Source organism: Paroedura picta, chromosome 6, assembly GCF_049243985.1.
Source record: "Paroedura picta isolate Pp20150507F chromosome 6, Ppicta_v3.0, whole genome shotgun sequence".
Classification (NCBI taxonomy): Eukaryota; Metazoa; Chordata; class Lepidosauria; order Squamata; family Gekkonidae; genus Paroedura; species Paroedura picta.
The window spans coordinates 87,917,748-88,165,339 of NC_135374.1; the positions used below are offsets into that span (position 1 = coordinate 87,917,748).

The following is a 247,592-nucleotide window of genomic DNA, read 5'->3' on the forward strand; positions in this document are numbered from 1 at the left end:
TCTTCCCCTAGGACTATTTTCTGATCTTGAAATAGTGGAGTGGTTGTTTGGCTTGTTTGTAAAATGTAAAGTGTACCCCCCAACAGGACAAATAGTGTCTCTCTGTGGGCATATAAGGGTACGAAAATAACATGGGTTGGGGGGAGTCCAAGTTGGGGGGGGGACCAAGGTTTTAAATAACAAGTGACCTGAATGTGTCTAATTTTATTTTTTGCATATTTATAGCAGACCCCACTGATAATTCTAAAGCCAACATCAGAAAACAGGTGAAAGAAGTGGGGTTAATTTGCAAAATTACACACATGCTGTTAATATCTGATTGCACTTTCTGCATACTTTGCTTCCTATTGTTTTGTCTATTTTAAATGACATCAGGCTAAAAGTCTCAAGTGGCTATAAATGACATTATCTAATTATTACTAATTGGTATATGTTTTTTTTTCCTATCTATCCATCTGCATTCCCTTCCCCAAACTGAAAACGACTGCAGCTTGTACAGCTTTTTTTTTTTTAATAAGGGAGATTGGGAACCAACTTTCCCGTTTATGTAGAAAACATTGTAAAAGTCCGGTCGGCTGTACTGCTTGCACAATTGGTCTAGGCTCCCCGTAGAAAGCCACAGAACGTTCCGCAGATCGGGGGATGCAGGATATCCTGTTTCCTTTAAGGGACTCTCCCCCTCCCCTCGGCTCCCTGTCGTCGGCATCTCGCAGTATCTTTCAATCTGCTGCCGCTTCTTCTTGGAGTCTTGACTAATTGGAGTCGCCTTGCGCGGAGGGTTGAAATTGCTTCCTTAATAAAGGCCCAGCTTGAAGCTGAATGAGCAAACGGGGATCCTGCGAAGTGCTGATTGGTTCCTCGGACTTCCTTACAAATTACTATGCCTCTTAGGCCGGGCTAGCCAGAGAGCGGCTGGGTAGCGAGTGACCAGGTTGGCTCCCTCCTCAACTAGAAGGAGCTATGCCAAAGTTCTGCCGGAGGAGCCAAACTTGTCCTTCGCCTATGAAAATGGATCAGCGCCGTCCGCCCTTCCCGCTGATGATCGTGATCTACTGCCTTTGTACCGCACGGTTCACTTCAGGTAAGACCCAGGTCTCTTCAGGTAGAGAAAGGGGCTTCTTGCTCTCCCCAAAATCGAAGTCGACATACGATCTTGTTGGGGGAAGAGAGACTTTTTCTACCTCCCCTCTTTTGTTCAGATCTGCAACATCGCTGTTGATACGCAGACGTTTAGTGACAGAAAAATCTGTTTTACTTGAAAGGTAGCGACAGGTCCATAAAATCTCAGAAAACACTTGCTCAATCAGTCCTGCAGTCGGGGGGGGGGGGAGAGGTCAAAGAGTGCTTAACAGCCAGGATCTCTCTTTTCTCTCCCACCCGCACCTTTCTAATGCACTTCTTTATTCCCAGTGTGGGAAAGATGCGTTGGGTACTATGGTCTTCGAAGGAGAGTTTGGCCAGTAAGGAGTATGAATCGGGCGCTAGCGCTCCTCTGACTTCTCCGCGGGAAGTGAAACTTTGAAGGAAGACAAAACTGAAAACGGAGCGAAGGCCAACTGTTGAGAAAGTACATGTTCTAAATCTTCGCTCCACCTGAGGGGGACATGACCGGAGAAGAGCGTTTCACGTAGTTATATCTGATCCGGATGGGACCAGCTGTCGCCCATAGCGCTATCCACGGTGCTGAAATGAAAGTAGTATATATCTATCTACACAGGTTGTTTTTAGCTGGCAGGGAGCCTGGGGAATAGGCGCCATCAGAATCATGCCACTTCTGCCCCCCCCCCCCAAACACATACACAAAGAATTCCATAGCTAAAAGTATGGTTTTGTCATGTCTGTTTAGAAGAGGTGTTGGTTTAATTGTCATTTTTTCTTTAGAATCATACACAAACACATGCAAACGTGCTCTGAATATAAGTTTATACTTCCCTCTAAAGGCAGTACAACTATTAGAAGTAAGGTTCTAGTTTTTACTTTTTACAAAGGACTTGGCATAAGATTTCTTGAAGTATTTATTTATATTTGACATGATAATTCTGCTTTGTAACATGACATCTGTAAGGTTCCTTTTTTATTTTAACAGGATTTCCTCAACCTTTTGCTGGCTATCTAAGTGAATCAGACATTCCTAATAATGAGGTAAACATTTTAAACTTTGTAACCCATGTGTGTGCAAGATATGTATATGAGACAGCATGTGTGATCCCATAAAAATGGTGAAATGAACTGTGATTATAGAGGGGAAGCTTCTTGGCATGTATCCTATGAGTGCAAATTCAAGACTATTTCCTCCCCTTATTGTCTGCATGAAAAAATGCGCTAATGCTGGGAGTATAGGAACTAAAGAAAGACTTCATATCCTGTTACAATCATCTTAAACCTTATAAACTTTCTTCTAGTTAAACTGAAATTTTATCTAAATGATCTGGGGGGAGTTAGATTCAGATTAGAGTCTTATTCAGACTAGAGTTATAAATAGGTCAGATCCTTTCATAATGAAAGTAAAGGTAATTATATCAGTCCAATAGTAGTTTCAACGAAGCTTTATAAATACCCATTTCTGCATATAATTTGCATTGCCTCTACTCAACTGAGAAGAAAATTCTCAGGGTCTGCACCCCTAATGAATAGATACTATTTCCAAAATTTCAGGGAGATAGGAGAAAGTATCCTTAACCTTTCTATAATCAAGTAAAGATATAACTGGCAGGAAAGGTTCATTTTTGTAAGTTTTACATTTCTTTCTTTGGATCCTCAAGTACTACTGAGGGGAGGATATAGATATAGATATAGATATAGATATAGATATAGATATAGATATAGATATAGATATAGATATAGATATAGATATAGATATAGATATAGATATAGATATATATTAATAGAGCCATCAGAGAAAAGAGCTAAAATTCTCTCTTGCTTTACATCCAGTGCATAATTCAGCCACATCATTGTTTTTCTACCCTACCTCACCCCATTCTGGCTGAGTTGCCCACTGGAGCCTGGCCAGAGAAAATTTGTTCCTGCACCAAGCAAGATGCAGAAAGTGCTGATCCTTAGACCTAGATACTCTGGCATCCATAGGTAACAGGTAAAGTGGAAGATCTTTGTCTGAAACCTTGGAGAGATACTACGAGTTGGAGAAGGCAATACTTGACCCTGTTGACCACTAGTGTCACTCAGTCTAGGACAGCTTCACTGGTCACATTTGTTTACAAATCCACCCATCTTCCATTTTCTTTAGGTGTGATCTACTGGTGTTGCCTTTTCCCCCTTAGTGGGGTTAATGGAAAGTGGAGGGATTCCATCACTTGCTATAAGTGGAATGTTGTGATGGTTTAGTTGTTGCATGTCAAGTTACAGATGTTAGGCGATCCCAGGATTGCATACATCTGGATGAGGGTGAAAATGCTGAGCACAAAGATGCTGATCTTAGTTATTCTGTTTGAACACTTGCTGGATATCAAAATGAAAGATATTAGAATACTGAAAGTTTTCGGTCTTCTAGAAATGTTTGGCGTGTGTGTTTATCTTTAGAGTATTTAATATATTTCCAAATGGAGCACTGTTCACATTAGATCAAGAATAGTGAAGTTCAAATTAAATATCATTAAATACAATTCCTGGATCTCTATCTTTTTCTTTTCTTTTTTTTTACTTCTGTTTCAGAGACTGGCACTGTGTTTCAGTCAATGGACAGAACAGTCAGATCAGCCCCAGGTAAGGATGCCATAATCTGTTTTGACTGGCACAGTTAAAGATCATTCATGCAAATGGTAGTGGGCAGCTTGAGCCACATATTAGCAACCTGTAGCATTTTGGTTTTTAACACAAAGTAATCTTAGCTCAAAGGTGTGTTCATTATGAACGCTGCTCTCTTAACCAGTCTTTTTAGACAGCATATTTTCAGATAATATGGTGGAGGTTACAGCGATGGGGATTGCATACAAGATTCCCACAGATCTATCATTACTGCCCTCCCTGAGTTCCTTTCCTTTAACAAGCAACATTGATTAAAATAGCATTATTCCCTGTTGATTAACTTCAGTACCTATAGCTCGTATTTAATTTTTAAGTGACCCAGATTCCATTTCTTACCTCTAAAATACTTTTTAAACAATATGCACTTGTCTTTTAGATTTCCAGTTCTGTTATGAACCTCTGTAAATCCATGTTTAATAGCATGCAGATAGATGAGGTAAGGAATGATTGTTGTATTCATAATTTACAATATTTTGGTAGCCAAGTATTGTATCAACTTATATCATCATTATCCTCACTAGGAAAATATTCAAGGAATATATAAAAGAGTAAGTATTTACCTATTTTAGAAATAGACTTTGCATGTACAAGATTTTTTTTTGTCTGAAGTATGTGTACTAAAAAGTTCTTTCTATGTAGTTTTTATTCCACTACTCCAGGGCTCAGGAGCCAACATATCCTCTTAAAGCTGGGGTTAGTATTTTAATATAACATTTTATACACTATAATATGAAGCATAATAGAGAACAATAAATAATAAGAGTCATTCATAGCTTTTTAATATGTCCACAAAAGGCATAACTAGCATCAAGCATCAATTTCCACTGCATCCCAGTATATATTTTATATTGCTAAAGGACCATGAAGCCAATCAAACAGGCAGACTGTGCAATCCTAAACAGAGTTACATTCACCTAAGTCCACTGAAGTCAACAGTTTGGAAAGATGAGAGGATTGTACTGTCAATGGGGCTTAGAGGTGTGTGATTTAAGCAGCCAACTATCAAGGCTTCAAAGCAAGTTGCTTTGGAAGCCCCTTTTGGTTTCAAAAGCCATTTGTGATATGGCACAGAGGGAGGTGAATTAGCTGTTGAAGAATTAAAATGTTAACAAAATTAAACACGTAGTATAAGTACAAGCAACTTTCTGGATCACAGTCAAGAATTTTACCCACAACAAAAGATTATAATTATCTACATGCTGGCTAGCTACTTTCTGGTATTTGTTTAAAACACTTATAACCTAAACTTTCCATAAACATGTTTAAAGCAGTGTAGTGTAGAACTCTATTGAGTTCCATAATAATGGACCTTTTCACAAAAACATACAGTCCATTTTTGTAATGGTTCAGTCTAAAACAATGACAAGAAATATTCTGAAACTGATTTACAGCATAAGAAGAAGAAGAATTGGTTCTTATATGCCGCTTTTCCCTACCCGAAGGAGGCTCAAAGCGGCTTACAGTCGCCTTCCCATTCCTCTCCCCACAACAGACACCCTGTGAGGTGGGTGAGGCTGAGAGAGCCCTGATATCACTGCCCGGTCAGAACAGTTTTATCAGTGCCGTGGCGAGCCCAAGGTCACCCAGCTGGTTGCATGTGGGGGAGCGCAGAATCAAACCCGGCATGCCAGATTAGAAGTCCCCACTCCTAACCACTACACCAAACTGGCTCTACACCAAGCCTGTTCGTGTGTGCTGGAAGTAAGTCCTACTTTGTTCCATGTGACTCCCTCTTAAATAAGAGTCCAAAGGATTGCAGCATGAACAGCCTCCTTCTAACAACCCTCACTGCTTAGGTAAGGTAAAGGTATCCCCTGTGCAAGCACCGAGTCATGTCTGACCCTTGGGGTGACGCCCTCTAGCGTTTTCATGGCAGACTCAATACGGGGTGGTTTGCCAGTGCCTTCCCCAGTCATTACAGTTTACCCCCCAGCAGCAAGCTGGGTACTCATTTTACCGACCTCGGAAGGATGGAAGGCTGAGTCAACCTTGAGCCGGCTGCTGGGATTGAACCCCCAGCCTCATGGGCAAAGCTTTCAGACAGCTGCCTTACCACTCTGCGCCACAAGAGGCTCTGACTGCTTAGGTAACACAACCTAAAGACCAGCCAGCATTGAATTGGTGTGTTGAGTAGTCCCACAACATTGTAGCGTAAATTGTTGATTCTATGAAGGAAATATCCATGCATTGCTATCACATGAGGGGCACAGAAGGAATGGTGCTGTGATAGATATGGGCACAGTAAAGTATTTGAAGCCCATGGCAAAACTAATTTAGTAATTTATGGATTTGGGTTTGTATCTTAAATTCAAATAACCTTTGATAGCAATTTCTTACAACACTAGTGAATTTTTTTGATTTGAAAAAAAATTGGTTAGTTGATGTGTTAGGAACATCAAAGCTAGTGTCTAGACTTTAGAAAGTTATTTTTCTGATGCTCATCTTAGTATAAGCTAGTATTCACACTATCTTTTTGTTATAGTCTTTTCCTCTGCATCCTTTAATGCGCCTTGCTCCAAAGCTCTCAGGAAGAAGAATGAAACGATTCCTTGATCCAGTATGCACTCATTTCTTTCATAATATTCTGTGGCACTAAAGTATCATTGCAACAAAACACCATTGTGCCAGTGATCAAAATGTGTGCATTTAACAAGGAGTACGCATTCATTATGCATCCCCTTTCCTACATTTCTCCTTTTATTTATTTTTGTACATCTTACCCTTCCCTGTCCATCCATGGTTGTCTTTTTTTCTCACAGCCCATTTCTAACATTTGTTCAAACCAAGTCACAATAAAAATGACAATACTGCAAGTCCCTGCTAAAAAGTGCTCTATGGCTACTATTGATTAGCATGTTTGGTGCCTGCTGTATACTTTGTAAGAGTGCTGCCTATGCAGGTGCATTAATTCATAGGGTTGCCATCATAGGTTGTCCCTATTGAGCCAGTCACCTCAGGGCAGCTTGCAACAATATATAATAAAACCATGTAATAAATATTAGTTCAATAAATACACTAAAAACCCATAGAAGCTAATAGTACAATGTTAGTTTAGAGCAGAATTGTTGTCAATTGGTCTTGTAATTAGGAGCATAGGAGGAGAACCCAATCCTGGCAATGGAGACTCATATGATTTTTTCGTTCTTTCTGACATACTGACCTCAACCATATGCTTGGTGGAAGAGAACCATCTTGCAGGTCCTGCAAAACTGTTTCAGTTTCATCAGGGCTCTGATGTTCTCTGGGAGCTCATTCCACCAGGCTGATCGAGGCCAGCCACATTTCTTACTAATCAATTGGCCGAAGCCAACTAGAGTGTTCTCCAGGAGGCATATTCAGACAGGTGGTCCCTTAGGTAGCAGGTCTCAGTCTGTGTATGGCCTTAAAATTTAGTACTAGAACCTTGAACTGACTCTGGTACTCAGCTGGGAGCCAAAGTAGCTTTTAAAATACAGGTCTTATAGCTTCCTATGTGGTGTCCTAGTGAGGAATCATGCAGCAGCTCTGGATTAGAGCCAAGGGTATAATTTCTGGATTAGAGCCAAGGGTAGGCCTGCGTAGAGTGTTCTGGGGACAGATAGGGCGCTAGTAGCTTAGCTTGGCAGAGATGGAAAAATGCCAGCTTCGCTATTTCTTGACCTAATCATCTCTAGATAAGAAGGCATCAAAAATCATACCCAGGCCGCATATGCATGTTATATACATAGCATGCATATGCAGGAACAAACTATTGTCTTCAGCAGCTGGGACATACTATTTCCACTAAAGTCAGAATACCCCGTCACCAAATTGGTGGCATCCATAGATGATAGACACTATCACAATCATAGTCCTGTAAAAAAACAAAACAATGCCCCTAGGGTCATGTTAATTAGCAGTTTTGGCTCATGATTGGATTGCAATTAAAAGAAGAGAATAGCAGGAAATATTCCTCTTAAAATCAACAGTAGAAATAGGATATTTTTTTCCATTTGAGCTTGGTGTTGTGTTCAAAAGCATGATTGTGTCATGTCAAAGTGACTGAAGCATGCAAAGTATATGTAGCTTGGTCACAGAAATACCCACGTGTAAATTCAGTGTTTACCATTGTTTCTAATGCTGCCTGTGATTTGGTGTTTCAAATGCTTTGGTCTAATGCAGTGGCTTGAAACAATCTTCTGGATTCTTTGAAAGACTGCCCTGTAGGACATGGGGGGGAGGGGGGAAATGATGAAATCAAGCTGGTGCAGAATTCACCAAAAAGGTAAGCTAAAAATGCTGACATCATTCGTTTTCACCACAATAAGCTGTTCCAATCATTCTATGCTATCTTTTCCTCACATGATTTAGAAAGCAACCCCATGTTAAAGAAACAGAAAGTGGGGTGTGGGATGGGCAATGTGTTATGCTCACCCAATGGCAGAAGCTAGGGTGTTGAGCTTGGGCAGGAGAAAATGTAAGATTGCTGAGTAGAAGGAAGAGATTGAGAGAGGGGGCTGTGCTGATTGGATAGGAAACGAAGGTGCTGGGAGGGAGGGCTGAACAAAGAGAGAATGTAGGGGGTTAGAAGAAGAAGAGTTGGTTCTTATATGCTGCTTTTCACTGCCCGAAGGAGTCTCAAAGTGCCTTCCCTTTCCTCTCCCCACAACAGACACTCTGTGAGGTGGGTGAGGCTGAGAGAGCCCTGATATTACTGCTCGGTCAGAACAGCTTTATCAGTGCTGTGGCAAGCTCAAGGCCACCCAGCTGGCTGCATGTGGGGCAGATTAGAAGCTGTCATTTTTAACCACTACACCAAGCTGGCTCTCCAAGCTGGGCTAGACAATGGCCCTGGGCCCCTGGAGCAAAAGAATACTTTTCTCTTTCCCAAATAAAGCACTGTCCTTCAGAACTTCACAGACCATCACAAAGCACATCTAATTAAGGGATATAGTTTACATTCCTGGAAGTTACTGAAAATGGAGTTAGGTTCTGCATGGTGAAATTATGCCCTTGCTGCTTAGGGATAAGTTCATACTACTCTAGAAAGGGGATCAAAGTTCCTTATTGGAAGAGTTCCATGCCTGAGGGGAAAGATAACTAAAGGTTTCTAGATGTTTATCAAAACAGGAATGGAGAGAGAGATGACAGAGGGCATACCTTCCATCTCAAAGGAAGAGAGAGTGGAAATAGGAGGGGTAGCTGAAGGAAGAAACTCCCAAGGGTAACAGTCTGGATAATAAAGGAACAGCAGCAGAGTGGACCGGTGGGAAAGTACGAGAAGTGTCTTATTGACTACTGCCATCCTCTGAAGTCTAGAAGTCTGAGCTAGCATTAAGGGACACGGCACTCCAACACTGACACTTTCTGAAACCCTTTTGCACTTGGTTTCTGTTCCAAGCAGTGACATATTTAAACTGCATCTTTTAAAAAAAAAGGCATTTACTTTCATAAATTTACTTTCATAAAATGCCAACATAGAATCATAGAATCATAGAGTTGGAAGGGGCCATACAGGCCATCTAGTCCAACCCCCTGCTCAACGCAGGATCAGCCCTAAGCATCCTAAAGCATAAGCCTGATGCAGATATCTACAAGAGCCAGGGTGCTTGCAGGACTCTTCAGGAATCTCTGCATCCTTGGACTTCTGATTAGGGCTTGCAACATGAGTAGAACTGGGCTAGTGGAGATGAACATATGACATTTGTATAAATAATATACTTAGGAACAAGGCTTACCTCATAAGCTTCCAACAACCCTGGCTTTTAATGTGCCTCTATGGGTATTTGGAAACTGAATGAATTTTTGCAGGCTTTATATTTTGTAATCAATCCATCCTGAGTCTCCTTACAACAGGCAGTATATAATTAAGTACATTTAAAAACACAGTAATGTGGAACAAACCAATGGATTCTGGTTTTCAGCTTTGTTGTTTGCATTATTGTTGGCCCTAGGATTGCAAACTCTTGATTGGGAAATACCTGAAGAAGAGGAAGAAGAATAGTTGGTTTTTATATGCCGCTTTTCTCTACCTGAAGGAGGCTCAAAGCGGCTTACAGTCGCCTTCCCTTTCCTCTCCCCACAATAGGCACCCTGTGAGGTGGGTGAGGCTGAGAGAGCCCTGATATCACTGCTCGGTCAAAACAGCTTTATCAGTGCCGTGGTGAGCCCAAGGTCACCCAGCTGGCTGCATGTGGGGGAGTGCAGAATCGAACCTGGCATGCCAGATTAGAAGTCCGCACTCCTAACCACTACACCAAACTGGCTCTCAACCTGGAGATGTTGGGGAGGAGCCAGGAGCAGGTGGAACTGAGGGCAGGGGAAAACCTCAGCACAGTATAATGCTATGGAGTCCACTCTCCAAAGCAGCCATTATCTCCAGGGGAACTGATCTCTGTCACCTGGAGATGATCTGTAAAAACAGGGATCCTCAAGTCGCACCTGGGGACTGGCATCCCTTGTTGGTTCCTCCTTGGATTGGGGCTACTGCCCTTTTTATCAGTATTTTATCTTGAGTACTGAGCAGCACAGTATGTAAACATTTGCATGCAACAGAAAGAACCTTTTGAATTCTAGAAGGATTACTGGAAGTGTCTCTGTAGAGAAACACAGGGTACTCTCGATACCATACTCCCTTCTAATTTTATTTTACTTTCAGTGCTCCCTAACCAGGCGCATAGAATCCCTGCACACAGCTACATGTATTATACAGCCCACTGCTGCATGTGTAAGATTTAGGACTGCTGCCCTAACCCACAGTTTTCCTTAGAAAAGAGCTGAACTCCCTAAGCCCCATGAACAAATATGCCATCCTGGAAAGCTCCCAGTGTCCCTTGCTGCTTGGCAAGTTACATACTCGTTTGGGTGGCTGTACCACTAACCCTAATCATCAGTGGCAAGAAAAGTGTTTCCACCTTTGTGTGCAGCAGGATCCATTTCCTTCCTGGGGCTTCACACATCCTCTAGTCACCTTGCTGCTGTGGAGTGGCCCACGGCCTAACAGAACTGCTGATTTGTATCAAAGTATAGCTTATCTTCAGATATGTTTTGTTAACTCTGCCTTGCTTCTTTTATTTTACAGGATTATTTGGATCCCTTGGGACGACCCTTTTTTCTTTTCAGGGTATCTGTTTTTTCTATAATGTTAAAAAAGAAAAAGGCATAGTTTATGTTTAAATTATATATAATTTTGCCTATTGTTCTAAAACAAATGAAAATGGGTTGGATCCTACCAGCTATTCTGCTGCCTAAGGAAGGAAGGCTCTCTTCACACCCCTGAAAGGCTAGGCCAGGGGTCATGAGATATGCCTGTGCCAATCTTGTTCAGGATGGAGGGGGAGTACAGAGAGAATGGGAATCAAATGAGACCAAGTACTCTGTTCCACTTAAAATTTCTGGTAAGGCCTTGGAGGAGGAGCATGTCTCATGGCTTAAGTGCCACTCAGTGCTGAACACCTACTCAGGGCGGCTATCCTACCCCGGAGTACCTCCTCCAACCGGCTTGCCTGTGTGTCCAGCGGCCAGCCAACTGCCTTCCATCCCCCACCCCTGACCGCCCCCTCCTCCTTCCACTTCCCTCTGAGGCTGCAGATCCCTGCTTCATGAGAGCTGCCCTTGCCAGTGAGTTCCCTAACAGCTGACTGTAGCCTTTCCAGGTCCTGGGGGGAGGGCAGACAGAGTTCTTCCACTCCACCCCCGTAATCTAGCACCCGTTGTATTCCTGAATGCAATGTGCTTGGCCCCTAGTAATAATAATAATAAATTTATTTTTATATATCCTCTGGTTGGCTCAGGGTGGGCAATATCAAGTTTAAAACAGCCACTGCAGACAAGTTACATTTATATAGCATTAGAACACGAATCAAGTTATAGGTTTAAATTTAGGTTTTAAAAACGTTTTAAAAGCTGCCTCTTACAATTAAGATTTTTGTTGAGTGGGGGGGGGGGGTTAGTCAGTGCTTGAAATGATCGGTTGCCAAATGGATGCTCAGAACAGGGAAGCCAGCACCCTTGGGAAGTTCTTTCTAGGCCTCAGCTGTACGCCTGGCAGAACAGCTCCGTCTTACAGGCCCTGCAGAACTGATTAAGGTTCTGCAGGGCCCTGATCTCATTGGAAGAGCTCTTAGGATCTAACCCCTTGTTTGGGTTTTATTGATCTGCTCTGCAGCACATGTTGTTGTTGTTATGTGCGAAGTCGTGTCCGACCCATCGCGACCCCATGGACAATGATCCTCCAGGCCTTCCTGTCCTCTACCATTCCCCGGAGTCCATTTAAGTTTGCACAGACTGCTTCAGTGACTCCATCCAGCCACCTCATTCTCTGTCGTCCCCTTCTTCTTTTGCCCTCGATCGCTCCCAGCATTAGGCTCTTCTCCAGGGAGTCCTTCCTTCTCACGAGGTGGCCAAAGTATTTGAGTTTCATCTTCAGGATCTGGCCTTCTAAAGAGCAGTCAGGGCTGATCTCCTCTAGGACTGACCGGTTTGTTCGCCTTGCAGTCCAAGGGACTCGCAAGAGTCTTCTCCAGCACCAGAGTTCAAAAGCCTCAATTCTTTGAATTGTACATTGGCTAATATTTATTCAAATCCATTGTTTCCCATTTACATTTGCCCCTAACCCCCCACCAAATAAGCCGTTAATTCTGCACAACTGTTCTCAGTGAGGGATCTGAGCTCTGAGGGAGCCCTGGAACCTAAGATTGAGCATGAAATTGCCCCTCTGAAGGAACTGAAATGCTCCCAGCAGAGCGCATGTCCACAGCTCTTGCTGAACCAACCAGTTAGGTTTCTCCATAGCTGTCCTAATTGTTGATCCAATACTCTTCTTTATTTCCATTCTTTTCACTTAGGAGGCACATGAAAAGTATCAGTGGGTACTGTTAAAGGCAAAATTTCTAGTACATTTCTGCCATATAGTAGATACCAACATAGAGTTATTTCTTGTTTTAAATATTTTTGTTTTGGCATATTATTTTTACAGCCTCGAAATGGAAGGACAGTGGATGGTGGAGGAGTCTAGACTCTCCAACAGGTGACTTTTACAATGGTTGCATTTGTTTATCACAGAATTGGTCAGCAGCAAGTTGCCTCTACCTGAAGTTAATGGATATTTTGTAGGGCTGCCAGCTCTGGGTTGGGAAATACTTGCAGATTCTCAGGGTGGACTGGGGAGGGGGGTTGTGAGGGGAGGGGAGAGCAGGATACAATGCCATGGACTTCACCCTCCAAAACAGCAATTGCTCCAGGGAAGAAGAGTTGGTTTTTATGTCCTGCTTTTTAATGTCCTGCCCGACGGAGTCTCAAAGCAGCTTCCAATTGCCTTCCCTTCCTCTCCCCATAACAGGCACCCTGTGAGGTAGGTGGGGCTGAGACAGTCCTGATGTGCCTGCATGTGGAGGAGCAGGAAATCAAACCTAGCTTGCCAGATTAGAAGTAGCTGCTCTTAACCACTACACCACAATGGAAACTGGTCTTGGTTTTCTGGAGGTCAGTTGTAATAGTGGGAGATCTGCAAACTCCACCTGGAGACTGGTAACCTACTTTGGCTTGTATATGTTTGTCACATTCTTTATGAATAACATTCAGGATCCAGGATGCATTATAACATAAGACAAACTTCATTAACTAATTACAGAACCTGGGAATCAGTATTAAAGGAGTAGACTGCTGCCTTAGCCATGACTCTGCTATGACCCTCTAGGACCCATTATGCATGGGGGCAGCTACTCCATGCTGCCGCCATGCCATTGCAGCAGAGCTCCGCTAGCTGATCCGGTGCAACGGCCCCACACACGCAATGTGGGTCCGGGAGTGCAGGTAAGCAGTGGCAGCGGCTGGGGCAGAAGTGGGGGCAGGGCCCCCCACTGCAGGATGGTGGGGAGCAGCACGCTGCTCTCCCACCATGGTGGGGGCGGGGGGTCACCCCCGTTGCCGCCGCGGAGCCCGCAGAGGTGAGAGGCGTCCCTGCAGAGACGCCATAGGTCGGGGGAGGAGCTGAACCAAAAGCCCGGCTCCTCCAATTATGCACAGAGCCCGGGCAGTCTGGCCCTCGCCTGTGTCTTCGGGAGTCCTGGGACTCTGGAAGAACCTGTGTTTAATTCACGCGGGTCTTCCAAGGGCCTGGGCGTTCTGGCCCATGCATAATGAGTCTAGTTGAGCATCTGTAGCACCTTAAGCACCACCCACTTAAAGGAATAGAGTGGTTAGGATTTTTATAAGCAAGATTGCTTGCTTATATGCATCAGTGCTGCTACATGTATATAGTTATACAATGCTGCTCCCCAGTCAGGTGATCTGTTCCAGCAGCCATAATGCCAAAGAAATGTTCAGAGGACAGTAGAGCTGGGTCCAGTTCTATAGGTCCTTCTCCCACCCCATGATCCTGTGACAGCAGCATCCAATTTCATCCAGCTGAACATCCAGTGGGGAGTTCGTTGCTCGGCAAATGAACTGGAGCCCCACCCCTGCAATTTCTGCATATTTCATAATCTAATCCAGATCAGATCCTAATCTATTATAATCTACACTAGATCAACTCAGTTTTCTATAAATACAGAAAAACCTGTACACAGATGACTGGGATTGGAGGAGAAAAGACCTCGGCATTAAAGGACCTCGGCTTTTGACGTTAAGTTGGTTTGCATTTTATAATGCTTGAAGCTAGTAAATAAATAGGAACTCCAGTGGGGCTCTCATACATACCGCCTGCTTTGAAGCAGTTTCATGCAGATAAAAGAAGCTGTAGGGACAGGAGTAGTCAACCTGTGGTCCTCCAGATGTCCATGGACTACAATGCCCATGAGCCCCTGCCTAAAAATACAGGCAGGGGCTCATGGGAATTGTAGTCCAGGAACATCTGGAAGACCACAGGTTGACTACCCCTGCTCTAGGGAACAGGGAATTTCTGATGAGCAATTCTACATATGGGGCATTATTCATATTGCTGTGTTATTTATGGCCTGTGCAGTGATACAGCTGGTACAGCTCTGCCTTGCACTGTTTGGCCTTATGGAGAAAAGCCACATGCTTCCTTGTTGTTCTATACTGGGGGTATCTTTAGGACTGACAACCTCCAGGTGGGATCTGGAATTACAGTTCCTCTCCAGACTACAGTTCCCCTAGAGAAAATGGATGCGTGGAGGGTGGACTCTATGGCAATGGACCCACTGAGGTTCCTGTCCTATTCCCAAATTCCAGGAGTTTCCCAGTTTGGGTCTGGCAAACACCACCCACCAGTGACCAAGGGGTACCTGGCAACCCTAGGTAGCTTACAGACCGAAGGGATTAAATCATATATTTGATGAAGATGAGCTCTTATCACATTGCCTTGTTCACGGCAGCTTATACCATAGTTGCTTTTGTTTTCTTAGCTAAACACCACTTTAGGCAATGCTTTGTGCCTGGTTTTTTAAGGAACCATAGGGTATATTCTACCTTAGGCTGGAAGAATCTAGGCTAAGGAAACTTCTTCTGATCTAAGCAGCTCCTGGACCATTGAAGTACCTGCAATGGTCTTTAGGTTTCAGGCCAACATTTTGCTTCAAGCTCTGAGAACAGATGTGGGAGGGGGAATAGGATTCACTATGTCTATGGTACACCAGCAGGTACAGTCCTTATGCATGGGGTTGAAGAAATGCTGTTGATTAGAGGGGGAGAGGTAGTTTCTGGGTTTGTTTGTTTTAGTATTGAGCACATGGGAGGCAGCTGGAAGTATGGAGCAGTCATGGGTTTATGTTGGTTCTTGCATACAAAAGCTAGTTTAAAATGTATTCTCTTTCAGAAGGCAATGGAAGATGAAATTCGTTGGCCAGCCTCTTTGCGTTGTCAGTTTATATGAAGAAAGGAAAAGCTGGATGACTCATTCTGTTTTTAAAAACACAGTTCTCAGACATTTGAAGTGACATAATAAATGTGCAGCCATTAGCTATGCTCATACTATTTCTTTGTGAGTTCACACCCTTACTTACATACGCACACTGCTGCATATTCATTTGGATTTGTTATGCTCCAATTTATTTGAAAGAGTTGTTCACTAAGCTACAATCATTCTCAAAAGCCTCTGATATGCTTATGTCTTTACCATAGGATATTTTTGTAATGAGGTCATATAAAGTCACATCAATCCAATGCAATCTAATCCATCTTTAAATTGGTAAAAGTATACAGCAACTGGCAAGTCTACAACCCTTGCTCATGCTAGTGCTCTGTTTTTTAAGGGGGTAATGTAGAGTGCTCACTTTCTAAAGATAAAAAGAATATAAAATAAAACTTGAGATTTGCAACTCACACCGTCCCACAGATGTGGGTTGTGCTACTTGCCCTGTGATATCCTAGCTACTTTCCAATCCATGCCATTGGGACCATCACCCAGCCATATTCTATGTAACAGATATATCCAATATGGGGAGAAGAATTACATGTTCCCACTAAAGCTGCAATGTGTTAGCCTGGAACAATGAAACACTGCCACAACAGTACTTCTGTATCTTTCAAAACAAATGCGTGACAGCTGCGGTTTTGTTATACTCTGAAATTATCTTTGGGATGGCCTTTTAAATATGGTGGCAAGGTGTAGTCTGGTATCATCAGATGGCTGAAGCCAAGCAGGGTCTGTACTTGGATGGGAGATCCAGGAAGATGCTAAAGAGGAAGGCTGCAGCAAACTGTCTCTGCTTCTCACTTGCTTTGAAAGCTCCTTGCTGGGGTTGCCATAAATCAGTTGTGACTAGACAACATTTAGGTACATTGAAATATGGGCTGCATCCACACATTGGCTGCTATTGCATTGTTACTTTGCAACTGGATCTTCCTGAATGGATAAACCCCAATTGCAAATGATTGCTAAAGTGCAATATCTGACAATGTATGGACTCAGCCATGGAAAACAATGGGTTAGATCCAGTGTCAGAATGAAACTCTCCTGCCACACTCCTCCCACTACTGCCCACTTAGGTCCATGAAATAGCGTTCCTAGGGAAAAGGGGATCATTGAGGACTGCAGTAGGAAGGAGGAATCCGTAGATACAACCCTACTTCCTATTATTGTCTCAGGGTCTTTAAACTTATATAAGGAAGCTTTTGAAAAAATAGACAAGTTTTAATGCTTAGAATATTTTGAACAACAAAATCTTAGAATCAATATTAAACATGAACAAGTAAAACTGCAGCAAATTATCCTGGCTGGATTATTTGAGGATTATTCATTGTGTAGAACACTTGATAGCTCTACTCTCATAATAAAACATTACAGCAATGTAATTTTTGCTAGTGGATATTTCAGGTTCTTGATTCAGTACCTTGAAATAAGAATACATTTGCCAAAATGAAACAAGATGTTGGCTTACTGAAAAATCATCCTCAAGTATCTCCAATATATTTATGTCTTTATCATAAGATATTCTAGTAATGAGGTCGTACACAGTTACATATTTAAATGGATTCCAGTGGGAGATTCCAGCACCAGAATCGGCTCATGCTAAGTATAATGATAGTGGCCCAGTGGCTAGAATGTTTAGCTGAGATTTGGGGATCCCTGGTTTCAACACCCACTCAGTCACACAGATGGCTAGGTACTCTTGGACCAGTCACTTTGTCAATTGTTGTTGTGAGAATAAAACAAAGAGAATAATCCTATAAACTGGTTCAAGTGCCCAGAGCTGGATATAAATATCTAAATAAGCAAATACAGTAACCAATAAGAATATAACTTCTGAGTGAGATGTTATCAAACCCATACCTATGCTGTTAGAATACTGTCAAGAAGGAAACTATAAATATCAGATGTTTAATGCTTCCTTGTTGGATGTTATACAATTCCATAAATTTTAAAGTACCCATGGAAGTCAGCTTCCAGTCTCTCCATGAACTTGGCTAGCAAAGGATCATTTCAGCCTCATCAGAAAACCACGTGAAGCTGAAATCACTCAGTAAAATACATAAGAACCCACCGTGAAGTTCAAGCTGTTTAAGCTCAAATAAGAGCAAAGTTTTCAGGCTGTGTAAGCAGCCATGTTATTCCAGCCTAAATCATACCACTTCCAAGAAAGCCCCCATACAAAGAAGTGTATGCTTTAAAGAAATGAGGGAAATGAAGTAGAGGTGCAAGTTGAACCCCATCACCTGTATTAGCATCGCTCATTACAATAAAGCATAGAATGACGTTCCTAAAGTCACTTAAAAAAAAATCCAGTTGACGTTGATGAGACTGGCTTCCAAGCAAATGTGTCAAGATGATACTGTGCAAGAAGGAGGTTCACACAGTCCATTTCATATTATATGATTCCATCATTACCAAGGTAGACTGGGTGCCTGCTAGATCTAGAGCACAATAATTTTCTTTGTTATTGGAAGTCTTCCTTTCTCATGAGATTCAAGGTAGATTACATAACCAGTCCAACCAATATTATGACAAGACATCTTACACAGTGGTCCCCAACCTTTTTATCACCGGGGACTGGTTAACGCTTGACAATTTTACTGAGGCCCGGGGGGGGGTAGTCTTTTACTGAGGGACATCACTGCTGCCTGAGCCCCTGCTCCACTTGCTTTCCCGCCGGCGCCCCTGACTTCCCGCGACCCGCTGGGGGGCACTGCCAGCAGCAGCTGCGCAGTGCCATGCCAAGGGGGAGCCCCAGCCATGGCGGCCACTGGAGAGCACCAAAGGTGAGCCGGCGGCAGAGTGGCAGGGCAACCCTTGAGGCAGCTGACGAGGAGGAGCTGCGGCCCAGTACCAGTTCCCGGACCGGGGGTTGGGGACCACTGATCTAATAGACAAAGTAAGTGGATTGCAAAAATTAGAAATTAGGCATAAATAATACACATGACATATTAGACAAAAGAAATGGCATTCCGTAAGCAGAAACATAATGCAGTGAGAGCAAGACAAAGACATACAATAGCATATAGTACGTATTAGTAGAATAGTCTACAGTCCCATTCTCCTTACTGAAATGTCTTCCTGGATCATCCTGCAATAAAACACCCTCCTGAACAATTCTGTTTTATATAGCCTGTAGAACGTCATAAGTGTGGGGGCCTTCCTGACCTCAGGCAGGCCATTCCGTGGGATGGGGGTCACAGCAGAGAATACATGTCGTACCAGCAGTTGTTGATCTTGTTCATTTGCTGACGGCCCTACTCAGATGAATGAAGCTGTCATAGCAGGGCATAGGAGGAGAGGCAGTCTTGCAGATACAAACGCCCAAGGTCATTAAGGGTTTTGCATCAGTACCTTGAAATTAACCCGGTAACTAATGGACCACTTATGGAGTGTCTGCAAAGTGGGTGTCCCACCTAGTTCTTGATAATAGAAAAGTGACAGCATTCTGCAGTAATTAGTTTCTAAGCTGATTTTGAGGGGAGACCTGTAGACACTATATTTTAGTAGTCTGCTCTTAATGATACGTGTGGATCCAGGAGTCAAGGTAGGGGGTCATCTTCCAAGCTAAATTGGAAGGAAACATTTTAAAATGTGTGTGGCTGCATTAATTTGCTTCTCCGGTACAACCAAGACAGAAAGGATCAGCTGAACCTCATCAGAAGTGGGATGGCTTTCACCTCAGTCTTCCCAACCAGCATTACTTCCATCATGTCAGGGCTCAGTGTCAGTCTGTTCACTCTCAGCCATTTAACCACAGCAGTAAGTCCTTGGCTCAAGACCTCTACTACAGCCTCAGGAGATTTGGAAGATACAGAGCTGAGTGTTATCAGCATACTGATGACATCCGATTCCAAAACTATGAACCACTTCTTCATTTTATGTTGATATTGAGTACAATGAGGAATAAGAACCCTACAGGACAATCACACATGGATGATAACTGATCTCCAAAGGCAATATCTGTATCTTCCCAGATCTAATCACATTAGGCTTGGAATTTACCTGAGCATTAGTTCAATGAACTGTTCCATGTTTCAGAACTATGCAGTCAAAGAGAACAGAGATTACTTTAAAAAACACATGAATATATATACCTCTAACTTAAGTCCTAATCAAGTTCTGAAACAAACCATGCATTGTTTTCAGACACTTTCACACTGAGTTTCTTCATTTTGGAACACTTGAGGTGGTAACTTGAGTTCACAAGAAGATTAATCCCTCCCCAGGATGATTACCGTGGCAGTAGTCTTTGTACAAGTTTGCTATCCATCTCCAGCACCAAGGGAAATGTCACCTTTTGATTGCAGCTGCAAATATATAATACTTACAGAGCAAAAACTGCAGCCAATTTCAACTCAGTGGTAAACGTAGAATGTATGCATCACATTTTTATATATACATGCATAAAAATGAGGCTTGTGAAGCAGTCCCCAAATGGTAGGAATGAGACTGCCTGTACTAATCATTTACATCTTCTACAGTGTTTTACTACCTACCTACTTACCCCTCCACATGAAGTATAGACAGGCAATCAAGTCCATTAAAACCCAACAGGGGTTTCAAAACCTGTCTCAGTTTTCTCTCTCTCACACATCTGGAAGCTTTTTTTTTTAAGTCTCAAACTTGTATATAATAAATTTGTGAAAAAGGTACACCTAGTTTACAGAAGAAATAAAATAGAAGTTGGACAATTCTTCAGTTCTGGACAGCTTGGTGTAGTGGTTAGGAGTGCAGACTTCTAATCTGGTGAGCCGGGTTTGATTCCACGCTCCCCCACAAGCAACAGCTGGGTGACCTTGGGCTCACCAGAGCACTGATAAAGCTGTTCTGACCGAGCAGTAATATCAGGGCTCCCTCAGCCTCACCCACCTCACAGGATATCTGTTGTGCAGAGAGGGAAGGGAAGGTGAATGTAAGCCACTTTGAGATTCCTTCAGGTAGAGAAAAGCGGCATATAAGAACTAACTCTTCTTCTAAGAGGTACTCCTGTTGAGTCAGATCAGTTGGTCATCTAGCGCACCACCATCTTCCACACAGTGGCCAACATATTACCCTGAAAGGCCAGCACAAAACGACTTCCTCTGTCACTCCCCCCCCCCCCCCGCACTGGTATTCTGATGTTTATTGCCTTTTAATGATAGTAACTATTAAGAGTATAATCCTAAAAACACTTTCCTAAGAAAAAACCAACCCGATTCAATAGACCCAAGTAGGATTCTGAGTAGATCTGCTTAGGGTTGCTGGCTAATAGATCTAATATGAGATTAATCCCCCTCTAAAGCCATCTGTGCTTTACTACACCCACTGGCTGTGAATTCTACAATTGGATGACCTGTTAAGTGAATAACTATTTCCTTTTTTCCATTATGATTCTATTGCATGTCAGCTTCTTCTGATGCCCCTAATAAAGTTATCTCTGTCCACTTTTCCTACCTGATGATAAACATTATAGATTTATTTCATGGCCTTCCAGTCTTCTTTTTTATCTAATCTGAAAATTCCCATGCTCTTTAGCCTTTCCTTGTGGGAAAGATGTTCCAACTCCTTCATCACCTTAGCTGCCTTTCTCAGCACTTTCTCCAGGTCTTCCATGTCCTTTTTGAAACACAGCAACCAAAATGGCAGCCAAGACTTCAAGTGCAATTGCACCACCAGTCTATACAATACTAGCTGTTTTACTGACAATCCCTTTTCTAATAATCTCCAGCATAGACTTGTCTTTTCACCAGTGCCACACACCAAGTCAACATTTTAATAATATTATCTACTGCAACCAAAATCTTTTTCCTTCTTGGCCACCACCAGCTCCAACTGTAAAGCATCAAAACCATATAAAGAAGTCTATAATTCATTAGATGAACACTGCTCCAGATTCAGAGTAATTAAGCTCAGAAGAGGAAGATAGAGTTGGTAAGACACGCACCCCTTTCAGGTTTACTCTTTTTATGGTGAAAAAGTTTGCTCTTAATTTCCAGTGTACGAAAACCTAACTTTGCCCAGCAATACCGGCTGAGTTATCATATTTCTGGGAAAATTTTCCCTCAAAGTGAGGAGCAGTCTGACCGCTAACAGTTGGAGATCTCCTAGGATTACAATTGATCTCCAGGTGACAGAGATCAGTTCACCTGGAGAAAATATACTCCACTTAAGTAATGTCCCCCCCCCCCACTTTACACTCAGAATCTCCACCAACCCTGAGCTGGCAACCCTAATGACAAATTTATTAGATAAAATATGAATCCACCTCACTGTGTTGCAGCATTGAATTTTATTTCATCTTTAAAAAATCATATTGGAGTTAAAGATTAGACAATGTACAGATAAATTGGTGGAGTAGGCATCATTGAAAATCAGAATGTTTACAATTGTTATTTGTTTCAGCAAAGTCTATTTGCGTAAGAGAACAACAACAGACCATGGGCTTCAGAATTCCTGTGACCCAACATCTCCTACTCCTTCTTTAGGCAATTCAGTCTTCCTGTGAAGCAACTGTGGAAGTATATTAGGAAGAACACCTCCCTCAGCAATGGTCACACCTACAAACAATTGGCTGAGTTCATCATCTGTCCTCACAGCCAGCTGGAGGTGTCGGGGCCCAATTCGCTGCTTCTTATTTTCAGAAGCTGCATTTCCTGCAAGCTCCAATATCTCAGCAATCAGATATTCCAACACAGCTGACAAGTAGACTGCAGCCCCCACGCCTATTCGTTGAGCATACTGACCACGCCTCAGGAACCGATGAATACGGCCTACTGGGAACTGGAGACCGGCTCTGTTTGACTTGGTTTTCTGCTTAGGAACGTCAGGCTTTCCTGCAATTGTTGACTTTGCTGTCTTCTTTCCATGCCCAGACATTCCAGTTCCTGCAAAGGACAGAAAAAGTGAATTGTTACATTTCAGTTCAACAATAGGGTCTAAGTCATAGGCTTTTCAGAAGGCGGATGTCTTCCATTATAACCCTGTTCCTTTCAAATAAGCATGCAATGGGACTTTGCATCTGGAAAATGGGTAATGCAGCAAGCCCGTTAGGAGCTTTCCTTTCACCTGAAAATTCCTATGGGTTCTATTGACACTTTACCTAGTATATTTCTTAAAATTAATCTTCAGCTTTGTTGATGTGAGAGTTACTACATTTCTTCTGCTTTACATGGAACCAGCTCGTTCCATTTGATGCTAAAGAAATACTGAAATCTATTTAAATATTACCTAGTCCAGTCAGTGCTATGGACATACTATTATTATGACACACTAAAAGTAGAAATGCTAGAGGGCGACACCCCAAGGGTCAGATATGACTCGGTGCTTGTACAGGGGATAACCTTTACCTTTACCTAAAAGTAGAAATGTTTGTTCTTCTTCCCCACCCCCCTTTTGTTTTTCTAGTGACTGTGCAGCTTAACGAAATGTTCCGGGGAATGCAAAAGCCTACTTTCTGATTTGTTTCATTTTGGTAGAACTTAACTCTTGTTTTGGAATTGTTTGGACTATTGTTTTGGAATTTTCAAGTAAGCTAAACAGAGTTAACCTTTGCACATTAAAAACGCTACTCTAAAATACTACACTTACTCAATTTGCCCCTAAAAACCAAGCCAAAGATCATAAAATTCTTTTTCCAAAGAACATGCAGGTTTGGTTCCCCAACTGTAGGTCCAACACCAAGGTCATTTTCAGCATACACAAACACTGTCAGCAGCCTTTTAAAAGACTTAGCATCTTACTGGATGAAATAGCACATAACAAGTTAACACAAACCTAGCTAGGTTTACCTTTTGAAAAGAAGAAACATACATGAGAAAATACAATTCAAAATATGCAGGGAATTAGCATGGTTTGAGTTAATTGTTGTAACTCCCACATCACCATTAGAACAAAGCAAAGAAAAAAAATGCAAGTAACTTTGCTACAGCTTTTTGTTAACTAGACTACATCTAGAAAAGTCTTTAGTTTCTGTATCTTAAAGGTTACTCTATGTTTCTTTACCGCTCTCAGTCTTTTTATTCCTCCTTTCTGCACCTTGCTGTCTCAACAGCAGAGGATTTGCTTTCTATGGGGAAATAAAACTATTGTGTTGAAACAAAGCATCAACTAGAGCAGCCTCACCTTCAAGAACTTTGGAACAACCTTTTATTTTAAACTTCTCAATTGCAGCAAGCTCGTTAGGAGCTTTCCTTTCACCTGAAATCAGCTGGGAAGCTTCCTCACAATCACTTTCTCTGTGTAAAAATTGTGGAGACTGACTGCTTTAACAAGGTAGCTGCCTACTGTTTGCTAAATCTCACATGTTTAAAAGAAAATACATTCCACATACATAATCCTATTCAATTTACCTTTATGTCGCTATACTAAATCGAATATAAATAGCAAGAAGGTAAGATGTTGCCAAAGCAGAATGGAAAGGAAAGCTTTAATAGCACCCTGATCCAGAGCACACTTATATCCTGCAGTAAATACATTGCTTTGCCAAAAAGACAGCCTTTACTTGATGCTTTTTTGAGGCCGCATCGTGTAGTGGTCAGAGCAGGTTTTCTCAACCAGAGTTTCATGAAATATTGGGGTTTCTTGACAGCCTTGGAAGGGTTTCTCAAATGGGTGAGAGTTAATTTTTATATATGTTTTGAATTTGTTAAACATTTATTGGTCCCAGGTGGGCATGTACACAGCTCTGCTTCCCAACCATATTCTGCATGATTGCACCACTTCTGGGGTTTCTGAGGCCTGAAGAATGTTTCAGGGGTTTCTCAACAGTAAAAAAGATGAGAAAGGCTGGTAGGGAAACAAGCTAGGATTTAGGGGATCCAAGTGTGAATTATTCTGTCAAACATAACCTTGCACCTGTCACTTACTTTGGGCTGGTCTACTGCACAGAGGTGTTTGGGGGGGGGGAAGGAAACAGAGGATGTGAGGTCAGTGTTGCAAGCCGTTTTGGAAAGAAAAGCGGAGGATAAATATATATTAATAAATTAATACAAACCTTCCTTTTATGGAGATTAGTGATTAGAACATGCTTGCCTAAATTAGCATTGATGACTGGGGGGGCTGCTGAAGACCCCTCACCTACTTGAGTAGGTAGGAAAATGTGTTGGAATGTAGCCAGTGAAAGACACTGATGTCTGGTTTTCACAGGATGGCCAAACTGAGCCAGTAGCACTTCAAGGGCATACTGTTTTATTTGGAAGGAACAAGAGCCACTTTCAGGACTAGCACTTTCTGGGTATTTCCTGTCTCCCCATGCTCCACTTGTGTACTAGCATACAAAACAGATATCAGTCCCTAGTAGTATCGCTCCGCTCAAAGAAACTCCCCCTGAAAAGGCAGCCTGTGAAAGCTTAGGGATGATTCAGTGATAGATGGTGGCTCCATCATTTCCCCACATGGAAGCTGCCTCCACTCGAAGATAGTCCTCAGTATTGGCGGTGGCTATGGAATCAAGTCTGGTTTTGTCACACCTTTGTGTATTTCAGGGGACTGCAGTTTCAAATACATCGCCCATCTTAAGCATTCTCAGGATTCCTGCTGATTTTTACTGTCCCCTTCTAGTGCCTTTAACAAGACTGTGATGCACAGAAATTAAGGTGTCAGAAAGCTTCAGCTGTTTCACTTCCTTGGGGCAGGCTGCTGTTTGAGGTCCAAAACAAAAGCCCTACTCTTCACTGACTTCTGAACCAAGATGCCCAGGAACAAGAGGTAGTCCCTCAGATAAGAATGAATATCTCATCTATAAATAGTAGGAAAATGGAAGTGACCAGATGCTGGCCCTATTCTTTGTATCTATCCCAAAGACCACATACATTGATACAGTTTAAAGACTTCCGCTCTCTTCTGTTGAGATTTCAAAGATCAGGACCTTTGAGCAATAACACTCCAACTGAACACCTAGCTTCAAACCACTAGGTCTGTGGTTGAATAAAGTTTAAAATACATTTGCCCTGAGAGTAGAATAATTGCTTTGGATGAAACAAACTGAAAACGGAGCTTTGGGGATCAATTTGTTATTTGTTCATTTTTAAAAATGTGTTTTATCATGGATCTGGAGGCTTTATATATGTGTACTAACATAAAAAATGTGTATGAAGAGGGTTGGATCCTGTGATGCATGAGTCAAGTTGCCACTGGACCTGAAGAACAATGCCCTGTTCCCTTTAAGAGAGGTTTGATGTTTGACAATGAGGTTTTTCATGGCCTGAAGGTAAAAGGTAAATGGCATCACCTGGTAAATAGCATCGTATTAACCCTTTATTAAAGGGGCAGGACATTTTTGTCCATGTCTGTTGCCAACTTTGTGATTGTATGGTTGATCTGTCTGTGGGGCTCATTCCTGCTGAAGTAGCTTTGCAAATGCAAATGCAAATTTGACAAGATGTCTTACTGTTTTTGAAATGCCTCTGAGGCCCAGAGTCGCATGGTGGTAACCCCTTCCCTCCTGCAGACTCTGAGGAAGGGCTGAACGATGTGCTTCTCAAGGAACTCTCAGTAGCCCACATAGCCTCTTTGCCCTGTTTTATCCTCCCTACAGTATTGTGAGGCATGTTTGATTGAGAATATCTGGCCGAAGTTCATTTGGTGAATGACAAGGTAGACGAGTCTCTTTTGACTCTGTAAAAATTATTCCTGGGATCACAGGAGTCTCCATGGACCCACACAAGCCAGGGAAGGCACTGAGGGCCAAACTAGATGGGACAACATCCATGAGTCTGACCCATGGACAACACCACTATTTTAAAGAGATTGAAAATGAGGAAAGATCTGATCTAAAAAATGATAGAACTGGACTTAATTGGGCTTGCCACATGGCAGGCTGTGGCAAGAAGGGAGAACAAGAGTGCCCCTCCACAAGCAAGATTGGGTCCTCACTGCATTTTTAATTTTTAAAAATCATTGTAGTGTTCACAGCAGAGGCTTTAGGACTCTTATCACATCTAGCTTGGTTCTAAGTAGGTGGGCAGATCAAAACTGCTCCCTCCTTTTTGTTCTAGAAGTGTAACTGATGCAAGGGGAGCAAAGACAAATTTATTCCCTTTCTTCTCCTCAAGGCATCCCCTCCCTGATTTGAGAGGCTGAGTCAGGAGATGATGGCAGAGGAAAACAAGGCTAAAATCTGTGACTGACTGCCAGCACCTTCTGCTGATGGACCAACTCAATCATAACTCCATCCCTGAACCTCCGTGCCAAGCGTCAGGTGTCTGCAACCTTGATTGTGAGCATGAATGCTAGGAAGGCCTGTTAGACTCGCCACTTGTTTCCAAGTGAAAAAAACACACAAGGAAACATGAATTGATAAGGCAAGTCTTCTGCATTGCTGGATATACAGAGAGGCTATTTCTTTCTTTCTTAGTAGAATTGAGATTTGATGATCATACATACCACAGTGAGATTTCATATATAGAGGAAAAAATGTTCCAGGGGGAAGGTTGCTTGGGGCTAGGGTATATATTCTGCAAAACCTAGGATTTACACAAAAATATAAAGTGTCAGGAGAGGGAGGATAACACCCTACTAATAGTAGCTAGGATCTGTATGCAGCTGTTTCCAAAAAAGCCCAAAGGAAAAAGATTGACCAAGGGATAGGGAGAAATGAACTGATTGAAAAATGGAAGAGGAACAAATTGGCAGGGGGAGGAAGAGAGAAACAGACCGTTAGGAGTAAAGGTAGAGGGAAACAGAACAAAGAAGGAAGAAACAGAGTCTAGCAGGTGGGGGTGAGATTTATATTTATCTGCCAGCCCTACTCTTGTATAAATGTCTATGAATTACCAGTATCCAAACTAAGTATATGAAGTATTGGAGTTCTATAATTTGAATTCCAATCATGCTACTTGGCCATAGGGTAGCCCCAGAGTCTGCAACAAACATATGCAGTTAGACATACCACATTTGACTGTGGCTATCAGACATGCACACTGTAGCTCCTTACCTATATTTCCCCATCTTGGCTAAACGCTGGCAGGGGCTCATGGGAATTGTAGTCCATCAACATTTGGAGGACCACGGGTTGTGACTACCCCTGCTCTAGAAGGCAGTTTCGTGTGTTACATTATTTTTTTTACTCAAGAGTACAGTTCTTCCACATTTCATTATTTCAAGCAATGCCTTCTTATATTAAAAATTCAAATCATCTTTATAATATTTTAAAACCTGGCAGAATTCTGGTGGTGTAAGTAATGATACTGAAGGCATGCATCCAACAGGTACAGCTTTCCCTAGAAAGACAGGAAGTGCTACATCTATTGAATGTTGTGGACTGGTAAGATGGTCAATAAGATACTCGGTGTTTGATCTTTCCAGGCTAAGGGCATGTCCCCCCTCCCTCTAAAAATAGTTGAGGAGGGAGAGATGTGATACAAAATTTCATCTGCAGATTTAGTAGAACATTTCTTTAAAAAACCCAGTTATAATAAGGTGACCAGATTTTAACACTGGTAAAGCGGGACACCATTGACCGGGGGGGGGGGGGTTCTTGATTAAAAATTTGGTCTATATGGAGCAACAAGTTTCATAGAACGCATAGAATGCAAAAATAATATTGTAATATATATATTTTAATTTCAACGTAAGTACAATTTGCCAGGTACCCCCAAAGGTCCCTCCAAAAGTGGGACAATCTAGTCACCTTAAGTTATAACGTAGTCAAAGAAAATGAAAGTTTTCTGGCAACTGTCCCTGGGAAATAGGGAGGCTCTGCCTCGCCTTTGTGGAAGATTCTGGGATATATCTAAAAATGGTAAGTGTACATCCCTGGAATTCTTGATGATTCAGTTTCCACATTTTGAATTCAGATTGTATTAATAATTAAAGTCCTGTTAACAGAAGCCTGGCATGACACCAAGACAAAAGAACATGGCTGTGTGACTTTGCACATTCATCCCCCATCTCATTTAGCCTGTACTGCTGGCTGCGCAGCAGTACATGTGCTGTTAGTGAAACTTCCTAAGAACTATGGATACCTGCAGTGCTAACAAAGCACATGAAATTACCTTGAGCAGGCAGGCAGGCAGCAGCAAAGCTAAAACAAGATATTGGGTGAATGCTATTTGTCCTAAATTTATGAATGGGGGTGGGGACCCAGGTGCTTTGTCTAAACCAGACTTTCTCAATGAGACTTAAATGGAATTCTGGGGTTTCTTGACAGTCCTGGAAGGGTTTATTGAATGTGTGGGAGTTATTTTTTTATATATTCAACATTACATGTTAACATTTTTTGGATGATATGACCGTATATGATCATGTCAACCTACCCCCCCCCCCAATCGCCAATGATTGGCCAGGAAGGAGTGGGAAGGAGGCCCCAGGTGGGCTGGTACACAGCTATGCTGTCCAACCATATTCTGCATGATCTTACCACTTCTGGGGTTCCTTGAAGGCTGAAGAGTGTTTCAGGGGTTTCTCAATGGTAAAAATGTTGAGAAAAAGCCGGTCTAGGCAGTAAATGCTTGAATGAATTTACATTGTATTGTTGATTAGTTCAATGTAAACCGCCCTGAGCCTTCGGGGGGGGCGGTATATAAATCTAAATAAATAAATAAATAAATTGTAGCTCTTTGGTAATAAATGCACCCAAAACCATCATGAGATTAAATAATCTATTTTATTTTTCATGTATTTACACTATTTATAGTCTCCCTTTCTCACCTGAACTCAAGGCAGATCATACATAGAGAGTTAGGCTTGACAGGTCCCCCCTGGCCACCAACAGGCGATGAGGGGGTCGGACTGCCAGATCTTGGTTAAGACATTCCTGAAGATTTGGGTATGCAGCCTTGAGAGAGCCTCAGTGGGGCACAAAGCCATGGAGTCCACCCTGCAAAGGACTCATCTTCTCCAGGGGAAATGACCTCTGTGTAGTCTGGAGATGAGCTGTAATTCCAGAAGATCCCCAGGTCCCACCTGGAGGCTGGCAACCCTAGAGGAAGTTAATACAATCAGCAGGATAGGACATTCATTCAATAAACAATATAATGTGGCTGGGGTTGTAGGACCAATCAGAAATCTAATAACAAAACCTGACACATAACAAAATGCAAAAATTACAAAATGGGATCCTAGCTTTAACAAGTTAAACACAATAGTATTTAGACTACAGTTCCTAATACTTTTATTCAAGTAGTTTTGTGAATCATTTAGTACACTGCACCCTACTGTCTGCATAGGAAAGCCCTCTTGAGCAATTAAATTGTAGTTTGCTGAGAGAAGGCAGCTTCCTGAACTCCTCAGGCAGCCTCTTTCATATGGTCGGGGCCACAATAGTCGTGTTTATAGGCATTGCTAAAAAAACAAACCCCCATGCTGTTAACAAGCCAATTTACCGTGTTAGGATTTAAAATGTTGGACAAGCCCCAACCTGCCATAAAGCTCCCCGGGTAAACTTGAGCCAGTCCTTTTCTTAGCCTACCCTACCTCTCAGGGTTGGTGTGATGATGACAGAGGAGGGGAAAATAACGTTTTAAACTGCTCTGGATCCCTAAAACACCCCGAGCACCTCTCTGTGTCTGCGACATTTGCAACCCTCCCCACCCCGTTCCCTTTAGATTCGACATAGGCCGGAGACGCGCGCGTGCGGACTCGCCGTGGAAAGGGCTGTGAGGGCCAATACGGGCAACACACGCTGCTTCGGCGGCTCCCGCGGCCCAGGCGAGGCGAGGCGAGGGCCCGGATCAGGCCTAATAAGGCTTGCAGCTGGGGAAGGCGCTAGGCGTGTCCCTCTCGGCTCCGAGGCCCGCCTCCCTCGTGGCGCCGCCGGCAGGAGCCTCCGCCTCTCTCGGCCGCCCCGGCAGCACCGGCCCCATTTGCGCCCCGACATGCAGGTGAGCGAAGCGGTGGCTGCCTGGGCCTTGTGCCGCGGGAGACAAGACCGGGGGGGGGGGGGAGGGAGGGAAGCGGCCTGGCCTGTGGCCGCGGTGGGCCTCCAGCCCGCATTGCTCCGGAGGGCGGCGCCGGCACTTCCGCTGGGCCGCTCAGCGCAGGGCTACGGAGGGACCCCCCGCCCTTTGCGGCCCCAGCCCGGAGCGCGGCCACGGCGCCTTGCTTCCCGGGGGCTGGCCTGCAGTTCCACTGAGCGCCCCCCCCTTTCTTGACGAGGGTGCCGAGGGGGAGGGGCGGCATTTCTGCAGGAGACAACAGGAAGCGATCCGACCGGGCCTGCCTCCTGGCGGCCGAGGACCGACCCTGAGCTAGCATGATACTGACTAATGCGCAGCCAGGATCCCCACGGCGGGATCCAGTCAGTTTGCAGCAGTCAGCAGCGATCTAGCCAATGGGGCGCGGGGCCGGGAGATCTACTGTTCGTGAACTGTGCATATGTTGGGGTTTTCCCAGTGCAGTCTGGACACTACCTGTGTGGTGTTCTGGCACCTGCAACGATTCCCGTGTCTGTGAGTCACTGACCCACAAGACTCACCAGGGATCTAACAGTTACCGTTGCAGTGATTGGGCAGTAAGACTGTTTTCTCTTCCTACCCCTCCTTTTCAACGCAAAAAGTAGAAACAAATGCAACAGTGCATCTTCCAAACACAAGTATAGAAAGGAAACCCTACATCATTCAGATCCCCCCCTTAAAAGTCTCACCTGTGCTGCAGAAGCTATCAGGATAGATCAGTTGCTTAGCATAATTTTAATTTATTTCTTAGATTTTTAGCCCGCCGCTCTCTGGAGACTCATGGTGGGTTACGATATACAAATACAAAACCTCATAAAACATCACAAAAACCTCATCCCATAAACAAGCAACAGAACATGGGCTAAAAAGATAAAACAAGATTGGCGTCGTAATTCTGCCCCAACCCCACAGCCGTTGCCCCCCTCCCAGTTATTTCAGGTGCCAGCATGTATCTACTATGGCCATGCATTAGACAGAGTGATCTTATGGCCCTGAGATATTAGCAGCTGCTGTTGAAATGTCCGTGTGACAGTTTGCTGCCGCTGCCACCATTCAGTTCTCTGTGAATAATCAGCAAAATGATATTAAATGAGAGAGAATTTAGCAACAGTGACAGATGAGCCCCTGCATCCATCGCCACCCACCTGTTGAGCACATTGCAGAGTGATGTTCATGTAAGCCATACTGAAAAGAAATATCTCTATCCAGACTTCGGGCAGCTAACAATAGGGAGAGAGGTGAAGAAAAGAAAAGAAAAAGGATTCATGTTGTAGAGACTTGGGAGCAGCTTGATGTAGCCCCTTGCCAAGACCTCTGCTGTACTTTCTGGGTGCATGAGTCCTGGCTGGATATGGGTGGTGTGCCATGATTGCTGATATTTTCAGTGTGACTGTGAAGCTGAGGTGAAGAAGAAGTTATTGGCTGACTATATTGAGAGTATTTTAAATTTGTAACATTTCTGATGTGCTGTTACATTATACCCACTCATAGGACCGACCTGTGAAACAGTGTAGAATTCTGATTAACTCTCACTCATCCAATACTGACCATATACTGGGGGAGTTCTGCTGATGTCATAGGTACACTGGCAAAATGGCCAGCATAGAACCCTGCCTTTTAGGTTTCTCCAATGAAAGAGGTTTTTGTAGAAGTCTTCCTTGTTCAGTCAGGTGTAAGACATGTATAGAACTTTGCTGATTCACATGATGCAAAGTTGTCGCAAAGGCATCTTGAAAACAAAAAGTATCCCGCATGCAAAAGGTAGCTCATATTGCAGCTGAGATTAATCTAGCTGTAGGTCCATCTGTGCCCTGTCTTCTGTCTGACACTTTTGTACTGTGCAATGTGGAAGATTCTAGGTGTCAAGCTGTCAAACATTAGGCTAATGTTATATTTCCAGCCACTTCAGCTAGAAACCTGAAGCCCGTTAAAAATTCTTTAAAACTCACATATATAGTGAAACTTGCCTGTATATACGCACACACAGCCTTAACCTTCATGTCAAAACTGTCTTAAATAGAAAGGTCTAAGAGTGCATCTGAAAGGTGGCCCTATTATGAGACTTCAGGGCCTGTGAAGCAGCTTTTACATTGATTGTGTGTGTGGATAGCAAAAGTGAGTTGTTGCTCTTCGAAGATCTGTGCTCTGAGAAGATTGTTATGAAATTCAGTGGAGTTTAGTGGTGGTACTGTCAAGTCACAGCTGACTTATGGTGATCCTATGGGGCTTTCCAAGTAAATCCAATGATTTACCATTGACTGTCTTCATGTCATGATGGTCTCTGACCCTGCTTAGCTCTCAAGACCTAATGAGACAGGGCTAGCTTGGCCTATGTAGATTAGAATAGACAAATTCACTTTCAAATATGTAGAGACAGTGTCAAATTTAAATTACAGTAGACTGGTCTTGTGATTGTAGCACTATGGCTGTATGGGTGGAGTTTGACAGCATTCATCTTTCATAATTTTGATTCTTCTAGGATCCTAATGCAGACACAGAATGGAATGACATCCTGCGTAAAAAGGGTATTCTTCCTCCAAAAGAGAAGCTAGAAGAACAGAGGAAGGCAGAAGAGGAAAGGGAGCAGCAGATCCTACAGCAGCAGTCAATAGGTAAGTTAAATAGCAAGATCCTGCCCCCCCCCCGGTAATCCAGTGGTTTGCAGCCTTTAGCTCTAGGGCCACACATGACTGTTTAAAAATGGAAATCTAAGTTATGGGATATTGGAGGAGTAAGTGAGATGCTGGAATAACCTGTCTGTGAGGGGGATGGTAGAGGACAGGAAGGCCTGGAGGATCATTGTCCATGGGGTCGCGATGGGTCAGACACGATTTCGCACCTAACAACAACAACAAGAGGGGGGTGGAGGCAAAGGTACTTATAGGACTGCAGAGGTTCTTAGAGATGTTTTACAGAAAGAGATGTGCTAAAAAGTGAACAGCTGTTGGTATTTAAAGAGCACAGTATGTACGGATGTATACCAGTGAAGTAAAACAATTGTGCAGTGTGCTCCTGTGTATATTCATTATACTTAGTTGGAAACCTCATGTGTGACATTTTGCTTAAAAAGAACTCTAACAAGAATTTTGGCTACAGAAACTTTATGGATTATAAATTAACACGACAGTTATCTGTAATGTTAAGTTGTACTGTTTCAATTATGCAAATACATTTTCCTCAGTGGGACTTGAGTAAATATGACATGTAGGGATTTGGCTTACTGATGTGTGGGCTTTTTTTGCTCTCAGTCATGAAGAACATCAAGTGTAATTCTTGGAGAACATCATGCCTGAGTGGCAGGGACACTAAGACCTATTATGCATGGTCAAATCCCCAATTGTGCACAATGCCGACACCATTCTGGCTCCTCCCAACCCTGGCCAGACTCAGACCCTCGGATGGCTTGCGGTAAGGGAACATGGATTCTTCCGCATTCCCCGTGATGCCAAGGTCACCATTGGAGGCTAGGCTGGGCCAGCCCCATGCATAATGGAAGTTCACCACAGTCTGACTCCTCCCCTAACCTACGATGTCCCTGCTGGACACCAAATGCCCTGGTCAGTTCTGGGGAAGTACGGAGCCAAACGGGGCGTTGCCCCATATCACAGTGGTGAGATAGCAGCATGCTGCTCTCTTGCCATTGTGTAGTGGGGTCCCGTGCCCCCACCCCCCCTGCTGCTGATGCAGGGAAGGGTGGTATAAAAATCTAAAATAAATAAATATGTTCAATCCAATGGGGGCTATAGAATCCAAACAAAAAAAAAAAACTTTCTCTTTGTTGAAGATTGGTTTGTGAGTCCATTCCCGTAACAAGTCTGGGTCTCAAAGTTTCCAATCCAAAGAATCTGAAATCCTCCCTCGTGCAACATCGGACAGAGCAGAAGCACATTCATGGAAAATGAATACATTTGTACTTTTTAAATTTTATAAATATGCCAAATACCATTGTATGTGCTAAGTTAGAATTATGCTTTTCATAATGTTAAATCAGTCAAATTGTAGGTTTGAAAGGGATTAGGTGCTGCAATTATTTTTGAAAATTTCAGTTCCACAAACAAACATTTTTTTCCCCCATCCCCCCCTTACAAAATTTCTGGGAATTTTCCTAATGAGGAAAAAAATATGCCAATTGTAAGAGTATTCTCTGAATTAGGCTCTGTATTATACCTGAGTGCTCCCTTTGTGCTCCCTTTGTATTATCAGAGGTACCTTGCAGGTCTTATGGGAAGTACTGATGCTGCCTTGAGGTACCCGTAAAGAAAAGACCATTTCCAGAAGATATTTCTTTGATCCTGCAGAATGCTGTTCTGATTGTTAAAAAATCTTTTAATTGTGCAGGAGCATATCCCTTGGAGTACACTCATTGCCTGTCATATTTGACATTATTTCGAAAAGTACCTGATGATTGCAGACTAAAATAAGAATCACCTGAGTAGGAGCTACAGTTTTGCGCAAAAAAAGCTGTTATGATGTAAGCTGTGGGAGCAGATTTAATGATGTGGTGAATAATTCTGAATGCCATGAACACTAGACTTTAACTTGAAATGAATTTATACTTTTTCTGAAGCAAATATATTTGCTACATAGACCCTGGAACTTGCAACAGTGAGCATCTTAAAAGTATGGAGCAGAGTAGACTCCATCCTGAGAGCCACCAAGAGTTGAGGTTCTCTGATGTATCTCTACAGATTACAACTCTGCAAAAAGCAGGGTACATAAGGCTTGCTTCTTTAAATGTAGATTGGATATACCATAATTGATCAGTTTGCCCACCATCAAGAGATTCCTCATTGAGGAAAAGTGGTCAGGTTGGAATCTGGTGTGGGACTTATGAGGTGAACAGAAACAGGAAAGAAGTTATGTGTACAAATTATCACCAGATAATTTGTCGCAAACGAGTAACTATTTCTATTATTCAGACAGGTCTTTAAAACTTGTGGAGTTGAGATTTCTTGGCATTATCTGCTTAAATATACACACATAAGCTTCTTTGTCTCAGAGACACACAAGTTGGTTAAGTCAGGAACATTTAAACAAATTCCAGTTTCACTTCTTAACGAATGGATAGGGCTCACACACTCCTATTCTAGGCACTATTTCCCTCAGACCTTTTAGGGATGAGTTAACCTTCTTACTTCCCTAACTCAGGATCCTTCTTGAACTCTTTCAGACTGGATAGGGCTCACCCACCTTTTCTGGGAGCTATTTCCCTCAGATTTAAATGGGAATTCTTCTTGATCTTCTCACATTCTGAGCCTTCCTTCCCAGTCAGTTGTCGACAGACACTCTCAGCTGAAGAATTCCATTAGAATCCCCTGTCACTCAAGGTTCTCAAACAAGATTACAACATTAACCATTTACTGATTGCCACAACTTCTTGTTTAGATTTAGGTAAGCAAAGGATTGTTTGTACGTAATAATCCTATCAAACTAGTTGGAATTTTTCTCCTAACATATGTTGATGATCTATTTCTTGTACTTCAGTGAAAACCTATGATGATATGACCCTAGAGGAACTAGAAGAAAATGAAGATGAGTTCAGTGAGGAAGATGAACGTGCTATCGAAATGTACAGGTTAGAGCATTCTGCAAAACACTTTATGGATAGTTGGATGCCCCAGTATTAGGATTTAAACCTAATATTAGCTGTACTAATTGACATTAAAATGGCTACACTTCATGTAAGACACACGTCAGTCACTGTTGCTCTTAAAATGTAGACTATAATAACAATTTAACGTTTACTTAGCCCTAATAGTTCAATCCTTGGAACATTTTTCTGCAGCATTCTTAGATTTATGCAGGGTGCCCCTCTGTATAGTTGTTACTTCTTGTGAGATCTTGCGTGATAAAAAGCTCCCAGCTATCAGAGTTTGGGCTGCAGAAACTTGTATGTTGTTAATCAACATTGCAGTTATCAGCAATGTAGAGTTGTATTGCAAGTTATTTATACTGGTTCTTTGTTGATCGCTTGCCCTGATGTTAGATTCTTTAATGCTAAAAGGTTTGCTGATCATTGTTGTGAAGAAATACCTTCCTCATAGAGAAGCAGTGTTGAAGAAGTTAGATGCTACTAATCTAATTGAGTAGTATCTTCCAGTTTTGAAAAACAAAGCCTGAAGTGTGAAATGGCCAGTATAACTATATCATTTTAAAATCATACTTGTTTTAAATCAGGCTACCTAGGTTTTGCCAGAAGATGCCAAACCTAAAAGTCACACAAAAGATTGAAGCTGGTAGGGGAGCCATTAACTTGTGATCATTTAATAATGTTATGTATTGTGCCTTTTAATATCGCTCCTAACTGGACTGTTAAACCCTTGTATATCACCACCATCAGTGCAATTTTCTTTCCATTTTTTATCTACTGCAAACAGGTATTTTAATGTACCATTATGTAGCTATATTCAAATGCATAATGTTTGTTTATGGCCGTGACATTGGTTTAAAACTGCATATTTGATATTGTATCCATGCATATATGTGATTTATTTTCTTACTCCTCCCTGTGGTTCAGGCAACAAAGAATAGCTGAATGGAAAGCATCTCAATTAAATAAAAAATTTGGAGAATTTCTAGAGATCTCAGGACAGGATTATGTCCAAGAAATTACTAAAGCTGGCAAGGATATATGGGTGATATTGCACCTTTACAAGCAAGGGTAAGTAAGCATTCCAAGATATTTCAAGTAGTATATTCATTTTTCCTGTAGCAAATCAGTCTTATTTGGTGGACTTCTTTGCTGAAAATCCACCACATATACTCCAGCCAAAGGGTTTTATGACGTTCCCCTTGCCTCTTCTCATAAGATAGTGAAAATAGAGCAATTTTCTGTAATAGTTTAATTGTTTCATATTGGATTTTATACTATTTATATGTAATTTCTCGCCTTGAATCTCCAGAAGGCAATATATATAAATAAATATATAATAATTATTATAGCTCTTCAATCTGTAAAATTATAAGTCATTGAATTTTTCTGAAAATAAAGTTTTTTTAAAGCAACTCCTGGATTATTAATCACATTTGCTTTAGCCAGTAAGTGACTTAGCTATGAATAACACAATAATTATGATTTTTTAACCATCATTTACTTTTAGTTTTGATTGTATAATTTAACAGCAGTCTCCACCTTGTGTCTATAAGAAGACACTTCTGTGTGTTTTAATAGCTTTATATTCTCTAATTTTTATTTTTTTAAACATGTTAACTAGTTACTTTGTGCAAACTTTTAAGTTGATCAGAAGGATCTTGATCAGTTAGATTAATCAACCAAGCAATGCAACATTTCCATTAATGTATTTATGAGGCTGGTAGTATAGACATGATGTATCCTCATGGTCTTTACAGGAATATTTTACATATTACCTTTTGCAGAATAGCATTTCTAAACTCCTTCATAGAAGGCGTAGCTCTTGTAGTGACATCTTTCTCTTCTTTATGAAGCATTCCTCTTTGTGCCTTGATAAATCAACATTTAAATGGACTTGCAAGGAAGTTCCCGGAGGTCAAGTTTGTCAAAGCCATCTCTACAACTTGCATACCCAACTACCCTGACAGAAATCTCCCCACAATCTTCGTCTACCTTGAAGGGGATATCAAGGCCCAGTTTATTGGACCTCTGGTGTTTGGAGGGATGAACCTGACCAGAGATGGTAAATGGCTATTTGTTTTATTATATATTCACATTATTTATATCCCACCTGTCACCCTAACAGGGACCCAAAGCAGCTTATATCATTCTTCTCTCCGTTTTATCCTCACAACGACCCTGTGAGGTAAGTTGGGCTGAGGGTGTGTGACTGGCCCAAGGTCACCCAGCAAGCTTCCATGGCAGAGTGCGGATTCGAACCTGGATTTCCTGATATTAGTCCAAAACTTTAACCACTACGACACACTATTCTTTTGGTCCTGCCAAAGGCCCAGAATTGCTGCAAACACTGCACCATTCTATTCCCGGGTGCTTTTACATTTTCCTTCACAAGGGCTATCTCTGTACAGAAAATGTATAAAACCCAAATTGGATTTAAATGGGAAAAAATTTGAATCCTTTAGATGATTATGTACACTTGACTGCAAGGCTCCGAGTTTGTATGAACATAATGTCTGCAGAGGATTGCAGTAGCATCTGCGTGGTGGTACAGATAACTTTACCTCCATAAATATATATGGTGGCGTGTATGTATAGAATTGCCCAGTACTGCTCATTTGGTTTGGTTTTTCTGTCTCCCGTCCCCCGTCCCCCTCCCACACACACACATAACCAAGCCCTACAAGCCACACACTCTGGATTGCTTTATTTTATGAATAAGGCCACTTTCCTAAGACTTGGTAGAGGAAGGTGAGAATCATGTTAATTTTCTCCTTGTGAGCTTAGATAAATGTGCTTGGATGATTAGATTGCCCGCAGTGCCAACCGTGAGACATCTGATGAATGTGCAGCATTGATTTTCTTCTGTGTCTGGGAGGGAAGCCAATTTGAGCCTTTGTAATAAAAGCCTGCTGCTAGGTGGGAATTGTTCCTGGTTTTGCACAGTGAAGAAAAAAGCAAGGAGCAATGTGGAATGGGGCGTACTTGTCTTTAAGGCTTCTGTACAGTTCCAAATGTTTCCTTATGTGTCTTTTATAGACTGGAAAAACAGCTACTCTTCTGCCTCCCCTGTCAGCAGAACTATAAAGCTGGCTTCTGTCCATTCAAAGTACTCTGAACAGCTGGAAGAGTGCTCAGGCAATTAGCACATCTTCATTTTCAAAAAAGCTTGTGTGGTACTTAGTCTAAGTGGAATGGAAGAGAGCAGATGGATGCATGCATGTCCAAAAGAGCAAGAACGCCATGATACTTCCCTGCTTCCCACTTTCTCCAGACCGCATAATACATCACTCCTTCTCTCTTGCATTTAGAATTGGAGTGGAAGATTTCTGAGTCAGGTGCCATCAAGACAGACCTGGAGGAAAACCCCAGGAAGCAGATCCAGGACCAGCTGATGACATCAATTAAATGCTCTGTTCCAACAAGGAGAGAAGAAAGTGACTCAGAAGATGACTAAGACTTCCTGAATGTGATAAGTCACCCAGTCCGTGTTTCCTAAGGAGGAGGTCCAATTAATTCCATGGGACTTGCAATGAAGAACACACAGGGTTGCAGCCTAAATTTAATTGGTAGCATTTCCCCCCCTATTTTTAACTAAGACATTTTGGTTGTGTGTAATTCTGCAGAGGAGTAAGTCATGATTCAATCAGTTATAAAAATGTGCCACAGGAAATGGGAAGCGCTGGTTATGGACAATTCCAATAGTGATCTGACCCTAATGGTATCTTCTTGACTGGTTGGTGCCGCTTAGGGGTATTGCATTTTAAAACTAAGGTGCAGTTGGAGAGAAGGTCATAAACAGACACAATTCTCCAATCATGACTCATTTTTAAAGGACTCAACTGAATACTGAGCAGCTCTGGAACACTAATATTGCTGTCATGATCTCTGAATTATAGCAAAACTGTATGTATTCAGGATTGCCAAATATGTCTATAATCCTCAACGTTTAGGGAGTTAATTACTGTCGGAAACATAGGATATCTATCTTTTCTTTAGGCTGCACTTAAAGGTATTTTAAAATATTTTTCCCCACTGTGCTTTTGTTTTGATAAATGGATAAATTTAATGACAGTGCCCCCTCTCCCCTCCAACACAGGGCCAAGCAATAAAGTCCTGTCTTGAATTCTAAGTAGTGAACTTATGGCACCTGCAACTGTATTTTAGCTTATAATAAAATGCAATACATTGTGTATTTTTTGTGTATTTTTTGTTGTTAGTGCCCATATATAAATTCAGTAGCCAGCTCAAACAGGCATAAAACTTTTCTGGAGAGGACCACTTTAAACAGGAAGTGAGAGAATCACATGTTGCAGTACTGCCCCACATTAAAAAAAAAAAAAGATCTTGCATCGAGATGTCTAGGCTAGATCCCTTTCTCTTGACATGCTAGCTATCGTGGTACATGAAACTTGCAATCTGACCATAGTCAGAATCACCCCCCAACTACAATTTGAATTTTTCCTAACACCGAAAGCAAAGGTATATTTTATATTTTTAAACCAAATATGGAAAGTACTTCGATTTTAAGTGTCTCAAGTACAAACACACTTTCATGTTGAAAAGGCATGAACTGAAATAACCAGGTTTGTGTGCAATATACATGGAAGGGAATGTCAAGGCAGGTTTTGCCACTTTGTAGCCATGTAACTCAACTATTCAAAAGTGTCATTCACCATTGACATATTTTCTCATTTTAACATGGGTAGTTTTGGTATGGCGTCAGTGTAATTTTTTTTTTTTTAGTGTTTGATATCCAAAGGTCAGGTGTTGTCAGCTACACACTTTTTAAGCAACCTGCCCTTTTCAAAGTTTATTTGCAGAAAGTAATTATATTTGAAGAGAAAACTGGTGTTATGAATTGAAGACCTGTGGCAGTGTAGTACGGCTGAAGAAATGTCTTCAGCCAAAGAAATGTCAGGCTGGCAAAGAGTTACTCTATTGACTTAAAAGGAAGACTGTTTGTGTGTGTTTTTCCCTTGTAGGTGTGCTGTCAAGAGAAAAAGGTGGGGTCATCCTACCTTATATGCAAAGCAAGTTCAGTAATGAAATGTTTACTGTGTTTAACTTTTGGGGGGACGGTCACCTTACATTCCGAAATGTCTTCCTTTCGCATAAATACTGGAAGTGCTTCTTTGGTGTGGTATTGGCTGCCCTCCTAGGAAGCAGCATTTCCTGGTCTAAGAAGAATATCAAACTGCTGTTACACATGTGCCCAAGGCTGAGAGTGGGGCTGTGGAATTCCAAGACACAGTTTTTCAATTTGCTGTTATGTTTTCTGCAGCACAGTTGGACAGCAAAAAAAAAATCTAGTATTTTTCTTATCTTGTTAATGTATGTTATATAAAATGCTTAGGGAAGGTGAAAACACAAATGTTTGATTTAACATAAAAGCTGGACAGGACTATAATCTGTATGGCTATCCACCTGAATCAGAATTGCAATCTGTGTGACCCCTAATGACAGTATTGGCAGTGCTGTGAGATAATTGAGCAGACTGTGTGTCTCTGCCTTCCCTGCTTCTAAGCTTTTGCATCTGTGCAAGAAGGCCATTTTTCATCATATTGTCCCTATTTGCCTCTCTTGCCAATCACATTTGACCACCAACTTAGAGGCTTTTAGTAGAAATAATATCGCTACAGGATGCAGATAATGAGATCAATTTAACCTTGTGGCACAGAAGTCAAGCAATTTGCCAGCCAAGTCAACAATCTTTTTGCTTTAATGATACTTGCAAATCAAAACAGTTAACATTGTCATTGAGACAATGCCAGGTTATTCTGCAAGGTAAATATATTTATGCTAGCTTCAAAGCCCGTTCCTAAGAACGGGCCTTGAAAGGGCCCCCTCCTCTGGCCCCTGGCCAGGCAGCTTAAGGTGGCTTTGAGCTGCAGCTCACAGCCAGATCAAGTGGGGTGGGCCAGCTCATTAGCAGGCCCGGGTCAGAGTTCCTTAGCAGGCAGTCAGCAGGCCCTCCACCAGGACCCTTTGCCCAGAACCCTCTCCCCTTACCTGCTGCTGGCTCCAGGCACTCCAGGCCATCTGAGAGCAAAGAGGCTAGAGTCTAGGAACGGAGGGAGGGAGCTGCAGGGGCAGGGTCAATCAGCGTGCAGCCAGCTAGCTGCACCCTGATTGGCCCTATTCCAACTCTGACACCCAGGACTTGTTTTACCCCCTAGGCTGTTTCACAAATATTATGAAGAATAATGGATAAGGATACCACCTTCGCAAAGGCCTTGTTCATTCTCTGATGGATGCATATTTGAAAGGGTCCCCATGATAGGCCTTTTCTGTCAGCTGAGAACATACTCACTTATGATTTTGGGGAACCCAGTTTGTTTTTAACTACAAACCTTCCTTTAAATGACAAAATCAAGGCTTTACTGCTGTGAAGTAAGGCTTGTCAAGAAGAACATACCACTCTTGCCACACCAACGGGTGGTTTTAACCAACAGATAGAATCATAGAATCATACAGTTGGAAGGGGCCATTCAGGCCAAATCCCTGTTCTACGCAGGATCAGCCCTAAGCATCCTAGAAAAGTGTGTATCCAACCTTTGCTTGAAGACTGCCAGTGAGGGGGAGCTCACCACCTCCTTAGGCAGCCTATTCCACTGCTGAACTACTCTGTGAAATTTTTTCCCCTGATATCTAGCCTATATCGTTGTACTTGTAGTTTAAACCCATTACTGCGTGTCCTCTCCTCTGCAGCCAACGGAAACAGCATCCTGCCCTCCTCCAAGTGACAACCTTTCAAATACTTAAAGAGGGCTATCCCTCTCAACCTCCTTTTCTCCAGGCTGAACATTCCCAAGTTCCTCAACCTATCTTCATAGGGTTTGGTCCCTTGGCCCCAGATCATCTTCGTTGCTCTCCTCTGTACCCTTTCAATTTTATCTACGTCCTTCTTAAAGCGAGGCCTCCAGAACTGCACACAGTACTCCAGGTGTGGTCTGACCAGTGCAGTATACAATGGGACTATGACATCTTGTGATTTTGATGTGATGCCCCTGTTGATACAGCCCAAAATGGCATTTGCCTTTTTTACCGCTGCATCACACTGCCTGCTCATCTTTAGTTTACAATCCACAAGTACCCCAAGTTCTCGTTCACACACAGTGTTACCTAGAAGTGTATCCCCTATCCAGTAGGCATGCTTTTCACTTTTCTGACCCAGATGCAGAACTTTACACTTATCTTTATTAAATTGCATCTAGTTCTCATTTGCCCATTTTTCCATTGTGTTCAGATCTCGTTGAACTCTGTCTCTATCTTCCAGAGTATTTGCCAGTCCTCCCAATTTGGTGTCATCTGCAAACTTGATGAGTAGTTTATTTAGATCATTAATAAATATGTTAAAAAGTACCGGGCCGAGCACCGAGCCCTGAGGTACCCTGCTACTCTCCTCCCTCCAGTCTGATGAAACACCATTGACAACAACTCTTTGAGTGCGGTTCTCTAACCAATTCCCTATCCACCTAACGATCTGAAAATCCAGATTGCAGTCCTTCAACTTATCCATCAGAACATCATGGGGAACCTTGTCAAAAGCTTTACTAAAATCCAAGTAAATGACATCAACCGAATTTCCCCGATCCAGCAAACCTGTTACTTGGTCAAAAAAGGAAACCAGGTTGGTCTGACAGGACCTGTTGGAGACAGATCAGCAGCACAGTCTCCCAACAGCCAAACGCGAAACCTGGCTGGGGCGGGTGAAGTCAAGCTAATTATGGCTACAGAGCGTGGTTTGAATTCTCTTTAATGCCTGCAGGTAAAAAAAGGCTTTCACAGATTAGCCGCTAGGTGGGATGATTTTACAAACGCACAGGGTTCTTCCATCACCAGTCTGCTCTTTCCCAAGAGGCAGACTAAGCTGTACGAGATCTGTTTATCACTAGAGAAAGAGGCAGACATGAGCTGAACTCCTGCTGTGCTTCCCTCCAACATCCCATCCCCTTTCTGAAAGGTAACTGGATGCTGGAGCAGCACTCCCAGGGTGGTTTTTAATCTCTGGCCTTCTCTAGAGGTATACACTTGGACTGTACATGAGCAGGCCTGCTACAGAGAAAGCTTTTTGTAGCTTGTAAAAACCACTTGAGGAGTGCTCCTCTCCCTTGGGCATTTTTCTGGCTAAACCATAAGGTGCTTTGAAGAAGCAGCACCCCGTCCCCTCAGTTCCTTCTTCACCACTTCTAGCATTCTCTCTGCCAAGTCATTGAATGTCTCTTTGCCTTACTGATACATTCTGAGGGTAAATCCTTTCCTTCATCTGCCATCATTTTTCTATAGAGTGGAAAAAAACAAAAACTGGAAACGAAGACAAAAGGGAAGGTTATAATATCTGATTGCTTGGGACGGGGGAATCACATGCAACTGCAACTCACACAATCATCCTGAAGGTGGTGGACAGTTTTCAAATGTCTAGCTTTATTTTCTGACTAGTAATCAAGCCCGCTGTAATCAAAATACAGCGGGCGCTAGGTAAGGGAGCCCCCGACAGCTTGGCGGCCTGACACGTCGGAGGCGCTTCGCGCCTCTTGCCGTGTCAGGGCACTGGCAAGGGAGCAACTGCGAGCCTTTTCGCCAGGGCGGGAATCAGCGGGGCCAAACGGCAGGTGCTTTGCGCCTGCCAATTGGCCCCGCCGATGGTCTGTCCAGAGGAAGGGGCCAATCGGCACCCTTCCCGGACAGAGCCCGCCCTAACTCCTCCCCCTAAGCCCTTACGGCTTTATTTAGTCCGCGGTGCCCGTGGCGCCGCGGGCTGTGTTAAGATGAGTTATGCCTGCCACAAAAACATGGATGTCCATGCACACACACTCCTTAAAGTATATATTTTATTACTTTGTTTATTCCCTAGTTTCCCCCCAACTGGAACACAAAGCAGTTGAAATATACTTCTCTATTTCATACAAGTCTTGGAGGTGGGGTTTAGTTGAGCATACATGATTGGCCCAAGCAGCCTTCCGTGGCTGGGGATTCAAACCTGCATGTACTTGATCCCGGTCAGTCATTCTAATCCTTACATCACACTGGCTCGGATACGGACGGTTTTTAATACAGTAACTTTCCTTTTGGAAAGAAAGGGATATTTTTCTTCCTCTTTATCTGTGCTACTTTTCTTTCCAATGTGGACTCCAAATAGCTCACATCACTGTCCTGTCCTCTATTTTACCCTCACATTTTACCTTCAATTTTACTGTCATAACAACCTGTACAGTATATTAGGTTCAGGCTGGCCCAAGATCATGCAAGAGTCTTCTTTTGCAGATTGAGGATTTGAACCTGATTCTTTTAAATTTTACTCACACTGAAACCGTTATGAAACACTGTCTCCGATACAGAGAAGCCGTTAAACCCCATAGACCCCCCATAGAAAAGTCTTCTCTGTTTCAAAACTATCTCTGTTGTGATTCCCTTCATTTTTGGCAAGCTCCATCATCATCTTGAAATTGGGGGGGGGGGGGGGAGGATGAAGATTCCTAGCTTAATTTTCAGATAAGTTATATCTGCCATGAACTTGATATTCAATTGTTAACAGCATGGGGGGGGGTGGATCTCTGGACCAAATGTGAGCCAGGAGGTTCCAATTCCCTTTATTTTTGGCAGGGCAGCTTCCATAATCATCCTGAAATTGGTGCCCAGGATTATCCTGTCTTTAGTAGCGGATTTGACAACTCCTGGTTTCACTGTGTGATGATTTATGCCTGCCACAAAGAAACAAATGGATCCTTTTATTATTAAAGGGATTTTTTTCCTGAAGATTATGCTATGTGCTCTTCTTAAATATATCAGGAATGAAGAAAGGTTCTGGATTAGCTTTCTTCATGAAATGCTAGTTTTTAATGTGAAAACTCAAATAAGTTTTTATGTAGATGAGAATTATATTTTATCATTGTACCAAACAGGACTTAAACCTCGGTTCGAATCTTTGATTAGCTAGTTCCCATCTCTCAGTCTAAACTATTTCACAAGAACGTTACGAATTTAAGGAAGTAAGGGAATTACTGAGCTTTCTACCGTAAAGTTCCTTGGAGGATGAGAAGGATAAATACGTAATAAAGAACAATTTTTAGATAGGACAGTCCAAGGAAGGCCATAGTACATCTTTCATTGTTTAAGTAGCTGCCAAAGAAGCCGTGACTCTGCTTAGCACAGCTGTTCTCAACCTGGGGGACAACCCTTTCACAGGGGTCGCGGCAGGGCGGGCAGCTTGGTCGGGCGGGGGGCACTGCCACTGTTGCAGCTCCTCCTGCAGGCGCCTGAGCTTGGCCACCAGCCACTCCAGCAGCACCCCCGGAAGAAAAAAAACTATATACACTCGTGAATAATGGATCTTCATGCCATTGGTCAGTTTCGGTTTAATTTCTGTGAAATAACCCTTGCATAATTTTATTGTAGGGGGTCACTAAAACATGAGGAACTGTATTAAAGGGTCACTGCATTAGGAAGGTTGAGAACCACTGGCTTAGCAGCTTGCAAGACAGAAATGAATAGCATGAATAGCATGAGCATAAATAGCATGAGCATGCTTATCCCCATAGCCTTGTCTTATCCCATTGCATAAACCCATGCTGCCAGGTGCTCTGGTTAAGGTTCTCAGATAGTGAGAACCTTCAGATTTTTTGTTGTTGTAGTACGAGGTTAGGGTTATCAAAACTCTGTTCCATTGTTTGCATCTTTAGATTTTTCCTTTGGTAACTGATCTGCTGTTTATTCTCTCAGTAGATACTTGTACAAAAGGATAAAGAAGAGAGGTGTTTGTCTAGCAGTACTAATGGGAAACATGCTGCTATTCGTATTAGGTGCTAAAACTTCAGTTTTCTTTCATAATACGCTGTTACTGGAGGAGTTAGGCTTATTGTCATTTTGTGATCAGTGCATACTATTTCCTTCTCTCTGGATATTGGCGCCACTGTCTGTTTAGTGGGTAAAAGTTATGAAATCAAAATCTTTAGTGTGTTTTTAACTTGCATCTTATAATGTAAGGATGCCATCTCCTGGTTATATTTTGCAAACTTTTATATTTCTAGATTTGAGGCATTCACTTTCCTGTCAAGCAATCATAGCTGGGTACCTCTTAGGCTTATTTTTAAAGCTATAATTTGCTTTGCTTGCCACAGTGAAGATTTCAGCCCTGTTATTTGGCTGCAGATCAGTTCAACAGGTGAAAAGAGTCACAGATTATGGGGATTTGAACTGAACAGAATTTCCCCACTGTTTCATTGTATGTGAAGGAGTGTGCTTGCACTGGAAAGATTATTTTGTTAGCCTTAAAGGTACCAATGGACTCAAACTTCAGCCTGCCGCTTCTGACCAACAGGACTACTCGCCTGAATCTATCAAAGTAGATCCCGGAGCGGCGGATCGCCTTCCCTGGGGCCTGGGGACCATTTTTAGGCAGCGTGCGAGGTTTGAAAACACTCCCCAGGCCCCGGGGAAGGCGATCCGCGGCTCCCGGAGCTGCAGATCGCCCTCCCAAGGGCTTGGGGAGCGTTTTTCGGCGGCGTGCAAGGTAAGAAAACACTCCCCAGGCCCCGGGGAGGGCGCTGAGCCAGGGAGCCTACCTTCGCTCTCGGCGGCCAGCAAAGTAATGGCTTCCGTGGAGCGTAGGAAACCTCTGGTGGGGGGTGGGGTGGGTTGGGGGGCGTTTCGTGCCTCCCAATTGGTTGTTGGCCGGGCAAGCAGCCAATCAGCAGCTGTGCGCATGGCAGCTTTGAACTCAGAAACTTTGCACAGCTGGTAGAATCTGAATTATAGGCTTGAGAGTTTTAGAAGCTTTTCTTAGTTTCGGCTTTTATTTGTGTTTACCTAAACACATCTGTATTGACTTCTGTCTTTTTTAGTTCCTCTCAACTTCCCTCTGCTAATACTCCAGTTTTCTTTAGAATCAACAGTTAGACTCTAACTTCTGTCTTAATCAAGTTTCTTATCACACCAGTCCAAAGAAATCCTCAACCAATTTCCTTTTTAAAACTGGGCAGGGATCCTTCTTCTCTCCCTAGAAGATTTATCTCCCTATCCTTTGGCTTGTATTGGAAGTATCACAACAGTGCCCCAATCCCTCTGCCAAATATCAATCTCAGTTCTCCCAACTGGGTAGAATTGATTAAAATTATCCTCAGTTATTGTTCAGCTAAAGTGTTAGGACTTCAGGGCCTATCCTTGTGTACAAGGTGGAGTTTACCCATGAATGTCCCTTTCTATTGATATTTCTGGCACACCTTAGCAAGGTATGGCTGGGACAGGGAACTTGTGTAGTCATGTTTGCATGCCAGAAATAGCTTGCTATAGTGGGCTGAAGGATCTTGGCTACCAGCGAGTAACCTAATTAATTGTGCCAGTGGCCTAATCATTGACCTCACCCTGGAACACCTCAACAAAGGACTCTGGCAGTTTGCTAATCCTTTCTGATAGCCCTAAGCATTATTTCAACTGTAGATATTTGTTTCCTAATTTCCTCCCTGATTAAGTTATCTACTTCAGCCATTCCCTTTCTTTGTTGATTAGTTCATGAAGCCTGTTTAGGGGATAACCACCCAAACTTGTCTTTAGCCATGTTCTGTGATATTTAAATGCCACATTGGACCCAGTCTTCTGTGTTTTGGATGCATAACATGCATCTTCGCACACTGGCTTGTCTGGCTACCTAGAAGGTAGCTTTTTTTCTTTTTAATTTTTTTCTTTTTAAATTATAAAATAGAACAGAAAAAGAAAAAGATTATAAGAAAAAGAACAAAGAACAGACATCACATATCTTCTAACTTCGTATTACATTACATGATAAGTAAAGTTACATTATTATGTTACATTATCATAGTGGAAGATAGCTATTGATCTTTTCTGACCCAAAATATCAATCCTCTTTCACACCTTTTCAACTCTTTTCTTTTTTATTGTGTGCTTGCTTGGTTTAAACAGCGTGGAAGTGTGTTAAGGACTTTTGTTTCTTAACAAAATCTATTTTGGTTAATTTCAAAGTTTCTCCCTCCCCCTATATGTAGGTTGGAAAATCTTGCTTGTTACCCTTTCATTTAGCAAGTTTCCTAGAGTTGCTAATTCCCCATCATATATTCAGGAGAAAAAGCTATTTTAAGTAATAAAGGCACAGACAGCTCATCTCTAGTTGCAGGATCTGTCAGACTCTGAATCAGAAAAACCTCTCTCCAGCACAACTATAATATCAATTTCCTCATAGCTGCTGCTGACCAATCAGAACACATGGAGCAGCATGTCACTCCAGCTCTCTGCTTCAGCAAAGAATTAACTCCTCATTCCCTGTTACATTAGCCCCTGGGGCCTGGCTTTTAAAGTGTGGTCCATCACAGTATCCTATTGACTACAAAAGTCAGAGAGATGTTTGAATGTGTTGACTATTGGTGTTAAATGTTCTTGGGTGAAGGAAAACAGTCAGTACATCCAGATGTCTCTCTAACTTTTTAGTCTCAATATACATTTAAAGCTGTTCTTGGGTTTGATATATTGAATCTTTTGTTTGCCAAAAGCTGGATAAAATGTATGCCCTAATCATTCCAAACAATATAGGTTTTCAGTTTTGATTATAAAAACTTTGTCATACACTTCAGTCAGTTTTTCCTTAAAGCAGTCTGTGATGTGATATAACAGTAAAGCCAACAGACATGAGAACAGCACCACTGTCTTAACAATATTCATATGTAACAAAATAAGTGCCTCTTGTGAAAACAGAGTATGAATATTCAACACAAGTGTCCAGAAGATGGCACTGCACTCCATGGAAATGCTTGCTTCTCTCTTCTCTGACATAAGGGGAGTGGTTATTCCAGACTAGGATGTGCACCTCAGAAATAATAAAATCAGCATCTGGATAACATGGAGCAAACATATATTGGTATTCCTGGTTATCTGGGTTTCAAATGCCAGCTTACTGGTAGGATAAGAACATAAGGATCTACCACCACCCTGCCCCAGGATTCTGATATTATTTGGCTTCACTATTTCCTATTGGGAAGCATTCTGAGGGGATAGAAGGACTGTTTTTAAAGTTACTTGCACCAAAATTGCACAGGAGCTTGTGATGACTGACCTTTCAAGTACATTAGCTCAAATGGTCCAATTATATGGGCCCCTGAACAAAGAGCCCCCCCCCAACCCTTGTTTTCTGTAGGGGAAAATGTATATCTGTCTGACTGAGAGATGTTTGCTGGGGGAAGAGGACTCCACAGTTCTGAACTCAAAGGATTAAAAAAAATTAGTCCAATGGCACTTTTAAGACCAACAAAGATTTATTCAGGGTGTGAGCTTTCGTGTGCATGCACACGAAAGCTCACGCCTTGAATAATTTGTTGGTCTTAAAGGTGCCATTGGACACAAATTTTCTTGTACTTCTTCAGACCAATAAAGCTATCCACTTTGAATCAATGAAAGGATGATAACATAATCTGCAATCAAGAAATAAATACGGTCTTGACTGCCCAAGTCAGTAAAAGACTGAATCTCATGAGTGAAGAAGCTGAAAGAGTAGCATATGGAATGTACTGCATATGATACAGCATGTTCCTTCATAGGGTGTATGGGTCACTTCTTATAGTTATGCTAGCCCCAATTATAGCTCCTGACTGTTCCGTGTCCCCTGGCAAAGTAAAAATTAAGCAGATGGTTTCAGAGTGACCTTGCATCTTTGAGGCAAAACGGGAACAATAATTAGGGTTAGTAGCATTTTAAGTGCATCTTGAGGAGAACAGAATCACCAAGAGGATATTAAACTTGGCTGATGCATAGCAGGGGGAAAAGAGTCAGAACAAATAGCATGAAACAATGATATGATTGTTATTTTGATGCTACAGCGATGATCTTCTCCCTTAATCTGAACTGCCATGGTTTATATTACACTAGGTGCTTACTACAGAATATCCCACTTTATATACGTGAACTACTGCACTACTGAACTTTAACAATGGTAATCAATGTACAAGCAAGCTCAAAATAATAATGTTGTAAGAAACCACTTTGGGTTTAAACTCCATGTTTCAAGTCCCTAAGGCAGACTTTTACCACTGAGAAACCCCTGAAACATTCTTCAGGCTTTGAGAAACCCCCGAAGTGGTGCAATCATGTGGAATATGGTTGGGAAGCATAGCTGTGTACATGCCCACCTGTGACCCCTCCACTTCCCACCCACTACAGCTCACCATGGGCCATTTTGAGAAGGGTGGGTGGGTTGACATGGCCATATATGGTCGTATCGCCAGATTATTGTTTAACAAATTACGAAATATATAAATTAACTAATTCCCAAGTCCCACCCATTCAGGGAACCCTTCTAGGACTGTCAAGAAACCCTAGGGTTTCATGAGACCTTGGCTGAGAAAGCCTGACTTTTGGATTGATTATATGTTTGTTGGGGGAAGTGGGGTGGTTGGTTTTTTTTGGGGGGGGGAAGCTACCTTTCATGCATTTTGCATGAAACCTTTTTTCACTGTGAGGTATTTTGAGCATTTTGATTTCTACATCAGCCTCTGAATATGCCCAGCAAACTCTACATATGGATTTTATATTAGTGCTTTCGGATCACCTGCAGCCTACTGTTATTTATGTTTATTTGGAGAGCTCTCAAAGGGTTTATGATTGAGAGTGGGCTGTTAAAGTTCAATTCTAAAGACACTTTCCTGGGGGTAAGCCCCATTACATAATATATTTCCTTTTGAAAATACCCACTTAGGATTGTTCCTTTGGCGTCACTAGGCATCTTGTGTTCCTTAGTCATGCCACCTATGCAAAATATAAAGTTGTGATACGTAGTATAGTATTGACACTGGTTGCAAATCTGCAAGAGAAGACAGGTATTTATAATTTTATTTATAATTAATTAATTTCTAGACTGTCTCTCCCCACAAGCGAGCTTAGGGTGGTTTATGAAACAGTTTAATATTTTAAACCAGGGGTCCCCAACCCCCGGTCCGCGGCTCGGTACCGGGCCACAAAGGCCATCATACCGGGCCGCCAGCAGCTGGCACGGCAGCTATGCAAACGCGCACGCGCGGAACTGTCGCGCATGCGCGTTTGCGCCCCCTGGTGGCCAAAACGTGCATGCGCGGGAACGCTGCGCATGCGTGTTAGCGCCACCTGGCGGCCAAAACGCGCATGTGCAGCAATTGGGCATGCGCGTTTATGAGCAACTGCGGCAGCCGGGCCGCTGGCTCTCCCCCACCCCCGGAGGCGGTCCCCGACCAGAAGAAGGTTTGGGACCGCTATTTTAAACCATGAAGCAAAAAAAGCATAATTAAAATACTGTAAACATTGATTAGGGCTTCAACATAGGGGCACACCTCTTTTGCCTCTAGCATAAGGTGACCAGATTGTCCCACTTTTGGAGGAACATCTGGGGGCACCTGGCAAATTGTACTTATGTTGACATTAAAATATATATATATATTACAATACTATTTTTGCAATCTATGCATTCTATGAAAATTTTTGTTGCTCCATATAGACCAAATTTTTAATCAAGAACCCTCCTGATCAATGGTGTCCCGCTTTACCAATGTTAAAATCTGGTCACCTTATTCTAGCAAGATATTATGCTCTGCAAATCTAAACAGGCAGGTAGTCCCTGGCCCAAGAGAGGTCCACTTGGCCTTGACCAGGGCCAAGGCGTTTTTGGTCTTGGCCCTGACCTGGTGAAATGAGCTCCTAGAAGAGCTGAGGGCCCTGACAGAGCTTTCACAGTTCTGCAGGGCCTACAAGACAGAGCTTTTCCACCAGGCATTTGGTTGAGGCTGGGTGGTGGAACATCAATTGGACTTCCCCCCCTTGAACCACCCCACCTACGGTAGGAGGTGGCTTGTCCAGTCACTGCATGGCAGGAGGGGATGGGGGGGGGGTTGTTTGGGGTTGTTTGTTCTTATCTGTTTTGTTTTTTCATTGTATTTTCCATTGTTGTGAACTGCCCTGAATGCTGCTCTAACATCCTATTACTGTTGACTGAATGTTGGAGGTAGTTTAGCAGCTGGCATTTCTCGGTCAGGCTGATACTTCAGGCCTTCTAGTAGTGAGCAATCCAGTGAAAGTTAGTCTGTCTTGTGGGGAGAGGTTGGATTGGTGAGATGAGAACCCCTCCATGCATAGGGAGCATGACAGAAACCAGCTGGTACGTTCCCCTGCTGGGCCTCACACTCAGACCAAATAAATATTCCATTGGCCGGGAAGCTGAGATCAAATCATCAGGCAATAGCAACGTTTGGGAGTTAGGCCAAAGAGTAGGGTTCAGTTCAGGGACGTCAGACTACCAGGGGAGGTGGGGTGAGGTGAAGCGGAGTCAGAAACCAGAGTTCTAAAGTCATATCATGGTCAACAGCATTTCTAGCAGCTCAGGCTCTCTATGCCAGATTGCTTTTTGTCTGTCAAAAGGAGAATATGGCATCCTTTCTTCCTTATAGTAACAAACTACGTTTATTCAAATTGTACACTGTTCAAAGGCAAGGTAAATGCGTAGCAACCTTTGAGAGTTTCAAGCAAAGGAAGCCTGCAGGCTTAGACTCAAGCGCAGAATTCAACAGCAAATATTAAGTCTAAATGATGAAAAACAAGTCTGAGTTTAGGTTCAAGAATCAAAATTATTTGACAAAACACAGCTGATTTGTTATGCTTTATGACCTAGTGTCACTTTTCAGTACGCTGTATGGTAAGTGTGTTTCTTATAATCATCAAATAACCATGTACTTCCTTTTTCACTGAACTAACTCATGCTCTTTGAACTTCAAGGTGGAAAAAAAATCAAAGGCCGCGATGATGTCTCCATGGAGTTCCTGACCTACTTTGCAGAGATCTGTTCTTGGCTTCAGCAGAAATGTGAAAACTATGTCAGAAGGATTTACTCAATAAGTTGTTCTGATTTTTTTTTACTTTGAAAACCAGGCATTCCAAAGAAAGAATTTAGCAGACATTCATGCAACTGTTGGAATGAATTAAACAAAAAAAAGTTTCTTTGCCTGTAGAATGGTAACCATTAAAATTGTAAAACAGGCTATTTAAGTAGACCATATCAAACTCTCTGGAATGTAGGCAACTGAACATAAAGGTTACCAATCAACTCTGTTGAGCTGGGAATGGATAAAAATAACTTGTGTATTCTGGCTATACTACTACTCACACTTATCAAATCATTCCCAAATTTTACATGTCATTCTTTCCCCTCATTCTCCCACTTACCTCTTTAGAGCCTCCAAACACAAATTCTACGAATAACACAATTTCTTCCAACTCTATTATTCTGTGAGTCTTTGAAGAACATTATCTTAACATCAAAAATTTAGCTAAGGAAGTGCTTGCTTCTCCTTTCAACATTCCTTATTAAATTTGAATACATGCACATATATGTTAATCCTATTGTCCTTATAAATTGTCTTCCCGTGCCCTTTGTTATACTATTTCCATGAAATATAATTGCCCATATTATTTTCTTTCTCTTATCTAGTAACAGTAAAAAGTTCACTTCTTAGGCAAATGATCTACATTGACATATTTCATTGGGTTGGCAGATGATGTTTTTGTTCTTACTACCCAGTGTTAACATATTCATACATTTGCTTTTAGAATTTACTTTGCATGGTTCAATGAGTACAAATGAGGCAAGAGACATAAGGGAAGGAGATTTGTGGCAATTATATTAATGATGGAAATGCCTAACTCTGAATAAGTGAATAGTGACCCATGGAAGTTCATACCCTGCCACAAATGTTGCTAGTCTTTAAATTAATAGAATAGAATATTCAAAAACCATGCAACAAATTAGCTCTCTAACAAGGATGACACTACAAATAATGGTCGGACATAACACTATCTGAAAATAAAGCCGCTCTTAGCTGAGCAAAAGAGCGGGAAATAAGCACTGATTATATTCCCATGATACAGAAATAGCAGCCCTTTCCATTATTGCTTTACGTTATTTGTTTACTTTCCCCAAGGACTGTGGAAATAACCAGCTTTAAATTCCATGGAGTTTGTGAGCATGTCCAAATTCTTTTCAGTGGGAACTCTTTCTTCTTGCCATGTGAGCAAATTATCCATTAATTTCATTGAGAAATGAATGGCATATGTTTTTTAAAAGAAGCAACATTTTTAAAAATTCTCTATGGTGAGGTGCAAGATGCATTTGCTAGAATGAGCTTCATAAGTTCTGAATTAACTTGCTTTAGTTGTATGTCCAACATAGCACTTTCATATGATAACTGATTGGGGAGAATGGAATAATGCTGGCCTGCTTGATAAGGAACATTTACTATATTTCCCAATGATGTTCTAGCATGATATCTAAGGCATTGTCACGGTGCCCTCAGGAGATCTGCCATTGAAGGATGTGCTATGACAGAATGCCTAGACCAGGGGTGGCCAAATGGTGGCTCTCCAGATGTCCATGGACTTCAATTCCCAAGAGCTTCTGCTGGCCATTTTATATTTTTAAAAATTTAGAGCGTAAATGTATATTTGTTTGTCTACAACTGCATGAAACGGTGGCAGCTGTGTGCTCCACGGACAAAAGAAATGTTGCTGGAAAGCATTCTAGTAGACTCATGATCCCATAAGGCCAATCTGCTTGGCCAGTGAGGCTCTCTACCCAATCATGATTCGAGAATTCCCCAGGCCAGAGTGAGGCGGGAACCATGAAAAGGAAACCCTTCCTTGTGGCCAGCCATTTTTTGCGTTCAGCAAAGAGGTTGAGATGGAGTCCAGATTTCAGTCCTCTGTTCAGCCATCTACCTCCTGGGCCTCCTTCATGCCCCCAGTGTCTGGCGGCAGGGGACCAACCTGGAGGGACGCGGAGGTCAGAGGACCTACAAACAATATTCTCCAAGGAGGAGGTGCAGTCAGCACTCAATGCCTCCCACCGAAACCAGGAGGTTTTTGGTGGCAATGAAGATGCGGGCTCTAGGCCACAACAGGACGGACCTTGAGTGCCTCTCCAAGTCCAAAACAATGTGGCAGGAGTGCTTCAACTGCGCTGCTCACAACTGAGGATCCGGAGCAGCACCGGTGACCTGTCCCTATTTAGAAATCCTTAGGGGAATTTATGGAGAGGGTGATGGCGATGGGAGTCCCAAATGGGTGGCTTATAGCCTCAAAATCACTAAGGGGAAGTGTACAGAGGAGCAAAGTTGACTGCAGCATATGGATGATCTGGATGAGGGACCATTCACTTTACGTGACCAGCCGCCAAACCATGGAGCATTGGAGAGGAATCCAGTTGCAGAGTTCATGGTGTTGGACCTCTTCCAAATCCCGCCGGGGATCAGGTCATCCTCCAGTCCCCCATGCAACTAGTCTCAGGTAAGCATGGCACATCTGGGTGGAAGTTTGTGTTGCCTGAACCTTTGACGTTTTGCGGGCATCCATATGTGTACTTTCTCCGCTTGCATTGGCCACAAAAGCTGATCACCATTCTCCCACCTTAGATCATTTTTACTGATTTTTGAGACTGGTGACCAGTGCCATTTCCACCCTTGGATTGTTTGCAGTGTGGCACACAAAACTGTTATGGATAGGTAGAAGACCATGAGTCCTTTCTTCCCCACAGAAATGCAACTTCCAGAGCCATCTGCTCCAGCCATCCCATGGGTGTCTCCACGTGGAGAGGAAGTCCATGGCAGTGACTCTTCTGTTACAGAGATTGGTGGGTGCTCTTGCAAGTGGTGGGTGCCCCCCCTGCCCATCACTGACCGCCACAACCCCCCCCCCCACTCCTGGAAATTCTTACCTGAGTTTTAAACACTGGATTCCTAAAACATGTTTCCACACCTGGGATAAATTGGAGTAGGTGGGAAGAAGACTGAATGCCTGTAATCATTAAAGGAATGAAAGTATTGAAGACTGGGTTTTTAAAAATAGGAATGCAAAAGGATATTAATACTTTGCTGTCTAGATGATTGGCAGTCCTCTGTGTTCTTTATTTTATCCTGTGCTGTCACTGGCAACAACTGAAATAAGTTAGGCAAAGGAAAAGAGAGGTAATTTGAGGGTCCAGCACAGCAGTAGATAGTGGCTTCCCAAAAGAAACTGATGTTTTCATTGCATTCCAAAATTCCTTAGTCCATAATATGCATGAAAATAAGTGTTTTGGGTCATAGCTGTGATTTTTCCAAAAAAGTAACACAAATTTAGGATTCTTGGGCATTATGAGTCCACCTCCCCGAAAATCTGTTGTATTCAGGTACTTACTGTCAGTAGCAGCAGATGTCTTGTTTTCCTTTGATTTCCCTGTTATATCCAGACCATGTTATTTCTCCCTTCTGATCACACCCTTGCAAGGGTCAGGGGGTGAGTGCTTCCATCATAGCAGAATTGAGAGCCATTCTGCACATCTAAAAACATAGCGTTACGCCAGCGCAATTGCGTGATGCTATAAAAAATCACGCTCCCTGCTATTTCTCACCTTCTTGCTCTCTCACTTTCTTCTGCCTCTTTTTGGCACTTCCTAGCATTCGACATGGCTGCTTGCAATGGCAGAGGAGAGGGGCATGCTATACACGCGACTCTCCCCCTGCCTGTCAATCATGCCAGGCAGCCAATCACCTTTCTCCCTGTTTTAAAGGGAACACAATGCAAGCGATTTTTTTAAAAGTAAAACTTTTCTGTTGCTATGCATAGATCATAGATCTATAGATGCATAGTGATCATAGATGCATAGTGCCTATTTTAATGCCACCCCTTTTGGAATCATGACCCTTGAAGCTTAAGAAAAGTAATTTTCTCCCGATTTTGGATGGGGGGTTGAGAGGCATGCTTTGTGTGTCAAATGATGGGGGAAAATTTTTTTTTGCTTTGCCTGGATGAATCAATACGTATTCATTGCTCCAGGCAGTTTGCTACAAAAAAAACCCATCCCCAGGAAAAGGGAGATGGAGGTGGGTGCAAGGGCAGGCACTGGAGGCAGAGATCATGCTACTTCACCTCCACACATTTCCTTAGCATGTGGTTTGCTGGCTGCTAGTGCTATATAGTTGGGGGAATCCAGTTTTGTGGATTCCCCAACTAGTGCTTTAAAATGGAGGATGTAGCTGCCGGCTGGATGCTGACGACATTGTTTGAAATGCTAAAAATATGGCATCTGCAAAAGGTAAGTATCTCACTATATTTTCCAGGTGTGGAATGGCATTGCTACTGAGTGTGACTATCCTAATACTTTCTGCTACAAAATTTAAATGTGGCAAATCTATGTATAGGGTGAAATCTTAATTTGCAAGGATATTCATTAGTGGTCAGATGCAGAAAAGTAGATCAGTGGGTCATTCCTGCAAACTCAAACTAAAAAAAAAAGTTCTGACTTTGTACATTGAGGGAGAGAGATGGAGGTGGAGTACAATGTATTCTTAAGATCGTCTTTGAACTTACATTACATTTTTAATCTCAAAGTGGAAGTAATATGAGAGAATAAAAATCCAATTCCATAGATGATTCCAGAAGCTGAACTATCTTTACTTAACAGAAAAGATTGAAACCTTACTTCCAAATTGATTTCATGGTATTTCCATGCTTGCAGAAAATCTTATTTAAATAAAAAGTCAGCACCAGAAATATATTTGTAGTTGAAGAAGTCCTGGCCATAGTTCCCTTGCTTTATTCAAGAGCACAATGATCTCCAATTGTAGTCCATTTTATGGACACAAGACCAATTTTCACAGTATGAGCCCATCCCAAATGTACATCTCTGATCTTGGCTTCCCTCCAAAGAACTCTGCAAAACTTCCATGTAGCGCCAAGAGTTTTCAGCACGAATGCCCTTACTGAAATACATATCTCAGGGGCCAGTCAAAAGAAACCATGTTGTTAACTTTATTATGAACCTTGCACTAATATGACCTGTGTGTATTGAATCAGATAACTCTGATGTATTTAGAACTGGAGCTGACTGTACAGGTGAACTGTTAGGTTTAGAGTTGTATCCTGGAGCAAGGGGTGAATTATTTCCCTATTCTTACTTGGAATACTCCATACAACAACAAAAATGGGGAAATCCCACCCCCCCCCCATCCCCGTGCTGTTTCGGTGGGGGGGGGGAGGCAGGAGCTCTTCTTCTCTTCCCCAAGCAATCCAACCCTAAAGGATCTCAGTTTTTAAACAGCCATTCCCCACAGTTGTTGTTGTGGCTGAGGGGAACCTGAACCCAAACTCATGCACCTCATTTGGCCTTAACAATCATCTATAGTGTTTTGATAGTGAGAATGTCACATGCAAAGAACCGGACTTGCCTTGCAGTTAAACCCCCACCCCAGGAAGTCTGTCCTCATTAACTGCCTCCCCTCCACCCGGAAGCCTGTCCTCATAATTCCAAATATGTTTGTGAAAGGAAATAACTTTGCTAGTGTGTCTGAATTATAAAATTCTGAGAAGAATGTGTTACATTGCCTTGGGGCCATAATTGTGCCTGTAAAAATTGTTGTGCTTGGGTGCCCCAAAGTCACCTCTCTCCTACTCATTGCATAGCCATATAAAAGACTCTAATGTACAGCTACGTGTCGTGTGTGCACACACATTGTATTTATTGTAGCGTTGCTATGGAGAAGCAGCAGAGAAATTCTGCTTCTGCTTTTAGGGTTTCTTTTGCTTAAAAAATCCAGATTTAAAGCATTTTTTAGGCAGCAGTAGAGTCATCTATTGGCCTTCATGAACAATTCTAATGCCTATTGGGGACAAAAGGTTCATACAGATCATATTGTGAATCTCAGAAACGAGAGCTAATCAGCTTTGTTTTCATCATTTTTTCCATGGATGATCCTTCAAAATATTAAAAGTGAGGACTGTTAGCATTTGCTGGTAAATATCAGCTAGGCACAATTGTTTATACAAATCCTAATGAATCTAGATTTACTGGCTTCAAGCCCCAACTTGGTTTTTGCTTGCTGGAAGTTCAGGACTGGTGTCAACAGAATGCTATGCCAGGGCCCTGCTGGTGGGTAACTTAGGAAGTATATTAGTAGGCTACTGTTGTAAAAGACCCATGGCAGTATTACCTTGTGGGATCAGAGGCACATGGAAGAACCCGAGCAGACAGCCCCAGCCCTACATCCACCACTATTTCCCACAAGGGATGACTCAATAGTTATGCAGAGAGAACTGAGACTGGCCCATGGTCACCCAGCTGGTTGCATGTGGTGGAGCAGGGAATCAAACCCGGTTCTCCATCCTAGAGGCTATCGCTCTTAACCACAAACCAAGCTGGTTCTCATAGCTGAATCCTGTCCTAATAAATATGTCACCTAGCTCCCACTATCTACTCATTCCGTATCTCAGCTGACTCCAGTATGCAACTCACGAAAGGAGGAGGTTGGTGAGCTGGGTCCAAGGGGGCAGAGATAAGCTTTTGCAAGAAGGAAAGAAAGGGCTGCATTCACACACACATATCAAAAAAATTTGGAGGGGGGGTATATTGCAAAAGCCATGGGGGAGAATGGGAGTTGCAGTGTTCATAAACCAGCTAAGTGCAGGAGGAAGACTATTCAGCTGTTGAGACATCCCAGTGAACACCAATCTGTAATGTACAAATGAAACCAAGGACCAGTACTTGGATAAATGTGAGTTTAAAAAACCATGTCCAGTTGTGTGTTGAACATAACATGAGAATTACACAACACATATTTTAAATAATCAAGTGTAGACTGTACACACATTTCTTGTACAATCTGTGTACAATGGACAATTGATTGATCTTTGTTCCAGGATGATGCCTGATGTGCTCTGGTGTCCAGCTGGACTGGGCACTTCCCATGAAGTAACCACACCAGGGATTTGAACATGCTACCCTTGTGCCTTTCCACTGTTTCAAATTTGTCTCTAACCCTAACCTAATTCCATATGGCTGGTATGGATGGTGGGGATGCTGAGGGATGCCTAATGCCCTTTGGGGTGTGGATGCCTTTGGCGGGGGTAAAATTATTTGTCCCCTTGTCCCTGGCAAAGGGGTGGTGCTCCTACATCCTACCTGGGCTTGTATCTGAACCTTGGCATGATGGGGCTTGGGTGGCTCACTGTTGTTGTCTGTGTTCAGTGAGCTAAGGGAATACTGAGGCTGGGTGGGTCCTGTCCACCAGGCAAACAGTAACTCAGTGGCAAGCGGGGACTCCATGTTAGAGTGTGTTAAACTGCACAAGTCTCCTTGGGAGTAAAGGGGCCAGCTGCTATCCTCCCCTTGCCTTCTGCACTCCGCATATGCACATTGGCTTCAAGAAGTCAGGGAGCCATGGTGTATTGGGTGGGCAATGGTTGTCTGCATCCATATGTGCCCCCTACTGGGGCATCCTGGCCCGCAGCTCCAAGATTGGAAGATGTTGGTGGGGTTGTTCTACTCCCTGCTCTGAAAACAGTGTAGACTGAGCACTGCCTTGGGATGTTTGTATAATCTGTTTCCCCTATGCGGAATGGCCAAGCATTGCCAAGCAGTGTCAGCCAGGTTGAGTTCTAAGGATGGGGCGTTTGATTTGGTGCACACAGCACATGAAATTCACAGTGTACACATTAGATATGCTGACCCGTCTTCAAGAGCAGAATTCTAAAACAATGTGCTTAACATATGAAAGGCTAACTATATGAAACAAGGGCTTCTGTATGTGGGGCATCAATTCGTAAATTGGCAGTGACAGCTTTCATCCTGCAGAAACCCCCTTTTTAATCCCATGAAAAGTTGAAAATAGCTTTGTACAGTACTTGTGTGCCTCTCGCTAAGATGGAGCTTTTCATCCTTGACCTACTTCTGCTTCCTGCACAATATACCTAATGAGTAATAATGACTTCAGAAAGGGCAGCTCTGGAGAAAAAGCTGAAGTGTTGCCATATGATGGTGTCTATGAAAACATCAAACGGCATACTTTTAAGTAAATCAAATAATCTGGGGGGTTTTTTTACGATTCAGAGAGCACTATATTAACAATATTTAAAATGTTGGGAGTAAACCTCAATACTGTGGAAATTACACACAAGAAAATAAAGCAGTCAATAGTGTTAACACCCTTTATAGGGCTTTGGTGTGGCCCCAGTGGGAATAATGTGTGCAGTTCTGGTTACCATACCTTAAAAAGGATAATGCAGAGCTGGAAAAACTGTAGAAGAGGGCAACCATAATGACTGACAGATCGGATCACCTTCCCTATAAGTAAAAATTAAATAGATCGAGCTAGCGTGGAGTAGTGGTTAAGAGCAGTGGCTTCTAATCTGGTGAGCCGGGTTTGATTCCCTGCTCCTCCACACGCAGCCAGCTGGGTGACCTTGGGCTCATCACAGCCCTGATAGTGCTGTTCTCACACAGCAGTCTGGGCAGAGCTCTCTCAGCCTCACCTACCTCACAGGGTGTCTGTTGTGGGGCGAAGAAGGGAAGCCACTTTGAGACTCCTTTGGGCAGTGAAAAGCAGGGTATAAAAACAACTCTTCTTTTCAGTTTGGAAAAAAAGGAAGCATAAGGAGAATGGCTATGATAGAAGCTAATAAATTGTGCACGGGGGTGGAGGAAGTAGATAGAAGGAACCGTTTCTCCTCCTCTCATAGCACTAGAACTCCGGGACACCCACTAAAATTGATTCAGGCCAGATAAAAGCACAGACTTCTTAACTCAACAAGGAGTTAAATTGTGGTGATGGCCATGAGCAAAGATGACTTTAAGAATGAATCAGACAGCTTCATGGCAAAGTTCATCCACGGCTACTAACCACTGTGAAGAGAACCTCTGTATACTGCTGCTAGGAGGCCACATCTAAGAAAACACTTGGTCTCTGCGTCCATTCCAGGGCAGGTCTCTAGAGTGGTGGCATATACATTTTCTACATACATAAAACTGTTTTGGCTGCTGTGTGAAACAGGATGCTGGTCTAGATAGACCACTTGCTTGATCGAGTAGAGTTCCTACACAGACCATTCTTTTCTCAGCCTTCATGTGAATTTGGAGAGTGGAAAGGGCTGTCTTTCCAAAGTCAAGGCTTTTGTGCCAAGACTTATACTTAGAAGGCTGACTGGTTAACGTGACAAATCTGAACATAAAATTCATAGCTTCCCAGAAGGTAATGTCAAAATGAGTATATACTCCTAAATATGCCTGAATTTTTGTCCAGTTCTTTTCGTTTCCTACTCTTTCCTTTCGAGAAAGAGGCAAAAAAAAATGAGATTAATAAATATATAGGAAAAGAGTCTCTGATTTCTTTCCTTGGAAGTTCAGTTCTTTTGTGTGTGTTTCTAAGGGGAAATAATAACACCACAAGACATTAAAAAGTATTCACAATACGCTTTCATTATTGCATGCACAAAGGGTTCTTTGAAAATGTGTGAAGGTCTTTACTAGACATTTGCCCTAGAACAAGATTCCTCATTATATTAAAATGTGCCACTGTTTAAGAAAAAAGAAATAATGAGTAAAATTGAGAGTAATAGAGAAAAGGCTAGAAATGAACTACTTCCCAAGACCCCAATGCAAAGATATCTGCACCCTTCATAGATATCCACTCTCCTAATTAACAAAAAAGATACCAGTATTTCATTTATACACAATGATTCTGACTCACACACCCAAGAATATGAGTGGCATTCATGCTTGTTGGCATGTTATTATGTCAAGATTCATCATTATTAAATCTGTCTATGGTAATACAGTGCCTATGACTCATCATTTGGAAGAAGGAACCGTGAAGACAGAAGTCATGTACATATAGGGGTAGCATACTGATATGTAGTCCTCTATACATCTACAACTAATGCAAAAAATGTTGTTTTTACTGTGCTAGAAAAGACTAACAGTTCTGGGTCAAAGTTTTTTATACCCTCTAGTGGAAAGAGAACAAGCATGACTGACTTCAAACTATTCTGAGGGTAATTACTTGTTGTTTTTAATCAAACAAGCCTTCGTTTGAGTACTGGGTCTATGGTGGAATAGACCTGGAGGCCCTTGTCCATCCTGCCCACTCCAAGAGGTTCCCAATTCCTGGAGAGGCTTGCTGTCTCTCTGTGTCTTGGATGACCACTGCCACCTCTGACCTTTATAAGGAATTGCCCTCAAAGAGGGTAAGGACTGCCAGACTCCCTTTTCAGATCTGAGGCCTTGCCTCTGTGTCTCCCACTGCTTAGTGCTTGGCCACCACAGGGACTATTTACTGCCTGGTGTGCCCCTGGAGGAATAACTGCTCATCAAATGCCAGCCTCCCTCCCTTTTCTGGGGCTTCCCTTTAGAACAGCATGTAAAAGATGGCGGAGGCCTGTGTGATACAGACAATCAGTACCAGCATCCAAAGTTTTATTAAAATGGAAATGTTTACAAGAATGCTTTTAGCACAGCACCAGATTGAGCAAGGTATTCCAAAAGAACTAGGAAAGAACACAAATCCTTCTGTCCCTCCTGCTTAACATCCCAATCAGATGTTAAACTATAGGATGGGCTCCTCTAGCTTAAGAAGTTACAGCTTTCCCATTACCTTAAAGCTTTCTCCAGCTCTCCAGGCTAGCAAGTGGTCAATGGCTGCCTCCAAGCATGAGTTCATTATATTTGCCGATGCATACATATGTCCAGGCTCTCTCTCCTACACACAGCCAGAGAGAGGATTTAAGAATAAAAACCATGATTAATCTACTTTTCAGGATCAAGCAGAGGAAAATGCTCTTGATATCTCTTCTGTTCGTCAAATATATCTTTAGTAATAGCCCAGGGAATAATTTCAAGCTGCTGGCAAAATAAATTGCTTTTCATCTAAAGTTTCCTCTCATTAAATACATTTCAGTGTGAAAATCTCTTTTAACATATTTAATTAGCAATTCTTTGTCACATAGGAAGAAAAACTGATCCTTTTGACGTCATGGGTATTCCTCAGGTCTTTGAGGGGCATGTGATGTGTGTGTATGAGACACAGACTTGCTATTTGCTATCACAGGGTGTGTGTGTGTGTGTGTGTGTGTGTGTATGGGAGCCTTAAGCCTCTTCCACTCGTGGGCCTCCTATTGGCAGGTAAAGAAAATCCTGGGGCATCTGCCTCTGATTCCTCCCATTTCTGCAGTACTGCCTGCCTGACAAAATGTGCTCACAGAGCTTTTCCTCTGACCCTGCAAGGCAACTGGGCAAGCTGTCTATTGGTTGGGGTTAAGGATCAGTGACATAATGTCTACTTTGCATGCAGAACATCCCAGGTTCAGTCCCTGGCTTCTCTGGTTTGAAGCAACCAGGTGATGTCAAAGACCTCTGTCTGAGACCCTGGAGAGCTGTGCCCATTAGATAGACAATACTGACCTTTATAGACAAATGGTCTAATTCAATGACATGTCAGGTTCCTGTGTTCATGTATTATACTGAGTGAGGTTAAGAAGCCATAGCCTCCACCATTATGCCGCCCCCATCCCAGTCTCTCCAACCACGACTGACATATGCAAAAAGGGTCTTTGTCTCTACCTACTCCCTACAACACGAAAAAACAGGCAGTTCTAAATAAATATCCTAAAAGAAAAAAGAGAGAACCTTTCCCAGGCTATCAAAATCAGTTGAACCAACTCCAAGTTGTAATCAAAATTCTATGCATATAATACCCCTGGGAGCAGCATCTGGACAAAGCTCTCTCATACCTGCGAGCTGAAGGCCGGTATTATATGCATAGAATATGCACTGATAAAGCTGTTCTGACCAAGCAGTAATATCAGGGCTCTCTCAGCCTCACCTACCTCACAGGGTGTCTGTTGTGGGGAGAGGAAAGGGAAGACAATTGTAAGCCACTTTGAGACTCCTTCTGGTAGAGAAAAGTGGCATATAAGAACCAACTCTTCTTCTAATTCCATATCAGCAAAATGCTTGCAAATACCCTAAACTAAATGCATATATTATATTGGAAGAGAGAGTCCTCAACCAATATAAATATTTGTCTTTTAAAAGTTTTTTGAAAGCTCTTCAGTCATTGATGGCTACTATTAAGACTCAATATCAGTGGAAACTTCTATAGTATAGTGTGAATGTGATTCACTCCGCCCTCTATGTACTACTAAAAGAGCATAAGAAGTACTTGGGGGCAGAACGCTGAGTATGTATATCATGTCATGTGACAAGCAGGTTAATTGAAATGAAGGAAAATATGACCCTCTGCTACAACTGATCCTTAAGGGCACCGGGTTTAATGCCGTTATTATTACTGTGTTCTAAAACATTCTGGGAGAAAGCACAAGCAATGAGCTAAACTTAGTTCTTAAATGCAGAAACACAGAATGATGTGGATTAAACATGACTAAAACTTGCCCCCAAGGAATCTTCCCTTAGAATTCTTGTTGCGCTTGCAAAGATTTCCAAAGGATTAGAACAGAGGAAAAAATGAACACACCACAAGACTGCAGCTCAGCAAGCACAACCAATGCACATGCACTGGGTTAACCTGCCATTCTTATGGCCAGATGGTAAATTCTCAGAGCCATATTTTATATTGCAGGATGAATTTTACAGTCACGTCATGGTGTAGGATACGGTCTCAGGAATAGTTTCAGCCTTACAGTGAAGCCCTATGATTTCAATATGCTTATTACAGTTAATTCTGCACTGTGAACAATATGGTAGACAGTGTGTGCGTGATAGACAGTTTGAATTGTCTATCTTGTGGTGAATGTGTAAAATCTACCTAAAAGTCCCTTAAACCATGCTGCAGCCTCCTACTATAGTCTCTCTGACTTGAAAGTCAGCATCGGGTTAAGAGTAGCAAACTCTAATGTGGAGAACTGGGTTTGATTCCCCATTCCTCTACATGCAGACAACTAGGTAACCTTGGACTAGTCACAGTTCTCTTACAGCTGTTCTCACACAGCAGTTCTCTTAAATCTCCCAGACCCACCTATCTCACAGGGTGTCTGCTGAGGGGAGAGGAAGGGAAAGGTATTGGTAAGTTGATTTAGGACACATTTGGAAAAGCCACGTATATAAACAAGGTTAATAGCAACTATGGGGATCTTTTGAGCACTGATCCGAGCCCTCCACAATTATTCACCATTTAAAAACAAACAAACAAACAAACAAAAAACCCTTCTCTTGCCTGACTTGACAATTCTTGTATATCTTATCTTGCAGAACAGGAAGGCGGATCAACAAAAGTTTATTTAAGTAAACATACAAAGCCTTAATTCTATTATTTCTGTTTAATATTTACATAGCCTAAGAAATGTGTTTCTGGGAGTGACCCTTGTCCACATGGTTGATGCTGTCTTCTGTAGTGATGTTCCCCACAGAAACATCTCAATCAGGCTTCAAATATGGCGCTGGGATTTTTTTTAGTGTCTCTGAGCAATGATCTTCAGTGGCCTTTGACAGGGTTACCAACAGGCCTGGTAAAAAGTACCTTGCTCCCTTAATAATATATGGAGATGAACAGCTGGAGATTTTCATAGTGTGGAAATGATCAGATCACCTAGTAAATGACTTCTCCTTAAGCTGCCGTTAAAACGCCAGGACATTTTCATCCAGGCAGCTTTTGTCGTTTCCGGGATGTCATACTCACAGCCTCGGATGGGGAAGAACCAGGCCAGGATGGCCCAGGCCTCACATAGGCCCTGAAGGCGATTGTAAGCTGCTTTGAGACTCCTTTGGTCAGTGAAAAGCAGGGTATAAAAACTAACTCTTCCTCTATTGGTTTAGATACGGATCACGGCATAACAAGGGCAGAGTTTAAGCTTCCCCTCCTGGGCCTGTTTCTCAACGGAAATAGCCTGAGGGAGCTGCTATTTGACCTACTGAGAAAACATGTGTATACCACTACTAGTACACAGACATTTCCCTAGCAGGGCACATAGCAGGTTCCCAGAGACATTTCAGAGTGGGAGAATGGCACAAAACCCCTTCCTTCCATCATTCTGCAAGAGCTGAGCAGAGTTGTTAATTATATGATATTTTGGAGGTCATTCATCCACAGGATCACCTTAAGAAGTGACTTGATGGCACATATAACTCACACAGAGGTGTAGAGTGCTTTCTTGGGATCCTTAGCAATTCCATAATGGTGATAGAGTGGCAGAAGATGGTTTGTTTGCTCTTTATGTATCTTCCATGTTCTTTTTTCTCAAGAGTATGAAAAATTCACACCATTACGGCAGGGATGAGTACATAATGACGGTTTCTCAAACCACCCTCAGTACACAGTGCAGAGGGACCTATATGTACCTAGCCTTTTAAAAAAGGAACTGTATCGATACATCAAAAAGGGAAAGGAAATCTGATAATAGTACCTGAGTCTGAATACAGATGAGAGTTCTCTACTCTAGCTGTTGCTACTCTTCTGTGTCTTCTTCCAGTTATGAGCACAGCATGAGTCACTGCCTGTAAGACTCAAACCAAAACTGTAGCTGCAATAATGACTTCACTGAGTTGTAAAATCCATTTCCTACTGCAGAGCCCCAATGCTCTGTGCTCTGGTAAAGAACTATCGTTTGCTTTTTTTGGGGGGGGGCGTTGTTACAGAAGTACTATAGCAAAGATATAGGGGTTACTTCCGTGCTTTTTGTATTACAAAAATTTGTTTCTAGAACACAACAATTGTTCCAAGTGATCTAGCAAAGATAGCCGAGTCCTTTAGGGTAAAATCAGCATGTCAGATTACATGTCCATTTTTTTCCCTTTGATACAATCACATTTACGTTTTGCTTTAAAAGAAAGAGCTATGACAGGTGCACAGGCATCAAATTAATGTTATTGTAGAAAATTTGGATGAGAAGCTCCTATGCTTTTCATTTTACAATTAAGCAAATTTAGAATTACAGCTAGGGCGTAATAACTCCTCTTCACAGATCTTTGGAAGTCCAGGCCATGGCCATTTATTGGGATATGTAAAAGGGTACACATGAACACACAAAACTGCTTTCTTTCTGCTGGCATGACCTGACTCTGCCTAAACCAGGGGCTGAATCTGGAACCTTCTCACACTGAGCCATAGCTTCTCCCCAGATGGCTGAACCATCTCAGCATATAATACTTTCACATACTGCCATATACTGTCTGTATATGATTGCTATTTTATGGGATGACTTTCAAAATACAGGGGGTAGGTACTGTATAATGGCCAAATACGAATCTTAGCCTTATACAGCTGACAAAATTGTACAGATTTTAAAGAATGTTCTATGTAGCTGGGGAGTTCAATATAAAATATCTTAAAATAGGTCTTGTAAAAGCAAAACAAAACCTGGGGATGGGAGGATCTAGGAGCCACCTCAAAACTTTAGGAGCCAAACTCATTTTTCAGCCTTCAAGGTTACCCTTCAATGACCATATTTTCTAGTTACCCATACATGATTATAACCTCTTTTCACAGTTTCTTGCAATTTGATCAGTGCTATGACAAAAATGGTAATGACTGGGGAAGGCACTGGCAAGGCCACCCTGTATTGAGTCTGCCATGAAAACACTGGCGGGCGTCACCCCAAGGGTCAGACATGACTCGGTGCTTGCACAGGGGATACCTTTATGACAAAAGTGTGGTGGTGTATAAACAAATAAGTAAAAAAGTTCTTAGTAAAGGATGAGGACTTATCTGTGAGAATGAGGCAATTAAATCCTAAAGTTACATTCCAGAAAGTGACGAGTATATGAAGATCAATTGAACTGGGAAAGGAAGATGAATCCCATTCTTGGTTTAACCGTTTGGTTAAGATGTCAACGTACCTTGACAGATGATGACTGACTTGCCCTTTGGTAGACTAAACTTCTTTAATCCAAACTTAATCCAAGGAGGAAAAGGTTGCAGGGAAAGGTTGAACTTGCATATAAATTCTGGTTCTCTCCGGGAAGGAACTCGCAGAGGCAAGGGAGTCCATGAAATGCTCACCTGAGGGGAAGTGTTCTGTGCAAGACTCTGAAATCAAGGACAGCCTAGTTAGGCGGTACCAAGATGCTTCATCTTGGACCCTTTCCCAGGAAGCAGGATGTAAAGACTCTAAGACAGGGGTAGTCAAACTGCGGCCCTCCAGGTGTCCATGGACTACAATTCCCATGAGCCCCTGCCAGCATTTGCTGGCATTTGCTGGCAGGGGCTCATGGGAATTGTAGTCCATGGACATCTGGAGGCCCACAGTTTGACTACCCCTGCTCTAAGAGAAGATTCTATCTTTTGATTCTTTCCTGACCATTCTGACTTATTTTGACTTACTGATAGATTGTTCCCAAGAATCTGCACTTTGTAGGATTTATGTTTAGCTTTGACACTTTGACACACCTATTATTTGGGGGGTGGTTTCTGAAGACTGCATGAAAAGAATCTCATTCACGTTTTGCTGCCGTTTGGTTAGGCTACTGAGTAGGAACTAGTGCTGAAGGACAGCATTGGCAGGAGAAATATAAATATGAAGAGAAGGGGTGGGGAGAAGCCTACATGCCTCCAAAACACACACACATGCACACACGCACACACGCACACACATACATATATACATACATGCATGTGCACGCACACACACACACACACAAGGCTTACAAAAGGAGCCAAGATTTTAAAAATTGTATTGTTGAAGGCTTTCATGGCCAAAATCTGGCTTTTGAAGTCTTTTTCCGTTGTGGAGCCATGTTCTGGTAATTTTTTCTTCTGATGTTTTGCCTACATTTTTGGCTGGCATCTTGTGATGTCTGTCACAGCAAGATGCCACAGAGAGAGACACATAGGGCTATACAGCTTTAAAGTGCAAATAATAATTAATAGTATTAATTGGATAATGAACTTAAGTAAGAAGGTTTACGGCTTTCTTGGGACAACATTGTAGACTGGAGTCACTAGATCCCCTAACTGGAATTGGATGAACTGTGTCGGTCAAAGTGTTACTTAGAAGGTATGATCCAAATTTGAATTTGTTGATATATTACAAATATAAAGACAGACAAGAGATGTTTAAAATATTTGTTTTATTATTACAGAATGTTTTTCAAGAAACTATCTATTGTGAAACAGAATTTGTGTTTGGAACACATTAATCAAGGTAGGCAGAAATGTGATTGTAATTCGGATTGTATATGAATATTTGAAGCATTGTTGGTAACACTTGGTATTAATTTTAATTTGTAGAGTCACTGATGAAGACAATTTAATTCAAAATGAGCTTGATATCCCCAGGGCTCGTTTTAGCAGTTTAATATTGATCTTGACAAATGAACTTGCTATTGCTAGCGTGTTGATTTCTTCTCTTGGACTTTTCGGCTGATGGGTCTGTGGTGTCGGGACATAAAAGTAGTTCATCAGGCAGTCTCAGTGCATCATTCATGTACAACCAGCAAGCCACATGATGTGCAATTTTGCTTGGAATTGTATGTTTTATGCAGACCTTATGGTTTGCAGTGGTTTTATTTTGTACAGCGTTATTGGCTTGCTTTGATTGAACTGAAATAACGATATACCCTGGGTCAGACGGCTTGCTGAAATCAAGCAAGGGGACAAATGTTCATTTTCTCAAATTTAAAAAATTTATGCACAAATATTGCAAAAATGTACAATGCACCTATTTGAATGGTAGCTTGGAGGTATGCCCGTTTCTATAGAAACCACAGATGTAGTCATACAGGGGGAGAAGCTATAATAGGTATTATGTTGACATGGAAGAAATACATCTGAACCCAGTTCACCGTAGCTGCTCTTTTCATTATAGATGTTTCTAGGTAAACCTCTCCTTTTGCTTTTGCACAATAAATGAGTTGTTGAGTTATTTCACAGTGTGTCTGAATACTGGAAGTCCAATGGGATTAACAAAAAGACGATTTGGTCTAAGAAATACAAATTCAGCCTGGGATTTATCCATCTGTTCGATTTATGCATGTTAAATTCCTTAGTTGGTTCTGTGGCATGGTATCTTTGCCACCTAATTGTTTAGTAAATGAACTGTTTCATTACTGCTGGGGGACTCTGGCATCATAATGAAATAGGTCAAGCAGCAACAGATTCACTTATTTTGACCATGCTGGGGTTAACAAGATGCATCCGGCATTTGCCTCAGGAGGTCAATCACAAGAGCCTTGGTGTACATGACACCACAGTGGGACATCAGTAGTTTATGGTTCCAGCTAAATAATATCATGGTGTGCTCTCTCAGGCAAAAAGAAACAAACAAAAAACCCTCCTAGAGACAATATTTCCTGCATATGACCCATTATGCACGGGGTTTTTAGCGCACATTCGGGGTGGAATGGCGGCGACTAAAATCACCGATAACGCACAGAGCCGGCTGCAACCGGCCGCAGCTTCGGTGCATGCCGCCGAAAAAGCCGCGTCAGTGAAACACGGAAGAAAGCGCAGCTTCTGGGTGACCGGGGTGCAACCAGAAGCGGCGCCCGGATCGCCACGTGCATAATCAGTTACTCTGGGTTTTGCCGCAGTCGCGCCCCGCCCCGTACATAACCGGTATGCGTCGCGTCTTCCCCCTCCGCGTTTTCCATGTGACCCGAAATCGCCGTTTCGGCGGCCGTGCATAATGGGCCTATGAGATATAAATTGTAAGTTGAAAGTTATAAGAGTCTTACTAATTTGTTTGTTTGTTTATTTATTAATTTTAGTTTTTCAATTGCCCTCTGAACTTCTGAACAGGTACAGACTCTTTTACACTTTTTGTTTGTGCAAAGACATCTAAAAGCCAAGGGACAGAGAACTCTAGGAGGTAACATTTCATTCTAAGACAACTGGATAGCTTTTGTCACGTCATTGTTTCATCAAATATAATACCTTTGCACATTCCACTGACTATGGACACTCTTTGTCCCCACCTCTCTTCCTCAGCAATTACTCTATTGTATGTATGTTTAATGTAAAAGAACCACCAAAATAAATCGGGTAACTCTTCCTTCTCCTATTCTAGTATGAAATCTCATTTTCTGCTAATTCTAAAACCAGTTATGATATCTACATACCCAAGGTGTTAGTCATCCGCTAACTGCACACACAGCAAAAGTATAGCAGATATCACCAATACATAAATAAAAGAAACCTGGAAGGGAATGACACATGTATACAGAATGAAAAAACAAAGAAGGACATAAATAGGGATGGAGAGACAGAAAAACGTGTACATGGGAAACAGAATATACAGGAATCCTTTCATTTAAACCTTTGATCACATTATGCAAGGAATGTGCACTTTTAAAGTTCTCTACTGTCAGCGTTCCTTTACTTTGTGTGATGTTTGAAGTTGAACATTTAAAGCTTAATTAACTTTTCCAGATTGGTATTGCAATAAGTTTAGCTGTATAACCAAATTGTCTTTCACCTTAGGACACAAATTGTTTAAAACAGTCTGTAGTCTGTTACAGCAAAATATAGCAAAAGTCCAATAGCTCCTTAAAGACTAATAACATTTATTTCACTATGGACTTTATTGAGTCATAGTTGACTTCCTGAAATATGTGGTGGGAAATCAAACAAGAAGTTCTACTTAATGGGAAGATTACAAGGTGGGGTGAAGGCAGAGTTGAAACATAAAGGTTGGGTTTGAATTAAAACAGTTAAACAAAAACACAGGATTTCACTGTAGGGGTTATTTTTCACCATAGAAATCAGGCTGTTACTCATTCAGCTGTGGTAATCAGTTTAGGAAATACTCCCAAAACACAAGTTTTTAAACATCCATAAATGAGGTAGCCCTGTTTTGTTGCCAATTCTATTTACTGTTGTGAGTCTAAAATAAATGATTCATGGAACACAGTCCCGACGTGACTGGCTTGCCTGAATCATGGGATCCCTTTTGGCACTGAGAAAACCATTGTGCAAATATGATTTTGGTAATACCCATTCCTGCAGTCTGCTGTGATTGTGGGAACAGGTGAAATCACATGGCTGATCCACACATTAGCTTACAAGTTCCTCCTCTGGCAGCAGGAAGCAATCTTTTTGCTTCTGTCACTCTGCAAATTCCTACATGAAAAACTAGGGAAGAGCTGAACACCATGCCCTGCAGGTGGAATTCAGTGTGTTTGCTCTGACACCAGGGGTTGTGAGGTTTGCAGCCACAGCTTTTAGCCTCAGTGGAATCAGGATTGCGTTGCAGAGCTTAGAAATCAAAAGCTTCTAACAGTAAGCGCTGTAGGTGCAGAACTCACCTTCTAAACAAGCCAAACCCCAGTGGAACGAACTGGGAAAAGAAAGAATTGCTTGTAAGCTGAAGTTTGTCAAGCACCTATGCTTAGTTTGCACATTCAGAGTAAACTGACTGGGTGAGTTGCAGCTTCTCCTCAATTTCTGTGTGTGGGGCCTGATGCAGATCAGGATCAGAGCCCACTATTAAGCGAGGGCTTCCACTTTTCCATTTCCCTGTCTGAAAGAACCCACAAGGCAGTATTTGGCCCCACTGGAGAAATCGCAAGTCCTTCAATTTCCATTTCACCCTACTCTTCAATATGCCCAGTCACTTGGTCCCTCCTTTTGTGCATCTGTCCATTGTTCACTTCTGCCCAGTGGATCCTTAACAAACTGTGCTTTTTCCCTGAGTTGTTAGACTAGGTTTTAGTGGGATGCCTGTGTATGTGCAGCAAACATCAGCGGCTACTCTTTTTTTTCTTTCAACTTTTCATATTTTCATGGAAACATGGCAACCTGTTCCAAGATTGCCAACACTGGGTTAAGAAATCCCTGGATATTTGAGGGTGGCACCTTGGAAGGACAGGGTTTGGGTAGAGCAGGGACCTCCCATAGAGTCCACCTACCAAAGTAGCCCTTTAACACAGAGGAACGTATCTCTGTTGTAGTTCAGGGAGACCTCCAAGAGTTACCCAGAAGTTGTCAGCTATTGGCATCCGGCATTGCTTTTTGAGCCATTACTGGGTGGGAAGACAAGTGATTAAGCATCCCCAAGCATTTACTGTCTTCAGCATTACATCAGGAGAAGTGCTTGAGATTTGTGGGACTATATCTCTTATGTAAGCACTTAATGGAGGCCCTGCCTATCTGAAGGACCACTTGCCTGCATATGTCCCCACAGAGCACTTTGCTCTGCAGGCATGAATCTCTTGGAGGTCCCCGGCCCTAAGGAAGCGCACCTGACCTTGACCTGGTGGAATGAGCTCCTGGGAGAGCTGAGGGCCCTGATGGAGCTGTCATGGTTCCGCAAGGCCTGTAAAATGGAGCTCTTCCACCAGGTCTTGGCTTGAGGCCAGTGCCAGAGCTAGGAACACCATGGCCCCTCCTCTGGCTTTGTTGTATGACATCTACATCCCCACCTCTAGGGAGGTCTGCCCAAGGGATAAGGAATTTTCAGCTTTTCAACTTTTCAAGTACTTCGGGACAGTGATAATGTTCACTTATGCCCAAACTGGAGCATCATGCTTACTATTTAAGATGGCTGAATTACTCCCATTGAATCTGTAGTTGATTATATTGATTGGTATAATTTTGGAATGGTTTCATTATATTGCTATATGAAAGATTATTATAGTGTTTGATTTTTAAAAGTCTGAATAGTTATTTGCTTATAGCCTGTACACAGTGGTTTCATATTTTTGTATAGCCATAGGATTAGGACAGGTTTTCAGACTTTTAGGATTCGCACAGGAGGGTAACTGATTGCTATATATATATATTACTAGATTTGAAGCCCATTTTATATGACAATAAAATGGGTGCTAGAAGGGCTCAGGGTTCCTCTGGGGGACTTCTGCAGCGTTCTGTGTGGGCGGGGAGGCAGGCGGCAGATCGGGCTGGAGCATAGTGGTGGCGCTTCGCGGCTCCTGATTCACTCCTCCGAGTTTTTATCCCGGACAGAGCCCGCCCTAACTCCTCCCCAACAGCCCTTAGCGTTTTATTTAGTCCGCGGTGCCCGCAGCGCCATGGGCGGTTTAAAGAAGATAAGGCCTATTTCTATTGCTGTTGTCCCCTTATAAAGTCTTTAAAGAGCTGTTTTTCTGGTAACCTAATAACATTAAACAGTCATTAGAAATAAATAGTAACCCAGATAATATAGATGTAAATTAATTACATGTAATTAGAAATTTCCTGGATTTCTAATTAAATTCCTTCAAGACTGGACAGATTATTTAAGACTTCCAGTTGTTCCAGTTGTTGATGTACAAAGTTCTAGTTATGTATAACTACAGAACAATGCTTGAGTCTAGTAGCTCTTTTAAGACCAATGAAGTTTAATTATTAAGTATTAGCTTTTGTGTGCATGCATGAAATCAAGGGTTGTTTCACCTTAGTAAAGGGTTGTATCACCTTAGTGAAACAGGGCCTTCAGGCCAGGTCCCCAGACACTTCTTTGGGCTTCAAAGTTCACCTTTGTGGCTCTTCTTTGGCCCTGAGTTGATGGTACTGTTATTTTTTCTCTTACAGGTTCTGCATGTCTTTCAGCATCTACCACCTCCATGGCTCCACCCCTGTGTTCTCAGGTAATAAAGGCCAGGTGGGTCAGACTAGCCTTCTTGCTCCAGTGCAGTGGGTACATCCTTCTGTTGGCCTTCTCACTCCTTGCCTCTAACTCTCAGCCTTCCTTCCATGGGCTCCACCTCCCCTTTTGAGTCAACAGGTTATGGGAGAGCAGCCCTCCCCTGTGAAGCATGTGTGGAAATAAAGGCAGCTGGAGGTAGATCTTTAACTCTTTCTGATATGACTGCTTCTCACATTTCTTAAAGAGGACTTGTAAATTAGGGGGCACAACTTCACAACGGGAAAGCTCAGACAGATTTTAGGCAGCACTGGAAATGAAAGGGTCTGCTGCTGCTGGGAGTCAACCAAATAGCAGAAACCTCTGCACAATGTCCATGCTGGAGGCGTGGCAAGGGTTGGGGGGGGGGAGAAAATCAGAAAGTGGTAAGCGATCTGCACAAGAAAGAAAGTGCCGTGGGGCCGCATTTACATGATGAAGCGGAGAAAATCCATTCCTGGATATGCCACCCAATAAGTAGTGTCACTGCAGAGTTAATCCTGAGCAATGCAGATTGTTTTTAAGTACTTTAAGTACTGTCTATTGTATTTTCCCATTTGCCTTGCTATGTACTATGCATTTCCAATATACAAATCTGCCTCAGCACAAATAAATGGTAAAAGAGTTGGTCAGTTGCAAGAGAGAGGTGATGTCAGAATCTGGAGAGCCTCAGATATCTTACATATTCCGCATGGATTACATTCAAGCAGGTTCTAAAGACAACAGTGTTTTTAACTTCAATCTAATGTATACAGACACTGTTATAAGCAACTTGCAACTTGCAAGTTGCTTCTGCAACATCTCGGGCAACCTGCCGGAAATTAGCCAGAGGCACATCTCCATACACCTACAAGGTCAACTTTAAAGTGCTATGTCCCTGGATCTAGATATGAACCCCAAATCATATTAACACACATATAAGTAGGAATGTTGCAAACCCCATGAATGTTTTATTTCAATTCCACCACCATTCCACCAATTTCTGATACAGATTCTCCCCACTTAGAATAAATGACCAATTATCTTTATCTTCTGGTCATATGTGCTGAAATGTGAAATAATTATTATTGTTTTTAAAAAGCCTGGATTAGCATCAGCTGCATACAGATGGTGTACAAGTGGCATAAAACAGCACAGAATGAACAATTCAGAAATACCAGCAATTAAAATAAGAAATGTTTAAAGCTCATAACAATACAAAAAAGGAAGAAGAGCATATTTATAGATTCCAATTCATGTTTATCCCTGGATTGAATTTTATAATCACTTTAAAGTCTATATTGCAAAATTCTAGGTTACAATCCTAAAAATACTTTCCTGGGAGTAAGCATCAGTGAATAAAATGAGATTTTCTTTTGATTAGGCTTGTTTAGGCTGGCTCCTTAAGGAATTTTGCTGTGATGAAATTTCTCCGAAGAAGGGTAGGGCAAGCAAAACACATTTATTTGTTTAAAACATATCAGCTACCAAATCAGTTCTCAATTAATAAAAAATACCATAAACAGCAAACAATAGTTAAAACCAGTGGTTCTCAACCATCCCAATATCGCAACCCTTTAATACAGTTACTCATGTTGTGGTAACCACCAACCATAAAATTATGCAAGTGCTCTTTCACAGAAATTAAACCAAAACTAACCAATGGCATGAAGATCCATTGTTCATGATTGTATATAAATTGTTTTTTTCCAGGGTTTCTCAGTTCAGTTCTGCCTTTTGACCCACCATGCTGATATCACTCTTTTCCACTGCTCCAGATAGACGAACGCTCTATCTACAGCCACCCGCAAGACTGTTGTGTAGATGGCACCCCACCCCTCCCAGCTAAACTGCTTGCCCTGCCATGACCCCTGTGAAAGGGTTGTTCAACCTCCAAAGGGGTCCCATCTCCCAGGCTAAGAACCAGTGGTTTAAACAGAGCCACACAACAGTTCAAGTTTGGCAACTAATGGGGAGATCAAATTAGCCTACAAGTCGGTTAAATCAAAGCCACAAGTTCCACAGATAAAAAGTATAATTAATGAGAAACAGTTAACCAAAGCAAAGTGAGAGAAAAGACAAAATTATATAGGGTTGCCAGCAGGGGATGCAGGGCTTACCAGGAGTAGCAGGGAGGCCCATCTGACATACAGAGATGCATCCATGTGACCTGGAAGTGCCTTCATCATGTTCAGGCCACTCTGGTATTTGAGCAAAAACTTTATGGTAAATTTGGCTTCTAACATAGAGTTTCTGCCCAAATACCAGACTATCGCCTCAGTGTCCCAGATGCGATGACATCACTTACGGGTCACATGGGCGGTGACATAGACAAGTTGCTGCACATCAAATGAATCTCCTCTTTTGGGGAGCAACTTTCCCCTTGTCAGCTAGCTAGTCAATGGTGGGAAGGCAGCTAGTTGTGTTGTTTTCAGAAGAAACTGCTGTTAATATGTAAATAAGAATGCCACACCTGTTTGCACCTACACCTAGAGGAACAGAAGGGAAGTAATGCAAGGTCACTCAGTGATGGACGAAATTCCTTTTGAGTACAGGAAGGCTCAGAGATTCTGACTCCTTATCTTCCTCTCACATGATTCTGATATCCTTGAAGTTCAGTGAGCACCTTTTGTTGCCTGGGGGTTAAAGGTGAGTCCCGGGAGCAGAAAGGATTAAGCAAAAAATACTTTTGAGTTGGACCTAAAAATACGACAGCCTAGCAGCCAGAGCAATTTTGTTTTCACTGACCTACATATACTAGATACCAATCTTGCCACTACATTTTGAACCTGAAGTTTCCAGTCTTCAAAGACAGACTCACACAGAACATATTGCAATAGTCCAGCCTGTATTGGATTAGATGGTAGATAAATAGATCAGATCTCCCAAATAGCCCACATAGTAGAAGGTGAATGATTCAGAGATTTCTGTTACCCTAAATTAACTCTGCACTTGCTGTCATGCAGCACACAAAACCTTGACCCAGTAAACAACTCCCCACACATTTTCAGCTTGACTCAGGTAATAGAATTCCTTCTGCCAGCAGGTTCAAATGTATTTTCTGAACTGTAGTTGGTCATGCCTCAATTATTCAACCACCTGCTTTTAGGACACGCCACCATCCAGTCACTTCAGGACACTCCGTGAGATAAAATCAAATTAACAAGACATGCCTACTGGAAAATAAATGTTGTTGTTGTGTTAGAACCACACAGGAAAATGAACTGTACAGAGGAGAGAAAACTGAAACAGATGAAAAGGACCAGTTGGTTAGGATAATTTTAAAAGAATGCAGCCTTTCTGGGTAGTTATTCTGACCATAGTTCTAGATGAATGTGCACATACATGAGTGTCAACAAGCCAATTTGCAAATGCTTGATAGATTCTCTTGGAGCCAATATTTTTAAAATGTTCTCCTCAGAAGAGTCAGCTTAGTGAAGTAGTTAAGAGTGGTGGCTTCTAATCTGGTGAGCCGGGTTTGATTCCCTGCTCCTTCACAAGCAGCCAGCTGGGTGATCTTGGGCTAGTCACAGTCCTGTCAGAGCTGATTTCACATAGCAGTTCTGTCAGAGCTCTCTCAGCCCACCTCACAGGGTGTCTATTGTGGGGAGAGGAAGGGAAAGCAATCGTAAGCTGCTTTGAGAATCCTTCTGGTAGTGAAAGGTGGGGAATAAAAACCAACTCTTCTTCTTCCTCCAAGTTAGAATAGGTATCCAGATATTTTTCAAGAAATATTTACATTCTCCATGGTGTTGGGATGCTGCTGGAACCACTGGAATTAGCCTTATGAAGACTATTTTAATCATCACACGGGCCATTTATGCACGGTGCCAGATTCCGCATGCTGGCGCCGTGCCATTGTGGCGGGGCACAATGCCCCGCCATATCCCGTGAATGCATGGGAGCGGGGCATGCTGGTTTGCCCTGGCGTAGTGGGCGCGTGCGGTTTACACCAGGGCTAGGAGGCCCGGCCAAGGTAAGTACAGCGGCGTGGGCAGGGGAGGTGGGGAGGGGCCAGGGGGGGCAGGGGGTCGCCCCTGCCAGCTCCGTGCCGCTATGGAGGCTGCAGGGGCAAGCGGTGTCCCTTAAGGCAGTGGTCCCCAACCTTTTTATCACCGGGGACCACTCAACGCTGGGGACCACTCAACGCCTTTTATTGAGGCCAGGTGGGGGGGGGTAGTTTACTCCTCTACTCTCAACCACTGCCCTAACGCTCTCTGATCGCTATGGTAATGTTTAAACATCCCTTCAAAATAAGATACAGACATGCCACAACAATGAAGTGTGTTGTAAAGGGCTGGGGGGGATGAAGTAAAGGGCCGGGGGGGAGAAGGCATCCTTCAGGGCCCACCTCCAATTAGTCGAAGGACCACATGTGGTCCGTGGCCCACAGGTTGGGGATCGCTACCTTAAGGGACACCGCAGATCGAGGCTGGGTGGCCCGACAAGCCAGCCGCTGCCGATTATGCACAGTGCCGGGCCACCGCAGCCCCAGCTTACCCAGGAAGCTCCGGATGATCCCACGTTTGCTTAACGCGGGTCTTCCGGAGCCCTGGGCCGGAAGGCGCCCACACTCGCGGCAGCGTGCGTTCTCGGTGATTTTAAACAAAGCGCTGCTGCCGCCAGTGCGTGCCTTATGGCCTGTGCATAATAGGTCATAGAAGGGAAACTGCTGATGGTACACTCAACGAAGAGCTGGATTATGTCTTTCCACACCACACCTATGGTTGCTGACACAGGGTTGCCACATGTGGCAAATGTGAATCCAGAAACAAAGCAATGTGCAAAGATGCATGGATTCCATACTATGGTGCTCATGGTACTGAACCACTGACAGGAACAAACGTGTTTGAAATGTAAACAAAATTTGAGCAACGGTCAGAAGTGGTTGTGCCAGGGCATTCCTGTAAGCTTCCTGCATTTTTTAAAGGTGGCATGAAGGCCTTCTCACTCCTTCTCCCCCAAGGCATGCAATAAGCCTTCCGTAAAGCACATACTGTCATATCTAGTTGTGCAATGCTAAACTGCTTGTTATAAATAAACATGTTCCTAATAATAGTTCTCTGTGTCTTCATGACCTGACTCACTGGAGGTTTTTTGGCATTAGAAACAAGACTTTCAAAGGAAAGGAACTGAGCCATAACAGAAATGCAACATGAAAAGGGTGCTTCAAGGGAGAGACTGTGGCACACTGCAGGTCCTGTGGTCTCCAATGCCCATATTTTAATGGACTTATTCAATTATATGTTCTCTGCCTCAGTGCCTCAATGGACAGCCATTTGTGCCTGACAGGAGGGATTTTGTGACTAATAATTAATGAAATCTCGGCAATTATATTGACACTGAATCATACCTTAGAGCTCAACAGCAGTTATTCATGTTTTCAGGTAGGACGGCATCAAAATACAAGGGATCCAACTTGATGAGAGAAGAAAATGAGCTAAGCCACAATAGCATTGGCTCTCCTCCTGGACATACTGTGCACATGAACAGGGAAACTACCACATATCATCCAGCATACCCTCCTCCCATGACAGTTCTTAAGAAAATTGGAAGACACCAAGGCCATGAAAATGAAATGCTAGCCTACATATTTTCCCACCTCAGTAATCTAAAGGCATATGTGGGTCTATTATTGACCTAAAAGACAGCTTGGTGTAGTGGTTAGGAGTCCAGATTTCTAATCTGGCGAGCCGGGTTTGATTCTGCGCTCCCCCCACATGCAACCAGCTGAGTGACCTTGGGCTCGCCACAGCACTGATAGAGCTGTTCTGACTGAGCAGTGATATCAGGTCTCTCTCAACCTCCCCTCCCTCACAGAGTGCCTGTTGTGGGGAGAGGATAGGAAAAGTGATTGTAAGCCACTTTGAGACTCCTTCGGGTAGACAAAAGCAGCATATAAGAACCACTTCTTCTTCTTCTTCTTCTTCTTCTTCTTCTTCTTCTTCTTCTTCTTCTTCTTCTTATCTGGGAACAGCATAAGAGCCATTGTACAACAAAGATGTTTACTGAGCCTTGGGAACTACTTAGACTAGGACAGCTTAAAAAAACCACTTATCATGTAATTAAAGATCATTACCAAAATGTGGTAGGATGCCTTTGATAATGTGCGACGGAAATGCCTAACAGCTGAAACAAACAGGTTAAGTAGCTGTTATGGAAAAAAAATATTTCTCTGATTCATTAATCATTTTAGAAGAGTTAATAGTTAAATGCCCATTAGAGATGGGTCAGAATCCAAAGCACCATCCCTCAAATTGAGAACTGTTTCCTGATTTGAGTAGATTTGTCTGTGATTTATTTTTGACCGGCCTGCTTACTTTGGTGACATAATATCCCAACAGATTCAGAGTTCACTGTATTGAAAGTTCACAGAGTTCACTGCATCCTTTCAACAACAACGATATAAGGAAGGAAATTCCAAAAATTAAAAGGTGTTTCTGATCCAGTTGAGGAAGACAAAAAATGGTGATCCCCTACGTGGAAGGCCAGTGACTTCAGAAACTAATTCCACATATCTGATCTTTATGTTTGTTAAGTTGCATCTAATTTTGGTGACCTTATGAATTAACATTCTCCAAGATGTCCTGTTATTAGCCATTCTCATGCCTGAGGATTCAATTCATTTCATGTTGGGTCCTCCCTCTTTTTCTGCTGCCTTCAATTTTCCTAGCACTAGTGTCTTTTCAAGTGACTCTTGTCTTCCAACCTTTACCTTTGTTTAAAAAAAAACTCTACATCTGGGTTCATATGGGGTTTACAATCACAATTTCTTCTTCAGAATCCCTATTCATACAAAAATAAGTTTTGCAGTGTTTTTTTGTTTCATTGTTTAAAAGACTTTTGCCATGTTGATCTTTCTTTCCCACTGCACCAATTAGCCGTCTTGTCAAAGCCTTTTGACATGATACAGTTTTAGGTGTGCACTCCCATGTCAAGTACACACTGAACAGGAAACCTGGTCTAGCTGCTGTGTAATGTATGCAGCAACAGAGATAAATAGTTTGCAAATATAACCGTGAGACTAACCTATGACACACATTTCTTCCTGCAAATGGAAACAATATAGTGATGCAGTCACAAATAATGTAGTCCTTTAAAGACAAACAGATGAATTAAATATATGCACTCGGTTGGCAGGTATGTATAGATATAATTTATTTATTAGGTTTGTATACTGCTCTTCCCACTTTTTTGAGCAGGCTCTGGGCAGTTCACAATCGTCAAATTAAAACCTTACAATTACACATTAAAATATTACAATTAAATCATAATTAAAACGTTAAGAAGGAGCGGTATGTAGTCAGCCAGGGAACAGGAGGGAACATACAGAAGGAGCCAGGAACAGGATTTCAGTGCCTATTGTCAGCCTTGCAGAACATTTCCATTTTACAGAAGAAATTCCCACAGAGCCCAGCAGGTCTTGACTGCAAGCCTGTTTTTAGCAGGTTGGAGCCAGAGCAGAAAAGGATCTGGTGCTGGTTGATGATACGCTCATCTGCCTTGGACCAGGGACATCTAGTGGGATCCCATTTTGGGAATGCAACTCCCTCCTGGGGGATATAATGAGAGAGGGGGTCTCGTAAATACAACAGTCCCCGACTGTTAAGGTCTTTAAAGGTCAATGCCCAAACCCTGAACCTGATTTGTGCTCCACTAGCAACCAGTGCTGCTGGTGGAGCACAGGAAAAATGTGTGCATAATGACATGTTTTACTTAATAGCCTTGCCACTGCATTCTATACCAGTTGGAGCTTCTGGAGCTGTCCCAAGGGTAATCCTGCAGAGAGCATGTTACAATAGTCCAGTCTCGAGGGGATCGTTGCATGGATTGCAGTGGCTAGTTCCTTTTAGGACAGATAAGGAGCCAGTTGTTTTATCTATCTGTCTATCAGTCAATCAATGGACAACAGGGTCCAGACAAAAGGAATACAGGGGGATGCCAGAAGGCCTAATGTTGAAGGCACCTTTGCAGAATACAAGTGCAAATAAGATCTCAACAACCAAATACTAAATTATTCATTCCAACTGGGTGTGGAGTGTACCATTCCTAACAGCTTATGAAGAGGCAAAGTAAGATGCCTAGAGGGACAGCTTTATCAAGATGACTGTTGAGGAGCTTCAGATCTGAACTTTGCTCTGAAGTATATAACAAATATTACCTGGTCTTTGTGAAGTGATGCAAGGAAAGCAAAGCAAAACAAGGTGCAGCTGGATTGCTAAGTACTTGCTAACACAGCTTATGGTGAGATATGTGTCACTACTGCTACCAATTCTTCAAAGAGAGATATAAAGCAGTACCATCATTTGCATACTCCCAGAATAGCATAAAGTAATAGTTGGGTGATTGCCTCCCCTCCATCATTTCTTGGCATCTCCATCTCAACCACCCCATGGTAGCCCAGTAAAGGAGGAGGAGAAGCTGTTTCCCCCAGATAGTTCATGCATGTAAACTGAGCTCCGACTCAGAAAGCTTACACTGGTATAAGCTTTTGCTACTTGGTATAGTGCCACTGGACCGAATTTATTTTGCAACCTACATTAGTAAATATTGCATTATCAGCTATGGGAAAGATCTGCAGCTCAACACAAGTGCCCAGAGATTCAATGGAACTTGCTTCCTCCAAGGAAAAAAATGCATCTAAAGACTTATTGTATTAAATTACTCAGCTGATCATTTCTGTATGAATTAGGTTAAGTCGCTAATTCTGGTTTTCTTCTACATGGCTTCTTACTTAAGTCCGAGACCTAGTCTGCACACAATAGATAAATGCACTTTCAATGCACTTTCGAAGTAGATTTTCCTGTTCTGCTCAGGAAAATCCAGCTGCCAAAGCACATTGAAAGTGCATTATCCTGTGTGTGCAGACTAGGCCTGAGTCTCTAGTTTCAGCCTGGCTTTCCGTTCTGGCTTTGGGGGTATAGACTAGAAACTCACAGGGCAAGACTCCCTTGCAGTAGTTCTCAGTATATGAAGCACCCATTTATTTATTCTACTTTTCAACCCTTCTCAAGGAAGTATCAAAACTTTCAGCCAATGACTGCTAGACCTGCCAAGAGTACTGAAGCCATTTTTATCCACATATAAATCCCGTGAGCCTTGGATAGGGCAGGTCTCTCTTATACCTAGGACATCATTTCCTTCCCCTTGGCTGACTTGTCTATGTTAGAGCAAGGCCATATACAAGAACCAATGGCCATATTAGGAAGAAAAAGCACAGTCTTAAAGAGCAGATTCACGGCTCCCTTTGTGAGAAGCCTGGTTCCTAAACTGACAGGCCCATTGAGAAAGGTAGGTGTGACTTGCTATTCAGTAAAAATGTGCCTGCATGTTCTTAGATTTATTTCATAGGAAAAACATCATGTTTGAAGCCTATTGAAATTGGGACTATGATAATGGTATTGTATAATGTTTTTGAGTGCTCAGGTTCTTCACTGGTATAATTTCATTAACCACAATCAAGGCAGCGTAATCAATTAGTTGGGGAAATTGAGTTAAGCAATATTAGATTCTTCATACAATCATTCTTTGAATCCTTAATGTAGAGGGACATCCTTTCTGCATCTTTTTTGGGTGTCGGCAGTCCCAAAGGTATGTTATAGTCTGGCCTCAGGGTGCTTACTTAATTTACAATAATGTATATACAGAAGGAATATGTATCAGATATAATGTGATAATTCAAGAAGTATTATTGTGATTTGCTAGAGCTGATAGCCAAATGGCCAAATTAGGGTTCTTTTGCCCAGGCCCAATGAACCACACTGAGATAAAAACTTTATTTTTACTGCAGAAGAGATATAGACACAGGGGAGTTCCCAAGTCTGTGCGGAGAAGAATAGGATTACATCATATTAAATACCCTTCCCTTGGAGGATGAGCCAACAGCCTGGGGTCTCTACCTCCCCACTCTACCTCCCGGGAACACCCTACAGCAGGGGTAGTCAACCTGTGGTCCTCTAGATGTCCATGGACTACAATTCCCATGAGCCCCTGCCAGCAAATGCTGCCTTCAATTTTGTAGGGACAACTGGAGGACCACAGGTTGACTACCCCTGCCCTACAGCCCTTACACCAGCCTTCCAGGAACTGCTGACAGGTCCCCTAAAGCTGCTTGCATGCTTTTCCCCCCAACCTCCAATTGTTTACATAAATAGTAGTGACACACTCAGCACGAATGAAACGGATCTCTTGGCTAATGGAGCCAGTTGGGCCACTGTTATCAGAGTTCAAATGCAAATAGAATGTTCAACTGGAGGGGAAACAAGAACCACTCACTTTTAAAGTTCCCAGTCAAGGTTTCAAAGAGGTTTATCTGCCAAAGTGTTTGCAGTTTAGATACCTCTTACCCACCTCTCAGTAAACATCTACACAAAACACCTTTTGCTTCCCACTCTGGCATATTAACCTGGATAAGTGGCACACTTCAAACAATTACTAGATTAAAGTTCAATTACTGTAACATAAGAGGCATACAATAAAGTCAAAATTCCCCGTGCCACCCCCTCTCCCATGAGATAATATACATAGGGCCTTTTTGCACGGGGATCTTTGTTGCAAATTGTTTGCGGAATGAAAAATCGCCATTTAAAATAGTGGAATTCGTCGTTATGCATACCTGCCTTTGTAGTGGAATCAGTTGCGTTTTTTAGCGTTTCCCACAGGCTTCCGGTCTCGGCAGAAATCGCTAGAAAGGAAGCGCTATTGCCAAGCTCGTCCCGCCCCTGGCCGTCAAGCAGCCAATGGGCAGCCGTTAGCATGCTCCCAAACAGCCCCTTTCCCTTTAAGAAAGGTTTAAAAAAAAAAAAACGACCCATACGACCCATAGCAACGAATCTAGGTAGATTCGTTGCTACGGAGAGACCCATCCAGCTGCCTAATGTGAGCTGTCGTTTGATTGTATGATCGTTTGCACGCTGCCTTGAGTGATAAAAAAAAAATCCCCCCCCCCTCTCACGGGCCCGATTTTCGGCTGAATTTATGTGTAAAAAATAAAGGGACTTTATTTCAGCAAACGGGCTTTTATGTGGTTTGTGCTTAGTGACTAAAGGTGAAGGACTGAAGCCAGGGAAGCCTCTAAACAGAAAGAGGCTCGCTGGTGCGTTTATCCCCGCTCGCTCGGAGAAAAAAAAATGGCGATCGCTTCGCCGGAAGTTTGGAGGAGAGAGCCAGGGGGAGGGACTTTGAAGAACCAGCAACAATGGTAACGCACAGGTCTTTAGCGCTACTGTTGCAGATTGGTTGCAGGAGTGTATCGCTATCCGGAGGGTGAATCCACTTTTCTGGATTCCCCTGAAAGCGCTACAACGAAGCGCTTTTTGCGGGTCGGTTTCAGGATTGTTGCAGATTGTCTACGACGTCGTGGGTTATGGCAAATTAGTAGCGTTTCCAAATAGCAACCATTGTGCTATTTTGAAGCCGTGCGAAATGGCCCATAGTGTTCTTCTATTGTGCCTCTTTACATCCCTGCCACTTCTGAGAGCAAACAGGGACAAAACAAAAAACATAGGAACTATAGCATATACTCTTCTGCTTTTGGTTACACCTAGCTCAGTTCACAATACCCAGACATCTGCACAAAATACTTCTCAGTTGTCGAGCATAAGCAATCCTGAACAGATATATTCAAAAGCAGATGATTTAATTTTAAGACCAAAACAATGCGAAAAGCGCAGAAAAGTTTCACTGCCCTTCCTATGCAGCTCAGAGTGGGTAAAAACATTATTAAAATAACTGACAAACCGAAGAGCTTGGTGAGTGTTTGTTATAACTCTGACACACTTGAGAAAAAAAAAACACTCTAACATGTGAGCTTCACCTGCCCTCCTCATAATTTAGAACATCACTCAAGAAGTCCAGAATGAGATGTCTGTTTAAAGAGAGAGAAAAAGAACAGGAACACTCATTATACATAGATTTGCCCAAGGACTGTTAGCAGCATTCTGGCTTTGAATGTCAAGTGGTAATTTACCATGAAGCAGTTCCCTTGTCCTTTTTCCTCTCTCCCTGAAAAAATAAACGTAAATTTTGGTTGTGAGTTTTTTATGCCAATAAAGGACTCTTTATTTTATCTACTATAATACCTACCGTAATTATGCACAGGGATTAATTGAAGTGAAAAGGTGCCTTAATCAACTTTTCCTCCTGAGAGGTAGAAAACACAGCATTCATTTCTCAAACTGTACTATCTCTAGAAGGCTAATCTTTGTTATTTTGAATCCAGATAGTTGTTACACAAATTAGACCACAAAAGTACATGCTATTCTTGTTCTGGGGAGGTGCTCTAGGGCGTGTTCTAAAGCTTGTCTGATAGATGTACTAATTTACCATGTAAAGTCGTATCTGACATGGAGTCTCCACCACCTATTGATCATTTGAATGGCACCTTGCCAGACTGCAGTGGCAAACTCTTACTACTGATCACTCTTACTACATCAGCAAGCAGCCTGTGCTGACTATCAGAAGAGGAGGAACCATCATCTCCAACTATGGTGGTGGCCTGCATGCTAACAGAGGATGAAGAGGCAAGTTCAATCCTTCCAGGAGGTCCAAGTGCTATCACAGAAAGAGAAGGCAAGCTGTAGATACTATCCCTGCACAGTGCCATACATTTACAAAACATGGGATCTTGACTGCTACACAATGATGTATATTCCTGGAGTCACCTTCGGTCCATAACACAGTAACTAGATCATGTATTAAAGGCCACCGGGTCTAGAGGAATATCTTGCATCCAGCAGTCTGGGTTGTGCAAGCAGCTCTGGTGCTGATGCAGAATCCGTGAAGTACACTTCAACAAATGGAAGGAAGAATCAGTAGGAAACAAGTTTCACTGTTTTAGATGCAGTACATCTATACTGGGGAAATGGGCTTAAAAGGGAGGAATCATAGACTGTTTATAGACTGTTTTATGTATTGTTCTTTGTTCCTATGTAAACCGCCCTGAGCCTTCAGGGAGGGCGGTATATAAATATAATAAATAAATAATATGCCCATGGCAGCTAAAAGAGTTTAGTGTGGCAGCTAAGAGGTTGCACTATGAACCAAGTATTGTCTCTAACATGTATTCAGTTCCTGGTTGGGTGACAAGCTGTCTTATCTGCAGTAACAATGTTGATATTCCTTAAAGGTTTGTTTGCAAAGCAAATGTGACATTTATCATTGGTTTCTGAATGCAAAACATAAATTGTATACATGCACATTCACAATTTTAATTAGGTAGGCACAGGAAAGGGATTTAACCATTCATTCTAACAGTGTTTGGTAATTGAAACTAACTTAGTTTTTGGTTCACATTTTATAGTGTTTTAAAAGCAGCTTTTAAAAAAATGGATACTGCTTTTTACTCTTTAAAATGCTATTGATGGTTCAGAGAGCCCAGTTTCAATTAGTGACACCAAGCAGTCAAAAGTTAAATCTTCTCTCTCCTCTGTGGGCAGCCCCAATCCAGACTAGTTTTCCTGGTCGGGGACTTGGGATCTTTAAGACCATGTTGGTTTTCAAATAATGGACTTGCCATAAAGCATTACAAAAATTCTAAATTTATTATTAAGGACACATTTTACAATGTGGTAAAATTGCTAAGGCAGAAACATTCCAGTGCCCTAAAGCCCAATAAAGTCACTAGATTAAAAACCCTGAAGTTTTGTTGTCCAACACAGTCAGACTAGTCAGAGAAGAACAGCAATTCTATGGGAAATGCAAATTCACTAGGTTACTGTTTGACACCAGCCAAATATAAACTCTAATATTAGGTAGGTACCAGCAGCTAGTTCTAACAATAATGAAACTGCTACTATATACTGGGATATTGGGCTAATATAGCAGTCACAGAGGCATGATACTACATGCAGTAAATAAATCTCCCAAGAAGTATATTGCAAACAAAGGTAAACTTAATTCAAGTAGATCCAGTTCATATTCAGGATGTAGTCAAAAGGAGAGGGAGAGAGAAGGCTAATCTAAAGAGTCACAAATGGACAGCTTGTCCAGCATCCTGTATGTCAGAGTAGAATCATAGTATGAGGGCATTGTATCTACAGGAGAGCCCTGCAGAGACTTGTGTCTCTATTGAAGGCTATGTGAGAGGAGAGAAGAGGAGTCAAAGGACAGCTCCCTAGTAAAGACAAAGCTAGTCATCCTGTTCACAGAGATAACACACAGACTCATTATGCACGGGGGTTTTAGCGTGCATTCGGGGTGGAATGGCGGCAACTAAAATCACCGATAACGCATGGTGCCGGCCGCAACTGGCAGCAGATTCGATGCATGCCGCCTAAAAAGCCGCATTAGCGAACGCGGAAGAAAGTGCAGCTTCCGGGTGACCGGGGCGCAACCAGAAGTGGCGCCGGGGTCGCCGCGGTCATAATTGGTTACTCTGGGGTTTGCCGCCGTTGCGTCCCGTCCCATGTGTAAGCGGTTTGCTTTGCTTCTTCCCCCTCCGCGTTTTCCATGTGACCCGAAATCGCCGTTTCGGCAGCCGTGCATAATGGGCCATACATACACACATAACATGTCAGAGTCAGAGAGCGCTAGGGCAGTGGTTGAGAGTAGAGGAGTAAACTACCTCCCCCACCGGGCCTCAGTAAAATTGTCAAGCGTTGAGTGGTCCCCGGTGATAAAAAGCTTGGGGACCACTGCTCCAGATGTTCATGGACTACAATTCCCATGAACCCCTACCAGCGTTTGCTGGAGGACCACAGGTTGACTACCCCTGTTTTACATCATCTTGGAGTTTTATAGCCCATAGTGCCCATTATTACAGGTGTCTGGAAAGAATATTATTTTTGCTGGTTTAGCTAGCACATTGCTACACAAGTTTCTTCACAAGGGCAATTAGAAAAAAATGGAATTTGACAGCAGAGCTAGGGAAAAAAATACCCTTTCAGTTTGGGACATGTCAAGTGTGTCCCTGTCCCCTCCCCCAATTTCCTATCACTATGCTAAATCTGTTTTTGTGTGTTTCTTTCATGCAAGAGCAAAAAGCACTAGACAGAATGTCAAACAAGGCAGAGTTTAGCCTCCAGGAGTATTGCAGCTGTCTACAGTATAAAGGCTGAATTAACCATTAAAATTGGAAGATACACTTTGTATGTTAGGGAGCACTGACCTCCCATCATTTTCTAAAACTTGAAATAATCTGTATTAAAAATATAGAAAATGTTTAATGACAAGTGGGATATGTCTCCATGTTTATGTGTGGAGCCTTGACTGTTGTAAAGATGGTTCTTACACAGAGGTCATTTGCACGCAAGAACAAAGTGACTCCTGCCAGTATCAGGGACAGGACAGTGCAGGGATGGAGGAAGCCCTCAGTTCAGTGTTGTCCTTATGTACAGTGGTTTATTTTTCCCAATAAGAATGGGTGTGACTTGACATAAGAATGGGTGGCAGCAGCCATGGACATTATATATATATAGGTAAAGCCATGGACATTATATATATATATAGGTAAAGGAAAAGCTAAAGGTATCCCCTGTGCAGCACCGAGTCATGTCTGACCCTTGGAATTAAAGAGGTATACTTTATGGTACCACTGGGGTATGGATTAAACCTCGTTTTATGACCTTAGTAATTTACAGTGCAATCCTGAGCAGAGTTATACCCTTCTTAGGCCATTGAAATCAGTTGGTTTAAAATGGTGTAATTCTGTTTAGGACTGTACCATCAATCAAATTTTCTCTCTCCAGTCACACTGAACCTTGGTAACTAGAATTTATCTGCTTGAATGTTTCCTGTGTCTGCTAAATATATCCATTGTGTTAGCAAGAATATGAATTACTTTAATGTACAATTTACAAAAGATTCATGGGAATGCAAAGAAGTACAGATATCTTTTTTAAAACCGTAACATAAATCATTGAGATGTCAAAATAATGTAAGATCTCTGAACAGCTGCATTGTTTGCTGAAGTGCAGCTTCAGAAATCCCCCAGAGTTTTCCAAAGAATATGAGGCCAAAGAGAGGAGCAAAGAATCTGGTGAAAGGGATCTCTAGGTGCTGCTACCACCTGGACCATCTAGCAAAAAGAAACAGCCCAGAGGTAGAGTCATATGTTAACCACATTAATCACCACACTTTAAACTTTATTAATACTCAGCTAGCCAACAGCCATATTCCATGCAAGGATAGCTTATCAGCATCTGGATTCAATGAAAATGCAAAACAGAACTGGATGTAACCAGCGTATTGATGACACTGCACTCCAAATGAATTAAACTCTGCAATTTCCTTGTCCACCTCCTTCACCTGTTCTATGGAGCAGCAACATAGATTTGTCAGCTTTCCTGGCAGCGTGGAATATCTATGCTGTTTATGTTCCTGTGATAATGCTTCAATCTGCTTTTCTATTTAGTGTACAAAGTCAGCTATGCTTTCTGTACACATATGAGAACAAATACATTGCAACTATTTTAGAGAAAATAGATTGACTAATCTTTCCCTATCTGCCTTGCTTCTTTCTAGCAAGTTAATGGGGGGGGGGGGAAGGCTGTTAGAGATTTGTGGGATAACTTGATAATATTTTATTCCCAGGCCTTTTTAAGGAAATCAGGTCTGCCAAACTCAGATAAACCAGAGCATCAGTTGAACAATCAACTCGGAAGTCTCTGGCAAGAATACATATCCAGAGCACAAAACCAATACCAACCTGAAGAGTTTATTGGTTATATACCCGTTTAGCTCCATTGACAGCAGGGAAATGGTACCAGTCAAAATCAGCTTTCTTTAAAAGGTAACTTTGCTGATCCTTCATGCATTCTTATTTTGGCACAAATGGTAACCAAATGGAAACAGACAATCCCCCTCAGGCACCAGTGGCAGGAAATGGTCACACAGACTACATCACCCATGGCCATACAATAATCCCTATCCATGGTGGAGACATTCATGTGCAGACCCCCCAGCTAAAATTGCCAACTCTTTTTGGTTGAGACTCCTTTGAAAGTCATTAGAAATACATGACAGACAGAAATGTGACAGGTGAAGTTCTTCCCACCAAGCTCCTTCAGTGCTCCTGGAGTTACTTGATTCTGGCCCAGCAGCAGCAACGATGATTGGCATGAACTCATCCATTGCCACCAGCTGGTGGTGGTGGAGGCAGCAACTGATGCCTGTCATTGGTGTTGCTGGCCAAGTGAGTTCAGTGGCTGGTCACGTGCTACTCATAACATTACAAGAGGATGCTTGGCTTGGCTTGGGACCTGGACCATTTGAATGCCCAAATCTTCCCTTGGCCTTCGAACTTTGCTGAGATGTACCCCACACTCTGAAAGCTTGCCACTATGAAACAATCTAAAATGGCTCTTCTTACATGCATACTAACTGACATCCTTCTAATTTAACTCCTCTCTGCACTCTCAGGGTATAATTCACAGGCCACATACTAAGCCAAAATTACCTAGATGTAATCCCTCTTAATTTCGTGGAACTAAATGTCTAGTAAGAGCTCGCAGGGTTGCAGTCTTTACCTTTGAATCATTCTCTCCTCTTCCTTCTCTTCCATTGTCCACTGAAATGTGCATCCTTATCTCTGCATGAGATCACAGATATAAGAAAAGGAAGCAACCAGGCATTCCTTTGTTCTGCCTGGATTGAGGTGCCATTGGGGTCCCTCTCATAAAGTCCCATTCATTCATTCATTCATTCATTCATTCATTCATTCATTCATTCATTCATTCTATATACTGCTCTCCCCTGAGGCTCAGGGCGGTTTACATAGAGCGTAGAAATAATACAAGGAACTATACTTTATTAAAGGTAATTACCATAAATTTTAGTCTGATCTGGAATTTAACTGGCAACCACTGTAGTTGATGGAGAATGGGCTGAATGTGGGACCTCCATGGTGTTGTTGTGAGGATCCTGGCCATTGCGTTTTGGACCAGCTCTAGTTTCTGGGTCAAGGATAAGGGCAGGCCTGTGTAGGACAACTTATAGAAATCCAGTCTAGAGGTGACCGTCATATGGATCACTGTGGCTAGGTGTTCCAGGGCCAGGTAGGGTGCTAGTAGCTTGGCTTGGTGGAGATGGTAAAATCTTTGTGACCTGGGCTTCCATTGTGAGGGAAGCATCCAGAATCATGCCCAGGTTCTTGACAGAGTGAGCCGTTGAGAGCTGCACCCCATCCATGGTGGGCAGACATGCTTCCTCCCATGGGCCCTTCCTCCCCAGCCACAGGACCTCTGTCTTTGAAGGATTGAGCTTCAGACGACTCTTCTTGAGCCATCTCGTCACCACTTTCAGCCAGCTGGCTAATGTTTCTGCGGGATAGTCAGGGTGGCCATCCATCAGGAAGAAGAGCTGGGTGTCATCTGCATATTTCCCAGAAGGGAGAAGATTCCTAACTCTAAATGCTGGGGGCGGGGGGTACCAAGCAGGCAAAAGGTAGAACCTTCCTTTGTTCTTGCATTCATATACTTTGCCTGGATGCAGTGATCCAAACGTCACTTGCAAAGGGACAGTAAGGGGTTTGGGGATACGTTTGCTCCATCTATATGGTAATTGTATTGTAACTTAAGCTATGTCTGTATCTGATAGGCTATGCTCTATTTTAATGTTGGGTAATAAAGCTTCTTTCCTGGTTAAGAAAAAGACTGGTTCAGTCCTTCTCACATGCTGAAGACAGGGTGAGTTAAAGTAATTTGGAGGCTCTGACCTTTGTCTTTGCCCCAAAGCAGCCTTACCAAGGTTCCCAAAGGAACTGGTTTCATGATTGGCTGGCTGGGTTTTATATCTTGGGGTGGTGGCACTGAAGACAAACATGCTTCTACCTGCACGCAAACATGAAATACGCATGTTAGAACATGCAGACCCAGGACAGGTTTGTTACAATCACAACCATGTGAATTTGAAGAAATGGACTGCTCACAGCACACACAAACAATGTTTTAAAAGACAATGGAAATTAACTCTGTTAAAGGTCACATGTGTCAGGGGTCCCTTCCCCTGACTCATGTGGAGCCCTCATATACAGAGCAATCCAAACCCCAGCTCCCTCCATACTGTACTGATACGACGCACAGAGTGGGAAGGAGACAAACAAATGACCAGGCTGAAAGAACAGACAATCCTGTAACAAAGAGGGCTGACAACACCCAGCCACCTGCCTCAGCTGGGGAAGGGAAAGACCTGGGCTATCACGAGAGAAACAGGCCTGGCCTGAGACACCAAGTGAGCACCTCACCCTGTTCAGACGTAATAGGGAAGACAGCTGATGATGACCTTTATGTGTGTGGGCAGAAGCGGCTAACAGAGAGGATGATAAAAGGAGAGGTCTGTGGAGACAGGGAGATAAGAGCTGAAAAGCAGAGAGAGAGAGAGAGAGAGAGAGAGAGAGAGAGAGAGAGAGAGAGAGAGAGAGAGAGAGAGAGAGAGAGAGGAGTTGTGCATCCACTATCTGAGCCAGTTGTGTTGGAGGCTAAAGGACTGCAAGGACATCCATACATAGTCTCAGGAGTTACCCAATGGGATGAAAGGGGTGGCCCCTGTGGAAACATTCAAGGACCCAGCAACACGTAGTTGAACTTTTTGGTGTCAGGCTACTGCTTTCTACCTCTGCTTTACATAAACAGTAGTTTTTGCAAATACAGGACTTTAAAAGAAGCTGGTAAATGAGTGGGCTTACCAACAGCTCTGAGAACAACTCCCCAAACCTGAGTAGTCAGAACCTGGTGACTCTAGTTGTGAGGGGGAAAGGACTCCTGGACTTATTCCATGTGTTTATTTAATAAGCCGTGGTTTGAATGTCCTCCTTTAAGGGAGAGATTGCTGCTAAAGAATAAAGATTCCCTTGCGCTCTAAATTAGTACTGTAAGCATAAATATTTCCTAATAGTTGATGGGCGACCCCCACCCATGCCTCAGTAAATCATAATGAATGTTTATTTGTTTGTTTGCTTGTTTGTGACTCCTGCTGAGAAAAACAGATGATGCTATTTTTGAATAATATTTAGTTGGCTCTTTTTAGAACCATGCTGTTTATGTTGACATGATAAAGATATTTTAAGCTTGTTGTGTGGAACGATAAGTAAGTGTCTCTATGGAATAGTACAGTTTCTGCTGTAACATAGTGAATTAAAACAGCAGATTCAGTTCTCTAATTTTTACATAAGTAGAACCACTTTTGCGTCTATGCAAAAAATTGGATAAATAGAAATACTCTTGTTGGCCTTTGTTGCTGGCCTCTGTAGGGAGAAACCATTTGTTACCTCTGCTTCCAGAAAGCCAGGGGTGCAACCCAAGACCAGCAATCTGCAAGCTTCCTCAGTATTAAAGGCAAAGTGCATAAGGCATCTGCAACCCCCATGCCTTTTTATTTTTTTGTAACATCTAGCTTGAGGAAGAGCTCTAATGAACTCAACAGCCTGCTATGATTGTCCACCTCCCTTCCTCAGAGGCAAGATTTTCCCTCCATTTTTCTTTCTGTTTTGTGGCAGAGCTGCCCTAATTGTCTCTTTTATGAAGAATTCTGGATGTCCCACCAGATTACAGTCTAATATTTTGGCTGTTTGCTCAGCCAAGAAACCTAAGGGAAGGAATGGGAGCCCCCTTTAACTTACATGACTCAAATGGTATTCGATAAATTTTTATATTCAAAATTAACAACATTTTGAATTCAACATAAAGAGAAAATTCAGGCAAAATCAGGGATAAAATTCCTGAGATAACTCAGGGCTTTTCTGCACATGATAAATATAGTGAAATGCTTACCTAATGTAGGCGTTATATTCCAGCCGCTCCACATGACGTCACCAACATCCAGCTTCTGGCCAGCTGACAGCTTGCTACATCCTCCATTTTAAAGCAGGAGTTGGCAAATCGCATAAAGTGGATTAACCAATCTAAAAAGCACTAACTACCAGAGAGCAACCAGCTGGCAACCAGCAGATGGAGGCTCAAACATGTTAAAGTCACTTGCTTCATCCTGCCCTCACACCTGCCTCCCTCTCCCTTGTTCCCAGGGATAGGAATTTCTTTTTAAAAATTGCGATGTGCCTGGAGCAATGAATAGGTGGACACGTGTGCAGGTGATGCCAGAAATAAAAGGTTTTTTTCAAAGTTATAACACAAAGTGAGCCTCTCAAAAGTTTTCTCACCCCACCAATCAGGAACAATATTAATTTGTAAATGTATCAAAAGACTTGAGATCCCATAAGGGGCAGCATTAAAAAAGCACTATCTATGATTCCATGCATAGGCATGGCAATGTAGAAGTATGAATTTAAAAGAATTTGCGAGCATTACAGGACCTTTAAACTGCATCCAAATATGGAGGAAGGGGATTGGTTGCCTGAATGGATTGACAGACGGAAGTGAGTCACATATAAAGTGCATTACTCTCTTCCGCCATTTCCAGCAGCAGATGTGGAGGGTGAGATGTGCAAAAAGGTGGCAGACAAAGGCAAGACAGCAAAAAGTTGAGGAAGGACTGAGAAGTGCAATAAAATTAAGCGCTTTGCCATTCAACTGGCATAATGCTATTTTACTGATGTGTGGACATGCCCTCAATATAAACTCTGAGATAAAATCAGTGCATGCACAAACTTTTCTTATGTTTCAGGCTAATGAGTTTCTTAAGCTATTAATTACGATCTTTAAGTTGAGAAGCTTTTGTTCCAGTGTTTTCCAAACAGTCCAGCATACTTTAAATTTTCTCTGACTCTTTTGGTTTCCAGAAGGCAGCATACTTTTTCCAGTACCCAAATCCCTTCTTTTGAAACATCAGTATTAGTTTTGAGTACTAGTATTGAGTCTTAAGGTCTCTAAATGCAGTTTCTAACTACATCAGATCACTCTTCAGAGCTATCATCCTGTTTAACTGGAAAAGGATATTTCTTCTCTCTCTCTCGAAGATCTATCCCTTTTCCTTGGCCCAAAAGGGATTCTCTGTCCAACTGCCCACTCATCCTTGTCAACTTCCCCGCAATTCTCCCGTCTGTGTTCGGTCTTAGTCAGGTCTAAGATCTCCGGTCTTAGTCAGGTCTAGGTTCCAAAACTTTCAGTACTTTGCAATGAATCACCAGTGCTATATAGGTGCATCACAGTATTTTTTTCTAAATTTGCAGCACTGTCGTCATCATATAGAAAATTACTACAACAGCCCCCAATACAACTAAGAACATCTTCAGAAACGTAGGCCATGGAATGAGTCCACAGCTTAGAAGACCCTGTCCCTGACAACTTCATTAAAAGGATACTGGGCTAGAAAAGATGTCTGCTGGAGGCCCAAGGGGCCAGTCCTTACCTACAGACAGTTCTAAGCAGATAGCTAGGAAGAGCTAAAGCAGCAGTGGTAAAACACATGTTCTGGATGCAGAACACTGCAGAGTCCAGGTGTCCTCTTCATTCTCCTCTTCTCTTTCCCTATATTTTACAGTGGTTTCTACACTTCCTGTGCAGATTCTAACAAGGAGAAATATTCAAGTCAGAGTTTGTTGTTGTTTGTAAATTAACTCATAGATAATATCTTGAACCAGTAATAAAGCTGTAGAGTATTGGATCTGGAAACAACAGGTATGAGATCAAAGCTGTGGAGGAATGCCATCAACTGTGTTGGAATGACTCTGGTGTAACTGTGCCTACAGGCCAGCAGCAAAGATCTCTTCCAGGGCAACCGGCATTTCCAGTACTCCCTCTGGCTTGGACCCAACTTGTAGTGGAACATCTGGGGCATAGCCAAGACTTAGCCTTTTATTAACTCATAAGGTTAATTAAGATGTATGACAAATCTTCCCTTGTAATGGGCCATGCTTCCAAAGAATCATAACACCATGAGTTGTCTTCAAAAGTCTAAAAATCCTGTTACCCAGTGTTTAACCATATTCAATAATACAAAAACATGCATCTTTGAGCAAAAGGGTGTGGAAAAACAACTGGATTTCTTTGGCACAGTGTGGTATGCGGAACCAGTACAACCAGTTCTTTTTCTATTTACAATTAAAACACCTGAGATGTGACATAGGTATATATGGGCAAAAGGTAATTGCACGCATGTAAACAGGTGCGTTTCTAGGAGAACCTCTTGTTAAATATGCACAAAACAGAGACTTGTACCCAAGTTCTAAAGACTTCATAACTTCAGTTTTCAGAATAAAAAGCAGTGATTTCTGCCAATTCCCTGTTCCCACAGCAGATACCCACTTTGCTCCCTACAATGCTCCTGGAGTTCTACTGTCCTTGAGAACAATATTTTGGAGTGTTTGCTCAGCAGGTCACAGCAGGAGAGGGGAAAGTTCCACTCTACACAGTCCAAGAATGGGTGGATACATTTTGCCACTGGCTGGGTACAGATTGCCAATCTGATGAGGAATTTACAAGGCATCTTTTTTGCTTCCTACATCAATAATGCACTTATAGCACACTTTAGTTGCTCTCTTAGATGACACAACAGTCAGAGCATTGTAGAACGGCAAAGTATTGCACTGTTAATGTTTTTGAGGGGGCATTGCTACTGCACACACAAAATCTTTTAATTCTGCAATAGATTCCTAGTGAGAGCTGCTGCATTTCAAAGTCTTTTATCATGAGCCGGTTCACACTGCTCTAGTTCTCTCTGGAAATAGGTTGGATAGTTTGAATACAGAGAATCAGAGAAACAATTTGGAAACAGTTCTGCAATCTGACTAGAAAAGATAGTCCATTAAAGGCTTTTTCTTTGCCTCCTTCCCACAGGATCCCACCAATTTCTCTCCTTGTGCAATAAAACCTAACCCCCAAAGGCTATGTTAGGAATTGGACAGGAGCAGCCCCCCTCCCCACCATGTGCAGTGAGGACAATTGTGCTATGCAACACTGTCCATCCTCCCTTTTACATGAATAGAATATCTGGTAGGATTGAAGTCACTGTCAGCTTTCCAAATTCTTGATACAGATGCAAATAGATTCCTGGTAATCAGAGAACATCATCTCATTAGACAAATCCTAAGACAGTGGATGGGGAAACTTTAAAGTCCTCCTTATTATTGCTGATTCCAACAACATGCATGTGATATGGATAGAAACTGAGATTACATCTACTCCTGGTTTCTGTGTAGCGGGCTCATGTTTAAAGAGTGGAACCTCTCTAGGTCTGGGAGAGACCCGTCTATTACTGCATTGAAGAGTCTAACCTACAGCAGTGGACCCCAAACCCCAGTCCAGGGACCGGGACCGGTCCGTTGATCAGTTGGTACCGGGACGCAGCTCCTCCTTGTACTCCTCCCCGGCTGCTGCCTCGGGGGGTGCCCTGCCACTCTGCTGCCGGCTCACCTTTGGTGCTCTCCGGCGGCCGCCATGGCTGGGGCTCCCCCTTGGCATGGCACTGCACAGCTGCTGCTAGCAGTGCCCCCCAGCAGGCAGTGGGAAGTCAGGGGCACCGGCGGGAAAGCAAGTGGAGCAGGGGCTCAGGCGGTAGTGACGTCCCTCGGCAAAAGACTACCTCCCCCCCGGGCCTCAGTAAAATTGTCAAGCATTGACCGGTCCCCGGTGATAAAAAGGTTGGGGACCACTGCCCTACAGGGTCTTCTCCTTCACTTACCTGGCTGTCTCTTTCTTCTTCTCCTTCACTTACCTAGCTGTCTCTTTCTTTCTCCAAATTCATTTAGTTCTCCTCTTCATTTAGCTTTTCCTCAGCACTAAATTTTCTACTCCCTCTTCCTTGTCCTATGTTTTTTATCCAGCCCCAGCTATCTCCTTCCATCCTTGCTCCACCACTCTCTGACTCCTCCCTGGCTTGCTCAGTCATCTATTTGCTCAGCCAACAGTGATAGTTGAGTCCTTTGATGATGCTGCATCACATTGCTGGGCGCACCTGAAACCAGCAAGCCTCTGCAATCTTGTGACACTGGGTCTAAGCCATTCTGCTTTGCTTTGGCTTCCCTTCTCTATGGTCATTACAGCTTCTCCAAAGACACTTCCCATTGTGCCCCATTTCACTAACAGTCCTTCTTAAAGCTATCAGGGAGGCTTTCTCCACCCCTGACCCACCTTGTCCTTCTCAACAACTAGGCCCTGCCATTCTGGACAGCTATTCTGAGCCTCCTTAGGCTTCACACTCCCTGCTGAAGTCTCTTCAATGAACATCAAACTGCTACATTAGAGTTTATCGGGAAATTCTGTCCTAACCATTCTTAATTGCAGCAACGTTTTTCTCTCACAGTAAAGGTGTTTAATTGGCTTAGCACATCTATGAACATTGTGCTGAAGGTCCCGTTTTTATCTGGTACAATTTGAGCTTCCTGGAAATGTCACAATATACCTTCTCACCCTACTATTTACAACTGTCTCTGCCGTGTTTACTTTTTAAGATGCTGCGATGTATTTTTTTTTTTGTTTGACAAAGGATGATTATTTAACACCTGTAACAACACCTTAAAAAGAAGTTTGAGGCACAAAAGAATAAAAGAATTATATACCAAAAAAGCTTAGGAATCTTATTTGTGAAGGTACAAAGAAATTAAGTTATACAATGGTAACACGGTCTCAGACTTTGAATCACTGCCCATGAATTCTCTGTTCCTCAACCAGCATTACTGAAAGCGGATTGAATGAGAGGCTGCACGCATTGGTGTCTATATAATGGGGGCTTACCTCTAATGCTATTATGTGCTACTTTAAAGAAAGATCTCATAATGTCTTCAACTAGCATTACCTTTGGTGGTATTGCCTCACAAGCATGCAAAGGACTTTGTTGGTGTCATTATGGTACCATCAGTGTATGGGGTACCTCACAGTGTGATGTAACTAACAATAAAGGTACCCTTCCCTGTATTTTGACAGGCCAAGTTTACAAAGGCTAGCTAAAATACTTTCAGTCCTTCTCCCACTGTCCCTTTGTGCATGTAGAAACAGAAAAGTACGTTCTAAATTCGTATATATAGCAAGGTCCTGACATGTTAAACAGAGAGCCAGTTTTCAGTGTGCATGTACGAGTTTGATAACAGGTTAATAGCCATGCAGGTTGAAGACAAAGACAGAGGAGAGTAAGTTTTCATACCCCACATTTATCTACTATAAGGAATGTCAAGTTGAGTTATGATAACTTTGTCTTCCACTCCCTACAACAAGCCCCTTGTGAGGTAGGTGGGGTTGAGAGAGTTCTGAGAGAAATTGACTGGGCCAAGGTCGCCTAGCAGGCTTCCTATGGAGGAGTGGGGAGTCAAACACTTCTCCAGATTAGAGCCCCCTCCCCACTTAACCACGACACTATGCTGGCTTTCTTGATTGACACTTGCATCCCAGTTTTTTCTAAGCGCTTTGCAAGATAAAAACAGACAAATCACCAGTCCCAGATGGCAAACATGTTTATAGTTAGGATTTTTTAGTACTGTAATTCTTCATTATCTCGATATAATTTATTTTTGGACATGAAGTTTTGAAATTATTCCTTGCTGGACAATTACGGAAGTTACTTGCTTTTGTTTTAAGCACAGACACTAACTGCCAGCAGTCTTAAATGTTGTTTGAAACATTTTGAAATACTGATACTTCATACCTGAGCATCATTAACCTACCTCCTTCTTTTATATCAGGCTAATTAAAAGTTGCTTCTCTGTCTGCAGATTGGATTTGCCATTTAGTGAATTACAGAAGATTTTTTATACTATTTGTTTTTCTTAATAATTCTTCTACAGGAGGAAACACTTGCTGCCTAAGAATAATATCTCAAATGTCCCGGTCGGACAGAAACCAGTACTTCTACCAAAATGTTACTGTGCATTCAGATTCCCATTTGTATTATAGTAATTTGCCTGTGAGTTTTTGTTTTGAATTTAGGACAGGCACATACTGAGAAAGGATTTTTGTTTCTTTATCTTGGATGATCAAAGATAACAGGCAGACAAAGAAGACCCTAAAGAAATTTCTGCTATAACAAACACTCTTCAAGAATTGAAATTGGAGTAAGAAAACCCTCAGATCAAGGTTTAAAAGCTCAAACTAATGAATACTACTTTCAGTTCACATCAAATGTGATGAGTTCTATGATGTTCCTAGATGCACGCCACACCAAAATTCTTTCTTAATAAATTCCCATGGAGGTAAAACAACACAAATCTTTTACTCCACTTTGTTGTACTTATTAACGTCAGTCCCTCAGGCATTTTTAGTTTGACACCAGACCATTTAACCTCTATTTGCAATTTCCAAAAGTGGGGGAAAGGCTGGAGTATAGACAAAGTAACAGAGATTTGTTTCATTTTTAAATATTGGATTGGATCTGATTGCGAGTGCACCATTCTAACCAGACTGTTTTAAAGCACAGGCAATAAGTGCTTAACAGCAAAGAACAACAAAGGCTTATGCTTTGGAACTGGGGACAGAAATAATTAAAGCATGGCATTTTAAATACACCATAAACTGTATATAAAAAAACCCACCCTCAAAACCTATTTATTTTGGGCTGTGAGTCAAAAATTAAGTTGCTTAATTGATCCCTATACCTTACACTGGCAAGTATTTAGAAAGAGTATTAGACAAAAATAATGCAAGTGGGAAATAAGACTGACCTATTTTTCCAGAAGAGCTCTGTGAAAAAGTTTTGCTCTAATTGACTGTGTGGTATTGCATAACCAAATACGGAGTTACTACTTATGCCTTCAGGAGTGGAAAACTTTGGAGCTTTCTATCCCATTTTGATTTTTGATGAAATGTACGGTAACACCTGGCCTCTTCTACCCAGGTAAAGACGTTTTGGGGTGAATCATTTCCATTTCTGTATGCCACGGGGACCAAGCTGTGTCTTAAAAACTCTGTGTGGCTTTGTGCATAAAACAGTGATCACGCGGGACAAGAGTGTGGGATGATTTTTCCTATGCATGCATAGATGTGTCTAATGAAGTAAGTTGTGCGGGTGTTTAGGTCACAAGGCACCCCAAGGAGTCCCCAAATTTATGTTGTAATGTACTCTCTCGCTCCCTCTTTCCCTCAAGTCATTGTCAGAAGTGATGCCAAGATGACCTTTATTTTTAATACATTATTTATAAACCTATATTATTTAAACTGAAAAGTGTATATTTAATAGGAGGTACACTATCCTTATATGGACAGATGTGGGAAATATAAGCACCTGTTTTTGAATTCATTTTCAAAATGCCTGAAGTTTCTGTGAGGTGCAGATGGTAGTGGCAGAACGGGTTCTCCTGTATGTGTGTTGGGAACAATCTGTTGTTTATACTTCCTGCAACATGGCACTACCACTTTAGTACCAGCTGTTTACACAGCCATACATGCTTGCACCATCCTCTTGCATATGTTTTTATACCATTTAATTTTTAAAAGAGGTAGAGTATGAAACAAGCAAATTCAAATTGGGCAATTTTTGAAAAATCAGAATTTAAGGGTTTAAACATGTTGTCGTCCCCTTTTTTTGTTTTTCATTACTTAGATTACAGAAATAGTTACCATTTTTAAAAAAGGTCAGAATATAACAAACACATAGTCCTGGAATATTTATTTATTTAGGAATGTACAGCTTGCTCTATCTTTGGGAACTCAGGGCAGATTACATTTTACAGTATACATACAATCCCTGCATAAATTTAACACTAATAACAGTAAAATTTTGCATTAAAATAATATGTTAACAATAAATATTAAGTATTAAAATCTACCATAGGGTTGTCTCTATGGGGGTGGGAGGGAGGGGATCAAGTCTCAGGTTGCTGCCATCCAGAAATTTAGTATGAGTTAGAAAGGTGAGAGGAGGGAGGGGCTGCAGTTTTTCATCAAAGTTATGTAGCTTGAGAGACAAGGTTCAACAAAAGCTTTAAAAAACATAACATGCACAAAATTAAAGTTTTGGAGTGTTTATGTTTTTATTATTAATATGGTTTATATAACGCCCTACCCAGAAGACCAGCTCATGGGGGTGTACCATTTCCACATGGTATTTGGAATTTATGAACTGGAGCAAGGGTTTTGATTTTGTTTTAGTCGACTAAGAAATAAATATGTCAAAATATATGGCTTATGGGCTTCCAACAATTGGGGCCCTAGGTGGAAAACTGCAAAATTCTAGACTGTGTGTCAAAGCCTCCTTTTTCCATCGTTGAACAGCTACCTGTGGCTTTACAAAAGTCAACACAAACTTTTCATTTGTGTTTCACTCTGTTGAGACACCTTCTTCTCTCCGGTTTCAACTCACGCCCGAATTCTCTCTCTCTCTCTCTCTCTCTCTCTCTCTCTCTCTCTTTTTCTTCCAGATCCCCTGATGCCTCCTCCTCCTACAGAGAAAGAGAGAGAGCGCGAGAAGGTGGAGGAGGAGGAGGAAAGGTCAGGCATGTTTGGGAACCAAATGTAGGTCAGTGGAACATTTCCTGCCCTTGTGCAAAGGCCAGGGCAGGGAACCCTCCCTTTTCCCCGCCGCCGCTTGCTCTCGTCCTCCCCGGCCGCGGAGCCCCGCCCCTTTTCCCGGGGGAGGGGAACCTAGAGGAGGCGGCGACCCGGGACTCCCTTTCCGCCCTGACCCACTTCGCCGCCTCTCGCGCGCCCCGGCGGGCTCCAGCTCCTCTGCGCCAGAGAATCCCCGGCTTGTTTCCAGCCAGCGGCGGCAGCGGCAGCGACAGGAGCGGCAGCGACCGCCAGAGGAGCCTCCCCTACTCCAGCCTCCCCCGCCCTCCGCCAGCGGGAGCCGCACAGCCTTCCCATTCCCGCTGGAGGCTCGGGCGAGAGAGAGCGGGCGCGCGCGCCAGGCTCCCCCGATGGTCTGAGGGGAGCGGGAAGGCGCCGGGCTGCGCGCCACGCGTCTCCCTCCCTCCCGGCCCGGGGTGGGAGCCCATGAGGCACTGCCTGGGAGAATGCCCCCCTCTCGCCCCCGGGGCAGCAACTTTCCGGCAGAGAAGCCCCTGCTGGAGCCGGCGCGCTTGCCGCTTCATGCTCCCGGAGCAGCCCGCGCCTGTCGGCGTCCCGCAGCCCTCCGTCTCCATCTTCCTCCTCGGGAAGCTCCTGGCTGCTTCTGGGGCTCTGCGGAGCCGCTTTTCCCGCCCGTCTCGGGGCAGTGCTGGCGCTGAGGGGCATACCAGCCCGGCATGCGGCGTCCCCTCGCACCATGAGAGACAGCCGGCGGTGGGGCAGCAACGCCACTAGGAGCCCCAAGAGAGGCGACGCGGCGGGAGAGAGGGTGACTTTGCCCGGCCTCGGCTACGACTGGACGAGCGGCTGCAGCGCCAAGGAAAGTGGCCGGATCAAGCAGGAAGGCGGCGGCGGCAGCGACAGCCGTCCGCGCACCCAGGTCGCCACCGCGGACAGCAGCGGCGTCTGGCGCGTCCTGGCCGCGCGCGCCCCCCTCCCCAAGCACCGGCATCTCAGGTAAGAGGCGCAGGCGACGCCTGACACAGTGACACAGATAAACAGCAGCGGGCGGCTCTCTACCGCCGCTCCTCCCACGGGGAGCGCTAGGGGGCGCCCTTGCGTGTTCTCAGCCGCGCGCAGGTGGCCCACTTCGATCCGGTGGCATGGCAACCCCTGCCCCTTGACACAGGTTCCTAAAACAAGCCGCAGTCGAAGCTCCCCTCCCTCCCAGTCCCTCAAGGTAGTGTGTGAGCAGCAATGTGGTGATCGATAGATTTCAGCAGATACACTGAAGATAGATCCTTGAGTCATGTGTGCATGCAGAAATGATTTACAGCAGGGGTAGTCAACCTGTGGTCCTCCAGATGTTCATGGACTACAATTCCCATGGGTTTGCTGGTAGGGGCTCATGGGAATTGTAGTCCATGAACATCTGGAGGACCACAGGTTGACAGGGATGCCTATTCTGAATGAGGCCATTCCCCACCACCACCACTCTTCATTTGCTCTGGCCTTTTTCATACTGGTAATTCAAATATACTGTCTTCATTATCGTTACCCAGAATGCAGATTGCATTTTAAAGATAGGATTTGTCAACAAACAAACTTATGAGCAATATTTAAAGGCGCACAAAGATAGTATGTTATATGCTGGAAAAAAAGTACTAGTTTTGGGCACAGCAACTAATCTTAAAGTGTTCTGAGATACTGAAGCTTAATTTCTGCAAATGTGCTGACCTTCCATGAAATTGCATACAAACATTAAAACCTGTTGTAAGTGAAATAAAATGGGCTCTAGGTTGCATTGTAGTTTTGTGTAAGTATAATCAACATTTGCACAACAGTCCTTGCATGCGCAGGACGTGTTATGTACATGGAGTAGTATTTCAAAACTATACATAGCTCTACATGAAGAGAAAAAAATCCAAAACAAATGGCAAATTAATACATTTTAATTAAGACAAAAATATCACAATTGTGGTTGTTTTTGTACATTACTCCAGTAATCTTTGTAACAGGCCAGTATTATTAATATTTAATGGCAGACTGAGGACCATAGTTTTCTACAAAGCTGGTCAACTAGATAATAATCTGTTGTAGTCTTTGAAACTCCTGTGTAGACTAGCAGGGGTAGTCAAACTGCGGCCCTCCAGATGTCCATGGACATCCATGCTGGCAGGGGCTCATGATAATTGTAGTCCATGGACATCTGGAGGGCCGCAGTTTTAATATCCCTGGATAATCAAGGACTTTAGAGGGATATATAAGACATTCGTGTCCCACAGTCATGGGGATGCCTCCTTTGTTCCAGCCATTAGTCTGTTTGATAAACAAGCGCACAAGTTGCACAAATTCCTTTCTGAAATTATACTCACACCTTGGAGATACCAGATAAGAAAGAAATACAGTGTCATTCACCAACACATTCACTTGAGAGTGACATTACAAAAATGCAGATGAACACATTTGGGATATTAAAGATTCTGCTGTAAGCACCTACTGAGACATTCCCTTTAGACTTTTATTCTCCCCAAGAATAATTTTTGGAATAAATATACACACCCTGCAGCTCTGGATCTGATTGTGCTGTGAGAGCTACAATAGATAACTTTGGATTTTTTCACTACATCCCCTACTGAGGAAAATCTTTGTTTTCACAATACTTCTCTCACTACAAGCATTCAGTTTGTTCTGCCATTAGAAAACATCTTTATATACTTGTTCAGGTTGCTTAAGGTTCTGAACTGCTTGTCTTACTCAGGAACAGCAAACTGGTGATGTATTGATGTTCTCATCACTTCATGAGCTCATCACAAATTGACACTTCCCCTTATGTACTGCTTTTATTTATATATAAGGATAAGGATGTATAATGATCTGTGCATCTTTTGCTTCAACACTGAAAACCTGAAAAAAGATCATTGCCATTAAGGTCACCAGGAACAACTTGTGTGTGTTGTATAAATTAAGGAATGGCATTTACAGGTCTGAAACGGAGGCCAGGTTAGTTATGTTCTAATTTTCCAAGTCTCTCTCGTGTGGACTGTCTCTCCCCTTTCCTGCTTAGCCTCAGCAGAAATATTGTGTGGGTAAATCTGTGCCATCCAGACTTGGCAAATTATATTAAGAAGGAATTGCCTCTTGAAACTGGAAACAGTTTTGCTTAATATTCTCTGCAGTTTGCTTGATTTGGGTATCACTATAATAGATACCTATATAAATAAATAAATAAATAAAGCAAGCAAGCAAGCAAGCAAGCAAGCAAGCCAGGAAAGGGAAGAGGAAACTCATGTGGAGGGGAGGACATAATAGTCTGTAGAATACATTCAATTGTCATGGATTGGGTAAAACTACCTACAATGTACATATAATACATTTTTTCACTTTCATAGCACTGAAATTTTGTTTACATGGATATGATCAAAGATGTAAAGAGAAGTGATTAAGTCATGTCATCATGTTCTTGGGTCACATAGAGGAAAGGAAGCAGGGATGTGAAATGTTTGGAATTACTTGAATGTGCTATACAAATTCAATTATTTTCCTAATATAGTATTAAAAAACAACAAGGGGAAACCCCTTTTAATACTATAATTATAATATTACTACAAAAGATTTAGTATAATATTGCATTTGTAAATGTTAAATGCCTGCATATTTGTTACTATGTATTTTATTGTCCTTCCTTCATTATTTAAAATTTACACCCTAATAATGTAATTATTTTGGTTTTGCTCTTATTTTTAATTGAGTTTTATTTTCTGTATGTTTTAAAGTTCCAGAATCAAATTATCCAGGAAGCCTAAACTGCTCTTTCCTCCTCCTTTCCAGAAACTGTAAAAATATTTATGTGGAGTCCAGGTGTTTTTTATCATGAAATCAATACAAAGTGGGACACATTTTGATGTTTTTAAAATTGTGAACTAAATCAGTAGAATATAGTTATAACTTTTGTATGGTGATATCAGAACCACAAAAACCATATATATATGGGCTGTGTGTGCATGCTTTTAAATTTTTAAGTTTTTGTGCACAATAATTTTGTAATTATTGTATGATGTTACACAGACACTCAACCTTTTAAGGTCCTGACTATTTTCAATTGGGTTTTTGTGGTTTTGGTTCCAGGTAATATTTTCCCCCTTTGGTTCTTGTATGGTGGTATATCATAATGGTATCAGTGTAAGGGTTTAGGTTGCAATCTGCAATATATTTGCTACACATAATTCCATTCAAAGTGAATGGCAAAATCTCCTAAGAAAGTAGACTATAGCTAATAGGCATCATAGTAAAGTGTTGAAGAACATACAGGAGATATCAGGGTGAAGACCTGCATCTGCATTCTTTTTTAAGAATCCAAAGTAGCATATTTTAGGAAGTTGCTGTTTTGGGATTTTGGAGAATCAATTGAAATGACAATACTGGATTGGCCTGAATAACTACAAGGCTGCTTCGTATATTCCTAGACCTAAATGTGCAATACAAAGCAGAATTAAACCCTTCTAAGTAAATGTAGTAGACTTAAAAGGGTATAAACTTTGCCTAGACCTGCATTCTAGAAATACCAAAAATAAAAATTAATTAATTTAAATTAAGATTTTAAAACATAATAATATTAAAATACTGTACTAATATTGCCCATATGAATTTGTCTATTGTAAGCAAAAGGAGGGTCATAATACGTAACCCTCACTTGGGTTATGTTTGGCAGGTGCAGATCGAGAGGTTGGTGCGTTCAGATATCAGGCCTCAACCTGGGTGTAAACTGCACGGACCTTTTATTCCAATCCCAGGTCGATTCAGTCCCTGCCGTCTACACAGAATGCGATTTCTGTTTTGATTTTGGGCAATTTAAATTTTCCTTCTGCAGCAAGAAGGATTGATCCAGAGTGACCCTACCTTTATTGTGCGATATCTTAAGAGTGCTTTTAATGCTCAATATTTCAAGATTCGGATTAGAGAAAGCAGGCTGTTTTAAACCTCCATGGTAGTGATGCCCTGATTGGCCAAAGGTGGCCATGTGAAAGCTTGCCTTAAAGGAGAAGCCCCTAATTTCTCTCAACTTCTGTTGGTCTTGAATTTTTCTCCCTTCTCTGCCTTCTTCGATCCTCTCTTCCCCTCCTCCAAGAAAAGAAAGAGGCTTCCTGCTTGGCTCCTGTCCCCCCCTTCAAGAAAAGAAAGAAAGAGGCTTGGCTCCCCCCCCCTTCTGAACTACCCTAACCACGTGCAGAACACTTTCCTGTTTCAATGGGGAGGGGGGGGGAAGAGGAAGACCCGAGTTCAAATCGATCTGCATTCAACAGGATTGACAATGGAATAAACAGAGCAAGTGCAGACTCTACCCTGGTGGAACAGCTATATCTTGCAAACCCTGTGGAACTGTCTGAGTCTATGACTGAGATTCTGCAGGGCTTCGATCTTGATGGGAAAAGTATTCCACTAGGCTGGGGCCAGGGATTCTAAGCAGGTTCTGGTCACTAGACCTTAATGTCCTTTGGTTGACATAGTGGGAGAAACGGTCCTGAAGGACCCAGGCTGCTTAGGGCCTTGAGAATAAAAAAAACATGAATCTGATTTGATCCCCAATCTGGAGCCAGTGCAGCTGGGAGAGCGTAGGCTGTATATGGGCTCTCCCCTGGGTCCCAGTGAGGACTCGCACAACTGTATTCTGGACCAGTTAAAGTTTCCAGATCAAATTCAAGGGTAGCCCTGCACCAAATTGAGTCCTGTTGCCCACAAGTGACCTGGTGCATGTAGGGCATATTGTGAAGCTTGGCCATGAGCCTCTCTGAAATCATGGGGACTCTCCCAAGCAGACAAATTGGAGCTCTATGGTGTGGGAGAATAAATCAGCAAAAAATGTCCTTCCTTTTCTTTTGCCAGTGGAAATACCATTTGCCATTATGTACCACTATCCCATTATGTTCCACAAAGAGAACTACAGTTGGCCGACCAAAATCTGCTCAGGGGTAACTGTACAATGTTTTATCCAATGCAACATGTGTTTTAATGTTATTTATGATTGTACTTTACTGTTGGATGTTACCCACCCTGAGCTTCAAGGAAAGCTCAAATAGCAGCCTTTTGATCCATCCTTTATAGTTCATTTGCAGTTCTGTCAAAGGGTCCCCTTGTTAGTAACCAATGTGGATTCAGCTCAGTAGTTTTAAAAAATCGCACTACCTTTAAGGCCACTCATGTTGATACTGATTTCATCGTAGAGTTGCAAGCAAGTTCCTTATCAGTTCACAGGTGTGTGTGTGTGTTTTAACTTGCTGTCCAGCCTATGTATATTTTTGTTGATCATTTGTGGCCTCAGCGAGCAAAAAAATGGTTGTCAACTTCCCTGCAGTTATTTTTACTCTTCACTGGTTAGGTGTTTACAAGCCTGATAGGTTGTATTTTATGCTGTTTTGTTGACACGAAACTGTATCAGTCAAATCACTTTGAAGGGCACTTTGCTGTTTTATTAGTTCTAGAAGACTAGACTAGAAGGCTAGTTAGCCAGGAAGAAGTACCGTTTTATAACAATTTTAAATCAATGTTCTCTTTTGTATTGCTTTCTGTTATTTTGTTGTTGTCCTTCTCTTAACATCCCTGCAGGTCTCTCAAAATCCCTCTCTTTGTTCACCCTTGTTTCTCTTCACTTCACACTGTGTTCTCTCTTTTTCTCAGTACCCTATAGCTCAGGCTCTGTCTCCATAGCAGCACTATAGGTATCTCTGTATTCTTCTCTAATTATAGTAATCTCTTCTTCTTTCTCTAGTGCATGATAGTCTATTTCAGTGTTTCTCAACTGGGGTTTTGTGATGATGTCATGATGGTCCTCGAAGGGTTTTCTGAATGGGTGGGAGTGTATTAATTTTTATATTTAAAAAAATTTACTAATCATTTATTGGACAATTTGAGCATATATGGTCCTATCAACCTGCCCTCTCCTCCCAAAATGGCCAATGATGTGCCTGGAGGGGGTAAGAAAGGGAGGGGCCCCAGGTGGTCATGTACACAGCTGTGCTTCTCAACCTTATTCTGCACAATTGTGCCACGTCTGGGGTTTCTCGAAACCTGAAGAATGTTTCAGGGATTTCTCAACAGTAAAAAAGTTGAGAAAGGCTGCTGTATTTTCTGCCTCTCCTGTCCACCCTGGTCGTTCCTCTTACCTTGTTCTGTCTCTCTTTCTCTCTGTCCTGCCATACATCTTTATTCCCACAATTCTGCACCCTTTTTTCTTCCTTCACTCTTTGTGTCTCTTTTTTTTGTTCTGTCATTTCGTACTCTTGTATCTTCTTGTTGGTTCATTGGCAAAGGCATACAAGTCTTTCACTTTCTTAGCAATGCATAGGGTTGAATATCAGATCCAGATGGGCATGTAGTGTGTCTTCAGTTCAAACTTTATTACAGTCGTTCAGACCAAGTTGTGTGAAGTAGTGTGTCTGTCTGGCAACAGGCCGGAAAAAACGGTGCCAACTTCACCAGGTACCTGTGTTAATTGCAGGATCTTTATTTCCTTTTCTTTCTTTTTGTTCTTGAAATTCACTCATATTTGGGGCAAGGGACAGAAAGTAGCATAGAGAGGTATACACTAAATATTTTAGAGAAATTAGCTAAAAATTGATTCCACTGAATGGGCTGTAAGTAGAACAGGTAGGAAATAAGTGCGTTTTCAGTGCGTATTTTGTATAACAGTTGTCAGTGTTGGTTTTGTTCTCAGGTTGATATCAAGCACAGATTTTATAGGAATAAAATGTATGAGTCTCTAAACTTCTGTTGCACATCATATAAAATCAATATTCTTTGAAATATTTTATATACTGTTGGTAACCAATTTGGGTACATGCTTCCTAATTATAGTCTTTCAATCTCTGTATAGGATTCTTTTAAAGAATGTGTGTTTTGTGATACCACAATTGCATAATACAATGCACCAATCTAGCAGCGCTGGCAATGCCATGGAACAATATGGGGCAGTTGTTTCAGGCAACAAATTTCAGGCAGGGCACTATATTCCTGCCTCCAGTCTCTACCTCTCTGTGGAAAAAGAAAGAAAGAAAGGAACCCAGAGAGAAAGAGAAAGAAGATGTAATTTCAATTGTATGTTTCAGTTACACATCTATGACTAGCATTACTACCTACAACCTGGAATATTTGTCTTTATTTCTGAGCTGTACTTACTAAACTCTGCTCACCTGAAAATTACAAATGGTGCAGTTTCCAGTTATGATGGCAGAGTAATCAGGAGCAACTCTGTGCTGCTTCTGTTTCTTCTGAGCATCATGTTTGATTCAAACATGCTTTATTTGTAAACTGTAACTATTCACTATGCTGCTTTTGTATATTTCCATTTTTTTCTGAAAAACTGGCTTATAATTTCAAAACTATGAGTCATAATGACAGCTCCATATGTTCTGCTACTGAGGGTCAAGAAAAGGTAGTTCTCTGGCTGAAAACAATGGTTGCCTACCTGGAAAAACAATCTGAAGAACTAAAACAGGAGTCCAAAGAAGTGAAACATCATTTAATAGAACTACAACTTTCTGGTAATGATAAGACAAGCAACAATTCAATTCAATGGTTTTGGGCATCAATTGAATCTATTGGTGTTTGAGTTCAACAGATGGAGTCCAAACGAACTGCTTTTGAACAGCTCATGAAACAATTTCACAGAACGTCTTGTCCAGTCAGATATCCTGGCTTGTCAATTTAACCTTTGTGTCATTCATCTTTCCGGAGAATAAAGCTAGCCAGCAAAAGCTGGTGGTGCTTATGGAAACGTTCTTTTCATGAGCCTTTGCTGCTTCCATCAGATTTTTGGTTGAAAATTGAATGAGTTCATCAGATCCTTCATGTACACAAATAATCCATCTCTGGTGATTGTGCAGCTCTTGAGAGTGAGGGTATGAGATCACCTCATCCACCTTGCAAGACAGAAATAGGATAATTGTTGGGGTTATGATAAAAAATTGGATCCACATTTCAGCAAATGGCATCCATTTGTGTTGTGCTTGCAAGTCACTTTTGACTTATGGTAACCCAATAGATTTATGACTTCCAAAATGTCCTATCGTTAGAAGTCTTGCTCAGGTCTTGTAAACTGAGTGGCTTCCTCGATTGAGTCATCGATCTCATGTTGGGTCTTATTCTTTCCCTGCTGCCTTTAACTTTTCCTAGCATTATTCTTTTTAGTAACTCTTGTTTTCTCATAAGTATGATAGTGATAGTGATAGTGAAAAGTTCGGATTCTAATATTGTTATGATTAAGATATGTGGTCCAAATATGGGTTCTCGAGGCACGTTTCATCAATACTTTAGTCCAGGATTTCTCAACCAGAGTATTGTGAAACCCTGGAGTTTCTTGTCGGCTCTAGAAGGGTTTCCTGAATGGGTGCGAGTTAATTTTTTATATATTTTTAAAAGTTTATTAAACATTTATCAAGTGGTATAACATTTTATGGTCCTAGCACCCCCCCCCCTCCCAATGATGGTCCTGGAGTGTGTGGGAAGTGTCAACTGTGCTCTCTTTTTATATAATTCTAATAAAGGTCTTATGTATGTATTTATGCATGTATGTAATCGAAGTGGGATGCATTAGGATACTTATACTAGAGTGAGCCTCTTTACTTATACTAGATGAGCCTCTTGTGGCGCAGAGTGGTAAGGCAGCGACATGCTGTCTGAAGCTGTCTGCCCATGAGGTTGGGAGTTCGATCCCAGCAGCCGGCTCAAGGTTGACTCAGCTTTCCATCCTTCCGAGGTCGGTAAAATGAGTACCCAGCTTGGTGGGGGGTAAACGGTAATGACTGGGGAAGGCACTGGCAAACCACCCCATATTGAGTCTGCCATGAAAACGCTAGAGGGCATCACCCCAAGGGTCAGACATGAACCGGTGCTTGCACAGGGGATACCTTTACCTTTACCTTTTATACTAGAGTGGATCCCATTCGTCCTGCATTTTCTTCAGCTAGAGCAGTGGTCCCCAACCCCCGGGCCGCGAAGGCCTCAAAGGCCGCGAAGGCCTCGGCGCCGGGCCACGGCTCCCTCTTCCCACCCACCCCCCGCAGCGAGAAGCTCACCAGGCCGTGAGCAAATCGGCGGCCCCATCAAGCTTCTTGCTTTGGGGGGGGGGGGAGAGAAGCTTGCCGGGTCGCAAGCTAATCGGCCGCTTCGGCCACGGCTCCCTCTTCCCACCCACCCCCCGCAGCGAGAAGCTCACCAGGCCGTGAGCAAATCGGCGGCCCCATCAAGCTTCTTGCTTTGGGGGGGGGGGGGAGAGAAGCTTGCCGGGTCGCAAGCTAATCGGCCGCTTCGGCGGCTGATTTCCTTGCAACCTGAAGGGGCGGGGAGAGGGAGCCGTGGCTGCCAGCATGCCGGCGGCGCAAATGCACATGCACACCCAGTGGGGGCGCAAACGGTGGGGGCGCAAACGGCCAGTGGGGGCGCATGCGCGTTTGCGCCGGGGCTGCTGCACGTGCATGGGGCCCCAGGTCGCCCTCTCCCCACACCCCAGCGCAGCGGTTCGCGGCCTTCAAAAGGTTGCGGACCACTGAGCTAGAGAACAATATCAATTTGATCCATTCTCACGTGAGAAATGAACACTATGTGCCAATCCAAGCCTAAAACTTGGGAAGAAATATTTTTATGCAAGGCTTATATAAGTTTTTTTTTTACCATTGAATTAGTTTATAGAATATTATGATGAGTTGTTATTTTCTCAATGGAGGTCTAAATACGACATCAAGTTCAGTTGAATGACAAAATTTTAAATTGCAACACCTTTTGGTATCAAGAAGAGTGGATTGTATACCCCATTTCTCTCTACCGTAAGAAATCTCAAAATTGCTTACAATCATCTTCCCTATCCCTCTCCATGACAGTCACTTTGTGAGGTAGGGCTGAGAGAGTTCTGAAAGAACTGTGACTGGTTAAGGTCACCCAGCAGGCTTCACAGGGAGGAATGGGGAGTCTTCAGATTAGAGTTTGCTCCTTTTAATCAGTATAAAATCAGTATATAATCTCTCACTTGACTATTAGAATGCATAGTCCCACAGGTATGCAACTCAAAGCTCCTTGCAAAGGGTGGGATATGAATATGAAAAATAGCCAAAGGCAGTACATTTGCACTGTCCACATTGTTCCAAAACAACTGAAATAAACCTACTGAAACCACCTGCTTTAAGATGTTCATGTTCCATGCAGTTATGTCACTAGGATGTGACCATCTGTCTTTTTCTGTTTTTATTTATTTTAAAATTTCAGCAACAACCAAAAATGTAAAATTTAAAATGCAGCAACTAAAGGGGAGGGGGGGGGGGAGGAAGGATAAGTATAATCAGTATAAGCAAATTTTCTGGATTGTAAAGGGTGGCTACGAGAATGGAAGATCCTCTCTTTCCACATTTTTCTTGCCTGCTGTGTCTTCATAAGAGCAGAGGATTGAGTAAAGTGCCTAAGTGGTAACTCACAGATCATGTCCCTTAAACCAGTGGTCCCCAACTTTTTTTTATCACCGGGGACCGGTCAACGCTTGACAATTTTACTGAGGCCCGGAGGGGGTAGTCTTTTGCCGAGGGACATCACTGCCGCCTGAGCCCCTGCTCCACTTGGTTTCCCACCGGTGCCCCTGAATTCCTGCCGCCCACCGGGGGGCGCTGCCAGCAGCAGCTGCGCAGTGCCACGCCGAGGGGGAGCCCCAGCCATGGTGGCTGCTGGAGAGCACCAAAGGCTGGGTGCTCTCCAGCAGCCAGGGCAGCAGCTGGGGAGGAGAATGAGGAGGAGCTGCGGCCTGGTACTGACTGATCCACGGACCGGTACTGGTCTCCAGACCAGATGTTGGGGACGACTGCCTTAAACATATGCTTTGGGCATGTCTAGTCATTCCGTTTTCTAGGAAGAAATTATTACTCATATCAGTTTTGTATTTGAATGTTCATTGGTTTTTGTGGTTGCTTTTAAACTATCTGTCAGACTTTTGGAGGCTAACCCAGTGGTCATTGAAATTGGACCCTTTATCTCCTTATTATAGCCAAAAGACTCATTTTACAACACTGGGAATATAAATGAATAAACACGGGGAGGGGCAATGAATACATCGCACAAATAAGTAGATAAAAAAACATGACCACTTCTGATAAATCAATGGATTGAGAAACTTAGAACTCTATCAACAATGGTATATAGATAGAAAATTTTAATGGTTATTTTAGGCATTTGGAAACATTTTATTGAAACACATGTGTAGATCTGCCCCCACTGTTGTTATATTTTTTATCTGTATATCCTTCCTTCCTTCCTTCCTTCCTCTCCCCTTTAGTTGCTGGATTTTGAATTTTACATTTTTGGTTGTTGCAATTTTAAAATAAATAAATAAAAACAGAAAAAGGCAGATGGTCACATCCTAGTGACATAACTGCATGGAACATGAACATCTTAAAGCAGGTGGTTTCAGTAGGTTTATTTCAGTTGTTTTGGAACAATGTGGTCAGAGCAGATCAAATGTACTGCCTTTGGCTATTCTTCATATTCATATCCCACCCTTTGCAAGAAGCTTTGAGTTGCATACCTGTGGGACTATGCATTCTAATAGTCAAGTGAGAGATTATAATTGGCCTGCTGCCACCCAATGATCTTCATGCTTTTAAACTTAGTTATCCAGATCTATTCCAGTACTTTTATTGAGTCTATCTTGTGCCTAGTTCTCTAATTGTGAATGTCTTAGTTCAGGTTGTGAATAAATAACCACCCCAGGAGGTACTCTGTGACTGAGGGGGGGAAGAAGAAGCTTTATTTTCTTATATTTAATTCCATCACATATATTGGTATCCATTGCTTGCTGTCTCAGGGAAAGTCTTTGGGTTGAAAGGCAGGTTTGAAATACAGTAATATGCCTTGAAAAATAAAGTAGAGACAATTCCTCCAAACGGAGAATAATGTGGTAAACATGTTATGTGTACATGCTTCCTGTGGCAATTACAGAGTAGCTTAGCTCCAGGGGTTTCCTCTTTCATTAAAGCCTTAATTACATTTAAAACAACATTAGAGTAGTTGCAGTTTGATAATAAACAGCAGGGAATATTTAGAAATGGTAATAAATTACTTGTTCACAGATTCAGTATAGAGAAGTTGCTTTTTACTTACGGTGCAGAAACTAAAATATTCCCAATAGACTTACAAGGAGAACATTTAGCATTTTTTGAAGTCCAGCAGCTACAACTGTAGTCAGTTCATTGTTGTCATGGTAATGGATGGGTCAAAATCTGAAGGAAAAATAATATGTGTTTCTGTGTTTCAATGTAAAATAGAGTGGATAAATATTTAGGCTGATGTGTCTTTCTTGAAACATGTTTGGGATTTTAATTTGACAGTTAAAAAAATCTGTTCGTATTTGGGCAGACAAATTGTACCATGGGAAATAATGTAAATTAAGATCCTAATTACATGAAATACTTAGATATATGTAGCTTTCCCCTGAGGCTATTTTGAAAAAATAAATTAACAGTATATGCGTGTTTGAATGCTTTAATCTGATTTGGAAAATGCAGGGAGGACTTCTAGTGGAGTGAGCTGAGATTTTAAAGCAAATTTTCTGGATTGTAAAGGGTGGCTACGAGAATGGAAGATCCTCTCTTTCCACATTTCTCTTGCCTGCTGTGACTTCATAATAGAAGCAGTAACTCTGGTCCCCCTTGCTGTTCAGCCCCTTTTTTCCTATCACTTTTTTTTACCCCCACCTTTCCTTCAGGGGAGTCAGGAAGAGAGTATATATAGTTTTCTCCTCTAAAGTCTCTGAGGTTAGAATGAAAAAGTCCTTGGCTCCAGAGGGATTTGAAGCCAGTTCTTCTGAATTCTAGTCTAACTATGGCATTCACTTAACTCAGGGGTAGTCAAACTGCGGCCCTCCAGATGTCCATGGACTACAATTCCCAGGAGCCCCTGCCAGCATTCGCTGGCAGGGGCTCCTGGGAATTGTAGTCCATGGACATCTGGAGGGCCGCAGTTTGACTACCCCTGACTTAACTGGAGCATTTTTGAAAGGACTCTCCATTTCCCTTATTCTTGTTTTGCATTGAAGATATGACTGGCATCTTGGCATCGATATGTTGCCAAATTTGTTACTCTAAAAGAGTAACTCTTTGTAAAACAACAACAAAACTCTTTGTAAAGTTCTGTATGGAAAATTGCTGAAACAGAGAAGAAGAGTTGGTTTTTATACCCTGCTTTTGACTGCCCAAAGAGGTCTCAAAGAAGTTCACAGTTGCTTTCCCTTCCTATCCCCACAACAGACACCCCATGAGATTCGTGAGGCTGAGAGAGCTTCTGACAGGACTGCTGGGTCAGAACAGCACTATCAGGGCTTTAACAAGCCCAAGGTCACCCAGCTGGCTGCATGTGGAAGAACAGGGAATCAAACCCACCTCGTCAGATTAGAAGACACCGCTCTTAACTACTACACCATGCTGGCTCTTTGTAGGCCCCTAGTTTCTAGCCTATGAAGGCAGCAGAGATATTCTGCAATTTTTCTGGCACAAAAAAGAGCTTTGGAGGAGGTGAATTTTTTTTTTAATGGTGACATGGAATCAGCAAATATATCTGTATTGGTCCCTCAGTGTATTTCTTGAAGTCTTTGTTTCCCTTCCAGAAAAGCTGCCATATATTCCGCTTAGCTAATCTGAACATCAGATTTTAAATTCTAATTAAATATTTGTTAGTGTAAATCGGCATAATCTGAAGGTTACTTTTGTTTATGCAGGCTGCCAGCAGCTCCAAATGGCTGCATTGGTTTGCATGGCTCAGCTGAGCATAAAACAGACATGCCTGCTCTTGTGTTAGCCTCGGGGTTCGTACCAATGCACAGTCATAATAGTGGCTTGGTGTCATCCAAGGATTTATCTGCTCCAGTGAGCTCATCTGGCTCTAGGGCAGCTGTTCCTTGATTTACCCATTTTAAAAAGCTCATTTAATGGGAAGGAATGGGAAGGCGATTGTAAGCCGCTTTGAGCCTCCTGGTAGGGAAAAGCGGCCTATAAGAACCAACTCTTCTTCTTCTTCTTTTTCTTCTTCTTCTTCTAATATAATAAAATATTTAAAATAATACCTTCCTTATGACTTATTCCAGTGAAAATAAAGCATAAGGTCAAACATTATTCTGAAATAAAGGACAAAAATATTTTCCAGCAAACTAATCATAGTTTTACCGTACCAAGCTATAATCAATTGGTTTAAACTACTAGTGGAACTGTGTTTTTCTTGCAGAATATATACACACCAGTAGATATGACATTAATTTGAGATCTTCATTAAAAACTGTTTTTGCCAAATATTTAAGTCATATGTGGAAATAACAACATTTGAAAAGTTATTTCTAATATTTCTTTCCTAAATTTGACCATCAATGTCCAAGTGCGAAATGCAGAGAGAAAAATTGCATGAGGACAATATCATTTTTGACATTTTAACAAATCCATGCAGGATGTCCAATAACAGTTAGAGGTGGTATGCCAAGCAATGCAAACAAATCTTCACTCATTGACAGAAGATAATGATAAATGGAAGCAGATGAATCTCCTTGGAGATAGAGTTCCAAAGTTTTTGGTGCCAAGACCAGACCCTGAAGGCTTTTTCTCAGAGCCTCTGAAGATGACAGCAGTGAGCAGGTAGGTTCATACGGAAGAAAGTGGCCCTTCAAATGTATTGACCTCAAGCCAGATAGGACTTTAAAGGTCAACATCAGTACCTTGAATTGGGCTGAGAAACTATAAGGAGCTGAAAGTGGCATGTTTAATTATCTCCCTCCTTTTTGCCTTGTAGCAACATCCCTATGTGGTAGCATGACATACACAGGTGTCGAATGGCACAAGGAGCTTTGCGGCTGAATGGAAATTTAAATCCAGCCTCCTGGGTTCTAATTAGAGGTGGGCATGAATCTGGAAAATGGAAATGTATTAAATTTGTGGATGGTCGTGGGTTGGGGGGATGTCATGAACCCTGAACCCTGAACTTACATGGACCTCTCCATGTTCACAAATATTTGGGTTCGCTTGAGTTTGTTAACTGTTTAGCTGTTTCCTGGGGTGCTGTACATGTGAAATTCACTGTGGAGCCCCCTTGCTGTATCACCTGATTGTGGACATGGTTTCTGGGTCTTGCCCAGTGTCTACCATGCTCCCCTTTGGCACTGGGAAGTAGTCATCCACCCACCCACCTACCTTCTCATGTCACAGTTTTAGAGAAGAGCAAGGTTTCCTATGGACTTAATGGAAAAACAAGACCAAGGTACCCTGAAGGCCAGAGAACATGAGAGGCAGTCAACGGGAATGTGGGGTAGATCATGGGACAGTGCAAGAAGAGATCTGTAAGGACACCCCTTAGCAGTTGGCAACTGAAGACTTATTTTTAAGTTATTTATGTAGAGGGAGACATTGGACTTCAACATGGGGTGGCATGGAGAAAGACAGAAATTCAGAAGTATTTGGTATGGGGCCCTGAAGAGAGTGGACGTATGCCTGGAGAAAGAATGTAAACTTTGGAATTGTTGGGGAACCATCTCACTAAATAAGGAACTATGGGCCAGTTGTTGTCCCAGTAGGGTGGATATGCTGCAGGTGCTGGCAGAGAGTAGAGGAGGAAATGTGGCTTGGGTCTGTCCCACGGTGCATATGGCCCTAGCAAATCTTGTGCTCCACGAGACAGGGGTCACTGGGAATTGTTTGGAAGTGACCCCAAAGTTCTGGCTGAAACCTGGGACTGCAAGCTGGTCTAAGAGCCTGTGAATGAGATCTACTGCTAGTCCTCTAGGATGGGCCCAAGAGTGTGTTTGATGTATTTGCAGAAACAGTGACTAGTGATGTGGAGGGGTAGATGTTCTTCCATCCCCATTCCCCAATTTGCAAACTCAGGTTCCTTTTCCAGAAAGAGCGTAATCAACTGAGCATGGCCAGGGAGGCATGGATCTGTGATTTTTGTGGTCTAAGCTGTGGCTATTAATAGAAGACGTGATCTTATGGTGAGTTTGGAGTGAATGGATGCAAAATCCCTGAGGATCCGCAAGGATTGTTTCAACTGACTGTTGGAACCATGTTTTTGTTTTGTGGTGTGGCCATGAAGATTCAGATCCTTTATTTTTGTGATGTATGGTGTGGCTATTGATAGAATAGATGATTTTATGGTGAGTTTTGGGTGACTGAATATAAAACCCCTGAGGATCCGTGAGGATCTAACCTTTGGAACCTTGTTTTGGCCCTATGGCATCACCATGAGGCTGTGGATCTGTGATTTTTGTGGTGGCTATAGATAGAAATGATCTTATGGTGAGTTTGGGGTGGCCAAGTGCAAAAATCATGAGGATCCATGAAGATCTGTGTATTTTAACCATGTTTTCCCCCCACTGCGGTACCACGATGCTGTGGATGCATGATTTTTGTGGTGCTGGGTATAGTCTAAGACAGTCTACAGAATGAAGGTGGTTTTATTTTGTTTCAGTGTAAAAATCATATGAATTCATGAGGATCCATTTGAAATCATCTAGATCGGGCTTTTACCTACATCTTCCCAAAAGCACTTTGTAGAAAAGTAAAGTAGAAGTCTAGATTTATTTGAGACCTTTCACCCCACTTCCAGAAAGAAAATTAGGAGAGTTAACCCAGAAAATGTTCCCAGGAAATCCCCCCAGGAAATCCCCCCCCCCACTCCCAGAAAGAACAATACATGTGTCTTCAAAGACAAAAAATAAAAGATGTCTGCCTGCGCTCAGCAAGGCTCTGATTGACAGGAAATCAGCCTCTTGGGGTGGGGTGGGGTGGGTTGGGGTGGGTTGAATGCCAGCCAGAAATTAGTAGCTGAAGACCCACATTTAACGCTGCAGGTCTCTCCCTCTCTCCAAACAGCGTGTGTCCACTTTCACCCACTCCCACTGAGAGCAAAAGAACACAATGAGCTTTCACATGGGCAAGGCATTCCCATTGAAACCAAAGGGCTTATGAAGATGCCAATCAAGCTAAACAGGTAATCATTGGAGTAGCCATGGAAACCAAAAGAGAACCCTCCCAAGCCCCATCTATGATGGAAGAGAGATTTTTGAACACTTCACACACACATGCACATGCTCCAAGGGAGGAAACTCCGCCCCCGAAAAATCCCCCGAACATGCACAGAGGAGTAAGACCCGTATGTGGTCGTATGCAGTCATCGGGGGCATAGCCATATGAGCCTGGTTCACAACCCACAAACGTCCCCATTTTGTGGGTTCGCGAAGACCCATGAGTAGGGTCTTGCCCATCTCTCGTTCTAATCCAAACACTCCAACCATTAAATCATACTGGCTTCTTTTCTGAGCATGCCCAGTGGGATACCTACTGTCATAGTTTTGGTGTCTGGTGTGGCAGTGTTCACACTAGAGAAGTCCTTGATAGAACCAGTGGCTCTTACTTTCTGCCACCTTTTTCTGTGACACACTGAGAAAAAAACAAGAGAGAAATGTGCTCTTTTTTTGCGGGGGGGGGGTTCAGCTACAAAATTCATTTTTATGCAAGACAGTTGTGGAGTAAACTCCTTGCTTTTGTGAAATTTCAGTGTTATATTTGCAAAATATGAAACTTGATAAACTGTAGTTGCAGTGTGTTTTATTACATTTAAATTAGAATGTAGTTCAATTTCTACCTGAGATGCGTAATAGTTCAGCTTCTATTTCCTGATTAAATTATCTAACATCCAGCACAGTGATACAGTTGGTGACCATTTGATGCCTAGATGTGCAGCAATGGCTGATTATTGGCAGTAATCTGATATAGCTTTAAAAAATCCATACTGGATTACAGTTTTTGTGTATAGGGTTAAATCACTATGCAAAGTCCACCTGGATTTTGCAGACAGGAGAGTTATTACCTAATACCTCAGTACAGCCTGCTTAACACTTTACTGTATTCTAATGTAAACATTTTCCATGTGTGTTGCTACACACAACGTCAGCTCTTAAAATAATGGTAGTTCAGAGGATAATGGGAAGCATCCCAAAGGAGAGAAACATGAGCATTAATTACTGGGAAAATGTATATTATTAACATTACTCCACATGAATTCCCAATGTGGTTTTTAGGGAACGTTAATTACTATCTACCATTTCCTTAACAGATGATCTCTTAGCAAGAAAAAGAATCCTGCTGCTAACAGCATTATCAGTTGCTAGTAAGGAAAACTATTCCTGATATCTCTGCCTCTGACAGTGACTTTTGTTCAGTGGAACTCGGAATTCTGGCAGTGTCTTTGCAGGGCAACTATGAGTTCTGGGACAGAGGCTGTAGCTCAGTGGTAGAGCCCCTGCTTTACATCCCAAGTTCAGTTCCCAGCATGCTCAAAAATGAAAGAGCAATAGCAGACAGATCTTGTTCCTTACAGTGACATCTGTGTTTTACTGATAGACTGGGGCACTGCAGTCATCAGTGTACTGCTGCTATGGGTTGCTTTGCCTGCGGAAAGGAACCAGGGTGCCCCTCTGCTGTGGCAAAGCTGAACCCTCTGCAAGGGAGGCAGGTCCATAGGGGCCTGCTGACACTCTGCAGCTGCTTCTCCCACCTCTCTGCCCTGTTGGGGAGTCGTTCTCACACATGGTGCACCCATTGCTAAATGCGTGTGTGGGCCACCACCATGGTGTGCTATGCCAAGTATTGCAGTTGTGAGGCTAACCACTGTAGTCCTGTGCTGCCCGACTTGGCATCTGGCCTAGCCCTGCTGAGACTATATTGCCTGCCTGGTGCCAATATTGCCATGTTGTGGGTGAGTGTGGTTTGGCTGGGGGCCAGTGGGTGCTGGACATGGTACGCATTGACCTCCTATGGCAGCTGGAGAGGGGTAGCTTTTCCAGGCCTCCGTGAGTGCCTATGGGTTATGCCGTGGGTTTTGCAAGCATAACTCTGTGCTGAACTCAAAACCCAGAAACCTTTATTGGCATAATTACTGTACTGTTGCCAGGGATTTTCTTGGGCTGGAACAACTTAAGTTAATTCCTTCAACGCCCATGCGCCCACTCCCCTCTGCCCCAACACAGACCACTGGAATATCTTTCAAGCACTCAGCACTAGGAGAGGGGTGATGGAGTAGTGTGCTGGCATAACTCAGGGATACACTGGCAAAACATCTGTATACTCCCTCCCCCCGGACTGCACTGTTATTATTGAACCCTAGTTTTATTTTAAACTGTGTTTTAAAATCATTGTGAAATATACTGGTGTGGTGTTGTGGTTAAGAACAGCGGATGCCAATCTGAAGAATGCACTCCTTCACATAAAACCTGCTGGGTGACCTTGGGTCAGTCGCAGTTCCTTCAGAACTCTTTTGGTTCCTTCTACCTCACACGGTGACTGGTGTGAAGATAAGAAGGGAAGGCAATCCTAAGCCACTTTGAGACTCCTTAGGGTAGGGAAAAGCAGTGTATATAAAAAACAACTCTTCTTTTGTTGCTGTAACTGTCATTTTTTAGTCTGTTGTGTTTTTGGAAACACACAATTAACTGTATTTTGCTTCAGAGAATATCCAGCACAGAAAATGAAGTGAGATGTATTTTTCAGGCATCCAGACAGATTTTATTTCTGGATTAATAAGGAAAAATTTAACAGTAGCTTGACAGCCAATGTAGTACAGTACAGAAAACTATCTTATACCCAGTGGCCGGACAAAACTTTGTTAAGATGGTGATGAGAATGATGGAGTATTTGCTACAAATATTAGAACTCTAAACTTATATGAACTTGTCGCATCTGCATCTCTTTGGGATAATAATTGATTTATCAGTGCATATCACTATATTTAGTGGAAGAGAATGTGCAGCAGGTCTGGAAGCCTATCAACACAGATTTCTCATTTGCTGTTTTGAATAATATAACACACTTTGCAAAGAACATGAGGTTAGTATTGGTCTTGAGCTTATCATTACAAGAGGGTGAATAGGAGGTCACTGCATCTTTAGGGGGCCTGGACTTAAATGAGGCTATCTGTGTGGTCCCAAATCTACAGACTGAAAGGATGTCAATCTGTCTTTTCAACAGCCTATGCAGTCTGGGCCACATGGTTGGCTGGGAAGGGGTGATGGAGTAGTGTGCAGGCATAACTCAGGGATACACTGGCAAAACATCTGTATACTCCCTCCCCCCGGACTGCACTGTTAATATTGAACCCTAGTTTTATTTTAAACTGTGTTTTAAAATCATTGTGAAATATACTGGTGTGGTGTTGTGGTTAAGAACAGCGGGTGCCAATCTGGAGAATGTGTCAAGAGAGCTGTAGTATCTGCACGGTAAATGAATGTAGGTAACTGTGCCAACATCTGTATGGCATTTGGGGTAGTGACTGATTTTTAAATTCCTGATTTTAGGTGCAATATATTCTAGTCCTATTCTTCTGCACTGTGTCATTGTAGAGATATGCCACTGAAAGCTTCGGATATATATCTCAGTAGTACATATACAGTCCTGACCTGGATAGGCCAGGCTAGCCTAATGTCACATTTTGAAGTTCAGTAGGGTTAGCCATTGTGAGTACTTTGATGGGAGTCCACCAAGAAACACCACGATTGCTATGCAGAGACAGGCAATGGCAAGCCGTCTCTTGCCTTGAAAACCCTTCATGGTTACCATTTGCAGACTTGATCCTTCCCCAAATATATATCCTGCCATCACCGACCCTGTCTTAATAATATGTCAGGATGGATGCAGAAAACATGGGTCTTTAGATAGTTGTTTGGCAGCTCTTAGGGTTTTGGGAAAATCCATTATCAGATATTCCAGCGTTTAATGTTAAAAAGCAGCTGTGGAAGGAACCCCAGTTTGACTGCTGACCTGACCAAGGAAAGTTTAATCCCCCCCCCTGTACTATTTCCTCAATAGAAATAACACAAATCCACTCAGATGCATATATTTTTCCTCTTCTGGAACAAATAGCAGTTCAAGGAAACCATAGTAGTAAAACCATGCAAAAGGAAGAATTACTGCAAGGACCACAGACACAGACTTCAAATGCTTCCTTAAACTAAAATAATGCTGATTTTTTTTTGGGGGGGTGTATGAAATAATCAGAGGGCACTGCAAGTCCAATACACTTGCTCTTACAAGTCCGTTTTCTGCTGCAGTTTACAGAGGAATAAAGGAATAAACATGCTGTACTTAAGAGTCTCATCTTCCCACTTGATCTTGGCAGTTAATGTGATTTCTCTAAAGCAGGTCACTGCACATTCGCACTCCCGGTTACTTTGGGCCAGTGCAAACCATTGGGGCATGAAAAATTACATTGCTCCACATGGCATCCAGAAGATGATATATGTCATAGCAGTATCATTTAAGAGGCCTATTTGAATGCACAGCTTTCCTTTTTTAAAAAAAGAGGACGGCAAAGACTGTAGCGTGGCATTTCAAATTTACACCATTTGACAGCTGTGGAAAAAAACCTGAATGATTGCTTTCTGAAGAAAATCAGTTTTATTTTCTAAGTGTAAACATGCTTGAACCTAATGCCAAAGTATATTAATATTAAGATGGGTTTAGGCAGGGATAGTCAAACTGCGGCCCTCCGGATATCCATGGACTACAATTCCCATGAGCCCCTGCCAGCAAATGCTGGCAGGGATTCATGGGAAATGTAGTCCATGGACATCTGGAGGGCCGCAGTTTGACTACCCCTGGGTTTAGGGGTGGTTTAAGGTAAACTGCCATACCATACTGAGTAGTTGCATTATAAAAAAAACACTCTGTTCTTCATTGCCCAATGTCCCTCCCCACGCCTTTCCCGCTTCTTTAAAATGGACCTTATAAAGCGGTGGTCCCCAACTGCCGGGCTGCGGCCTGCTGCCGGGCCGTGAAGGCCCTGGCACTGGGCTGCGGCTCCCTCTCCCTGCCCCCCCCCCCGCAGTAAGAAACTTACCAGGCCGCAAGCTTGCGGCCCGGCAAGCTTCTTACTGTGGGAGGTGTGAGAGGGAAGCAGGGCCGCGCATGCGCCATGCACAACTGAAAATGCGCATGCGTGGCACTTCGTGTATGCACGCATGCACGAAAGTACCGTGCATGCACGTTTTTGGGCACGCATGGCACATGCATGCAATCGTCCTCCTTGCTGCTGCTGGTCCCCAGCCTCAAAAAGGTTGGGGACCACTCTACACAGAATGCGATTTCTGTTTTGATTTGGGACAATTTAAATTTTCCTTCTGCAGCAAGAAGGATTGATCCGGAGTGACCTTACCTTTATTGTGCGATATCTTGGAGTGCTTTTAATGCTCAATATATTTTAAAATCGTATTGTTTTGAATCTGGGCTCTCCTCCATGGTAGGGAACCCAGGATTGGCCACCGGTGGTCATGTGACAAGCCTGCCTTAAAGGAGAAGCCCCTAATTTCTCTCAACTTCTGTTGGAGCATTGGATTATTAATAATAGGATTTGAGACGATGTAGGTTTTAAAAATTTACAAATAGTACTATTTTTTAATTAAGCCGTTGTGAGCTGCCACAAGACCACTCGGAGAGGGGTGGCCTATAAGTCAAATAAATAATCAGCACTGATGTCAGAAGTCTGATGGCGAGGAGTCATTGTACACTGCATCAGTCTTACTTGAAAAGATACACCGAATCCTGGGGCATGTATCATCCATCTGCTGCCCATGCTGGATCTATAGTTATTAATCATTCAGACACAGAATAATTATATCAGCATAAAAATATGCGTATTAGGAAGCCCAGTTTGCTGAAATAAGCTTATCACTGCCCTGTGAAGGTTATTTTTAAATTTACTTTAGAATTAATAGGCATGTAACAATTATTGTATGTATCATTATTGCTTTTGTTTGTCTTTACAGAGATGTTTGCATTTGTGTTCTGCATTTGGATCACTGTCTGTCTGCATTGCATATAAAATTAGATGGTATTCAGATCCTGTCTGTCTGTACTTACCTACAAAAAAGAACAAATGTACACTTTTAGAAAGTATTGTCATAGATTTTATATTTCACCTAGGTCCATATTAAACTTATTCACAAGCCTCTGGCTAAGCATTTGTGTATGCCATTGAAAGGGAAAGTACCTATGAACATTGCCGTGAGCATGGGATAAAACATTATAGTGTTGGTGAGAAAGGTAGAGGATCAGATATTTATCCTACGCATTCCTTTTGACCAGAGTGAACAGTTTGTAGTCCACTGTTCTTATCTCTTTATTATATTTGCATTATAATATGTAGACGTGTGTACATAGAGCAATGTCAAGTCACAGCCAATTCATGGTGGCCCGATAGGGTCTTCAAGGCAAGAGACAAACAGAGATGGTTTGCCATTGCCTGCCTCTTCAAAATGATAGCAAGATTTGAAAAGCATAGGAACCTTTTGCTAATTCAGGTTTGCGCATATAGTGTGATCATATGGTGAGATAACCATATCCCTTACTTTTCTGAAAGGAAGCATTAGTGTAGATATCTAGTAATGAGACATCTTATTACAATTATTATGTTGTCATTTTATTTTGACGTTTGGTTATTTTATTTCTCTTTTTCAGTGTTCTATCCTATCTGCAAAAAACTCTTTGCTGTAATTAAGTGCTGAAGTGAAAAGCTAATTTCAGACAGTGGATGGGGGTTCCTTTTGCGGACTTCCCCCTCTCACAGCAGATCCCACCTTTGCCCCTTCCATGCTGATCTCAGAGTCACCCCATGGGAGTACCTTTTGGGAAACATGACAGGCTGCACAAGGAAAAGGAATGAGCAGCAACTGTCTTTCTCTTCTGCTTGTTGAAGTGACAGAATAAGACCTTTGGATTTAAGCCCAGGTCTTTTGTCAGGCAGGCATTGAGCTAGATGCCCAAGTAAACTGGTCAACAAATATTGGGATGTTCTGCTTCTAGAGAAACAGTAGCCTTTGTATGATCTCCTGTGACCTTCAAGTGGTTCTAGGATCCAGGGAAGTACTACTAGGATTCTTCAAGAAACTGAAATCAGACTAGTATATTTGAGAGATTACTTGTGTCTCAGATCTGCCAGGGTCAGGATGTTGTCCATAAAATGCAACAGTGCATTCGTTTGGCGTCAGTCTGAGAATCAGCAGAACCAGTCTCAATCTGGGTCACTGGAAGCAAGCATAGCATTTTACCATCACCAGAAAAAAAGCATACCACCATCTCTGCATGCTGTCACTGGTGTCAATTACTTTCCTCTTTGCTCTTCCCCCATTCATAATCTAAGATTAATATTAGTTGCAACATGGGTTTAGAATTCATACTGTACTGCTTATCTCAAATGTAGAAACTGCAAGACTTGTAAGCATCTAGCCTAATATCTGAGTGCTCCATGTCATCAACACAGATGATTCAGAGAAAGTGTATGAAAAGCTACAGGGCAGTTATAGGAGTTCTTCATCTCATGTCATTTGCACTCAGCTTCAAACAGTTATTTTAAGAAGGATGCCCTTTGCATGTGCCACGTTATAATTTTATTAACCTATCAACAGGCGTGAACATAAGGTCAGAATCCCGTTAACCTCTCATGCGCAATTTATGTTTTAGAATTCATTTAAACAAAGAAGTTAATTATAGCCTTTTATATTTTTACTCATAGAATTTTAGAGGATTCTAAGCATCACTTTCCATCTTTATTCAAATTTATTACAACCAGTTTTAATGGGGTTTTCAAAGTGCATGCGTCACTCAATCAGTGGATTTAAAACAGGGTGAATATAAATGTAATATTAAAAAAGAATCCTTAGCCATGGTGTGATTCTAGCTTCATTCGAAGACATGCACACCAGCAATTGTAATACTTTTCCATATGTCAGTTTTGCCCCTCCCACTGTCCTCCCGTTGAACTCTCTGCTAGTATTATTTTGTAAACCTCTGCCTGTACAGCTGATTCATATCTACAGTTCATTCGTATCCCTATTACTAAAAAGGGAACTTTTAAAAACAAGAGAGATTGTTCATGGCTTCCTGATCAACTGGTCACTGCTTGTGCACAGTCAGACTCCGGTGCAATCTTGTAGAACTTGTTTTCTCTGAGCTCAGCCCTGGAAAAGAAAAGTATCATTTGGACTAAAAATACTAAGGCTGCTTTCAAATCGGCCTTATGACTGCAGTGGGGAGGGGCAAAGGCAGGAAGTGGTGGAATGTGGAAGGGAGCTTCAAACCAAAAGCCAGGGAGGCAGCTAACTACTCCTTTGTCAGGGTGGTGAGCTGAAGCTGTCTGCATGGCTAGCCCCACTCTGAGGCCTCTAAGTCCTCCCTAACCAACGAGGACATGAAGGCAGAAGGCGGGGTCAACCCAGGGGCTTCCAACAGGCATGACACATGGGTTGACTGAATCATGGGCAGAAGATGGTCCCTTAAGTTTCTGGTGCACCAGAAAGATTTCTGCTGTTCTGGATTCTTAGGAGGATGTACCATTGTGGTTAAAAGTGCTGTCAAATCACAGCTGACGTCTAGTGGTCCTGTGGGATTTGCAAGACAAGAGATGTTCAGAGGTAGTTTTGTCGTTGCTTTCTTCTTTGCAATAGCCTCTCCTCTAAATATGAACCAGAGTTGATCCTGCTTAGCTTTCACAATCTGATAAGGTTTTGCTAGCCTGGACCATCCGCTCCTACTGATTTGCTGGCCATTGATGAGATGAAATGGCTTTGAGGTTTGGGTGGGTGGGGCTTGGAGGCAGAGTGTGGGAATGAGTGTAAAGGCTGGAAAGCTGTCTTGGGTTTCAGTTTCATTTTGAAAACCCACGTTGATCTCTGCTGAGTCTAGCTGCTGGACTGAGCTGTTCCTCCTCCCTGTAACAAGCAAGCAAACAAATGAAGGTGGGTGGGTGCAGCAGGCCATGACTGGTAGAATACAGCTATAAACTTGGTAGTGTCGGGGTCTGGATGCATACTGCAGGTTGAATTGGAGTATTTTTATGCTTCGATTCAGCAGTGCAAACTGTTTTAATAATCCAGATGCTTTTACTTAGATTTTCAGCCTGGGTTAGTCATCAGTGAATGGCGACCCAGCTAAATTTAACTGAACAATGATGGGTGATGTTTTCACTGTGGGAAAATAAAAATGGAAATTAAATGCTAAACAGATTTATTTTCTTGAACTTGGTGTGCATTTAATCCCATTAAAAATGCCACTATCGCAGAAGATGATGGATGCCATCTCAAGAATCCACATTATATGGGTTTGCTCTGGGTTTTTTTTTAATTAAAGGTATATTGGTTGAAAATGTGTTTGTGTCAGATTTCATATGATGCACAGAAAAACATGAGAGGGAGATGGACCCATTAATGCTGAGTCTCCTGAACAATGAAAGCCCTCATTTAATTTAAGATACTACATCAAATCTGAGCTATCTTCAGATGTTTCTTGACTTAAAAGCAAGGGAGAGAGAATCAGGTGGGGAGCCATATGGATCTGAAGCAGCAGAACAAAGTTGAAACAAAATTTTATTCAAGGTGTCTAAACATTCAGCAAATTACTGCAGAAAGCTTCTGTGTGTATGCAGGATACTTTGTACGCACGAGCAAGAACGCTGTGAAAAACAGGGTCCTGAGCACATGGAGATATCTCCATGTGTGAGGTTGGCATACTCATTGCAGACCTTCAGCTAAATGTGTGTATACCAGGGGATGGGGCATGACAGATATCTGAAGAGGGCTGACATCTTCTTTTCCAGGAAACTTGTTTCAAATTGTTTGGAATGCTAAATACGCCACTGATTACACAGTGGATCCATATAACAGTCCTTAGAACTGCATCCTTTGACAGGTGGAATAGGTGTTCCGTGGCTTTCTTGCTGCAGTCAGCCGAGGAAGAAAGATGGCTGTGAACAGACCATTACAAACTCACCGTCAGTTCATCACATGGAACAGTGTTGCTGAAGTGACCTACTTTTCTTGCTTTTGCGTTCAGAAGGCTAATCCTGTTTAGCATTGCTGGGAGGGAACAGGCACACCAAAGAGTATTCTGAGTTGTGCAGATGGCAGAGTCTTCACTGATGAATGTTTGTTTAAATTGTTTGTTCTTCTCTTGAATGTGAAGTGTGACCAGGATGTCAGTTTGAACTCAGGCAGCAGAGGCAGCCTGGTTTTTTTTTTTTTTTGCAGAGGGCAGATTAGCAGCGATATTCATAAGAAGTGTCTGTTCATACATATTTGCACTGCAAAGTTAATCCCAGAGCTAGTCCCAAAGCTATTAAGTGCAAGCAAACAAAAGAAGCCAACTGATCGAAAACTGTTCTTGTTGTGCGGACGTCAGCGTTGGCTTCATTGCTTGATGTGCTGTTGAAAAATAATACACAATAGCCAGGGGTAGTCAACCTGTGGTCCTCCGGATGTCCATAGACTACAATTCCCAGCAACTGTTGGCAGGGGCTCATGGGAATTGTAGTCCCTGGACATTTGGAAGACCACAGGTTGACTACCCCTATATTAAACAACCAACAATAGTAATTCTAACAGTGGAGGACACAGCCCAAAGAGGGGGAAATGCTTCAGTGCTGCTGCTCACGTTCATTTATTTGTTCCAATTCTAGTTTATTGTGCCTTATTTTTTCCATTGCTGCTGGGAAATGCACGGGGTCAAGCCTTCATGGGAACCAAGAGAACAAAATGCAGACACAGGCTTGATGCCTCTATTTAGGCATTAGTAGCATGGGTGACAGAATGATCAGAGGAGACTCTAAGACAGGGGTAGTCAAACTGCGGCCCTCCAGATGTCCATGGACTACAATTCCCATGAGCCTCTGTCAGCAAAGGCAGGGAATTGTAGTCCATGGACATCTGGAGGGCCGCAGTTTGACTACCCCTGCTCTAAGATGATAGCAGTCTCCAAGCAGCGACTGGATGCTTTAGGACGATCCTGCATAGAGCAGGGGGTTGGACTAGATGCCCTGTACGACCCCTTCCAACTCTATGCTTCTATGATCTGTCAAAGGCAGACAGACTCACAACTAGGCTTCTGAATTAATAGAAAGCTTTATTGGAAGTAGTTCTGAACACTCTAACGTCTGAAGTCGAATCTAATCGATACATGGTCAGCAAACAGTTATCAATACATCCTTCCCGCCCAAATGCCCCCTCTTTCCCGGGGTGGAATTCACCCCCCCCCCGCTTCCAGGTGCCATCCTGGGCTTCCTGCCAGACCATCTCTGGCTCCGGCGTCCTTGTTGGAATCGGCACCCTTCTTTGTAGATAACAAAGTACAAAGCAACATTTGCAAGAAAGTTTCACACCAGGAGAGAATGCACATCACAGTGTGAAATAGCTCAGGCTCATAAAAAAGGTTACAAAGATTCTACAAAAGCACATTCTACTAAATATGGAGTCTCTCTAGTCAATCACAAATCATGGCAGAGATCAGGGGCTGATCCTGATCTCAGCAGAACATCATGGAGAAAGTGTACTCCATGGCATGCAAGTGCTCAGGCCATTCACAGTGAAATCATAAACAGAACAACCCTCTAAGTCCATTGTTCTCAATGGGCTTAGCCTGTTATGATGTTTAGTGAATTCAGTCCCAGTTCCCCAGACCCAACTCTTGTTCCTTGCAGTCACACACAAACTGTGGAGAACTGCCTGTTAAAGAACACAGAAGCCAATTCTGCTCAGCACCAAGTCAAGGAAGGAGGAGGGGATCTTGCCTCAACCCTGCGCTGTTTTCCGGAGCCAGGGTGGGTGGTACTTGCACCATTCTGGAGCAGCACATGTAGAATCAGTCCATGGTGGCGGTGGGGGCACATGACCTATTAAAAGTTGTAATGTCTATTCTGAGAAGGGTGTAATTCTGTTTCGAATTGCTCTGCTGAATCTGCACAGATAAAGGAGCTTGCACCATCAATTGATCAAACAAATTGAGGGTTGAGGGTAGGCAATAACTGTTCTTACTGACCTATTTATCACTGAATGACTTGTAAGAAGGTAAACTGTTGCATTCTGCACTAGATGAAGCTTGGTGCCGTGGTTAAGAGCAGTGGCTTCTAATCTGGTAAGATGGATTTGAGTCCCTCCTCCTCCACATGCAGCCAGCTGGGTGACCTTTGGCTCATCACAGCCCGGTTAGAGCTATTCTCATAGAGCAGTTCCCTCAGAGCTCTCTCATCCCCACCTACCTCACAGGGTGTCTGTTGTGGGGGGAAGAACGGAGGGTGATTGTAAGTCACCTTGAGATTCCTTGGGGTAGTGAAAAGTAGGGCATAAAAAATCATATCTTCTCCTCAGTTACAGCACCACAAAAAGCATATTATAGTAAGGCATGACTTCTAGACTTGGGACAGGTCTACTCAATGGGAAGTGTTTTTAGGCTGCTGGCTTGTCTAAACCAGACAAAAGTGGTTGCAGTTTTCTTATGACAGTGGTCCCCAACCTTTTTTTGGCTGGGAACCGGCAGGGTGATGGCCACGCCCGCGCATCATGCATGCGCGGCTGAAATTGCGCATGCGCGATTTCGGGCACGCAGCACACATGTGCGCATGCGCAGCCCTGATTCCCTCTCCCCCCCCCTCTCGCAGTAAGAAGCTTCCCGGGCCGCAAGCTTGCAGCCTGGGAAGTTTTTTACTACGGGGGGGCGGGGGGAGGGAACCACAGCCCGGCGGCCTGGCTTTCGCGGCCCGGCACTTCATTTGAGCAGTCATCGGAACAAAGCTCTTTTAACCAACCCCCAGTCATAATGGGTGTCAGATAACAAAACATTTACTATATGATCTTTTCCCCATGAGTGTCTAGTACAAGAGGGGAGACAAAAGATAGAGAGAAAGGAATGGAAGTAGATGTACAGTTACACGTTTTGAGATTGTGACGAAAAGAGTTAGATCAGGTGCAGAAAACCCCTAGCAAATGAAGACAAAGAAGGGTTTTATACCCTGTTTTTCATTACCCAAAGGAGCCTCAAAGCGGCTTACAAATATCTTTCCCTTTCTCTCCCTACAACAGACACCCTGTGAGGTAGGTGGGGCTGAGAGTGCTCTAAGATAACTGCTGTGTGAGAACAGCTCTAAGAGAACAGTGACCCAGCTGGTTGCATATGAGGAGTGAGTAATCCAGCTCTCCAGAGTCTTCTTCTCTTTAAGCACTACTACACTGCTCTGGCTCAGCTCTCTCCTAGGCCTAGTATAACCCTAATCTCTACTAAGGCCTTTTCTCCCCCTGTGCCAAGGTCCCAATTTGAATTTGACACCTACATTTAGGAAATTAGGTCCCAGAAGCTGACCTCTGACTGAGGGGAATGAGACTCAGGTCAAGGAGGCCAGACCCAATTTGGGGGCATCTGTCAAATTTGGCCCACCGACACTGTGGGTTTGTTAGTGGGGGGGGGGGGGTGGTACTCATGCCTAAAAGTTTGCTCAACCTGTGTTAAGATAGTTTGCTTTCATTTCTGTATGTGGGCCTTTTTTCTAGCGTTAATGAACATTGCCTCTTAAAACTGTTATTTGATTGACTTTAATTGAGAACATTATCACAAAACTACACTTGCAGCTCCAAACATTCTTGAATGATGCAACTGCATTCCATCTCAAGTTATAGAATTGTTAAATCAGTTGGCACCTCCAGTTTTATGAACATTCTTAGCACCTATCTGCAGGGATTTTCTATTTATATGGATTGGAATTCTGCCTTCCTCCTTGGGCAGTGACTTTAGTCAATCAAAATCATTAAAGGTCTATGCGTGGATGGCTGAACTGTGGTTCTCTGGGTGTCCATGGAATACAATTACCATGAGCCCTGTCCAGCATGGCCTTGCTGACAGGGCCTCATGGTAATTGTAGCCTGTGGACATCTAGAGAGCCTCACTGTGGCCACTCCTGATCTACAGGGTGCTGTTTTGGGCCTTTCCTGATCTTCTGAATGACACATTTAATGAGTATGCTCTTATTTTTCCTATTACTCAACTTGTACTTGTTTAAGAGCCTGCTTGGTGTAGTGGTTAGGAGTGTGGACTTCTAATCTGGCGAGCCGGGTTTGATTCCCCGCTCCTCCACATGCAGCCAGCTGGGTGGCCTTGAGATTGCCACAGCACTGAGAAAGCTGTTCTGACCGAGCAGTGATATCAGGGCTCTCAGCCTCACCCACCTCACAGGGTGCCTATTGTGGGGAGAGGGAAGGGAAGGCAACTGTAAGTCGATTTGAAACTCCTTTGGGCAGAGAAAAGCAGCATATAAGAACCAACCTTCTTCTTCTAAAACTAATATTTCTGAATATTCTTTATTAAATCAATATCAACTGATGTTCCTCTGAATATTTCACTTTTGCTAAGAATGAAGAAGAATAGTTTCATTTTTTCTAGTTTGCCTTAGTTCTGTTTAGTGAGGTTGAAACATTTTTCTTTAATTAGGGAAGCTTATGATGACAAGTTGTGGACCCCCGTAGAAGCTGCATTGAAAATAATAAATATATATGGTTTAAAAACTGTTCAAGACTTGGGATAGTCCCCCACTGTAATCTTTCCATCCACCACTGAGCTTCCCCTGCACAGCTAATTAGCACAACAGTGCATGTCATTTATGGCCATCTGAGGTGTTTCTGTATCTCACCTTGAAGCATCTGGCACTCTGTTCCTTCTGACCCTGTTTGGTTGCAAACAGCAGGTTTGATCCAATCAGTCCTTTCACTCAATCACACCTCATTCCCCTCTTCGTTATAGTCCCAGTCATCCATGCAGGCCCCTTTATTCTCATCACAGGTTTTTTGATTGTCAAAGGAGACACTCTCCTCCTGTGTTTACTGGTCAAAATGCTAGTTGGATCTAACCAGGCTTCAATATTGCAAGAATCATTGGGAAAAACCATTGATGGACTGTTCAATATGCCCATGATGCTGTCTGTACCTGACTCACTGTACTCAAAGGTGCAGTGCAACCTAAATGTGGCTATCATTTGGCCAACATAAGCAAATAAACAGAATCTAGCAGTTATTCATAAGGCAACAAAAGATATTTAGGTGTCATAATGAGTTAAGTAAAGCAACAGTAATTCTGTCTGAAATCTAGTAATTACAAAAAGCTAGTAAAACAATGCTTTAAATTTATCTTGAATTCTTTCAACAGAAAAAGCTGCTTAGACAATCTAATGGATGAGGATGAAAAAGACAAGGCGAAGAGGTAAGCACTCCTCCATTCTTCTTTCTCTCCTCATCTGTCAACTTTGTGGGACACCTAATTGCTTACTTGCTGAAGAGTCTTTGCTCATTTAACAAATCAATAGAGAGAAGACAGAAAGCTATAAAATAATAATAAATTGAAAGACTAGTAAATCACAAAGCACTTGTTGTGTGCCATTCTTTCAAAATAAAGGGCCATCAGAATTCATTCCTGTGAATAAAGTCAGTGTGACACACACACATAGATAAACAAAATTCCTTTGTTCCCACAAGTCCTATATTCCTGGAGTACTTGAATTTTTTAAAACAAAAATCAGGAAAGCAACAGAAATTGAAAAGAAACTAAACATTAGATTAGTTTCTGTTATGAGAAAAATGCAGATACTTGGAAGATATTTAGGATACTTCATAGCTTATCTAATACTAGTATGGTACAGTCAATCATTTACTTATATTTAAGTGAACCCACTGGTTCCCTAGATAGAACACTACCTAAAGTGATATGTAATAAAATGTATATCACAAATGCAATGCGATATCATGCAATGAAAACTGAAGACCAACCTACAGTCAAAATGCATGAGTAGAAAGGAAAGATTTCACCTGTTTCTAAAGATGGACAGATATTAGCTTGGAGGGGTCTCATTTAGAAGGTTCTAGAAGAGAGGTGCTACGATGGAATCTCTTTTTAGCACACATTCCTCTCATCTGAATACTCTGGATAGATAGAAGGTGAAGGCAGGATATTAACATATGGAAGAAGATATTTCATCTGGAGAAAAACATTCCCAGAGATAAATTAGTCCCACACTGAGTAATGCTTTATAACACCTTTCCTAGAAACTTACAGGAAGCCAGTGCTAGTTGGTGTCAATTGCTCATTTCTTCTGAGGTGACATAATAAATGGCCCTTGTGACCACAGAGGCCTCTTAGCAATCTAGCAGCAAAAGAACAATACTAAGCAGCATATTTGCTCCTTAAGAATTGCTCCACAAGAAAACGTAAAAATTGCCTCGCTGAGGTAATCATCAGATCCCCGAGGTCATCATAATCCCATCCAGGGCTTTGGGCACTTGGTTCTGTCTATTTCAGGGCAACTGTCTTGCCCTCTCACACCCACATTTCGGTCATGCACATCAGCTCTACCTCACATCCTGTGAAATAATCTCGCAGGGTTAAGGATTTGTTATTAATCAACATTGCAGAAGACTAGTGTCGGCTCTACCCATCCCAAGCCTCCACCGTCACATGTTTAGGGATGAGAGAGAGATTAGAGGAGCAGTGGGCATGTCCATCTCAATGGCCAGGGCCCTATCAGACCTTCATATCTTCCCGCTCTTCTATTGTCCAACCTCCTCCCACTCCGATATTGCCATTGGTCCATTATTGTTGAGATTCCTGATCCTGGTAGAACCCCTGTCTTACTTTTCCCAACCCTTAACTTCCCTCCCCCCTAAAGTGCATAAAACCTCTAAAAATATAGGGACATTCCACCTGTGAAGTAGTGAATATTTGAATTTAGAAATCCAGAATCTGAATATGATATAATTCAGTACCTCTAGGTTGATAACTTTAAACCACAACCTAAAGATACTGAATTGTTAGTCCTGTTTTATAGGTTCGAGGCTCCTAAACTGGGGATACTGAATTGTAATAAATACATGTATATTGTTTAATTTATTTTACATACTTTTCTCACACCCAACCCTTGGGTGCCCAACTTTATTGGGCACCCTTTGTGTTGGGTTTTCCCCCTTCCGTTTTGGTTTACCGTGTCTAATATTCCATACTTTACCTACATTATGGCATTCTGCAAGGAAGGTTGGCTAGAGAAGTATCTGCTCCTTAAGTCTTACAATCTGAAGAGCTTCAACTGAAAACACAGTTTCTAATACTTGAACACTGTCATACCTGATAAGGGGAAACTTCATCGTAGCTTTACCACCAATCCACCCCTCAGGATAAGAAGCAACTATAGTTCTAATTGAATGTCAGTTGTGGGAAGAAAAATCTTTTAAATGTACAGAAGAATTGTTGTAAGTTCCTGTTCTTGGAATGGTAGAGAAGGGGGACTGCTTGACCCCCAAGACTCTCAAAGCATTATACAAGTGAAGTTATCTCTCTGAGGGAAAAGGCTTTAGGCAAGTTCTTCTCTAAAGCAAGAAGTAGTATTTGGAGTGGAAATGCTACCAGGGAAAATAACTGCTAATTTGGTCAGGGAAACAAGGAAGAGTTATGGAACCAGAACCAGAATATACACTTGGAAATACCAAGTGTAATGTCCTCCTGCCCCACTTAGTATCAAAAGAATAATGCTTTCTCTGGGAACAACAGCACAAACTCTCTCCATATCAGGGAAACATTGCATATTTCATTTCATGCTTGGCACAATCACACAAGCATTATGTACTTGTGCAATAAATCTAGAAAAGACATACAAAAGAGATTGCTATCATTTCACATTGGGGTAAAAAGTAGAAAAGTGTCAGGTGCAATAAAAGACTGTAATAATGGTCAGATCTGATTGACATCTGGAGTTTCACAGCAGCTGTTTGCTGTTGGCGTCCCCCCCCCCTTTCCTGGGTATTTTATCAGTTTTCTGAAGCCAGCAGATTAATTGGCTCATACAGAGCTTTAGATTGCATCTGGTTGGGCTTCCTCATTTTTCTTCTAAGAATTTCTAGTCTGAGCATTGCTATTTTATGCCGTCTTATCTCTTTTCCTGTTTCTTCATTCCCTGCAGCTTTTCTTTACTAATATAGGTCATGCTACTCTGTTGCTGAGCTCCACTGTCTTTTTTCTAACACTTGCTTTATCAAGATGCAGAAGTCCACTGTCTCTTATTAAAGAAAAAAAGAGAGCGATTTACCCTTTAGCTACTCACCTGCATATTGCTGCAGGTGTAAATGGATTATATTTTGGCACCGGCAATATATATGAAGCACATGTCTCCAGTGCAGAATTAAATATGTACATTTCTTTACAGTTTGTGAGGGGTTTTGGATATGAATGATGCAACTAAATATAAGCATATGTTGAAAGTTCTTGTGTTTAGGCACTTCATTAAATGTTGACCTGGCACTTTTCCCATTGCATGTAGGGTATGGAGTATGTACACATTGCCAGCACCGGCTGGTGAAATCCCCATGGAATGAAGTTGATGTTCACATGTTCTTTATCTCGTTTGTTTGTGTCCCTGCATACTGAGGCCTGGTCTTTACTAGTCAGGGCAAATATTATTTTCCCACACCTTTCACTAACTTGAAAGTGAAACTGACATCATAAAAATATTCCTTTTGTAAAATTGATGCATGTTTATTGGTGCCTTCACCATATCATAAACCTGCCAGAGCAACAAATGCAAATATAAGCCCTGTTTTTTTCCTTACTATGTAGGATAAGGTGACCAGATTGTCCCACTTTTGGAGGGACATCTAGGGGCACCTGGCAAATTGTACTTATGTTGAAATTTAAAAATATATATTACAATACTATTTTTGCATTTTATGTGTTCTATGAAAATTTTTGTTGCTCCATATAGACTCCCCCCCCCCCCACGGTCAATGGTGTCCCGCTTTACCAGTGTTAAAATCTGGTCACCTTAATGTAGGATCAAGAAACTAACTTATAACATCATGGGGAAAAAAGCTACTGGCCAGTATCTTATATGTTTTCTGCATGGTGATGATTTCTTTAATATATGGGTGTGGGGAAGGGAAATTTAAAGCACAGTCATCAGTTCTCACATGGGACTTTGTACATGGGAGATCTAAACAATTCAAACCTATGTGCCTACAAGCAAGCCGGTGACAACAACACCAGGACCAAGCATAAAAACATAATTTAAGAGGTGCCCTGTTGGATCATCTGAACAAATGCCCGGCTGGTTTGTTGGAGGGATCATCTGGGCTTCATCCCCTGGCAGTGAATTTCACAGTGTGATTATTTGTTGAATAAAGAAGTATTTATGTCATCTGGAGAGCTTGGAGAGAATACCAACAGATTTGAACTCTTAGATAAGCTAAGAAGCACAAAGTTACCACTTAGTTCTTAAAATGTTCAAGTGGAAACCCTCTTACCCATCTGTATCTGTGTATGCATGCAAATCTGCAGAAATTGTACTTATAATACAAAGTTCATGATTTTTCTATAAGAACTTATAAAGACCCACAAGCTTCCACACATTATTATTTTTTTAAATGTACCTTTTTGCAGCTGCTTGTACAGATCTTTACCAGTATTAGAGTTGGAACATATGTTCCACTGAAAGGAAAATTAAGCTAGGAGCTGTTTTCCTTTAAGCATCTAACAAACCAGAGATATATCTTTTCTCAGCTGAAATAATGGAATGGAACAGTGGGATGTTTTTAAAACTGAAATGAGTTTGGGGAAAGGGTAAGGCTTGTGATGACAACTTCTAAGAGCAAGACTCTTCAAATGTTAGTATGTATGTGCACCTCTGGATTGCAGCCAAAGACGTGCTTTACCGGAAAATAAACAAAAGGATAACAACATGGTAGCCAAGTCGCTATGGAAATAATATTAAACTCATTAAACATTGAATCTGTGCTGTTATTTCCTAGCTTAGATCTCTTTTCTCCATGTGATGTTTTCTTTCATAATTCCTGAGTGAAGAAATTAGAGTGGGTGAGAGGAAAAATAACAACATTTTGAAATTTTGGTCTGATTCCATATTTCAGTCTTGGGATTTTGATGTAAAAAAACACTTTTGTTAATAATGCACCATAAGAGAGATTCAGGTGGGTGGTTGTGTTGGTCTGAAGCGACATAAATAAGTTTGATCCCAGTAGCAGCTTTGCATAGGAAGCAGTGTGCCTGCACATGAATGCTCATCCTTATCCATTGTTCCTCTTATATATTTGTGAAACAGGCCTGGGAGTGGAGACTGTCCTCCCTGTCTGAGATGGAATAGGGCCAATCAGGGAAGCAGCTGTGGCACCGGTGGGAGGGGGGGAAGGCCCCAGGGAGGCAGCTGCAGGGGGGCAGCCGCAGCCCCGGCGGCCTGCGGGGGCCTGGAGGGGGGTCTTTCTAAACCCGTTCTCATGAACAGGCTTTGCAGCTAGTACCTTGAATAAAACCTTGTTGGTCTTAAAGGTGCCACTGGTCTCGAACTTTGTTCATAAGAATGGGAATTATTGATGACTCCATTTTGTGCATCTGTATCCACTTTTCTCCTTTTCATAGGGCTTCACGCAATAAGTCTGAAAAAAAGAGGCGCGACCAGTTCAATATTCTCATCAAGGAACTCAGCTCGATGCTTCCAGGAAGTACCCGCAAAATGGACAAAACAACTGTCCTTGAAAAAGTCATTGGCTTCCTCCAGAAACACAACGGTAATAAAATAAAATGGGGTCTTCCTTAAATTCCACAAGTATTAAAACCTGGTACCCATTTCCTTATTACACAGTGGAAGAAGTGGCATCCATATTATGAATGAGAAGAAATTTAAAATACCACTACCCTAGTGAATGTGATAAGCTGAAAATCAAAGGCGTATCTAGGTTGTGGCAGCTGGGGTACATGACCTAGATGCCACGTGTGGGACATGAGAGGGAGCAACCCGTACTCTGCCCAACACTGATGGAGATGGCCCACGAACAGCCCCAGGTACCCCACCTACACCACTAACACCTGCCCCTGCGGGCAGAGGATGGCAGCATCCACCCTTGTAGGCAAAGGTCAGCAGCGTGCACCACCCATCCAGACATCATGGCCCTGAGGCAGGGTGCAGTGCTCCTTTATGAAGGGGTGGAGGGCAGCAGCACGTGGCACTTATCCAGATGTGACGGCCCCAAGGGTGGGGGAGGGAACCTTCAGCCCGAGGCAGGGACATCGGGAATGGGTGGGGCAGGGAGTGGGGATGGCTATGGGTTATGGTCCTCACATTTGCATCACCAAGCCCTACCCCCTGGCGTCACCAAGGCATTAGTGGTGTAGGTAGGGTGCCCCAAGTGCCAATGTAGCCAGGCCTGCTGAAAAGTCATTGCATTTTAGCAAGTTTCAGATGTGGGACTCATTGAAGTGGTCAGTAATCTGTCTGTATGACTTTTTTCTCTATTACATTTTAATCTAGCCATCTTGAACGTTTTGGATGAGGGTAGAATAAAAATTCAGTAAGTAGATACTGAATGAAGGCAGTGGAGGAAGAACAGGATATGGGTCCAACAATATGAAGCATTGTAGGCTTCACACATCCATTAACTTAACACCGGTTAAGATTTTGCATCCAGCGCTTTGCTTCAAAGGAGAGGACAGATGTTTGTCTTTCTTTGCGCAGTGCATTGCATCACTGTAAAATTCTTGTACAAGTCAGGTTCTGCTTACCAATGTAAAATCTTCCACTTAATATGTTAAGGTGAATCTGCAGAGTTGATGTTTTTTTCGGGGGGTGCGGCTAATCAATATTGAATGTTGTTTTGGATATAGGTAATACAATATTTCATTTGTTTAGAGTTCTCATCACAGGCAGAGATCTGTGAAGCTCAGCAGGAATGGAAGCCCTCCTTTCTCAGTAACGAAGAATTCACCCAGCTGATGTTAGAGGTGAAGTAGAACAATTCTGGCAGACTTGTGAATTCCCCCAAAGTGCATGGTGGCTGTAGTTCTGTAAGCAGGGTAATTTTAATTGGCAATTGTAGAGGTGGAGTGAACGCTGCAGAATAAAGGCTGGAAACTTTTGCTCCTCTGCATGAGGTCTTTGTGTATCTATGTATGCCTGTTCCTAACATAAAGGCTGAGAAGGTAAATAAGTAAAGAAGCCCAAATGAGCCAGGCAGCAGTATTTATTTTTTTTAAACTAATTTAAAACTCATCAGGTAGTATCCCTCCTAATAATACAGGTGCTCTGTAATAGCATGAAGAAAATTATAACAGCTGTTTTCTTTTTTTGTCTTTTCACATCAAAGCACTATAAATTAGTATTAATGCTAAAAATCCAGACTGAAAAATATGCGTCATGCTAATTAAACTTTCATGCACATCATGGTTTTGAACCAGGTTGCTTTGAAAGGTAACAAACACAACATACAGACAACCATTAGTTTCCAAAATGATACCATATTAGATCAGCAAATTATAATAATTGTCCTAGCAATAGACAGAAGTGCTTTGACATTTTGAATGGCTGAACTCCATTTGCTGGATATTCTACATGAAGAAAATATCTGTTCCTGCTATTTAAGTTACCTTTTGATGTTATAATAGGAATCTGTTGAAAGCTTTTAGTGATTGTTGTGTTGGCTTGTCCTAAAGTTCAAATGAACAAAAAAAAAACTGGAATTTGTGGCTACATGGGGCCTTTTAGTGAGCTCCTCTAATATTGGAAGCTAAATTATTAGCAGTGGCTATTGCTGTTTCTCTCTTCTCTATTTTGTGGCTGTTTAAAAAAAATCTTTTAGTTGGCTGATTTATTTCAGTCTGGATGATTTCGATGGTTTTAATTATACAATTTATGTAGGTTTTATGTAAGCCACTTTACCTTCTCAGCCTTCAAAAGGCCATATGGGCTGTGATTGCACAGCAAAGGTTTTGGATCCCCCCCCCCCAATGAATAAATTGAATTACCTTAAATTTAAATTTTGAATGCATATCTTCTTAACGGTTTTTTCACCATGATTATTATTTGTGAACTTCCATCTGGCCGTTGTATAGCAAGTAGAAATCCAGCAGGTGAGGTTTCCCCCTCTCAGTGTTGTATCCACAGCACGTGGAGGTCTTTTCCTGGGGAATTTCTGCTTCTCTTGTACCTGTTACTAGCCTCCACGCATGTTTTGTTGAGTAATCAGTACAGGGACATGTGCCATGTCACACAAACTGTTTGCAAACAGAAATGCAAATAATAATGATGATGATGATGTTTGGATACTTGATTCCTCTGTAAAATCTTGATGAATTAATTCAAAGTAAGTTATTTACTCAAATCCATGGGAACAAACCGAACTTGATTGCCTCTGGAGGATTATTTCTGCTCCAAACGAAGCCCAACTGTGTCATTATCTCCTACATGTCTCATTCTGATTCTTAGCATCCTGAGAACAAGGAAGCAAGTTGTTCAAGTTGGTTTTGTTTTATTATTTTTATTTACTTCATTTATATCCCACTTTTCTCCCTAAGGGGGACTCAAAGTAACTTGCATCATTTTCCTTGTCCTCATAACAACCCTGTGAGGTAGGTTAGGTTGAGTCTGCTTGACAGGCCCAAGTAACCCAGCAAGCTTCCATGGCAGAGTAGGGATTCAGACCTGCAAGTTTTTAGGCATGTAAAAAGAAGCCACTAGTAATAATGTTTACATTGCATCCTAGGGTGTAACCCCCCCCCCCCAGTGAGTTTCTTCAATAAGATTTTGCTCCAGACCACTCCATCAAATATAATAGTCATGGTTAAGTTTGAGGTTACAAGGGAAGAGAATTAAACCCAAACTATTAGCGGGAGGGAAAAAATTCTCTCAATGAGTTTCAGCAGAACTACACAGCTAAAAAAATAATACGATTGATAAATACCTGTAATAATAAAATATCTGTAAGTGAATTTGGCCTTGAAACCCCTGCAAGTCTTTGAAAGATTTTTCAACAATTAGATTTCAGCGTATATGAAATTCGTGAACGCCCAACTTATACCATTTATGTCTGTAATTTTCTTTCCTTCCATCTCCAGGCATTGGATGGGTTTGTTATTGGTGTTACTACAGATGGAATCATCATGTATGTTTCTGACAGCATCACACCTCTTCTTGGACACCTGCCAGTGAGTAAACTGTTTTCAGCATAGTTGCACTGAGTGTATTTGTTGCCACTATATCTCTGGATCAGAACATAGGCTATCAGGCAGTTCCTCTCATGGAAAGAGAGCTAACACCATTACTGTGGGTAGCAGAAATATCCTTCATGCACTTTGCCACAATACTGGTAGCCAGTGCATTAATTGCTGGTGTGGCACAAATTTGTTGTATACTGAATCAAAACATTTGTCTATCTAGGGGCGATTCTGCACCAGTGGTGCCACTCCGGGGTGCTGACGGTGCAGTGCGGCAGAACTTCATGCTCCGCTGCTTTCTGCATCCCCAGAGGGGACACATTTTGGCAGCAGACCCAGTCCACCCTGTATTTGTGCATCCCAATGGATTCAGCTGGGGTGGAACAGTTCCAGCCATTTTTTTTCCTGCAAAAAAAAAAAAAAAAAAAGCCCCATTCAGCCTCACAGCAGCACGAAGTGCCATGGAGCTGAGTGGGGAATTTTTTGTCCCCTCCGGGCCTCCATAGGACAAACAGGGAGGAACTGGGCTTGGAAGGCTGGGCTCTTCCACAACCACACGAGCAAAATATCTGTGTTCCCTTAAGCGAGACAACAGCTGCCTAATGCACACTGGGCCTGGGAGAGGCCTGCCCCAGTGGACAAGAGTTGGACTCTTGCAAACTAGTGGATCCATAAAGATTTCCTTTCCAGCTTAAATAGGCTGGGAGGTAAATAGCCCTCCCTGCTCAGTAGCACCTCGGACTCATTTTTTCATGGCTTGATTGGGCCCAAAATCATAAAGGATTAAGATCACTGGAGCAGTGGTCTGAATTAAGAGCTGCATCATGAGCTGTGTCTCCATTGGGCTGCTGTTGTACAGGTTTATTGTTTCTGCTGATCCTCCAGAGCAGAGCCTAGAACAGAGGTAGTCAAACTGCGGCCCTCCAGATGTCAGTGGTTTTTATTTTTGTATTTTATGTTATACCTGATGATATAGTAAAACAGATGGTAATGTCATAGAGCAGCTGTCCCCAATCCCCGGTCCGGGAACCAGGACCAGTCCGTGAATCAGTTGGTACCGGGCCGCGGCTCCTCCTCGTCCTCCTTCCCAGTTGCTGCCTCAGGGGCTGCCCTGCCACTCTGCTGCCGGATCACCTTTGGTGCTCTCTGGCAGCTGCCATGTCTGGGGCTTCCCCTTGGCGTGGCACTGTGCAGCTGCTGTTGGCAGCGCCCCCCAGTGGGCAGCGGGAAGTCAGCGGTACTGGCGGGAAAGCAAGCAGAGCATGGGCTCAAGCGGCGGCAATGTCCCTCAGCAAAAGACTACTCCCCCCAGGCTTCAGTAAAATTCTCAAGCGTTGACCAGTCCCCAGTGATAAAAAGGTTGGGGACCACTGTCATAGAGGATGACTCTTTTTTTTGAAAAAAATGACCTTTAAATTACCTTCTCTTGTGTATCTGATGAAGTGAGCTTTGACTCATGAAAGTTTATAACTTGGAAAATTTTGTTGGTCTTTAAAGTGCCACTGGACTTCTACTACAGACTAGCATGGTGTTCTTTTTCTGTTATAATAATACTGAAGAGGTATTGAAATGTTAGTTGTAGTATTCCACAGTCTACCTTTTCACTCTGTAGTCTTTGTATTTTATAAAAGTTAATCCTGCATAGAGATGGATGCACCTGATTGGAATTTAATATGGCAGGAGGAATCTCAGCCAGAAAAGAAAATTGGCAACCATCTATGCATGTGAGGCAACAATTTAGGGACACCCTTAGGTCTCTTTAGATCCTGGCAGCAAAATTGCTAGAGGATTTAGAATCATGTATACTTCTAATATAATTTTTGAGAAGTAGGCATTGTTTTACCTAAGCATTGTTGTAGAACGTGAATGGCATTTTAAAATAATTTTGTAATTTTCTTGTTTGTTTCTTGCAGTCTGATGTAGTGGATAAGAATTTATTAAATTTCCTTCCAGAACAACAGCATTCAGAAATTTGTAAAATATTATCTTCTCATATGCTTCTGGTGGATTCTGCCTCATCAAATTACTTAAAATGTGAGTGTTACTTATGATAAAAATCATAAGGTTCTGAGGACTTTTTCTCTTTTGTAAAGGCTTGCTCAGGCTTTGTGTATCTTTTTCCTGTAAACACATTTCTCAAAAAGGCCCATTATGCACAGGGGTTTTAGCGCACATTCAGGGTGGAATGGCAGCGACTAAAATCACCGATAACTCACGGAGCCGGCTGCAACCGGCTGCAGATTCGGTGCATGCCGCCGAGAAAGCCACGTTAGCGAAATGCGGAAGAAAGCGCAGCTTCCGGGTGACCGGGGCGCAACCAGAAGCGGCGCCGGGGTCGCCGCGTGCATAATCAGTTACTCTGGGTTTTGCTGCCGTTGCGTCCCATCCCGTGCATAAGCGGTTTGCTTCACTTTTCCCCCCGCCGCGTTTTCCATGTGATCCGAAATCGCTGTTTTGGTGGCCGTGCATAATGGGCCATTTTCACTTCCATATTTAGGCAAAACATTTGTAGATCTACTACAAATAATTCTTCTGCACAATTTTAAAATTCCATTTGTTTTACTGTTAAAATACTATTTGCAAGTATATTGATGATACCTTGGTGAATGTTTAGGGACAGTTTGGGTAAAAGTACCTGTACAGTATACATATTTGGATGGGAAAATAATTTCATATCATATGTCACTCATCTTTCAAAGCATATCAGAATTTGTGGAATATTTAAGAATTTATTTTAAAATCACATTATTTTCTAGTATATTACATAAAAAGGTGAAATTAAGTTTTCACAGAAATGGGATACGTAATGCATTTTATTTACAGCTGACATGTTCTAATATATACATTTTTATGTGCTTAAAGAGTGAAATAGATTATAAAAGCTGCAGACTATGGGTTTTTCATATTACAATGCTTTCTGTTATGGTAAGCTATTTTAATTTATGGAGAGTTATCAATTAAACCTGTTCATTGACTTATACCCCTGCTGTTCTGAAGACATAAGATGGGTCAAAATTTCAGGTGTTTCAATGGGCTGCAGCAGCAAGGGAAAGTGGGGATGTTCTGCTGTTGAAGTCCACCCTACTCTGTTAAAAGACCTTGTTGGGAACACATTATCAGCTTTAAAAGATCTATGGAAAATATCTATTTGAGCATCTGATCAACCTACCTCTAGCAGTTTGTGGACCTCTGAGGCCATAGACTGAGCCATTGAATTCTATTTAATTCTCAGTTTGTTTAATTTTCAAATGATATTTTTTCTTTGAATTCCAGCTGACAATGATTTAGAATTTTACTGTCATTTTCTAAGAGGAAGTTTGAACCCAAAGGAATTTCCAACGTATGAATACATAAAATGTGTAGGAAACTTTCTGTCTTACAGTCATGGTAAGCTCCAGATGCTTTATTAATATAACCAATGCCTAAATCTATGTTAAAAGTGCTTATTTTAATGAGGAAAAATTTCTGTGATTTAGAGTGTCTTTGTAACATGAACAGAAAGGGTATTTTAAAAGCAAAAGTTAACAACTCAACTGCAATCCTGTGTATACAACTGGAAATGCCATTCAGTTGAGTTTGACATTGTCATACCTTGTCTTTCCCCCCTGGGCTGGGCCTCCCTTCACCATGGTACGCTGACTCCAAGGGCTCCCACAAAGCCTCAGAAAGAGAGTAGAGGGGTTCTATTTCACCATTCTCCTCCTCTCAGCCATCTGGTTCCTTTATGACAGTGGTTCTCAACCTTGGGGTCGTGATCCCATTTGGGGTTGCTTGGTGCCTTCCCTGTGGTCGCCAGGTTGCCCGCCGCAGTGGTGGCGGGCGGTGGGTGGAGGTGGTGGAGATATGGCAATGGCCGCCTCCATGCCACCTCAATTGTTGTGCGCCTGCACATGCCACCTGCCAGCGTACACCCATGCGTGCGCATGCCACCTGCCAGCGTGCACCATGCGTGCACATGCTGTTGCTGCCGCTACACCAACCACCGCCAAGTTGGGGTCGCGGTAAAGGTAAGGTTGAGAACCACTGCTCTATCACCTAAACACAGTGGCTCTCTTCCTCCATTTTATTTCCTCCCTCCACCTGCTGACCCTGTCCTTTTCATGGTAAATGGCAGTTTCCCCTGTCTTCCCCCCTGGCACTGAGGGGGTTGGCTCAGAGCATGCCGGCTCAGTCCTGGGCATCACCCTCCACTACCTAGCCCTGCACATCTTCCATGCCTTCCCCTACCCTCAGCTGCTCCAGCCTGGCTGCAGGGAGCATCGGATGAGTTACTCCCAGCACCATGTGCTCCTTGCTGCTGGGGCCTCCTTCTCTGCCATTATCACTGTTTTGTTGCTAGTACTGGGCTCAGCCTGCCACAGCACTGCTAGCTGCAACACCGTGGGCCATCTCTCTGCTGCCTGCTAGCACTGTCTCTGGGACATTTCTTCTGCCCAATGACACTGCCCCCTGCTGGCACCCTGGTGAGTGCCTCCGGTGCTTCTGCTCCAGTCCTGGGAACTCTGGCCATTGCTGCTCCACCTGCCTTCCCATCCCAGGGTTGTTGGCACGGGCAAGTCCAGGTGTGGGCCTACCCTCTCCAACTGTGGTGGCACTGCCCACCTCATTACTCCTCTGCTTGCCCCATCATTCACTCTGACCCTGGGTGAGGTGGCATGGTTGTGATTAGACTGCAATGCTGTGTGTAATTCTAAGCTTGTTAAGTTTCAAACTAAATGTTACATCTACTATGTGACCACCACTGGAACCCAGGAATATTTTCCTGGGAATAAGCTCCATGAATAAAGCAAAGTAGTTTTTTTTAGAAGACCTGCTTAATATTGCTCTTTGAATGGAATTGAACTTTATAGAGAATATACAACATGTAAAAACTGAATTAGAACTTACCTCCAAAAATAAATATCACATGTCCACCTGGATTAAACAGGAACTTGGGTTTTCTTAGTGACTGCAATCTCTAATAGCACATGCCCCACTTTTTAGAAAGCCCAAATGGCTGTTCTTTATGTGTTTTATCAAAAACAGTGTACCGATATCAGTTTATTTTCACTTAAACAGATTGCTTACCTGTTCCAACCTCTGACTTCCCTCAGCATCCAGTATGTTTTGTTGATATATGATGGGACTCACATGTAGCCTTTCTATGTCAACTTTTCCCTTTCCACCTTGCATTGAGATCTACACTTGAAATACTCGTTGTGTAATTCACACGAAGTCTGGACTCTTCCCCCCCCTACTTCGATAAGATTTCCTAGTAACATAAATCTACTGAGCAAACCGGGCTGTGGTTCATGATTTTTTCCACTTTTACCTTTGGTTTTGGCCTGATGTTTCTGTCCGTTTCTTACAAAAAGACAATTGTCCTCATCCAGCCACCATACCAGGCAACTATTAACTGCTGGTGGCCCCAGGTATGGAGATGAGTGTCTGTTCACTTCCAAAGATGTATTCAGTCAATTCACTGTGATTCGGATGGGCACTGTCAAATGGATGAGGACAAGCATCCTAGATGCTCCTCTGTATTGGCAATGCATGAATATGGTTGCTTAGATCCCTTTGGGATCCAAGTGAGTATATCTTTTCCCCCCTAGTGATATCCTCAGATTCATTTAAAAGTTTTAAAAAGTGATCCAAGTGGAAGACGATTGTAAGCTGCTTTGAGGCCCCTTCCGGTAGAGAAAAGTGGCATATAAAAGCCAACTCTTCTTCTTCAAAAATGTAGGAGCCTAATTTGACTCAGAACTGCAACGTAGGGAGAGGAGACAGGTTCTTACATTCCCCCTACACTATCCATGTTCTGCTTTGCAATAACTTCCTAGGAGGGCTGTTTTTTACTTTGGCATTTCTAAGCTGAACTGGGATCCTGCCAATTTAAAAAATTACATTTCCCACAGCTGCTGTGTGACAAAAGATTGGCTCAAAGAAAGTCAGATTCAAGAGCAAAGTAACAATGACCAAAGGCAAATGTGCTATACCTGAGTGAAAACCAGAACTGGCTCAGAATGTTACTTAGTAACTCATTCACTGTAGGCATGCTCTTTGTTTTGTCATATTTGATGGTTGTAGTGTGTCAGGCTTATTTTAAAAAATTCTCATGCTTGAACCTCTGTCTTCATGGAGTTACCTGTCAAGGAACCTATGCATTCTGTCACAAAACCTTAGTGCCAGTGCAGAAGATTCTGGAGCATGCCCTAAATCAAAACAAAATACCTATCTATCTAATGTAGGACTTTATCCAGGAAATGAAAATGCAACTTGGAAACCTTGAATGCTTTCCTGTGGCAGGGTAGGAGGCATAATAGCAAATACCTTTTAGGAAACTGTGTTAATCATGACAACTAGCTACACTGCATTATCCTGGAGATATATACAGAATCAAGGCCAGAATATGTGCCTGAGCTTTGGAGTAGCATAAAGTTCAGTTACTCCTTTATCTTTCTAACTTCTAGCTGAGAAAATCAACAGTCACACAAGAGCTGCCATTATTCTAAGTGCTGTATTTTTACACTTGCTCTTTTAACCTATTTATAAAGATGAGAACCACATTTTTTGCTTTTTTATTTTGACTTTTTAACTTAATGCATCTTAATAAAAAGGTTGCTATGCAGCAATATTGGGAGTGGGAATCACTCCTTTATTACTTGCACTTTATTATTACTTGGATTTTCTTTTAGCTGTTTTCCGGAATTCACTTCAGGGAACAGCACTTCAAAAGTTGCTGGTATTGGCCCAAATAGGTCATGCTCAGCATTAAAAAACAAACAAACCCCTCCTGTCTGCCTCTTCCAATTCCCCTGCATACAAATCTTCACTGACCTCATATAACTTGTTGATCTCAAACCGTATGATTGAAACATAAAAGCCCATAAATCATGGCAAAAATAAATGTCTTTCTTTGTTTCCACCAACACTGAATTTATTGGTATAGGCAGACTTTTATGCTCATTAGATGTCCCTGTCCAGAGACCCTCTGGGCATTCGACAAAGGTTGCACGTACAGAATAGTTTTGTGATTCCCCTATGGAATTGAGTGCAAAAGCTTTGCCATGCCAGATACACAGATGCAAATGTTTAACTGCGTCAGATCTGATGCATCTGTCTCTGGAATGAAAACTTTGTTGAAATCGTGCTACATATTCAGATGATAGATAACAGATATTGTAAACTTTCTAAAACAGATACTGATTTCCATGGGCAAAAAAATATATAATTTTGACAAGATAATATATAATTTTGACATGGAAAAGTGTTTTTTTAATCCTATAGATTTAAAAAAAAAAACCTTCAATTTCCCTTTCGGTTTATGTCTAATAGCTGGTTACGAAGCAGAATTTTGTGGTGTGATTTTTCCTGCACTAGCTTTGACACTACAGATATTTATTTATGTGTGTGAACACACACACACACACACACACACAACTTAGGAAAAGCAGCCTTTAAAAAATTCTGCCCCAGGGAAATATAAATAAATCATAAGCCTGAAAATACTAGCTGTCACTCGTCATTGGTGCTGTAGTTCATTTTTATAAAAGTAAGGTGGTCTTCTTATTAACACAACCTTCACTGTTCCCGGAGAACAACAAAAGGATAGCCTTAAGAAGCTTGTGGGAGCCAGCCTAACATGCAGTCATACATGTACACACACCACAACCCACCCCAGTTACTGGTGTTTTCTTCTTCTGTGAGGACCAAACAAGGCATAGCAGTTGTATTCAAATATAGGTCATCCCGAACAGCTATATAGTGTGTAGAGGATTTTCAAGCAGAAAAGCAGCAATTGGGGAAGGAGGCTGCCCTCTGTCTGTTATTCCTCCTTCCACTTCAGATTCTTTACCCCACCCTTTCTTCTCACAACTGGACCCTGAAACAGGAAATAAGAACATAAGAAAAGTGCTAGATTAGGCCAGTGGCCCATCCAGTTCAATGCTCTGTGTCACACAGTGGCCAGAACCCATGTGATATCAGGAGGCCCACCAGCAGGGCCATAACTCCACATGCCTCTCCCACTGTTCCCTCCCCCCCCCCACCAAGCACCAAGAATACCAAGCATTACTGCCCCTGACACCATGTCACCAAGTTGTGCCATGGATAACAAAGCTGTTTTCTGATGCAGGTGATTTGCATATAAAATGGATGCTGCTTTCACAGGTTGATTTTTGGAACTTTAAAAGCAAACTGAGATAAATTTCTGGACAATATCTGAACAAATGTGTAAAATAGACTGCAGGAGCAAATAAGCTAAGAGGCACAACTCTTTGTCTTGTAATTCTCTCATCCAGTGCCTATATCCACCTGTAATGGCTTTGATGGTGCCATTCCAAGAGGTTACAGAACACCAGTAGGAAAACAAGTCTGCTTTGTTGCTACTGTCCGGCTGGCAACCCCTCAATTTTTAAAGGCAAGTGTATGAGTGTCTTAGAATATGTTAAATAGCAATTATACTATTTTTTTCAATCATTTTATTCCAATTTATGATCCTGTACAAAGGGAAGGGAGAACATTCAGAGTGTACCTGCAGGGTCTCCATTGAAAACAATGGCTTGCAGACCACATGTATATATGGTACTCTCTTTCAGAAAGTTTGAGATGATGTTAGGGCCATATAATATGTGAAAAATTTGTGGAAGAGGCAAATACTAAGTATTTGTGGAGAAGAAAATAGCAATATTCAGCAGGAAGAGCCATGAGATAATGCAGATCTCTTCTTGAAACTGTCTAAAGACGCCCTCACAGATTTTGTTAGGAATATCTCTTGGATATAGGCTCCCTCACTACTCTATAAAGCATGATCAATGTTAGACAATATTGTTATACACTGTTTTTTGGGGGGGGGGCAGTTCTTATTGATTTTGGTGAACTTAGCATATATCCAAAAATATTTACACATGTATACAAACACAGGAATGCCTTGCAGTGATCAAACAGCATCTCATACCTGCAAAAGCATCCTGAGAATTTTGATGGGATACAACGGACCACCACATGGGAGCTTAAAAGAACTTCCCCCATACTCTGTGGCCACCCTGACCCCTGCCATAATGTTTAGTACTTGGGAATTGCCACTGTTCCAGTGGGCTGGATCAAGTCAACTTTTGGCTCAGACTTTGCTAGAACCCCTGCATAGCCTTCTGGGGTTTTCAAAGGAATCCCCTACCTATTTTTACCAGTGAAAATGCTGATTGGATCCTACCCATTGAGTCTACCAGAAAATTCCTGAAACATCTGGTGGAGATACAGACAATGGTGATCCATGTGCTAAGTAAGCGCTTACAAATATGACACCTGAAATGGGCTTCAGTGAAGCAGTGGGACAGTTTTCCGTGCCATTGCTCCAGCAATGTATAATGAGCATCAGTGTTAAGTTTATGACTGCTGTACAATACCTGAATACAGAATAACATTTAAGGCAGCCTTTCTCAACTTTTTTACCATTGAGAAATCCTTGAAACATCCTTCAGGCTTCGAGAAACCCCAGAAGTGGTACAGTCATGCACAAGATGGTTGGGAAGCATAGCTGTGTGCATGCTCACCTGGGGCCCCTCCCCTTCCCATTCCCTGCAGGGCCATCATTGACTATTTTGAGAGGGTTGTGTGGGTGCTATCAGCCAATGTTTAACAAATGTTTAAAAATATATTTGAAATGAATTACAGCCACTCATTCAGGAAACCCTTCCAGTGCCTTCAAGAAACCCCAGGGTTTCACAAAGTCCTGGTTGAGAAAGCCTGATTTAAGGTTACATTCTCCTTTGATCAACTACAGTACTATATAGCAGGGGTAGTCAACCTGTGATCCTACAGATGTTTATGGACTACAGTTCCCATGAGCCCCTGCCAGTGTTTGCTGGCAGGAGCTCATGGGAATTGTAGTCCATGAACATCTGGAGGACCACAGGTTGACTACCCCTGCTATATAGCATCAGATGAGACCCACAGAAGAACTGCATATAGAGTTTATAGAGACCTGTTTAATAGATGAGAGTTTGTCTTAAATCTTCTGTTATAACCCTCTCACCTGAAGTCCATTGATATAAAATTTAATTCTAATACAGGAAATGTGTGTAGCTGAAGAACCTTTGGAGGAATTTACTTCAAGACACAGTTTGGAGTGGAAATTTTTATTTCTGGATCACAGGTCAGTAGAAATAGTGCTATTGTACTTGATGCTTTTTATATTCTGTTATGAGCAGTGTTTGCAAAGTTTTGCTCTGCTTGATGGCCAGATTATTTGTAGTGGCAAGAGGGGCTAGTACATTAGTAGAAAATGCTGTCAAATGGTGATTATTCTGGCCTCAGAGCCTGGAAGGAGGGGGAGGAATAGTTAGAAAGAGCCAACTGGGGAATCAGGGTGTGAAGGAAGGATTAAGCATCACGGCCACCCCCTCTTCTTCCTACTGATTTTCTCTTGCAAACATACTTACATTACAAGGCAAACACAGGCTGGGAACTCAGCCTCCCACTGGAATCAATTGCCTCAAGCTGTAAATTAAGAACATATCATATCAACAGAAGAGATCTTCTGGATTAGATCAGTGGTCCATCTAATCCTGCAAACTTAAATGGACTCCGGGGAATGGTAGAGGACAGGAAAGCCTGGAGGATCATTGTCTATGGGGTCGCAATGGGTCGGACACGACTTCGCACCTAACAACAACAACCATCTAATCCAGCATCCTGTCTCACACAGCAGCAACCAATTCCTCTGGAGGTCCAACAACAGGGCATAAGGGCTAAGGTTTTCCCATGATGTTGCCTCTTAGCTATGGGATTCAAAGGCTTACTACCTCTAAACATGGAGGTTCATTTTAGTTCATTTTAGTCACCATGGACTGTTGCCTTTTTGCATACCCCTAAAGTTTAATCATCAGTCTAATGTCCAAGTATATAATATCTACTGAGTCACTATTGTCTACATGCTTGTTCACATTCTCAAAGAACTCCAAAAGGTTGGTGAGGCAGGACTGCCCTTTGCAAAAGCCATGCTTTGTTCTTCTGAGGCCCTCAGTATTCTCTGCAGCCTGGCACAACCCTTGTCCTTACACAAGGAGACAGCAGGATCCTCCAATCCAAACTTTCTTAATAAACTAACCTCATAGATATCATAGTGTTTAACAACCAGATGAATTAAGAAACCAAACTAGCTCATGTTAGAATTGTTTGCAAAGGTCAGACAAAATATTCACTTTCAAAAGTTCACCAAAAGTATTTTCAGTGTTGTCTACAATTATTATTGTACTATTTTGCATCTTCCTTCTTCAGGCCCTGAGACATGGTGAAGAGCATGAAAGGATGCTAAGATGTGCTAAGATGTGATAGCTTACCATTATCAATGAATCAAAGTCCAGCTGATCAATAGAAATAACTGATGTAAATTTGCCATCCTTGCTAATATCATTTGTTCTATTGTTTAAACAAGAAGCTGGAGAGCTGGCCATTGGAATACCCAAAACATTTTTCTTCCCTTCTCACCTGCAGTTGCACACAATAGAACCAAACATGTCCTTGTTTACTTGTGGGCTGCATGCCCATCTCTTTAGGAGAGGGTTGGAGGAGAGATGTCAGGCATGGTTGCTGCTATTTCAATGAAGTGATGAAATAATTGTATTTTGCCCTAACACAGAGCACCACCAATCATAGGATATTTGCCTTTTGAAGTGCTGGGTACTTCTGGTTATGATTATTATCATGTAGATGACCTACAGCTCTTGGCTCGGTGCCATGAACACTGTGAGTATTTCATTGCCAGCATGAACAGGAATTTGGTGAAATGATTGTTTCTTTGGAGTGAGATTTGACTATCAAACTGAATTGGTAATACCACTATTTTTAGTGGAAATATATATATATAGAGAGAAAGAGAGATACACACATACATACACCACTATATTTAGTCAGTGAATTTAATTCGGTTTTACTTCAGCTTTTCCGCTTTACCTGTCACCTACATGGCCACATCACAGATTTCGAAAAATGTTATTAAAATTGTCAATTGAGGCTAATTGTGTCACATAAGCTAATTTTAGCCATGTTTTATTCATCATAGACATGAAATTATGTTAGAGTTGACACTGTCAAAATCGCACAGATTGCCAACAGTACTCAGGAATCACTAATTATCACTAATTACCAGAGCTGAAACAGAATTGTATTTTAATGCTTTGTATAAGATGAATAAACAAAAATTAAATGTCCAATGAAATATGATTTATGATTTCTGTCTTATTGTTAGTCATTAGAGTGGTTTGAATCAGAATTAATTTTTATCTTAGGGGTATACAAAGGTCAGGCTGAGGCCTAGTTCAAATGTGACACTAGTGTGAGAAAGAGCTAACCCACAAGACTTTTTGATCAAGTCAGAGTCTCACTCACTCTACTTGTGAAAAGCCAGTACATGTAGTTAGATTGCACCCCGGGGATCTGGAGCCCACATGTACATTATTCTGCCATGACTGTTAAGTGTTACTTTGTACAGGCAGAACCACAGTTTAAATAAGATGCTAAGTAATTTGCCTTGCAAGCATCTTATTTAAAATGGGCCAGTGGACATGAAGTTGAGAGGTATAGTTATTTATTTAGTCATTTTGAGGCACTGTTCTTCCTGAAGGGACACCGAGCAGCTTATGAAAAATTTCAAATTACAACATCTAACAGAGAGAACTAACAATTTGTACTAATCTGAGTTCACCAACATGACTATCACAGGACCCAGGCCAAGGGCAAAAAGCTTCTTGGCTCATACCTGGGGCCTTGTGCTTCTTGTCCTGGCCAGGCTAAACAGGAAGGGGGGGAATAGTCAAGCCACAATGGATTTTGTTTACTATCTTGCAGCCAGCAAACAAGCAGACTATTCCTCATTTTCTACTCCTTCAAGGAATGTCTGACCCCCCCCCCCCCCCAATCTAGCTAAATACCTGCAGGAAGCGGAGAAAACCAGTTGGTATAGATGAATCTCAGCTCCTACTAGCTTGTTGCCAGCAAGATGCCCTTCATTTTCCCTTCTCTGTCAGCTAAAACTGGCAGTTGGCCTCAGAATCGTTCCACATATCAATCGAGAGACCTCCCCTTTAAGATCACGAAATGTAGGAGTTAGAATGTCATATATGGAGTGAGCAAGTAAGCTAGAACATTGCAAGCAGAAAATAAAGTTTTAACTAGAAAAGTCAACATGTACATTTTGTATTTGACAAATAGTTCTAATTCTTAAAAAGTTATTCTTACCACTTAGGGCAGTAGTAAATCTAACTGGTTATTAAATTTGCCTCTGTGGCTATGCTAAGCTATGTGCATTTCTTTACACAGTGGTAATTTGGGTGGGGGATCTTAACAAATCCCCTTATGAAATTACCTTGGCTTGGCTATCTTCTTTTGGTGGTTTCAGCTCTTTCATTGGAGTATATGTTTGGAGGAGCAAGGTTGGAACCATCAAACCATAAAAACAGCTATTATTTAGAAATTAACAGAGTTGTTTATGCCCCAACAAATGAAAGTCATAGTTTGCTAATGTGAATGAGCATGAGTTTGTTCAACAATAAATGATGCTAGAACAGAGAATAGGTGCCACAGTATATTCAAAATGAGAAATGTGCTTCATTGTGATGTTTTATTTACCAAGCAATCCATTGAGAAACTCATAGGATTCTTTTTTAAATATATTTTTCATATTTTGAAATCTGTGATAACAATTGTTCATTTTTCTCTCCCCCCACAAATAGTGATGCAGTTTGGCAAAGGGAAGTCTTGCTGCTATCGGTTTCTTACCAAAGGACAGCAGTGGATCTGGCTGCAAACACATTATTACATTACCTACCACCAGTGGAACTCCAAACCAGAATTCATTGTATGCACACACACAGTAGTGAGGTATGGTGAAATGTGGTGACATTGCTATTGTCCCTAATCATGATAAAGTTATAGTAATAGAGTTGGATTAATAAGGCCTCATATTCTGTAAGCCTAGATCTTCCTGCACTACATTATCTTCTCTCTTCAGGTCTTAGAACAGGTCTTAGGACAGAGTAAAGCTGCCTTCAGCTGTTGTGTTTGCAGTCCTAACAGTTGACATTGTGCACAAAAGCCAACTTGTTCTGTTCCTTATGGCAATTGAAGACAATGGCTACTTCTCCATGCTTCACTGTCAAAGAAAACTCAAGTGTTCTAAGTTTTGGGACAAAAAAAACTTGGTGAAAGAAGAAAATAGTCTCAGCTAGATTAAGGCATGTGTTAGTCTCTAGAGAAAATACAATAAAGGTTGCAATCCCACACCTATGTATTTGCAGTAAGAGCTTCTTTTCATATTGTGCAAAAGCAAAGTTATGTTTGTCACCAGGAGTACACATGTTGCAGAATTATGGTATAGCTCCCTGACATATGTATCTGTATGACATGTTGAAATGAACATTTGTTGCATGCATATATTAGTTTTTTACATGAATGTAACATACAAAGAAGCCTCACGCTCCAGTAGTTTTTGTAGATCTTACTCTTAAGTAAACATTTACAAGAGTACAGCTGTTTTTTCTTTTGTTTATATAATAACAATGGACAGATGCTGAAAATACTGGTTTATATCCTACTACTCCACTCAGCACAGTCTAAGGATACTTCCTCCACCTTAAATGGCTCTTTCTTCTGCAAAACAGCTTCTTAAACTGGAAGAAGCTTCAGGATTTGATTTTCAAACCAACTTTGTGGACAGATAGGATACAAACAACTATTATTAAATACATATGGATTAAGTGAGCAGTGAGTGCTGATTGCAGAAGTCACCAAATAATAAAATTATCAAGTAATAAAACTGTAGTCAGCAGCTGCCTGAATTGTTGAATATACTTCTTCACATAAATATATAGTTTTAAATCAGTTATTCAGATGTTCAAGTGGAAAGGAGACAAGATTTGATACTGAAAGATGGTTCTTCAGAGATCAACTCTTCTGTACTGAAGGTATGCTCCAGTTACTACTTTGTTTGTTTTTTCTGTTCTGATTTATGCATCTTAAATTCCAGCAATCAACAAACACTACTATAGTTATTTTAGTGATTTAAAACTGTTTGATTTCATGGTACCTTTGTGTGATTTCATTCTGCATTTGGGATCTAAACAGGACATGTTAAAGACTGGGAATTCAGTTCTCTGGAAAAGAATTTCCAAAACAGACATGGTAAAGCTATGATATCTAAACTAAAGATTATTCATTACATCTTTTAAAAAAGAATAACTTTATTTTGATACAGTTCTTTATTTTATAGACAGTTGGCAACCTTATCACTATCCATACAAATAAGAATGAAAATGTATTATGTGATATTATGATGTACCCCTACATATCTCTCTACTCTTGTTCCCTCACAGATTTAGCTGCCCTACTCCTTAGTTTTCTTAGTTATAAAATGAGGTTCACTGTCCCACCCTGTGTCTGACAGATCGTTTTGGCTTTACTTAGCCCTGGTACTTTTTGTGAAGTTGTAAGAGCCTTTGTAAGAAACAATCAAATATTTTACAAGGAGGTATAGGGTACTTGGAAGGAGGAAGTTCAAGCTTTTTCGGTTCAAAACATATATTCTTCATTTAGAAGCTCTGTTACAGGGTTTAAAATAGTTCACAGGCTTTTTTTTTCAGATGTTTACCCTAGAACTGAGTGGTTCTGTTAATGTGTTTGTCCAGAAACACACCTTTCTAGAAGGTGTGCACTCTTGGTTAGTACCACCACTTTCTACCCTCCTCTGACTACTGAGGAGTCTGTAGCACATTCTCACACATGAGTCTGAGGAAAACCTTATACCTGATTTCCTCTTTTTAACTGGGCAGGGATTCTCTTTCTTTCCTTAGAATAATTCTCCTTCCAATTTGGCCTGAATTGGGGATATAACCTTACTGCCCAAATTCTCACTGCCAAATATCTGCCCCAGTTGTCCAGACATTGTATGGATTAGATGTCAATAAAAACTCGGGTCACTAAAGGTTTTCCTTAGAGCAGACAGTCAGCTAAGGATCTCTCAGACTGCTCTCTGAACCAGCATCCAAATCAGAATCAGAATGAATGTCTATCCAGCACACAGCTAGAATATTAGCTCCCTCTCAGCTGTTGCTGACCAATCAGAACGCTCAGAAAAGGCTGTCACTCTGGCATTCTCTGCTTAGTGAAGATTTTTAACCCTTCACTCACTGCTGCTGCTATTTCAACAGTTCAAACTGGACTTTCCATCACAAATACATGTGGAGCCAGAATAATCTTTTGTCTCTTGTTCCACACTATTGTTGTTTTCTGTCTGGTTCACAATGACAGGAAGAATAGCTTGGCTATTGTTCTGTCAAGAGCCTCTTGTGGCGCAGAGTGGTAAGGCAGCGACATGCTATCTGCCCATGAGGTTGGGAGTTCGATCCCAGCAGCCAGCTCAAGGTTGACTCGGCCTTCCATCCTTTCGAGGTCGGTAAAATGAGTACTCAGCTTGGTGGGGGGTAAACGGTAATGATGGGGGAAGGCACTGGCAAACCTCCCTGTATTGAGTCTGCCATGAAAACGCTAGAGGGCGTCACCCCAAGGGTCAGACATGACCTGGTGCTTGCACAGGGATACCTTTACCTTTACTTTTATTGTTCTGTTGCAATTGTGCAAATGAATAACTGTTGTAAATGGCTTTTAAAGGGCCATTTAAAGAAGAGGGATAGTCCAACAAACCTCTCCACACATTGAGCTTTTGGCTACTATGCTTGAACACAAATTTGAAAAAGCATATGCTTTAGGGACCAGAGCTTAGGAAGAATCAGGTAATGAAAAGCAAGTTCACTGTAAGCCAGGCACTTATTTAAGTACCCTGTATGTTTACCCCAGTGAGGTCAATAGCAGCTCTGCAGGGCTGTATCAGTTCAGGAAAATCAGGTAGGTGGCACCCCCACCCCTCCTTTTGCACTATAGTCCAGATCCAGATTGGGCCTCATGTGGGGGATCCATCCATGGACCTGTCCATATTTCATGGGAGTGGTCTTACACTCCTTGCTGCATTTGGTCCTTAAAACAGACTATATATTAGCACATTAGTTAATAATAGCATCTCATGAACATTTTGGTTGGCTGAAATCAAGATTTTAATTTAAACAATATTAAAGAGGAAAATGATTTAAGTCAGATAATACCTTTGAGACTAATAACAGGGTATAAGATTTTGAAAATCAAAACTCTTTGTCAGACACCATAAAGTTGAGAAGCCTTTAGTCATTTCTGACATTGAGAGTAGCCCATTATGTTTCATCCCTCTGACTCCACTTTCTGCTTTTATTCTTTTCCCTTCCCTTTCTATTATCTCTTCTCTACTGTAAGCTTTGCTTGGCTTCAAATAATCATTTGCATGTCACAATGAAAACAGAATAAACAACATCAAGAAGAAGAGTTGGTTCTTATATGCTGCTTTTCTCTACTCAAAGGAGTCTCAAAGCAACTTACATTCGCCTTCCCTTTCCTCTCCCCACAACAGACACCCTGTGAGGTGGGTGAGGCTGAGAGAGTCCTGATATCACTGCTCGATCAGCTATATCAGTGCTGTGGCGAGCACTGCATGTGGGAGAGCAAACCGCTCCTAACTACCACACCAAGCTGGCTTAGCAGCATTCTCATGCAAAGTTTCTGCTTGCTTAGAGTGTCCTCCTAACAGCAAAGAACAGCAATTGCAAACAGGGGAGCTAGGTTGTGTTTTATTAAGAGCACCTAAAATAATACAATAATACATGGGTACAGTCTTCTCCAGAATTCTCCAGAAGCCTTCTTCAGGCTGGATATTTTTTTTTAAAGGGGGAGAGAGAAAAAGGTTACAGGTCATGATCATAAGGCCCCTTTATCTTGTATGAAATGCTGAGCAACTATGCAGATTTAAAATGTTGCTGTTGTCAAGGTATACCTTCGCTCTTGGTAAGGAAAAAGCAAAAAGACCAAAGCACTCCATTGAAAATACAAAAAAACAGCTGTTGGTAAAATGCCTTGCTAAAGCCAGTTCAAAATACAGATCTCTTAGAAGACTGACAGCAGATGGAAATTATGGCAGTCATTGTATTAACAGTACTAGAGATTAATTTTAATAGGCACACAAAACTACCATGAGGTTGGGGGAGAAATGGCTGAAATTTCAAGTCATGTCATGATGCTAGGGCAGATGTTTATACTCTCAATAAATGTTGCTGAAATCTGGCTTCATGTCTTTTTGGTCTGTCATGGGAGTGCTGCACTGAAAAAGAAAAATCAAAGTTTCAATGATTAAGTTGAAGTCTATAAAAGCTGGTGCATCTGTAGCTACAGCATTGAAGAGTGAATATTTAAAAGAACAAATTTTAAACAAATATGCTAACTGAAGGAATATAACCACTTAGGGTTGAAACTGTCAAAAACATATGAAATATAATACAATATTTACTTTGTTTTTAAGGACAGTGGTTCAGACTTGGATCCTCAACAGCACTTTAATACACTTGAGTTAGGTGTGCCAGTTATCAACGCCAATCGGACACTTTCTGCATCTTCTCAAAGTTCACACAAATCTTTGACAGCATCCTTAGCTGACACAGCACGTAAGTTGTGGTTGCTATACAAGTACTCTTTCTGAAATGTTGAGTGCAACATATTTCAGTAAAATTCATAATGCATCAACAGTGCAAAGGTTACATTGTAGAAAAATGTATATATTACGCGTGTACAGAGAGGATATATGATTTTTTTATATATATATAATGAAAATTACCAACAGATGGGAAAAGGCCAATAGCATCCAGATTTATAATCAGCTGCCAACATTCAGGAAGATCATCAAGAACATAAAAACTGAAAGATAAGATTCAGCTAAAGTACTAGACAAAAATTTCAATTCCACAGCACAAAGTGTAATAAGTGGGATTTAGTTTAAAGAAAAAGTACATATTGCTAGCTGTCCTTAAGGGAGCTAGTTACTATCAACATTGCTAAAACTCAGCATCTCCAAGCATGCATTGAAAGCCCTATAACCAGCTTTTCTTAACTCTTGTACCATTGAAAAACCCCTGAAACATTCTTCAGGGTTTGAGAAACCCCAGAAGTGGTGCAATCGTACAGAATATGGTTGGGAAGCATAGCTATGTACATATACCCATCTCGGCCCCCCACCTTCTCACCCCCTCCAGGTCCATCATTGGCCATTTTGGGAGGAGAGAGCAGGTCGACATAACCCTATATGGTCATATCACCTGATAAATATTTAACAAATTTAAAATATATATTAAAAAATTAGTAACTCCCACCCATTCAGGAAGCCCTTCCAGGGCTGTCAAGAAACCCCAGGGTTTCACGAAACCCTTGTTGAGAAAGCCAAGTGGAATCATCCACTTCCCAGTTCCTTTTACAAGAAGAATCTTAAATAGACATGGAGTATTTTCTTTTCCTAAAGAAGAATGAGAAATTGATTCATGTAAGCTGTTGGTAGTTAAATAAGACTCTGAACTTATTTTGCCCTTTGTCTGAGTGTTTGAAATATCCCATGTTAAAAGTAATTGTTTGCCAATTGTCCAGGAAAAATATGTCTTGTCCCTTTAGCAGAAGCTTAATATAAAGAAATGGGGAGTTGAAGCTTTTCATGGCATAATTGTTGTGGATTAAATTGACATTGAATGGACAGCTAGAGGGACCAGTGTAAAAATTAGCATCCCTAAAAGTCTTTCTTCTAATGGCCTCTTAAGATGGGCTGGTATTATTATTCTTGTAATTACAAATGCGTAGAATGAGGCTTAGAAAACAGCAGCTTGATCAAGAACTTTCCATCACAATGGTTATACGTATGGCAACTATGCTACAACAGCTACATAGTGAAAACTGCTGGAAAATTACAGAACAATTTATTGAAGCATGCAGAACATCCAATTTGACAACGATTTTAAACTTGATGTGTTGACTTGTCTAGGAGAATAGTTTGAAATTATGGTTCGTGATACAAATACAGTAAAATGATAAAGCCTACTACTGGTAACTTGATATCATTATTCAGTATTTTTAGTTTTTTTTAAGACCACCATATTTTGTTGGGCTTCAGACCAAGTAATCCTCATACTCCTTTGCCAGAATCTCAAAATGAAAAAAAAAATGCATTCTAGTCTCTGCTTTTACCATTACTTCCTTGGTCCTTGCACATCTTTCACTGGAAAGAATGAAAGGCCTCTTGATAAGCACTGATAATGTGGTTTGAGAATTTAATGAAGGAGCCTTTAATCCCCCTTGCAAGCCAGAGCTTTATGTTGTGCCATGGCTCAGTGGCAGAACATCTGTTTTGCATTAAGAACGTTCCGGGTTCAGTCCCCAACATATCTCCAATTATAAAAATCAGGTAGAAAGTGGTGTGAGAGACCTGGGTCCCTGCAAAGCTGCTGCCAGGTTGCTTCCATGTAATGAAAATTCTGTGCATTGCTTTCATCATTATGAATGTGAAAGTCTGCATGTTAGCAATGCAGTCTTCATACATGGGCATTTTCTATGCCCTTTCCTCTGGCTTTTTGTTGTCTGGCTTCCCTTTTAAACTTATTCTTTACAGTGATCAGCATTGGTTCTCTGGGGCATGAACATCACAATAGCTATGCAACTTCTGGACCCCCCCCCTTGGTCCTTTTATTCACACATTTGCTTTAGTTTTGTCTCAGTTCTGTTAACATTTGAAGTAGATCAGTTGGCAACAGTGTTATCATGCCATATCAAAATATAAGTAGTACCTTTCCAGCCATCTTGCAGCTTCCCCATACCAAGAACACATGAGAAAGACTGCAATATAGCCAGAGCTGTGCATATTTTTGCTATGACAGAGGTACTATTCAGTTTTTAAAGTGGTTTGCTTCCTATGTAGTAAAGAACTACTATGATGAAAACAGGAGGGGAAGTTGTGTTTGTACATGTAATTCTTTCTTGGTTGTATATGTTCCTTTTTTTCTCTTTTAATTGTAGTACAGTTTAAAACAATGAGACGATGCTTGCAAATGGGTATCTATTGCTCCTTGTTCAGTGCTGAGGTCTACTTTTAAAAAGCTAGTAAAGTGTAGTGTGAAAGAATCCCATGACAACTTCAATAATGCATTTGTTCCACAAGAAAGCCAAAATGCTGCAGGCACAAACAGGAATAGAAAAGAATCTCAGACCTGAGATTCTAAGACGTGGTTCTTTCATCTAGTTCCCTGTATCAGTTATTGATGTGTTAATTCTGCATCTGGCTTCCTTCTTATTTGGGTATTGCAGGGATCCAGTCTTCTTTTGCATTAATTAATTACTGCTATAACTATTGTCTTGAACAATGATGAATTATTAAGCAGATTTTATTAAAATAATTATTTTCCCACAGCCACTCCTACAAAGGTCCTCACAGAGGCTCCCCCCTTACAAAGAACCCCCTGTGTGCCCCAGGACTTAGTGCAGCGACCCAGCCAGCCTGCGACTGTTCAGGTAAAGCTTCAAAATGTTCACTGAAGTAAACAGAAGTATCAACAATTAAGTAGCCATATTTTAAATTCAAGTATTACATTCCATCAGTCATTTCCCAGAATGTTGGGAAATAACATTAATCTTGCTCTTTTTTTAAGAAAAGAAAGATCCCATCTTCCATTCTCTTCTGCTTCATCCAAAAGATGACGTACACATCATCTTGTATTCTAATAGTCATATACAGGCTCCTCTGTGGATATCTAAATGTGTGAATTTGACCCACATCAGCTAAAAACAGATTGATCTGAAAAGGTTTAAAAATACAAGGGGAAGCAGAAAATTTTCCTCCTCCATCATGTGTGTCCTGAAAATCTTTGCTAATTCCCACTTGTTCAGTGGGTGTGCAACATACGTCTATATAGTTTTATTTATTTATAATTATATTCTTGAAAGGTTTGTATATAGATAAAGAAATTCAGTATTAAAATCAAGCTAGACACTGTACCATCCACTTTTGTTTGTACTCCAAATCTCAGTTGTTTTTTCTGTTCATCATGCTTCATTTTTTGCTGCAGATATTATAAATCTTTCAGTACAAAACTGGTGATTCCAGATTTCTGCAAATCTAAGTGTGAAGTTAGTATAAGCTTCCTAGTTAAAGTGCAATATTGTGCTATCTCAATGTAACAGCTGACCTCCAAATATTCTTTAGATTTTATACTTATCGTTGATTAGTTAACCGTTGTAAGAAATAAAATGCAGTTTTAGTTTGAACCATTCTAATAACTGATTAAGAAATGGCAATAATATCTTCAAAACACAAGATATTAGTGAGGTTGCAACATTGTAAAAGAAAATAGATTCCTTTGTGCCCCAAGAAAAAGAATGTAAAAGCGTAGTTCTTGATATTTTTCTTACAACTAGGACAGTTTTCACAACAGAAATGTTTTTCTCCCTTAAGATAGCCCAATTTAATATGTTCCAAACCATTAAGGACCAGCTTGAACAAAGGACTCGTATACTGCAAGCCAATATTCAGTGGCAGCAGGAAGAGCTGCAGAAAATTCAGCAACAGCTCTGCATAGTACAGGAGTCCAACATACAGGTGAGCCCTACCCCAGAGAATGATTCCATTTAACAATGCAGATCAGTGGGAAATATTGTATAAGATATTTTAATGGAGATTATATACTGTGTTAAATACAGACCTCTCTTTCTCACTTGCCTTGAAAGCACCTTGCTGGGCTTTCCATAAGTTGATTGCAAGTTGATGGCACATGTATGTATGCAGGTCTGGTGGAAATTAATATGGTGTGGCAGATTTCTAACTGGGTTGGATGCTCTTTTTGAAAATACATGGAGGTGCTAGGCTTGCCAGGTCCCTCTGGGCAGCTGGCGGGGATTGAGCTTACTAGAAGCTGGGAGTTTCTTCAGATGTTTCAGTGACATGCCCACCTGAATTCCAGAGTGACCCAGAAGCGATGTAGGCATGTTGCAGATGTCTGGATGATGCTCTGGTTTTTAGCCAGAATTATGGCAGAATTAGCTTCTACCGTAGAGTTTTTGCTCCCAAACCAGAGCATTGCTCTGACATCTCTGGTGTACATACTTCACTTATGGGTCATGTAGTCACATTGCTGAAATGTCAGGTGTTCCTTCCTTGTTTGGGGGTAATTTCCCCCACTGACCAACTGATCCATGGCAGAAAGATGGGGCCTGGCAGTGGGGGAACCACCACCACCAAGGGACTTGATATTCCTACGCAGTGCTCCGAATAAAATTTGTCTTAGACTTATCAAATACCTTCTGTCTATTTGTGTTGGCTGCTTTATTTTGAATGATTAATCTTTGATTTTTCCTGTACTTTCATATTTTTCTTTACCAGTGAGTTGTTATCAACGGGGGAGAAAGGGAAAAGAAAATGTGACTTTGATATTCTGTTGCAGAGAATGTATTTGTTTCTTTTTATATTTGTTGTACTTTGCTCAGAGTGCATTTCCTCTCTCTCATGTATATTGTATTCCTAACCTCGTTGAATCCACTTCAAATCGAGGAAGAATGCACACCAGAACATGAAATAATATCTATAAAACAGCACTTTACCGTTCAGGCTCTCTCTTGAAAGAAAATGTTCCTTGACTATAAATTCAGTGTGATATTTTCCCTCCTGACATCTTTAAAAAAAATTGCTCTTGCTAAGAGTTTCCTGGTTTGATCAGCACAGATGGTTAAAATGTCTGTTTTCCAAAAAGCATGCCTGGAACAGATTTCTTCAGTTGCTTTTCTAATATGATGGTGTCTGTTTCCAGATATGAGAGAATTGCTGTCCCTGCTTCTTTCATGAGAATATTAATGAGGCTGCAATAAGGAGAGATTAGTAATAGGCTTCTCATGTCTTTGCACACTGCAGGAAGAGTCCTGAGATTAGTTGACGACACAAGTGTGAACTTTCTGCTTTATCTGCTTAGACTTGCATACACTGAGGGAACAAAAGACATCTGAATACCCCTCCGTTGGGGCATGGGAGGCGTGCACAGTCTACTGTGTTCTATGTATACATTCTAAAATGTTTTATGTCAACGGCCCAGAGCCATAGGGAAGGGCGGTATAAAAATCTAAATAAAATAAAATAAAATAAAAAAATAAATACTGAGTGCCAGGAGGGGAGGGGGGTTGTGGTTTTGGTTGGGTTATTTTAAACTGATTATTTTATTCAACTGATGTAAACCACAGGCTGGCCGGGAGTGATGGTAAATAGATGAAATTAATAATAAATAATAACTTTCTATAGAATGGTATTTTTGGCTGCTTATTACTCTATCTAGTTAACTGCATGATGAAAAGAAGCTTGTACTGCTTCCACATGGGAATTTTCTCTGCACATGGGCAATGGGAAACTCCCACAGGAGTCCAGGTGATAGGGGGCTATGAGGAACAAAATTTCTTGTGTGTCTGTACTTTTATGCAAGCACAATGGAGAGAAGGGTGAGAAATGGAGGGGCAAAGACAGCAACAGCTTCGAGCGAGGTAGAAACAGGTGTTCGCAGAAACCATTCCAACCAGCTCCCAACCCATTTTTGTGTACCCCCTATATTAACGCATGCCCAGATGTACGTTGGCAATTGAGGAACAATTTAACTGACTATTTCTGATTTTTTTTCTTATGGCTTTTAATATTTAAACAAATGATATCAAATTGCTGGTGTTGCTGTCACCAACATCTAAAGGCACGTTTGTGTCTGTGGTATTTTAGTGTATTGCAGTTACAGACCAAAACACAGAGTCAAAAATAGTATGTTTGCATTTTCTTTCTTCTTTTTATTTGTATATTCATTGTGAGATAACAAAAAAAGCACCTTATTATACTCTCAACATAATCGATTCTGATCATTTCTGGAAGGAGACATAATCCTTCTCAGCTGGGAAAGGAAATGTGTCTGCCCAGAGAAAGTCATTATTGTCAAGAATATAGGGTTCAGCTTATATGTACCCCCTCCTGCTACAGATTTCATACTCCCTCTCATTCTGTTCCTGGGTCCCCTTTTCTCCTGGAGCATCTATTAGGGGGTATATTTTGGGCTGCAGCAGGAGAGGAAGGTAGGGTTGTCCTGCTCCCTGGATGGCAATTAATTCCATCTGCAGAAATCTCTGGTGGATCCAAGTCATGAATTCTTCAGCACTTCTTAGTTTCCTCATTACCCAGTTCTTGATCTGAAACCTGAGAAGTGCCATCCTGAATTCAAAGATGCTTGCAGACCATCATGCCATCCAACATACATGGAAGATCCTGCATTATTCCCAGACTAGAGGCAAAGCCCATTGTATGCGGAAATACAGTGGGCGCTAGCCTTTCCCCGCAGGGAGCCCCCGGCAGTCGCGCGGAGCACGGCTGACGGGGGCTCCCTTGGCCGGCGGCCTGACGCGGCGAGAAGCGCTTCAGGCAGGGAGCTGCTTCACGCCTCCCGACGCGTCAGGCCGCCGGCAAGAGAGCAATTGCGAGCCGCGCAGAGCACAGCTCGCAGTTGCTCCCTTTTCGGCAGGGCGGGAATCGGCCGGGCCAATCGTCTGTCCGGAGGAAGGGGCCAATCGGCACCCTTCCTCATCCCGGACAGAGCTTGCCCTAACTCCTCCCCCTAAACCCTTACAGCTTTATTAAGTCCGTGGCGCCACTTGTAAAGAAGTGACTAGGATAGCTGTGCTTAGAGAGCTATGTTTGCCCTGTTCATAAACATATGGGTTTGATCCTGTGGATGTGTTGAGCTAACAGAGGACTTTTCCTTTGGCAGAAAGACTTTCTGTGAGGCAAGAGTGTCGCCTGCTGGTCAAATAACTTCATGAGTCAGGGGAGGGTTCCTTCCACAGTTGGATGGAACTTGAACTAGTATAGCATGTGATCCAACGCTATTCTTTTTTGCATTCTTCTTGGGAAGATGTCTATCACTCAGAACAATGGCTTGTTTCCTGTCCAGCAATTTCTGCAGCTTGGCTTAGATCCTATGTAACAATTTCTACCCATTGATCTACTTTCATTGTTCCTTCCTCCTAAAGTGGCCCCAAACTCCCAGGCACAGGATTGGAGGACTTTTGGGGCTGCCATAAGAGGACGGAACCTTCCTCTGCAGGTAGAAGTCTTTGTGCCACACTCAATCTGTTTTCTGCAACGGAGTCCTAGATCAAATTGAGCTTTCCAATAAATCCATCATAAACATTATTCACAGCATCACAACATTGAACTAGTTTATATATCTTGGCTTAATTTGCCTGACATTAAAAAAATAATTTTCCAGATGTTTTTACAGCAATCTACGGCATCTCTGAATTTTGCCAGTCTGCAACAGCCAGATCCTCAGGGGAAATCGGAGGGGGTTTCTCAGCCGCCACCACAGCAGCATATTCCAAGACCTCATCTTCAGGGACAGGCTGCAGGTTCTCCAACAGCAGACCATGAAATATTAAGAGAAGAAAATATCCTGTTGAACCAGGTAAACATACCTGCAGAGAGAGAAAAGATTGGGGAACCTTGCATTATCCATTTAGAGAGGTTTTTTAAAAACACACACACATACTTGTTTTTGGTAATTGTTTTAGGGCAATCCAGGTAGTGCAAATAACCTTTATTCAGCAGTCTTATTCTAAGTAAATTTTTAAGAGCAACAGAAATATTATCTCCAAAGCAGTTTATAAGTGATGCATCAAATCACCTGGTGGAATGAACTCCCAAAGGAGCTGCAGGCCCTGCAGGAGCTTCCGGTGTTCCGCAGGGCCTGCACAATGGAGCTCTTCTACCAGATCTATAGTTGAGGATGCACGACAAGGAAGATCTGTATGGCCCCCCTTCAATGTGTATGTGGCCATGGGTTTCACCTGCCCCCCCCTCTTCCCTCCTCCTTCTATGAGTTGTTAGTGGGGGGAATGGATTGATTGTTTATAGAATTGGTTTTTCCATCTTATCTTTTCTTGGTGATTTGTGATTATGGATCTCTGTGTTTCATGTCTGGGGTTTTAAAGGGAGTTTTACTGGGGATTTTATTCAGACTGTTAAAACCCACCCTCTAAGCATCACCAGTACGAAACTGTCTACTGAAGGTAGGCTTCTTCTCACTTGGATCCAGATGCAATGCAGCTCCAATCTGAGCTCATCCACCAACAGTGGAGTATCTCAGAAAGATACAGTGTGTGTGTGGGGGGGGGGGATTATGGTGTTAAATCTTCTAGTGCACTTGTGTTCCTGCACCCAAAGCAAACAGCATTTCCTACCTAAAATACATATCGATTTTGATCTATGTTTGCTGTACAGGGATACCAGTTCAATTTCTAGTTGTTCAGGGCATTAAAAATAAATAAAAAACATTCACACACTTCTAGAAAGTTAAGGACACTGAAATTGTATTTCATTGTTGCCAATCCTCCTTTCTAAGTTTTGCACTGATTTAGACGATTTTCATTGAATAATCATCTGGACGCTAACTGAATAAATGTGAATTTACATGTTAATTAAAAAAAAATCCTTGTGTTTTGGAGAGCATATAGTGAAGGGTGTGAAATAATTTACAGTTTATTAATCAAGTGTTTTGTTGGGAAGAAGTTCCATGTATAATATTATCTTTGTTCATTTTCTGTCATGGTACAACGGCTAATGGCTGCAGAGCCAGTTTGGTGTAGTGGTTAGGAGTGCGGACTTCTAATCTGGCATGCCGGGTTCGATTCTGCACTCCCCCACATGCAACCAGCTGGGTGACCTTGGGCTCGCCACGGCACTGATAAAACTGTTCTGACCGGGCAGTGATATCAGGGCTCTCTCAGCCTCACCCACCCCAGAGGGTGTCTGTTGTGGGGAGAGGAATGGGAAGGCGACTGTAAGCCGCTTTGAGCCTCCTTCGGGTAGGGAAAAGCGGCATATAAGAACCAACTCTTCTTCTTCTTCTAACATACATAGAACTGCCCTTGAATTTTCATTGCAATTATTATCCCCCCCCCCCGGTCAATTAGTTAACTAAATAGCCTGACAGCTCAGCCTAATCCAGTCTTGTTAGATCTCAAAAGCTAAGCAGGCTCAATTTTGTACTTGGAGACCCCCGTGAAAGTCCAGGCTTGCTACTCAGAGACAGGCAATGGCAAGCCACCTCTAAAGATCTCTCGTCTTCAAATACCTTAGAAGTGTGCAATGCTAGACCCACATTTAGTTTGCTGTGAATGTGGATTTTCCCTTTGTTGCCCTAAAAATCTAACAGGAATGCAGCACATGAAAGTCTGGTATTGAAAGATTTGGATGAACAGTTTTGTAGGAACCATTTTACTTTTTACAACAAAAAGCCCACAATATGTTAGTAGCACGGAATTTGGAGAGTTTTGCTCTCAGATTGGATTTTACCCCCAGCCTTACTGCAGCCTCTTTCATTCACCAAAAAATCCACTTCTGAGGATTTTTGAGAGCAACCTTGAAATCAGGGCAAGGTCTAGAGCAGAGGTAGTCAAACTGTGGCCCTCCAGATGTCCATGGACTACAATTCCCATGCTGGCAGGGGCTCATGCGAATTGTAGTCCATGGACATCTGGAGGGCCGCAGTTTGACTACCCCTGGTCTAAAGTGAGATGCTAAGGGAATGGGAAACAAATAGAGATTCCTCTTCCTTGTTTGAATGCCCTTGCATGTAAACAATAGAGCCTTGGATCCCATTCAAAGCCTTTGACTGCTCTTGTTAACTGTTCCAGGATCAGAAATCAGAGAGAACCACACAAGGGATGCAAGAGAGCTGTCATCCTTCCAGCGGTTTAACGCCACAATTTAGCAACTCTTCTGGGCTTTCACAAACTGTGAGTCTAGCGCCACCTGCTGAGCTTGTACAGGATAACAGCCACCGGCTTAGCACTCCAGACTACAGCCACGACCGGCAGCTGAGGTAAAATCATTGTATAGCAACATGCGGAGTTGTTTTCTTTTGTTTACAAAAAGGGACATGATTGGCCATTTATCTATTATATAGTAATCCACTAAAGCAGGGGTAGTCAACCTGTGGTCCTCCAGATGTCCATGGACTACAATTCCAAATGCTGGCAGGGGCTCATGGGAATTGGAGTCCATGGACATCTGGAGGACCATAGGTTGACTACCCCTGCACTAAAGTACTTCATCACTAAGACAGATGTAAGACAGATGTTCACTTTATCATCTTAGAAGGATGTATATTAGATTAGGAGGGAGCTTTTGAGGAACACAGATTTGGGCTTTAATGTTGCATTTCTATGGCATGAAATAAGATAACAGGTCACAGAGAAAGTGTATTCCCACAGGAAAAAGAATGCGAACTAGGAAGCATCTACTCTGTTCCAAGTTAGGTGCCACTTTAGTAGTGCTGATCTGAAGGGCATTAAGGTTCACAAAACGCCTTTTGCAAATTGAAGGATGGTGACAAAAGTCCAGGGGCGCATGTTCATTAGATACCACTAGAACATGGGTTCACTGTGTTAAAAGTGTCCCTGGCCCATGAACAGCCACAAGAAGATTACATTGCATGGTAAAGGTATGTAAGTACTGCACATGGTAGTGGTACTGGAGAATTTGTGGCAGGGTTTCTGCTTTTTGCAACAGCCCCATGGCAATCACAACGTGTAGATGTCTCCCAGTGAGGGATAGAATTAATTTATAAGAGAAGAGGCAGGCAGTGTGCATGATTGAGAAAAAGGTCTGAAATTCCTTTTTATTTCAGAAGGAACGGAAGTCTGTCTCTGAACCCAGTTACCTGCTCCAGTGTCTTGGCTGTCAAATATACAAATTAGCCTTTACAGCACAATACGTCCTCCTTCTCCCTTGTGTGCAACTCACTTGTTCTTCACTGGCATTGAATTAATATTCTTTAATTTTCTGTTCCTTAGACTTTTACTCAGTCAGCCTATTCAGCCAATGATGCCTGGTCCCTGTCATGCAAGGCAGTCATCAGACATTGGTGTGGCTTCACATCAAACTAAGTATGTAATATTTATTTGGGGGGAAACATAAATTTTGAAATACCTTTAAAGTGGGATCATGAAACTACTACTCATCCAGTGAGGTACTTGGGCTAAGCAAATTGTGTCAGAGGCGGAATGGCTCCACTTTCTGACCTTCCAGACTCACTACCTACATTCCTAGATCCTAGTTGCCAAATACTTCCTTCCTCCGCTGATCATGTGCGCAGCTCCTCCCGTGCCACCTTTTTAAGAACCTGGGAGGTAAAGGGATGTAATAACTGTTAGAAGGGTCGTTCATGTAGGGAAGCTTGGAGATGGATTCTTGAAAAGTAGGCTACTTGCAAAATGGAACAGGTGCCACAGTGCCATTAAATACCCAATTTACCTACTCAGACCATAGTTTCTTTCCGTTTATGCTCCCAGTTATCTTGACCACTCTTAACTGCAGAAGCAGAAAACACTGTGACTGTGATCCTGCATTGAGCAGGGGGTTGGACTAGATGGCCTGTATGGCCCCTTCCAACTCTATGATTCTATGAATTTATGATTCTATGATTCTGTGCACGAGGTTTCATGCCAGGTTACCGGCGAGAGTTTTAGTCATGGCAGGTTGCCCCACCTCTTCCTGCACCCACACGGAGCAGCATTTGGCCCAGTGCGCCTCATCTGCCCCCCCGATTTGTGCTCCTGTACGGGAGCTGGGGCAGTGAAGTTCCCAGTGCATAAACGGTCTATGTGATTGCAACCCCCACCAACTGGCTTAAATCATGAAAACTGATTTAGTGAGAATGTTGCTGCTTTTATATTTCACAGATCCCCCTGAGGAGGTTCAATGTGAAGCGCATAGGGTTTATTACCAGTTTGGAATAAAATCATCTTTCTATTTTATTTTTTATTCATTTCATTTGTTTTGGGATTTATAGTCTGCCCTATCCTTGGGAACTCAGGGTGACCTTCCCAGTGCACTCTTGTTTTTTCTTCATCTCTTTGCTCCAACTGATGCAGTCCTTTGTTTTCTTCTTACTGACCCCAGTCAGCTGGCTACGTCTCTATCTTGCCCCCAGTCCACCTCCTCCAGTACCTGTAAGCACTTTCAAAATGGCCCTAGGTGTGTTTAGTTGAGCAGAGGGATACGGTGAAGAAATAAATGTATTTGATTGCCTAACATCACATGTGCTCAGTAAGAGAGGAATCTCCTCAAGTACTCAGGTTCTGAATCAGCGGCACCTCTTATTCCTACCCTATCGTTAAATAGTAATTGTGCTGCTGGATTTCCTTCCCCCTGTTAATAGGTATTCTCAAAGCCTACAAGCGTTCCAAAGTTTGGAAGTGCAAGCTTCTGGCAGCAGTGCGCCCGTGGTGCTGATGGAGCAAGCGGTATTACATTCTGGGTTCTCTGCAGCTCCGCCTTCTCAGGCATCACCTCTGCCACCTATGCAACTAGAACGTCAAACGCATCAACAGCAATGCTACCTTCAGGTGGGCTGTAGCAGAAATGACCAAAGCCCCTTCCAGTCCTTCTAAGGAGACGGGAATAGAACTGTGTTGTAGTGGTTGGAGGGTAGGACTAGGATTCTAGGAGACTCAGGTGTCTCATACATTTGGGCTTGACTGTCTTATCATTTTGGACACACTTAGCAGTGATGAGACATTCATGAAACATTATATGTCAGATCAACAGGCAAAAAGGGATGCTGAGGTTGGAAAAGTAATTTTGCAGTTGTTGTTCCAATGAGAACCTCACCCCTCCTGAAGGTTAGTAGCTCACTAATAGTTCCAATGTGCGGCTTCATCAGATTATGGAAGATAAAAACAGAGTTGCACTTACCTGTAACTGTTGTTCATCAATGTCTTTTGTACTGACACACATTCCCTCCCTCCTGCCCTGCTGTGAGCTCTCAAAAAATAAAATTGAAAAAAGAATGGAATCTGCTATCTAGGATTTCCATGTACTAATGTATGTGTGGTTATACATAAGTGAGCTCGCTGCAGCGTAGGGGAATTAAGAGGAGGGAGTGACCCACCTACAGAGAACATGACACCTGTGATGTGAAAAATTGTGTGCGATGGCTCCTAAGGGCAGGGCAGTTTTAAGATAGGAACAACATGTATGCAGCCAGCCTGTACAGGCACAGTCCCAATGTGTATCTGCACAGAAGACATTGATGAACAAGTTACAGATAAGCGCAACTCGTTTTTTTTCTGTCCGACCTGCCTTATAGGGTTGTTATGAGGACAAAATGGAAGAAGAGCTGGGTATGCTGTTTTGAGCTTTTCAGAGGAAGCAAGGAGCAAAAATGTAACTTAAAAACCTGTTCATTTTTTGTTCATGTCATGAAAACAGCAATCTGCAATCTAGAACAGACTGTTTTGATTATACAGGAAACGCTACAATGGGATCCATGTTGAGTGAATTTCCTTTTGTTTTGTTAATCCTGACAGCTTCAATATTCATTCATTTTGTTTTCCCTAAAATTATTTATGTTCACCTCAAGCTCCCACTGAAACAGGAAATATAAAATATGAAATAAGGGTCAACTTGTACAAGCCAATCTATCTATGAAGAATATCTACCATAGTCCACTGTTAGACTAGGATCTGGGAGTCTTTGGAACCCCTCTACTAGGAAGATTTCTGGTTGCCTTCGACCCAGTCATGCTCTCAAGTCTAAATACCTGATAGGGTGGCTGTGAGCATAAAATAGAGGGGAGGGAGAAAAATATATGCTGTTCTGAGTTCTTAGGGGAACGACAAGATAAATATGTAATTGATCCAAAAAGCTTGAGTTGCCAGAAATGAAGTATTTAGATCCCTTAAGCCAGTGGTCCCCAACCATTTTATCACCGGGGACCACTCAAAGCCTTTTACTGAGGCCCGGTGGGGGGGTAGTTTACTCCTCTACTTTCAACCACTGCCCTGATGCTCTCTAATCGCTATAGTAATGTTTAAACATCCCTTCAAAATAAGATACAGACAGGCCACAACAATGAACATAAGGAACATTTTATTTTCATGGAAATTTTAACTCATGACAATGACAAATCAATGGGAACCCTGAGCTTGTTTCTCTGCAACGAGATAGTCCCATTTGGGAGTGATGGGAGACAATGACACCCAAAGTGTGTTGTAAAGGACTGGGGGGGAGAAGGTGTCCTTCGGGGACCACCTCCAATTAGTCGAAGGACCACATGTGGTCCGCGGCCCACAGGTTGGGGATCGCTACCTTAAGCTACTCACAAGAGCCTCTTGTGGCGCAGAGTGGTAAGGCAGCCGTCTGAAAGCTTTGCCCATGAGGCTGGGAGTTCAATCCCAGCAGCCGGCTCAAGGTTGACTCAGCCTTCCATCCTTCCGAGGTCGGTAAAATGAGTACCCAGCTTGCTGGGGGGTAAACGGTAATGACTGGGGAAGGCACTGGCAAACCACCCCGTATTGAGTCTGCCATGAAAACGCTAGAGGGCGTCACCCCAAGGGTCAGACATGACCCGGTGCTTGCACAGGGGATACCTTTACCTTAAAGCTACTCACATTTCTAGTGTTCTGCAAACTTTTTATTCTAGTTAACAAGGTTCATATAGCATGGCAACCATTTGCCATGTATGTCTGATAAGGAAGCAGAGGCTTTGATTTTTGATTGCATCAAATTTTGCTTTGTCCACAGCTGCAGCCTGTAGGCCCTCTGCACAGCGAGCAAGCAGATTCTCTGATCTTGCCTTCCTACTCGCCACAGCAAGGGAGCGTCACCTACCATCAGGTGCAGTCGCAGCAGCCTGCAGCCAGGAGGACCATCAGTTTGCCAGAAACTTCGAACGTGCCACAACATCTACAGTAGAATCAGATCTGCACTATCGGTGCACAGTTAGCTTTATTTAATGGCGGCTGGGGCGGGGAGGGGGGGAATGCTGGCTTTTGCACATGTGTTCTTTTCAAAGCTTTGTGATAAAAAGAGACTGTCAAGTGCGGACCGTGGTGGATAGTGCAATAGAAACGAGCAGGAATCACTTTGCAGATGTTTGCACTATTTTGTGACTGTGTTATGAACAGTAATACTAGTCTGTACAATCACATGCAAACTGTGACACTAACTGGTGTGTCTCAGTGTAAGCATTGTCTTCTGAATACTTTGACCAGAAAGTATTTTGGCTATTCCCCAAAAAGTAGACCCAAATTACTTGGCCTTCACTATTTTGACTGAATATAAAAAGCACTAATTCAGAGAGATCTATTGAAGAAAAAAAATAAGAGATTATTTTATTAAATGTAAACATTATTTTGCACAACTGCACAGAGTGTAACCTAGCACTTTCAGTAAAGAAAAGTATGTTCTGGTGGCCAAAAACAAGCACTTCCAGTGATATATAAAACATAATGCCATTGATTAAAAACCATGTCCTGCAGTATAATAGTCCTCTGACCCATAACCTGAGAGTATTCAGCTTGTTACCTTATTCTCATTATTTATAATGTTTTAAAGAAATTACACTGGACAGTTTCTGTTTATGCAGTGGTCTACAACTTATAAACAGCAAATCTAAGCACAATCATGCAGCTATTGTTACAGCATACTTGTCCTACTCTTTAAACACTTTAAAGAGGGTCTCCTACAAACTGAACAGCCCCCTTCAGAGAACAAGCATCTGGGGGGAAATATGCACTGTGTTACAGCCCATTAAGTGGGAAAATGCTGCAAACTATTACATATCTGTGTCATTATGATCTTTAGGATTTAAAGAGTTGCACTTTTGTATGTTTTATGTTGATGTTTCTTAAAAAAAGATTTTATGTAACTATAAAAGAAGTTAGTGTATTATATAGCTGTTGTTTAAAAAATACCCAACCCAACCCAACCTATTTCTATATAAAATAAAATTATATGGGATTATGTGGAGGTTATTTTGTATATGACCTACTGGTTCATTTCACAAATCTAAAGTTTTCTCTTCTGCTTTTTTGGGGTGGGGGTTGAGAGGGAGGGAAGCATTTTACAATAAATTAATAATTATTAATATTTTGGTAGAGGCAGTTTCTCATGCTACTCCCTGCAGCTTCAGTCAGCATCTGATAGGAAGCATGCTGGGCCAATGTGTTTTGTGGTAGCCTGTGGGCTATTCATGCCCCTTAAGAGTGACTTGGCTCAATATGAAGGTGGGGCAATTCAAGCAGGACTGTCTCCCAAGCACGTAAAATTCAAAGTGGTATAAAAATAAATCTGAATTCATTTGGTTTTGTTCCTCAGTAGTAATACTGGGCAGCAAGCATCATGTTTTTCATGTCAAAAAAATTAATAAAGATTTAGGCTGGTGCCAATTGTGGAACATTTTGGAGAGGAGAATCTCTTGATTATGTGGGTTCGGGTGTCCCAAAACTTATTCTGTGGCGTAGAGTTTATATTAGTCATTGATCTTCTACTTCTGTGTTGAATAAATAACTAGGTCTTGTGTACTCAACAGATCTACACCAGAACTCCTTTTCTAAAACTTTAATGTTTTTTTTGTTTGTTTTGATCGACAGCTGAGATACTGGGGAAAAAGTGCTGTCCATTAATTTATGTCTTTCCTTCAAGTCGCTATGGCAATGAACATAGCATAAGATGTGGGGGCAGAATATGTACATTTTCACAGCCACTTGAAGGAAAGGTGGGATAAAGTTTACTGAATAATAATACAAATTAATGGACAGCATCTTCTTCCCTCCCCAATATCTCAATAACCCTGTGAGATAGGTCATCATAAGAGAGAGTGATTGGATCAAGATCACCTGGTAAGAAGACAGCAAGGAGATATTAGAATCTAAGTGCCCTAGTCCCACTTTTGCCCATTGTCAAAGTGACATGGATCCACAGGCGAGGCTGCTGGACTATTTTTCTATATTGGGATCACTACTTCAGAAGAAATAATGAAAAGCCCCCTTACACCTTAAAGGTTAATGAGTTGATCCTGACAAGACTTTGTGGGAAGGAGAACTTCCTAGACCTTTTGACCATGGAGGAGCCTCTGAAATACTTTTTCAAGCTTTGAGGAGCCCTGCAAGTGATGTCAGCTAGCCACGCTCCATGCCATGCCTGAGAAAGTATTATGTCACCAGAAGTGATATCACCACCTGCATTAATAGGCAGGCTTGCAGATCTGGGAGGGGGAGCATGAGAGACAGAAGGTAGTTTTAGGTGGGCTTAGGTTTGCAGATTCCACCCTCTCCCAGGCACAGAAACCATGAGAACTCACTCATGCTCAGGAGTTGGGGAGACGGAGCAACGGAAGTGGATGGCTCCTTAGTTTGTGGCCGAGTCCATTAAGGCAGAAAGGGAAAGGCTGTGGACCCGATTGGGAATCTCAGTCCTATATGCATTGCATGTTGCCAGTGACATGACTGGCTGACAATCTACTTGCAGCCCACATGGCCCCCCAATGCCACTCTGATCTCTCTCTGGCAGGACTCCAAGGAGCAGGCCTGAGCATGCTGAAGGTTCCACTAAAGTGATGTCTTCACAGCAGACAGTGCAAAGGGATGCCTGAACGCATCCAGTTGAAGCTCGAGCGAGCTCATAAAGGTGGGACAAAGTTTGAGCCCAGGGGCACCTTTTAGGCCAACAAAGTTCTGGGCATAGCTTTCATGAGCACACACACTTCTTCAGAGATACTGAAACACATTTCCGCAAGCTTTACATGGGGGGGGGGGATGTTACATGGAAAGGTGATAAAAGGCTAATTAGAGTCAAGCTGCTGAGTGATAAATATAGCCATTAGGTTTAGCAGCTGAGCAATAAGTATTGCAGTTGTGCCTGAAGTCCCGAGACTGAATGGAATGCTGACAAGTTAGTATACAAACACAAACGTTAACAAACACATGTGAGAATTATATCCAATGTACGTGAAGTGTGCATGCACATGAAAGCTTATACCCAGAATTAACTGCATTGGTCTTGAAGGTGCCACTGGACTCGAGCTTTGTCCCATTGCTCCCAACCCACACGGCTACCCCACCAGGCGCCTCCCCTGGAACCCAGATGCCTAGAGCAGGGGTGGCCAAACTGGCTCTCCAGACGTCCGTGGACTACAATTCCCATGAGACCCTGCCAGCATGTGCCAGTTTGGCCACTCCAGCAACACAGCCTTGGACATCTAGGGGCAGAACGGCTGCGGCAGGAACATTTCATAAGCGTCACTTTTCTCCATGACACTCCCACAAACGCAGACCAAGCGGGGTCGCTCTTTCCCTACAGCTCTGTCTCTCAGAGGGGCAAAAAGGTCCGCGGAAGACCGGAAGTGGTAGCGAGGACAGGGCTCCCTCTAGGCACGCCTAACCCGGAAGAGTGCGCTCTATGGTTAAGCTCGGCCTCCTTCGTTTTCTCCCGGCATCCCTTGCGCCCTCCTTTCTGGTCTCGTCCCGAGCGAGGTGAGTCGCGGCCGGGCCAGGGAGGGCGGCTAATCCGGAGCCATCCGGCTCTCTGCGACCCCCCTCGGCGGATGTCTGCGGGCGCCTGGCTGCCGGGGCGGGGGGCGCTGCTGGGCGGCCGGTCCTGCCCGTGCGTGGGACGGGAACCGAGATTCTGCCGCCGTCCCGTAGCCGGGGGCTCCCGCGGGGCCCGGGCCGCTTTCTCCGAGGGCCTGTGGGGCGGAGGCGAGAGGAAGGACGGAGGGCCTCGCAGGGCTGGGGGGCTGGAAAGAGCGGCGGGGAGGGGGGGTGTTTGCCGCCCTTGTTGAGACCTCTTGGGGAGTGGGGCGGAAGGGAGGCGCTGAAAAGGATGCCGCTTCCACCTCGAAGGTTCATTGCGGCTTCTGAGCAGAGTTTCGCGTGGAGTGATCTTGCGCGGAAAGTGAATCGCGTGCGGTGGGAGAAAGGACCTCGGGGTAGATCTGGCCACTCTCAATATCCAGGCAGGCGATTGCCTTGCTTCTGCTTGTTATTCTTTGCAAGACAAGTTTCATTGGTTGCCTGACTAGGGAAAAAGAGTTCCTTATTCATTAGGAGAAGGGAATGGTCGAATTTCACCAATTGGACCCTCAGAGGGTGGGCGGGCTGGTGGTGGGAGTTGCATTCAGTTGTCACTTATAAGCAGCATTAAACGGGAATGGGTACAAACTTGACTTCTTGCTGAACTTAGCTGCGTGCATCTCTCCTTACTATTACTCATCCCTAATATAAGAGACAAAGATAGGGTTGTGTGGAATCAGAAAAGCTGGCTGGGTGATTTTGAACCAGTCACTCATGTACACTCAACTTGACCTACCTCGCAGGGTCGTGATTATTATAAGGATACGATGGAGAAGATGTAAGCTAGTTTGGGTCTCCAGTAGGAAGAGAGGTGTAGTGGCTAAACTACTTTCAAGCGACTTACAGCAGTTCCTCCAAAGTCCCAATAAAACCAATGGTATTTCATAATCAAGAGTATCTGCAACTACAGTGTGAATTTGAACCCCCAACTGACTTTACTATTGAACATTTCTTCATATATTTACACATGACATTTTTAGAAATATTTTCCTAAACCTGTTCCCATTGCACTTTCCCATATACAGATTACCTTTAATGGCATAAAACTCTTCCATAGAGCAGGGGTGGCCTGGCCACAGTGTGGCTCCAGATGTCCATGGACTACATGAGCCTCTGCCAGGATGGTAGGGGCTCATGGGACATGTAGTCCATGGACATCTGGAGCCACACTGGCCATATAGCATTCCTCATTACATGGAAAGTGGATCAATATTTGGTATATGTTGCCAATCTGCCCTTCGTGTACCTTCCACGCTCATGACAATTTGGATTCTACCTTACCTCTGTTCCTTCAGCCTGTCATGTTGTGTTTACCTGTATGATAGAATATAGCTGCAGATATTGAAATCAAGATGGATGCTGCCAGTTTATTTTATCCAATATTTTAATTGTAAGATAAAATCATTCCTTCCTGCAGCCCATCTTGTTCAGTCATACAGGTTCCAACAAGTCGGATCTCCAAGCAGTGCAGGGGTAGAGAATTTGGAAGTACAAGCTACAAGTGTCAGAGACGACAACTTGTTCCACAACACTCATTTAGACTTCCCCCAAACTATTCAAAGTGCACATATGGGATGATAGGCCTTTAACTCCTTTCCGGAAACCACATAATGTTGCCAGGATAAATCCCAGGCTCTGCCTCTTACACCTTTCTTACACTTCTCCACCCTTTTGTCCAGAAAAATCTCAAAGAGCGGCCCATGCCCTATCCTTTCCAGTGTGTGGCTTTGCCTCCAGTTCTCCCCACCTTCTAAACCAGGGCCCATTCCACACATAGAGGATAATGCACCTTCGGTGTGCTTTGGTAGATGGATTTTCCTGTGCAGAACAGGAAAATCTACTAAAATGCATTGAAAATGCATTTATTGTGAGCAGAATAGGCCCAGGACTTCATCAAAATGTAGAACCTGATTTGTGGGGCAAAAAACTGGCTGCAGTTAATCTGCATTTATACATCATAGGCAGCCAGAGTTGGTTTCGCTCTCTGATTTCTCACATGAGAATTGGGGTGATGGGAGACCCCTTGCAAAATCAGCAGTTTGCTGAATTCATGCATCTGGCTGAATGAGCTAGGGAGTCCCATGTCTCTGAACACAAGAGTTGCAGCCATCTAAGCCTATTGATGTCAATGGGTGTAGCTCCACCTGGCAGGAGCACTGTAGGTGGTTACAAAATAAGCTGGTCTTTCTAACACCAACAGCTGTCTCAAAAATGCTGTTTAGGAGCATCAGTCCTCCTCTGTATTTTAAGCAAAAGCTGTGCACGCGTTGTGTAGAGTCTGACTTTCAAAAGTCCTGATCTTGTATACAGATGGCCCCTGCAAAGAAAGGTGGTGAAAAGAAGAAAGGGCGATCTGCCATCAACGAGGTGGTCACTCGGGAATATACTATCAACATTCATAAGAGGATCCATGGCGTGTGAGTGGCTTTTCTTATTTTTCTTGTAGTATGTGTATATTAATCCAGGATTTCTCAGTCAAGGTTTCTTGACAGCCCTGGAAGGGTTTCTCAAATGTGTGGGACCATATATGATCATGTTGACCGCCCCCCCCCCAATAATGGGCTTGAAGGGGGTGAGAAGGGAGGAGCCCCGGGTAGGCATGTACACAGCTATGCTTCCTAATGATATTCTGCACAATCTGCCACTTTTGGGGTTTCTAGAAGCTTGAAGAATGTTTCAGGGGTTTCTCAATGCTAAAAAAGTTGAGACAAGCTAATCTAGTTAGTGATTTGGGCCTCTAATATTGATTAACTGATGCATTTGCCTAAAAATGGAAATCAAAACTGATCAACAAATTGAGGAAATGCCTATAGAAAAAAAAAAATAGGCTAGGTGTGTGTAGCAGAGTCTGAAGTGCAAGTAGAGGTGCATGTTGATCCAGCCCTTTATTTAAATGTTTCTGGATGGATGAGCACAGTTCTTGGGCAACAGCTGATAGCTGGAGTAATGGTGCAAAGCTTTAGTTTTCTTTGTAGTTGACCAACTCATCAGACCTGCTCTTGGAATCCTGACTCGGTGTGACATATGTACGTGTATCTAAATTAATTACAAGAAAGGTTGAGGCTGTTAATTAATGTAGGAGTAAGTAAAATAACATAATTATTTGTCCAGTATGTCTTAACAATGTTGCCATTCTATTACAATTTAATTTAGTTGCCAAGTTGAATATACTAGCAGTTAATTGTGCATGGGTTTTTTTCTATAGTTTGTGGTGGTACTTGTTGAGAACAGAGTTCTAGTTAGTACAGCGTGTCTAATTATAATTTCCTTATTTCAGAGTACATTTTACTCTGACTCAGTTTTTAGTCTGCAGTGTTGAGCTGTTGCGCTACAGCATGGTTCTAAATGTATTAGCTCAGAAGTATGTTTAGTGGAATGCATTTCTTAGGAAGTGAATTCAGGTTTGCCTCTTTAAGTGGGTGTAAGAAGGTATGTATCCGTAAACAACCGAGACTAGAGTCACATCTAGATATGGACAGTTATCATGGTGTGCTATAGTACTCGGAGAGCAAGAGCTGGCCTTTATTCACTGACTGTCCTTTCTGTAGTACAGTCAGCCACCTGGTTAGTGACAGAAAGCTATTTTTTCCAATGATTTTGCATGTCTTTGTATCTTAATAATAATCAGTAAATCATTTCTAAAGAGTGGTTGATCACCCACAGTTATGTGCAACATTAAATTAAGAAGAAATAATGTTCAGGTAGCTTTAAAATTAATGTTATGTATTATTTATTAATTCTTCCAGCTAGGCAATTCTGTCCTTGCATTTCATAGTGAATCAAACAGTGGCTTTATTTTTGCATTTGATCTCCTTTTAGCCATCCTGAAGGGTGAGAATGGGAGGGGCCCTGGATGGGTGTGTCCACAGCTCTGCCTCCCAACCATATTCTGCATGGTCATGCAACTTCGGGGGTTTCTCAAAGCCTGAAGAATGGTTCAGGGGTTTCTCAATGGTAAAAAAGTCAAGAAAGACTGTATTAATCAGTGCAAAAACCAGGCGAGTGTGGACACAAAGGTGGACTTCTCCCAGATCTCTGAAACCATCACATCATTCTACATTGTGCACCCATGGAGTTCCACAATTTGTATTTAATAGGTAAAAATGATGGTGCTTGTCTTTAAGGCCATGACTTTTTATATGTAAAAATACACAAAACTGCATCCAGAATTGTTGTTCTGTGATTTGTCGCCTGATGCTTCTCATGCTACAGACCTATGGAACATATTTATAGGTTGTAAGGAAATCGGGAATAAGCAGGGCTCCTCCCCCCCTCTGCCCCCCATTTGTGTTGAGTGCTGGCCAGTCTTCCAGATTATACTAATATATATCATCGTCACTTTAAAAACAAACAAAACCTGGGTGAATTTTTGGGCCACGAATATACTGTTGCATTTAGATACAATGAGACTGTTGTCCAAGTTTGGGCACAAGGTCCTCTTTAAATCCAGTGGCCACCAATTCATCTAGATAACCTTGGCCTTTTGTAATGGCTGGCAGTTCAACTTGGGGGTGGGCGGGAGGAAATAGTCTCTCTGGTGTGCTGTTCATGTACAATGGAGCGGGGATTTTTGATTTTCCTGTTTATAATAGGGATATGTGGAGTTCACGCTCTTGTTATGAAGTCAAACAGGAAAGCCAGTGACATAATTCTTCTTTAGACATCTCAACATGTTGAGGATATAGTGGTCCTCTTTAAAGAAGTTTTTAAAAGTCTGACCCATCAGATCCTAAGTTTTATGCTCCATTGGGCCTCCTCTCTAGTAACCATCCCTAGCAGTGCAGCCTTCGTGTACCGATTTTGTCGTGCTTTTTTATGTTTTATTATGTTTGAAGTTGACTTGGGGGGGGGGGAGAGATGTTGGAGGGCAAAGATAGTTCTGGCAGCAACTGTTTGTTTTATTTTCATCAACTTTTAGCCCATGCAGTTCTTAAGAAAAACTGCATTGCTCTCCACAGCTGGATAATCAGGAGGCAAATAAGTTTATTATTGGTTTGGTTTCTGTGCGGAACTCACAACTCCTGTAAACCTTCTGTTTGATTGCTGAACCATATAAAATTATTTCTAGATCCCCGGAACGTGACACAAATAGGTTCATGGGAAGAATGGAAATATACCTGCCATGTTTTGGCAGCTGTTGGTTTGATGCTGATTTTCATTTACTTGGCCTGCATAAAGCCTAGTATGGCCGTGCTGGCAGGGGCTCATGGGAATTGTAGTCCATGGCCACTTGTGTGAAATCCTTAATGCTGAGGAGGTAACATAAAACCATGAGGCTTATTCTTCAAGTCTGAAAGCACTTGGCTTTGATGTGTGCCTTTTGTGTCCTCAGGGGCTTCAAGAAGCGGGCTCCGCGGGCCCTCAAAGAAATCCGTAAATTTGCAATGAAGGAAATGGGGACCCCTGATGTGCGCATTGATACCCGCTTGAACAAGGCAGTCTGGGCGAAAGGAATAAGGTACATTTTGGTTGACTGGGGACATCCAGCTTGCCTAGGTCTGTAAGTAACAAGACCACAAACCTTCACAGGGCAAGCTACAGACCTGGCTTGTCTGATAAGACACCTGGGTGCAGAAGGGTGAGACGGTTGCCATGGGTTCTCTGCCCTCCTCCAATCCCAGACAAGGTTAGTGAGGAGAGGTGGCAATATTACTCCGAGAACCTTTTGCCTTTCGGGCGCTTCCCCTCCCAACAATCCCAGGAATTGAATGTGTTGGCCTGGTGTGGGATTGTAAATTTGTTTGGGGATGGAGATTACTGTTTTAGATTTTTGTTTTTACTGTTACATTATAGTATTGTTTCCTGTCTTGAGCTCCAAAGGAATGGTGGGATATAAAAAGAAAGTGTATTTATTATTTAAAGGCACTGGTGCTTTTGAATAGGGTGGAAGGATAAACACAGCTATACCAATAGTGTTCCACTTCTGAGATCAAATGTACTTATAGGACTCTTGCTATGATAATATTTTGAATATCCAACATAACAGTAGCGTGAACATAAATCTAATGCTTAGAACAACCCAGTTGTAAGTCAGTTTTTAATTGCTATTTATAAAAATTCCTATAGTTATATTTGTAGTACAGACCCATGGAAAATAGTGTTTATTTTTTTAGTGGTTTTGTATCCTACATTTTGCCTTTTAGTACTGTCCATGGAGTTTAAATGGACTCCAGGGAATGGTAGAGGACAGGAAGGCCTGGAGGATCATTGTCCATGGGGTCACGATGGGTAGGACATGACTTCGCAACTAACAACAACATCCTACATTTTGTAATTGCTAACTTGTAAAGCAGTGGTTCTCAACCTGGGGGTCGGGACCCCTTTGGGGTTCAAATAACCCTTTCACAGGGGTTGTGGCAGGGCAAGCAGCTTAGCCCGGAGGGGGGGGTACCATCCATACAACAGCATTGTGGGGTAATTGAGATAGAGCATTTGTCTGTCTGGAGCAGTGGAAAAGAGCGAGATCGGCATGGTGGGACAAGAGGCAGAACTGAACTGAGAAACCCCGGAAAAAAACCAATTTATATACCATCATGAACAATGGATCTTCACGCCATTGGTCAGTTTCGGTTTAATTTCTGTGAAAGAACACTTGCATAATTTTATGGTTGGGTGGTCACAACATGAGGAACTGTATTAAAGGGTCGCAGTATTAGGAAGGTTGATAACCCCTGTAAAGTAACAGAACATGCTTTTAACAACATACCCATTATACTTAAAATGTCTTTTAGGAATGTTCCTTACCGCATCCGTGTGCGCTTATCCAGAAAACGCAACGAAGATGAAGACTCACCCAATAAATTGTACACTCTGGTAACATATGTACCAGTTACTACTTTCAAAAGTAAGTGTACATTCCTGTAGATTAGTGAAGAGTGTAAATGCATTGTAGATTTTATATGTATGTATTCCATTTGTAATCTCTTTCTTTCCCCACAGGTCTACAGACTGTCAACGTGGATGAAAACTAATCTTTTCATTACAATAAAGTTATAAAAATGAACAATATTGAGCTCAACGTTTGTTAATTAAAAGCAAATACATAATGTCCATAAATAATGTAGCAGTTTAGTGTTTATGTAAGAAAATGGGGAGGGGGGAGACTGTAGGTATTTCCAAGTGGCCTCAAACAAGGTCAGTGAGTCTTCAGACGCATCAGCTGCTTGAGCACGAACAGAAAGAAGCACCATTAAGTCAACAGCCAGCCCCAGGGGCTTCCTTTTCCCAGTGCTACATGAAAAGCAGCAGTTACAGGAGGTTTACTACAAAAGAGCCTTTTTATTGAAAAGTGCACACTCACGGACCAACATGAAAAGCCCATGTACATTGAGCATTTAAGCAAGACATACAAATCTTGAATCAAATATATTAATAGTTTCAATTACCAGCATTGAAACCAGTCTTCAGTCGTAGTGCAAAAAAAAAAGGCAATCATACATAAAACCTGTGATCAGTAGCTAAGAGAAAACTGTCAAGCCCAGAGTTCAGCTGCAGTGTTCTTCAGGAACTGGGTTTAACACACATTTTCTTTTAAATTACATTCTAGAAGAGAAACACAGTGCCAAAGTGTTTTGGCTTTAAAGCTTTCTGGCAGAAAAATCAGACCGAGGCAAAAAGGAGTACAGAAGCCTTAATGCTTTGGTGTGGAGGGACTGAGCTGTCTTGGGTCGGTGCTAGTGCGCACTTAGAGGTTCAGGCTCCCCTCGTGATGGGTGGTTTGCACCATTCGTTTTGAAGCTGTACTGAGCCAGCTTTGCGTTCTCCAGTTTAGGTTTCAGCTCTAAGGGTTTTTCAAAGAAGTTGACCAGAGACTGTTCTGTGAGTAGTGAAGCCAAGATATGTTTGAAAGAAATAATCCAGTCCCCTTCACTTATTGGTAAGAGTTGGGGATTCTTTGGAGACTTCACATTGTCAGTAAAGACCACATCCTGCTCTGAGGTAGATGCCTCTGTCTGCACACCTTCAGGGAATTCATCGGAGCCAGAGCTGCTGCTTCTTTGACCCACTTCCCCAATCTGAAGTAGCAGAGTAGTCACTGTGGCAATGGCCTGATACAATTCATTCTCCTCGGGATCTTCATGAAACATGCTGTACAAGGTTTTGCAGAACTGGATGAACTCTCGCTGGAAAACAAAATACAGAAGGGTCAGTGCATCTGTGTTTCTGCTCTTAGCCCATTGCTACTCTGCTCCAACTGGGACAGTATATGTGCATTCACAGTACTGAAATGTTTTTATACCGATTCAGCTCAAGAAGGCTCTGTTCAGACAGGATCTAGAATATGTTTTAGGCCACATGTACCACACTGAGTGTTTATTGCATGGCTGTTGCAATACTATATAAGCACAAAAAAGAATCCATTATGTAGCCATAGTAATACACCTAGTGTTCAATCCTTACAACAGCCATATAAGGCAGGGGTCCGCAACCCCCGGTCTGCGGCCTGGTACCGGGCCGCCAGCGGCTGCGCCTACCTCCCTCCCCTGCAGCGAGGGGGGGGGGAAGAGGCTGGCGCAGCAGCCGGCGCGCCAGCAATGCTAACGCGCACTCGCGGCCCCTGGTGGCCAAAACGCGCATTCACGGCAACTCTGTGCATGCGTGTTAGCGCCACCTGGTGGCTAAAACATGCATGTGCAGCAGTTCCGCGCGTGCACGTTTTTGAGCAACTGCGGCAGCTGGGCCACTGGCTCTCCCCCACCCCCGGAGGCGGTCCCCGACCAGATGAAGGTTGGGGACCGCTGATATAAGGCAAGTCAGTTTTATTTTCTACTGCTACGTTTTGTTCTTCAGATTCATTAAATAAAACCAACACATGTAGCTGGTAGCAGAAGATGCAGGTTTAGGCGAGGTATTCCAGCTAAGACTGCAGTAATTGTATAGTCCTTTGTTATATCTTACCTGGCACATTTTTGGTAGTTCTTTTTCAGCCTTTGCTTCTTTCTCTTTGGCTATATCCTTAAGCATCTGCTTCAATTGCTTCTGATAATCTATGTTATCACCTAGTTAGGAGGATACAATATAGTCTTGATATGATACATAGCTTTTGACAAGGTACCTCTTGAGTGAGCTTAGTGATGGGAACCTCATGGGTTAAAAGTTGGCTAAATAACAGGAAGGAAAGGGTTAGAATTAAATGGACAGCTCTCCTGATGGAGGGAGATAAGCAGTGGGGTTCCACAAAGATTGGTATTGGGGCTGATACTATATAATTTCATAAATTATTTGGAAGTAAAGGTGAACAGTGTAGTGGCCAAGTCTGCATATGACAAAATTATTCTGGAGGGTTAAAATAATGTTGATGGAAGAGCTCCAACATGATCTCGCAGCTTGGGTGAGTGGGCGACAGCAAGGAAAATTGAGGTCAATTTTGGGGAGTGTTAAGGCGATGCACATTGGAACAAAAAAAATTCCTAACTCCCAAGTACAGGCTAATGGGGTCTAAATTAGCTGAGATAGAGAGAAAAAGGCCTTGGTCCATTCTTAAATCCAGCAAGCAAAGGGAAGAGTCAGGAGCAAAGCAGATGAGACTAGTGACAGTATTTACAGCCCTAGCTCACCTACCACTTGATTTTCCAATTACTAGTGGCCTGGAAGTTGACAATAAAGGAGTCTTTAATGGTGACTGGCTGTCTCTGTCATTCTCTGTGAGTGCTGTAAAAAAAAAAAAAAGAAAGAAATACCATCACATTGTGATCCTGTTTTACAGGCTAAGGTTGCTTGCAGTTTAGGCTTCATTGTAGTCATCCAGTATTTTCCTAGTTAACGGCTTTGGATGCTAGGGCATGGTCCTCTGGTCAGGGAAGATGAGTACAGATGCTCTTGCTGTGACAAAAGCTTTCTCTACAGCTTCCAGCTTTTAATACCACCAGTGGCAGCTTGCTACAGAAAGTATATTCGGTTCCCAAGGAAAAGGTAACAGCTTAAGAGGAAGTTAAGCCAATGTAGACTGTAGTAGATACTCTTGAGTAAGCAAATTAAATATCGAGAAAGCATTACAAAGCGGAGAAAACAAGGAGTAAAGATCTCCCAAGGCACTTACCAGGTGGAATGTGCAGCTTGTATAACAGTTTTATCTTTTCGTTCATTTCTCCATTGTACATAATATCTGTAAGAAGTAGACAGTGTACTAGAGTCTTGATGTTCTACTTCCAGCATAAGAAATTAATGTAAGATACAGTGAATCAAAGTAAGTGTACATTCAGCATGTACTGGACATTTTCTTTAAAACGTTTGTCAGTAGATTCGAAAGTATCAACTTTACAGGAAAGGGGAATGCTGGAAAGCATTAAGAGCTGTTATTGTTCAAGACTGTTATCTTTCCCAACCGAAAAGGTATGGGGCAGAAAGACTTCACTCTACCAAACAATACTGCAGGTTTTGAACAGCAATCCTTGCCACTAGAAAGGCTTCACATAGTCCCACAGACAGGGACACATGGGGGGGGGGATCAAGTTTTCCTGTGTAAGGCTTCCTGTGTAAGCAGACTCAATACTTTTGATATTTCTTTGTTCTTTGAATTAAGCCCCACAATACAATTGCATAGGGCCAGATCCCTGGGAAGCTCTGAGGCCTAAAATGGCAAAACTGAAGGTTGGACAAATTCTAGGAGCCAGACTGCCAGTTAGGCAACATACAGCCTAATTCTCTACTGCTCTACATTTGAAATCCTCTCCATGCCCCAGCACATGCCGATCAAACTCCCAGGGGCAAATGCATCTTTAAAGAATTACCTAAGCAGCTAGCAAAACCTTTGAACTCAATGAGACTGGTCATATTTGTATCCAGAAGCCGGAAGACCCTTTCTGCCAGAACCTCAGTATGCTCTCCACACATCCAAGGCGAGACCAGTTTAAAAAGGTTGGCAAACTGCTGAGAGTCGATTCTGTACTGCTCGGCGTAAGGTCTGCTTGGGTCATGGCGTTGGATCACAACTGCACTGTTCCATTCCCAGTAGCAGCTTATTAAATGTTCTCTCTAAGGAGAATTAGCAAGAAAATAATGCAAGAGTCAGGAAAAAGCAAATTGTATCTGGGCAGATTTTTATAGCTATCACTGAGGGACCCAGATAATGTTACCCTTGTTAGAATCATGCCAGCACAGGCAACACTGCTCAACACATACTGGGTACATAAAAACAGGTACAGCCATCTCCTCTTTAGATCAACGGGGACACACAACGAGTATGATTTGTGACATGTGACTGAGTAGTAGTGATAGCAACAACACTCAGTCCATTGGGAATGGTGAACTCAAAGGGGGAAATTCTGAATTGAGTCCAGACCATTCTGAGATTGAGACCCAGTGTGCAATGGGCTTGAACTAGCATCACCCCACCACTGGTCCTCCTCCTCACCACCAGCCCCCCCCCCCATTGCTCCTCCACTGGCAGCTTTGGGCTGGTAGATTCCTGGATAAGTTCCGAATAAGAGGAGCTGGGAGTGGCATTCCCCATGCCAATGGTAACCTCTCCTGCCATTTTCCTTCTCTAACCAGTGTATGTTAGGAAAAAGGAAGCCATCATAGAGAGCTGGGGATGGAGAGGTACTCTCCCTCGCCTCTCCAACCATCTCTGCCCCTAAACACCTATAAAAATGGATCCAGGATCTGTGGCCCAAATCTGAAACCTAAAGTAACTAGTTTAAGAGGCTTGCCTAAAATGAACCAGGGTAGTTCACCCATTAACTATGCAATCTAACTATGTACAGTTACTGTAAAGTAAGCATGGATTAGGGTTTTGTAGATAGCGGGGCATATATGCATACACAAAGGTCCCTGGTGATCTGTGAATAAAGCAAATGCCTTCCCCTGCACAAGCAACTAACAAACACTACTTCGGGAAAACATACCTAACTGTATATAACTGAGTTGTTTGGTTAATGAACATGACTGTCACTTGAATATCTGTTATTACTGTTCTCCATTCCCCTGACATTCTTGAAATCTAAGCCAGGCAGTGAGCAAACTGAAATGTATCATATAGCACTGTGAATTTTACAGTTTGCTTATAATAAATGGATGTTCTTTGGTTCAGGTTTTGATTAGATGACACCTTAGTATGAATATAACACAGCTCAGTCTTGGCTGCAGCAATACACTCTTCTGAATCCGAGGTGCACACCTGACTTTATGTCTCTTTAGGGTTTTTAATATACAATAGTGGAATATGGTCTTTATGGAGGTCAAGCTGTGAGACTCAAAAAGGCCAAGATTTTGTACCATGTCTACAAGAGTAGAACAAGCAATTTATCCTATGGTTTTTGGACAGATACAAGACTTTGGAGTGGAACAAGTCTGAAATGCATTTGTAAAGTCTGAAAATTTACCAGAGCTCAGAAAGGGACTGCATGATTAAACACGAGTTGCAAAACAGCATCCTTTGATTGCTTACCAACATCCATGAGCACAAACACACTCAAGCCAGAAAATTCTCTACCAAATTTAATTCAGAGATGTGCATACCTTAAATAAGTCATAAAGCTCTTCCAAGTCTTCGGGAAGAATAGAGACATCTGGGATGACCACTCTGAGCTTAAGAGAAACAGGGTGAACTCAGCAGAAAACCTGACATTTCTCCTGGCAACTTAGAACACCCACACATTTATATTCTTGTATCCCAGCATTAAGAAATTCTGGCATCTTAAAGAAAGGTTTCTGTTGCTGGCCTGCATTAGAGGGTTAAATGCATAGTTGGTTCTTCCACCTAAAGCCAAAAATGGCTTTCCAGTGCTCTACCTGCCAAACAATAAACAACTTTCCCATTGGGTAAAGCTTTATGAAAAAAAACATGGGAAGAAATGCATGTAACAGATCTCAAAGAGATTTAATTTTGCCTTCTATTCCCCTGGCTACACTGATAAAAGTGAGAATGGCTTGTGTCATTCATTTTACTTAGTGGGAGCCAGCATGGTGTAGTGGCTAAGAGCAGCAGCTTCTAAACTGGCAAGCCAGGTTTGATTCCCCACTTCTTCCCATGCAGTCAGCTGGTGACCTTGGGCTAGTCACAGTCCTGTAAGAGCTGTTCTCACAGAGCAGTCCAGTCAGAGCTCATCACAGGGTGTCCGTTGTGAGGAGAGGAAGGGAAGGCCACTCCTTCAAGTTGTGAAAAGCTGGTATAAAAATCCTTCTTTGCATTTTAATACAGGTTTGCAGGTAATTTAAGCCTGGGCACAACAAGAGATTTTCATCAAGAGGAGGGGAATTCTTGGGATCATCTCTGCCACTGGATCTGGCCTGAGTTTCTTCTACATACACTTAAGGCTGCCATGGCCAGTTAACTCGCAGCCTGTGGCTCTGTAGATCCAGGGTGAACCCAGGATGTAGTTTATTCATTTATACAGCAGTTCTGTAAGCTGCTGTGGGTCTCCACCAGGTAAAAATTAGGAAAGAAATCCTTAAATAAATAAACTTCAGCTGATTCTGTTCTCTTTCCACAAAAGTTAATTGTTGGGTTAGATCTTTATGGATTGGATCTGGCCTGACTGTGCAAGAGCACTGTACCTTACTGTTTGTTTTTATTTACAATATATTTGTACCCCACCTTTCTGCGATCACATGGCAAGGGCAGAATCTCCCTCTTGACCGTCGAGGTGCTTCCTCCAGAGGAGGGCTCCCTGTGTTGCCGCAAGGTTCCATTCAGGCTATGCAAAGCCATCATGTTTCAACTGACGAGCACCAGGGAAGGCAGCCTTTATATAGACCATATAGCATGGTCTAAAATGGGGGTTATTAACCCCTGGACTGCGGCCTGGTATCGGGCCGCCGGCAGCCGCACCTACCTCCCCCCCGCAGCAAGAAGCTTGCCAGGCCTGGCTAGCTTCTCGCTGTGAGAGGGAGGGGAAGAGGCAGGCGCAGCCAGCGGCACGCCAGCAACGCAAATGCGCATGCGCGAAGCTGCTGCGCATGTGTGTTTGCGCCCCTGGTGGCGAAAACACGCATGCGTGGCAACTGCACATGGGCGTTCGCGTGCAGCTGCAGCTCCCGGGCTGTCAGCTCTCCCCTCACCCCCTGGTGGCGGTCCCTGACCACAGAAAGGTTGGGGACCGCTGGTCTGAAAGACAGATTTTGGATTCTGAGAATTCTCACCACGTTTTGTTTGGTGGTTTCTTCGTGATTCTGCAGGACACGAATCCTGTGTCTGTAGCGCATGTGCTCAATCTGTTCCACAGAACGGTCGCCAAATTTCTAAAATTCAGGAAGAAATATTTACTTTAGACTGAAAGACACATTCTTGCTGCAATGTAGACACTCAAATATAAGATGTAAGATGCATTCTATGTGCTTAAACTTAAACAGGAAAACTCCAAAGTTTTGAAGGAACGATAATTTGTTTCTTTAATATTCACCTCATAAGAATCCCGAATTAGGTCTGTTATTTCAGTTACGGGACAGGGTTCCAGGTCATCACTGAAAAAGGCATGCTGATTCCCAATCAGTGGCAGAGGACTTTCCTCATTCTTGACATGGTCTAAAAACCTGGAAAGAGCATTTCATATGAATCTAATGCCTTGTGTCCAACTAAAGCAACATTTCACAGCCTTCGCCTTCTGCTATGGCTCATTGTACTCCCTGAAATTAACTCCCAAGGTTCACTCAGGAACATGCCTGGTTACATTGTGAGGAGGAGGAAACTGGCGGGAAGCATCCCAGTAATGGAAGTGGCCTTCCAATGGTAGAAGCCAGTTATTGGGAACAAGACAACACATTGCAGTTCAGAGCACTGGCAAAGTGTTCTGGCTTTCTTAAAGAATGCTAATTGTAACATTTGGGGTTTTAGAATACATCTCATTGAGCCTGTTCCATACAGAGACTAAGACTGATGTATGACCCCTCTCTAGGCTTTAGAAAAGAAAACAGCAGCACACGTGGAATGCTTATCGATTTGGACTTTTGGAAACAGTACTATTTTGTGCTGATGTTGAGGAGTGCCACATTCATATCCAGTTTCATGTTATCCTCACTGTTATTTAATAAGCTGTCAATTCATTTCTGTTCTGCAGTAGCTCAGTTAGTACAACCAGAGTCAGGACAATACCTGCTAAGGATCATCAAGGCATGCCCATCATCCTTGCTGTTACACAGTTCCACGGCGTTGGCCTCCAGAATAGCCAAGCCAAACTGGAAAATGGCTTTGATCCCATCAAAGAAGAAGCAGTCCACGACATTCACAGCACTTTCCAAGGGCATGATGCTGAGAAAGAGAGTGAGGAACCATGACAGGGACACAGAAGCCAATGTGGAGAGGTCTTTCATATGTTCAGCTAATTCTGGAAGCTGCTCTTTTATCAGCTCTTCAAACACAGACTGATCCACCTGAGCACCTGTAAACCACAGCAGGTCATGTTAGCCAAAGCTGAAATGAAACGAAAGGTAATTCATACCACAAAAACCAAGGCAGCCTGCCCTGTTAACAATAGTTTAGTCTATCAGTTCAAAACTTCACTCCTCTTAATGGTCATTTCACGATGTTGTCTACATGGCAGTGCCTTTTGCACGCTGTAAAGGGGAAAATGCAGGCACAGCACACTTTGAGGAGTTACTATGAAATCACAAAGTCCTTAATCTAAAAAAGCACAAGAAAACAAAGTAGTAGGGGAAACGACTGCATAAATCTCTCCTTTCCACTTTATTTAACAATCCAATAAAGCTCTGCATATTTCCTTTTGGATCTGCACATATAATGCACCAGCCTATCAACAATGTAAAATAAGCAAAGTAACAGCTCTTTTATTGCCCAGTATAAAGAATTGAGACATCCATATAAAGACTTCTAACAAAACAATGTTTCTCATAGAACAGAGCTGTTACTGAACTCATTTCAATGGGAATATGCAGTCTACGTATCACTGGTTCCCAGAACAAAGAGACAAGACAAGAGACTGAAGAAGAAGGGCGAGGGGACTCTCACCTATCACCCTGTGGTTAAAATAATCTGGAAGCATCCTCTCGCATACAGCAACCAACAGCCAAAAAGCTTCCTCCTCTTTGGCATACAGCAACAAAACAGAAGTTAATATATTCATGGACTGTTAAGAGGTCAAAGAAGAAAAACTTAGTTGCAATAACATCTCTCTCCAAAGAAAAGCTTGAAAGGTTTTTAAAAAGACTAAAGCATTATCAGATCCAGGGATGGTTTAAAAAGTGAGTACTCCTTAAAATTAAAGGGACTACTGAATTTATTTTTGCCATCTGTCAAGATTTTTTGTGCATTGTAGTAATTGGGGTTTTAATGGGGTTTTATTGGATTTTATTGTATGATTTCCCTTTTGTGTGATTCGCCGTGAGCCGATTTTTGAGAGCTGTGGGCGATAAATCCAATTAATAAATAATGATAAACTGTGTACTGCAGACTACATTGGCTACATTTTTAAAAGGCTACATTGGTAAGCCCTCCAAGGCCACCTGCTTGCTAAAGTTCATCAGTATAGATTAGGCTGAGTGAGAATGTATAACCTTCTCCTGTCACCAAGTGAGTTTCCACAGCTGCATGAGAATTGAACCTAGGCCTCCCAGATCCTAGTCTGCCACTCAAACATTCTCCCTCAGCCTAGCCTGTCTCACCAAGTAGCTGTGAAGATAAAATAGGGGGGAGCAGAACAAATTAAGCTGCTTTAGGTCTCCATTGCGGATAAAGATGGGGTATAAAGAAGAGCCAGGTTTTTGTACCCCGCTTTTTACTACCTGAAGGTGTCTCAAAGTGGCTTAAAATCGCCTACCCTTCCTCGCCTTACAACAGACACCCTGTCAGGTAGGTGGGGCTGAGAGAGCTCTGAAGGAACTGTGATTGGCCCAAGGTCACCTAGCTTGGCTGCATGTGGATGAGTGAAGAATCAAACCCTCTAGATTAGAGGCCACCACTCTCATCCATTGCACCATGCTGGCTAAATAAATAATAATTAAAACTGGTGGATGAGAAGGAGAAGGAGAAGCAGGTAAAAATGAGGAGATAAGGGACATTGGGAGCAAAGAAAAAGGAAATGGAAGGGGGACATAGGAGAAAGCGAAGTGCCTTCAACAAGTCCTTGCAGGCTCCCAACAAGACAACTGGGCCACAGTTTTCTCAGGTGGAGGCTGCCAGGGAGAGGGAAGGAGAGTGAGTGGAAGATGGGGGATGGCTAAAGGTACACTGACTAATGGGTGCGAGGGGGAAAAGGAAGCAGGAAAAGAGGAGAGGCTATTGGGGATTTCTGGTAAGAAAGAGGAAATAAATGGAGGAGGGAAACTGAGATGCCCTCACAAGTCCTTGAGGGTTCACCATTTCTTTAATATTAATGGTTGTATCTTATATCACTGTGTGTGTGTGTGTGTGTGTGTGTGTTTGGCGGGATGGTGTGCAGGGCAGTCCCCGTGTGTGATTCTTTTGGATGCTGCATAGGTGCCTCTCTTCAAGCTGCCAAGTACACACTACTGACTTACACGGCTCTCTTTAGCCCCAGGGTCAGTTGTAGGTGTGCTACCTGAGGCCTTTTATAACTCATTTACACATTCAGAATCTGTAAGCAGAGCACAAGAGCTGGGATCTGTTTGTACCTTCGCTTCAAATTTCTATGCTTCCTGCTGAAAGACCTACATGGATAGCTAGCCTTTTGCTGCCTTTCCAATCGTACACAAGAGGTTACATTATAATACCTAAGTAGGGCTTTGTTCAGTTCTTCAGCTGAATGCACAGACATAAGGGATATCTTCCTTCCAACACATTTGACAGATGCACTTTGAAAGTGTGAACGCACACATCCGTTTAAAGGATTTTAGACATCCGTTTGAAGGATTTCAGGGCTTGGAGAACCCACGCTAATCAGGCTCAACATTACAGGAATAGACTAAGAAATAGTATAAGGCGTCTTAATGTACTGATATTCTTGGCAGAGAAGAGATCCACCACCCACCCTGACCCCACCCCCTTCACAAACCATAGGAGGTCCAAGGGAGCTTCATCTACTTTTTGATGGCCTTACAGATTTTTACCTGGCAATAACCAATTTTGGGATTTCTGTGTGCATAAGCTGTCAAGACTCTCCTCAGAGCAGCTATGCCTGTTTCATTCTGGAAGGCCGGGTGCTCAGGTAATGAGCGATGCAAGTCACGTTCTATTTCCTCTGTTGCTATGCAACACATGCCCATGGACACCTCTACTAAGTTTTCATAATAACCAGGATTAGAATGCAAATCAGTCATAGCATCTAAAGGCAGAAGGAAATGCAAAATAGAAGATTAGGACAGAAATCAAGTATGTTAAACAAAATGTGCCTGTTTTGTAAGGAAAAAAAGTCTATGCAAGGATGATCTGCAACACTTATGCAACCTAACAAAAATTCAGGAACATTCAACAGCATTTTTCTAAAATATAGTATTCTCCAGAAAAGGAAGCATGGGCTTGAAAAAACCTAAGACATCAGTTAAGCCATCTGGTAGTAAGCTTTGTGTAACATATTTAATTTAATGATTTAATTTAATAATTTATTTATGGACAGGCCTACTTGAATTCTCTGTCCTAAAACAAAATTCAGATAGAAGAAATTAACGACATGAGTGCTAAATATCTAAATTCTACATATCAAAAATAATGATCTCTGGTAGAATATCAGTCATGTTTACAACTTTGCAACAAAAGAAGCAATAGGAACATTTCTCATTTCAGTTTTTGAGCCAAGTACATCTCAGCAATGTTTGTCAACTTACAAGACATTATTCCTGTATAATAAATAGATAAATAATCCATAAAAATTATTTATGCACTCTAATAAAATTGCTATTACATTGTTTTGAATAGATATGCTGAAAAATGTATTATTCAACTGCAGCATGGAACAGAAGGGGATGTTTTTCTGCCTTTTGTGCTTTTCATAGTAAGAACTTCCTTTTCATTCCCAGAACATGGAATTCGATTGTACATCTTCCTCATCCCTTTCTCCTATCAAAGTGCAAGGCACCAAAGAGAACGCCACCTACTGTACTGGCTTTGTGCCATAGTTGACTACTGGCCAAGTCTGATGAGGAAATGCCAAATTACAAAGTGCTTACCTGAGAAAAGAAGCCATAGTTTGCCCCTTAATGATTCTGGGATTCCCATAGCAACAAGTTTCCTGATTTTCTCTGTTCTAAACATGCAGACTGTTCTGCCAAACTCAGAAAAATGGTCATTCCATAGGCTCTCCTTGATTTGCTCCCTGGACTGAAAGCCAAGATATACATGTTAAAGCTGTCTTGCATGTTACTCATAATGTAAAGCAATATCCTCCTACTCAAAGAAAGCGATTTATTGATTTTAAAAAGTAAGCAAATAAAAACAAGCCATAGAGCACACTTCTCTTTTTTGGCCATCAAGCCACAGCTGACCCTATAGGGTTTGTCAAGGCAAGAGATGTTCAGAGATGGTTTGCCATTCCTTGCCTCCCTGTTATGTCCCTGGTATTCCTCAGTCTCCAATTCAAATACGGACCCCTCTATATTTAATGCTTCTCTCTATGTCACTCTAGCCCAGGGATAGTCAACCTGTGGTCCTCCAGATGTCCATGGACTACAATTCCCATGAGCCCCTGCCAGCGTTTGAAAATCGGACATTCTTCGGCGCCAAAGGCAGCTGCCGCAATCTCCTCTCAGCCACCAGGATACCAATATCTTAATCCCTTTACTGTTCAAGCCTCACATTAACAGCATGTCAATCTATGAATCAGGTACTTTTATAAATGTTCTCCCCAGCAATGGAGCTATTTTACATACCATCCGAAAGTCTAGTCCATCTATTCCAGAATGATGAAATGTTGAACTCAGAGCTTCTGCATTCAGGAGGTGTCTGCCATTTTTATCGTTTTCATCCCCATTGCTTTGAGGAAGTACTTCACCCAATTTCCCAAACTGATAATCAGCACATGTTGAATGAGAATTCTGCTACAAGAGCAAAGAAAGGTTTTTCAGATCAACTTGTAAACTGTGCTGAACATTCTAGATAAGGGGTAGTCAAACTGCGGCCCTCCAGATGTCCATGGACTACAATTCCCATGGAGGGCCGCAGTTTGACTACCCCTGCGATACAATAACTCCAACTAAATACTGAAATAACTCACCAGCAGATTATAATTTTCCCAGCTCTCTCACTTACTGAAAGCAAACTATAACGCACAAAATATTCCAACAATTGTCTCCAACACATATTGCCACCAAGCAGTAAAAGGTAATGAATTCCTGTAATTCTAGATTGCCTTGCTATCTTCCAGGATGTCACTCAATCAATATTTATTTACAGTCATTAGACCAAAATTCAAATACATGCAATTAAAAACTAAGAAAATTTTAAAAGAGAAAAAACAGTAATGGTATTATAAATTTTTTAAAAAGATCTGGCGACATAAAAACTTTAAGATGTTAGAATATTTAAGACAGTTTAAGTTGCCAGTGACAATTGGCTCTTTGTACTTCTGAAGCTGGATCAGAGAGAAATTTTCTGATCCACATACATAGTACGCAATTTCATGGGGGCAGTGCAAAATTTAGCTGTGCAGAGTTATTTGCCTGTCTTCGTCTTGAAGCAACAGCTTGACTTTCTCCTTTGGGGAAGATCTTGGATGTCTGTACACTGCAATTTCTGATTTTAACAAAAATTTAGATACTGAACTAATATTCAAACTGCAGGTTCCCATTATACAAGGATAATCCTTACTGTAATTTTAGATCAATATAACTCGATAGTTCCACAAAATATCCTCTGACAGAGAAAAGAGTGACCGGTTTAGTAAATGCAGGAAATGAGGTAGATATAGTATATCTTGATTTTAGTAAGGTTCCCCATGATATTCCTGTGAGAAAGTTAGTAAAAACTGGGATGCATAAGGTCACAATCAAATGGATTTGATATTGGCTATTCAGGACTGTCATCAAGGGAAAAGATAAAGATGCTGCTAAATGATGGGGAAAGCCACACAACTGTTTACATTGCCAAATTCTGTGCCACCACCATTGAGATATGCAGTACCTTTTAAAGGTCAATAAGCATTCCTATTTTATACAAGGTTTTAGATGTCCACCACTATTTTAAATTCAGCGGAATCTTAAATCTTTTTTAAAACCGTTTAATTTTTTTAAAATGTTTTTAAATGTTTTTACTTTTTTAAAATTTTTTATTATTTTATTGGCACACTTCTTGGATCATTTTCAACCGTACATTTATACTATACGTGGTGCATTTTGAACTTAAGTCTCTTTTTACTTAGAATCATAGAATAATAGAGTTGGAAGGGACCTCATGGACCATCTAGTCCAACCCCCTGCACTATGCAGGACACTCACAACCCTATCGCTCATCCACTGTAACCTGCCAACCCCTTAAGCCTTCATAGAATCAGACTCTCTGTCAGATGGCTATCCAGCCTCTGTTTAAAAATCTCTAAAGATGGAGAACCCACCACCTCCCGAGGAAGCCTGTTCCACTGAGAAACTGCTCTAACTGTCAGGAACTTGTAGTGACAATGGTTATACTGGTCTAAATGACTACAAATAAATGTCTTGATATTGGTTGGTTGGCAGAACCCAAATGGTGCTCATCATTACTTCATCTTGGAGAGAGGTGACCAAGTGACATAACGCAGGGTTCTGTGCTGAGTCCAGTATTGCTTAACATTTAGTAAAATGCTTAATATTTACATCAGTGATCTGGATAAGACGATAGAGGGTACATTGATCAGATTTACAGATGACACTAAATTGGGTGAGGTGGCTCATATCCCAGAGCAAAGAACTACTATTCAAGGAGATCTGGATAGATTGGAAAAGTGGGCCACAGCCAACAAAATGTCTTTTAATAGGGAGAAGCCTAAAGTATAATAAAAATGTGATGCATAAATATAAGACAGGGGATAACTGGCTTGACTTAGGGGTTCTGGTGATCAATAAGTTGAATATGAGCCAGCAGTGCGATACGGCAGCTAAGAAGGCTAATGCAATATTGGGCTGGATTGCTAGGAGCATAGAACCTAGAGCAAGGGAAGTTATAGCACCACTCTATTCCGCCTTGGACAGACCTCATTTGGAATGCTGTGTCCAGTTCTGGGTGCCACAGTTCAAGAAGGATATTGACAAGTTGGGACATGTTCAGAGAAGGGCAGCTAAGATGGAAGGGGAGCCAACTTGTTTACTGCAGCTTTAAAGACGAAGACTAGAGGGAAAGAATTCAAATTATAGGAAAGGAGGTTCCATTTAAATATTAGAAAGCATTTTCTGACAGTGAAGGGTGTTTGTAGATGGAATATGCTTCCTTGGAAGGTGATGGAATCTCCTTTGTTAAAAGTTTTTAGGAGGAGATTGGATGAACACCTGCCAGGAACGTATTATTTTAAGTCCTCAAGAAGGTGGTGGGGCTGGACTGGATGGCCCTTTGCAGTCTCTTCCAGCTGTATGAGATTCTGATCCCATTAGAGGACATGATATTCTTTGTTCTAGTGAGAAACCGACAAAGGATGTTGACCATCTTTTCAGCCTTTTACTAACAAGACTATGGGGAACAAAGTGGCATTTCAAATCTCTATTGTCTGCTTTTCTTTGTAAATTTCATATCTGGGAAGAGAGATTTTAGGTTTCCTGAAAAGTCAGTATAGGCAAACTATAAAAATATATACTTCCTTTTAACACAATTAAATAAACTCAGTGTATCATCAAAGCACATCAAATGTTTAATACCATATCTCTGTCTTTGCTGTTATGGAGTGCTGCATTGCTAGCCTTTACTTGTTTCAATCTCCGAAGCAGATTCCCCACCAAGGTATCCCTGTCCTGCAGCTCAATGAACTGAAACGCTGTCTTGCTTTTTATGCTAATAATGATGGGATTTGGAAGCAGGCTGGTATCCTCCATCTTCTCAATGGTAACCACCTGTTTAAAGAAAATGTACAAAATGTATTTATGCATTAGATTCACAAAGACTTCCTGGTAGATCAGAATCATAAAACACAAAACACGGTAACAGATTCATCAAAAGCAGCATATACACCTGCATGCACAGTTAATGAGTGAGATGTACAGGTTTTACACATCTGTTTCTCTTCAGGCAGCTCAGCAACAGCCGTTATGACAACAACCATTATGTACTCCAGGTTGAATCCTTGTATTTGGTGCTAAGGAGTCAAGAAACATTGTAATCACCAAGTTATTTGTTTGTAATCATGTTTCACAATTTCTATATCTCCAGTAACAGTCCACCAGAAGAACAGGAAGAATGGCAAAAGGCTGTTGATTTATTTACTTATTTACCAATGGGAACTCAAAGCAGCTTATATCATTGTCCTTCATTTTATTCTGACAACGCGGTGAGGAAGATTATGCTGATAGTTGACCCAAAGTCAACCAGCAAGCTCCATGGCACAGCAGGGATTCAAACTGGGTATTCTATATCCTAGTCCAATACTCTAAAACTCTACACCACACTGGCTGCCAGGGACAATTGTATTCCTACAGTATTTTCATATTACCTTGTATTTTATAGATTAGTATACTAATGTTTATTCTTCAATGCAGACACAGCACTTACTCCAACATGCATACTCTGATCTAGGAGTTAAATATCACATTAATGCTCCCCATTATTTGAAACATATTAATACTGGCTAATGGCTTGCAATAAACAGACACTCTTCTGCTTAAGAGACTTTTTCCCAAAACAGTTTATTTTCATAAGAATTATGTATTTAAAAAAACAGACAATTAACAGTAAAGTACAAAAAAGACTCTAACCTCTAATAGTGGAATAAGAACATTACAGCACCCATCTTCTTTACTTGCAAAACAAACATAGCTGTCGGAGGTGTACATCCTTCCAGCCGTATGGCAGCGGCTAAAGGGTGTCCAGAGAGAACAGTCTAGAAATTCCTGCAGCCTCTCCTTCTTTGGCAGCCTGAAGAAGGCTCTGAAGTACTCATTCTGTGCTCTGGCTTCAAGATCTCTTTAAACAGAGAACAATGGAGTCAATATAATTTTGTTTCAAGGCGAAAACTGACATCAGATTGAATTTTTTTTCCAAAGCAGTTGAAAATAAAACCGTGTTACTAAGTGTTTGTCAAGGTATTTAAGATGACACGATCTACTCATAGATGACTGTCCTGTGAAGGCTTCCCCGGCCAGAGTTGCCTAGCACCCATTTTATCCCTGTAAAAAACGGGCTCTAGTTCTAGTGAGGGCATAAAGGTGAGGTAGAAATTTTGCAAACTAAATAATAAAATAATACCTTTAAATACAAATCGCTGATTAGCCATTATCATCACTACCATTTTGGATGCCAATAAACAATGGATCAGACTCCATGGAGGATTTCAGCAGATAGATGGGGGCAATTTTCACTAAACGCCCCTCCTATTGCAGTTTACCCATATTATCTGTTCCAACCCATATCGAGAATTGTCTTTGGGAAGAGAATGACTGATGTCAGGTGTCATCTTCCCTCCTAGACATCAGCAGGGAGTTTTGGAAACTTCTAGAGATTTGGGGATGGAGCCTGGAAAGGCCAGAGACCTCAGTGGGGTACAGTGCCATAGAGTCTACCCACCAAAGCATCTATTTTCTCCAGGGAACTGATCTCTATAGTCTGGAGATGAGTTGTAATTCCAGGACACACCTGCTTCTCTAAGCAGAACTTCACTCCCAGAACAAAACTTGAATTCCTCCCTGCTCTGCAGTCCCCCAGTGATGCACCTCCTCCCAGAAACCCCAATAGGCCTTTTAAGTCGGTCTGCAGCAATGAATTATCAGGAGTGAATCAACAAAATAAAACTATAAACATATCTAAACAAATAAATATGGTTAATTGTATCCTTTCCTGTTTTCTGTAAACCGCCCTGAGCCCTTGGGGAGGGCGTATATAAATATAATAAATAAATAAATAAATAAATAAATAAATAAATAAATAAATAAATACCTCCTCCACTGATGACAGTGCTCTTCTGTAAGCAACAAAGGAACACTGTATCCAGCTCATTCTTTTAATGTACTAACAGATTAACACTTAATTCTTATGCTGTAGCTTTTGTGAAAAAATACACTGAAATAATTACATTGAATAGAGGAAAGACAAAAAGGAATAACTGAACCTGGAAATTTTTGTCCCAGAGTAAAGATGTTTTTACTCTGGGTAACTGAAGATAATTGAGAATATAGGTGACATCATGTTCTCTGTTCCTTTAGGAAATATCACAAAACTATTTTTCTGATCTATAGTTATCTCTGGCTGTGAAGATCAATGTTAGTGGGATAATGTTATATATTTTGCACATTTCTGACAGATGCTAGCTGGGCACTGCAATTGAGATAGTAGGACACACTGGGACCAATTTGGTTTTAACCATAAGAATTTCAGATATTCTGATCACACGGATCTCTTGCTCCTACCACTTAAATCAAGAACACAAAGATTTAAAAAACTAATCTTCTCTCCTTTAACAAATCTAACACATATTAATTAAATTAGTAAAACACTGGAATTATTTAACGTATGATTTGTTTCTTCTTTCTTCAAATGCTTCAAGGTCAAGCCGCTTCCCCCTCTTTCACTGAAGAATTCAAAGTATGGGCTCAAGAATGCAAGGAGTGGCTTCCAACACATTTATTTGAAAAAAGAAATGTAAAATATTTCCCTATTCTTTTAAGAGGTTTTTAAGTTCTATGATGAACAATTTATATTGTAGTGCTTAGTAGAAATCCTGCTTAGCAGAAATAAGATTTTACAGCTCCTTCAAAATACAAGACGGATAATTTAAAAGAGACCCTACATCAGTTACAGAGCAACTGCTTAGCATGCAGGTTCAATCCCCAGCATCTTTGGTTTTAAAAAGGGATAGTAGGAGATAAGGAAGATCTCAATCAGAAGACCTTGATGGATGAATAGACAATACTGACTTTGATGGAGCAATGGTCTCAGTTTAAGGCAATTTCATGTGTATAAATCCACCTTTTCAACAAGATTTTGCATAGAAAGCAAATATCCATCTATTAATTTTTAAATACATTAACACAGAGTCAAACATCTATCTCTAGCACTCATAGCCTGGCAGATTAAATTGCGGCCAGGAGCAAAATGGAAGACAATGGGGGTTCGGCCAGGGGGGCCCCCACTAGATGGTAATGGAGGGCCTTGGCCTCTTACTTTAATTGAAGCAAACAGTGGAAAAGATGGAGGCATTCTATTAGTGATTCCATTTTTATATCAAAAGATAACTAACAACACAGGTCATGATTAGCTATTATGACTGAACTGAATCAGGATACACCTTTTAAATGTTTCAGTACAAAATGTACTAATGGGGAAACTGTACAACTATCCAGGATGAAAGGTAGCAATTACTTCCCCCACTGTCTATTGGGACCATGGTATACACCTTACCCCGTACCATTTTTCCCAACCTGAAATGACCCTAGTATACAGCCATTTGCCACATATAGCTAAATATGCAGGCATGTATAAATTTAGCCCAACAGGACAAGCAGCAATTCCCCAGGGTCATTTCAGGTTCAGAAAACAGTGTAGTGGGCTGAAGGCTTTACAAAACCCTACCTTGTATGCCACAGTGCTGATCCAAATAAGGTTTTTAAAAGAGCAAACACCACCAGCATGGAACTGTTTTGGCTCTGAGTGGCTGCTTCTTGGCAGCCTATTTTAAATCCAATAAGAGTTTTACCACAAGGATTTTCTTTAATGGAATAGCCTTCTGAAGTCTACCATACTACAGTCCACCTCAACAGAATTAGGCCTAAGTCAAAGGTAGTAATCACAATAGCAGAAACCTTTAAACTTCAATGAGTCCAGGAATTAGGCAGAGTCAACTGCTGTGTCAGTTAAACAGGCCTCTGTAGAACTAAATATGGAAAAACTGCCTTGGATCCAAGTTTAAATCACATTCAGCAATACACTTGCTAAGGGAGGTAGACAAGTTACATTTGGCCACAAGTAAAACAGAAGCAACCTACTGCATACACTTAATCAATACAAAAAATATTATGACCCAAAGGTAACACACAAAATTAGATAGTTTCCATTCAGCTGTGCTTGAAGACTGGGAAAATCACTCAGTAAGGCATGATAATCAACAACAGAAAGAAAAATGCTGTTTCTTCAAAAACATAAAACATGTAGATGTACAACATGATAGTACAGATCTTGTGGAAAGATCATTTTGAAAGATCATTAACTGAAAAATCCTAAATATTTATTTTGAATGTATTAGTACAAAGGCCACAGAACTCATTCAAAAGCTATTATTACTTTTGTTCACTGCCTTTTCCCAGATATGTTTGTTCTTTATTTAGATTTAGTCAATGCAATGAGGCAAAGGGCGGACTGTATAAAAATTGTAAAAGCTACTTATCTGCCCTTCAATAAATACTATTTCACAATGTACCTCTTGGTAATCTGAGCAGGATCTTGCAGACCTGGATCCAGTTCAAAGATCTCATTATCCAGTAATCTTCGGAGAGTTACATCGGCCAGCTGTTCCATTATCCTGAATGCCTCATCAATATTAAGGAACGTGGAAAAATCACGTTCTTTACACTGAGTGGTAATGCGAATAATGTCAGTCATAAAGATGTTGGAGGTTCTTTCCAGCTTCTGAACATCAACCCAGGGAATTCTAAGTTTTACTGCCGTTACAGAAAGACAAAAAGATCTGTTCAAGTACACAGACATCAAAATTCCTAATACATCGCACACATTCCTCTGAATGTTTATTTGGAAGTATGTCCTACTGAATTCAGTGGGACACACCTAAATATTTATTTTGGGATTTATATTCCGCCCTGTTTTGGGAATTACAACATTCCATAACACATAGCATCCCTGTTACACGATTTAAGATCAATAACAATTAAATAACAAATATTACATTAATCTTAAAACATTAAAATATTAAATACTAAAACTGGCCGTGGTGCTTTCTCTCATGGCCACAGGAGGAGGGAATCATTCTGAACTACATTACTGGTTTTCAGCCTGGTGGGGTCAGACAGAGAGGCCAACAGTGTAGACATAACTTCTGGCCTCAACCCCAGGCCTGGAGGAACTGCCGAAGGTCCCCCTCAGGGCTTTGATCTCGCTTGGCAGAGTGTTCCACCAGGCCAGGGCCAAAAACACAACGGCTCTGGTTGAGGACAGTTTGATTTCTATAGTGCATATACTTGTTGTACACTTGAGGACAAAATAAATGCAGATAGGGTGATTGTCATAGGCTGCTTCTAGTCACAGGCAGAAAAACACAGCACAGACAACAGTAGGAATTATATCTGCTACCACCCCATTCCTGTAATTCTTGCTGCTGCTGCTGCTGCTGCTGCTGCTTTCACTTTTACTTCCACTGTGTCTGTGCAAAGTGTAGGTACAACAGTAATGCCTGGAGATAGGAACATCTTTCCCTACCATGCTGTACAGAACTTGGGTGTGGAAAGGGAAGCTACTGGGTCATGGATACGTCTCAGTACAATCACAGAGAAAAGAAGAAAAGAACCCTCAAAGGGCTAAAAAGCTGCCTCAGACCTTTTTGAGAACAAGGCTTTGTTCTGATCCTTTCCCTGAAGTGGCAGTGGAAGAAATGTCAACATGTATTGCTCTTCCACAGCCACTCCAAATATGCCTCTTTCAAACCTGAGAAAAATGTGGGGATGTCCCAACAATGCCATGTGGGCATTCCCCTTCCAGAAAAGGCTTCCTGCTTTTCATGTGGGGGAAATCTCCCTGTGGAATCAGCCAAAGCACACTTCAGGATCAATGCAATAAACAATGTTAATGGCAACTGAACATGCAGCGAATGCTGCTATGAAGCTCATTTTGTGGCCTTACGCTAAGCATTCTCTGTGTCTAAGCTACCTTGTTGGTAAGGAAAAGATGGTAGAGCGGTCCACGTATGCTACCCTGAATTCCTTAGTGTGAATAGGGGATGCAAGAATAAAAATACATAATAATGTTCAAATTTACATTTTCTAATGAGCTTAAAATGCTAACTACTGTTGGAAATGCTTTTGAGCCTTTGATGATGTTGCAGCTAGAGCAGAAGAATCAGTTATAGTGGAAGAGCTATTATAGATGAAGTCAAACTCTGTAAGGATAGTGACTTAATATTTAAGACAGCTCCTGCCTTCTAAAAAGTGTTTAGATATTCTTATTGTGCACTTGAATCCAACATTGTCTATCACGGTCAGTATAGTCCACTCGAGACAAGCTGTGGCACTCCAGGGTCTCAGATGGAGGTCTTTAACATCACTTACAACCTGCTCCTTTCAGTGGGAGGTGCTGGGGATTGAACTGAAACTTCCTGCATGCCGAGATATTCTGCCACTGACCCACAGAACACCCATCCCCAGTCTCTGCAGAAGTAATGCAAGCCCAGAACAGCCTATTCCAATATTCTGGTCTTACCAAGGTTACATGTGTGGTGGGAAGTAGACACACTGCCTTTCCAAAGAAGTAGACACACTGCCTGTCTCTCTCAGCCCAGTTCCATATACTGTTCTGTCCAAGACAATCTTAGATTAAGGCCCAGGCTATTTCCAACTAGGAACGGCCTCATCTCCACCCAGCAATGGCTTCTAAAGTGTGTTTTGTGACTAACTTGAAAGGACTGAATGAGCCAGCTTCGTGTAGTGGTTAGGAGTGTGGACTTCTAATATGGCGAGCAGGGTTTGACTCCTCACTCCTCCTCCACATGCAGCCAGCTGGGTGACCTTGGGCTCACCACAGCACTGATAAAGCTATTCTGCCCAAGCAGTAATATCAGGGCTCTCTCAGCCTTACCTACCTCACAGGGTGTCTGTTGTGGAAAGAGGAAAGGGAATGCGATCGTAAGCTGCTTTGGGACTCCTTCGGGTAGAGAAATCTGCATATAAGAACCAACTCTTCTTCTTTTGGAACAGGTCAATTTTGGAATTGTCGTGGGAGGGGGCACCCACAAAGCTGCAGGGTAAGTCTGATAACAGCTATTATAAATGAGGCACGGTTAAGAGCTTGCACCTCAACAATATACAACAATCTATATTAGGAGATTTAATTAAACTAAAGCATCTACAAAGCATTTCTGTACTTATACAAGCAACCACTGATGTACTTCTTTCTCCCAGCAGAGTTAATCAAGATGACAATAACTATGCAGCCACATGATTTCCTGTAGTCACAAGGCTTGATCTATGATATTAAGTAATATCCTTCAGTCTAAGAAGCCAGTAGAATGAATCCTTTGTTGCCAGTTTGTACATGGTCATAAGATAAAAGAAGGATCACAGTCATCACTTTCAAACCATAGCTAGTATTGTTTCATAAGCATGGAAAACTCAGAAGGCACAGTTATAGAGACTTGACAAACGTGTCTCTGGATAAAAATGAGGGCAATTTCCTATTCAGCTTTCAAATCTTTTATCTAACCCGTTGAAGCAGAAATTAAAGATCTCCAAGATATTTTTTTTAAGACCATGAAAAGAAATACAAACTTCTTTTATTTGGATTTTTAGGTTTTCCTTGTACTCAGAAGTTCGTTGCAAAAAAATTAAAATGCAGATGTTTTCTGTTTAAGAGAATGACCAGAACATGCATACATACACATCTTTTGGTTTGTTTTACTATCAAGTCACAGCTAACTTAAGGGTACCCCTTGGCATTTTCAAGGCAAGAGACATTCAGAGGTAGAAAATGCCACTTCCTGCCTCCATATTGTGACCCAGGTATTCCTTAGAGGTATGAGCCAGGGCCAACTCTCCTTATCTTCCAAGATCTGACCAGACTGGGTTAGCCTGGGCTATCCAGGTCAGGACACACACACCAACCTCTGCTCTCTCTGAATCATGCTGAGGGGGGAAATGGGACATCCAGAGCTGTTTCAATCAGTCAAATGCCTCTTGCAAGTGTGCTTCGTAAACACCTAAACATCAGCCTACAGGACAGAATTATAAATCTAAATAAATAAGTTATCAGGAAAAGCTGTGTGGTGTCTTATTGGAAGGTGCCAGCCAGCCACAAATGAAGCTGGCCGTATCAGGTACTGATTCAGTTGAAGGAGGAGTTTTATTAGAAGCAACACTAGGAGCAATCCCTGGTGCTTTATTGAGAGAAATCTGTGGCATGAAAACTAAATACAGGTACTAGTTATATACATCTGTTCATACTTACATTCTTTGCCCAAAAAGAAGGAATAAAAACAGAGGTGGTTGATGCTCAGGTAAAGCCATCCCTGTCGAGGAACTCTGCCCTTCCAGCAGCAACATGAGTAATAGGTAATCAGTTTCTCTGGTTCAGGGAAGTTAAATCTGCTCTCAAATTTCACTAGTGCTTCTCTGAACTTCTCGGGGTTTTCCTCTTGCTCAGCTACTTTACTGCTGGTTTCTTCTGCAATTAATGCCTAAGAAAAGGTCAGATTAACATGTTACAGGAGAATGTGAACTGTTCATATCCAACCAACTAATTATGTCGATCATACTGTTTACAATATTTACTGTTAGAAAGGACCCCAAACCATCCTCATATCATATATAAAACATGGAATTATTTCATATGTGAACCTGTAATCCTCACAGAAATTCTGAAAGGCAGGCCAGTGTTCCTCTTCCCGTATTGCTGATGGGAGAGAGAGGCTGCTTGACAAGTGACTTGCCAAAGGTCACCTAGCAAATCCATGGCAGAGGAAAGAGTCAAACCAGGTACTTCCTGGTTCACAGCTCAGTCTCGTTACAGAGTTCACAATTGTAAATTATTCAGTTTCCCCAATTTCAGTAAATGTACCGGGAAATTAAATTTTGTTTCTTTTCTCCTTGCACTTTTAAAGCTAAATTATCCAGCATGAAGTGACAATAACAATTAACTAGTAATACAGTAAACTCATCAAGGATAACTGAATGAGGAGCCGGGGGGGGGGGGGATGAACAAAGAACCCATTGGCAAGTCCTTTGGTGTTATTCATTGTAGGTGGCTTGACTGACAAGCTTCTCGTCTTGCAGACTATCATCCCAAAGACGGACCTACATTACCGCCCCAATGCAAGCGCACTGCCAGTTCTACTGCTCCAAAGTCCATTCATTACTTGCATACTGGTGGCAAAGTCAAAAATGTAAGTAGCAGTTGCATGAAGGACCAAAACACACAGAGATAAAGAGAGAATAATCCCTTCTGCCAAGAGTTCTTCATCCCAGCCATCACTCTTGATTGGGCTGGGTGAGTCAAAGACAGGCTCCTGGCTAAACAAATCCCAGGCTGACCCAGCCACCTACAAACTATTTGCCATCTCTCTACTGACTAGAGGGGAGCACCAAAAGCCTCCCCATGACCGTTTATGCACTGGGAACTTCACTGCCCCACCCCCCTGTCAGGAACACAGATCGGGGGCGGATGAGGTGCACCAGGCCAAATGCTCCCCCATGTGGGTGCAGGAAGAGGTGGGCCCACCTGCCATGACTAAAACTCCAGCCTGCAGCCTGGCATGAAACCTCCAGTGCATAAACGGTCCACCTGGCTGAAAGCACTGTAATCAGCAACTTCCATAGAGACTTCAGGTAGTGATTACTAGGGGTAAACCTTCCTAATAGGGGATCATGGAAACAGTTGGGCACCTTTCCTGGCTGTATTAGACCTTTTGGGATATATCTGTCAGATGGTCAGTAAACTGAAAAGTAATAAATCTAAAATTTCCTAGAGATAATTTTGTAAGGTAGTAGAACTTGCAACAAGCTGTAAACTAAGGGCAGAAGTAAACACAATAATATGATACACATCTTCATTACTGACACCTTTTTTTGGGGGGGGGGGGACACAGAGACATCCAAAGTAAATAACCCTTCTAATTACATGCAAATAGCTTCAGATAATATCAAACACAGATTAAATACAGAATTGAAGATTGCAGATATCTATTGTCTTCATTTCCAAGTACAAGGCAAATACATTTAATTTATCTCCTATGAGTGAAAGACTTGCTTCTGGGCAACAATACCCATTCAAGTCTTAAAAGGGGATTTCTGGTAGCAAACAGTTTCTAATTAAAGGGTAAAAAGGCAGGATAGAGATATTTTAAATAAATAATTTTATTTTGTGTGCATATAAATTCACAGGCATATGATGTTCTGCCTAACAGAGAATGAAGAGATCGATTTTTTTCAGACTGAGCAGAGGAATTAGACACATGAACAGATAAAGAATGTCTATATCTGTATACTTCATAGCCAATATTATAGAAAAGACAACACAAAAACATGGAAAGGTCCAAAAGTACACAGCTACAATTCCTTAAGCTGCAAGAACAAATAGTTTAAGTGTTTATCACTTAAAGCAGGGGTCGTCAGCCCCCGGTCTGCGGCCCGCTACCAGTCCGTGAAGGCCTCGGTAACGGGCCACCACGCCTGCCTCTCCTCCCCCCCTCAGCGAGAAGCTCACCAGGCCGTGAGAGAAGCGGTCCGGCTAGCTTTTTACTGCGAGAGGGGGGGGAAGAGGCAGGTGCGGCCACCAGCACGCCGGCGGACACAAACGCGCATGCGCGTTAGCACCCCTGGTGGTGAAAACGTGCATGCGCAGCAGCTCCACGCATGCACGTTTCCACCAACGGGGGTGCTAATGCGCATGCACGGCACCCGGGCCGCCGGCTCATCCCCACCACCAGAGGCGGTCCTCAACCCTAAAAAGGTTGGGGACCGCTAACTTAAAGTATAGTTTTGTTTCTATATATACTTAAAGATAAAAGAAAAATGTTGCCTTCTTTACCAACTTTGGAAACAAACATTCTCATACCTTTATTTTTCCTTTAACAAAACTAACAATATCTTCTTTATTATCAAAAACAGACAAGGTGTGGAGTAAATTTTGTTCTAGCCACTCCCAGTGCTGACTTATTTCCTCATCTGTTGCACCTAGGACAAGAAACAGAAAACAAATGGAATAAGATACCATTGTGGGGGAACTGGTCAAATTTGAAAGAAGAGATGCAACAAGGTTATGATACCAAGAATTAAAACACATACATGACATATGATAATGCAGTATTTAATCAAAATTACTTTTCTACTATTTATGTTTTAGTACTTTTTGTTCAAAAACAAGAATTAAAAGTCTTCTAAATACATATATAAAGTTACATTTTATGTACACTGTTTTGTTTTTTTGTATTGTGATACTTCTCATCAGCAAGAATAAAATACTGTTATATATTTACCTATATTATAATAAAGCCAGCCTAAGTTATTTATAATCTGCATTTCTTGGTTATTTACTACAGGAGGGCAACATGACAGCATCATTTGTGTTTGTTGCAGAAAACAGGCACATAAATACTTCACAAACTGTAGGCTTATGCCTATGGGGTATGAAAGGAAGGAAGAAGAGGTTTAAGCTTTTAACTTCCACCTGGTTTCATTACTCTAAACCAGGCTCCTTGCTTTGTTATTAAGATCCGAAAAATACAATCTTTATCTTGCCTCTTCAAGCTCTCAAACATGACTATTTTTGTCATTACAGTGAAAAAGGTAATAACTAAGGCTGGCTATGATACTGTAAGAAGCATTTTCCAAGCCTCATACATGGAGCCAACAGCTGTACCTGACAAATGAAAGCTGTAAACAGGAATAGTAATCAGGAAAATCTCAGAATCTAACCTGAGCTCTGTGACCATTAAAGACACTGTACAGTTCCTCAGACAAAAGAGATGATAAATATCACTAAATATTTTCCACTTTCCTCTGTCAGATTTCCCACAGAAAGTGCCATTTGCCAGGGAACCTTTCCAAGATCTAATTTCCTCAACAGGAAGGCCTTACGATGATGGCTGCTGATAAGCATCCTCCATCAAAGTAACTCTCGGTCAAACACAGGCACACAGTGAAAACACCAGCTTTAACACGACCTTCACTTTTGAAGTATGACTTCATATAATCACCCAAAGTTCTGACCACAGTTGTATTTCGAGAGCAAAACAACAATATCAAGCAGAACTGCTATGTACGATGCCAGTCCGAAAAGCATCCGTGACTCTCTAGGAGGATAGGGAACCACAAGGAAGAACCATGTTTACACAGTTACAGTACTTCTACTTGTGTTAACGGTGCTGCAGATGAAGAGATAGTGAATATTTTTATTTGGAAAAAGAAATGGAGGGGAAAGAGGCTGAGGATAAGGTAAGCTGAATGACAATGCTGGGCAAACACATGACAGGGTTTCAGGTGTGAGGGGGAAGTGTGAATCTAAAGCATGGGTAGTCAAACTGCGGCCCTCCAGATGTCCATGGACTACAATTCCCATGAACCCCTGCCAGCAAATGCTGATCTAAAGGAAAGAGGCGGTCTTTAGGCCCCAGAGCAGGGGTAGTCAAACTGCGGCCCTCCAGATGTCCATGGACCACAATTCCCAGAAGCCCCTGCCAGCAAATGCTGGCAGGGGCTTCTGGGAATTGTAGTCCATGGACATCTGGAGGGCCGCAGTTTGACTACCCCTGCCCCAGAGGGAGCTTATCAGTCTAATTAATAGCCTTATGAGTTTTAAAGTTCAGTTTACTATTAGGTTTAGGACAATGCTTTCCTTGGGTTAGGAGGTATGATGGAAATTAACATTTAAATAAAGATCTTGCAAATGAAGCAGGACACCTTCACAATTTTTTAGTCTGGATACTGTTTCTCTTATGCAGGGCAAAGAATTCTGAGGTAAGCGGCTCACTGAGAGAAACACTGGCTTGATTCACAAGTTTCTATAAACACATACAAACATATTATAAATATGGGCTATAAATAATGTCTGAGGATAGACTACCTCTGCTATAGTCAATTCTTATCTCTTTTATAAGATGCAATTTGCTGGCAGGGGCTCATGGGAATTGTAGTCCATGGACATCTGGAGGGCCGCAGTTTGACTACCCCTGACAACTTTCTATGCACAGTGTAGGAATATTGCATACAAGGAAAACTGACATGTAAACATTAATATCCCAGTCTCAAACAGTCATCACTAGATAGAGAAGCAGACAATACGAATAGTATAGGTGAGCACGACAAGCAACAGATACTTATTAGCAAGGCTTTCCTTAGCTTGCCTGTTACAATTCCTATTTTAATACAAACACCAGAATACACGATCCTAGATAAGCAGAAAAGTCCTATGTAGAAATGTCTTGTAAGCATTATATGAGTAGAGAAATAATCATTCCAGGTCGCCATATGACAGAAGCTTCTACATACTTGTACTTTTACACCAGGTCGAAAAAAGTAGGAATCTTAAATGTGTATTCTAAACCGCATTCCTCAGGTCGTGCATGTCTCTGATTACTTGCAGTGAGCACAAAGGATAAGCTTAACAATTTTGTCCTTCTTTTACTGCTAGAAGGTCAAAGAAACAGTATGCGAAAATCAATAAGAGAGAGAGAGAGAGAGAGAGAGAGAGAATCCACCTGTTGTTTTCCTGACTGTAATCAAGCCTAGAAAGCCTTTTATGATCTGACTATCAATATCAATAAAACCCGTTGTGCAAGAAAATACAACATGTCCTAGAAAACAATTGCTGGTAGAGAGGCCCAGGCTGTGGCAATGAGGGCTGGTGGGAGTCTGGAATCTTTCTTCTAGCAGCAGACCAGCCAGACACCCTGCATCACTCAGGCTGTTCCTCCGTGAAATGCAGATAGACAGAGAAATGTGTTCCTCGCCTAAGCCAGTTGCAATTAGAAGCTTCCTTCACAGCAATTATCTTTATCACTCAACAGCCTCTGGCCTGAAGGGAAAGGGGATGTGTGTGTGGAATCCTGAGCAAGAGCAACAGGATTCTGCACCCCCCCCCCAAAAAAAAAGAAATATGTAAAGAGTTCACACCAATGTGGAGGGACGCAGGAAACTGCAAAAGTCCTGGCAAGATGGCTTGCCAGAGTAGATGAAGACTGTGGCCTCTCCTTCATTAAAAAAAAACACACCCATCAAGGAACTGAACAATTAGGAGCCACCCCCTCCCCCTCAAAAATCTGATGCTGCAACCCAGCCCAGGATTTCTCCACAGCATCATCAGAGTATATATTCTGCAATTCCTAGGAGAAAAACAGGGGAGAAACTAAGGCGCAGAGTGCATACTCAGCATTTGAATTAAAGCCATACAGTGAAAATCAGGAATAAGCTGTGCGTGCAGAAAAGCCACCATTTCACTGCTGCTGGGTGGCAACATTCCTCACATTTGAATAACTGATACTCTTTCATCACCACTGGTGAACCTGTCTTTACAAAGATACCAAAATGTTTCAGCTGCACAATGAAACATTGATCCTATGGTAATTATCTTCCTGTTGTTTAGAGGAGTTTATTTTACAACACCCTCTGCTAGTGAGCACTCCTCGCTATTAAGCACCAGCACAGAGAAAGGCTGGTCCGGGCAGGAGACAAAACATCAGGGAACCACAGCCTTCTAGAAAGGGGAAACACAAAATGGGGCAAAAGAGAGACACCCTTCAACAACACAAAGAAGAACCATATTTAGGACTGTATTTTAAAATGTTATTTTAAAGAAGGCTGTTCACACTACTGAGAAATATAACAAGCGACATTCAAAGCCAAAGAAGCCTCCCATTTTAAACTGCATGTAAAATCTAATCCAGGATTATTCTGACCCATGCAGGCAGTGCTGGAGAACCTTTAATTGAGTATTGAGTTTTAATTTTTTTTAAATATTGTAAACGGTTTTATATCTATCATGTATGGATTTTTGCTGTTAGCCACCCCAAGTCAGAAAAGGGCAGCCAATATTTATTTTATTGGGGCTTTTATGTATTGGAGTTTTATCTTGTTAGCTGCCATGAGCCCTTGTGGGAGTGACAGGATATAAATGTAATCAAATCAATCAATCAAATGAATAAATCGAATGAATAAATAAATATAAGAGCATTGTTTGAGGAAAAAAACAACCCAAAACTAATAATTCCATACTACATATGAACCCAACTGTACTTTTCTAATCTTGGGGTCCAAGTATGTTTTAGATTAAGAAAATCAAAGCACATTTTAAATACAAAATTCATTTTATCCATTTGATCATTACAGATAATGAACAATTTTGATCATATTTCTTGTCTCAAAAAAGCAGTTCCAAAAATGCATAGCACCAATGTCAAAATAATTGTAAGACCAGTCCTTGTGCAGCTGTTCAAAAAGCAGATTTCCAGTTTACAGATCTTTCTGTTCACTCGGTTCACAAGATGTACAAATATTATATTTATAAGCAGTGACTGCTCTGTACTTTCAGGGAGTGATAATCTATTTTACAACCGTAGCTTCTATTCTATACTCTACAAGCATGGTAATTAAAGTACCTAAACTAAAACTAGAAATCCCTTATAAAATCTCCTTGACAGGATAGCTTTATATGCATAGAAAAATATTTATGCATTACCCTTCATAAATTACTTTCATACACATGAAACTCAAAGGATAATGCTATGGGCACTACCTTACTTTTTAAGAAGTCAAAAGAGAGAGTTTTTATTGTATTTTAATTATGTGATTTTTTTAAGAACAGTTGTGAACCACCCTGAGTCCACTTTTGTAGGAGTGGGCAGGATACATACAAACTAATAAACAAAATATAAGCATTCCCCAGAGTGCCACAAAGATCACTCCTATGCAGAGGGCCAACCAATTAAGTTCAATTGTTCAAACTTCCAAGCAAGTGGGCATAGCACTGCATTCTCAGGCATTTTTAATGCCATGTAACTAATTTGCTATATCTGGAAATGTTACCAAAGTATGGTTGTTAAATAAGCCCATAACCGCACAGCTATGTTATTAACTCAGGTTACCTTCAGCTTCTCTGACATGCAGACTATAGCATGCTCAGACGTTCTTGTCTGGTATGCAACTCACCCATCGCTATGGCCCAGTAAACTTCGGATCCATTCAATAACTCACCACATGCTATGGCAGAATAAATAGGTGATCCTGGCACTTGGAGCAGAATTCGAAATGGAGCAACACGGGCATTAGAATCGAGCACAGTATCCAGAGCACCTACCAAACGACCTGAAAAAATATAAAGAAAAAATGTTTAATATAGAGCTATGAATTCTTATAGAAATTTTGGGTGATTACACAAGTGTCTCCCAAAACTGACTTCCTCAAGAGAAATAGTTACTCAGAAAATTATGTGAACCAGTAGGAGATGGTATGGTTTAATTAGCCATCCTTTTAGACAGCCTGCCGCATAACATTTGAGTCGTAGTTTGATAAAGATCTGAAATCCATGTTATGCTGAAGTCAGAACCCTTAAACTTTAGTTTCCTATTTTTATTCTTGTTGAAGGCATTAAAGCAGGGGTAGTCAACCTGTGGTCCTCCAGATGTCCATGGACTACAATTCCCATGAGCCTCTGCTGCTTCTGGTTCAGTCATATTGTTCAACAAACAGAACCAGAGAATCCTTTAGGCTTGACTGGAATTGTTTCCAAGCAAGTGCCCAGAAGAGTCTAGCCAAAGATAAAGGTGAAAGGTAAATATATGATGTACCTAGTCCTAGCCTAGGGAGGGAAAGTAAAAGCCATTTTGCCAGAGGGATATTATGCTTCAACAAACATAATAAAAATAATAAGTCAACCATTCATTGATAAAATAGGTATTAAAAATCTGTAATGAAAACCATTGTTCTTTATTCCTCTCAACATTTAATCCTACAACGCTGGAGAGTGTGCCAAATACCTACTGCCAATCAACATGTTACTTTGGTACAAGCAATATCAGAAGCTCATTCTACATAACCTTATGACTTGTGTGCATCATAGCTTTACAAAAATCAAAATAAAATCTCCCCACACCACGTCACATAAGAATACTTCTTGTTTCTCCTCATTCTTCTCTCTTCTCCTAAATTACTGATGTTATCAGTCAGTTCCTCATTCTCCCCCACACCCACTTCAGATGAATTTTACTATCACATTCACTAGTTAATACGCGTAAGACTTCCAGCTGCAAATAAGTGCAAAGTAAGTTTTTGAAAAGATGAAGAAAAAAACAAAATTTATGTGAGATAAATTATGTAACAACTCATAGAATCATAGAGCTGGAAGAGACTTCCTGGGTCATCTAGTCCAACCCCCTGCACTTTGCAGGATACTCACAACCCTGTCAAGAAAGTGGACAAAATTGCCCTTTGTGGGGTCTGCTGATGGAAGAGGAGGAGAGAGATGATTTTGCTTACACTTCTAACTTCAGTGCAGCCAGCCACCCATACACTGAGTGGTTGATTTATGCAAGGCCTCTCAGCACTGCCCTTTCAGAGGTCAGAAGCACCCTGCAACTCCTTATACTGGTACTACGTAGAATCCAGCCCAATGTATTTGTCCATTTTCCCCTGTACTTTGTTTCTGATGTGTGTGTTTTACACGTGGGACATTATTTGGATATAAGGCTTTAAAAAAAATATCAGCCCATCAAAAACATGAGATGTTACAGTCAGGTAAGGAAGCTGCCTGAATGAGACTAGCCCTCTAACAGAGTGATCCTATGCAGAGTTCCTCTAATTTAATCCTATTGAAATTGGTGCAAGAACTTTGCTTTCTTTCCAGTGCAAAATGTGTGCTTTCAAAAAAACCCCACAAAAATCAGAAGGAGATGGAGGACAGTTTTCCAGTGTCACCACTCAAAAGGCTGCTTCTGCTTTGCAAAGATACGTATATAACTTGATTTGATGGTATGGTGCGTAATTCCCGGATTAGTTCTGTTTATGTTTTACGGGCAGTGCTGGAAAGTTATGCCTGTGGGGGGAGGGGAACACAGGGAACATACTTAGCCAAAAATGTTCTTGAAGTTTCTGCTGCATCAACTCATACTGCTGAACAGGCAAGGTGGTTGCAATGACTTGTTTGTTCAGCCACGTGGAGCAGAACAGAGTCTACCCATTTTTAGAGACGCCAGCATTTTATTTCAGATGCAACAGTTTATCTTACAAAAAAAATGCTTCTGAAATGCTTGTGTCATGGTGTGGGCCTGAAAGAAACAGCTATGGCTGGAGTGTTAACAGGAAACAGAATTTCCATGCATTTTAGTCCCTAAGGCCCCCAGCACTGTCCTTTCCTTGGCAACCTGGATAACGCTTAAGAATGGGCTCCAGTGTGAGCATCAGAGTTGGAAAGGCAAATCTAGAAAGCCCTCGATCACACCAGCGTGAATGCTGGCTTAGTTTAGGATTACATACCTTATGGCAGCAAAGCTGGTGGGTTCCATTGTGTGCCTATACAAGTATGGTATCAAACAGTAGAGGACCAGCTTGCCGTTATGATTCAAGTACTGAGCTACAATTTGGGAGACCCCACTGTGTCACGAGGCTCACTGGGTCACTGGGTGACCTTGGGACAGTCACTCTCTCAGCCTAACCTACCTCACAAAGTTGCTGAGAAAGCAGAATGGCAGAGGTGAGCCCAAAGTATGCTGCAGTGAGCTCCTTGGAAGAAGGGTGAAATAAAAACGTACTAAACAAGCTATTCAGAGTGTCATCCCAGGTGTACAAAGAACACTCAGCCACATTTTAGTAGCCATATTTTAAAATGCTCAGCTTTATAAACAGTATATCCATTGCTAGTCTTGCAATAGAGTTTGGAGGCCAAAGGACTAGGGAACAGAAGCAAATTCTTGGCTAGTTTTACTGCAGTATGGGAAGGGTTAGAGGGTCAAACAAGGGACAAGGATTAAAACTGCTCCATTATCATTTTGAATCTTTATCACACCTATAGATTAAAGTACTAATACCAGAGAGTAGGGATAGTGAGTTCATAGATAAGGTTAAACCTTAGGCAGGTTATAACAGAAACAGGAAAACAAATAACAAAACAAACTGCAGATTGAGTTTACATATAGGTAGGACTTAAAAAAACAGGGGATCCATTTTAAACTAAATCTAAAATTAAGGTAGGGTTTTTCCCCCCTACAAGAAAGCAAGTAGCTACATGCTTGCTGTAACTGCTGAGGCTATTCAGCTACAGTCCCTTTCATCCAACCCTAGAAGGCTAAAATAACTTTTGAAATTAAGTTAGCGCTTGAAGTAAAAGGCAGACTGGGAAGAGCAGAAGTGCAATACCTATTGTTAATCAACCAGAGGCTGGCTCACTCATTCATCCTCCTTTATTGGGTAGTGCCTGGTTAGGCTTGGGGGTGGAGAGAGAGAAAGTTTTGGCCCAAGCTATTTATTTAGGGCTCCTAGAAGCAGGCATCACTCCAATGATGAAGTGTCTAGAACAGGGGAATGAACAGGCAAGTTTAGTAGATGTACAAATTCAGCAACAGGGTAAGAAAGCCAGGGCTCTGGTCTCTCTGTGTACCTAAAATGGGGAAGCATATTTTCCACAAACAAATCTACATAAATAGGAATTTTATTTTAAAGGGGGGAGTAAAGGAAAAGAGCCATTATGATGGTTGAATACCAGTAGGAAATTGGGAACTATCAGACATATGGCACTGAGTTCAATAGTTATGACTATATGTCAGCTCGACAAAAATAATGGGTGTGTGCTTAGTGCAAAAGTGCTCCTGGTTCTCAGAGAACCGAGTTCACACCCTTGAGACCAAGGTGGCTAACCTGGAGAACCAGAGGCAGTCAGTTAGTCACATTCCTTGTGACTAAGGAATTCTGAGGATGGCTGCCCGCCCCACTGCTGGCAGGGACTATGAGGGTCAAAAGGAAACACCATCATGCTGAAGAAATGAGGAATGCTCCCTCAAAGGGGACCCCTTCTACAGCTGGTAAACAATGGCCTTTTCCACCAATGGCCATCTGGACAGGGAGGGAGGAGGGTTATTATTATTCAGTGATTCTTAGGTGTGTAGACCGACATGGTGACTTGCCTGTCTGGTGTGAAGGTAGTGGACATTACACATGGTCAACACGGGCTGGAAAACAGAGCTGGGAAGAAGCCGGTGGTGGTGGTGGTTCATGTTGGCCCCAACAAAGTGGGGAAATGTAACTTTGTAGTACTGGAGAAAAAATTTAGGCTGCTAGAGAGGAGACTCAAGGGCAGGCTCTCCAAGGTAGTCTTCTTAGAAGTGCTGCTCTCGTGTCCTTACAAAGATTATCAAGTTTGCTTAGTTGGACAAGCTCATTCAAATGTCACAAAAAATCTATTTTGCATATTACTATTTTATGTTTTCTGTCAGACTGCAAGTAAACAAAAATAAGGCAGTATGAAGGGAGACATCTAAAGCCTAGAAGTACTGTCCTAAATCTTTATTTAGCTTGTGTATTAAAAAACCCACTGTTCTTAGAACTAGAGAAACCATTTTTCAAGTGCACACTTCATAAGGGATCAACATTAGTCTTAATTTTGAATGTCATCTATAAGATGCCATTAGTCAAGACCTAATTCTAGCAGCTGTAGAAACTATTTTTAGGTCTGAAATTAATCCAACAAGTTTCTGATTGTGCAGTCTTTTAGCTTTACCTGCTTTGGCATGTATGAAGTCAATCTCACACTTCTGCAGCTTCAGTGATTCAATAGCAAACCCAGTGACATGGCATCAAAACCACAGTATAAACTAATAACCTAAAGAATGAAGACAACACCTTTTGAACTGAAACAATTCCATGCAAATTCCTCTTGGATGTTTTTCTGCCTTAATATTAGAAGTCAAACTAAAGTTCCAGTGCTAGAACTCAAACTAAAGTTCCACAAGTAAAAAACAAGGGCATGATCCAACCCAAATTATTATTATTAACACATAAAAAACAACAGAAATTAAGCACATTTTATTTCTCAATTGAAATAAAACAAAGTTATCAGAGTGTACAACAAATTCAGCACAAATATTTTAATATGCAATACAGAACATTACCACAATTATGGCATATAGTACTGCAGGAAACTCTGGACAGCCATAAAATCAATTTGTGTAGATAGCGAAAACACTAAAAATAAAGTGCAGAAAATGTATTCAAAATTACTTATGTGCTAAGGGTAACTGAGAACATTTTAAAAGTTGAAGCTGCATAAAGACTTCACAAGACCTGATGCAGTCTGTTCTATAACATACCCAGGACAGAAAGCTTTGTGATTACTATCCAATTGTCCTTCCTACCAGGTTTCTCCATTGTAATTTTCAAATTATCCTCCCAATACTTTGCCCTGATTTAGACTAATTTTAATTTGCAAGAAGGATTTTGAACCATGTAATTTATGAACATAGTTGTCTGGTTTGGGGAGAGGCTATAGGGCAGTGGTAGAATAACTGCTTGGCATATAGAAAAAATGCCCATGTTCAATCAATTTTAAAGGATCAGGTAGTAAGTGATATGAAAGATCTTGACCTAACATATTGGTCACCAGCTGCCAGACTGAATAGACCATAGTGACCCTGATAGACCAAAGATCTGATTCAGTATATGGCAGTTTTATATGTTCATGTGGTTGAACTTTCTAATCATACAAAACACAGCATTCAGTTCACAATCATCTGAGGGTTGACTACAATGTCTCTGTATAATCTTTTCACATTCACTCCAACAGATAAACTCTGAAGACTTGTCACAAGAGTTATGAAGGTATCACAGTGCACCAGTGTGGATGGTTCCACTATGGACAATAACACCCTCAGAAGTTTGTTACAAAAAATTAAAATGCAGATGTTTTCTGTTTAAGAGAATGACCAGAACATGCATACATACACGTCTTTTGGTTTGTTTTACTATCAAGTCACAGCTAACTTAAGGGTAAGGTAAAGGTAAAGGTATCCCCTGTGCAAGCACCAAGTCATGTCTGACCCTTGGGGTGACGCCCTCTAGCGTTTTCATGGCAGACTCAATACAGGGTGGTTTGCCAGTGCCTTCTCCAGTCATTACCGTTTTACCCCCCAGCAAGCTGGGTACTCATTTGTTAACATTGCAACTTACAAGAGCTTCAAATGATCTTTCCTTCAGCTGTGAAGATAGTAGCTGTTTTCCCTGGAGCACTCTAATATTAATTGTAGAAAGCATCGTTTATCAGAAGACTGTTTAGCAGTGGCTATTCTTATTTGGGCAGTCAGGTGCCAACACCCACCATTTTGGACAAATTAAAAAAAAATCTTGACTGGAACACTGGCATAGAAGAGGGGAGAATTCTTAGGGTTTCTTCCCTCTGTCCAGAGAGAAACCTTGAGCACTGCATACAACACTCAAAAAGTGGCGGAGGCAGGCAGACTAGAAGGCATAGGCAAATTATTGCATACTAGAAATGTGTGCGGTGAGTTCCCAACTGGGCAAGGCAAGGCTGGGCCAAGCGGCCAATAGGGAGCCGGGCTTTGCACGGCTCCCCATTGGTCGCTTGGCCCTGGAGTGACACTTGGAGGGCCCAATCAGGAGCCGCTTTGCGGCTGCTGATTGGGCCCTCCGAGTTTTTATCCCGGACAGAGCCCGCCCTTTCTTCTCCCCCTTAGGGCTTACTCTTTTATTTATTCTGCTCCGCAGGAACGGTTAAAGATTGGTAAGCAACTGTTCCTTTTAAATGCTGTGCCTCAGTTCTCCCATACACAAGATCTGGATAAACAAAGGTTTGGGGCATTAGGCTGCATGCATGCGAGAACAATGAAAGGGATAGCTCCACCTGGCAAATTATTCTAAAATGCTCAACAGAAATGAAGATTTGTTTCTTTTGGAAGACAGACGAATCAAGAAGGGAGCAACTAAAAGGAGGCAAGAGTGGATTTTAGAGGAAAAAAGAAGACCTGGGCCAAACAAAACATGAACAATTGCCTGTGCCTTTCCTATTTGTCTATAGGATCTAGTTAGTAGTCAGAAGTTCACCTATGAATATGTAGGTTCCATTTATTTTTAAGTAATAGCTGCTGATAGATCTATGTTCCATTAATTTGTCTGACTTTTAAGTGCATATAAATTAGTACTGCTTTACTTTTCAGGACTGAATTTCAGTAGCAATTGTACATTACTTGTACAAAGCTGCCCCAAATTTGTTTTTCCTTTTGACCTTTCAAGTTTGCAGAAAATGAGAAGTTTTTGGGAAAGGAGAAGACACTGCAGCAAATCTTGTGTCAGAAGGGTAATTTTTGAAAAGGGAAATGATGGGAGGGGGGGATTTCCAATTGGAGCTTAGTCTCCATTCCACCTTGTATTCAGCTTGTGATCCTTGGCAAGTAACATCTCCATAAATCCCAACACTGTTTCCAAAAATGGCCAGCCAACTGCCTCTGGAAAGCTTATGAGCACTGCATAATAGCAACAACCTTCCTCTGTTGCCTGCATCTAGAACAACGGCTTTCACAACTAGGGTTTTGTGAAGCCCTGGTGTTTCTTGACAGCCAGGATGGGTATCCTGAATGGATGGGAATTAATTTATTTTTAATATATATGTTTGTTAAACATTTATCGGATATGACCATATATGGTCATGCTCACACACACCTCAATGGCCAATGATGGGCATGGAGGGGGCAGGAAGGGGAGAGGCTTCAGGTGCGCATGTACACAACTATGCTTCCCAACCATATCCTGCATGATTGTGCCACTTCTGGGGTTGCTTGAAGCCTGAAGAATATTTCAGGGGGTTCTCAATGGTAAAAAAAAGTCAAGAAAGGCTGATCTAAAACATGGAGTGCTTTGTTGTTGTTTTTTAAGTATCATAGCTGAGAGGAGGGCCTTCCAAGGACAGATTCTGGGGCAAATCAAAAGATGATTTGGCTGGGATATGCATTACCTTCATTTCTGGATGCGCCAGCTGCCCATGCTTACTATATGTGTAATGGACTTCACAGTCACAAGGTAGAATTGGCTGTATGTGGCCACTAATCATTACACAGGACTGAGGGGAAACCCAGCGGTGTAACAGCATGACACATCAGGAACAGAAATATAGAAATAAAAATATTTTCCAGTTTTCTTAATACAGGCACAATCACTGACAGGCTACACTGGAGTACCTGTGGTTGTTCAACAGATTAAACAGGATCCTTAAAAAGCAACAGCAAATCTCAAATTCATCACAAGTCAAATAACAACACCCTTACTGTTAATCCCGAACACTGATCACCCTTGATTTTGCATTCACTTCCCTCTCACACTTGGGATATTGCCCCAAACACCTCAGAAGTGTTTTTTTGTTTAACAATACACCTTTTGCATTTGGAAACCATAACATTAGAAAAATGAGAACAGTGCTTTTACCATTCCTTGATATTTATATGTTTTTATTATAAATCTCAAATACTGCATTCCTACAGCTGCTAAATGTCGCTCTGTACAAAGCTTTTCAAAAGCAAGGCTAGTTACAAATGTCCCTTTTTTGTTTTTCACTTCATCGTGGGGCTTAAATATAGCATCTCACCACCTCTTTACAATATAAGAAGTTGTTTAAGTCTCAGCACTTTTTGACCCGCGCTCTTCCTATCTTTTTGTTCATTTATATCCTCTCTCCTTTCTTACCAGCTGTCCCAGCCACCCGAACAAGAAATCCTACACATTTTCAATCTGCCTTGGAATCATGGAGCTTCTACAGAATATAAACCTTTAAACCGATGTCAAAAAAGGATTTCGAAGGGGAAGCAATATTGGAGTGAGCGAACTTCTATCCTGGTGCACAGATATCAGCCGGGAGTAAAGCACAATATAGAGTTTCTATTTGCGGTTCACAACCAAGCCCAAAGCGGGGGGGGGGGGGGGGGAGTATTCAAGTTCCCTACTCTTCGAGCCGGGCCTCCCTAGCCTCAGGCTGGACAAAGAGCCTTGTTTCGAGCTCCTTTTCCCAACTCAGAGCACAGCAGCCTCTCCCGCCCCATAAAAAACGCGGCTTCTTTCTCAGCCCCAACAAGAAGCCGGGCTTAGGGGGGCTATCTTGGGCCTTTGCCTTCAGGGCGACGAGCGGGGCAAAGGTCTTTCCAGGGCCAATTACAGGCCGCACTCCCGCCCTGCCTGCCTGCCTGCCTGCCTGCCAAGGGGAGGGTAAAAGCGCTGTGAGGATCCCCCTGCCCACCCCCAGCAGCCTCGCCACGGCCGGCCTCCCTCACCAGGGCTCCCACCCCGGGGCCCTCCTGCCTCCCCCACCGCCCTGCCGGTCCGTCGGTCGGGTACCCGTAAAGCAGCGGCCGCCGCTGTCGCCGTGTCCCCGCCGGCGCTGGAGCACGAAGTAGCCGCTGCTCTTCTGGGTCACCCACAGCTTGAGGGCGTTTTTCAGCAGCACCTCCTCGGGCTTCAGCCACATCTTCCCGCTGGCTCGGCCGCCAGCCCGCCGGCAGGTTCACATCGCCCGGCGGCCGCCCCACGCAGCCGCTGGACCTCGGAAGCCCGCCCGCAGCAGGGCGACGGCCCCCCCGGCCCAGGGGAGGAGCCCGCGGGGCTGCCGAGCCGAGGCGAGCCTTCCCCTCCGGAGCGGCTCCGATTTCCTCCGCCGAGGCCCCGCCGCTTCCCCTGGAACCACTTCAGGCAATCCGGCGCTGGAGTTCCGTCTGCGGCGGCAGGCGAGGAAGAGACCTGCTCCAGCCGCGGCCACTGGGAGAGAGAGAGAGAGAGGGAGGGAGGGAGGACGGGGAAAGGAAAACCCCTTCGCCTCCAGCGCCCGCACGCCGCCCGGACTCCTCGCCCTCGCCCGCGGGCGTGACACAGACCGCTTCCCGCCCCGGCCTCTCCGGGCAGGCTGCGCTAGTCTTTCGCCCCGGGACGAAACCAAGCGGGTAAACAAACCGATACTGCGCAGCGGAGAGGGAAGAGCGGTTCTGAGCCTGTGCAGAAGGCGATGCCTCCCTGGTGTCGGCGGGTCATCGCGCTGCCACACCCCATACCTAAGGCTGAGGAGGGGAGGCGCTTCCTGGGGAGGGAAGACGTGGCTTTCGGGCTCTCTGCAGCCTGTGGGTTCGGGACACGAAGGCAGTCTTAGGAACGCTGCCGAAATGGGAAGGGGCGACGCGAACGTGAAACTCAGATCACTTGGACTGCATCTCCGAGTTAGTTCCTGACAGGATTCACACGTGCAAATCAATAGCAGCGTCCTGGCGCGACTGTTGCTGTACCGCCGGAGCAGAGTGTGTACAAAGTCAACACGTGGGAAAGAGGGAGGGAATTGTCATGGGAAATTTGAGGTTGTGGCTGGTGAAGTTCTGCCTGCTTCAGGTGGCTTTTCTAAGTTCCTACCACCTTCCTGCGAGGAGCCATAAGGCCACCTGACTGCTTGGGAGGGCGTTTTAAATGATCAGGAACAAGCCAAATAGAACAGCCCTTGTCTACTGCAAGCCAACACTGCAGGGGCCACTAAGCCCTGCGGCTCCAGTAATGGGGCTCAGCTCATCTGATGCTTTCCCTTTGAAACTCACAGTAGTATAGGTGACACTAGTTGCTAACGATCTGAGCCATGTCATCCCAAGGGCCATGGGCCACCAGCAGTCCTGGCCCCTAGGACAGTGGTCCCGAACCCCCGGTCCGGAGACCGGTACCAGTCCATGGATCAGTCGGTACCTGGCCACAGCTCCTCCTCATCCTCCTCCCCGGCTGCTGCCTCAGGGGCTGCCCTGCCACTCTGCCACCAGCTCACCTTTGGTGCTCTCTGGCAGCTGCCATCGCTGGGGATCCCCCTCGGCATGGCACTGCACAGCTGCTGCTGGCAGCACCCCCAGCGGGCGGCGGGAAGTCATGGGCGCTGGCGGGAAAGCAAGCAGAGCAGGGGCTCAGGCAGCGGCATCCCTCGGCAAAAGACTACCCCCCTGGGCCTCAGTAAAATTGTCAAGTGTTGACCGGGCCCCGGTGATAAAAAATGTTGGGGACCAGTGGGCATTTCCCTGTAAATTAAATGGCCAATCTGCCCATTCCACTTGAGACTGTTAATACAGTAGTAGTATTAATACATTGTTCCATTTCTTAAAAATAAACTGGAGACTTGGGGTACCCTGTTGTTCTAGCAATATGCTTTGTATGTGGGAGGGCCACTTCATCTTTGTAAGATTTATAATAGCCCAAAAAACCTTTGTAAGATTTATAATAGCCCCAAACTGGAACTTCTTGCTAGGAAAGCCCTGTATGCTAAAACTGAGCTATGAGCTATACATGACTTTTCTGTGCCAGGTAATATGGCCACTGTGCCTAGATCCCATGCAAAAATCTTGGGTGGCAGTCAGGAATGGTGCTGTGTCAACATCTGAGTCTTTAGGACAGAGTCTTGAGTATTTAGGACTGAGTCCTTCCTAATGCCGCAACCCTTTAATACAGTTCCTCATGTTGTGGTGACCCCCAACCATAAAATTATGCAGGTGTTCTTTCACATAAATTAAACCGAAACTGACCAATGGCATGAAGATCCGTTGTTCATGATTGGATATAAATTGTTTTTTTCCCAGGGTTTCTCAGTTCAGTTCTGCCTCTTGTCCCACCATGCCGATCTTACTCTTTTCCTCTGCTCCAGACAGACGAACGCTCACTCTTGATTTACCCTGCAAGGCTGCTGTGTGGATGCCCCCCTGCCCAAGCTGCCTGCTCTGCCACGACCCCTGTGAAAGGGTCATCCGACCCCCAAAGGGGTCCCGACCCCCAGGTTGAGAACCACTGCTTTAGGAAATGACAAGGATTCCAGTGCCGTTGACCTGTTGCTGTTGGGGTCAAGGTAATGGATTGGAATCCCTCTCTGAGCCCCATCGCTTGAGGATTTGACCACCTCGTCTTTTTGCATTAGCCTATTCCCATTTATAATTGTTTTCTAGAGGACAATACTCATAGGTCAAGTTTCATTTTGTCTGGGATACATCACTAGAGGGAAAGATGGTATCTCCCAGGAGTGGGATTCATACTTTCCTCTATTTCTATTGCCTGCCTTGTCTCCACAGAGCTCCAGCCTGGGACTGGGCTTAATTTGCCTTGTAGCTGATGTGCTTTCTTGTCTCACTTGTTGCAAAACATTTATTTCCTTGTTACATCTCTCTCCCAAGGACAGGGCTTCCTACAGTTGCATGCAGTCTTCTAAATACTAGGCTGGGCTATGAAGGAGCAGGATGGGGAAGAGCTGCCCCTCACAACAAATCATTGATGACATGTGTGGGGAAGAAGGAAAATGTTAGTAATGCACTTATGATTTTAATGACTGGTACTTTCTACAGGGTGTGTGTTTTGGACTCCATGACTGATGGGTATCTACAATTTTTACAGTAGCTACATGAATGGGGTTCATTTCAGAGTGGGGTTCACAGTGGTGTCCATCTTAGGCCATAAGTGAGATGTCATCTGATATGTGGGCACATTTATAGGGATTACATGTAGTTTGGGGAAAAAACTGGAGATCAAGAGGAACAAGATTAATCAAAATGTATCTAGCTCCACAGTGGGTTTTGTTGACTTAATTATTTTTCCTTTTATGATTTCCATTTGGCTATCTGCCTGCCAAACTGTAACTTGTATATCCAAGATCATTCAAGATTGTTTTGAAACTAAAAAGAAGATTATCCTAAATGGATAATAATGTTCTCTTACACAATATTATGTCTCCCCACACAGATATGTAAGAATGTTCTGTGGTATGCTTGTTATTCTCTTCCTTCACAATTCTTGGAATGAAATAATAAAATTTCCTTCCTCTTCTTTTTTGCCGCAATGAAACAATAGGCGCACAGACCATTTGGGTGCTCGTAAGTCCTCACAATAATTCTCTTTATCTCCGTTATATCCCATTCTGGCTGTCCTTTTGACAGCTGGACAACAGACAGGAGCTTCTGAACAGCAGTCAAACAATAAGAGCATACACTGAGTTTCAGAAAAGTCTTTGAAATCTGAACAATGTCAGAATTCATCTGGTTTACATCAATATTGTTATCACTGACCAGAACAATATGGAAAGTGTATGCCATGCCATGTAACTCTGCTAGTTAGTAATATTTTCTTTTATATTTCAAACACCTTGCCTGGGGGCTTCTCAACCAGCAGAACATGTCAAAAGCAGAGGAGGGAAAAAAACCTTAATAATATGCTGTCACTGAAGTCTCACCAGTTCATTTAATTAGAAAATTACCAGTCACACTATATTACAAGAGCAATCTCAGGCTCTTAACTTGGGTCAATTCTCCTGTTGTGGTGGATGCTCCTGGGGAAAGCTGATCTATTTATTTATTTATTTTCTATACCACTCCTCCCCACAAGCAGGCTTGGGTAGCTTACATAAATAAATAAAAACACAGTTAAACCCAGTATGCCTCCCTGTACCCTCTTAAATACCCTCTGCCAGTCTAACCGGATTTTGATTGTTTTTAACTGTGTATAATTGGCTGGATGCTTGTAATTGTGTCCTTGCATCTTTGCCATTTTGTTATCCATCTTCAGCTTGTGACGATAAGTCATGGTTATTTAACAGTATTTAAAATAAACTGATAAAAAGCACTTATACTGTGCCATCCAGAGCAGAGTTGACTTCACTTGATTTAGGAGGGTATTTAGGACTGCTACTTTTTGCCACCTGTTTATCCAGGGGCAAGGAAGAGTTCAAAACACCCCCAAACCTCACACCTGACCTCCCAGGGGAAGTACCACTCTGTTTAGAATGGGATGTGCTCTGAATTCTGGTTCAACTCGATTCTTATTTCACAGCACCCTTTTCTTCTAGACTGTGTTTCAATTTGTTTGCCCCTCTACAGTCCTTGACTGTCTCCAGATACTGGTTCAGCACCACAACTGGGCCCCTGAGATAAGGCAAAGAGAAGGGATATGTGTACATAAAGTGCTGTCAAGTTACATATGAGTTATGGCAACCTAAGCAAGGGGCTTTCAAAGCAAGTGAGAAGCAGAAGTAGTCTGCTGTTGCCTTCCTCTGCAGAGTCCTCCTCGGTGGTCTCCCTTTCCAAGTATTGACACTGCTTAGCTTCTGAAATTTGATGAGGGCTAGACTGAAAGAAGAGAACTGTCTATTATCAGTATATTAATGACATTTCATTCCAAAACATATTTTCCAGCTTGCAGATGTTAAATAGCATGGAGAACAAGGCAGAAACGTGGTATCGCAGATCAGTGGCTAAGGTACTAATGTTGGATCTTCAGTACTCTATCCTCTAGAAAGGACCAGAGCCAAAACAAATGAGTACAATAGACTTTATCATGTGAAAATCAACAACTGATGGGAATGGGCTGCCAGTGGAAATATGGACTCTGACAGAACTGTCAAAGTTCCACTGGGCCTGCAAAATGACACTCTTCTGCCAGGCTTATGGTTAAGGCCATGATTGTCTGAAGACTATACAGGCCTCCCTCCCTCATATTTTAGACCATCATAGCTGTAATCTCCATGTTAGGGCCAAGGGTAGCCCTGCCTAGAGCAAGTTACAGTAATCCAGCCTGGAGGTGATGGCTGTGAGGATCACTGCTGCCCTCTCAGGGCCAGATAAGGTGCTAGTAGCTTTGCCTGCAGCGGATGCAAAAATTACGGGCAAACTACATTTGTGACCTGTGTCACCCCCAGGTTCTTCTTGGTGGTGCACGAAGCTGTTCATTTCACTCTGTCAGGGCAAAGGAGGCACGCTTCCTCTTCTGGCCCCTTCTTCCCCAGCCACAGGACATCCGTCTTCGAGGGGCTGAGTTTCAGATGGCTCTGCTGGAGCCTTCCTGCCACAGCTTGTAAACTAGATTGCTGTATATGGGAGTTGCTTTGGAAAGTAATTTGGAACTACAACAAATAACTGCAATTGATTTATACAACCTATACTCTGGCAACTACATGGAATTTCATACAGGTGGGTTGGTTTGAAGTAGCAGGGAAAAAAGTGAGTCCAGTGGCACCTTTCAGACCAACAAAGATTTATTCAAGGTGTGAGCTTTCATGTGCATGAGGAAGTCAGAGGAAGTGTGCATACACACAAAAACTCATACCTTGGATAAAAATTTGCTGGTTTGAAAGGTGCCATTGGACTCAAACTTTGTTCCACATTGGATTTGTTTTTTTACAGGCCCAATTCAAGTGTTGGTTTTAATCTTTAAAGCCATAGATGTCTCAGCTCCGGGATACCACCTGTCAATCTGTCTGAGTCCTGATATCATCTTGTTCTACAAGAAGCTGTTTTGCCTGAGGCAGCAGGATTTGGATACTCAGGAAAACTCTCAGACGCAAAATATCTGTGCAATACAAATATAGTTTAAGCAAGGAAAAGAAACAATCCACAAGATAAACAAAAGACAGCGGTCTCTTAGGCTTCCTACAGCAATAGTCATGTCTCTATGTCTGGTTCCATGGCACTGACAGGTCTCTGATGAAGCCCATTCCTTACCTCTTCCTTTTTAATACTCTCTTCAGTCTGTTACATGCAGCCTCACCCCAGAAATCTGCTGAATCATGCTGGTTTGGGGCTAAGGCCTGCACCTGAAACTCTTAACCCTTTATTAGGAAGGCTGAATAACAAGGAGGAAGTCGTCCTGTAGAATAGGGATTCTTGACCAGTGTGCCACGGGAGCCCTCAAGGTGTCCTATAGTGTGTGTGTGTGTGGTGGTGGGGGGTTTTGTTATTTTTATTAATATTAAAAAATAATATTTCCCCCCTTAGATGGCCAGATTGACCTGCCCTCTTCTAAAATGGCCAGTGATGGGCCTGGAGGAGATGGTAAGGGGAGGAACCATTCAAACCTTTCCTGGCAAAGGTTCCTCTTACTTTGAGTCTACCTGGCAGTGGCAGCTTAACAAGCAAGGTGTTTTTGTTTTAACTGGAGGGGTGACAGAGGGGCTGGATGCAAGACTACAGAAGGCCTCTGGAGAGCTCCAAGGCTTGGGAGGTACCAGAAGTAAATAACACAGAAAATCACATACGAATATGAAACTAGCCTCATACAACAGGCATTTTTAGGGATTATTAGTGATTCCAGACACGCTATAAACAAATGAGAGCTTTCTAAACAGCCCAGTGGTTTTAAAGAGTTAAGAGTTCACTAGGATTTCTCTCTCTCATCTAGATGGCTTTCTTTCTCTACTATTCAGGATCTTGGCTGTGGATCGGTTTGTAGTTCTTTGAGAGAACTACAGTTGGAAGTTGGCAGCCCTAGCAATATAGATCAGTTGTGTCTAGCTGATGTCACTTCTGGGGGTACGGCACAGAGGTGTAGCCAGCTGACATCTCTTCTGGTGAGCTCTAAGCCTGAAATTTTTCCAGGCCTGCCTCCAATCAAAAATAAAGGCCTCTGTACTGACATGCTTGAAGCCCTGGTTAAGATCCCCTGATTATACCACACTTAATCTTCCTCAGGGATTATTCTGTGTTGGCACTTACACATTTGGACAAGCCTTTTGAGGCAATGCACCCTTACATAAATGCAGTGGGAAGGACCTACTTAAGGGGTTGGTTTCATGTTTTTAGTTGTAAACCGCTTGAGCATTTTTATTGGAACAGCAGCTTAGAAATGTAGTTATTTATTTGAACATTTCTGATTCGTGCTTCTCCCATTAAAAAACAATATGGCACACAATATCTATATCAAGAAGCACAATAACAGGGGTGGCCAAACTGTGGCTTTCCAGATATCCATGTCTTCAGGACAAGAAGCAAAGCAGAGTGCAAGAGTATTTCCAAGCACAATCCTGATCTTTCAGAGAAAGTGCAATGGCATCTAGAAGATCTCCCAGGTATTGGCAATGACCCATGGTACTTTTTTCCAGCTTCCATTGATCCAGCAGCTGTTTTCTCTGCTGGAAGATCATGTTCTCACCACTGCAATCCACTGCCAGTGACCTCTAGTACTTTAATGCCCATTATGCCCTTGAACAGAAATTTCTGGTGGTATAAAATGTCACTGCCAAACCTTTTCTGGATTTAAAATGTAATATCACATTATGGTGGTATTAGTAAAGGTATCCCCTGTGCAAGCACTGGGTCATGTCTGACCCTTGGGGTGACGCCCTCTAGCGTTTTCATGGCAGACTCAATACGGGGTGGTTTGCCAGTGCCTTCCCCAGTCATTACTGTTTATCCCCCAGCAGCAAGCTGGGTACTCATTTTACCGACCTCGGAAGGATGGATGGCTGAGTCAACCTTGAGCCGGCTGCTGGGATTGAACTCTCAGCCTCATGGGCAGAGCTTCAGGCAGCATGTCTGCTGCTTTACCATTCTGTGCCACAAGGAGGCTCTTAATGGTGGTATTACATTATATTAAAACTACTACATTAACTTCCTGTATGTTTTCAGGCACTTTGTGCCAGTGGAAAAATTAAGCAGATCCAATGCATGTTTTTTCCTTAGCTCACTTATATTGATTGCTTTGTTTTTCTTTACATGTAAAAACTTGTTAATACACGGCTGGTTGTTGCTTTATTTTAGATGTGAACATTGCAGGGCTCAAACATTGGAGCTACAAAAGAAAGTCAATAGGTTTTTTCCCCCTGCGAACTGCATTATATCACTGCAATTAATCATTAAAATTATATATAAAAGCTTTTAGCATTAAGGTAAAATAGAAAGAGCAGAACAGGACTGAAGAAGTCCCTCATAGTTTAAAAGCACTAACAGCTGAATCTGGAACTGTGGGCCGAATGAGAAAGGGTCACCCACAAAGCTGTACTTGACTTTTGGAAAAATATCAAAGAGAGGCAGGCACAGGTCGCTGTAGGGGAGTCCAACAATAAAGAAGACAAAATAATAAAACATTTTAAAAACAGTCATTTATCTAAGCACTACACTTTCCATTATTTAATCTATAAATATCTATGATCTATAATGATAAATAATGTATACAAATATACCATAAACAGTTTACTTTGTTTCTGAGAATAACCACATTGGCATCCCAAGCCAACAGGCATTTCCTTGGATGTAGGAAGTGAAGCAGACATGGGCATAAAAAGCAGGAAGTGCACAAGCTCCTGCAACTCCTACTTCTGCTTTTCCAGTTTCTGATATAGCTGGAAAAAGGAGACCAGATGATACTCACACTAAGATCAGTGAGCCTAAAACGACCACAGGTGAGAAACTCCTGTTAAGCCTTCACTTTCAAAGGGCCAGGCTGGTTCTTAGTTCTTGATTTGCAGTTTCTATCTTCGTATGTAGATGCAGGCCAAATGAAGAACTGAGACTTCAGTTTAGGATCCTGTGACATAAGTTTACATCTCCATAACCATATAATCCACATATAATCTAACTGCAGCGCTTCCCCTTGAGATTCCTCACGATGGAAAAGAATCAATGCCAGCCATAGTCTCTCTTCACTCACCTCTGCCATTTGCAAAAGAACTAGCTTAAAAGCATTCCGAACTAGTCTTGGCATTTCACAGATGTTTTGAGTTGGTCATTTTTCTATGGATTAGCGCCAAGGGGACTAGAACTAGGTCCTCAGACAAAATATTAACGTTCCTTAACTACTGTGAGTGTTTCTTTGAAAAACAAATTGTCCACTGAGGGCTTTGTTGAAGCACCCATCAGAACTTGGGCTAAAGAAGTAGTAAGCTATTTGGGGGCTCAGACTTCTGCCTTACATTCAATTTGAGCCTAGGTCAATGTCTACATTAGTTCAGTGCAGTCAGCCAGAAGCCTCTAGGACAGACTTTTTCAACCATGGTTTTATGAAACTCTGGGGTTTCTTGATGGCCCTGGAAGGGTTTTTCAAATGGGTGGGGGTTAGTTAATTTTATTTATTTTTAATTGTTAAATATTTATTGGGTGTTTAACCCACCCATGCCCTCTTAAAATGGCCAATGATGGGCCTGGAGGGGGTAGGAAGAGGAGGGGCCCTGGGTGGAGATATAAACAGCTATGCTTCCATATTCTGCACAATCGTGCCCCTTCTGGGGTTTCTCAAAGCCTGAAGAATAACAAACGTAAAAAAGGTGAGAAAGGCTGCTCTAGGAAGTGCGCGAGCATGGCATTGCAGGCAACAGTAGCCCCTTGTTGTTGTCCTCAGCACTAAGTGTAAGATAGCGGTATGTTTTGTGCAGGTACATGATTCCTGTGTACGTGAGAGAAAAAGATGGCTATAGCCATCTCTCAAAATTGATGGCATGCTCCTAATCTCTAAAATTGATGTTTTCAAGAAAGGTTTCTGCTTGCTTTGTTACTTGATCATTTTACGCAGGTAATGTATGGCTTGATGCCTGATCCCCCATGTTGAGGGATCTACCCTGCTTGTTGGTTATTATTTCTTGCTTTCTGGTCATGTCACAAGCTGTCGTTTAGGTTTGACTTGATATTACATGTAGATGCTGAGAGGAATCTAGTCAGGACACCTTTAATAATCAATATGCTGGAATTCTTGAGCCACCAGGCTCTGCTGCTGGGGGATAAAGCAGATGAACTTGGAAGCCTCCTAACTTTCGGGAAGTGCCAATTACCGCTGACCATGTATGGGAACTAGTAAAAAGCACTACTTAAGCACTAAGTTGGATCAACTATTATTTCACTCAGCAAGGTCCTGTTGCCAGTGCTACCTTCAGATTACAATATGAAAGATTACTGGTGTTTGTGAAACATATGAGCGAGTTCCTGAAGCCAGGAGGAGCAACAGAAGTTCTTGGACAGGGACAATGTGAAGAGAAAGCTAACTCCTGGTTCAGGGGAGGCAGGAATGACTCTGGACAAACCAGTAAGCAGGATGTGATTGGGAATCCAAATGGGAAATGAGGCTGGCTAGCTGCAGCTATCGCAGCAGGAAGCTAGGAACTGCCTTTGGGATTATGTAGGGTCTGGGGACAGAAGGGATAGGGCTGAGGTCTGGATACTGGGAGGCCATGGTGAAGCAGGGCCTGGGGTGGAAGGAACATGGCTTGTCTACCTGGCGAGGGGGAGTGACAAGAACTGTCCTCAACCATAGGAAATGGAAAAGATGCAAATAAAAAACTGTTGACTGTTCTCTGAGTGTGCAACAGGGTAGGGTGCAACAGACGAGTTCCTGGAAGGCAGACAGCAGTAGGAAATCCCAACCACCCCCAGAATGCTGCATGCCCCTCCCTGTTCCACCAGTGGCCACAGCTCCCAGAATGCCAACAGCAAATGGCTGCCACAAAAAGACCTATGAAGACCTCTTAAATGCACCTTCACTGATATTTATTTTTGTTATTTATACTCTGTCTTTCTCACAGAGACTAAAGGCAGATTACACATAGCCAGTACAGTCAACAAACTGGGACATTCAATAAACAATGCTTTAGAATATAGATAAGTCTGAAATCAGCAGAAAGAAGTGAAGCATAGCCTAAGTATTAGCATGATACACAAAAAACGCATATTAGGATTCTACTTACAATAAGCTTTATGCTGCACTAACCATTTGTCCAGGGAAATTTACAAACAATTGTTGTGCAGTGTAGCCCTACTCTTGGTTTAGAAAACCCCTTTTCATCAGTCTTGCATAATTTGCAGAAAGCCAGGAGTGCAGGAGCTTTCCTGATCTCCTCAAGAAGGTCCATTCCGGAAGGTGGGTGCCACAACAGAGGAAGCATGTGTACGAGCAGCTGTTTATTTTGCCCACTTGCAAGTTGGCTTGGCAACCATTGAAGCCCCTGCTGACATGAGCCAAGTTGTCATGGTAGGGAAGCGTAGGGAGAGAGGGGGTCCCTTCCTGTTTGCAAGCCATCATTGAGCACTAACTCCAAGCATCTCTAAGCAAGAAGAATCAACTTGCTGCCTATTTGGGGCTACTTTAGCCCCCCCCCCCCCGGTGGTGGTTGTTACCTTACTTTATGTCATTAAAAATTAAATTACAGATGATCCTGGTATTCCAGGAGAAAGCCATAGAGCAGAAGGACTCTTATTCATGGGAAAAATGTGTCATTTGCATGAAACAAAAAATACGATTGACAGATTTATAGGACCTTAATGATTCCAAATGGATAGCAGTGTTAGCAGCAAAATAAAACAGAAAGTAGTTGCACCTTTTGGGATTTTGGGAACTCTGATTCATGTCACCTATTTTGTTGGTATCTAAGGTGCTACTGAACTCCTGTTTAATTTAGAGCCTGACAATTTCAAGTTATTAAAAGCTGTAATTATTCTTTACAACTTTTTAAAGTTACTTTTTCAAGTGGCTCCAGAACTGATTAAAAATACTGTTTGACCCGTGCTTCCCAGTTGTGCTGGCTCCAGATTAGAATCCGGATCAGGTTCAATATTTTGTTGCTGCTAACCTTTAGTGCCCAAAACAGTCAGGAATCCTTGTTATCTACGGAACTGTCTCTTCCAACATGCCCGTCAAAGAGCATTAAGATCTAGCAGTTAAAATTTGCTCAGGATCCCTGGCCCCAAAGAGGTGAGATTGGCCTCAACCAGAGCCAGGGCTTCTTTTTCCCTGGCCCTTGCCTGGCCGAACATACTACCAGATAAGGGCCCCATGGGACCTTAATCAGTTTTGCAGGGCTTGTAAAATAGGGCTGTTCCACCAGGCCTACTGCTGAGGCCCAGAAATAATATCAGAATGATGGCCTACCAGTTTGGAAATCTACCCCAAACAAGTTTTATATGGCTCCCCCTCTGTTCTGCGACTCCCACAAATAAGAGGCAGCCTGAAAGTGGAATTGGAGAGTTTTCATTATAAATGTAATTCATTAATTTTATTTTTACTTCCAGTAACCACTTATGGCTGTGAAAGTTGAACAATGAAAAAATTGGACAAGAGGAGAATTGATTCATTTGAACTCTCATGCTAGAGAAGGCTTCTATGGATTCCATGGACATTAAAAGTAACAAACAAGGAAATACGACAGTGCATAAAGTCTGATATATCATTGATATGCAAAATCATGAAACTCTGGCTCACTTACTTTGGACATATCATGTAATCCAACTTGTTGTAGAAAGCAATTATGCTAGGATTGGTCAGTGGTAAAAGGAAACCAGGCCGACAAAGAACACAATGGTTAGATATGATCAAAATGGACACTGGCTATAGCATTACACAATGAAAAGCCGCCATGAGCGAACATGGAAGTGGTGGAGTATAAGTTAAATTATAAAAATAAAATAGATAAAAGAAGCGGTGCAAGATCAAAAGACATGGAGATAGCTCAGCCATAGGATAGCCAAGAGTCAGACATGACTGAATGGCTAACGTATGTTGATAACCCATTATTATTGTATATTTTAAACTTTGTAAACTTTGTAAACACTAAGCTTCTAGGGAAGGGCTAGGTATAAACATAAAAATAAATAAATGAATAATTAGTTTTTGTGACTTGTATCATATATATTCTAATACAATTAATGCTTTAAAATATTTTATTAATATTTAACTGATAAATTGGTTAATTTTTTGACTAGTCATGCAATCACTGTGTTGCACTCATGCACTTTTTCCATTAAGGGAACCCAAATTCTGTATTTATTTACTTCATTTATTTACTCCACCCTTCTCCCCAGGGGGGACCCAAAGTGCCTTGCATTTAATTGTATAACTGTATGTATTAAGGTAGATAAAACCAATTTGTATTTAATTAAGCTGCATAATCTATTCAGCACTCTTTACTGTTATGCATTCTGCTTTTATTAATGTAGGGAAATGGGCAATGAACTTTGTAGCGCATTGACAAGCTAATTAAATTACTCCTCTGGCTTTGGGGATTTTGGCAAATGTGGGCCACAAGCTTGTTTTTGAAAAAAATCTTTTATTGGGAAGCTGAACATGAACACTATGCCCTCCCCTTTTCTTGTTTTGTTTTTGCTGTTTCATGGAATGTGAGAACTACCAGGTCAGAAACAAACTATAAACAATAGTGACAGATTCTTCTTTTAAATTAATTTTATGAGCTATTATCCCTGATGATACAACAGTTGGCTACGAAAGTCACTGCCAACTCTATTGTTCCATTTTGTTCCACACAGGCACAAGCTAAGGGTTGGCTGGAAGGGTGTCTGCACAAAAGGCAGCCTTTTCCTGTCTCTCCCTTCCTCTAGCAATCCTTTAACTTGTTTAAAGCTGATGCTGCTTGCTTCACCTTGGTTTTGCACCAACAAAATCAGCTTCAGAAGGACATGGTGTTGATTTTTGTCTGGTTCTCCATCCTCAGCACTGAAACGAATACACCTAAACTATCTGTACATGTGTCCTAATGGGACAGTGTCTCCCTAGGCTGTCTTGAGGTTGGGAAAATAATGAGGTGGAAGCCTAAGCTCCCTTCCCCACATACTTGTTCCAAATCTGGGTCCCCACACACCAGAGTTAAAAAAGAATTCTGTTTAGGGAACTGTTGATCCTATCAAATCTAGTCCAGCACTAGTTTACATTGGTTCTGTGGTACCAATGCAGGATAAAGAACAATGGATCAATTTCAAATAAACTTTTTACTGTAGGAGGTAGAGATCTTATGTTTAAGTCATGTAACTGGTCAGAGTTGGAACAAGTGTGAACAGAACTACAAAGTTGACAAAAGAGTTTTATTTTGAAACAAGGAATGTAACAACAATTAGAAAATTGACTAAGCATGGAAAGAATATGTAGTTTAATGTCAGGGAAGGAGTAAGGTATAGCCAGCTCTCATTTTACCCTTTTCTTCCTGTGTTAATTTTAAACTAACTTCTTGCTGACAGATTAATCATTCCAAGGGTAACTGTATGAAAATATGAAATGTACAGCCAGGTGATTTGTTTAGTATTGCACCCCCCTATTGTCAATTAGATTTGCCCCAACATTTCTCAAAAAAAGATGACAGCAGCATGCATTTCTCTCGCTCTAGCTGCGAGTTCCTGCATTGTGCAGGGGGTTGGACTAGATGACTCTGGAATTCCCTTCCAGCTCTATGATTCCTTGCAATACTTCTGTGAGGATTGATTCTGATTTGGCCGTGGATCATCAATGCGGGAGGGGGTTGAAACTAGGTTTCCCAGATTCTAGTCCAGGGGTGGCCAAACTGTCTGACGGTTCCACTGCACGAGTAAATTAAGAAGCACATGCACTCGAAATTAAGCGCCACTGCCTACTTCCGCAATCTGTCCTGAACACCGAGCTTGGTCTCTTCGTCCTTAC

At 42.2% G+C, this 247,592-nt stretch overlaps 6 protein-coding genes, 2 long non-coding RNA genes and 1 other non-coding gene across 17 annotated transcripts; 6 read left to right on the forward strand and 3 right to left on the reverse strand.

Annotated features, from left to right (window-relative positions):
• Positions 1-587: 587 nt before the first annotated feature.
• On the forward strand, positions 588-15,710 carry NMS (neuromedin S). 4 transcript variants are annotated; one of them, XM_077343521.1, is made up of 9 exons: positions 588-1,081; positions 2,087-2,142; positions 3,673-3,723; positions 4,142-4,201; positions 4,287-4,313; positions 4,405-4,458; positions 10,805-10,846; positions 12,701-12,751; positions 15,500-15,710. In XM_077343521.1, exons 1-8 carry the CDS (start codon positions 961-963, stop codon positions 12,737-12,739), a joined length of 450 nt encoding a protein of 149 aa, XP_077199636.1. In that variant the 5' UTR covers positions 588-960; the 3' UTR covers positions 12,740-12,751; positions 15,500-15,710. The 4 variants fall into 4 exon arrangements, with proteins under 4 accessions (XP_077199636.1, XP_077199637.1, XP_077199638.1 ...); XM_077343522.1 differs by having other exon boundaries at positions 15,503-15,710; XM_077343523.1 differs by lacking the exon at positions 4,405-4,458.
• Positions 15,711-22,021: 6,311 nt separating this feature from the next.
• On the reverse strand, positions 22,022-25,081 carry LOC143840830 (histone H2A-like). The gene is made up of 2 exons (XM_077344301.1): positions 25,045-25,081; positions 22,022-22,461 (listed from the first exon to the last, which is right to left on the reverse strand). The coding sequence occupies exons 1-2, from the start codon at positions 25,079-25,081 to the stop codon at positions 22,022-22,024; spliced, it is 477 nt and encodes a 158-aa protein (XP_077200416.1).
• A 5,043-nt stretch (positions 25,082-30,124) lies between these two features.
• On the forward strand, positions 30,125-40,253 carry PDCL3 (phosducin like 3). The gene is made up of 6 exons (XM_077343525.1): positions 30,125-30,396; positions 32,948-33,080; positions 35,953-36,043; positions 36,986-37,129; positions 37,915-38,123; positions 39,370-40,253. Exons 1-6 carry the CDS (start codon positions 30,391-30,393, stop codon positions 39,513-39,515), a joined length of 729 nt encoding a protein of 242 aa, XP_077199640.1. The 5' UTR covers positions 30,125-30,390; the 3' UTR covers positions 39,516-40,253.
• Positions 40,254-105,665: 65,412 nt separating this feature from the next.
• Positions 105,666-182,629, forward strand: NPAS2 (neuronal PAS domain protein 2). Of its 5 annotated transcripts, none has more exons than XM_077343530.1 (20): positions 105,666-106,644; positions 138,636-138,689; positions 143,895-144,043; positions 145,162-145,253; positions 147,363-147,452; positions 149,375-149,495; positions 150,735-150,848; positions 155,741-155,859; positions 157,511-157,593; positions 159,079-159,185; positions 161,171-161,318; positions 162,319-162,400; positions 165,871-166,012; positions 168,790-168,890; positions 169,864-169,974; positions 173,669-173,851; positions 176,082-176,269; positions 177,243-177,335; positions 178,610-178,796; positions 180,976-182,629. In XM_077343530.1, the coding sequence occupies exons 1-20, from the start codon at positions 106,385-106,387 to the stop codon at positions 181,144-181,146; spliced, it is 2,595 nt and encodes an 864-aa protein (XP_077199645.1). In that variant the 5' UTR covers positions 105,666-106,384; the 3' UTR covers positions 181,147-182,629. The 5 variants fall into 5 exon arrangements, with proteins under 5 accessions (XP_077199645.1, XP_077199642.1, XP_077199643.1 ...); XM_077343527.1 differs by having other exon boundaries at positions 105,671-106,644; positions 169,831-169,974; XM_077343528.1 differs by having other exon boundaries at positions 105,677-106,644; positions 173,657-173,851.
• Positions 154,978-160,763, reverse strand: LOC143840244 (uncharacterized). Its single transcript, XR_013232081.1, has 3 exons — positions 160,370-160,763; positions 157,880-157,937; positions 154,978-155,322 (listed from the first exon to the last, which is right to left on the reverse strand). It is a non-coding gene; the product is annotated as an uncharacterized LOC143840244 (long non-coding RNA).
• Positions 182,630-184,538: 1,909 nt separating the features above from the next.
• RPL31 (ribosomal protein L31) lies at positions 184,539-191,811 on the forward strand. The gene is made up of 5 exons (XM_077343541.1): positions 184,539-184,706; positions 187,116-187,222; positions 190,138-190,263; positions 191,537-191,649; positions 191,745-191,811. The coding sequence occupies exons 2-5, from the start codon at positions 187,116-187,118 to the stop codon at positions 191,774-191,776; spliced, it is 378 nt and encodes a 125-aa protein (XP_077199656.1). The 5' UTR covers positions 184,539-184,706; the 3' UTR covers positions 191,777-191,811.
• LOC143840866 (small nucleolar RNA SNORA3/SNORA45 family) lies at positions 188,252-188,382 on the forward strand. Its single transcript, XR_013232457.1, has one exon. It is a non-coding gene; the product is annotated as a small nucleolar RNA SNORA3/SNORA45 family (small nucleolar RNA).
• A 252-nt stretch (positions 191,812-192,063) lies between the features above and the next one.
• Positions 192,064-233,220, reverse strand: TBC1D8 (TBC1 domain family member 8). 2 transcript variants are annotated; one of them, XM_077343533.1, is made up of 20 exons: positions 232,785-233,220; positions 223,659-223,769; positions 218,527-218,645; positions 215,923-216,151; positions 212,174-212,414; positions 208,521-208,728; positions 207,471-207,662; positions 204,522-204,686; positions 203,823-203,973; positions 202,767-202,981; positions 200,710-200,827; positions 199,837-200,122; positions 199,148-199,277; positions 198,888-198,986; positions 197,265-197,333; positions 195,536-195,779; positions 194,845-194,910; positions 194,367-194,456; positions 193,704-193,804; positions 192,064-192,928 (listed from the first exon to the last, which is right to left on the reverse strand). In XM_077343533.1, the coding sequence occupies exons 1-20, from the start codon at positions 232,912-232,914 to the stop codon at positions 192,479-192,481; spliced, it is 3,414 nt and encodes a 1,137-aa protein (XP_077199648.1). In that variant the 5' UTR covers positions 232,915-233,220; the 3' UTR covers positions 192,064-192,478. The 2 variants fall into 2 exon arrangements, with proteins under 2 accessions (XP_077199648.1, XP_077199647.1); XM_077343532.1 differs by having other exon boundaries at positions 204,522-204,689.
• Positions 202,958-220,069, forward strand: LOC143840249 (uncharacterized). Its single transcript, XR_013232082.1, has 3 exons — positions 202,958-203,028; positions 216,747-216,856; positions 218,650-220,069. It is a non-coding gene; the product is annotated as an uncharacterized LOC143840249 (long non-coding RNA).
• Positions 233,221-247,592: the final 14,372 nt, after the last annotated feature.

What these genes read in the sequence shown, in the direction of transcription:
- NMS (XM_077343521.1), top strand. Translation starts at nt 961, where the DNA reads ATGCCAAAGTTCTGCCGGAGGAGCCAAACTTGTCCTTCGCCTATGAAA. An exon ending in TTCAAGGAATATATAAAAGA is followed by an intron (nt 4,314 to 4,404) that starts GTAAGTATTTAC and finishes CTTTCTATGTAG; the next exon opens with TTTTTATTCCACTACTCCAG. An exon ending in GACCCTTTTTTCTTTTCAGG is followed by an intron (nt 10,847 to 12,700) that starts GTATCTGTTTTT and finishes TTATTTTTACAG; the next exon opens with CCTCGAAATGGAAGGACAGT.
- LOC143840830 (XM_077344301.1), bottom strand. Translation starts at nt 25,081, where the DNA reads ATGTATTTGAAACTGCAGTCCCCTGAAATACACAAAG. An exon ending in GTCCCCTGAAATACACAAAG is followed by an intron (nt 22,462 to 25,044) that starts GTGTGACAAAAC and finishes TGTCCTTTGCAG; the next exon opens with GAACTGGAATGTCTGGGCAT.
- PDCL3 (XM_077343525.1), top strand. An exon ending in CCTACAGCAGCAGTCAATAG is followed by an intron (nt 33,081 to 35,952) that starts GTAAGTTAAATA and finishes CTTGTACTTCAG; the next exon opens with TGAAAACCTATGATGATATG. An exon ending in GATGAACCTGACCAGAGATG is followed by an intron (nt 38,124 to 39,369) that starts GTAAATGGCTAT and finishes TCTTGCATTTAG; the next exon opens with AATTGGAGTGGAAGATTTCT.
- NPAS2 (XM_077343526.1), top strand. Translation starts at nt 106,385, where the DNA reads ATGAGAGACAGCCGGCGGTGGGGCAGCAACGCCACTAGGAGCCCCAAG. An exon ending in CAACCCCTCAATTTTTAAAG is followed by an intron (nt 155,860 to 157,510) that starts GCAAGTGTATGA and finishes ATTCTAATACAG; the next exon opens with GAAATGTGTGTAGCTGAAGA. An exon ending in GTGGCTTCACATCAAACTAA is followed by an intron (nt 177,336 to 178,609) that starts GTATGTAATATT and finishes CCCTGTTAATAG; the next exon opens with GTATTCTCAAAGCCTACAAG.
- RPL31 (XM_077343541.1), top strand. Translation starts at nt 187,116, where the DNA reads ATGGCCCCTGCAAAGAAAGGTGGTGAAAAGAAGAAAGGGCGATCTGCC. An exon ending in CATAAGAGGATCCATGGCGT is followed by an intron (nt 187,223 to 190,137) that starts GTGAGTGGCTTT and finishes TTGTGTCCTCAG; the next exon opens with GGGCTTCAAGAAGCGGGCTC. An exon ending in GTCTGGGCGAAAGGAATAAG is followed by an intron (nt 190,264 to 191,536) that starts GTACATTTTGGT and finishes AATGTCTTTTAG; the next exon opens with GAATGTTCCTTACCGCATCC.
- TBC1D8 (XM_077343532.1), bottom strand. Translation starts at nt 232,914, where the DNA reads ATGTGGCTGAAGCCCGAGGAGGTGCTGCTGAAAAACGCCCTCAAGCTG. An exon ending in CGGCGGCCGCTGCTTTACGG is followed by an intron (nt 223,770 to 232,784) that starts GTACCCGACCGA and finishes ATATTTTTTCAG; the next exon opens with GTCGTTTGGTAGGTGCTCTG. An exon ending in AGCTTTATGACTTATTTAAG is followed by an intron (nt 195,780 to 197,264) that starts GTATGCACATCT and finishes AATTCTCCTTAG; the next exon opens with AGAGAACATTTAATAAGCTG.